This window comes from Rhinolophus sinicus, chromosome 1 (assembly GCF_057876585.1).
Source record: "Rhinolophus sinicus isolate RSI-liver-muscle chromosome 1, RSI-T2T, whole genome shotgun sequence".
Lineage (NCBI taxonomy): Eukaryota > Metazoa > Chordata > Mammalia > Chiroptera > Rhinolophidae > Rhinolophus > Rhinolophus sinicus.
Window position 1 is genome coordinate 86,268,329 of NC_142501.1, and position 213,389 is coordinate 86,481,717.

The following is a 213,389-nucleotide window of genomic DNA, read 5'->3' on the forward strand; positions in this document are numbered from 1 at the left end:
AAACTCTACGGGACAATGATAATAGCAACCAACATTAGCCTGCATCAGTGAGACTGTAGGGTATGGCAGAGAGTGCGCCGAGTAGGGCACTGCTTCTGAGACCGGAGCTTGTCCTCAGATCTAGTCCTTTGATACAGATGTAGAAGTGTGGGAATAAGAATGTAGTGTTGCCAGATTGGTTATTCTTTTTTTTTTTTTTTTTTTTCTTGAAAGCTTGCCATCTAAGATTTTCTGAAAGATCTGCTAATTTTCAATGTGGGGTTAAATTTTTTTTTTTTTTTTTTAAGCTAAAGGCACAATCAGAGCTCCACAGTTTGCAGCCTGAGATCTGGGTATTCATGACACACAAACAGCTTGTCAGGCTTTTAGACCTTGCATGGGGCTCATCCCAGGCAGTTTTCTCACCAGCCAACCCTTCTAATGCAGTAACCCAGGCAGGAGGTAAAAAGCATGAGGAAAGCTGCCCCCTCTGCTGTATTGGAGAGAACATTTGAGAGTCAAACTGAGAGGTGAGGTTTCAGTGAGGTTGCCTCAGGGTCTTAAAGAAGAAGCTGACCCTAGGAATTGCCTTTCCTCTAGAGTGTCCTTTCCCCATGCAAAAGGCCTCCCTGTCCCACTTGTCCTTACAGATTACACTATATTTTTTTTTTCCTGATAATCCTTTGTGACCTCTGTAGACTTTTAATTTTCTTATTTAAGTTACAACCAGAGGTTGGAAATTTTTGGATGGGACTCAAATATCCCATTATCATTATTCCCCAGGAGAGACAGTTTTACAATCATGCATGCATGAGGGGACTGGAAGATAAAGTACGACCTTCGTTCCACAAACCAAAAGCTAAAATACTTTTTTTCTTTTGCCCCTAAAGTGAAACAATTCATTTCTAGACAGCCTTGGCAGGAGCTCAGACTATTTTATGCTGGCTCCATGCTGGCAAAATAGAGAAATGCCCTTGATATTGTGTTTTTGGTTTGGTCACATTGATGGTGGACACAGTGTGAAAGGAACAGATTGTCATTTTTCAATGTTCTAGGTAAATAATGTTCTAATAAGTCTAATGTGAGAGAATTAAAGACTAATACAAAGGGTATCACAAGGCTGAGGTCTATAAAGTAGTCCTTTTATTTTTTCCCCTAAGGCAGCAGTTCTCAAATTTTTAACACAGCTAAGAACCACCTGCAGGGCTTGTTAAAGCAGACTTCTGGCCCCATCCCCAGGGTTTCAGATTCAGATGGTGGGAGGGGCAATAATTTGCCCTTCAAACAAGTTCCCAAGTGATGCTGATGCTGCTGGTCCAGGGACCCCACTTCGAGAACCACTGACCTAAAGAGCCTTCCCAGCAAGTATGTAATGATTCTAAGCAATAAAAACTTCAGTAAATTAGACTTACTTAGAATTCATTTGAATTTGTTTTTATAAAGAGTCTGTTGAAATATTTTTTAATACTGCATGCATTCTTGGGAATGTATGCAATATCTCCACCTACATACCAAATGAAGGTTCTTCAGGGTATTCCTCTAATGAGAATGCTGGTGAATACAAATGCCTTCCATTTGCATTTTAATTATTTGAAATTAATGCTCACAAACTTGTTCCAAGTAACGATGATCATTTTCTCTATTAGTCAATGCTTATCAAAACATTCCACTAATTAAATAGATCTACACAAAATGTTTTAAGATGTGAGCAAAGTAAGGTCAAAAGGAATGATTCTCAAACAACCTTTGAGAAAATAAACAGAATAGAAACCTAGAACTGCCTCACTGAACTATCAATGGTGATTACTGAATACCTGAAAGGGAAGTAAAAAGCCCCATTTGCATCAATTCTTATTGGATCTGCCATTGTTCGGTAGAAACAAATCACCTTTTTCTTAGGTGGTGACTCTGAACTTGCTTCCCTTTAGGCTTTTTCATAAACAAATAACTAGAAAAGTCTCTAAGGAGGGGAGAGGCCGGTTCCTCATGTCAACTTGCATCAAGTTTGCCTGCACACAGCCCAGAAGGGTCCATTGTTCCAGGTATGGACCCTGGTCTGCCGAGACCTCATCTGGTAGCTGGCTTTGTGGCTCTGCTGATTTCCTTGTCAGAAACCACCTGGACAACGTCACCTTCAGAGGCAGACCACGCCACAGGTATTAGAAGCCACCTTTAGCTACTCTCTGGGTTTCCTTTGCACTTTCCATTTGTTTGGATCCTGTTGCTATCAGCTTCTCTCGGTCCTGCCTTGCTGAGTCCTCCACCGCTAAAAGAATGGGTGAATCATTAACCTGTATGGTTTAATTTCCAGTACACTGAGATTGCTTCTCCATAGTGTGGGTGGTGTTTGCTGGGTTTTTACAGCTTGACAGGTCAAAGACTGGTGAATTTTCTTTATAATGATCATTTATTGAGTTAGTCTTTTAGAAGACAGAAAAGGTAAGGGGTAGCCTGAATTCTTCTGGCAACTTTTGACTCTTTATCATATCCACAGGGGTAGTTATTTAGGGAGGGTCTCCCAGGAACCTCTGCCATTATCTCATTTAACTCTTGCAAAGAGCCTGTGAAGGAAGTACTTTGATACCTTTTCAAAAATGCAGTCTGGAGGCTGATGGACGTGGAGTGTCTTGTCCTAAGTCACAGGCTAGCTGGCGGTGGGGAAGGGAGAGCTGAAGGTTGTCCAGAGCCTGGGTGCTCTTCTCCCCGCAAACCACCCTGCTGTTATTTAAAGTTTCTCCAGTTCTACGGTGAGTGGTGTCAGCAGTTACTACGTATTACCTTGCTTCCAGTATTTGAGACACTGACCAATAAATAACACTTAATAACCCTTAAGTCCTAGCGGACATTTTAACCTCCTACCAGCCACCACACCCTTGAGTCAGGACTACTGGAAAGGAAATCCAAAGCAGTGTCCTAACCCCTCAAAGGAGAAGGAAGGCACGAAGACCCAGGGGAAACCCAAGACTAGGAATTCTGATCGAACTATTATGCAAGTGTCTATGGAAACACACTGAGTTCCTGGAAGGGTGTGGCTGCCTAGGACTTGGACACCACTGTACGGGAGAAATAAGGAAGTCCCCTGGGTGTGACGGTGTGTGAAAGTACCTGTAACTCCTGTCCTCAGCTCAGACACCTGTTTGTTGGGAGAATGAGGAACTGGTCCCTCCAGTTCAGACCCTGAAAAGAGACCTCATGTATCTGTTTCACAAATGCTCAGAATGGGTCTTTTCATTCTTCTCCAAGGAAGCTGTATCAGCCTTTAAAGCAGCAGCCACAAATGATCAATCTAAAAACAAACCCAGCTCAAGCCCACCTTCACTAAAATGTAAGTTTCTTAACTGGTATTACATACACTCCCCCTGGCCCCCAAAGTAAGGGCACCTCGTGCATTTTTGTCCCCCACACAAAGCTCTGTAATACTTGAGACCTTAGTTCAAAATATTAAAACAAACCCAGCATTAAGAATTGCAAATCTCTTTTGTAGATAAGAGTTGAACGACTTTAGTTGGTATCTATGTAGTTCCTCCAACAGCTCTCCAATCTAAAATTCAGTACCTGTTAGTTTCATCTGGCCTTAAATCAGATGAGAGCCAGGGAGTAAACATAAGAGAACACGAAGTCCCCAAAATCAATGTCTGAGCATTGTCATGACAAGGTCATAACGTTAGGCTCTTCCTGCTTGCCGATAACGTTTTTAAATCTAAGAGCCTATTACTTTTCTCAGCACAGGCTTTTTCGACTCCTGTGCCTGAGACAGATTAGAAACAAATAAATTAAAGGGGAGAGTGGCTGCCATAGTCAAATACACAAACTATAAGGAGAAGTAATGAATAAAAATTAGGGAGTACATCAGTGTGAGGTAAATTTAGTGTGGGGTAAATAATCATACGCTATAAAAATCTCTAACAAGTATTGCATTCCTCATAAAACTACATTAAATGTAGCAATAACCACTGTATTTCAGCTGGTACTATGCATGATAATCAACATAAAAGCCAGGTCATCGAGACAAGGTTTATCGGTGTTCTGTGTTTTCTATTGTCAATTTCAGGAAGTAAATAATACACGGTAGAAAAAGCTATACTAAAAGGTGTTGTTGATGTAATTAAAATTCTATATCACTAAAAAGGTAAATTATTAGCAATCCTTAAAATTTGGTTCTCTAACTGTGTTCATTCTTGAAGGGTTCCAGATTGCCGAGTTTCACTTTTGAATTTATAGACTTGCTAAAATTATATTGTTGGAGATCGCAGAATATGTGGTCAACTATTGATGTTCTGTCCATAAACAGGCTACGCACAGTCTGAAACCACTTTCCACACAGCCTGTGGTGAGGGAAGATGGTTGTATGATGTGTTTCATAGACCATACCGGTCAGTAAATTATCAAAGGTTGACTCTTATGCAATAGTCTGTAAATTATCAACTGTTGACTCTTATGCAACAGTTGCCTTCCCACACATAACTACTCTCTTCCTATGGGAAGCTATTAAATAATGGAACAGCAATGTGTCATTTCCATGTCACCATGAATCAAGTTGTTAATGGTATAATCAGCTTTATTTGAACATGAGAAGAGCTTAACTGGGAGGTACGTTCAAATCCTGGAAAACCCCTCTAATCACGAGAAGTAGTGTGTCTGCGTGACATCTGGGTTTTTCTATTCAAACCCCCAAGTAGTTTTTCCAAAACATGGGAATGGATAAAATCTAGAATGTTTTTTTACCAAATACTTTACATTAATATGTTTGCAGGCATTTCTCACTCTGTAATTTAAATCTTGAGGGAAAGGGCCTTATTTTTATTGTTCTTACATCTTTACATCCCTGAAATACATACACCAAAATATATGAGGAAAATTTAATGTATATTTGATTCTCTTAAAATGGAATAATCAAAAGATGATGAGCTAGGTGGCTTCCAAGAAGTCTCTTAGGTCATTAAAGTTTTTAAACCTTTTTTGTTTTGAATCTGGAAGGGATATCAAGTAAAGAGTAAGCAAATTTCAACACACAGACTATTTAGATGAGAAGGCTGGATGCACTTATGTTAATTATCTTCCAAGGGTTAAGGATATTAATGTTAACTGGGCTCTCTCTACCTGTCTCCTAGGATGAGTTAGAAGTTGTATGTGAAATTCCAGACCCCTTTTTTTCCTCATCTCAGTCTGCCTCATCCGTGACATATTCCGCATTCTGTTCTGCTTCACTAAAGATGCAACAACCTGTCAGTAATTATCCTCTGGGAAAGGATAAAGACATACCAGAGGAAGAGTGGCACTTGGATGAGGAAACTGAGCAACCACCGTGTGTTCCAGAGAACAGCAACTCTGACGGTGTCCCCTGGAAACATCCAGACCCGGGGCCTCTTAGCTGCATGAGGGAGCCGGAGTCATCTGGCCCAGAGGTGGAGCCCCAGAGCCTCGGGACATCTCCTCGATGCCCCCTGAGGAGCCTGTCAAAGCAGTACTGTGAGAACCAGGGGAATCTTCTCCACTTTGATCGGCAAGCCCCAGGCCGAATTTCCACCTCTCCCACTTTGAGGAGACTGAGGGGCAGGGGCTGTGGGACATCGCACTCCCTGCCTCAGCAAGAAACCCTGGAAGGGCCCACGTGGGGCAGCTGGAAGGAGCCTGCAGGCTTCCCATGTTACCTTTCCAAGAGTCTACCTGGAAGCCCAAAGGATTCTTCGCACTCCTTATCGCCCCGGGAACTCCACGCAAGATTGCCTCCAGACACCAAAAGGACCCTCAAGACAGCTGATTCATTGGAGCCCAGGACAGGACCCACAGATGAGGATACCCTTCCTGTACTTCAGCTCCTTGATGAGGGGTCCCTTCCCCAGGCCTGCCTTCCAGAGAGAGGAGGCCACTCGTTGCCCAGCCCCACTGCACGGCCCCTGAGTTCTCAGGTAACACAGCTCAAAGCCTCCTGCCTCTCATTCAGTGGACTGAAAAGCAAAATGGCCCCAGGGTTTCCACATTACCCCAAAGGCCAGGAGCTCCTGTGATGGGAGACCGAACAGGAAGTCACAGCTGAGGGGACACACACTCTTCAGGATAGGCTGACTTTCACGTTAAAGGGGTACAACAGTTTGAGGAAGAAGGAGAGTGAAGCTCTTGTTCACTTGCATCTTCTGTATCCTTAAAGGGCTATTTTAGAAAGGGCCCATCAAGGTCAGGTTAGAGATGGTCTGCCGGGCATTGGATAGTAAATGTAGCCCTCTTGCAAATGCACACAATTTGAAGACAACCTGGTTTGGCTGGTTTAAAAGGAGAGAAAGAGCAAATTATTCAAATTTCTAATCTTTCCCTCTTCCCTCAAGTGTAAAACATTTTAGCTAGGGAAATTAATTATCTCTCCTTTCAAGATGCCTGGTTTGGAATTTGGAGTAGATTTCAGCAAAACTAAAACATATACTTTTAAAATTTATTTCAGGAAGAAGAATTTCATCAATCCAGGTGTGTATGAATTTATTTTCTCCAGTGCTTTGAAATCTGTGACTGTACTTTTACATCTATTTTTCTGTTCCAACATAGCAAACCTGATGGCTTATTAATCGGGGCATTTGTTTGACAGCCCCCCAAGTGACTCCTCACATTTATAAGTGAAAAAGTCTTAATGTCAAGAGTCTCCTTTAGTAGCACAGCATTTGGCTGTGGCTTTTGGGGGCAGAGTTTGACAGCCACATGCAGTCATGGTTTTCATTTTTGAGTTGTCAATGAATTGGCCCTGTGGCTTAATTAACATTGCTTAGTAATAGCTTTTGTCAGGTGGAGAACATGAGAAGGACAGAAACATTCAACAGCTTTTCAAAGAGAAATTCAGAGGACAAGAATAAAGGAAACAAGATGTGCTGTTTAAATCTAGGACAACTTTCAAAATGTCTATTATGACAGACTGCCTTTATCCAGAATGCATGTGCATTGTGTCACTTCAGAAACGAGCTCTGAGCTTTCAGAATGGTCCTCAGGTTGTAGCAATGGGTTTGTCATCCCTCCCAGGGATGAAGAGTTTCTCTGGCTGCAAGGGAAAGACCCATGCCCAATTTCATCCACCCAATTTGTAGAATTGGCAGGAAAGCCCTCACTTCATTTGGAAAGTCACAGAGGCATCCTCACGGAATTAGCCATTGTTTCATTATTGGACCTCAATCTTCAAGCACCAGTCTGGGTTCATACCAGGAAGATGAGGCCCATCTATGTAATCTTTGTTGATTTGAACTCTAATTGACCTAAATGTATGAACAAAGGTAGAGGATATTTACAAAGCCACAGGAAAATGTACAATATTATTGTGTTAGTGTATAGATTACCTATTGCTAAATAACAAACCATCCCAAACATCAATGGCTTAAAATAACAACAGTTATTGTTTCTTATCAATCTAACCATATGCTGAGAGTTGATCTAGGCTGTACTCAACTGGTAGTTCCACTCCACACATCCCTCATTCTTTTCATGGGACCAACAGTCTACCCCAGGCATGTTTGTTTGTCTTATGGTGAAGGGAGACGTCCAACAGGACAAGCAGGAACAAGCAAGGCCACTTGGAGCCTTGGCTCTGTATCTTGCCTAATTCTATTGGCCAAACCAAGTCACATGGCTAAACTCGGGCAGGCAATTATGTGTCACCAACAGTGGGAGAGCACTGAAATATTACATGGTAAATAGTATAGATACGAGGGTTGGTGAAGAAAGGGGCTATTCATGCAAATCTTCCACAAGTGCAAACTGGAATAAAGCTCTAAAAATAAACCTAATTCAAATGTGTCAGGGAAAGGGAAAAAGAATAGTCTGAGAGAAAGATGATGATGTTGAATAGAGTCGATCATGCGTAGTCTAGACGGTTATTTGGAATTTTGTTCCTTACCCAAAGAGCACTGAGTGCAAATGGATCCATTGAATGGATCAATACGATCAGATGGGTATAGGGTAGATGTGAGACAGATGGGAGTGGACTCCAGCAGAACCACCAGGATGTTCAGGTATGAGAAGTTGGTAGATTAGGCTCTGATAAAGGCAGTGGCATTAGAAAGAAGTATCTCAGTTCAAGAGCTACTTAGGAGCTGCAATCACCTAGACTTATGAATAGTAGACCATAACGGGTGAGAAGAAAGACGTCAAGAATGAGCTCCCAAGCTTCTGGCTTGTACCACTGGGTGGCAAATGGTTCCATCTGCTGATCTAGGTAACCCTGGGTGGGGGAGGGGGCTAAGAGTGGGTGGGGTGTAGGTCTTGATTTCAAGTTTGGACATGTTGAGTTGGAGGACGTATGGAACATCTGAGTGGAGATTTTGAGGAGATACTTGATTAGAGGAGGCATCAGGGACAGAGGTATACACCTGAAGGTCTTTAATCAAGGAATGCTTTCCAGAGCAGGTGAAAGTCTGGGTCCAGTTTTGATTATAAGGTGGAGTTAGCAGACATAAAGGCTAAGTGATGGGACAGAGCAAGCCATTTGCAAAAGATGACCTGGAGGTAATTTTTATTGACATGCAGAATCTTTGGGAAGCAATAACAGAAATGGTCTTAGTAAATTCAAAGGAACATCTTGGTTAAAGCACTTGAGGCATTAAAAAGTTCAATATGTCACAATCATACTACAAAATAGTGGATGGTTACAGAAAATCACAACAGGGAATTAGAATGGACATTTGGTATCTAGTGATGAGACTGAATTATTCAATATTGTTTCTCCAGGACTTAGTACAATACTTGGCATGTAGAAACCAAGGTTTTTTGAATGAATAAATGAAAGACTAAGTAACTACCATCTATGAATTAGTATACTAAACATTTATATATTACTACTAGAAGTAATGTTTTCATCAGCCATAGACTTCTCAACCTATACTTTTTTCATCAAAAAGTTTACTTTCTGCATGAGTCTTTGGTAAACAGCTCACCATGTATAGCACAAAGATCCTCTCTTTATCTGTCTGTGCTCCCTCCCTCTCTTCGTTGTCATGTCTCTGCAGTCTTTTCCACAGCAGCCATTTGTTCAAAGGGTTACTTCCTTCAGATAGCTGCTTACCAGGCTTAGCCATAGAATGTCAGGAAGAGCTCCATCTGATGCCTGCTGTCCACCCAGCAGCTAGGGGCGCCACCTCAAAAAACGTATTTGAACTTAGTTAAGTTAGGACTTTAATGTACCTATTAAATGGTATATAAATCAGGGGCTAGAGAACTATGGTCTATGACCCAAATTCAGCCCACTACTTGTTTTTGTAAACAAAGTTTTATTGGCACACAGCCACACCCATTCATTTAAATACTGTCCATGGCTGCTTTTATGGCTGTGCAACAGGTGAGTTGAGTAGTCACTACAGAGACTGGTCTAGAAAGCTTAAATATTTAACTGCTTGGCCCTTTACAGAAAAAGTTTGCTGACCTCTAATATGTTCAATTAAGAAAGCTTACCTCTGTAGCTGTCAATCAGTGTGCCTTGTAGAATAGAATAGATATAAAACCCTTTCTCAGAAGTACCGATTCTTCTTTTATTATAGTATTTTAACACATGGCCTGACAATTGGGCAAACTCATATAAATAAGAAGGGCCCAATCTACTCAGTTCTAAAATTAGCTGTGTTACGACTTTGATTCCTGGTTATTCTTTGTGAACTTTTTTTTCTCACTGTCATTCCCTCTCCCTCTATAATATTTCACTAAACTCACACTCACACCAAACCTTCTTCTCCTATCACCAGACTATGCCTCCTGGAAAAGACTATGTAGAATTCATTCTTATTAAAGTGTGAAGGACTGTAAGCTGAAAGGATATCTACACTCATCTTTCCAAGTAGCACAGTGTATTCCTCCGTTTTGCCTCCATCATAGCATAAAAACACTGTACTGCATTTCTTTTATATTCATCTGCTTCCAGAATCAAGACCTTCCTTAGGCTAGAGACAACATATTTATCTTTAAACTTCTAGCACCCAGTACCCAGCTAGAATCCCTCTCCACAAATATTTATTAAAGGAAAAGATGGAGGGAAGAAGGAAGACAGGCAGGCTAGACTGCTTGGCTTACAGTGGTACTTATCTCTCCCAGATGAATTTGCATTTTGACAGAGAACATGACATGAAACCAAACAATGAAGCTGTGTTGCTGGGCTTTTGAACATCAGGAAGCAAGTGGGGGAGACATGGGGGGTAGGGAGACCTTCCTGGCACTCTTTAAAATCATATTCACAGAAAGTTTTCAGTCTCACTTAATTTTCTGGTCAGCCCTGAAGCCGAGAAGGGAAACATACTCACTACGTCTATGGGAACAAAGACTAACCTTCCAGTGGGCAATAGGAAATAAGAAAAAGAAAAAAATATGTTCAAATTAGCAACGGGTGCAACATTAGCATGAAAACCAAATGACAAGGTATTTGAAAGTCTATCTCAAGAAAGAAACCAGACAAAAACATTGAATGCAGGTAGAACACCACCACCCCACCACCCCGAAGCCATCTGGCGTTACCCCCTTAGCGGGGCAGTATAACTTGGTGTTAAGAGCTATTGGAATCAAACTCTGAATTTGAGTCCTACCTCTACTTCTCTCCGGCAACGTGACCTTGGGCAAGTTCTGTAATAATTGAAAACCTCAAAGTCTTCATCCATGAAGTGGAGATACAAATAGTACCCATTTAATAAGGCTTTCAATATGATACAATAACCAAAAAAGAAAAACCCAATATGCCAAGGAGAGTCTTCCATTTGTTCACTCCACATCCATGCAATGCCTACTATGTGCCAGGCTCTGGGCAGTGAGCGAGAGGCTCCCCACCCTTTCTGCCTTCTCAGTTGGATTTCTAGCAAGTGCAACATTTTCGTAGAAAGTTGAACTGGAAACTATAGTTAAAGATGCAAAGGAAAGTTCCCAACAATCTTCTGAGTCTCATAATGGAAAAATATATCCCAGATTTAACCATGAGAACTACATTTCCACAATCAGCAGTCAAGTTGTCATGTCTCTGTTGATTATTTTAAAAAGAGATTTTTAAAAAGAGATGGTTACTAATTCTTAATGGGTTCTTCCTGTGTAATCAACCCATGGCTATATGCAAGCATTCCAAACAGTACTATATTTCTTGCATATGACAAAACATTATGATTCTTAAAATAGAACACCTAACTTTTTTTGTCACACACCCCTGCTGGAATACCACCTGCTGAAAAGGTACATTTAGCATTAATTTTACTTTCAGACAAAGACTATAGCATCTGAGGAATGAGGTCTGATAAGCGTGCCTGATAAAAAATAAAAAGGAAAAAAAAATAGGCAACATTCATAACAGGGGAAAGAATAAGACTGTGCCTCATCCAAACTGTAGTACCTTCAAGAAGATTTTTATTCCATTAAAATACATTTATCATTATAAGATGGTTGCTACCCCCATATCCGCTAGCATTTTTTATTATTTTCACTTAAAATTTGCACTTGGGAATTAAAGATTCGTAGTCCTTGGTTTAAGCCCACTGTACAGAAGGAATCTTTTTAAAACTCCAAATAATATATTAGTTACATTTCTAAAGGAGAGGCTTTCATTGTCTTCAAACATTTCTGCCAAGATAAAGGGCACCATCTAATTACTGCCTCCTCCACCCCCTGCCCACTGGCGGGGAAAATGAAAGCGCTGCTCTTATATCCTTGATCCATGGATTGTAAGGGATGGAAAGGGTCCCACTCACAGTTGTCTTCCACATAAGGAAACTGAGGCCTGGGAAAGTGCCACGCTGAGATCCCACATAATGAAAGTCCGAGTTGGCAATCATGGATCATAAACTGAGTACTCTTGCCCCTGTATTAGCTTCCTGTGCCTGCTATAAATGACCACCAACTGGGTGGCTTAAGACAACAGAAATGTATGCTCTCATTGTTCTAGAAGCCAAGAGTCCCAAATGAAGATGTTGGCAGAGCTACACTCCCTCTGGAGGCTCTAGAGGAGGACCTTCCCTTGCTTCTTCGTCCAGGTCACAGCACCCTGCATCCCTTTTATCTCTGCCTCCATCTTCTCATGGCTTCTGTCTTCTCTCTGTCCTTTCTCTAGGTGTCTCATGAATACACTTGTCATTGGATTCAGGGTCCACCCAGATAATCCAGAACAATCTTATCTTGAGATCTTTCATTTAATCACATCTGCAAAGAGCCTTTTTACAAATAAAATCACATTCACAGATTTTGGGGGTTAAGATGTGGTCATATCTTTTGGGGGTTCTCTATCTAACCCACTGCACCCCCTCTTTTACCTAAAGTATTATAGTAACCATTATTATATCAGTTTTAAAAAGCACTTTGTGTTTTAAAATGGTTTGTAATATCTTTTCTTCCTATGTACAAGTCTTTTTGGAGTCAGACTTGTGTGTTTGAATTTTGAATTCTGGCTCTGCCTTTCATTAACAATGTAGCCTTAGGTGAATTCCTTAGCTATTTCATTAAGCCTCAGTTTCTTCCACTCTATAATAAGAACAGTAATTCCCACATCATAGGGTGCTTGTGAAAATCATTTTAATGCATGTAAAGCACTTAACAGGGTGCCTAGTAAAAGTGGGGGCTCAGTGAGTACCAGCTGATTTTCAATTAGAGTAATATTCACCGAGATCAACTATTCAAAGTATACGCATTTGAGGTCCACTGGGGACACGTTTCCACCAGCCAGAAACTTTTCCGGCACTGACGAGAGAGCAGGCTCATTGTTGCGAGTCGCCGCATGGGTGTGAGGCCTGCTCAGCAGTGGGAGAGAATTCTCTGGATTCTCTGAATTGTTGCCATCCCAGTCCACACCATGGACTTTCGGATCTTCAGCACAGGACAGAATGAGGAGACGTTCTGGTACCAGAAGGGAGAAAAGATTATTCCAGCAACCATGGGACTAGTCCCTTCGGATCTGACCAGCCTGGGGCAACGCAACTCAGGGTCAGTGAAAGTTTGGCTGTGTTGGGGTTTCTGAGTGTGGGGGAGGGGTGTTGGGGGGAGGCAGCCGGCAAGCTTGTGTCAGGCATCCAGTTATACAAACTTCGGAGACCAGCGTTTTCTCCTGAAGCAAAGAACCAGAATAGCCAAACATCAAACGAACAAACAAAGCACTTCTCAAGGATGTTTGTTTAGTTGTGCTTTCCCAGACAAATAAAGGACAACATGAAGTTATACTGTACTTACAGTGACAATGGGTTGCCAGCCACACCCCAAAGACTTTGTAGTTATTATTCGTTAACTTCCTACCTTAATCTCCCTGTGAGGAAATTAGGTATCAAAAAATTCTCTTCCCCACCCTGATCACAGAGAATGCCACTACCACAGGTACACTCTATTTTGTTTTGGAGGAGGTATATAAAAATTATGAATTTATTGCAGTGATTGCAGTAGCTATTCAATCCAGAACTGGACACGATGATCCGGCATGCATGCCATTTTTTATAAGAACCAATTCTAATACTTGGAATGGCAAAATCAGATACATATTTGGAATCACTGATGCCCCTCCTGCCATGAGACCTAAATTCAAAGTCATTCTGAATTCACTGCAACTTGTTTCATTCATATCATTAATCCAACAATCAAAGACATGGGGTCCTTTTCAGAGTCCCCAGAAATCTAGTCCTCTGCCACAGATGGTGATGCAGGGGCCAGTTTTCTATACCAATCCATGTCTCTTCTCATGTTACTATGTGCAGAGTTTCTTTCTTGTTTTCTTCGGTCTCCATGTGGTTCCAACTGTAATTCTTGATATTTTTGTTAAGCCGTGCCCTCTTCTGATGAACGTAAAAATGTCAGGTCTACAGATGTTCTCTTATACCCTTCCAGGGACATGCCCACCTTTCCAGAATGAGCATCTTAGGTTTTGAACACCAAGAAAGCCAAGGTCAGAGCTTCAGCCCTGTGTGAGCCAGATGGAAGATGCTGAGGGCCTGATCTAGTGAGGATGCAGAGCAGTGCACAAATATGAGAAGAGACTTCTTTGAGTATCAGGGTAGACTTCTTGGAGGAAGCAGACTTTTATGACTGAAAATTAACTTTCTTTTATGCCTACAGCATCTACCTGCAGAGTGTGAGGCAGCCCTATTTCATATATTTTGTAAGAATTTATGGGACATTCATTATATTTTATACAAGTTTATGGGCTAGTCATTAACAGAAATTCCTAAACGACTTGTCCTACTGTTCATAAGTAAAATGATCTGGACATGCTTTTAGCAAAACATTGAAAATTTGACATAACTTTTAAAATCTTAAGGTAGGAAAGGCCTATATCAAGGTACTTGTATCCTCAAAGTCAGTCTTTCTCCAACTCCGGTGAGTACTGAGGGAGCTGGGTAAAACTACAGATACCATGGCCCACCTTCAGACCCACTGGGTCAGAATGCCAAGGGCAGGACTTGGGGTTGGTATTATAATGAATTCCACAGGGTATTCTAATGCATACCCAGCTTTGCTCAGCGGCATGACAGACCTGACAGGGCATGACCAGGACCCGAGCATCAGACATATTGACAAGGAAGAGATCGAGGAGTGGACAATTATGAGGCAACAGATGAAAGACCTGGTAGGAAGGCCATCCCTTGTGCAGAAGGTAAAAGCACGGAACTCGGCTATAAAGCATGGAGCGCTTAAGCTGTGTGCAGGTGGGAAACGGAAGTGGCAGGGGAAGGACGGGGCTAGTGAGACTAGCAAGGCTCCAGGCCTCTGTGGGGGGCACGGGGAGCTGTATGGCAACGGACCACATCACAACACCCAACGTCTAACAGACCCAGACTTGCAACTTTCAAGACAATTCCATAGCTATGCCTTGGTCGGCAAATTGAAATAAAATTCCTCTGTATATGAAGTAACCTAAAGGTTAAGCTATTTGTTGATACAAAGAGAATTTAGAGATTACATTGGTCAATAAGTAGAAGGGATCTCTCGTCCCTCTGAGTAGACCAAAGGAATATCTGAACAGCTCTGATGGGGAAGCTATGAAAATCCCTGCAATTCGATACCATCAGGCAGGTTCCCAGGGAGGCAGATCCCTTACCCATTTGCTGCTTCGTGTATGTGCCTTGTGGCTTTGGAGCTGCCCTCCCCCACACTGTATCTGATATGTAAACCATTTATTTTGTGAATATCCAACAGACAGGAAGTTTCATGAAATGGGGTAGAGGAAAGAAGGCAGTAGACAGGCCTCTTTGCTAAGCTTTTCCAGCAAGAATTCTCCTTTTTCTCTGGGAAAAAAAAAAGTACCAACTTTAAACAACCAGCCCGGATCTGTAGGGAGGCTGGTGGCATACAAGTACCCACACCTCATTTGCAGACTCTTGTGTGTGAGGGTTTTCTCCTGGTGTCCTTCTGAGTCAGACTATGTCTGGTATGTTTTTGTTGACATTTTCAAGGGACCTGTTCTGCTTTGGATTAGTCAGAATGCTCAATAAAGCTTAAAAAGGCAGCAAGTGACATGTGAGGGGCATATATCATCATAGCCTTCTGTGCCTGGAGCCTGAGGTGGCCTGCAAATTCTTCCTAAAAAGAAAAAAACAGGCATTAATCAGGCTTCTAGGAGTCACCTTGAAATGCCCAGGGGAGTCTGAATGATGACTGCCTTCATGCCAGCTCTAAGCTTTCTCTCCTGTCTCGGGCACAGGTTCTACGAGCACAGACGGAGTTCTGTGGTGCTCAACTTGCCTGGACTTGAGGTATTCCCGGGGGACCTTCTGGTGTCAGCTGGAGCTGCCGATTACCTGTGCCACCCACTTCTGCTGCTGAATTCAGGTCCTGTTCATTCAGCATACTTATATTACATGTCTGCTGCAAGTAATAGCAGGCATGTAATATAATAAGGGGGGGTTCAAAATAGCAGGCATGTAATATTATAAGGGGGGGCTTCAAAATGTAATAAGGGGGGGTTCAAAATATTTACTGACTAGTACAACATGTTGCACTGACAACTTAAAACAAATGCCTCCCAATAAGGGCAGGCATCAGCCATGAATTATTGGAGCTAGCTGAATACCACTCTGGTACTGGTCATTCTACTTACAGAGATGGATCAGATATGGGCTTTCCCTCGAAAGGTCCTCTTGTCTAATAATTTGCCGCAGCACCAGGACCTGGAACAGTGACGGCCGCCGTCTTGGAGCTAAACACTCTCTCTGGCTGGTGGGCAGCTTCCCTGTCATTGTTGCAATGCCACACCCCCACCCCACTCCTGGCCCTCAGTCTCACACTGATCTCTTCCAACCAAGGTGGTACCATGTGGGGACAGAGGTCCTGGTGACAACAGAATGCTGTGACAGCAGATTAGAGAGAGGCAGCCTTAGGGGTAATTCTGCATTTTGTACTCAGTTATGAAAAAGAAGAACAGCTGTGGTGTTCAGAGTACATTCCCCATTCCCCATGATTCTGAAGGCAGCCTTTGCAAGCAAAACAGACATTTAAAGATTATCCATCTTCGTAGTTTTTAAACGGGTTTTGTTCTTAGCAGAGCCCTTTTTTACAAAAGAATCCTTACTTGGAAAGCCAGCATATAAAACAGATCCAGGTGGAGTTGCAATGCTTTAAAACGTGGTGGATTCCAGAGCCTCACCTCTCAGGCATCCCCAGAAATGCAGGACACCTGGCAACACAGTGGGAAAACCAGCCACCTCCTTCCTCATTCACACACATGCAAAGTGAGACCCAGAAAGGAGAAGTGACTAGCTATGGTGTCAGCTGGTTTGTGTCAGTGGAATGGAACCTAGGCCCATGACTGCTGGTCCTGTGTACTCTCCACCAGCCTGCGTCAACCACCCATTATATCAGCAGCTGTAGGTGGAGGTGGAACGCAGGTGGAATGCAGAAGTTACCAGTAAATAAATCATAGCTAACATTTGTGTGGTTTTTCACTCGTTATAGAACCCTTTCACATCTACTGTCTTAGATGACACAAGGATCTAAATGAGATCTATCTCGTATCATACAATCACCCAAATGAACAAACCAAGAGGGGTTAAGTGACCTGCTCAGTGACAGGCCCCTAGAAATTAGAGCTAATTCTAAACACAGCATAACCTTAACAGACATTAGTACATGTTCCATGGTGCTTTGCAAAAGCTCTAAGCTGGTTAACTAAAATGTGTTCCCCAAATGCTTGTCCTAGACCAGCAGCTTCAACATGACTTGGGAAATTGTCAGAAATACAGTTTCTGGGGCCCCACCCCAGACTTTCTGAATGAGAAACTCTGCGGGTGGGGCCCAGTAATCTGTTTTTTAACAAGCCTTCCAGGTGATTCTGATACCAGCTAATGTTGGAGAACCACCAACTAAAGAACAGATCATAAGTAACTGCTGCATGATGCTTCTAATCAACTAGTCCTTCATTAAGTCGTATGCCTAGCATCAGAGGAGATACCACATACTAAAAGTTATGCAACATTCTCCACCATATCCTTCCATGTCCTCTTTTCCAGGAATTTAGAAGGGAGCTCTCATGTGCCCAAATCATGGTCTAGTGCAGTGCTGCTCAAGCTCTGATGTGCATGAGTCACCTAGACGTGTGGTTGAAATAGAGATTCTGATTCAACAAAACTTAACATGTAATACAGATAATAAAAGATGGTGGATTCAGTAAAGGCCTATTTAAATCTTCTTCTGATTATTTATGAAGCATTCCCAAGAGCCTAAAATTATCCCTAAAGTTTATCCCCAAAGCAGAGGAGAAAAATTTGTTAAGACCAGAGACCCCAATTATTGCACTTCAAATTGGACGTAATAATTTACCACCAGGTATTTGAGGGCTAAGGGTAGTGAAACTGGTTTGTCTCTAAAGGAGATTCCACTTAATCTCCCCTTTAAAAAGATGGATAAGGTGTCAGAGTGAACGAAATAATCAGTTGGATAGATGCATTCCAGGGTTCCAGTAGGAAAAGTCCCTCAAGCATATCCTTTGCAGTAAATGCTGCTTGGGTAATTGCTTCCATCTGATTAAAGCATTATGCAGTTTCCTGATGTATTTAACAGAAAGAGGCCTAGACCTATAAGATATCTATTTTGTACATCAAGTCATTGGAACATCGCACCTAAACCTAAGAGATGATTCCCAGCTTTTTCTGGGTAATATTACAAACAGATATAAATGACATAAAAATCAAGAGTCCAGAATCTCATCTCTTTACTTCCCAGTCATCAAAACAATGTCTTATTGAATAATGACCTCTTTCTCAACTCAAAGCCCTCCTGAGGACCGCTTGGGTGGTGACTGATAGAGACAATAAACCCCCAACATAAAGACTGGTGACATATTGATGTTCCCCTATTTCAAGAGTCTGCATTTAACCACAGCTGGGTGTTGTCTATCGGGTTGATCAGTCTGCAAATCTATCGAAGTTGCATATGCTGGGATGAGTTCTGATAGGACAGTATCAAAACGAAGTCCTTCCAGCCTCAAAGTCCTATGACTTTCTGCCTTAAATAAATCATTCAGCATCTTTATTACATTTTATAAGTCTTTCCCCGAGTGATAGCGAAAGGGAAGCCAAACAATACTCCAGTAAAGAAACAGGACGGTATCACCTTCAGGGAGCAAAGAAACACCAACCTTTAGGTTGCAACATAACTTCATTCACTCATTTGCATAAATATAAATATTCATTTTGGGCATTCTCAAGAGAAGGACAATTAAAGCAGGATGAATTTGGTTTGGTTCATTTGAAAAAGCAGGTTTTCTAAAGCATTGCAATAATCTATCACTAGTTGCTCAAAGTTCTAATGTATTTTCTTTAATTTCACCCACCAGAATCCAAAAAGTCAAGATGGCCTTTCTCCAAGAGAGGAGTGGTGAGTGTTATGTCTTGTCATTTTTGTTTTAATTAAGCCTCCTGTAGCTAAGAATGTAAGAAATGGCTGAAGAGCCGTTTTATCTTTGCGTGACGGCAGATGGCACGTGAAGTTTAAATTATATCATCACATTCATAGTAGTGGCTACAGAACATGCCAAATGAGGCCATTTTGTGCAGCAAAACAATACTAATTGCCAGTGGTTAATGAGCTCTGTAAAAAACAAAGCAATCCTAATACTGTGATGCTTTACAACTTAAAATTTATAGCTTGGTACAGCTTAGGAAACAACTCACTTAATAAAGTAAACTTGCATAAGCATAGGCCCCAGTTTGCAGGCAGTGCTGTGCATATAGGGAATGCTGAAAAATTAATGAGCTATTACAGAAACAGATTCCACAAATACACTTCTATTTCTGGGAAAGCCAGTTGGATTAGTCCTTGTGGGTTTTTCTCTTTTTAACCTATTTTTGGTACCATCAATTATTAAAGAGTCATAAATCGACATCAACGGTCCCTGATTTTTACTGCCTGGGACAACAGTTGGCCACGGTGCAGCCTTTCCTCCAGGGATGCTGGGGGGAGCCGGAAGGAGAGCTCCTGACCACAACCTCACTCCCCTTTTCTGGAGAAAGAGGAAGGACTGACTCTGTGTTCTCCCAACAATAAATACCAACTGTAACACCCACAGACAGCAACCCGCGACAGTAGTAGGGCCTTATGGGTAGTTCCTGCAGCTCATTCTGTCAAGAATCTGCCCACATGGGCTCTCCGATCAGTTTGTCCTCAATTATTGACACCCACCTCAGAGGTTCTGTTGGATACGCACATACTGATAATTTGTTAATATCATAGCTAAATTAAAAGCTCTCTGAGGTTCTAATCTCAGCTGTTCCGTTGATTTACTCATCACAACCACCCTATGAGGCTGGCACTATCACCAACCTTTTACAGGGAAGAACATGAAGCTGAGGGAGGTTAATTCATTTAGCCAAGGTCACAGAGCAGTAAGTGGAGCAGCTGGGATTAGAACCTCAGAGGGCTTTGTCCAACAGAACCTCCAAGGAATGTGCCGAACACTGGGCTAGAGATCTAAGAAGCCAAGATGCCCATTACCAGCTCACAATTGAGAAGGTCAGACTGACATGTTAATTGGAAAAAAGAAATTGTGATAAATGGCTTGCCTAATGTTGGGGGTGAGTAGGCAGTGGTAGAGATACACATACAGAATAATGAATGGAATGACAAAATGTTTCAGCCAATGTTCTCTGTAATGAAGGGAAAATCATTTCTCAAAGGTTCACTTTTATAAGGACTTAAAATTGATATGTCTACCTGTTCCCTCATTCTTTTGGCCTTATTTATCATGTAATTCATGTCTATATAAATGATAGCCCATATAAAAACAACAAACACACTACTAGTTGGTAGTAATGTATTCTCCCAATCTATTACAGATATTTTTCCTATTCTTGCCTTCCTTCCCTCTCTCCTTCCTTTCTTCCCAACCATCAACAATATTAGTAATAAAAGCAAACGCAGATACAATGATTATCACACTATTAGGCACTCTTTCTGTTTACATGTGTTCTCGTTTATGTATGTCAGAGTTTACATATGTTAACTCATTAATTCTCACCACAATCCAACAAGGCAGGTAACGTTATTATCCCCACTATGCAAATGGGAAAACTGAAGTTTGAAGAGGTTGAATAGCTTGCCTGAGGTCACACAGCTTGTAAGTGTCAGAGTGGGGATTTGTCCCCAGCAGTCCCAGGCTGTTTGGCTCTGAGTCTGTTTTAGCCCTGACATTGAATAGCTCCTCCAGCTGCAGAGCTCCATAACTAGACCTAGAGACTTCTCCTTTATCTCATCAGAGGTCTCGAAGATCTTTTCTGTTCTCACAGATTCTGTGCCATCCCATAGTCGACCACTCTAAAATGTGCATATTCACACTCACTTATCACTTATGTCCATTTTACCCCAGTTCCACGTCACCAGTGCCTACTGTAAATTTCCATTCCACTCACCTGTTAGTTACCAACTTTGAGACCCCAGAATTAACCTTGGCTTTTTACTCTTCTTCATTTTCTGTATCCTCTCAAATGCCCTTCAAATTCTTCTCATTGCCACTCCTTGCCAATGCCACCACAGTGGAAGCAACAAAGCTTCCAACAATGGGTCTGTTACTCTAAAGGGCTCATGCGACCTCAGAGAGAACTGTCCCCTCCCTTCTCACTGGCATATCCACCAAGTGAGGTCAGGAGGTTGGTCAGACCATGGAAAGCCATAGTGAGTGCCCTTCAAGACAGAGGGCTGGTGCCCACTTTCCCACAGCTCCAATACTGCTTTCATTGTCTCAGCTTCTCTATTCTTCAACTGGTTGCTGATCTTGTTTATTTTTTCTTGTTGGTTTTTTTTATTTTTTTTATTTCCACAACATGCAGTTACCGTGGTTTCAGACATCAACAAAAAGCATATGTCCCAGTTGCTATAGGCAGTCCCCAACTGCCTCCAAGATTTCTTTTCTGCTGTGGAAGCTAAAGAATCTCTTATAGGTTGTAGCACATTCTGAAACTACTAGAGGGTCTCCTTTCAGACACACAGGCTGCTGCCAACCCACAACAGCAGATAAACAACCCCCTGCTTTCTCTTGCTTATTAACATAAAGTTGAATAACTTCCACCAAACTGCTTAGATCTGTGCCAGCCTCATGCACCCTGAGGCACTAAACAAGTTAAAAAATTATTTGTAATAAACTTTCATTTGAAATGCAGCCAAGCTGACTTTAGAAAGCCTTACATGTAGTTATTTAATAACTTCTTCCTGGTTTAGGTGGTAAAATGAACTCTTTAAGTGGGTAATTCATGGTGTTGCAACAGAATACTGAATGAGTCACACACAAAAAAGTCACAACATATTAAGTTTAAAAGGCAAGTTGCAAAACGTTGTGCAGAGATGACACCAGAAAAAATTAATTATAAATATGATCAGACAAAAAGGTTTCCAGTAGTTATCCAGGGGTGGAGATAACAGGTAACTTTGATTTTCTTTGTGTTTTTATTTGTTTCTCAAATTTTCTGCAATAACCATATGTTACTTTTGTAATCAGAATTTTTTAAACTAATGTTATTAAAAATAAGACTGATAACAAAAATAAACGGGTTGTTCCAGTCTAAGGAAACTAGAGTTTCTAGCATATTCTAGCTTTCTTTAGCAGAGAATTATTGTGTCCGGCAGTTCCTTCAACACTGGGTTTTACTCAGTCACCTGCTAACTGAAGGGTGGAGCAAAGATGTCCCAGGTACCTTCTGACGCTAACCTCCTATAATCCTGTGTTTGGAAAAGTTAGAACTGTGACGGATGTTATATCACGCCTCACAGGGGGGATACAAGTCCTGGAGTCCATCTATTTACTACATAACTGTCCCAAGCCTTGAAATATTTTTTTTCATTGGTAAAATGAGAGGTTTGGTTCAGACGTCCTCACAGCCTCTGTCCTCCCAATCTGACATTCTGTGGCCAGGCTGTGGTTGGGAAATGGCTTTTCAATTGTTAGCAGCTTATAGACAAAATGTGCAGTCTGTTCTCAGGCGTGTTACAGAATGAAGTACAAAAGATGCTGAAGCTGCCAAAGTCATGTCGTGAAAGAATCCATGTTTGAAAATCCTGTTTCTACCCATCTTTCAGCAGGGCAAAGACAAACACAAGCATATATCTGATCTGGAAAACTGCCTTTCCTCTGTGAAGGTTACAGACTTCAGCCGCTATGAGTTCCACAGCCTTAAGGTATCGCACAAAATGCTCACTTTTCTTGTTTTAGTCATTATTTTATTGCCTTTGTTCATGTAACAGCAAAGTGCAGGAGAGGAGCCCAGAGCTGGCTGGAATGAGTACTGCTCTCTTCAATGCACACTGAAACCTTGTGAAAGCCATTTCATCTTAACTAAATAATGGACACGAGAGGCCTTGTACAAATGTTGACAGTTGTTCCTCTTCTTCACCTCAGGGACTCAGTTTCCTTATTTGAAAAATAAATTGGTTTTGATAAGATGATTTTTAAAGGTCTCTCTAAATTTTAAAACTCTCATTTTATGATCCTTCAGAGGTTCATTTCAACAAGCTTTGCCTGGGGAACCTGGATCAGACTTCCCAGTTCCGGGTTCACGCTTCTTTGAGGTCTTTTTGCAATCAACTGAAAAAGGTTCATGAAATTCTCAAGCATAATACCAAACATTGATTCGAATTCCTTTCCATTTAAACTAAAAATGACGAATGTCATGCATCCCAAAGCCACGCAGAGAGAACTGAGGTTTGGGCAGCTCCAGGAGCCCCTATCGGGAGCCTGCAGCAGGAAACCATGATCTCAGGAATGCTTGTTTTTGCTGTACACCAAGAGAAAGCAATTGGTGAACAGGTCCACCCATCAAGGTAGAAATTCTGTGTTTTCCCTTTTCTCCCACGCAGGATAAGACCTGGAATGAACTCATGGAAACACATCAAAAACTTCCTACTGATCAATTAGACTTGAGAAAGCAGCAAGAGGCCTTATGGGAACTTTTCACGAGTGAATGCACTTATTTCTTGGACCATTTATTAGTTCTTAAGATGGTAAGGCTGGGCTTAATTTTCTTGTATGTTTGTTTTAATACCTTATTGCATATAATTTGTCCTTGACACCCCTTCCAAGACTTTTTCTTTTAAAGATTTTTATTTAAAAAAATAGTATGCTGGGCTTAATTTTTGTTGTGGATGGAAAATATTAATTTGATTTGTTTTGCTCTTCCATGCTGAAAAAAGAAAGTTAGGGGGTAGGAGTTCCTCACTTTCAGGAGATCTTAAGAATATTTTATCTATTGTTTATCTGCTACGTGGTTGTTTCTTCATTTTTTTGTCTTAAATATAGCCTCTCAAGATTGGATGAGAGCCTCATCTGAGGTCTCAGTCTCTTCTCACCCTGTGTTTATACCCTCCTGGAGTTAGCAAGTTTGCAACCACCCTCAAGGCACCATTCAATGCTCATCACCTTCCTCTGTTGGAACTCTTGCTCCCTCGTGAGCAGTGCCAGGCAGAAGCTTTTTATCAGCAGAGCAGAGCCAGTTAGCAGGCAGCCATCCACATGTAATGCAGTGGGGTTGACTTACACGGCTTATTCCTGATACCTGCCATATAAATGGTGCCCCTAAGGTGGTGTAGTGCTGCAGCCCCGATCTGGTGAGGCTCTCAGCAGAGAATTCCTCACAGGAGAACCACAGGGCAAGGGATGGCAAGGGAGCAACTGCCTCCCAAGACCACAAGGAAGGAAGAGCAACATTGTTCCCAAGGTTACCTCTGCCCACAAGCACTTTTGAATCCTGGCCCCTCTTACACAGGAAAAAGCCCCATGTTGGGAGACCTGAATTCAAGTCCTGCATCTGCCTCTGACGTTCCACGTGACCTTAGAAAAGTCCAGTCCTCTATTTCCTAAACCAGGGGTTGACACACATTTTTTGTAAAAGCCCAGGCAGTAAATATTTTAGACTTTACAGGCTATGTGGTCTTTAATACAACTACTCAGCTCTTCCACTGCAGTGCAAAAGAAGCTATGGATAATTTATAAAGGAACATGCATAGCTGTGTTACAATAAAACATAATTTACAGAAACAGGTAGCAAGCCTGATTTATCCCATAGGCTATTGTTTGACAGCCCCTGTCCAAAGCTATAAGAGGGATGACAACACCATCTCTGGCTGTCTCACAAAATCTGAGCATTGTAATGATCAGATTAGTTTTCTTTGAAACCTATCAGGTGACATACAAATGACAATTATTATTTTCTGTAAGTAATATTTAGTGTCACAGCACAAAGTATTTTACCAGCAAAATTTAAACCACAAAGACACTGGGAAAATGGAAACTCAGAAAGTGTATCATTAGGATACAGAAAACTAGCTTAAATAATAAAGAATTGTATTGGCCCAGGTGACTATAAAGCCCAGAGTTAGGAGACATTTCAAGGTTGGTTTGATAAAGGGGCTTAATACCAAGGACAACTTGCTTTCCATCTCTCATTCCTTCCTTCCACGGCATCAACCTCACCTTCTGGCTGCCTTCTGCTGTAGTCATGGAATGGCTGTTGTCCTTGAGCCCATGGAAGGAGAGAGAAAGAGAAAGAAAGAGACAGAGAGAGGGAGAGAGGATCTCTTTTCAGTATTCATAACAAAAGTCTTAAATATGATTCTGATTGACTGGCTTACTGTCACATACCCACTTCTGAACCAACTACTCTGATAAGAAAAGAATGTGCTAATTGGCTCAATGCAATCAAGGCTCACTCCTGGGAGTAAGGTGGGCTTGCCACAAGGCACATCAAGGCCTGGGGAAGAGGAGATACTGCGGTGAAACCCAGGATGATGCTAGGTGCTAGGGAAGGGGAGCATTGAGGCTGGGTGGTACCCAATAGGTGTTCAATGCAGAGCACAAACCCCAGAGCTAATTTTTTTACCACCCTGCCCTAATAAATAATACAGATCTTTCTGTCCCACTTCAGCTGCACAAGTTTTTTCAAATTAGCATTTTCTGCTTAAAATAAAATAAAATAGACCAATTTGTGTTTGTTTCCTAATGTCCTAGTGTTTTTAGAGTATACATGTTTCTCCCTTTACACAATCAATATGAGTTTCCCAAACTTGCTTATAAATTGAAATTCACAATGAGTAAATTCAAATAGTAAAATATACTGAAGGACTCTATATTTTTTAACAATGGCAAAATTTTCAGTAAAGCTAAGAATCTTATAGCTTCTTTTTTAGAGAAAAAAAAAAGAAGACTTTTTGCCCCTAAATTCTCCCAATTGGTCTGTAGTAATGACTTCTGTATCTTATAATTCTGTGTCTTAAATGCTTGGTTATTGACAGATTTCCAAACAACCCGTATAGTATTCGATATGGAATTGGGGAAGCGTTAAGTCAGTGGTTCTCCAAGTGTGCTCCTTAGACCAACAGCATCAGAATCACTGCGGACTTGTTAGAAATGCAAATTCTCAGGCCCCACCAGAGACCTGTTGAATTAGAAACCCTGAGAGCGCAGTAATTTCTGGTTTAACAGGATCTTTGTGTGATTCTGAAGCAAGTGGAGAACCATTCACTACATAAATTAAGTAATATGGAAACGGGAATTGGAACGTGGGCAATCTAAAGTGCAGTCTTTTCACATCTAAAATTCTTGAGATAATTGTTCCATTTAAATGCTTCATCATATTTATGCAAAGTATTCCGATTTCAATAAAGTGATTTCTCTTTAGTTTATAGGATGAGGGGATGATTATCTGTGAGGATTGTGGTTCTTTCTTCACTTGCTCTAGAGTAGTTCTCCTGCTGTATGAAAGCATCAAATCAAGTAATAACAACACAAAGATGCCCTTAATGTTTTCATTAATATTTAATGCCTTTATCCAAATCTAAACATCTTACCAGTTATCAGATATTAACTCATGATTTCTCTGAAAGTAAAAGACATTGGATCTTTCGCAGAGAAAAAACTAAAGGAGACGTCAGTGTGAATGTTGTTTTGGTCTCGTGAGTGCTATTGGCAAGAAGAGAACCTGTGAGATTTCTTTGACCCTGGAAGGCAGAGAAAGCCCATTTAAATGGATTATGTTCAGCAGGAATGTTGTTAGGGTACATTCAAGGAACAACAACTTCATACAGAAGAGCACATTTCCCATATGTTCTATGGACTTTAAATGTCATTGTTTGTATTTAGGAAAATTCTTAAACCTTGAAAGCACTAATTTCTAAACTGTTTTGTAAAGTAACACTCAGGAGATTTATGCTTTACGTTCTTGCGAAGGGTAAGTTTCAAAATCTAAAAACAGAAAGTAATGTGCATTTATTTTGCATTTGTTATTTTTTTTAAGATTTTCATGAATACACTTAAATATCTACAAACTCATGAATATCTCCTGGATGTGGATTTATGGAGACTTTTTGCAAACCTGGAGGAGTTAAGTCAGGTGAGCCAAAGTAGGAAGATGCCAGGAGACATGTTTTAAAATTCACCGGAGGATCGTGAAAATCACACTTGTTCTAGTTCTGTGGCTTGTATTCCATACTGGAATGTGGAATATGGTGTATTCAGCCATATAATTTTATGGTCAGGAGGTTGGCTTCATCAGAAAGAAACCTAAATATTCATTGACATCTTCCAATAGATTGCAGGTATCAGCCTTCAGTAACATTTTTCATTTTTCCTTGGCTGTTCAAAAAAGTAAACATATTCCTAAGATCTCCATCATCTTCATAAATGTTTATTCTCAAATGAATGTCCTTTTCTCACATATAGTATAAATAAATATCTTTCCTCTAAAATGTAAGGAGAGATTCAAAAGGAATTTATTCATTAAAAAAAAACTTATGAGAAAATATATATTGGAAAAACACAATAAATCTGAATTTTGCCAGGATATAAATTGAAAATGGCAAACATCTATAAGAATGATATTTGAAGTTCATCAAATATTTATCCCTTCCCCCTGGGTGTGTGCCTACTCTTGCTTTCTTTCTCTCTGGCCCCTAGACGAGCTTTCATTTTGTGACCAGTCTCTTTGCCATCATCAAAGACTACATCGATGCTTCTGAGACTTCACCATCCATGGATTTCATTTCTGTGCTCACAAAGGTAAAAATCCTTCTGGGATATCTCAGTTTCATGCAATAACTTCACCCACCTCCCAGGATAGTTGTCAATATCTCCTTGGTTTTCTGTTTTTGTTGTCCCTGGGGAAGGTCCGCTAGCACCCTCCCACAAAGGAAGCATCCCTTCCTGCACTAATCAGTGCTTTCAAAAATAACTTGCCGATTCTGTTTTCCCATTGTCACCTCTCCTGTGTGGGTTTTATTAACACAGAAATCTGCACACATGGAACAGGCATTTTCCAAGTGTGTTTTTTAAATGACTTCAATTTAAAGCAATATTCATGGCAATAGTTTGTGTAGGCTAATTACATGGTTCAGTTGTTCTTCTAACAGAAGTGCCAGTCTCTCAGAAAGGAACAAAATAAACCTTCAAATCCATCAACATCCTTAATAGGACTTTTGTGTATGAAAGAAGAAGAAAAGAGGAAAACCTGAAGCGCTGGTTTGATAAATGCTATTTATTTCTTGAGTAGATATTTGGGCCTCCTCCTTACTCTTTTTGCCTGAGCTCTTTAATCCAGTCCCTAAGTATTCTCATTTAGCAAGATTGGAATTTTACAATCCATTTAAAAAACATAGATTGAGATTTATTGAGCGCTTACTAAATGCTTATGTGTGGGGCTGATACCCTGTACCCAATAAATCTGCAAAACCACACACACTGCTACTCATGGGGAGTTTCCAGTCTAGTGGGGGAGAAATTAATTCAATTATAACAGTAATAATTATATAATCAAGTTGAGATCAATGCTGAGGAACATAGATATTATGGAGGAAATATTCTAGGTTGGGCAGATGGTGAGGTAGTTACAGATTGGAAATTATTCCTGTGGCAAAGATGTTTGAGGTGAGATATGAAGGAGGAGGTATAAAGAAAACTAGGTGTAAAGTAGGGAGATTTTTTTAGCGAACTTTGAAAACAGTTGAATAAGAAAACTAGGAGGGAGATTTTTTTCTTGAATTTTAAAAACAGATTTGAAAAATAAGAGAAAGAATGAAAAATGTTGGGAAATAGCTAAAATCTTGGACTCTCTAACCAGAAAATTTTTAGTTTTAGTTTTAAGTAGGTAGTCTGGAGAAATACCAACTTCTCATCAAAACACATAAGTTGTCTGAGTCTGCTCAGGCTGCTATAACAAAACATTGCAGGCGGGGTGGCTTATAAACAACCGAAATTTATTTCCCACAGTTCTAGAGGGTGAAAGTCTGAGATCAGTGTTCTAGAATGGTTAAGGGAGGGCCCTCTTCCAGTCACAGACTTTTCGTTGCATCCTTCACATGGTAGGAGGGGCTAGAGAGGTCTCCAGAGCCTCCTTATAGGGGCATTAATGTCACTCATGAGGGCGCCCCCTTCACGAACTGACCATCTCCTGAAGGTTCCACCTCCTAACATCATCACGTTGCGGGGTTAGGATTCAACATCTGAATTTGAAGGTGACAATGAACATTCACACCACAGGGTAATGCACTAAAAGCCCACTTAAGCATGGGATACTAACAGACTCTATACTAAACGTCTATAATATAACCCACGTATGAATGCTTCATATTATGCTACAGGTGTGCAAAGATGGGGTATTCAAGTTTTTCCTACATTTCAAAGGTTCTTTATCAGTCAGTTGTACCAGAGTGACATTCCCCAGATATCACCGGCTTGGTTTATGTCTCACTTATGCTCTACCTTTACTGTGGTACTGCCCTCACTCTGGGACCCATGCTGAGGTAGCAGCTACCACCTGGAATATTACCCGTCACCATAACAAGACATAAGAGACTGGGGCAGAGCACTCACGGACTCCAAGTTTCTGCCTAAAGTAACACACGGCACATCTGTTCCCATTTCATCAGCCAAGGAGAGTCACATGGGCAAGCTTAACTTCCAGGGAGTGGGTACATAACATCCTTCCCAGGAAGAGGAAATAGATGGACAGGACACAGCCTCACAAGAAACCCACTAGCTAGAAGATTGGAACATTTTGTTATTCACACATGAGCCATGTGAGCAAGTCCCTGAGAAGGACACTGAGGCTTGGAGAGGTTACTTAACATGGGCAAAATCACATAGCTACTGAGTGGCAGAACTGGATTTCTAGGCCTGACCATATACAGTCTTAACAGTTGCCTCCTAGTGACGATATTTCTCAAGTGTCCTGTGAAAAGACCTTCTCTGTATCTCCAAGCTATCAACAACCCTCCACTCCCTCAAAAATAAATTCACATCATTGTCTTTCAAATTACTTCTTGCTGGAGCCAAAACTTGGCATTTTCCCCCATAGTGTTTTCTCCTCTGTCTTATAACAATATATTTTTCTAGTTTTTGTTGTCTCTGCCTTTATCACTGTCACTTCCTTTAGTGGCTTTTAGACTGGGTCTGCTTTCTCTACTCACTGTAGTTCTAACTTTACCAAAAGGTGCGTCTTCCTTCTCTCATTCCACCACATGATGTCACTATTGGAAACTCCTTAATGGGACCCGCTACTCATTCTGTTAATCAAGAAACCTATCAAGGAGAACATTGGCTTAGCAACCTGGGAGGCACTACACTGAAGAGAATGTCTGCCAGTAAGGAGACAGAAGTATTGATGGAGAGAAAAGAATAATTAATTGCCAACAAAGACACCTGACTGAGATGGTGGCATATTGTGTGGTGTGCTCAGTTTGATCATTTTATATGTGAATATACTGGGGGTGCCAAAAAACTGTACACAAGTGGACACTTTGGTCAATGTTGCTCAAGCAGTAGTTCACCGTAATCAGAAGTGTCTGGACGCTGATGGTAACCACTTTGAGCACCTCTTGTAATTGCAGAAGTCAAACGTGACTTGTATTCATCTTTTGTTATCGGTATATATTGAGTATTACAATTTTAATTGTTTTTTTTTCCTTTTTAAAATGTATGTACATTTTTTGGCAACCTCTGTATACATATAAATTGTTCATTTGCTTCATTCTAAAATAAATTTCAGATCACTTACAAATGTGGGGTCATTAGAACAAATCTAAGACATTAAGTAGAAATTATGAAGAAAAGGGAAGATAAGTGTTAGGTTGGGTAAGATTGCTAAATAAAACGCACGCTGCTAAACACAGTACACTTATTAAAGGTGTCCCAAATTTGACTCTACAGTTTTAGTAGCCAGCAGGTGAATTAAGTTTATGGATATTTTTGAGGAAGATTTGATGAAAAATTAAATGTTGTTACTTTAATCGCTTACCTACCGTGTTTCCCCAAAAATAAGACATAGCCAGATGATCAGCTCTAATGTGTCTTTTGGAGCAAAAATTAATATAAGATCTGGTTTTATATTATATTATATCATATTATATTATATAAGACCCGGTATTATACTATATATTTTATATTATATTATATTATATTATATTATATTATATTATATTATATTATATTATATTATATTATATACCGGGTCTTATATAATAAGACCAGGTATTATATTATATTATACTATACTATACTATACTATACTATACTATATTATATTATATTAGACCCGGTCTTATAGTAAAATAAGACCGGGTCTTATATTAATTTTTGCTCAAAAGACACACTAGAGCTGATGGTCCAGCTAGGTCTTATTTTCAGGGAAACACGGTACCAACACAAGCACAGTATCTACCAACATATGCATTGGAATCAAACACATTATTTGTTATCAGGTACGATGTAGGGACTGTAGGTCCCAACAAAGCATAAACAGAAGCAAGGGGTGACTTAAATCAAGATGTCCTAACTAGAATTTACGTATGAAGAAAAAAGATCATTTATTGAGAAGTTAACTGTTTACTATGGAAATACCATTTTTTTAAAGAATGTTTATTGTGAAGATAAGCCTGTTTGATAATGGTGACTCCTTCACTTTCCCCTGTTCTGCTTCATGATAAAAGTGAAGAGAAAGAGAAAGTCTGTCTGTGTTCTCCTTGCTTCTGCTGATTCTCCTTCTGCTCTTCTCCTCTTGCAGTATTTCCGAGGGAGCCTTTGTCAGAGCCACCAAACCTACTGCCTGAATTACTCAGCCGCTGTCTTTTATCTCGAGAGCCTGAGGCAGAGAGAGGACTTTGGAATTTATTTAAAAGTAAAGTACCATTTTTTCCTTTTATATTTTTCCTGAGACTCTTTGGGTGTAACAGGTATTAGGAATTATTAAACGCAAATTAAATGGGAAAGAAGAAAAATAATAAGTAATATATTTAGCTAGGAGTCTGCTCTCCTCATGAATGTATCTGCCACTGCACACGTAAGACTACAATTTTGTAGCCCTGGAAACATATCATCTACTGCCCCTCCTGACATTTTGGATGGGGCTTAAAATTGTTTTATTTGTTCTTTGGTTTGTTTGTGGAAGAAACTGGTACATACTAGACTGAGAACCGAGGCTTCGTTTGTGCTTAGAAGTTTGGCTCTTAGAGGATTTGGTCGCAGCAAGATCCTGTGGCACAAAACCATGGAACACCATTTACATCGTATCCTATGTGAATGGCTCCCCCTAGAGTACATCATAGAGCACCGCGTAAACGTTGCCCCTGGAGTTGTAAGACATGGCGGCCATGGGTCCCAAAGCATCGAACAAGGAATTTTTGCTCAGAACCCTTAGCATTTGCTAAGAAGTCGACATGGATAGAATTTTCCTTGACTTCCCTACTTCCTTTGACCCCTCTTTTGACATTTCTTTGTCTTAACTGTACTCTTCAGTATTATACCAGAGCACTTTTGTATGATGCAGAGAAAATAGTTCAAACCTTTCCAAAAAACTAGCTCTTCCCTGCGGCTGCAAAAATCCCCTGGCAGAGCATTACCTCAGAGGCGTGGGAGGAAAGGCTCCCATAGTTCCCAATGGTAGCTGTGAGTCAGTGCACCTATGGCCCAGATGTGCCAGGAAGCCTGGGTGTGGCGTGGAGGAGAAAGGAGGAATGAAACTAGGGGAGAGACTTGGCCTTATTTTTCAGCTTTAAACTTTCAGTGTTTTCTTTGCCACTCAAACTGAAAACTGAAAGCTCATTAGATTTCCAAATGTATGAATAATCCTGTTACAAAAGTTTTCCCTGGAAGCTGATGGATTAGACTCCCAGCCAGGCCCCCAAACTGGGGAGAATCCAGGTCCATTTCTCTCCCTTCCAAGCTAGGGCAGAGATGAATTTAACAAGGCTCAGCCACTGTTCTCAAACAACTGTGGAAAATCCTATCTCAACTGTGACATAGAAGAGTGGTTTACATTATATGTGAAATATATGTGGCAACCAAAGATATTTAGGGAAAAAGAAGAGAGGATGCAATGTTGTAATGATCACACACAATACTTTTATAATGCAAATCGCTTTACCAAGCACTTACTCAAACATCTCTATTAATCCCTAGCAGAAAATTATGATGTTGACTGCATTGTCCTCATGTGTTCCGGAGGCTCAGAGAGGTTATATGATGTTTGCAAGGTCGCATGGCCAATAGGTAGCAAAGAGGAACCTGGATAAAAGTCTTCAGGCAAAAATAACCCAATGCTCTTTACACTGGAACTATTTCCAGCTCCTCAGAGCTGTTTCCCACTGTCTGGGAACTGTTAGCATGAAACAAAGGTGAGCGATCAGGGAGAGACTGAAGGAATTGAAGGTGAATCTGCCTTCCACAGCATTATAGTACAGAACCAAATCATCATCACAGATAATTTATAAAAAAAACAGTATAACAGATAAAAATGTAATGGTTATAATAAGTCTCACATCATAAAATACGATAATTATAACATATAATAAATAATAAAGGTGACTGGTTCTCAAGTCCTTGCTACGGCCAGGCACTGCATTGTATGCTGGTCATCCATGATCTCTTTGTCTACACAATAACCCTGTGGGATTTGGTATTATCCCCCATTTTTGAAGAGCTTAGATAAAGTAGGCAACTTGGTTGTTCAGGGGCGGGGCAGGATTCGGATTCAGAACTGTCTGCAGCTGACGTTCATTCCCCTATTATGCTCTGATATAAACAACATTGTTGGAGAACTTAAGTTTGTGTGGTATTATGGGCTGCCTGAAATTGGGCTATGAATGCACTGGGATGAGTTTACCCTCTGCACCATCTGGAGCTGGGCTTTGTAAATGTCTGTATATTGTGTTGGGCACCTTGATGGGAGTAGAATTCTCCCTGCTCTTTCAGAGACAGTTAAAATGATGCAGAGAAAGAGACTGAAACTTTGTACCCGGTCTCTTTGTGGGGTTCAATGAACAATCACTAAGAACTCTACCCACAATGCACTGTTCTGGGCACGTTGTATGAATTATGTTATTAAAACCACTCACCCACCTGCTGCTTGTTAACCGCATTTAGCAGACGAGGTTTAGAGAGCTTAAGTAAATTCCCCTCGATTCCGAGCATGTGGGCTGCTCCAGCCCAATGTTGCATCCCACCAAGACAGATTTATGAGAAGAACGTTTTTACATGAGCCCCTGAATTCCTTTCACTGTTCCCCTAAACACATGAGATATTTACTATAAATCAAAAGCAGCCTCCATGGATCTAGACCTATCCATTAAAAAAAGGCTTTTATGTCCAGTCTTTCTTGACAGAGATGTTCTTTTTTCCCCCCAATGGACCTGAACACTAAAGCCAACAGAGAGATGAAACAAAAACTTATAGCTACTTTTAGAATCAATAAATATCTTTTTTCTCTCTTCTGAGGCCTTCCGAAACTTAAAAAGCTTCCCGTATCTTGGCCTGGATCTTTGTCTCAATTATTTACCCTGGATATTTCTTGCCTGATTGATGTCTGGGGTAAATTGGTTGTTTTCACATTTACCCCAGACACCAGTAGGTGCTGGCCAACCAGAGCTCTTTTCTACAGCATGGAAATTTGGGGCAGTGGTGCCGCAGGTGTGTGTTTTGAGGGAATACCTCAATGCTGCTGAGAAGTCAGTTACGGAGCTCCCACGCACTTGAGCTGGAATGCTGATGCCAGTGAGCGAGTCAGCATGGAAATCAACCACAAAGACCACAGACTAGGGTGTCTCCATACCTCATCTTTCCACTCATTACCCCTCCCTGCGTCTCTACATCTGCAGTCTCTGCTTCCTTCTCCATCCCTTCCAACCTGATGAGAATTCTAGCCATTTTGAACTGGATGAGAACTTGGAGGTAATCTGCCGGTAGTACCTTCCACCAAGAGGAATCTGTAGTACGGAGAAGGGAAGGGGGTGGCTCCTAGAGCTGCAGCCACCGTGCACTCCTGTGCTCACTTTCATGACCTGCCTTCTGTATGTAAGGAAGTGGAAAAGCTCATGTCTAACAGCATTCCTATGAGGAAGAGCCCTGGGTGTTTTCAGAAGAAATACTTTGATAAAGTTCCTAGTGGGGGAGGGTGAAAACCACAAGGACATGGTCCAGCTAGGAAAAACAAATGCAAATTGCTAAGCATGAGGCTAGGAGAGAAGTGGGGAGGAGTTAGAGGGAGGACGAGAGAGTAAAAGCTCTTTTTTCAAAGAAGAGAATGGAGACTAGACTTCAGGAGGAGAGCACACAATATATTATACAGATGCTATATTATATAGTTGTACACCTCACATTTTTATAATGTTATTAACCAATGTTACCCTCCAATACATTTAATAATAAAAAATAATTTAAAAGGAAGAGAATGGAGCCGTAAAAAGGGGGGTGCTGTGGATGGGCTGTGTACTTAACACCCCCCACACCCAAAATTTTCAATAAAATAAACATATACTCATAAAACATTTGGCACAAGCGCGATTACAGCGGAAACCAACATAGGAAACCAACCGAGGGGCTAAGTTTGGCATTTGGCCCATGCTGTTCAGGGAAGAAACAGTGTGTGTGCAAGCAGGAATGCAAAGGCCGGAGGAAGCCACGAAAACCTGTCTCTCAGTGAGTTTGTAATTATCTAAGGGAGGGCTTTGGACTTGGTGGGGGTTTGAGCCAATTGTATCTAGATCTCTGAAATGCAAGGGCTGATACCTGGACATAAAGATGTATGAAGCTATCTGGGGAAGCAGAGAGAGCCTTCCACAATGTACATTGACCTGACTAAGGCTGACCCTGAAGGTTCTGGGTCATGAGGCAGAGGAAATAACCTGGCCTGGACTGAGAATGAAAGACGGGAAAGAGACGATAGCCTGTACCAAGAAAAATATTCAGTGTAGGGGCAGGACCTCATTATAGGTGAACTCAGGTGTGAGTAGGTAGGACAAGAGAAGAGAAGAGAAGAGAAGAGAAGAGAAGAGAAGAGAAGAGAAGAGAGGAAGAGGAAGAGGAAGAGGAAGAGGAAGAGGAAGAGGAAGAGGAAGAGGAAGAGGAAGAGGAAGAGGAAGAGGAAGAGGAAGAGGAAGAGGAAGAGGAGAGAAGACAAAGAAGAAGAGGAAGAGAACACACCATTTAATACTTCTTGATGTACATGTGTGAATAGTAGCCAGAGACCTGTCTCCCTAAGTCATGTGTCACCTGCACAAAATCCAGGGATCCTCAGGTTCTTGTCAAATTCAAAGAAACAGTCCAGCAGATGAAACAAATTTTTGAACTATTCTCATGTTTACTTGTGTTTCTCAAATACCATTTATGGAAATTTAATGTACACCCCATAGCAACACTTACTAGAATTCCATTTCCTGTCTCTCCCAGGGCTTGCACACCTTGCAACTGCCTATTTGTCCAAACTATCCTTGTTGAAAATTGTATGTCCTTATACTTGTCCTCTCCTCTCTGCTCTATAGAATGTGGATCAATTTAGCCTCTTCAACTTTTATTTTCATTTTCTTATATTACTCTGATTCCCTCCAACAAAGCAGAGTCAAGGACCGGATTCAACAAGCAAACATTCTCTTAACTGTACCACAAGGATGGCAACAGAGATGGCAAAACCAGAAATCTCCCCTGAGGGCCAGGGAGAAGAAGGCAATGAGCAAACTAAACTCTTAAGTGAGAAGGCTAAACAAGGCTGGAACACATATATTAACACATCTTATCACAGCCACTGATGGAACATGCATTCACTAGGGTATTTAACAAATTTTAAACCTTTCCTGTGATTCTAAATCTTGAAAATTTTCCCCATTTAGGAGGATTGAGTGGTGATATTACAGGTGATACTGACTGCTGCTTCATCCCATTACTGGGAAGGCAAGACATCTGAAAAAAATATTTTCTCTCATTTCTTTCATTGGCAAGTAACAATGTTAGTCAGTAATATTTAATAATACTTCTTAGCTACATCTAAGAACCCCATTGCAGACCCTGAATTTGGCACTGGTAGACAGATGCTTGCCAAAGACAGTTTAATGTGAAATTTTCAAAATCAAAGTCTAGTCTGTGGCTTATAAACTTTACCAGCAAGCTCACAGTTGTGTCATATCATAATTGAATAAAATCTCTAAGTTCCTCATGTTCAGGCTTCTCAGGGCCTTGGTAGGAGAAGTGACATTCTGATATGTCTGCTTTTGCCTTCCCCAGTGGTGTGAGCAAAATGAAAAGTGCAGACGCCTTCACCTGCCTGAGCTGCTAGTGGCCCCACTACACAGGCTGACTCGATATCCCTTGTTGCTGAAGAATATCTGGAAAAGGAGTACAGACTCTACTGAGAAAATCATGATCTACTCCATGAAAGAAAAGGTGGAAAAGTCAATCCGTAAGTCCCTGAGATTAAGTAACCCAGAGCTCCAAGGGAAGATTACACAAAGAGGTGGGTGGCCCTCTGGCTCCTGGGAACCATCTGGGCTTCCATCCTAGAAGGTAATTCCGTTGACTTGACGTCATGGCTCTGGGAAATGTGGATTTGAGTTTGAGTGCATTGTAAATCACAAAACAATGGGCTCCAGTCACATCCTGGTGAAACCTATGAAAACTACCACCAAGTGTACGCAGGACGTGGCTGCCTCCAAGGTTTTCAGATGTGAGTTCAGGCAGGAAAAGTTCTACTTCCAGATGATTGAAGGCACTTTGTTTTTAACATCTATACTGAGCCCAAACACAAAGCAAATGGGAATAAACATCATGGGAAGACTTTCCGGAGGATAAATTCCTATTCATCACTTTTTTAGGTCACTGAAATCCAGGGTCAATCTAAAAATAATGCCAACTGCAATCTTTAGAACTGATATTTGGGAATGGGAACAGAACAAGCCCTATGATGACTTAAGTTTATTTGGTAGCTCTATATAATTAAATTAAAATTAGAGGTACATAATATATGCCCATAAACCAGGCTTTCATGAGTATGCCAAAAGGGAAGAATTCAAATTTATAATTATCATCTGTACAGATATGATACATTGTTCTTTTGCAAGTTTAAAAGAAGAATGAGAGTCAAGATGGCAGAGTAGATAAACACTGTGCCTGCCTCCTTCCATGAACACATTAAAATTACAACTAAATTTTAGAAAAATCAACCTGGACCATCTGAAATCTAGCCAAACAGAAGTCCTATAACTAAAAATATAAAGAAGAAGCCACAGTGAGACTAGTAGGAGGGGTGGAGATGCAGAACAGGCCCCAAACCTCCCTGTGGTGGTTGGGAATCAGGAGAGATATCTCGGTCGCAGAAGTTCCCCCCAGCTCCCCTCACTGGCCTCCCCAGCCCAGAGTACTGATGCCAGAAAGAGGAGCCCCCACAACACCTGGGTGTGAAAAACAGTGGGGATTCTGACCATTGCAGTGGGACGGAAGGCTGAGGGAAACCCAGGTGTCCTCTTAAACAGCCCACGCGCAGACTCACTCACTCACAGGCACTCACCTTGGGTTCCAGTGGAGAGGGAAGGATTGTGACTTGGTGGACCTTGGAGACATATGGGGGCCAGACTGAGGTGTGTGGCTTCGGTGAGAGGACTGGAGGACAGTCGGCATTTTCCCAGTGAAGGGGCCTTCTGCCATGTAGTAGGCAGGCAGGCGCCATCTTTCCTATGTTGAACCCGCCCCCACAGGCCAAATATGAATCTGATTGGCCTGGTGAGCTCTCCTGCTCCACCCTGCTGACTCAGCTGGAACCCCTCTCCACCCAACTCACACACCACCTGAGGCACTTTCTCCAAGAGCAGTCAGCTCTCCACATTACACTCTTTCTTGGAAAACTACTGGATTCCACAGTCTCCAGGCAGGGGGTGATTGGGCTTAGTGTGCTCTGAGACTTTTGCTGAGTTGCTCCAGGCTCAGTACTGGCACCAAATCAGAGTCTACGTTAACCTAATGCCCACAACTCTTCCCACTCTAGTGACCCCCTGAGACCCTGCCTCACCCAATTGCATACCGCACGAGGCTTTATCAGTGGCTGAACCTTAAGGGATCTAACAGGTGGCAGCAGACCTCAGGGTGTCCTGCCTTTTTGCAGAGCTACCCCAGGCCTGGTACTGGTAGCAGCTGTCCTCAGTTTACAGCGTGCCCTCTCCCATGTGCCTCCAGGGTTAGCATGGGCAGCAAATAACTGGATCACTTTGAAGTTCCTACCAAGGTGGCCCCAACAGTCACAGGCAGTGGCTGACCTGGACCTGCACCAGAGCCCCTCCCAAGAAACCCCAGAACCTACATACTTAGATGCTGGCTCCAAGTTATAGCAGAGCACCACCCAATTAGCCCCGCATGCGGCATACCCAAAGGGTGGTCTCAACAGGCACCAAGGAAATATAGTCAATTATATTGTGATAGCATAGTATGGTGTCAGATGGTTGCTGGACTTATCATAGTGATCACTTCCTTAGGTATATAAATGTTGAATAACTATGGCGTGCCCCTGAAACTAATATAATATTGTATGCCAGCTATATTTTTAATAAAAATCTTAAGAAAAAAAGAAATGTTAAAGAAGACAAAAAAGTAAAATGACCATTCATTCAGTTGGGAGTTTCTTTTCTCTTTAAATTTTTTGTTCAAAATCTAAAATGACCCAAGGAACTAGAATTAAGCTTATCAAGTGAATAAGACAAAAATTCAATTAAAAACAGACTTTTAAAAGGTTTAAAAGTAATTTTGAAGATTATTACTCATTTTGAAAAGCTTGTAAGGAAGATAATAGCATCTCATCTGGAGATTTCTCAATAAAATATGGGTTTTCATTGTTGGGGGAAGAGATCCCTGTGGCCTTCCTTTAAGTCTTTGAGCTTAAAGATGGTAAATTCTCAAGGATTCCTCTAACTATGTAATTCTATAGGTCTATGACTTGCCCTCCATATTCCCAGAAATCATTTAAAAACCTCAATAGCGATATGTTATTAGAAAATGCTGGAAAATTAATACAGACCTTCAGAGCAGAAAATAAGTTTTTATCCCAAAAGAACTAATTATCCCTATCATAAAGGGAATGTACGTTTTATGATTAGGACAAAAAATATGTTTGTCCTTCTTAGTGTAATTTTCTTTTCTTCTTATAGTTACAGGCTATGTAGTATAGGGAATTAGAGAAAGCTACCAAGGACTATATTGATATTATTTAAATAAAAATGCACAATACACTTCCAACTTGCTGAATTAAATTGTTTACGCTTCATTTTTCTCTGCAAGAGGCTGATTTGAAATTAGTGAGTTTTTGTAAGACATTTAAACTGCAAGCAATATGTTAAATGAACGTAAAATATGGTTTGACTCCACGGGTAGTTTCTCTAAATGACTACTGCGCATCTTGGTTAAAATTTATGCTGTAATGTCACCTGAATTTACCAATATATTGAATGTGTCTTGTCTTTCAGGGGATCTTGAAGGAAAAGTGAAGTGGCTTGATAATTTCCAAAAGTTTAGACATCTACAGGAGATTATAGTGTGGCCTCCACTTTGGGATAGAGATAAAAGGTTTTTCATTCCAGAGGTACAAAAAGGATCAATTAAGACTTATGTCCCTTTCCAGAAGTTTGGCATTCAGGTGGAAATACACTAATCTTTCAAAGTCCCCAGCTGTCTGCTTGGAAAAAAAAAAAAAAATCTAGTTTTATGAGCAAAAAGTAAAGCCTTCTTCCATGTGGCATGGTATACGAGGAGGCTGACATCACCACGGCCTTCTTTGGGTGGTCTTTCTGAGAGGTTTATCCATACTTCCCCATTCCCAAGTCCACCTACTGGCGTTTCTAAATGTGTTGACCTTGATAGGCAGAAGGCATTACCCCAGCTTCTGAAACACGTTCTCTTCCAATCACTAACAACTTCTCTTTGATTTTCTCCCTTGTTTTGCAAGTGCCTGAAACATGTTTTTAAAGAACACATGGCAGAAAACATCCTGTCACCAACCAACAGACACCTTCTCTATGAGGGAAAATTAACTCTTGCAGGTAAGTAACTGCTTCCTTTAAAAACTCCACATCTTTGCTACCTTGTAATTGTCCAATTGTTGCTAATTGAAGGGTGGGGGGAAATTGTATTTGCCTATGGATAAGGTGATGGAAGATGTGAATCAGAGAACATCCTAAGGAGTCAGGCAGATGCTGGCTTGATCTAGTAACTAGATATGTGCCCTCCCTTTTCTCTCTGTAAAATGGGATCACTATATCTATCTCACAAAATTGTTGTTAAAATGAAATAAGTTACCCAAAGAGCTTAGCTCGAGGTCCGGAACACAATGAGCAGTCCGTGTCAGCTGTTATCATTTTACCCCTCCAGCGAGCTGGGCAGGCAGCCTGTCAGTGTTACCTGAGAGCCAGCTATGTAACACGTGTCGTGCTAAGTGGGTATACTACTGGAGGATAGGGAATCACTATTCTGTATAATGCTTTCCCTGTGGTTGGGAAGCTCTGCTATTATAAGCAGAACTGCAGGATAAGTTCAGAAAAGAAGGTACGGTCTGTGAAGCTGGGGTACCCAGGAAAGGCTTTCTGTGGTTCATGGGACTCGCGCTGGGCTTGGAGGAATAAGAAGACGGAGGTCAGTGGAAGGAAGGTGGGCAGACATCCCAGAAAAAGAGCATAGCAGGAGAAAAGTCTGGGAGGCAGAAGCCGCCTGAGAGAATAGGCTCTGGCAGAGTGGTTAGGGGGCGTGACCCTGGAGGCCGGCTGCCAGGAGACTTCCCGGCTCAGCCTCCTCGGGCCTCAGGAGGTGTAATCTTGGGCCACTTACAGCCATCTCCCGTTTGTTGTGAGGATTAAATGAGCTAAAGGGTGTACAAGCACTTGAAAAAAAATGGTTGGCACAGAATCTGTGCTCAATAAATATGATTAGAAAGGGCTGTCTGACGAAATTAGATTTGCACCCATTCATTTGTTCATGTCTGCACAAAATCTTGATTGGGCACCTATTTTGTGTGAAGCCCTGTGAGGTGTGAGGTTGCCTATTTATGGGAGTGTGAGATCTGCTGGGGAGTGCCAGGCAAACACTCCTTATTTGATACACATTTGTTGAGAATCTGCTCTGCTTTCCATACAGCATTACACCTCAGGTGGGGACACACTCCACTTGGCAACTGCCAGCTAGAGAAGATACACATACCCAGCATTTTACATCAAAGGGCTTTTTCATGCATTTTCTCTTTCCAGTGAATTATGCAGAGAAGTTACATTTAATCCCATGTTATAGGTGAGAAATCTGAGGCTCAGGGAGCTTCTGTATCATGCGCAAGGAGAACACAAGCCAGGCTGTCTCAGCCTAGTAAGCTTCCAGAATCGCAGTAACTGCTTTGGAAGCCAAACAGAGGGATGCAGCCAGGAAATCTTTCTTCAGTGCACTTTTAAGCCCATCACTGACTGCTTTTAAGCCAGCAACCAGTGATAGGCTTAAAAATGCACTGAAGAAAGATTCATTAGAAGTAATGCACATAATAGAGTAGCGGAGGAGACCAATACAGAGGCCAGAAGCTCCACAGTGAAGCTGGGTGAGGTGAGAAGAGCCTGGGCCTGTTTCTCAATCATTCTTAACCTGTACACCACCTCCCTCCCCTTTCATTTGAAAAGATAACAATTTTACATTCTCTTTGATGTTATTTACAATTTCAAAAATAATTATACATTGTGACAAAACCAAATCAAACTAATGAAGCAAAACACAGCTCTGTGCTCAAACACATGCCTTTTCCTCCAAAATTGGCTTCCACCTGGAAATATCAGAGATTTTGATTCACCCCTTCCCTCTAGCTATCAACTGTCCAACACTGTGAGCTACACTGGTCTGTCTTAAAATGTTAGAAATGGGCATGGATAGAAAAGGATAAATGTGAAAGGTCTTTGAAAGGCAAAAATCGGAGGATTTTATGATTGACAAAATGGTTAAAGAGGAAAGGAGTCAATGTCTTCAAGTGTTCTAATCCATGTGCCTGAAAGGTTGGTTGACCACACTAAGGGTGGTGGAGAGAGGGTCAGAGAGTCAATTTTAGGGTTCAGGTGTGGGTATGATGAGAAGTCACGTGGGTGTTGGATGAACATGACAATGACCATCTCTCGGTGAAAAGCCTTGTCAGATGTGCATTCACACGTCACGTAGCATGGGGGTGCTCGTCATGGGAGCGTGAGTGGGAGACTGGCCTAAGAAGGAGTCCGTAGACCCAATTTTCAGAAAAAAGTTTCTTGTGGAGTCACATGTGGTAGGATGGGATGAGCCACAGAAAGGTCACTAACACCAGGCCCATGGTTCCTCGAATTCCATCAGAGAGGAGGCACCATATAGGACTATGGAGGCAAGTTTAAAGTCACTGGAACTTTGACTCAGAGTTGGCATGGAGGTGTGGTGGGGTGGGGGTAATAGTGTTAGAAGAAAGAGGACATCGTTTTAAATAGAAAAATCATTGCACCGAGAATCGGGATCTAGCACCAATTGTAGACTTTGGAAAAATTGTTTAAATTCCCTTCATCTCTTCTGTAGATGTTGTTGATGGTGATGATGGTGGTGATGATGATACCTAACACATATATATATATACTTTGTTTCAAAATTTCTTCCAGCTTTAAAAACGGTACTATTATAAACAAAAACGTGTATTTTCTCAGTCCCAGAAAGTACAAGTTTTCATAACTTCTGGAGCACAACCAACTTTGCACTTAGCTGAGTGGAATTGCAGACCCACAACGTTCATTGGTTAAGTCTAATAAAATCATTCGGTTTAAGTTTCTCACTGGGCTGTAATAGCTTCAAACTCCTGGGAGAATAAATGTGAACAGCCTGACTTTATGCTTTCAACCTTCTTCCATAGTCATCTTCTTTCAGATGATCATATCTACTTTTCAGCACTATCAGTTCCTGAATTTATCTTATTTCAAATCTTGCTTGCATGTTTGTTACGTGTCCACTCTCGTAGAATTAAAGCTCCTTGAAGGCAGATATTCTGTCTTAATCACTGATGCATAGCATGTGCTCACTCTCTGTTGACTGCTTGATGGGACAGGGCTTCATTAAATGATAGCTAAAATTATCAGTATTTTCTATAATAAAGTCGAAGACACAGAAGGTGCTCATTGCCTGTTTGTTAAAACAAAAGACTTAAAATTAGCAGGAGAGAACAAAACTATTTCATTTTGACCATGATCATCCCCCTGATGTATTATGAGTGGCAGAGGTTGGGGAAAACATTTAACAGGTCCCGAAGGTCTATCGTTGTGCGAATATCCCATTCTTAGTGCTGTGTGTGTGTTAGGATATTGGTTCAGCCATTGGAGACAGAGAGAGAGAACAATCGCTTAAAAGGACAGTTTATTTTTCTCTCATGTAAAATGCTGAGCTCTGTGACAGCTCTTCTCCGTGGAGTGAGTAGGGGCCCAGGTTTCTTCCGCCTTTTAGTTCTGCCATCCCTGGGGTGTTGCTTTCTTCCTTGAGGCCCAAAATGAGTCACCAGTGTGTCTAGCTCTTGGGAAGGGAAAAAGGAAACAGGAGAGCAAAGCCTTGCTGTTTCAGGATATATGACTCAGAAGTTGCACACTTTTCCCTATATTCCATTGGTCAGAATTTAGTCACATGGTCATATTTAGCGATAAGGAAAGCTGGGAGATGTAGTATTTATTTGTAGTGAACATGTACACACTAAAACTCAGAAATGTCATTAGTACAAAAGAAGGGATTAATGGTTTTTGAGGGACAATTAATAGGTTTTGCACACTTGATTTGCAAAAAAAAAGTTTCTAGTATTGATGGAATATAGTTTTTATTAAAAAAAATTAAAGGACAATTCAAGATGGAATAGTATACCTAATTTCTCTTCTATGCAAATACAGAAAGACTCTTTCCTCTAAACTTAAAGAAAGGGAGGAAATAGACATGAACCCTAAATATTTTATCTATTAAGTTCACTTTAGCCACATACTTTTCAGAGGTCAAAGTATCCAAGAAAGAACTTCTAGAATAACATAAATAAATAAAATATATAGAATAATAAAAAAATATATATTTTCTGAGTTTTCTTATATTTATTTTAATCACCTGTCACATTCTCCTCTGAACAGACTGCCTTTTCTTCTGAAATCACTTAAATTTAACCACTTCTTCTCGCTTCTAAGGGATAAAGTTAGAGAGGGCTATAACTTATTCTAATATTTGATTTCTCGTCTACTACTAAACCCTTTGTAGAGAAAAGTAGAAAAGCCTATTTGCCTTAAGTGACTATCAAAAGTAGTATCAACAATGTAAATGTAAAGCTACATTAAGAATATTTAAACATTATGAACACACTGTAAAACTTGAGAAACCAGTAGTTTTAATCACTGTCATCATCAGCTATGACCACCATAACAAAATGCCACAGACTTGGTGGCTTAAACAACAAAATTTATATCTCACAGTTCTGGAGGCTGAGAGTCCAAGATCAAGTTTCTCGCCAGTTTGATTTCTGGTGAGAGCGCTCTTTCTGGCTTACAGGTGGTCTCCTTCTCAGTGTGCACACAGGGCTGTCTCTCTGATGTCTCCTCTTATGATGACATTAATCGTAGTGTATCAGGGATCCACCTTTATGTCTTCATGTATTCTTATTTACTTCTTTATTCCAAATACAGCTACACCGGGAGGTTCGGACTTCAACACATGAGTTGTGTGTGTGTTGGGGAGGGGGAGGTAGAGCATGATTTAGTCCACAGCGTGCCCTTTATTTCTGATGAGTCAAGAGGCAAAAATGCTATGTGTTCAATGTCTTAGGCTTTGTTGAAACCTTTACAAATATGATCCAAGTTTCTTAGATCCACATGAAATGCATCACAAATACAATGTCTTTAAAGTTGTGATCTCAGGCTCACCTCAAGTCTCTGCTTTAGGAAGAAATCACCCAACAGTAATGCAGTTTTCTGACCCACGTGATTGGAGCGTCCTGAGCTCCAATGGGGTGCCAGGGTGCCTGGCCTGTTTTGGGATTCTTTGGTCTAAAAAACAAAAACCCTTCTGCTTATTATTTCCTGCCTCAATTTCACCTTCTTTCTTTCCTCAGAAAGTACAAGATTCCTGGATGTTTATCTGTTCCTCTTTGATGATTTCCTCTTAGTTACAAAAACTAAGCGCAACAAAAAGGTAAAATGCTGCTATTTCTAAATACATATTTCCACATAAGTTGTGTTAAAAATATGAAAGATTCTTATATGTCAAATTGGGATTTACCCTCTAAAAAATGGATACATCATAAAATGTTGGCTTTTTCAGTCATACAGGTAAGGCCTAAAAGCCACAGGATTTTATTCCTGACCTGCCTAACAAATGAAGCCAAAATGCTTTTGTCCATATTGGCCCTTTCATCATCCAAATTGTCCACCACAATGAATCCTGCCGGGGTGGGGGATGGGGCCCTCTCTAAACTGTCTGCTGCTATGTGCTGAGGCGATATCCACCCTTCATTCTGATTTGAAAGCTCACATCATTCCTGGAAAATAATGAGCTGGGGGTACAGGTGGGAGGGGGGCCCTGATCTCTCAAGGTCCACCTGTATAGAACAACAGAAGCCAAACAAAGTATAGCTAGCATCACAGACAAAATGAGCCAACTAAGGCTGAAAGCCAAAAAAATCTTAGGAAAATAGGAATTTTTTCCATTACTTAAGTATCAGTGGTTACTATTATTGTTGTTGTTACTTACCAAGCCAGCTGACTAGCCATACACAGAAGTAAGATCACGATAGTAAATATCTCAAATCTTTTAATAACCTAGGCTTCTAGATGGCATGTTGGTTAATTGAGGAAAATAATTTAAGGATCTTTAAGCAATAAAATAGACACCATTAATCAATCCATGAATAGTCAAATGCTCATTGGGGAGGAAGTGGATATTGGAGAATATTAAGAATCACGGTTTTGAAACTTGGATGACCTCCTCTTAAGCTACCAAGACTAGCATATCTGAACAAGTCAAGCTCTAAAAAATATCCCCTTTAAAAATCCTGATGCTAAGCACAGCCAACTTCATTTCAAACATGGCTCAAATCTGAGTACATGAATTAATGGCAGCCCATATTCACTGCATTAAAAGGTAATATTCTGGTTTCCATTCACTGTATTATAAGGTAATATTCTAGTTTCTTGCTTCACAACTTGATCCCAAAATAAGGAATGTTATGTTTTAAAGTACTCTTTAATTTCCTCTGTCTAATAAATCTCGAGAGTTTTATTGACTTCATAAGCTCAAAAATAACCACTGAGAGAAAACATTAGGTTTCACTTATTTTTTGGGGAAAAAATCCCTCTTTGCAATTTAATGCACAATATATGTCATGCAAATCACAATCTTCAACACCTGTTTTTAAAAATTCAACATTTTATATATTCAAAACAATTTCATTACTTGCAAATTATACAGCATGGAATATTTAGAGTTTAGTATTCGATCCCATGGACAGAGTTGGCCAAAACAAGACTCTGCTTTCTCATTCATCTCACATCAGCACTGTAAAGAGATACTGGAAATGAACAGCTTCCAATTGATATGATGGTGATTAAAATGTTTCCCAGTTATAGATGTCACACGTTATTTATTCAGGTAATTAAACTTGGGTATCAGATACCCTGTGCTTTAAATCACTATGTACTTTGGGAAAATACCTTTCAACATCCAGAAAGAGTAGTAAGCTGGATTTCAAGCAATTGTTTCTAAAAATCAATTTGCTTCAGGATGCACTTTAGGTATGTGCAACAATACTTATTTCCTATTTATTGCATTGTTTTCCTGTTTAATTTCAGAAAGGTGGAGGTTCAGACACCACTTATATGTGTCCTTCACTTACGGCTGAGCTGCAAACAGTAATAAAAGAGGGTGGTTCATGTACGGTTCTCGATCAGCCCATTCCACTCGATAGGTTGGTAGTCAAAAGTATCGATCCACTCCATGTGTCAGGTATGTGGCGATTTTCATCATTCAGTTTATCTGTTTGCCATCACAGAGTTTCATATTGGCCTTTTTTGGTAACAGCACATGAATCCAATTTAAGTTTTCATGAAAGACAATACCGAGTTCCTGTGTGGCTATATATCACTCACTCCACGAATTAGCTATGAAAAAGTGTTGGACTTGGTTTCCAGTGCTTGGATGACTCAGATCTGCCACTTGCTAGCTATGTGACCGAAAGTAAGGCACTTAAATTTTCTACACCACAGATTCCTCTTGGAAAAATATGGATAATAATAGCTCCATCAGTGAGTTAGCATGAGAATTAAATGAAATAATGCATGTAAAACACTCAATGAAATATAGCTATTTTTAGTATTTATATTATATATTATTTTATAGTTATTAATACTATTGCTGTTAATAAATCACTGGTACACCACAATGTGCTATGCAAGCCTAAGATATTTTATTATGATAGTTCTATAGAAACAAAAATGCCAAAAATATCTATAAATATACAATGTATACATATTAACATACACATCATATGTACAGGTCAGAAATATACATCATTTTATTCATTTTTTAAGCATTTCCTGAAATGTCTAATGAGAACCAGGCACTCTGTGGGGGCCCCAAAATTGCAAAGATGATTACGAAATAGCCCTTGTTTTGGAGGAACTTTCAGAACAATGGAAGAGCAGTAAATGCTATGGGAGATCCAAGATTGCAGGGTAGATAAACACTGAGCCTGCTTCCTTCGATGAATAAATGAAAATTACAACTAAATTATATACAGTCAACCTGGAGAACCATCTCCAATCTGGCTGAACAGAAGTTTTATAACTTAGGATATAAAGAAAAAGTCAAGACTGGTGGTAGGAAAGGAGAAGATTCGGAAGTGACTAACCCCAAACCACCATGTGGCGGTTGAGAACTGGGAGGGATATCTCAGCCATGGAGGTTTCCCCCAAAGGAGCAAGGGGCCCCAGCCCTACACCAGCCTCCCCAGACCGGAATACTGGTGCCAGGAAGAGAAGTCCCCACAACATCTGGCTGTGAAAAACAGTGGGATTCTGACCATCTGGGTGGGATGGAGGCTTCAGGAAACCCATACGTCCTCTTAAAGGGCCTATGCACAGACTCTCTCACTCGCAGGCACTCACCTTGGGCTCCAGCGGAGGGACAGTAACTAGCAGGATGTCAGAGACATATGGGCGGCAGACTGAGGTGTGTGGCCTCAGGATGAGGGCTGGAGGACAGTTGCCATTTCCTTGTGAGGAGGTGCTCCTCCCATGCAGCTGGCAGGCAGCGGCCATCTTTAATATGTTGAGCCCGCCCTTTATGCTTACAGCCAAATCTGAATCTGATTGGCCTGGTGAGCTCCACTGCTCCACCCTGCTGACTCACTAGGACTCCGCCCCAATGAACTCCCCCAATATTGGAGGCACTTTCTCCAAGAGCAGCCAGCCCCACCCACACTGTACTCTTTCTTAGAAAACTATCAGAGTCCGACAGACCCCAGGCAGGTGGCAACTGGCCTTGATGTGCTCTGAGACTTTCACTGAATCGTTTCAGTCTCAGCACCTGTACCAAACCAGAGTCTACATAAACCTCGTGACCAAAACTCTTCCCATTCTAGTGACTCCCTAAGACCGTACTTCACCTAAAGTGCATAACACATGAGGCTTTATCAATGGCTGAACCTTAAGGGAGCTGGCAGGTGGCAGCCAGCCTTAGGGTGTCCTGGAATTTTTCAGAACTACCCCAGGCCCGGTACTGGTGGCAGATATCCTCAGTTCTCAGCATGCCCTGTCCCACATGCCTCCAGGGTTAGCACAGGCAACAAAAAACCATGGATCACTTTGTAGCTCTTACCAGATAGTCCCCAGCTGGTCACAGGCAGTGGGTAACCTGGGCCTGCACCAGAGTCCCTCCCAAGAGGGAAAAACATACTTGGAAATTGGCTTCAGACCACAGCGGAGCACTGCCCAATTAGCCCCACAAGCTGCACACTCACAGGATGGTCTTAATAGGCACCAGAGCCTGCTGCAACAAATGCTACTCAGTGGGATAAGCCTCCTGCACAGCAGACTGTAAGGTGTGGATGTGGCCAAGTTCCACATCCAGTCAGCCTGAGGTTCAGTTCCACTCACTCATGTGCCAATAGCAACCAAGGCTCAACTATGATAGGAGGGCACATACAACCCACACAAGAGACCCTCCTAAAGCACCCAGTGCAGGTGATCAGGGAGACTGTGCCACTGGACCCAACAGGGTACTTACTACAACAGGCCACCTGGCCAAGACTGTGGGACATAGCAGATCAACCTAATACATAGAAACAGACAGAGAGGCAGCAAAATGAGGAAACAAAGAAACACATCCCAAATGAGAGAACAGGAGGAATCTCCAGAAAAAGAACTAAATGAAATGGAGGCAAGCAACTTATTAGATACTAAGTTCAAAACACTGGTTATAAGGATGCTCAAGGAACTTAGTGAGAACTTCAACAAAGAGATAGCAAGCATAGAAGAAGGAACCATGAAAACAGAACCAGTCAGAAGTGAAGACTACAATAACAGAGATGAAGAATGCACTAGAAGGAATCACCAGAAGACTAGATGAAGCAGAGGATAAAATTAGTGATTTGGAAGACAAGGTAGCAGAAAACACCCAAATGAAACTGAAAAAGAAAAAAGAATCCAAAAAAAATGAGGATAGTTCAAGAGACCTCTGGGACAACATCAAGCATAGCAACATTCACATCATAGGGGTACCAAGGGAGAAGAGAGAGCAAGGGATTGAGAACCTGTTTGAAGAAATAATAACTGGAAACTTTCCTAACCTGGTGAAGGAAATAGACATACAAGTCCAGGAAACGCAGAGAGTCCCAAACAAGATGAACCCAAACAGGCCCACACCAAGACACATTATAATTAGAATGGCAAAGGTTAAAGACAGAGAGAATCTTAAAAGCAGCAAGAAAAAGGCAACTAGTAACTTATACGGGAGCTCCCATAAGATTATCGGCTGATTTCTCAACAGGAACTTTGCAGGCCAGAGGGATTGGCATAAAATATTTAACGTGATGAAAAGTAAGGATTACTCTACCCAGCAAAGCTATTATTTAGAATTTAAGGACAGATAAAGAGCTTCCCAGACAAGAAGAAGCTAGAGGAGTTCATCATCACCAAACCAGTATTACAAGGAATGTTAGAGGGATTTATTTAACATAGAAAAAAAAAAATCAAAATTATGAATAGAATGGCAACAGCTACACATCTACCAACAATTACTTTCAATGTAAATGAATTCAATACTCCAATCAAAAGACATAGGAGGGCTAAATGTATAAAAAAACAAAACCCTTACATATGCTGCCTACAAGAAACTCATTTCAGATGGAAAGACATACACAGATGGTGTGTAAAGGGATGGAAAAAAGATATTTCATGAAAACGGAAATAAAAAAAACAAAGAATACTTATACCAGACAAACTAGACTTTAAAACAAAGGCTATAACAAGAGACAATGAAGGACGCAGTAATCCCACTTCAGGGTATTTATCTGAAGAAACCCAAATGCTACTTCTAGGGCCGTGTGCATCCATATGTCCATTGAAGGATTGTTTACAATGGCCAAGATGTGGAGGCAGCCTGGGTGCCCACCAATGGATGAATGGATAAAGAGGAGGTGGTACACATGTACAATGCAATATTGCTCAGCCAGGGAAGGGAATGGGTTCTTGCCATCTGCGGCGGTGTGGATGGACCTGGAGGGTGTTGTGTTGAGTGGAGTATGTGAGACAGAGAAAGACAGATGTAATGTGATTTCGCTTATATGTGGAATCTAAAGAACAAAATAAGCAAACAAAACAGAAACAAACTCATAGATACAGAGGACATACTGATGGTTGCCAGATGGGAGGGGGGTTGAGGGTGAGTGAAAAAGGGGAAAGGATAAAGAAGTACAAATTGGTTGTTACACAATAATCATGGAGATGCAGGGTATCTCATAAGTAATATAGTCAATAATATTGTAATAACTATGTATGGTGTCAGATGGGTACTAGATCTGTTGGCGTGATAGATGAGAGGGGGATGGGGGCTGGGTGTAAAAGGCGAAGGGAGTAAGAAGTAAAAATTGATAGTTACAAAATAGTCATGGGGACGTAAAGTAAACCACAGGGAATATGGTTAATAATATGGTAATATGTGCGTATAGTGCCAGGTGGGTACTAGACTAGTCAGGGGGAACATTTATTAAATTTTACAAATGTCTAACCACTATGTTGTACACATGAAATTAATATAAAATAATACTGAATGTCAATTGTAACAAAAATTTTTAAAGGGGGGGAAAAAGACGAAGGGAAATAAGAGGTCCAAATTTCCAGCTACAAAACAAATAAATCATGAAGATGTAATGTACAGCATGGGGAATATAGTCAATAATATTGTGATAACGTGGTACGGTTTCAGGTGGTTGCTGGATGTGTCATGGTGATCACTTCTTCAGATATATAATTATCAAATAACTATGATGTATACCTGACACTAATATAATGTTATATGTGAGCTATATTTTAATAATTTTGTTTTAAAAAAATGAGTAAATGCTATCATGAAAGTCCTGGCACTCAAGGGACTTAAAGGACATTTTGGTCTCCTCAGTGCTGGGTGGGTGGTGGCAGTGTTCAGAAGGAAGCAGAGGGTCATTCTGCTCCTTGGACACCTGCTGAAGCCAGCAGGAAGGGAGCGCCTTTTTGTCCCAAAGGGGGAGCAGGAAAAGAGGGAGCACTACCTGCTCCCCTCAGTTCCACCCCAGCAGCCCAGAGCACCAGTGACTGTTTATATAGATCAAAAGACTGACCTATGCATAACAGAGCAACATTACACAGTGAATGAATGAATGAATACACAAACAAATAATAATAATATTAATAGAAGACATTTACGTTATGCTACATAACTAAGTTACATATTTAAATGTTTTACATATATTGATATATGAATGCATACAAACTCTCTCCCCAAGAGCAGAAGGAGCCTACTAAGGGGAATCCTGCATCCAGAACCAGGGCCTTCTGTCTTTTTTGTCTATTCTTTCTACTTCCACTAGGATTCACTGAAAAGTGACCTGGGCAGGCCCTAAGGCCTGATTTGGCTGAAACCAATCATGGTTTATATAGATCAAAGTCTGCATCAGCCAGGTGGTTGTTGGATGTATCATGGTGATCACTTCTTATTTTAATAAAAATATTAAAGTAGTTTGCATTTAAGTAGCAAACCCTAAAAGGGGCATCTCAGGGGAGTGAAACCTTTGCCTGGGAGGGCACCCTCCACCCCCACGGACTCAGTGAAGGGCAGAGCAGTGCAGAGGGCAGAGACTCAGTATGTGAGGCCCAGAAATCACTTCCTTTTGTCTGTTTAGTTTGCTTTTTCACGGGGGAAAATGTCATAGCAGAGGGCATCCCAGGCCAGGAATTTATTCTCTTACTATAGTGGCCATAGGTAGAAGATTCTGGCATGATAATTGGACTTGAAGGAAGGAAGCTGTCAGAACCCCATGTGGCAGACTATCAGGAGCTTGGGCTCAGTTTACCCACAGTCCTGCCAGCTTTAAGAACTGGACTTTTGAGGGAAATCTGACATCACTGGATTGTCTTGAAAAATGTATATATTTTTTTCCTGTAATCTTTAAAAAAATAAGAAGAAGAACAATGCCTTTTTAAAACTATACTTCCACATTTTTTTTCACTACCATCTCTTTTCTTTTTTCCTTTTTTTTTTTTAACATTTTTCCTATTCCTCTGCTCTGTTATTTTAACTGTTAAGATACAGTGCACAAGGCAGAGTAGCTGTAGAGTAAGAAAGAATAAAAGGCAGAAAAAGAAGAAGTTGGGCTCAGAGTGAAAGACTTAGTTTATTATTTACTGTGTGATCTTGGAAAAATTAATCTAAGTCTGTTTCATTTGTAATCGGGAATTAGCTGACCTATCTTACACTGTTGCTTGTGGTTAAAATGACACAAAACAAACAAACAAACAAAAACATAGTGCAGAGCCCAACACATAGTAAGTGCTTAATAAATGGTGTCAATTATTATATTAGAATGTCAGGGGGGAAAAGAGCGATTCCTGGTCACATATTATCTCCTTATTTTGTTATACAAGCCTAGGCCCACCTGGTCCTTTTGCTTGTAAAGCATCTTGTACCCATATTACAAACCAAACAAACGAGGGCATCTTGAATAACTGAGAACCATGGTTACAATTTTTGAGGAAAATGGGTTCCAAAATCCAGCCAAGAACAACAACTTGATCTTTAAAGCCTCACTTGCTACAGGGAATTTATAAGAAGGAAAATCAGGGAGTAAAACAAACACTGCAAGATCTTTTTTTCCAGAAAGTCATTTTAATAGGTTTAAAATGAGAGGATTCAGCTCAGAGAAGCTGGACATAATTTCATGACCTTAACAACAGACTTTGTTGTGGTAGGATTTAGGAATTATGAGGTTTAGACCGTTATAAGTATAATTGGTGATACTGGAATAGTCCTTGCAGTTTAAGAAAATAAAAGTCTTAGATGAAATTCGATTTTGAAACGAGGCCCAACCTGCCTCAATGAGTCTGAGTTAAACCCACAAACTCCAACAAACAGAAATAATGACGGTGGGCAAGCATCAGCTTAATGATAAGCCAGGAAAAAAGATCCCCTTTATCCTCCGCGAAGTAGTTGACATGACCAGAAGACAAGCCTGGCTTGGTTTCTTGGTTTGTTCCTCAACATAAATCAACTATAGAAAGAATGTATAGGCTGCAGAATTTTATTCCCTGTGTTGAATTAATAATTCAAGGAAGCAGCTTTCATTTTAAGAGCTCCTGGTATATGAAGAAGGAAGGAGTCTGCTTTCCCAGTGTCTCCTGTCATTTCTTTAAGAGACCATCTAGGAAATAACAGGACAGACTGTTTCTTTTGCAGACACAGAAACCAGGCCAATGTTTCTTTCTGTTTTGTTTTATATTTCACATATTTTGGTGGAAGCTGGATTTCATTTGAGTCAAATTTTTGGCTTTTCTTGGCCTGTTGTGAAGCATTCAGGTGGTTTTGTATTTTTGCCACATCTTAATTTGCTTATAATCCTTGTTTTGATGTGACTTCCCTTTAAATACAAAAATTAAAACATTTTAAAAAGGAGAGGTGGGGTAAAAAAAAAACAATGCTTCCATTATTTTCTATATTTCTATTACCTGTATTTTATACATACCAAATCTACCTAACATACTCAGCTTCTTCCTTGAGTAGGGGCCTATTTTTCATCACTTAAGCCATAACTGCATTTCATCAAGCCCCAGAAGTTGTTATTTTGGGGAGAAAGGGTTTCATGTTTAAGTGGGCTCTATTTGGACATCGTAAAGTCTTGGTATTGGAATCAGACTGTTTTTTTGCAATCTATATAAAGCTCCTACCTTCATTAAAAAACAAACAAAACTCCAGGTTCTTTGAGAAGAACTGAGCAACTGTTTGGATTTCATATGAAATGATTTGGCTTTTTGTCTTTGGAATCTCTTTCTAGTCGTTGGGCTGAGAAATGCTTTCCTTGTTCAACATGAAAACAGATATCGACAGTGCATAGCAGCGTTCTTACTACAGGCCCAAACGGAAAACATCAAAGTATGTATTTCAGTTTTGTAGGTTTTCATTCTTTAGACTTACCTAAGGAAAAATGTCACCCCAAACTTAAGTAAAGGTGAATGGCAGGTTTTGCTTATTTCCCTTGCCAGCAATGGGAAGGGCAGACGTTGGGATGAGGAGAGAGAGATGGACATCTAGTCCATGTGCTCAGAAACCTCAAGGTGACAATTTCCTCACGCTGGCAGAGTTGACACAGCCTCCCTCGTTCTCTCCTGCGGCAGAAACTCGAGCGGCTTCTGAGTTCTACAGTTTCTGTAGGAAATGGGGGAAGGACTGCTTTGGATTGCATGATTGACTTTTAAGATGCTGCAATCCATTTCCAAAGGCCAGTAGGCAAATAACGTGATGTCAACTTAAGTGAAGGGCTGCTGCAATAATGAACCATGTCATCTGCTCTTCAACCTTTGAAAATGCTGCCACTGTTTCTACAGCAATAGAGTTGAGGAGCAGCTGCCTTTCTGACTCATTTTTCTTAGAAGTTTCCACTTTAATCTTTCCTCTGGTAGGCTTTCATCATAGCAACGACGTGGCTAGGCAATACATGCAATATTGCATTCGTGTTGAGGACTCAGTTTCCTAGGTTACCTCCCTCAATCTGTGTTTCAAATTATACCATCAGTTAAGAATTTATATTTCCACACAAAACAGAAATTCAACATTCAAACTACTTATATTCTCAGTGCTCATTTTTCTAATTAGTCATCACTGATTATTATGGTTCTTTGATTACTCATGACTGTTTATCCCACTTACATATCATACTCATTTAATCCATTTGCATTTTCATATATGATTAAAGATATTTATGATATATTAGATGTAAGAAAGAAAACGACAAACATGCAAATGTTTCATTAGTCATCTGTTTTAAAGGGAAAGTCAATAAATACAAAAGAAAATATTAATCAAAATATGGGAGAAATTGCCAGGTTAACATTCTCTCCTCCCGCTGTGTGTGTGTGTGTGTGTGTGTGTGTGTGTATGTGTGTGTGTATTTATCTATCTATTTATTTATTTTACAGAAAACATGGATTACACAAATAACAGCAGCAATCTCTTGCTTCACCAAGAATCAGGAAATCAAGAACATGTCTTTATTCACATCGCCTGTAGAATCCTCTGAAATTTAGGGACCTAAAACAATCTTTTTAGACACGAGAGATTAAGGTAGTCTTTCATTCAAACTTTTGTAACAGTTAGTGAAGAGTTAGAAGGAAATGTGCATTATAAAGAAGTTCCAGAATTTGAGAATTTGAGCTAGGGAAATCGTCTAGAGGAAGAAATTTGAACTTGGAGGAATTTCTTGACAAGTATGTACTGATATCCAGACTACATGAAAATGTTTTGATCAGGCTTACAAGAGGAATGAAGAGTGGTGCTACTATAATTTGTAAAGGGTGAGTGGCCAGATAAATGGGAGCAGAGGAGGGAAACGCTGATTGTGTCCAATACAAATTACGGTATCTTACTCTGTGTACATCTATAATGAACTCAACTTTCCTACATGGCTTGTAAATCGGTCTTACTGCTTTACAGTCCTACATCACACACAATGATAATTCTTTTGATACAAAGTTTGATTGCTATTTTAATATATTAAGCAATAGATAAGGTCTACATTTTAATAGGAGTTTAGAAATTCCTATTCTCCAACAGTTTACTAACCTCAGGTATACTTCATAATACTCTAACACAGAAGTAGACAATCCCAACAACTAAATTCCATTATTTTAAGAAAGAAAAAGCAAGTATCTGTTCCAGTTTCACAAGTTAATACTTTTACATGGGATATTTTATTAGGAAGAGTAAGATATCTTTCTCTATACCTCACTTTTTGAAGTATGATGGAGTTTGGTATAAAACTACCTTCTGGTTGCCAGTGTGTGTTTGTGTGTGTATGTTTTAACATGGTGCAGCCACTTAATTTTATTTGGCAGGACTTGAAACTTCATTAGAATTTTTATTAAGAAAGTCAGCTTGAAGTATGATATTATCATGATGGAATACACTATTAACTACATTTAAGGCACTAGTTTTTACGGTCAGATTACAGCAAATGGAAATTCACATATTTCAATTTCAGCCATGGTACCTTGTAGTAAATATATCAACTTGGGCTGCAAGACAAATGGTTCCTGAATGGATCTCTTTAAGTTGAAGAAGGGGATAGTGAAGATGAAGCTTGGGCAAGTCATGTGTACAGTTAATTCTTTGAGGAAAACACAAATTTCACCATGCAAATAGGCAGTACAGATGAGTGCAGCACAAAGGCTCTTATGCAAAGGCCGAATCTCTGTGTAATAATGTCAGGCACTTATAGGAGTAAGTGAAAATAAAAGGGAAGTCTGGAAAGCAGTAACTACTTTTAATATCTAAAAATAATTGGGAAAAAAGACAAAGAAAGGGAGAATAGACTTCAAGTGAGTTCTTAGAGATGGAACTTGGATGCGATTGAAAGTAATTTATGTTCAGGAGAAGACAAATAAACTTACGCAAGGCAAGATTCAGGAAAAAAATTCTGGTCGAAAAATAGCACACACACACACACACACACACACACACACGGTGCCCAAAAAGTTTATACATATTTTAAGAACAGAAAACTGTATTAAAATTGTAATACTTAATATATACTGATAACAAAAGATAAATACAAGTCACGTTTGACTTTTGCAATTACAAGAGGTGCTCAAAGTGGTTTCCATCAGCGTCCATTTCTGATTATGGCAATCTACTGTTTGAGCAACGTTGACCAAAGTGTCCACTTGTATATATTTTTTTGGTACATGTGTGTTCTAAAATGTCATTAAAGGGAGAGAAAGACTGATTAAATTAACATCCAGAATGTAAAATAGCTTCAGAATATGCTATATACAAAGAAATATTAGCACGCCTCTGTTCATTGCAGCACTATTTACAATAGACAAGACGTGGGTAAAACCTTCATGTCCATTGGCAGATGAATGGGTAAAGAAAATATGGTATATATGTATTCAGCCTTAAAAGACAGAAATTCTGCAATATGCAACATAGATGAACCTTGAGGACGTTATGCTAAAGGAAATAAGCCAGTCACAGAAAGACAAATACTATGTTATTCCACTTATATGACATACCTAATAACATCAAATTCATAGAATGAAAGTGCGAAATGGTGGTTGCCAGGGACTGAGGAGAGAGGGAAATGAAGAGTTACTGTAATCAATGGGCATAAAGTTTCAGTTAGGCGAGAGTAAGCTCTAGAGAAAGGCTGCCCTGTACACTTAAAGGGATGTCACAAGGGTACATCTCATGGTGAGTGTTCTCACCACAGCAAAATAAAATTTTAAAAAAGAATGCTATGTATTTAAACTGGAATTCTATAAAACTCACAAAAGAACATGTCTAATATGTAATATATTAAGTGCTTGAGAATATGCACAATAAACTCTTCAGAAGGAAGCACATTAGAATAAAATTAAAAAGCACTTCTGAAACTTTGGTTGCGGGGTGGGGACTGGCGGGGGTAAAAACAACGGTACATTGAGCCTTCACAAATGTATCTTTAAATGGTCACCTGGGTGTTAAACTTAGATATACAATAAAAGAAGAGATTAATTTAATATTGTTTAATATTTCTTTTTAGTGTTGTTAATTCTCCACAATAATGAACAGGATGAAAAGGGAATGTCTCAAGCAAAATGGCATTAGTAATTTCTCTTGAAATTATGAACTTAATTATTATTCTAAGCTGAACATTAAAGCATACTCACTGTCTATATCCAAGTGCAACGTCTAACATGCTGAAAAATGGTTAATACCTTGCTCTCTTTTTTAAATAGACAAAATAATTTATAGTCACAGAATACATCTATTAGAAAGAAATGGTTTTTAATATCATCTTTAACATATTAAAAAAGCAACAATTCAATAAGGATCCTTCCATTGTTCTTTATACAGATTTAAATGCTGTCATGTAGTTTATCAGTTACATTTATAATCAATAACCTTCCAATCACTGAGTTTAGAAATTACAGTATTTACTGAGCTAAACTCTCTCACAAAATAAGGCACAACTACATGATCACAAGTAGTAAACACAATACAAATAATGAATCCAAAAACTAAATGAGAAAATATTCATGCAAAAATATCTACAGAAGATATGAATATATGATCCAGTTCAAAGAAGTATAGAATGTCATATACATAACTGCCTCATGGTACAATAAATTCATTACTCCTACACAGAAAGAACTTAGCTACTTCCAATTCTATTGTATATAATTTTACATAAATGTAGTAAGTTTATGCACAATATTCACAGCTGTAACAATAACAAATTGATCGTTAAAATTCAGGCAAAGGGCAATTAAGACACGGTAATGTGTGGCACATTATAATTACAGAATACCATTCATCAAGCTCATGTCTAGGAGTACTAATGTGATGGCACATTTAAATCTTACGGATCAAGTCATCCATGGTTTTATAGCCAAAGTGCATTAAAAAAAATTGCTATAGTCAAATAGGTCATGAATATCAAAATATATGATCATAATTTGCTCTCTACTTAAAAGCTAAACATTTTTATGCAAATGCAAGGTTTAAAAAAAAGTGGCTTTAAAGTTCTCAAAACTATAAAATAATCATAAAGCCTTTTTAAGAGGATTGGGAAACTAACAAATTTGGCAGTTACTATTTAACATTACTGTGAGGAAACTATTAAAGCAGCTAATTCCACATTAAGAGGTAGTTGAACAAAATGTTATTTGTACACTGCTTTGAGGTTTTTGTGTTTGTTTCCCTCTGTTTTCTTCAAAATGAACAAATCCCATACCAGCTCTTTTGTCTTTCTATTTAAAAAATTCCTCTGGTATAGTTTATTGTACATGAACCCAGCAACACTTGATTTCAGCTCATAACTCTGTGCTGGGATTTGGAATTAACACATGACACTGATATGCTTTATGTTAGAGCTGAGAGCTGGGACCCCTACATACTCTAACTCACTGACAAATAGTACCAGCAGACATTTAAAATGTAGTCAATGAGAACTCAGAAGATGGCATTTTTTAGTTAAAAGAAAAAGAACATCCTTTAATTTTTGTTTCCAAAACACCTTAAATTGGTGAGAGTTAACAAAAAAGTATTAGGTCTCATTTCTACTATTATTAGTATAATAGTCCGTGGTAAGTTATTCAGGATCAATGAAATGAGATTAGCTAGATGAAAACTAGAAAATCACTCAGACACATATAATTTCACTTGTTGTCCCCACAATTTTTTTTTTTTTCTGACTATGTGAGTATGTGGGCGTGGGTGGGGGGCATGAGGGGAAAGGCCTTCAGTGCACACAATTAGGAGATGAAGTGAACAAATATTCTAATCTAGAAGAATTCTCATGAAGTTTTGTTATCTTAAAAGAATAAACAGTGGCGCTGCGAATATATATTTTTCCAACACATTTATTAAGTCACTTATATGTAAAGGTAGAATTAAGACTATTTGAAAGGATTTTTATGTATATGAAAATGCATAAGTAACTTTAGCTCAATTTGTATCATCAAAGTACTATTTTTAATACAGAGCTGCTGTGTTACTTCATTATATATACTAAAGGATACATGTTTATCCAAGTCCGGGGCTTCAACAGCTACTGACAACAGGGTTTACATAAAAGGCTTTTTAAAAAAATAATAAAAGGAATATGTGGCAATCTCTTTTAGTTTATATATGCTGTAGGTACAGCATATATGATAATTTCATTTCTGCATAATATTTGAAAGCAAGTGTATATTATAAAGTATTTAAATGAAATATTAACTCCCATCCTTTCATGCTATTATTACCAAATGACTGTACTGAACAAATGTATAACTTTACATTTCTTCTCTAGGAAGAATAATAAACCAGTATTAAAGACTTGTCTCTTCAGATGTTTTCCAAATTAATAAGACTATGATAATTTCAAGTTCAATTTCATTGTTCAGCATACAAATACGCCAATTTTAAATTATCTTTAATCAGACATTCTGTTTCAGTTCAGATTACAACTTTGGGATTCCTAAATACATTTGTTTTTGGTGAAACTCTGTTCTCCAGCTGTTACCTCAAACTAATTTCACAGCATTATTTTTGCAAAGTAAAAAAACTTACCAGTTGATAATGGAATCCCAAATTAAGAACCATTTTAAACTTAAATTTACAACTTTTACAAATTCTTCCCCATTAGGTAAGAAGAAAATATAAAGTAGAATATTTAATGTCTCCTTACCATCTTTTATTTTGTTTTCACAGGTAAAACTATTGTAATATCAGTTACTAGCTTTAAGATGTAAAAATTATAAAACAATTACAGTGAAGGTAGCTGTGCTTGGGAAGGTTAAAACAAATAAAGATAAAAAGCAGATCCATTAAAAAAACCCCTCGGATTCCTGAAGATGCTGCAGAGACAAAATGAGGGGATAATATGCAGGCTAATCCCACTTACAAGAAACTGAGAACAGGACAATTACAATTTCTACCGTGTTTCCCCCAAAATAAGACCTGGCCGGACCATCAGCTCTAATGCGCCTTTTGGAACAAAAATTAATATAAGATCCGGTATTATATTATTATTATATTATTATATTATATTATATTATATTATATTATATTATATTATATTATATTATAGACCGGGTCTTATACGATATTAAAATAAGATTGGGTCTTATATTAATTTTTGCTCCAAAAGATGCATTAGAGCTGATGGTCCGGCTAGGTCTTATTTTCAGGGAAACACGGTATTACTCATCTTCCAACTGGGGGTGAGTGTGGGAAGCTTTATAGGATTCTTAATGGAGAATATGTGGGAGTTTAAAAATGATGTAAAAAAAGAAAAAAGAAAAAGGAAAATTAACCCTGATCTTTAAAATATAACCCCAAGATAACCATAAAGGAAGCAAATTGGTTTTACAGAGGTTTTCATAAAATCCATCCAAGAGAATTTAATCAGTATTGTTAAACCAAAAACCATGTTTGAGATCTTGGTTAATATATATTTCAATATAAATTGTATTTAGAACACGTGAGTAGTAAATTTATAACATAACAATGGAACGAAAGTATTGACCTGTATATAAGAAAAAAAGAGTCAGAAAGTTTTATAGTTCTGTGCATAACTTCACAAATAGAATATTTAATATATTTAATGTGCTATTGTGCAACATATATGAGGTGATAACATCATTCATGTACATTTCTGTACACTAAATTTGGGAGAAAGAAATAAGTTATGGACATATACTCATGTAATTTGTTAATAACGAAATTAAATTTAAAAAAATACATTGCTATTTTCTGTCCAAAGTTTATTTACATTTCATTGGCTAATTCTAGACTTGGCATGAAAGCTGTTCCGGGGTAAAATGGAAAAAAAAGTAATGAAAGATGAGCCCAAGTCTCACAAAAATAAAAGAGTTTTACTTGATATTGATCACATTCCAAAATAGATGAATTCTAAGTTGGTCTAGTATTGCAACCACTTCCAAATCAAATAGTAGTCCAAGACCTTTATTAAGTACATTTATTAAAAATCGAATGTTAGTGTAATATTACTCTGAAGTTGTGATAACCATTATCCTTGCAAGTCATTGAAACATGCATCACAGACACGAACAGGCTTCTTGGAAGAAGGAGTTAAGGCATTTTTGGCTGAACACTCAGCACAGAAGATATTTCCACATTGTCTACAGTGATGCTGTAAATGACAAAATTAAACAACTTTAAGCATAGAAACTACACCAGACACATTATGAGATTACAAGAATACTGCAAACTGCACTGTGAAGGTATATTAACTTTCAAGTGATTAGTATATTATTTAATAACAAAACATTTTAATACATCAATTTAATCCCTTAGTTAAACTGAATGCTTCCTATTAATCAGATACTATGCTAAACATTTTATATGGATTTTATCATAGAATTCTCAAAGAAACAAGAGGCTTTTAAAAGTGTTAATAAAGTACCTCTATCAGGTGAAAAACTACTATTTGCTAAATGTCTCAGGCATCATTTTTTCAATGGGAATATAAACTTGAAACATCAATGGTATTATTGATGGTATTATTTAGAATAATTTTTTTTTAATCTCTGCTTTTTTTCCCTTTAAAAGAACCCAATGATGACTAAAACATATGAGTTTAATACTGGCACACTAATTCAGAAAATGATTATTCCAAAGAGCAACTCAGTAAGAAGGCAACAACTGAATTTAAAACTAAAATTGAAACATATATGGCAACCAGAAACTAAATTGCATGAAATTTAATTAATCTATGTAGATGTAAATTAACCAAAAGAATGGAAAAAGTTTTTAATCTGTCAAAATTTACTTTGATGGTTAAAACATTAATTGTCACGGAGGAATAAAATCCAGAGCCATAGCAATATAAACAAAATCATTTACCCGTCTCACTGTTACTGAAAAGCCTTTCCCACAGGCCATACAGTTTTGTACCTCATTGTCTTCAGCCCACTTTCTATTCAATGCTTGCGTATGTTTGATCTAGTAAAAAAAAAAAAAAAATTCAATACATTATAATATTCAACATTTTAAAGAATGATGGATAATTTCTAGTTTGTTACCTGAGTTTTACAAACTTTCAACTATAAGCGCCATGGGATAAAATTTTAAAAATAAGAAATATTTTAGTCAACTTCCATTGTCAAAAACTGCTACATTCTTAAGTCTGAATGACAAATCAATCAATCAAAACAATCCAATTTTATTCCTCAAAGGGATTGGTAATTTCTAACCTTTGATGATTTCCCACCCATCCTAATCCTAATGATCAATACTTCCTTGGGACTCTGAGCACATATTCAGAACATTTCTTCAACACATAGCAACTCTTCCATTCCTTGGTGCACTTGCATTTTCCCAGTACTGACAATTCATGAATGACATAGCTCTCAACCTAATCCCTGGGGTCTCTCAGACAAGTTCTTTCCCTCTTATATTTAATTACCCATAACACCTATAACACTGCTACATACACAGTAGTCACTCAAAAGTCTTTATTAAATATTTGAGCTTTTTTTTTTTTTTTTTTAAGGTTGAAAATATGCTTTTTACTAACAGGTAAATGCTGGACTAAAAAACTGCCTGCCTCACATCGCCACGTGACTCACTTGAAGGGACTGATTTTCTCTGCCCAGCTCCTGCACTGCTGCAGTTGTATTATCCAGCTTTCTTTGCAATTCTAGTACTTTGGTTTGAAGCTTTTCTATTTCACCTTCTCCTTTAAGACATCTAGAATAGATTGCAAAGAGATAATTAAAAAAAATATTAAAGACCCTTCTAGAACACAGATAATGAACTACTTTAGTAACTTCAAATATAATACATTAATTTCAACTATTGATTGTTTTAAGGATTAGTTTTTAAATGGCTACTTAAATTCCTGTAGGCACTATGCACTTTTATCAAGATTCTTCTATATTAATAAAAATGTGGAATATGACATCTTTTTATCACTTAGAATGAAAATAAACTAATTTTACTAGAATCAGTCACCTTTCTAGTAGTGCCCTCCTTTCATCCTGATTGTTCTGAACTGTTGCTTCTAATACTGCGATTTCACCGCGTAAGTCATCCGTCTGCTTCTCGAGCTCACTAACTCTCCGCTGACTGGACTGCCACTCCTTCTTCACAGTGCCTAAGTTTTCATTTAATGCTGTAATCTGCATGGTAAGTTTAGCTTCATTTTCTTCATGCTTCTTCATTCCTACTTCTTTTTCTTTGATTTCAGAATGCTGAGTAAAGGAAAAATAGTGAGGGAAGAAACCTATTATAAAAGTAGTGTAAAATACATTTAAGTTAGTTATTGAATTGAAAATACTGGCAACATAAACAATATTACTTCTTCAAGAAAGAAGGCAGGACAATGTATTTCATTATACACTAATAAAATTGAGTCCACAAACATCTGTGTAATCTGCATTGGCTCCAATGCCAGAATGCTGAAGTGATGGTCAGCAAGCCTCTTATAAGATCCAGCTAAAGTAAGGCAACTTGAGAGTTTCCTTTTTTCCACTAGAGCAGGGGAAGTACACATACGGGTGTGTTCTGGAGACAAAGTGCCCTGGAGACAAAGCTAGCATTTTCTTATGTTTCAAATTCCATATAAATCCTTTTGTTTCTATCAACCTGCCAAAAACCAATACAAACCCTTCAAATCACTGTGTGAATGGAGACTGCAATTCTTTAACTAAAACTTTCAGCAGTCAAGTTATCTGGGGATATTGGGACTTAATCCAATAAAGGAAAGCCAGGTGTTTCCCATTTGGCATGTACAACTTAGGGAAGGAAAAGCAGACTTTGGTCGTCATGATTTTACACGGAAGTTTCTGTTCCCTGTTATCAACACTGACCCTGACCAAACACAAGAGTTTAATGTGATTAGCATTCAGTCTACGGAGCTGTGGATTTGTTTTTCTGGCACTAAAACTGTTTTTATTTTTTCTGAATTATGCGTTACTGGATTTTCACTTATATAAACGAAAATATAATTACAGAATAAAATATTTCCAAGCATATATCAGTTGTTTCAACAAACCAGATCTCCTTTAATAAAAATTAAAATGTTAGGTGAGAATTTGAATAACTTCAAGTAGAAAAATCCTCTCTTACTGGATTGATTTACAAAATCAATTACAAAACACACTTTACATCATTAACTTACTGACCAATTTAGCTTCTTTCTCAATAAATTCTTTCTTGAGCTCATCTTCTTCCTTCTTCACCTGCTCTTTTAGCGTCTGCTGATTTCTCTTCTCCTGCTCAAGAGCTGCCTTCAGCGAATCTACTTTCCCTTGAAGCTCTAGTTTCTGCTGGATCAAAAGCTGTTTGGCATCCTTGAGATTTGTTACTTCCTATTGAAAAAGACCAAATTAAATCATCCTTTATAGGAAATATTTCAAAATGTAGCTGAAATTTATGCAACTTATCACAATATACACAACATTGAGTTTTAGCATCTTCTCTAATGAGGGTCTTAAAGTTCAGTATTTCAAACAATTGCTTAAAAAGATGCAAGATTATTTACTTCCTGCTCAACCATCATTTAAATTTAAGTGACAGTTTATATTTGATGTTTTGATTGAATCATGTGAAAAATTTCTACCCTGTTTCCCCTTCTTCATTTAGCAAGTGTTTATTAGTCACCATGTAGGTACTACACACTATGTTAGGTCCTGGGGATTTACACAAAAGTGAATTATATACATTGCCTGCTTTAAGGAAGTCACGTTTGGGAAGAACATAATGACATAATTAATTATAAAGCAAAGTTGTAATATACTGATAGACATAAAAGGTATTAGGAGAGCACTCAAGAGAGAATCTAACCTTTCTCTAAGAAAATTAATAACATTTTCCAGAGCAAATTATAAACAATTCGGTTCTTCAACTGGCACCCTAACTACACTGATGACAGGAAAACGTTCAATTGATTATTAAAGAATTTTAGGATGAAAACAATGAAGAAGCAGAATCTCTTACAATCTTAACCCTAAACTCTTACATATTTTGAAGTTGACTATCTACAAGCATAATTTTCTAAATCAATAACTTTCTTATCATCTCAACAAAATCTAAAATTTTAGGGTTACTTTGCTTTATTCAGTAATCGGAAAACAAAAGTAACAGTTTTGATATGTATGTAGATATTATGCAACACACGAGTTCTCAGAGAGCAAGAGAATTTGTCAAAAACAACAAAACAATGTTCCTGGTACATAGCAGATTCTCAATAAATAAATACGTATATATTTTAAATTTAAACAACCATAATACAATACAAAAGAACAGTGATTATCTTAACATACCTTTGTGCTTTCTTGCTTGTGGGACTTGAGTTCTTCACTCAGTTTAGCAATTTCCTTTTCTTGTCTACACTTAATTTCCTCTACATCTGCCAATTTAGATTTTTCATTTACTAGTTCTTTTTCTTTCAGTGACTGTAGAAAAATTATTTATTAAAACATAATTTTATAGTAAACATTTAACTGACAATTAATGTAATAAAAATGACTGCTACTATTTATGACACTGTCTCTGCCCCTTTCTACCTTAGTTACCATGAGCAAATTACTTTCCTTCTCTTGCCTCCGTGCCCTTAGTCATACATGTGAATAATAAGATCATTCTAAGGATTAGACAGAGTTAATACTGTAAAATGAATAGTTCCTGGCCAAAGTGCCAACAAAATTTAGCCAAAACTACCATTCTCACTCTTATTGATACTCTTTTCATTGTTCTTATTATCACTATCAGTATCTTTATATAAGGCACTTAGCTAGGAATATTATATATTATCTAATTTAATATCTATCTAGGTAGCGTTTTTAATCCTCATTTTATAGGTAAACAAACAAAGGTTTAGGGAAGTTAAATAATCCATTAGACTTAGAAGCAAAACTAAAACAAGGTCTGCTTAATCTATAGCCCTTGCAACAAAAGGCCTATAAACTATCCTTCTGTCAGAATTTTCTAAAGTTGAGGCACAAATCATGAACTTCACTTGAGCTTCACCAGCCCCACCCACAAAAACATCCCCCAATCTTTTTAATTAAAGACAATTTCAGAAATTCCATTATATATATATATATATATATATATATATATATATATATATCTCAAGAACTTCAGGAATTGCACACTTCAGAATAAGCTGATGGAAATAATACAATTTCAATTATGAAACCAAAAATGAAGTGTTCCCTAGACTCTGAATTTCTCTTTCATATAGAATTTTAACTTAGTTTTAAATGTACCAGTCATATAATATAATGTTTTCAACTTTACAACATCATCATTTATACAAAATGCCTCTCACCTCCCCTTAGAAAAAGTTGGTTCTTAATTTTAGGAATTCTTAACAAGCTTAAGAATGATTTCTAGACCTTTTATTATCTCATTCGCACATCTAGAGGATAACATGTTATATGAGAAATAGTTGAGGAGCTATACTTTTTGAATAACCAAGGGTCTATGGTGTGAAAAATAGATTAGTTTGTAAAACTAAAAGGAGCAGCAAGAGAAAAAGGGTAGAAATGAAAAAGGAAGCTATTTTAGGAAATACTTCCTAGCATTAAGATTCCAATTACCAAAAGCATTTTATCAAAAACTGGAAGCCCATCTGAGAGAGCTGTTGAAAATAAAGGTGGTGCTCGTAATGAGGGTAAGAGGTTTGACTGGATGACCTCATGATCACCGCAACTCTGAGATTCTAGACTTAGTCAGAAAATGAAATACCTTTTCTTTTTGAATATCTTGTAGTGCTTTAAACTGCTCCTTCAACTGCTGTTCTTTATTTGCTGCATCCTGCTCCAAAGTAGCCTTGGCAGTCTTCAGTTCTTGAATCAATTTATTTTGGTTTCCAATTTGATTTCTGTTTGTAATCAAGTCTTCCTGTGCTAGAGAAAACTTCTCTTCTACAGACTTATAAAACACAATTTCCCCAAATTATTATATGTCATTTTTCTTTTTTTGCAAATTTCAACAGAAACGTAACAGCTAACATAAGCATAGTGAAAAGCAATAAGCTATAAAAAGATAGTATGTTGTGCCATGCCCTTCAGTATAATGTAAAAGAGAAAGAAGGCTAGATAATTAACTCTCTTGCCTATGGAAACATTTATTACATAAAATATTTGATAAAGTCGAAGTAATTCCAAAACCTCTAGAAATAATCTGTTAAGTATTTACTGGCTAAGTGATATGAAGGAATATCACTTATTAGTAAGTAGGGACCATATCAAACACACTCTGAGAATATATATATATATATATATATACATATATATATATATATATATATATAAATATATACATATATATGTATACATATATATGTGTGTGTGTATATATATATATGGTTAGAGAGAAGACATGGAGAGACATTTAAAAAGAGATATAGTTAAATCCTACGCTATGTGAAAATATATGTTTTGTAGGATCTTTGATATTTATTGACATGCTAAAACCTTTAATAAGTAAAAAGGGTTTTTCCTTCTTGGTAAAAAGAGTAACTGTATTTCACATCTGCCAACCTAATCAAGTGAACTGAAAAAGGAAAGTCAACCAGACATCTGAGGCTGTTTCTGACGAGGCCATCACCTCATCCTCTTAACTTCCCATCCATGTGGCACAGTAGTATTGTCACTTAACACAGTCCATAGTTGCTCACTGTTCTAAGGCCCAAATATTTTGAGAAGCCAAACTGGGGGAAAGGGAAAGATTTCTGACCTATTAGGTTTGATTTGGAGCAGATATGTTAGTAGGCAGGTAATGGCAATGGCAGGAACCTTGCCGCTCTCTGCTGCTGTCGCTAAGAATCAGCGGTGGGGGGGGGGGGGGGTAACTAACTCGAAGATCCTCTTCCTCCATCTAGAAGAAGTTCATCTTTCTTATTGTGGAGAATAGTTCCTTTGAAAAGGAGGCAGAAGATAGAATTCAGGAAGGATCCCTGCTGGTCAACCTCACCTACAGTAGGCATTCAATAAAAAATAGATGAAAATAAATAAATGAATGAAGACCTTATTTAAGGAACTTCTTAATAAGGCTGCCTGAAAGAGAAAGTTTATTCCTTACAAATAACTCAGTTCAGAAGTCTTTCTGATATAACTTAAATTTCCATTTTTCAGAAGCTTCCAGTAGAACACAAAGAAGAAATTCTAAGGCTTCTTTTTCAGGAGAGACCTCAAGTCCTCTCGTCCTTTATTAGTCAAGCACCTCCCGTTAACTGAGTACACTACTAAGGCACAGGAGGGAACAAGATGGTCCTGACTTAGGGACCTGACTATGTAGCCTGAAGAACAGAACCAGCCTGTGAAATGGGAGCTGCACAAGGTAGCAGAGCATTTGCTTTGTGCTAAATGCACAGAAAAACGACACGCGTGAGAAGTTTCTGTGGAATGTGTTTACAGAAGGCTTCAGGGTGTGTGTGGGAATTGACCCAAGTATCGTAAGGAGTGAGAGTGATTTTAGGTAAAAAGAACAAAATCGGACAATGCCTAGTCCATGCAGCCTACAGCAATTGTAATTAGGTAATAAAGGTCTTGATCTAAAGCTAAAGAATACCAAGGCTCGCTAGAGACTGAGAGCAACAGTGCCCTCAACCTCTGACCACAAGAATTCCAAAATGCTCATGGTTTAAACAAGCCTATAAAATTTTAAACACATAAAAACCCAGTGACTAAATCTTTACAGCCAAGTTCAAAATCTGGACTACTCTTTTTCTGAATATGCCAAGACATATTGCTCTAATTTGCTTGTGAATATTCATCTACATCTTTCAGTGGTATATTGCCATACATTTTAAACATTCCTTTTATGTTTCTTGTTGCAGACTATGTTATTTTCATCTGCTCTGCATCTCTTCCCTGAGGGAGCTCCTCTGTCCCTTTCAGTGATTGAGTTGGGGCTCTCTGTACCCCATCCACTCCCATTAGACTAGGCAAATCCCTGAGTACATCAACTACCAACTTTAACCCTGAATCAATATCCCAGTCACATTACCATACTGTAGCTAAAAAGAATGTCTGCAGTGTTCTGTGGTAGCTCTCATGTTTTCCCTTTCTTCTTTCAAAATAAAACTTAAAAATTTTTAGTTATCACTTTTCCTTGATGACTGATGAAATGACATAAGGAAGAGTACTAGACTGTGAAGATTTATATTTAATTCTGAACTTATTATCCCAGAATTTTCACTTCACTCAGGGTACAAAATTTACAATTAAATTTCACTTTTACTTTTCCTCCACAATAAAGAATAGCGCACAGCACAGCCAATTTGAAATATCTAGTCAACAAACTTAAGTATTTCATAAATAATCCAGCAGATGGGGCTAAAGGCATAGATCAGCCGAGACCATCATTTGCCACTCCACTGGTGTCTTGGAGTGCACTGTCAGCCCACAGATGGCAGCCTTGCCTTAGGCAGGTGTCATGTTACAAGCTTCTGAACCTCTTCCTTTCTCCTACATAACGAGATCACATAACATCACTGAAGCGAAAGAAAAATAATGGCTGATAGCCAGGTCTTATTCTGGCCTACAATATCACCTAAACTTCCCTAGGAATTTCTTTTTTTAAAAATTAACTTGCTAAGTAGTTCTGATACTTTTCAATTTGGAAGCATTAATACAGAACTTATCAATACTCTATTTTACAAAAAAAAAAAAAAAAAAAAAAAAAAAAAAAAAATCTAGTGAAATGATGATAAAGGAATAAAAGGCTGCAACACTAGGCCCGTCACAAACCAATACTGGCCTCAGTCTACACAAGGAAAACCTTCATCTACACGGGGAAGCTTGGGGATAGAGGATCTATCCATGGCCTCTTAATAGTTGTGAAACTCCACAGCAGCTTTATCCCTCTATCTTTCACTTTTTGCCCATATTTACATTTGAATTATTTTTTCATGTATAAAACTATTAGTATATGATGTAGATTCCAGTCATAATAAAAATGTTGTTGGCTTAATGAAATACATTGATTTACTATGTTATGTTCTTGGGAAAAATACATCCATATAAAAAAAAAAAGAATGTGATTTCTATAGGACTTCTACACTCAGTGAAGTTTCATCTCCTTTATCACCTAAATATCCTTCAAATTCATCCACACTCTTCCTCTTTACTCTTCCTAGCCCGAGCCACCATCCTCGGGAACTGGACCACTGCAGTCTCCTCGCAAGTCTCTACACTCAGCCATGATCCCCTACAATCCATTCCTCATCCTGCAACCAGCCATTGGCCTAAAATACAAATCTGAACAAATCCTTTCAGTGGTTCCCTACTGCTTTCCAAACTCTTCCACAAACATTCCCTGACTTTCAATAGTGTTGTAAAGAAAAAACAATTTAAAGCTACCTAAACTGCAAGCAACTAAGACGCTCTAAGTTTCAGGTGGTGTTTTTGTCTTATAACAACTCTTACTAATTTTGAACTTAACCGTATACATATATATTCTACTGTTGGTACTATGAAAATTCTTTTACCAAATTTCCTATTGCTTTGTCAAACCATTAGTCACCATTGATCCCTTCACTTCCCTTGCAGCATGTGTGTGTTTAGCCCTTTTGTTTCACTTGTCTCTCTCATAAATCTCTTTTGTTACATTCTTTTTAACTTTAACCCCAGTTCTAATCAACTCATACCTTGATTACTGGAATTTATGGAGGAAGGAAGGGAGATAGCCTCCTAACTTATCTCTCTAACACTAGTTTACCCCAGGGTCCAGTCCAAGCTGTCTGTAAGCCACTTCCAGGTTAAGTTGCCTAAAGTACTATTTTTTTTCATTTTACTCCTCTGCATAGTTTTAATTTTTCCCCCAAACATAAAGTTCAATCATCCTTGCTAGGCATCTAACCTTTTTAACTTTGGCTTCCAAATACAAACTAGCACTCTAGCAAGACAATTATGTTAACTGTCTCCTGGTTTTGCTCATTGCCACTGCAGCACCTTTTCTCAAATGTGCCCCGAGTGAAATAATTTTTCTCAAGACATTCTGTGTATTTAAATTCTATATATTCTATACACCCTTCTTGACCTGGTCAAGTCCTACTTCCTTCATAAAGCCTTCCCTATGACAGCCTGTGAATAAAATACAGACTTACTGTGTGTGTGTGTATTTGTATGTGTGTATGTGTGTGTGTGTGTGTGTGTGTGTGTATATATATATATATATATAACATATATAAATATTCTGATTCTCAGAATTTTTCAATGCACTTGAAATTAAACAAACAAAAAATCCAAACATAAGAAAGAAACAAATGTAAAATATTTAACTGTGACCAAAAAAAATGATACCTGAATGCTAATACATAAAAATTGTTTACCCTTTTTCCATATCCTTCATTTTAATAAACATGATACTTTATCAAATCAAATAGTATTGCCAAGGACAAAGTTTCCATATGTTTAGATAATGAAGGGTAAGTTTACTTTGAGCTATAACCTCCTAATTTTAATCATCAGGCATTCCAGTAGTCTTGGGAAGGTAACAAATGTATAAAACTAAGTCAGTATTGCCTGACCACAATAAAATTTTTGCATTTTCACAAGTGGTTTACATTTAAAACTCCTTACATTTTCTAACAGCAGTACTGTTTAAAAGTTATTTTTTTTTATTATACATAAAGAGCAAATTCTTGAGATAAGCTAATAATATAGCAACATATTTCTAAATTATTTTGCTATTATAGGTATGTTATTTTTAAATGTACTTACATATATCAGATATTGTTATAAAACAATCTAATTTTTAAAAAGCATGTTACTCCAAAAATAATAATTTAATAGAAAAGCAGTGTGATATTCAACAGATACTAACATTCCCTTGCCCATTTGGGTTGAAATCAATCATTTAATTAATGTCTATAAACAACTTACTGAGTTTTTATGATAACTATAGCTTACTATACCTTAAGATCTTGTCTTGTGGCAAGAAGTTCAGATTCCTTCCCATAGAAATCAGACTGGAGCTGTTTTAGGCTTTCCTGACTTTTCTCATAGGTGTTTTGTAACACTGACATTTGCTTCTTCTCTGCTGCAAGTTCCTGTGCTGCTTGCGCTGACTGTTGCTGTAGCTTATTCTCAAGCTCTGTCTGAAACATACAATAGTTATTTAAAACAGTCTGCATACCAAAAACCAGTCACAAATATAAAATGAAATCCACATAACTAAGAAGATTCCTGAGAACAAATTGAACTGCATTTATGCCTCCAAACTCTTCTACTTTACTAGAGTAACTTACTTACTTTACAGTTACAAAGTTAAAGAATTACAAAATCCAACAAGTCCTAGTTTAAAAACCAAAAAATTAAAAAGCAATTAAATAAAGAACAAAAGCATTTCACTGGGACGTCCTAAGTATCAGGGTCACAGGAGACTGAGAGTACCAACCATATTCAGAGGAAATTGCAGTGCTAGAGGCTTTAGAAGATGACATAGCTTCAGGTTAAACTAAAGGAAATTTCTACAGGAAAGAAATTAAAAAGTTGTTACTATGCTGAAGTTGTTGTTTCTAGTCCTTGAAATATAAGAATAATTTAGGAAATTTCTACAGGTCATCTTTATTAATATCAAGGAAGAAAAAGAAAATCTTGCAAAGGTCCAATTCCTCTAAACTCTAAACTTATCTTTAGTCTTTAAGAAGATTCAGGAGATATGCACTAATTATGACATAATTAAAGTACATGTATGCATAGTATGAAAATAAGCACATGGCTTTTAAAATAAATACACTACTTCAGTGAAACTGCTATTGAGGTCACCAGCAACCGCCTTGTTCCAGAATCCACTGTTCATGTCTTTGTCCACATTGGTTGGACTTGACCTCCCAGCAGTACTTGAAATAGTTGATGACGTCCCTCTAGAAACACTCTTCAACCTGGTTTCCAGGGCACCTTACGTTTTAGGTTCTCCTTCTACCTCGCTGGTCATTCCTTCTTAAAATCTTTTACTAGCTCTTCTTCTGTGTGACCTCTTGATGTTGTAGGACCCCAGGTTCTGGCCCTGGCCCTCTGCTAGTCTACATACAGTCTCTTTCCAGATCTCACCTAGATCACTTACAACTGACTCCTGAATTTATGTCGCTAGCTCCAACCTCGCTGCCTGAACTCCAGCCTCTTTATATCCAGTACTTCCCTGACCTCGCCACTGAATGATTGATAAATATCTATCTCTAGCGGAACTCTTGATTAATGACAGCAACCCTGCTCATCAAAAAGCTACCGCTTCTCCCATAAATATGGCCGTCTATCCACTTGTATAAGTCACAAACCTAGATGTTATTCTTGATTCCTCTTTTCATAATTTCTTACCATCTAATCTCTCAGCAAGTCCTGATGACTCAAATTCCAAAATACATCCCTAAATCTTCCACTTCTAAAACGTTAGTGCATGCCATCCATCATCATGTACTGTCTGAACTATTACAATAGTTTTTCAATTCCTTCCTTGCTTGCTCCTTTTCTCCCTTTAGTCAGAAAAACTGCACCATTCTCTGCTCAAAATTCTCCAATCAATTCTTACTGTCCTTAGAACAAAATGTATCATTCTCTGTTATCCTATACTCCACAAGTTTGCAGGTGTATGCTTTGGTCCCTGGCTACGTTTCTGAGCTCATCTCATATTACTCTTCTCTCCCACTATACTTAACCTACATTGGTCTTCTCTTTTAGAAAACAGCAAACTTGTTCTGGCCTTAAAGTCTTTATACTAGTTGTCCCTGCTAATCTTTGTATGGATAGTTCTTGTATTTCATGTATTGGCTCAAATCTCCTCAGACAGGCTTCTTTGATCACCCAACCTTTAGTAGGACTCTGTCCCATCACTGCCTTTCACATCACCTTGTTTAGTTTCTTCCCACAAGGAAGTGTAAGCTCCATAAGAAAAGGTTCCTTGTCTGTCCGTGGTTGTATCTCCAACACCCAGAATTGTGCCATGGCATAAAATATGCCTATCAATATTTCTTGAATAAATGAGTGACAAATAGAGTTGAGGTGGAAAAGTCTGAAATATCTAGTAAAAGGTACTGTAATGGACCAGGTAAGAGAAAATGATAGCCCGGACTGAGACTGTGGCTGTGGGAAATGAGAAGCGGGGAGTTGAACCCCCCACACATTGTCTGATAACATCCCAGGCCACCTCCCTTTCAGTTTAGATTTTTAATAATGAAGAATTCCTGGACATCAGACTATACTGCATTTACACATTTTCTTTGTACTATACTACTTCTTTTCTTTAACACTTTTTCTAGTGTTCTTTCTCTTTAATCACTTTTATGGTTTTCAACTAAGCCCTCTGCAAAGTCTCAATAATGACCATAATGGCCTTGAAGCCTTATATTTGGACCTTTATTATCTTTATTCTGACAGATTCATTCATTCATTTAAAAATTATTGATAGCTTATTTGTTAAAACAGTTCTCTGACTTTGAGGAACTGAAATCTAGTAATGAGAAAGTTAAATTTTAAAAAAAACAAAAAACAGATCAATGCAACAGTTTAATAATTACTTTAACAGAAGTGAACTCAAAGGCCCAAAGGAAAATGCAGGAGGGTCAGTCATTTATCTTTTATCCTTCACAAAATGGTAAGGTTTTGCTCTAAAATGGGTCTGATAGCATTTCTCCCTTCTTAAAACCCTTAAAAATACATTATCTCAAACTTTACAACAATTCTATGGTCCCATTTTATTGACCTCAAAAAGATAAATCACTTCCCTGTGAGCATAAACCTAATGTGTGTTATACAAAATTGAAATTCAGATCTGCCTGACTCCAAAATTTACCTTCTTTCCATGATGCTACACTGCTTTTCAACAAAATCTGCCTCTTCTTGCTTTTCAATGATTCTCCAGTTGCTCTCAATTCCAAGTCTAATTTACAGAGACTAGTTATCCACCCAATACTCCCCAAAACGCTGTCCTCCTCAAGGTTAAGAAGTGTATTCATTATTCTAGCATCTATACACTAACTAATAAGTGAACTGCTATGGCTGAATGTTTGTGTCCCCCCAAAATTCACATGTTGAAATCCAAACCCTCAAAGTGATGATATTTGGACATGGTGCCTCTGTGAGGTGATTAGGCCATGAGGGTGGAGCCCTCAGGAATGTAATTAGTGCCCTTATCAGAAGAAACACAAGAGAGAGAATCTCTCTCTGCCATATGAGGTTATAGTGAGAAGGCAGCTGTTACAACCCAGGAAGTGGGCCTTCACCAGACACTGGATATGTCAGTTGCCTTTGCCTTGGACTTCCCAGCCTCTAGAACTGTGAGAAATAAATGTCTATTTTTCAAGCCACCCACTCTATGGCATTGTTGTCATAACAGTCTGAACTGAGACAACTACCAAGAACATTTCCTCTAAGTCTCATAATCTTCAAGGTGTCTTCTAATAAAACCATGCGAAGCATAGGCAATATACATTAATCATAAATCTGAAAGAAATCTTACTGTAACCAACAATTTAATGAAAAAGAAAGTGTGGTAAAAATAGTTGTTTTTTCTTAATTCACTAAGTTACGATGGTATAAAAATGAAGATCTGGAGAATACTTGGATACCAGGCTAACAGATTTTCAAGAAAAAAAAAATGACCTCAAGTTATCAAAGCATACAACAAAATATGTACTGTGATAATTATATCTTGACCTATGGTTTTATATAATAACACCAAAAAAAGGGATAGAAAAATCTGTCTACTCCTGTTTGTATTATTAGAAAACTACTCTTTTATAAAGTGGCATAACAATTATAAAAATACTGGTAAACATAAACTATATATTTATGCAATTATTTTTTCTCTAGTAATATGATAGCCAACTCTTAATGACATGAGACAATTTATTTGTTCTCCATAGTAGGGATTTTACTTCTCTCTTCTTCATGGAACAACTAATATGCACATTAACAGTGGGGAAAAACTCATTTTGTTCAAAGATCAAGTACAGTCCATTTTTATTAACTCTTGATCTGGAGAACTATCAAAACATGTTTAAGAATGAAAAATAGAGGCTCAATATTAAATTGGAATAGGTTTGGAAATGGAAACCATTATGATGTAACTTAAAATATCAAACAATTATGCTACATGAAATCTACACTACTGAATTTTTTTCATATATCCCATTTTGTGATTTTTGTTCTTGATTATTTTACTTTAATAATTTATTTTTAAATTCCTTTAAAATTTCCTAATATACTAGAGAGTTTGTATAAATCATTCCTTTTAACATTGTGTTAGTCATATGCTATTTTACAAAAGATCATTTTATGTCTAGCAGATAAATACTTAGTGCTAGAATTTTAAATAAGAATTATCTGACAACATTGAAATAGTGAATGGGAATCCAGCCTTAGATATTTAATCATATAATTATTTGTATACATTTAACTTAGAAATATTTTGAGCATATATAAATTTTTCTTTGTTGCAACTCATCTGTGTTAATTATCATATTATCTTAATTATAAACTTTTTCTTCCCATGAAAAGTAAACAAATATATCACTACCTTCAATGAGATAGCAGTTTTAACTTCTCCCTGGAGTACTTCAATTTGCTTTTTCTTCTGTTCAGTCAATTGCTTTAGCTCATTTATGTTCCCCTGAAGCTGCTGTTCTTTTTTTTCCTTTTGTTTTAAAGCATTCTGGGCCTGTGTGACTTGTCCCTGCATTGAATTGAGTTCCAACTTCAACTGATGAGAAGCCTAAAAGAAAATTAAATCTATTTAGCATTCATTTATTCATTCAAAACACATTTACTGAGGATCTAGTACATGCCAAGCACTATTCTAGATAGAAACTACTGCACTTATTGGCTACAGGTAATCAGTAGTAAACTAAAAGAAAAATCCCTGCCTTCATGGAGCTTTCATAACAGACACTATTCACTATTACATGATATGCTGGATTAATCTTCAATATTCGCTTAATCCTACCCATTTTTTTAAATTTATGATTATATATTTGGATAGAGCTTGGAAATGAACTAGACTCATATTCCCTTGTATCATAGAAAATAAGATTATCAACATCAGTCTTTAGATTGCTGGAATGTCTACTGTCATTCTAGAATATCCTCAAAATGCTAACTGAGCCTATTGCCCATGGTTAATCAGAAAGAATAGCTCCATATTAAGTATGATAAAACTAAAATCACGTCTGGCAAATATGTTTAGTATCTGTCTGATGACAATAAATTACACCACATGACAGATTCCTCATTCAGAGAAATGGGACACATTTTGCTACTACCTTGCTTTTACAATCTACTAGCATATACTTCTGTTCACACTGAGGTTCCTCTGTGGCCAAAGTGAACTACTACTATTCCTCACCCTTGCAGCCCAAATCATGTATGTTTTCATATTTTATGTATATTTTATTAAGAACCTAATTTGAGCACTTGACCATGTTCAAAGTTACTTTTTTAAAAGTTTCAGTGCTACATACAGATGCTTCAGCTTATTTCCAATGCAAAGGGAACTATTTTTGTGCAAAACAGGAGTCAGGTAATATAACAATGATGATTACGTTATTATAATCAATCAATGATAAAATAATAGCTAACATTTGAGTATTTATTTTGTTATAGTCAGTGTTCTAAGCCCTTTGAAATATATTAACTCATTTAATTCTCACAATAATCCTATGACATAGATTCTATTATTAGCCCCATTGTACTGCTGAGGAAACTGGAACACAGAGATTAGGTAATCTGCCTAAAACAAAGCAAGACAGCATAGCTAACAAATGGCACAGCCAGAAATATTTCTGGACAATCTGGATTCAGAGCTTGGGCACTAAGCCACCATAATTTCATATTAAAGACTTGTCAGGAGTAGGTTTTACTGTTTTATCAAATCAGATCTCTAGAAAGCTAGTACATGACTAGACTCTAGTTGCTAGGGTTATGTCTTCACAGAATAACAACTAGACATTATAACCGTTTACTTACTCATTTGCTTATTTGTTTCTGATAGAAAGCAATAGAAGCATTAACCATAGAAAAATCTCTTGATTGTTATACAACCATTATCCAAATATACCATTATTGTAAATGTCAATGAAATAAAGAGTCCTTAAAAGGTCATTTCTATGTAAAGTCTATCAAATTTTTTTCCAACCACCATAATGTTCCTTAATCTAGATTATCTAATTATAACTCTATAGTTAGTTGACTCAATTTTCCATCTTTATTAATTATAATCCTCAATTCTGGGCCTTTTATTATAAACTACCTTTTAGTACTTTTTTAGTACTAGGTAGAACACAAATGACAATTTGAAACTATATATATATGATTCATTACATTTCAGAGAAATAAACCTTCCTTTGACTTAAGAATCAGTGAAGACAGTTTTAAAATATAAAGACTTTATTATGCTTTACATATTTTATGTTACAAAAACAGAGAAAATCTTACCTCCTTTTCTTTTTCAAGTGATTTTTTCAGTTCATTTTGTTCCTTAAGTGTGCTTTCCATTTGTACTTGAAATTGATGCTTCAATTCTTCGCAAGTTTTTTCCTAAAAAAATGGAAACTATATTATGCAGAAAATATTTGTAGTAAGTTTAAGAAGTCTGGTTTATAAGTTTAGTAAGATCCACACAAGGAAATGAACTAGAATCATTGGTGGTTTAAGACGGGGTAAAATTTTCCATTTCATTTATAAAAACAGGCAAATATTACAGCAGTAAAGGGGGAAAGACAGGAAAAGGCTAAGAGTGTCTATCAGCAACCAAATCACAATAAATATTTTAGATAATATTTAGACAATATTTTAGAATACTTTATGACACAAAATTAATTATAATTAATTAACTTATCATGCAATTTTAAAGTAGAGTAATGGGCTTCAAAAAATGGATGCAAGGAAAATTTTTAACAGAAAGTATTAAAACAATAAATAAAAAATAATCACATATAATTCAAGAGGGAAGATGTACAGATAAGATATGCTTTCACCAAACCAAAAGGAACATAAAGGCAACTTACTATCATGTGTTTTTTATTCTACTAAATACTTTCACTGACCTTCATATTGAGAACAAAAGGATTTTACTTTCGCTGTTACTCTTTGTCATTCTGTGTTTAACTATTTCTGAGAATGCATTCCCCTTTAAATATTTCCTCAGACTATGAGACTTTTTTTCTCTTTAGTTTAAATAGGTTTTATGGTAACTCTAAGACATGGTATTATCTAGAATTTTAGAATATTCGGTAAAGATTATAGGAAGTTTATAGTACCAGAATGATAAGATCATCAAGGTCTTTCTGGTCTTTTTTCTTTTTTTTCAGACAAGTGATTAATGTTTCAACTAGTAGCTATATTCTCTGTGGATATGTCCCTGACAAATGTGCAGTCTCTCCCAAATCTCACATCATGCCAACAATAGAGAAAAGATTGTATATTCAACGGAAAATTTCCTAGGCCTTTGGAAAATTACACACACACACACACACACACACACACACACACACACACACACGACAATATCCTTTTCTCAGGTTAAGTAATTCCAATTCCTTTCTTCATGAGAGCTATTTGAAACCTTTAAACGTAGGATGAAAAGGCAATAGAGAATTAAGCAGAAAAATCTGTACATTTTAAATACAAATCACTTCTACATAAGAAAGTAAATGTAAACAACTAACCAAATCTAATATAGCAGCCTTTCCTTTCTGATTTTCCTTTTCAAATTCACTTCTGGAGTTCTTCAAAGAGTCAGAAACTTTTGATAATTTCTCTTTTGCTGCAGAAAGCTCTGCCATTAGAGTTTCTTTTTCCGTCTTCACTTTTTGTAGCTCTGTTACTGCTGTTTGAATTTTGTTATTCAATTCCTTGTGCTGCATCTTTGCATCTTTACTTAAATTTTCAATTTCTTTTTTAAGAATTATTTTTTCTTCCTCTTGCTTGGTAAGCATTTGCTTAATATTTTCAAGGGCTTCAGATTTTTCCTGTAGGTCCAACTTTGTACTGGATACTCTAAATATTCAAGAAACAATTTTTTTTAAATAATGCATAATACATCATCCCTAATTTACCAATAAAAATTAATAAATAATTATTGAGCTTTAAACTTGTGTAGTTAAGAAATAAAAATAAGAATTGAATGTCATAAAGCCACACAACTGAAAAATGCCTTAAAATATATGCTGTGATCATTAACCAGAAGATGATTTTCCTCAAGTCAAATAAGTTAGTGATAAATCCAAGACCATCGAAGCCTCCTGATTTAATCCAGTCTTGTCCACCACAATAGATCCCCAAAGAAAACTATGTATATAGCAGACCCTCTAGTCTACAACAGCCAGAAAAGTGTTCTATGTACCCTAAAGAACATATTCATTATGTCAGACCCCAAGTACATAGAGAACTTTGCCTCTTGTAAACATAAAACACATTATGTGTGGTACATGAGGGTAAAAGGGATCAAATATATGGTGATGGAAGGAGATGATATATAGATGATGTATTACATAACTGTATATTTGAAATCTATGTAACTTTACTAACAATTGTCACCCCAATAAACTTCAATTAAAAACACACACACATTATGTGTTTGATAGTTCTTAAACTTCAAAACACTTAAGGTTAACCTAGAAAAAAAAAAAACATTAAATAAATAAAAGAAATATTTCATTTCAAACAAAGAGGAACGACGAAAGATTTACTTTAATCCTAGAGCCTAGAAGATTATACATGAGATTTGTTATCATTTCTCCCTTAATAAAAGTTTTCTACACTTAAATGAATAAGCTATGAGAATGAGGAAATGAAGGAAAATTAAACTAAAACTTTTTTGTTTTCAAAAAAGGAATGAAATTATATATATATATATATATATATATATATATATATATATATATCCAAAAAACACACATTAAATCTCAACCATTTTTAAAAGTGAAAATAAAACCAGATGCAAAATAATAATACTTCTTGAATGCACAGTATTTCCAATGTACTTTAGAATCAGTATAAATTAAATTCATCAATATGTTAAAGAGTGATGGTTAAAAAGATTTACTACCCACATATTTGAAGTTGTGTATTAATACAATAACAGAACCTTGAATTAAATGTTCCAACTTTTAGTCTCAGAAACTTACTTTTATGTTCTAAAAAGTATCTAGAAAAGATGAAGTTAAGTACATTCACAGGATACTGTACCTCACTGACTTTTAAAGATCTAAATAGAAAAGTATTTAGATATACTAGTATTATTTTATCATTTTAATATAGTTAAGATCTCTGTCAACAAACTCTAAAATTAAAAGTTGACATATTTATTTACTATGCCACTTAACTTTTCTATAGATAATTATTACAAAATCATAAGACTATGTGAATCAGTAAAAGCAAACAGAAATAAGGGCAAGAACAGTTACTGTAAAACTTTGTTTATAAAAAAAAAGTAAAGAAAATAATAAATAAATCCACAACTATAGCTGGAAACTTTCACATCCCTTTATCATAAACTGACAGAACAACCAGAACAACAACAAAAAAAAATTGGCAAGGAATAGAAGATTAGAACATTATCAACCACCTTGACCTAATTGATATTCATTGAACACTAACCAAAAACACAGAGCACACATATGTGCACATGGAAAATTAACCACGGTAAATAAAACACTAGGCCATAAATAAGACAGTTTGAAAAGTCTGAATTTTACTGAGTGCGTTCTCTGATCACTATGGAATTAAATTAGAAATCACTAACCCAAGATATCTAGAAGAGCCCCAAATAGTTGGAAAATAAACAATATATTTCTAAATCACTTAAGCATCAAAGAAGAAATCACAAAGGATATTAGAAAATACGTTAAACTGTAGAATAATGAAAACACATTGTAAGATGTGATTTGGAGAGAAAGAGCTAGATGCATAGATGCTATCAAATCCCAGATACGTTTACCCAGTCCTCCCTTACTAGGTAGTACTCTAGAAATGCAAGACCTCACATAAGAATGTTTGTATAAAGTATGTAGGTAAAAAAGATCTTGGTACTGAAAGGTTTGCCTACCCCAATTTGATGTGGAAACCTGAGTGAGTTCTGAACCACAAGATTCGAACACAGAATAGAAATGGGCCCATTTCCATTTAGCCCATTAGAAATGGAAAGAACCATTGGGTCTATAGGGGCCTTAGGGAAGAGAACAAAAACCAAGACAGAGATGTGATCTTCATGGACCAATGACTATTTAGTGGGTGATATAAAGGATCAGATGTGCTCTCCAAATAGGTAGGCACTGGAAAGTATGATTTAACATTGAGGAGACATGCCATTTGAGGTACAAAATGCACCTCTATATCCTCAAATTCAAAGTATCAGGATGCAATTTACTAGACAGGAGAACAAGAAATTTTTCATCATCACTCCCAAAACAAGAATGAAACCATGAAGGTTTGAAACAACTTAATTAACTCTGATGGGTTTTATTTAATTTCTCTGAAGGGTACTTTTCCCAGTTTCTCAGCCTCCAACTTTAGTCCTGAGAGTCAAGGACCCTAATTGCCTTGACACAGAAGAAGTCTGTCCACTCAGAGTGGCCTATTTGGCATTTAGAGACAAAGTCTACTGAAGTGTGACAGGTCATAGCCCTCCTATGAAGACATCCAAATGAATGGGGTGGAACTGATTTTTATTCATCAAAATTCTGGTGAGCTATGTGTCCACTTTAGATCGATAGCAAAACCCAATTCAACCATCAATATAAAGGACAAGCTAGGCAAGAAACTAACTCTACCTTGGGACTGAAGGAAAAATGTCCCCGGCTCAGCACTTTTATGGATTTATGGCATGTGTCCAGAGGCACATACCCTCTCTGCCACCAAAGACATTTGAAATTTCATTTACCAATTAATCTTTTAGTATCCTAATATCGTCTAAACTAATCCACCCTTATACTCAGAGCTGTCAATGCACCCATTGAGCATTTAGTGTACATGAGAACAGGATAATTTTCATCAAGATAATTTATTCCATCTGTTGAAAAACTGTCATATTATATTGATTTTATTAAAATAAGGAACATAACTACCATCTATAAAAATCTCACATCTAGCACTGACAAAATGCAAAGGGAGTGAGGAACTGAGAAAAAGACTATTAAAGGTGGACAGCCACAAGGAAGCTTCCACATTAAGAAGCTATAAAAAGAAGAGCAAACTAAACCTAAGGAAGAAAATACTAAAAAGGAGAAAGAAATGAAATAAAAACTTGACAAAGAAAATCAAATCAAAATTTTTTAAATAAAATGTATAAGTCTAATTAGATTGATCAAGAAAAAGAGAGAAAATAAATTACCACTATTAAGAATAATAATGAGACATCACTATAGATCCTACAAGACCTTAAAAGCATAATAATATAACGAACAACAGTACATAAATAAATTTGAAGTTTAGATGAAATACTGATGAATACTGATTCAAGAAAAATATTAGGAAACAAAAATATCCCTGTATCTATTAAATGAATTGAACTCCAAATTAAGAAGCAACCCAGAGAGAGAACTTCAAGGCCAGGTGGCTCATTGTGAATTCAATCGAACATTTAAGAAATAAATAATATCTATGTCATACAAACTCTTTCAGAAAATAGAGGCAGGCTGTCAATTCCTTTTTAAGACCTATATAACCATAATTCCCAAATCTTGATGATGATATTAAAAGGATCTTGAGAGTATCATGCTAAGTGGAACAAGTCAGATGGAAAAGAACAAGAAAGAAATATCTGATTTCACTCACATGAGGGATATAAAACAGAAAGCAACAAATGAACAAACAAAAACTCACTGATAGACAGCAGTATGGTGGTTACCAGAGGGAAAAGGGATAAGGCGAGGTTGAAGAGGATAAAGGGGGTCAAAATACGGTGACGAAAGGAGACTAAACTTTGGGTGATGAGCACACAATGCAATATACAGATGTATTATAGAATTGTACACTTGAAACTTATATAATCTTATTAACCAATGTCATCCCAATGAATTTAATAAAATAGGAAGAAAGAAAGAAAGAAAAAAAAAAGAAAGAAAAGGAGAAGAAAAAATATTACAGACCTCTCCCTTAAGTAGTTTAACTCACATTTCATTCTTCATTTCAATAACTATCATGAATGCATGGAAAATTCTAAATAAAGTATTATTAAGTTAAATACAGCAATATATAAAAAGAATAATACAGGATGATCAAGTGGGATTTATCCCAAGAATGCAAGATGGGTTTAATATTTAAAAATCAATCAAGGTAATTCACCACATTAACAGAATAAAGAAGAAAAGCTATACGAGCATATAATCAAAATCAAACAATGCAGAAAAAGAAGTTGATAAAAAATTTTTTAAATGAGGAGGACTTCCGGAAAAATGGCAGCGTGAGGTGAGCCTCTGTAAAGCTCCCCTGGAATTTACAAAGAATCGAACAAAAACTCCACAAAGGACTCCCTGCACAGCAGACAGGCAACACGAAGAGGCCCACTACCGACTGAAATCACCTACAGGTGGGAGATTCGCGCGAGTGGAGGGAGGAGGAAAGGGAGAAGCGCGCAGAGACGGAGCCGCGCGGGCACAGGACGCAGACCCAGCTCAGTGCGCCGAGCTCGCTGCTTCCCGGAACCACCGCAGCTGCGGGAGATCGGACTGCTAGGGCTCCGCCAGGGCTCCACAGGGCTGAGGGGGCAGCATATAACACGGCTGAACCCAACGCTCACGGCAGAGACCTCGGAGAAAAGACTGAGGGAAGAGGCTGAAAACGGTGGTTTAAGCCCACACTGCCGAGCAGAGAACGGAGCCTTAGGCACTGAGACCGGCCGCCCCCTCCCTCCCCTCCCAGAGCTCGCCCCGCCCCCACCTGCCCGGTGCTAGAGGCGGAACAGTAGCAGTGTCAGATCAAAACAACAGAAAATTTGCTGTTTTGAGAACTGTGGGCCGAAAAAACAAATTCACAGCCCAACTAGTTCCAGCAAAGGGGAGAGAGCTGTGGAAGCAGGACCGGCTGTGGTGGTGGTCGCCGCCATTGCTCTGGGCCACCTCTCACAACTCACCCCGCCCCTGACCCCACCTATCTGGGCGGATCCCTGCAGGAGTAAACAGAACTGCTGAAATATACGGGCTCTGAATCAGGAGCTGGAAGAGCTTTGGAACATCAAAAGCTCTCCGCATACCCACCGGGACACTGCGCCCTGTGACCTAGACGAACTATTAACAGAGGAGAAGCCCGTCTCCCAGGGAATCCCCCCATTGTGTGAGAAGTTGGAATTGTGCAGAGAAAACATAGCACTACCGTGTGGGAGAAGAAAAATAAGTTGCAGTTGGAGAAATAATAAAACATTCTACCAACAAGTACTGGCAAACAAAAGAAAGACCGCTTTCTATCAACCTGTTGCAGAAGTCACTCCTGTAGATGTCTAGGAAGAGAAATAGTAAACCAGTAATCGCCATGAATAACCAAGGCAACAAGATAGCTCAGAAAGAAAGTGAAAAATCTCCAGAGAAGGCACTTAAAGATACAGAAATATGTGACTTAAATGACAGAGAATTCAAGATTGCAGTTCTGAAAAAACTCAACGAGATACAAGAAAACACAGATAGGCAGTTAAAGGAACTCAGAAACTCAATCAAAGAACAGCATGAGCATTTTACGAAAGAGATTGAAATCTTAAAAAAGAACCAAATAGAATTTCTGGAGATTAAGAACTCAATAGAAGAAACTAAGAATGAAATAACCAGCTTAGGTAGTAGAGTTGACCAGATGGAGCAAAGAATCAGTGACATCGAAGATAGAAACCTGGAAATGACACAAATAGAAGAAGAAAGAGACTTGAGACTTAAAAGAAATGAAAGAACTCTACAAGAACTTTCTGACTCCATCAGAAAGAGCAATATAAGAATAATGGGCATACCAGAAGGAGAAGAAAGAGAGAAGGGAACAGAGAATATATTCAAACAAATTGTCGATGAGAACTTCCCAAATTTGTGGACAGAACTGGACCCTCGAATCCAAGAAGCAAATAGAACACCTAGTTACCTCGATTCCAACAGACCTTCTCCAAGGCACATTGTATTGAAGCTGTCTAAAATCAACGACAAAGAAAGAATCCTCAAGGCAGCCAGGGAAAAGAAGACGGTAACTTACAAAGGAAAGCCCATTAGATTATCATCAGATTTTTCAGCAGAAACTCTACAAGCCAGGAGGGAGTGGAACCAAATATTCAAACTATTGAAAGAGAGAAACCATGAGCCAAGAATAATATATCCAGCAAAGATATCCTTTAGATATGAAGGAGGAATAAAGACCTTTCCAGACATACAGAAGCTGAGGGAATTTTCTAATACACGACCTGCACTACAAGAAATACTAAAGGAGGCTCTTCGACCACCATCAACAGGGACAATTTGTGGCAACCACAACTCAAAAAGGGGGAGAGTAAAGGCCTGAACCGGAATATGGGAATGGAGAAAGTAAGCATGCTGAAGAAAATGGAATACTCTAAATATCATACTTTCTTTTACATAAACTTAAGGGTAACCACTCAAAATAAATCCAGAATTGAAATATATACTGAAATAAAAGAAGAAACAGAGGGAAACATCATAGAATGCCACCACTCAGAAATAATAGACAACAACAAAAAGGCAAAGAAACAATGGAGACACAGCCTTGCCAGAAAACTAAAGATAGAATGACAGGAAATCCTCACGTATCAATAATCACCCTAAATGTAAATGGACTGAACTCACCAATAAAAAGGCACAGAGTAGCAGATTGGATCAAAAAACTAAACCCAACCATATGCTGTCTCCAGGAGACACATCTCAGCTACAAGGACAAGCATAGACTCAAAGTGAAAGGGTGGAAATTGACACTCCAAGCAAATGGTACCCAGAGAAAATCAGGTGTAGCCATAATGATATCAGATGAAACAGACTTCAAGGTGAAAAAGATAACAAGAGACAAAGATGGACATTTCATAATGGTGAAGGGGACTGTACAACAAGAAGACATAACAGTCATCAATATTTATGCCCCCAATCAGGGAGCACCGAAATACACCAAGCAACTACTAACAGAACTACAGGGAGAAATTGACCAAAATACAATTATACTAGGGGACTTAAATACATCATTGACAGCTATGGATAGATCATCCAAACAGAAAATAAATAACGAAATAGCAGCCTTAAATGACACATTAGATGAAATGGACATAATTGACATTTATAGAGCACTTCATCCTAAAACATCAGACTATACATTCTCTTCTAGTGTACATGGAACATTCTCAAGGATAGACCATATATTGGGACATAAAATCAGTCTCAACAAATTTAAGAAGATTGAAATCATACCATGCATATTCTCTGATCACAAGGCTTTGAAATTGGATATCAATTGTAAAAAGAAAGCGGGGAAAAACACAAATACATGGAGATTAAATAACATACTTTTAAAGAAGGACTGGGTCAAAGAAGAAATTAGAGGAGAGATCAAAAGATACATAGAAACAAATGACAATGAAAATACATTCTACCAAAATTTTTGGGATGCAGCGAAAGCAGTTTTAAAAGGGAAATTTATCTCATTACAGGCCTACCTCAAGAAACAAGAAAACTCCCAAATAAATAACCTCATGTTACACCTTAAAGAACTAGAAAAAGAAGAACAAGTAAAACCCAAGGTCAGCAGAAGAAAGGAAATAACAAAAATTAGAGCAGAACTAAATGAAATAGAGAACAAAAAGACAATAGAAAAAATTAATATGACAAAGAGCTGGTTCTTTGAAAAGATTAACAAAATTGACAAACCCTTGGCTAGACTTACTAAGATAAAAAGAGAGAAGACACTGATTAACAAAATCAGAAACGTAAAAGGGGAAGTTATCATGGACACCACAGAAATACAAAGGATCATCCAAGAATACTATGAAGGACTATATGCCACCAAATTCAACAACCTAGAAGAAATGGACAAGTTCTTAGAAACATATAGCCTTCCAAGGCTGAACCATGAAGAACTGGAAAATCTAAACAGACCGATCACCAGTAACGAAATTGAATCAGTCATCCAAAACCTTCCCAAAAGCAAAAGTCCAGGACCAGATGGCTTCACTAGTGAATTCTACCAAACCTAAAAAGAGGATCTAATACCAATTCTGCACAAACTCTTCCAAAAAATTGAAGAAGAGACAGTACTCCCTAACTCATTTTATGAGGCCAACATTACCCTGATACCAAAACCTGGTAAGGACAGCACAAAAAAAGAAAACTACAGACCAATATCTCTAATGAATACAGATGCAAAAATCCTAAATAAAATTCTAGCAAATCGAATACAACAATGCATTAAAAAGATTATTCATCACGACCAAGTGGGGTTCATCCCCGGGGCACAAGGATGGTTCAACATACGCAAATCCATCAATGTGATACATCACATAAACAAAATAAAGGACAAAAATCATATGATGATTATATCAATTGATGCAGAAAAAGCATTTGACAAGATACAACATCCATTTATGATTAAAACACTTAATAAAATGGGTATAGAAGGAAAATACCTTAACATAATAAAGGCCATATATGACAAGCCCTCTGCTAATCTCATAATTAATGGAGAAAAACTGAAGCCCTTTGCTCTACGTTCAGGAACACGACAGGGATGTCCCCTATCACCTCTGCTTTTCAACATAGTGTTGGAAGTCCTTGCCAGAGCAATCAGGCAAGAGAAAGAAATAAAAGGCATCCAAATTGGGAATGAAGAAGTTAAATTATCACTCTTTGCAGATGACATGATGCTATATATAGAAAACCCTAAAGACTCCACCAAAAAGCTATTAGAAACAATCAACGAATACAGTAAAGTTGCCGGCTACAAAATCAACGCACAAAAGTCCATTGCCTTCCTATATACTAACAATGAAATCTCAGAAAAAGAAATACGAAAAACAATTCCTTTTGCAATTGCAGCAAAAAGAATAAAATACCTAGGAATAAACTTAACCAAGGATGTCAAAGACCTATATGCTGAAAACTATAAGACATTTTTGAAAGAAATTGAAGAAGACACAAAGAAATGGAAAGACACTCCGTGCTCATGGATTGGAAGAATCAACATAGTTAAAATGGCCATATTACCCAAAGCAATATACAGATTCAATGCAATCCCCATCAAAATCCCAATGGCATATTTTAAAGAAATAGAACAAAAAATCATCAGATTTGTTTGGAATCACAAAAGACCCCGAATAGCCAAAGCAATCTTAAGGAAAAAGAACAATAATGGAGGTATCACACTTCCTGACTTTGACTTGTACTACAGGGCTACAATAATCAAAACAGCATGGTATTGGCAGAAAAACAGACACATAGACCAATGGAATAGAATTGAGAACCCAGAAATAAAACCACATAAATATGGACAGATAATTTTTGACAAAGAAGCTAAAAACATACAATGGAGCAAAGACAGCCTCTTCAATAAATGGTGCTGGGAGAATTGGATAGCCACGTGCAAAAGAATGAAACTGGACTGCTATTTGTCACCATGTACCAAAGTTAATTCAAAATGGATCAAAGACTTAAGCATAAGACCTGACACAATAAACTGCATAGAAGAAAACATAGGTACTAAACTTATGGACCTTGGGTTCAAAGAGCATTTTATGAACTTGACTCCAAAGGCAATGGAAGTAAAAGCTAAAATAAACGAATGGGACTATATGAAACTTAAAAGCTTCTGCACAGCAAAAGAAACCATTGACAAAATAAAGAGGCCACCAACTGAATGGGAGAAGATTTTTGCAAATAGTGCCTCCGATAAGGGGCTAGTATCCAGAATATACAAGGAACTCATGCAACTCAACAACAAAAAAACAAACAACCCAATTGAAAAATGGGCAGAGGACTTGAAGAGACATTTCTCCAAAGAGGACATGCAAATGGCAAATAGACATATGAAAAAATGCTCAACATCACTAATCATCAGAGAAATGCAAATCAAAACCACAATGAGATATCACCTCACCCCAGTCAGAATGGCTATCATCAACAAGACAAATAATAACAAATGTTGGAGAGGCTGTGGAGAAAAAGGAACCCTCATACAGTGTTGGTGGGAATGCAGACTGGTGCAGCCGTTATGGAAGGCAGTGTGGAGGTTCCTCAAAGAATTATGAATAGAATTGCCATATGACCCAGCAATCCCTCTCCTGGGTATCTACCCAAAATATCTGAAAACATTTAGAGATAAAGACACGTGTGCTCCAATGTTCATTGCAGCTTTGTTTACGGTGGCCAAGACATGGAAACAACCAAAATGTCCTTCGATAGATGAATGGATAAAGAAGTTGTGGTATATATACACAATGGAATACTATTCAGCAGTAAGAAAAGATGATATAGGAACATTTGTGACAACATGGATGGATCTTGAGAGAGTAATGCTGAGCGAAACAAGTCAGACAGAAAAAGCGGAGAACCATGTGATTTCACTGATATGTGGTATATAAACCAAAAACAACAAAAGAACAAGACAAACAAATGAGAAACAGAAACTCATAGACACAGACAATAGTTTAGTGGTTGCCAGAGGGTAAGGGGGGCGGGGGGTGGGGGGTGGGAGATGAGGGTAAGGGGGATCGAATATATGGTGATGGAAGGAGAACTGACTCTGGGTGATGAACACACAATGGGATTTATAGATGATGTAATACAGAATTGTACACCTGAAATCTATGTAATTTTACTAACAATTGTCACCCCAATAAATTTAATAAAAAAAAAAATTTTTTTAATGAAAACTAGTATGGAAGGGAATGTCCTCAATCTGATAAAGGAATGTAGGAAAAACCGACAGCTAACCTCTAAATTAATGATGAAACATTTAATGTTTCCTGCCTAAGACTGGGAACAGTGCAAGGATGTCCACTATTAGTATTTACACTCAAAATTTTACTGGACATGTCAGCCAGGAATAAATCAAGGAAAAGACATATAGGCCTACAGACTGGTAAAAAAGAAGTAAAACTGTTGCTGTTCACAGATAACATGATTGTGTACTCAGAAAATTCTAAGAACTCTACAAAACAACTATTAACACGTTGCGTACGGCGGGGTTTAAATCCCTTGTGAAGATTCTCGTGATCAGTACGCAATGTGTTAAAACAAAAAAGTGAATTTAACACAGTTAAAGGGCAAAAAGTCAATTTGTAAAACTCAAATGTACTTTTATACAAGCCGCAAGCAATCAGAAAATTAGATTTTAAAAACTATTCCACTTACAATAGCATTAAAATACATAAAATATTTATAAATACATTTAACAAAAAATGTCCAAGGTTCCTATTTTAAAAATAACACAATGTTGCTCAGAGAATTAAAGAAGACCTAAATATATGAAGAGATATACCATGCTCATGGATTAGAAGATTCAATATAGTTCAATGTTAATTCTTCCTAAATTGATTTACAGATTCACTGCAATTCTGATCCAAACCCAATAATTTTATTTGTAGAAATGGACAAGTTAATACTAAAATGTATATGGAAAAGTAACAAACTTAAAAGAGTCAATACAATCTTGGGAAAGCATTACGCTGGAAGACTGACACAACTGGCGTGATCCACCACAAGCTCATAGGATGGTACTGGTGTCAGGGTACCACACAGACAAACAGACCAATGGGACAGTCTCCACAAACAGACCCACATATATTAGGTAAATTGCTCTTGACAAAAGTACCAAGGCACTCAATGAGAGAAAAAAAGTTTTATTAACAAATGATACTAGAACAACTGAATGATGTATGGGCAAAAAGGTGACCCTGGACCCCTACCTCATACCTCACACAAAAACAAGCTCAAGGTGAAACCTAGACCTAACTGTGAAAACTAAAACAACAAAACTCCTAGAAGAGAATATAATAGAATTCTTCATAAACCCTGAGAATAGGCGAAGATTTCTTAGAAAGGATACAAAATACTAAATATAAAAGAAAAAAATGACAAATTGAATTTAAATAAATTTTAAAACTTCTAGTCATTGAAAGATACCACCAAAAAATGTAAGGCAAACCAGCTAGGAAGAAAGGCTTGAAAATGTGCTTATAAATATAGGCAATCTGCCAAAATGCATCGGAAAAGCTAAAAGAGATCATTTCTTACAAGAGAAAATATCCATTAGCCACTTGGTCCAGTGCCTCAAAGCAGAAGCCTGACTGCTCTTGCGGGATATATATATATATATAAACACACCTTTATTTGTTAATTTATGTTATTTTTTTCAAATTGGTAAACAACTCAAAACAATTGCTTTAACCCAGAGAAATGAATACTGTATCAATGCTGAAAAGAGTCTAGATGAGTCAAATTTTCAGTCCTTTCTAGTGAAGGTAAATTCAATGTTATGACTGCTTTATTTTTCATTCCTATTAACATCAGCAGTTTATAGAATCAACACAAAGAAACATTTAATAAATCTTTAAGCACTGTGATAGCAAAATTGAAATCTTAAGGAAATTCTAATACTTAGATTATAATCTTCTCCCTTAAGTAGTTTAACTTACATTTCTTTCTCCATTTCAAGTTGTTTACTGAGTTCTGTGGCTCGAAGCTCTAAATCTGTGTTCAGCTGTCTTTGCTGTTGTAGATCCTGCAAAGCTTGCTCCTTGCTTGCTTTAACTTCAAGAGTATCAGCTTCTAGTTTCTATGGAAGATATATAATATAGTAAAAATTTTAATGTCAATAATTATTATTAAATATTATAACATTTTTGTTTTATACTCAAATTGGTGTTGACATGACACACAAAATAACCATAAAATATTTATGTTAGAATAAAAATAATTCTGAATCCATTGCTGATTAAAGCAGTTATTTATCTTGGAATCTTTCAGAGGAGCTAGAAGCAGGCTTTACACATGACAATCACTAAGTTTTTACTTTTTAAAATTAATTCTGAATAAGAGAATAAACTTAAAATAATTACATTTGTAACTTGAATAAAAATTATTAACTCAAGTATGAAAAAACTAAGCAAAAATTCACGTATGGGTCCACTTAAAATATATTGTCCTTTATATTCACAGTAAGCAACACTGATGTAATTATAGATATTCAAAACTAAAATGCAACTGTCATGTCAGCCTTCTCATTAACACCCATTGACCCTAAATATAAAGCCAAATAAATTTCTGATTTTGCTTCTTTAATCTCTTGGTCTAGAGATTGTTCTTCTTAGTATAGTTTCTGTCTCACACATATACACATAACTGTACATTTTTACAAATTTATAAAATCAAACTGCTATGTTGAATATCTATAAGCAATGCATTTTCTTGTATAGTTATAATAATTCTGTACCCTAAGTATTTTATAAACTAATCTAAGTACCTGTGGCTCTTACTTGACACTGATATTGGATATTTGATGTAACTAATATTAATTTTATAACAATATATTGAAAAACATATGGAATATTTCCTAAAATAACAAAATGTTAAAGATCTAATAATCACAATAGACACTATTGGTTCTAAATAACTACTTAAAAAGATACCCAATGGAATTCTCATTAGACACTTTTCAATAAGACAGTTTTTCTGTTCTTTTCAACCATTACATAATGTCATTACTGTTATCTCTGGCCATAAAGAACAAAAAAAAAGGAACCCATAAACAGAATTGTAAATGTAATTTTTCATATATATATATATATATATATATATATATATATATATATACACACACACACACATCCCATGATTGTATAATCGTACAGAAGTGCCTCACTTGATTATGAAGGTATAACTTACATGTATATGTGTATATAAACTTGAGAAATTTTTGTTTAACTGATAGTAGTTCCAATGTAAAGGACAAAGAACTCAGGTCAAATCCTTCTCTGATATGTCTGGTCATTGAATCTCTTTAGTACATCAACACTTTCACTTGAGTTGTGTTAAAGTCAGAAGCAGTTTACCACAGAGTACATTAATTATTAAATTAGAAACAAAATCCAAAGGGCATAAATGTCAAGTTTACAAAAGGAAGAAGTCTACCATATCTTCGGTATTATATTGGAATAAGAAGGTGAGGAGATGGGAATGATAGAACAAAAGAAACTTTTGTTCAACAACAAAAACCAGTAAGTTCCTTGTAATTATAGAGTACATACCTGATTGACAGTCTCTCTGAAATACTAGTTATTACAGAGGAACCAAAAAATATGTTAACTGTCATTTGTAAAAGCCACCCATTAATGAAGAAATTAAAAGTAAGGGTGGAATTCAAAATTAAGAAACAAAAAATTACAAGTAACTAAAAAATTTTTTATATCACAAATTTGATTGCAAATTTAAAATCTTTGATTCCATCCAGGTCATCAGTTTCCATTGCTCCAGCAGTAGAAAATATGGCTAAATTCAATTTTTTTAATACAAACCTTAATTTGACCTTCCAATTCTTCAGTTTTCTGTTCTAAAGAGAGGTGTTTCTCTTTATATTCTTTGAGATGACTTTCCAGCTGACTGCAATGCTCTTGCTTATCCTGCAAGTTTGTAATAGCCTGATCCAACTGAGTAGTGATCTTACTTAACTCCTGTAGAGAACAATTGAAGAAAATTTTGGTAAGTTTTACTTTAGTGTAGTGCCCATATGTTTGGTCAAAGTAAAACTGTAAACTCTAATGTTATTTGGAGTAAGATCACTGATAAGTCTAATGATAATTCAGAGCTTAAATTTATCCACCAATATAAAGGATCGGAACTGAAGTTGTGTACAGTCTGAGATACTAGGTTTATAAGCAATAACAATTCAGTAACTTTTTCTAGGAAGCCAAAGACAGAAAAGAATAATAAACAAGCTAATAATAAAATAATATTTTTATAATTAAATGTCTTAACTATTTAAGACATCATTATTAAAAATAACATTTTAAAAAATGTAAATGATTACATCTATGACACTTGTTTAATCATTTGGAATATCTAGTTACACAGAAAGATCAAAATAAAAATTATTAATAAATCCACCACCCACAGATAATCACTATTAATGTTTTGATAACTTTCCTTCCAGTTTTTTCTGTATGTGAGTTTCTATTTTTGATCTGTACTTTTAAAATAAAAACAGGATCTTGCTTTACATACTATTTTACCATAACTGCATTTGTTGTTAGATAATAAGACATCATGAAACTGTGACATTTTCTAAAATAGCATTATACTTGACTGCATAAATTTCCATTTTATTGATACAGACCATTTTTTATCCAAATGTTCTATTTTAGATTCTTAGATTGCTACTAAACTTTCTGCATTTATTAGCTGAGATGCAAACAACATCCTTAAAGCTGTGATTATTCTCTTAAAATAAAGGACTAAAAGTGAGCTAAAGAATATGAAAAACCCTGAAGTTCTTGAAATAGATTGCCCAACAGCTTCCCCTCCCACCATCAAAAGGTTGAACCACCACTAGCAATGTATAAAAGTGGTTTGTTCTTCTACGCCATTTCCAGACCTTCCAGTGTTAATTAAACACACACACATACACACACACACACACAATTTTATCTCAATAAGGGCATATTCCATTTTGTCTTCCTTTGCAACTAATTCTTAATGAACTTGAATATTTGCTAATAGTTTTGATCATTTACTTTTTGTAGGTTCATTTATTTCTTATGTAAAAGTATTTTAAATATCAAGGATATTAACCATTCATCAGACATACTTCAGAAAATGTTTTATTCTTTTGTTATTTGCTTTAGAATTTTGTTAGTAATATTTTTGGCAGATAAATTTTAAACTTTTATGTGGTTATTCTTATAAGTAATTTTCCATTATAGTTTCTGGCACTGATTTTGTGCTTAGAAAATATTTTCCAGATTTACTTACCAATAATGTAAGTGAAAAGCAAGTTGCAGAACAACATACATAGTGATTCTATGTGCATAAAAGAAAAATGTGTGTGTGTGTGTTTATTTGTTCAGTGCTTGTAGAAGTCTGGAAGGATACATACCAAATTTAATAGCAAACATTCCATCTACCATGTTTCCCTGAAAATAATACCTAGCAGGACCATCAGCTCTAATGCGTCTTTTGGGGCAAAAATTAATATAAGACCGGGTATAATATAATATAATACCAGGAATATAATATAATATAATTAATATAATATAATATAATATAATATAATATAATATAATATAATATAATATAATATAATATAGTATAATATAATACCGGGTCTTATATAATACAATATAATATAAGACCGGGTCTTATATTAATTTTTGCTCCAAAAGACGCATTAGAGCTGATGGTCCAGCTAGGTCTTATTTTCAGGTAAACACGGTAAGGAGGAAATAGGATTGGGGTTTAGGGTTAATATAACAAACAGTTTTCTTTTGTTAACTTGATATACTACTACATTGTTTTTAAAAGTTGGATCAGCAACCAGTATTACTTCTCAAATAAAAAATAAATTTTAAAAACTCCTATCTGGTAAAAGGCAAGAATAATCTACCAGCATTTTGATCTTGGCCCTAAGTAGCAAGTTTTTACTTTATCAGAAGTATTGAGAAAGGTAACTTCTATATTCCCTCCAGCCCCATATACTCCTACTCCCAAGAAAAGAGAGTAACTCTTATTACTGGGATGGAATACATGTTGCTTTTTTCTGCTTCCAACTAGTAAGTATATCTGAGTCATGGCCCAGATTGTCTGCTAAGAACTGGTGTGGAAGCTGGTCTCTTTTCCAGTCATTGGCACTTGATGGGATGAAGCAACAATTCCACAATTAGAAGTGAATATTTCAGCACCACAACAAGTTCTAGACTAGGGGAGAAATACAATATTAAGAAGCTCAGCCATAGATGCACTGTAGTTTGAGCTTATCAAAAACAAAAATGATACTTTTATCTTTATCTGTCTGACTCCTGCATCTACCATCTACCACTCAACTATTCTGAATTCAGAAAGAAATTAAGGGTATGAATAAGCAAGTCGATCACAACATCATATAAAACTGAGTATCATTTTTATGCATGTTTGTAATTAATTTATCTACCAAAACATTAGGCTATGGTATGAACTACATCAGGTTCCCCTACCTGCTGTTTATCTTGTAATGCATTTTGGGCTGTGTCCAAATGATTTTGAAGATCTGCTCTTTGAGCAGTTTTTGCTGCTTCTGCTGACAGCAGTAATTCAGTTTTGGCTTTAATCTGTAACAAAATTTACAAGTCATTTAATCTGTATTCAGTTCTTGATTTCCCCTTACTTGATCATACATTGCTTTTGTCACTAAGTAATTTTAAAAATTAAGTCCTTTGGCAAAAAACATAAGGATTTAAACACTGAAAAACAAGTATGTGATAATTCTCCAAACAGGAATGAGTAGGGGAAAAGACTCCTAATAATGTTTGGATAAATGATGAAAAGATGTCCCTGTATGCCACCAAAACACTTCTCCTCTCTTAAGATGGACAGCCACATATTGGGTTGTCATATAATTCATCTAACAAATAATTACATTTTAAAAAGAAAGAAATGTATATCCTTGTTTTCAAAGTTCTGTTATATTATTTCTTATTTTCAATGGAATTAGGAGTCAAACAGAGAAAATCAAGGCACAGAATGTTTCTGTAACTTTTTCTACTATAGTATAAGAAACCAATGATTAGAATGGAGAAAGAAATATGTCCCACCCCATAACTGACTTATTGAGCAAAATTTCTATATTGGCCTCCGAAAGAATATATACTGAAATACATAATGGTACCATATAGAGGTTGTGTTTTTTTTTTTTTTAAATCATATCTTTAAATTTTTAAAAATCAAAGTCAGAAAATATTTAACCTAGAAAGCTGATGGTATAATATCCAACTACTTTGAACTTCAAAAACAATAATAAGGACTTCATGAAAACAAAGAAAAGTGAAAACATTCGGTGGTTTCAGGAGGTGTAGTTTGCCAGAAGAGAGAAAAAAAGGACAAACAGGAAAGCTCAACAAATTGTCTAAATATGGTACAACCTTTACTTAATCCCTATTCCCAATTTTTTTTCCATTAAGAAAGGAGGGTGATGGGGACATGGGCAGGGACAGAAAGAGAGGGAAACAATTTAAAACATTTGATGGCCTAAAATTAGTGCTTTATTCCTACAAACTCCTATTAAATTGCATAATTCAATATTACCTGTATGTCAAGCTGAGAGATCTTCTCCTTGCTTTCATTTAACTGACTATTTAACTCACTGACACTGGTTTCCAGGGAAAGGACCCGATCTTGTGCAGCTCTAAGATGTGCCTTCTGCTCTTGCACCTGATCATGCAAGTTCTCCTCGGCTTGTTTATGGCTTTCGGACTGATTCTTTAGCTTCTCTGTCAGTTGCATTACCTGCCACACAAGCAAGACTCTAATTATGAAGATCACAAATGATATAACAAGAATTAAGAAACCCAAACCTAAGTACCATGAGAATATTAAAGTGCTGTAGGATAGGATACCGCAAGTTTTTTTTTCAAAAAGAATTGTTCATCTCTTTCCAAAAATAAGCAAACATAGTATCCCAAAATCGTACGAAATGATATCAAATTCACAGATTCCTATTATTTTTAAACCCATCGCTGTTGAGCTATAATTTACATAAAATAAAACCCAATTTAATTGTATAGTTTGAGAAGATTTGATAAACATATACACTCATTAACCATCCCCACAATCAACATAGAGAACATTTCCATTACCCTAAAATGTTTCCTCATGCCCCTTTGCAGTTAGTACCCTCCACTCATCTCTAGCATCAATCACTGATCTGATCATTGAGTAATGAGTTCCTTATATAGCTGGATATTTCTGAATTGTCAGATATATATACTGTATATATTTTATCCTAGTCTGTTTCTTGGCTTTTATTTTCATAATGGTATCCTTTGAAAGGTATACATTTTTAATTTAGGTAAAAGTCCAATTCATCTGATGTTTTCTTGGTGTACCTTGCTTGGAATTGACTGAGTTTCTTGAATGTGGGTTCATATTTTTAATCAAATTTAAATTTTTTTCAGCTATTATTTCTATAAATATTTTCCTCCTCCTCACCCTTCTGTGACACTAATTATACATAGGCTAGATTACATGACACTGTCCCACAGTCCCCGAGGTACTGTTCATTTTTTTCCACCTTTTTTTTCTCTGTGCTTCATTTTGGACAGTTTCAATTACGTTGTCTTAATTTTTACTGATACTGTTTTCTACTTGCTTAATCTATTAACAAAGTTTTCATTTTCGATCTTTTTTTCTATCTCTAGAAGTTCTATTTAGTTCTCTTTTTTTTGTTTCCACTTCTATTTCCATTATTATAGTTTTTCTCTTACCCATAAGTATATTTTAAGAACTGTTTTAAAGTATATGTCTGATGACTCCATCATCTCTCATTTCAGGGTCTCTTCCCATCAAATGATTTTCTCCTGCCTATATAGCTCACATGTTTTCTGCTTCTTCATGTCTAGTAATTTTTTGATATTTAATGTAACAGCTCTGGGTTTTATTGTCTTCTTTTAAAGAATGCTGAATTTTGTTCCAACATCCAGTTAATATACTTATAGTTCAACTGGACCTTTTTGAGGCTTGTTTTTACGCTTTGTTAAGTCAGGTGTGCACTAGCTATTACTCTAAGGGCTGGTTTAGCTTTGCTTCTAAGATGTTACATCTCTGGGGTTTCTAATGAATACCCCTAAGTTCTTCTTTGAGTGGCTAGATCTTGAACATCTCCCAGCCCTGTGAGTTCTGATCATTTTTCAGCCTACAGCTCCTAATAATTGCTCGTTACCTGACCTCATGGAATCCTACCTTATGAGCACAACATTCAGCCAAAGGCTCAAGTGGATCCTCATGCAGATTTCCGGAGCTTTTTCTCCCCATGTTCCCTCCACTCTGATATTCTCCCCTGCAAATTTGAGCTGCCTCAACCTCCCTGAACTTCAATCTCTCACTCTTCAGTTCAGTGACGACCACTGTGTTTTCCTTAGATTTCCCCAAGCTGCATCACTGTCTTGAAAATGTCTCCAGGTCTAAAGTTGGAGTGGCCAAAAGACTCATTTCATCTGTTTCTCTTTTCTCAGGGGTCAAAGCCCTGCATGGGGTGAAAAGAGTGGTTTTATACATTTTTTCCCCCACTTTTCTAGTTGTTTATGGTGGGAAGCCTAAGAGGTACCAGCTCCTCCAACATGACCAGAGACATAAGTACATAGATTTTTATTTATTCTTTTATTTAAAAAAATGCATAGGCTTTTCTGGTCATATTTGAATAATAAGCAACATCAAGCTGTATGATAGTTAGAACTAAACACTAGTGTAAAGAATTCTTCATAAAAAATGGTAACCCCTGCCCCCCCGTGAGCCTTGCCTTTGCTGGGAGCCTGCTCCAAACCCTGTGGAGTGTATTTTCTCTTCTATTAATGGCCTTGAGCCACCGCTTTCTGCCCGGGCCCACTTTTACCTCTTTGAAGTGTACTTTTTCTTCCAATAAACTACTTTTTCACTACTTAAAAAAAATAAAAACAAAAAAAAACCTGGTAACTAAGGCTAACTTTGAAATCTGGGAAAAATTTGTGTTATATTCTAATATCCAAATTAGAGAAGTGCTATGACCTACTGATACTTTACTACTTTCTCATTTAGATAATTATAATTCCCTCAATGGACAATTCTTCCCCCCCCAAAAAGTAACTATAATTTCTTTCCAGTTTGAAAATGTATTAATCTAAGTTTTATGTGTCTTTTAAACTACACACAAATTTTAGAATAAGTAACACCAAAATTATCCTTAGCTATATATTCCAAAGACATATACCTTATCAAAAAATAAGTAAGCACTAAGTCTGTATGCTAACCAATACACAGTAACAACTAATACTTGGTTAGTACTTTCAGTGTATATATATAGATATTGTTATTCATTCTTTTTTCAAAACAAAATAAAATGCCACCAGGCAAGTATGATTATTAATAACATCTCTACTTTTCAATTGAGCTAACAAGGTGAAATAATTTGCTTGTGGTCACATAGGTAATAAGTTAAATCCTGGAACATGAACTGAGGTTTCCTTTCTTAAAACATGTTAACCTAATTTCACTACAATAACAACATACCTCTAAGGTAAATGAGATGGTATTTGTCAAAAATATATAATATAAAAAAATACTAAAAATAACCAGAATAAAGAATCATTTAAATAAAGCACTTTCTAAGATGTAGAGAGATAAAAGTAAATTTTAGAAATAGAATAGATTTGATAAGCTTACTTGTTCCTGTAAGGTATGGTTTTTTTCTTGTAACTGGTTAAGAACAGCAGTCTCCCCTTCACCAGCCTGAATTTTTGCATAAAGATCTTCTCTTTCCTTTTCTAGTAAGGAAATATTTTCTTTACTCTTCTGTAATAAGGCTTCAAGGTTCTGGATCTTTTGGTCCTTATCGCCAATTTGACGCAGTACTTGTTCTAAGTCATTCTGTAAAGAATTGAGAACTACTAACCTTAAGGATAGAGAACTTAAAAAGTTATTCCTCAAACATAAAATGATTGATAATAAATTTTATGACGCAAACTCTTAGTCTTACTTTTTTTTACTAATCATTACATGTTAACATGGCAAATATAATTAAATAATTAGTACTATATATTTAATATCAATCTATATTATTGATAACAAATTGGAATATAACAACAACAAAACCCTTCAATTCACCACATTCTTACTGTAACACTCTGACCTCACCACCTACTGCTCTTCTTGTTCAATCCATTTGAGACCCATGGGACTCTCATTCTTTAATCACACCAGGCACACGCGCCCCTCGAAGCCTTTGCACTAACGCTTCTGCCTGCAACACTTCCCCCTCAGTCACATGGCTCATTCCCTCCCCTTCAAATGTTTGCTCAAAGGTCACCTTCTCAATCAGTCCTGACCCTGACCATTACATTAAAAATTGTAACCTTTCCCAATATGTCCTCTCCTGAATATTTTTTTTCTTTCCATAGCACTTACCTTCTAACAACACTAAATAATTTACTTATTTTTCATGTTTATCTGCCTACCTCTGCCCCCTCCCTAGCATAAATGCTCCACAAAGGTGAGGATTTTTGTTTGTTTTACTCATTGATGTATCTAAGACACATGTTCTAAGATATTTGTTGAAGTAACAGAAATATAAATGACTGCATTCTAACATACACACTCAGGAAGGCTCACTTCAGTACCACAAAATGTATCTGCTACCGATACATCAAGGGATGCCTCTTCTTTTACTTTACCAAAATAATGTTACATGGAGTACAGTGCAATAGCCCACATCCAAAACAATGCCCTAAAAAGCCCCTCTTCAAATCTTATTGTAGCCCACAGCACCTTGTAAGACAGAGCTAGCAACCACTTGTTATCCTCAACGGTTTATGCCAATATTTGAAATCAGTCACTTTGAAACATACTCCTCACGCCTCCAAGCTTCAATCATGAAAAGATGAAAGGCCACCTAACCTCTCTGTTCTCATCCTGTTTCCAGCCACTAATGACCCGTCTCCACGTTCCACTAATCGTCTAGAACCTTAGCTTTTTTTCCAGAATAGTCACTATTTCCAAGGCATAACTAAAATGTGATTCTCCTTATACACACTGATTCCCCTTCAACTCCTGATACGTAAGGCCTGTTCTTCTGGTTGGCAAGCAGGGGAGGTTGCCCCTTTCTTGGTTTTTCGCTGCCATTATTCTCTTCCTTACGTAAAAGTTTCATGCTGCTTTTGGGGTCATTTATTTATTCTACCCTCTATTCACTGAAGACTTGAGACCTGATTTAGTCTTTCTCTAATCCCAATTTCTGCCAGTTTCCCGGGAAATACAAAATGCATAGAGAATTAAGAGCAAAGCCTCAACATGCACATCATCTTAATTCCTAGACCTTTACTCATTCTATTCAGTCCCTCACGTGTAGAACCTTATAAGTTGCTCCAGATGAAAAATTTCATCTATCTTACTCTGTGACCACAACTTCCTGACTGTGTTCCAATTTCATGATCTCATTTCTGCTCTTCAATGTCACAGAGACATTCACCTCAATTTTCTTCAAGCTTATTTAGAATAAGACTAGCTTCTCTTCCTGAACTTCACATATGGATATAAACCAACTTTATTCTTTCAACTATATTCTCCATTTCCTTTTACCCCCAAATTTCTAATACGGCCACCCCCCATAAAGCCCAATCCTAGATCGATATTTCAATCTGCTTCCTCCACCCCTACATTTCTAAGCACTGTTAGAGCAAAGTCACAAAACTCCACAAATTGGTGCTAATACAAATTTCTAGGCTCCAGCCTCCATTAATCCTCTCACTTAGTAAGCTTGTCACCCGCAAACATTCCCCTCAATAACTGCATAAAAGCTTCAATATTCTAGAAATTCTCAGTCTCTGCTGCCTGACATTCAGCTATTATCTCCAACTTTATCCAAAAGGGGGGGGAGGGGATATCCTTCAGGAATATCTGCCTTGATTTTTCCAGTTCCTAACACATAAAATTATATGTATCCAACTTACCTCCTTTCCTCAAACTTCAAAACATATTCTTCAGAGGATAAATTCAAACTTACCACCACCCATTGTATCAGTGACATCATAGCTTTTTATCAATACTCTCTACCTTCAGTCATCTCTCCTTTTCCAACACCCTCAATTACTCCTTCTACCAGTCCCTCTGTCTTAAACATGTTCAGACATCTCATTCTCAAGACACTTCCTGAACAAAGCCCCACCCAATTTCTGCCCAGTCTTTATACAATTCACATTTAAATTTCAAAAATAATGCATATTTACTTTCCTAACTCCCTCATCTCTCATTTACTCATCAATCAAAAATCTGACTTTCATCTATATCGCTTTATTTAAATTATGTTTAACAAGGTCAGTAATTTACCTCTTTAATTGCTTAACCTAATGGACATTTTTCATTGATCATACTGGGCATCCCCACCATACACCCACCTTTGAAGTCCTTTAGCTTCCACTACGGAGGTTCTCCTTAATTACTCTGCTCATTTTCTCTTTAGGCTGCTTTTCCTGTACTTACCCATTCCTTAAGTGCCAGTGTTTCCCGGAAGTCTTGTGTTACTCATTACCTATTTTTCTCATGATACTCTCTTCCCTGGCTGACCACATCTATTCTAATAATTCCATTTACCTCATCTATACTGATGTCTCTCACAGCTAATACATATAACACGGTCCCCTCCTCCAAGCTCTAAATTAATATATCCCATAGGTGCCTCAAGACATATCCAAAACTACACTCATCACATTCCCCCATAAAATGTGATGGCCATTTGTCTCACATTCACTAACACAGTTAATGACACCTCCATTTACCATGCACTCAATGTTATCAATCAGGAAGTCATTCCTTTTCTCTCTCATTCCCTACAACTGTTAAGTCAACAAGTCCTATTTATTTTACCTCCCAAGTATTACTAATATTTGTCCCTACGACACTTTTTAAACAATTGCTTGAACTAAGATCATTATTATTTTTCATCTAAACTACTGAATTTGTCAATCTTTTAACTGATCTCCTGTTTCAGAATATTCCTTCCACCATCCATCCTTCACATAACCATAAGAATAAGCTACTTAAAAATCAAATTTGGCTATGGTACTTCTACCTTAAGACCTTCAATATCTTTCTATCTTCAAGAATAAATGTCACACAAGGCCTTCCATTAACTTACACGTACACGTCTAATGCTCTGGCCTCTTCTCTAACTAATCTCTCCATTACATCTGAAGCTCCAGCAAAAGCTAACAGTTTAGTTGCCACCAGCTTCAGTATCCTTGTCCTTGTAACTTCTTGGAGTATACGCCTCACTATCACCACCTTTGCAACCCAGAAACACCTATGCATCCTTTGCAATTCAGATTGTCACTTCTAGCAAGTTTTTAATGACTGCTCTTTCCAGATTCTATCCAAGTTAGATAACTATCCTCTATGCTACCACAATGACTTTATATACGTATATACACCTAGAACTACACTCATTACATCTCTTTTAATTAGTTTTAGGACTTTTCATGTTTCCATATGAGAGACTTTGCCTGGCTTCTTTGCCATCCTTTTCTTATTCCTCCCCAGGGAATGAGAATTTAACTAATTGGAAAGTTAGGATAAAAAACAAAGCTCATTTAATTCAGCCCCTTGCTCTCCCCTCAGTCTGAGAGACAATCTGTGTATAAGAAGGTGAAAGACTGTCATTTCCAGCTTAGTCTGTGAGTGGATGGATAAATTTAATTATGTGGTACAGTACAGGAAAGCCCACCGGGCTACAGACCTGTGCCAAATTCTCTACCTCGGGTTTACCCCCTATTTCTTTGCTACTTTTTAGAGTAAAACTCCTAGAGTTCTCTATATTCATGCTATCAAACTTCTCTCTTCCCATTTTCTCTTGAATTCTCTCCATCGGGCTTTCAGCCCTCCTGCTCTACCCAAATTGCTCTTACCAATGTCATCAATGACCTCCATGATGCCAAATCCAATAGGATTTTCAGCCTTCATCTTGCTTGACCTCCATCCTTCTGACTATCCAAGCCAAAATCCTTGGACTCATTCTTGACTTCTCTCTACATGTCCCACATCCATCTATCAGTATTTATCAGCTTCACCGTTACCTTTACCTACATCTGGAAACCAACCATTTCTCACTACCTGTACTTTTTGCACTCTGGTCTAACCTACATCATTTATTGTCTGGATTATTGTAGTAGTCTCTCAGCTAATTTATTTGCTTCTCATGTGCCCCCACAGTCTACTCTCAATACAGCACCCCGGGTAAGGCTGTGAAATTCTAAGTCAGATCATGTTACTCCTTTGCTTAGAACCCTCCAATGATTTCTCACCCCACTCAGAGTAAAATCCTTAAAATTTCCAGTAACATGCCTCTCTCTCCCTTCTGGGAGGCTCTACATGTTCTGACCCTCTATGATCTCCTCTGACTGTGCCCCTTTTAATACTTCTCATTATTCACACCACTGCAGCCACTGGCTTTCCTATGTTCCTTAGATATGCTCTTGCCTCAGGGCCTTTTAGTACACTGATGTTCTTCTCTCTGATATCCACAGTGCTCACAGCCTCTTTTCTTCCTTCAGGACTTTCCTCAGCTCAGAGAGGCCTTCCCTGGCACAGCTATCTAACATTGCAGTCATTGACCTCCAGCTTCCTAGATACTTCCTACTCCTCGCCCTTTTCTCAGCCCTAACACTTGTTACCATTTTAACACACTATGTATAATATTTTGCCTACTTATCTTGGCTATTGTTTGTCCCTCACTAAGCGCCATGGGAGCAGACATTTTTATCTGTTTTCTTCACTGTCATGTCTACAAAATCACTTCCTTGGCTAAGAGCAGACATTAATACATATTTGTTGACTCATTGAATGAAAGAACAAATATGTGAATACAGCACTTTGATCTCTGTCCGTGTGACTCCCAGGCCACTCTCCAAATTCAAAAAGGAGAGAAGGCATGTTTCTTACTGCCTCCTTTAAACTCCAACCTTGTTTCTGTGTGCACAGCATTAGATTGCCATTCCTAGAAGGCAGCACTGTGTCTTACTCATCTCTTTATTTCAGAGCTTATCACAGGGCCTGGCATATAGTCCTCAGTTATTGTCAATGAATTAATGAAAGGTTGAAGGAGTAAGTGAATGCCAAAGTCAAACATTTAGGCACCTTCTTCCCCTCACCATAACAAAACAAAAATTTAACTTCTTTCAATCTTCTCACGTATTATGAATTTAACCAATCACTTATATTTTCTAAACCTACAATTTCAATGTTGATACAATAGTTCTGAAGCAGGGAAAGACATGACCAACAAACATTAAGTTCTACTCCAGGAAATACAAAATGTTCTTTTTTATTAGGCTAACTAAACCCAGAAATTGTATTTGTATTTTTTAAATTTTCAAATGAGTTATTTAAACAATACATCTAAAACTAATATAATTTTGTATATCAACAGTAACTGTATAATAAATTAATAAATAATAAACAATACTAAATAATAATATATTATGTATAAAATAAATAATAAACACATTTTATTTAAATAAATGTAATAGATTTAGTTAAGAAATTTAATAACTAAATATTTTTATAAATAAAAAATTTATTTATAATATATAATAAATCTATTTATAATAAATAATTTCAAAATATTTTAAAGAAAATTTTCAACATACCAATCAAAAGAAAAAGGTTTTCTGATTATCCAGATACTGAAAATTACCAACAGCCTTCATAATCAGGTATTTTACATTATCTAGTTTTACCAAAACAAAAAAATAATGATTTGGCTATTTTTGTTTAAAAAACTAATAATTCAAATAATATTTACCTGAGCTTCTCGAAGTTTTGCTGTAGTGCTTTGCTGAAGAGCTTGTTGTTCTTGATGCTGTTGCTTTGTTTTATCTAATTGATGCTGCAATTCTGTGAAATTTGTTACTTTTTCCTTCAACTTAAAAAAAATGTAGACTGTCAGTTGACAACTTAAAGGCATAATGCTGTCATTCATAAACACCTGGCATTACTTCAAATCTCACAATTCTCAAGTCTGAATAGAAAACTAAATTCAGACAATATATAATCAACCTTAGGAGTAATATGTCATTACTTATAAAAGCTTAATATCATGATTAGGAAACTATTCCCTAGGAATAGACTCTCATCCTGAAAAGAATACAGTTCTTTCTCTAGGCGGGCATTTACTTTATTATTGTTTTTTGTATACTAATATGATCAAGGAATTAATTACATACAAATTTTTGTAACAATTATCTAAACCACACTATAGGTATAGATATAGATATGTAAATTATATCTATATCTATATATTTTGTACAATCATAATTATCACTTATTGGAAAAAAATAGGATCATCTAACACATCTAAGATTTTGGGTCAAGAAAAAAATCTGTTGCTGAAGCTACAGATTTTAACTCTCAGCATTTGTTCAATTCTAATAAAAGACATAATGCAATGATAACTTTTACTTTAGCCAAATAATAGGATTTTTGGCAACTACACCTTTAATTAGGAAAGCATTCAATCTTCTGTGTGATTTTTAAAATTGTCAATCTTTGAATGCAAACTCAAAGTTTCTATGCACCATGTACGTGCCACCAATGACCCTCATCAACTATTCATTTTTCACTGTTTCATTAGGAAGTGGTCCTTCCTGGGTAGGTAGACTCTTCCTCAGCAACCTGACAGAGGTTCACCGCCAGAATTTTTCCTGCCTAAAGCAGGAATACTGCCTAAAGGGTAGTATTCTTTTACATTTTTGTTGAGCACTGTAGGGCACATAGTTACAACAAAATGACTTAATGTAGTTAATAAGTAGGATGTTTTTATTGGGGAAAAATAAATGTCACAATTTAAAGTTAAAAAAAAAAGGAACTGTCCAGTTAAAAGCTCTTGACAATGAAAAGACTGAACCACAACAATATTCAAGATGCCTCAAATCTATCAACAAATTTGCTAATATAAACTCATTTGAAATGCTAGCTTACTTGTTCTTCTAAACGAGAAAGTTTGAGTTGTAGGTCAGCCACTTGTTGTTCTTTATCCATCAACTTTTCACTTGAAAGCTGTCTCTGTTCCTTCAGCCTGCCATGCGCTTCTCCTAGTTGGCGCTCTGTCTCCAGAAGTTTGCCATGTAACTTTCAAAAATAAAACAAGTATAGACACATGTATAAACACAGACACTACCATCACCACCATCGCCTGTTTTTCCAAACATCGTTTTACTTTTCTCCAATATAAGTATAATATTGTAATTTTTACGATACTTTGGGGGAACTTAAGATCCAACTGAATTTTAATCACATAAATTATGATGAATCACATAAAATTATAATTAAACATCACAGTTTCTGGTTTTCTTGCTCTCTTAAAAAAAATACAATGAACCACAGGATCTTGTTTAGGCATAAGGGTTGGAATCACTTGAAGAACTTAAAATAATAAAATGAAACTTAAAAATTAAGACAGCGCACACACAGACCTATTCCAAAGTACTTTTTAAATATTCCACAGTGATTCTTGTTGTGTTTCTATAGTTATGAACCACCACACTTGACCTCTTTTCATTGTGTATTGAAGAGAGCACAAAGCACTTCAAAATCCTCAAAATGGCACATAATTTCTACATAAAATAGAGAAAAGAATCTATTTTTTTTAAATATTAGGTCACCCTCACTCACTCTAAAATTGCCACCCAGTTAAAACTAAAGGAGAAATTTGACCTGAAGCTAAGAACCATCACATTCTCAAATTCTTTATATTCTCTAATACCACCAGAATTAACAGTAACCTTCTCTTAGGATTAGGGGTGGGGGGCTGCTTTCCATTAAAACCCATTTTAAAAAGATAAAAGTTTGAATTACTTCTGAAGAATTACTGCACAAGTGCTGGGCATGTAGAGCAAAAAAGAGTTGTGTGGAGATAAGTATGTAGGACATTTGGCAAGGCTCTGACACACCAGCCTCAAAACACAAACAAATGCATATGCCTCAATAAATTAATACAAAACATTCTATACAATTGCTTTCAATCTAAACTATTCATGTTAAATCTTAAAATATTAAGAATCTATAGCCCTTGCGTCATGTTTATACTTATACGCTCTATACTTGCATATTTCTCTATAACAATTCATAGTTGGCAAGGAAAAAGTAAAATTCTATCAGAAAATGGACACACACTATTTTCTTACGCTATGAAAAAAACTGCAGCTATCAGAATATATCCTATCCTTAATTTAAAAAGAAAGTTAATTTCTGAATTGAAATATGTTTCCATCTAACTAAAACAGGAGGCAGCAACAGTTAAAGAGAACGTATTTATTTTACCCTTGTCCTTAGCCAGCACCGTGACATCTGTCTCCTTTTCATTCTTCTAAAAATGCAATGAACTGGCACTCTAATAACTACCCCAACCTTTCCCTTCTCACGGAAACAATTAGGCCCAATCCTGGTATATGCAAGCAAAGCAGGCCTTCAAAGTAAACTTGTATTTCCAGCATCTAAGTGCTGGATCTCTTCCAAACAGACATCACCCATGTTTAGTCCATAAGCTTGCTGGATAAGAATGTCCTGATATCATTGTTAATACACGGATAATCAGACTTCTCCCCTACAAGTTAGACTGAGTACATTTGAGCTGAAGTCGAGAAATCCATGTTTTCAATAACAAGAATCAGATGATATTTAGATTCAGGAGAATTCAGAAATCATGTGCCGAAAAGCAACACTTTAAAGAGAAGCAGTTTTCAATCTCAACTGCACACAGTACAATCACAAGGGAGACGTTTAAATATACCAATGCCCAGGCATATGCCAGAGATTCTGATGCAACTATACCATGGGTGAGGCCTTGATATCGGTAATTTTTTAAATCTCCCCAGGTGATTTTGTTGTACAGAGTTGAGAATGACAAAATTAAAGATAACTATTGCTCCAAAGTGAAGATTTACTAAAGAGAGTGCAAAAAAAGATATGTAATTTTTATAACTTTGTCAGACATTACTGTATAATTCCTGATAAATCTCTGAACTTTAATAAAGAAATGAATCTCAAATTAAAGGTGCCCAAGGATGTAAGCAGACCAAAATCCCTTATACAATGATGCCAATACTATTTTTGAGTAAATATGTTAAAGAAAAAGAAGTTAAAAATAATACACACTGGAGTTATTAATAAATGGGTCAACCTTAAAGTTGTAATTTCAGATATATGTATATATGCATATGTTCTTTAATAAATTCAGTTTTGCAAACGTATTTTCATAATTCTTTATTCATTATATTCCTAATAATGTTTACTACGCTCCAGGCCATATTTTACATGCTTCACAAATATTAACTAATTTAATACTTATAATAACCCTATGGAGAACGCTCCATTATTATCTTCATTTTATCGGTGAGCAAGGTGAGACACAAATTAGATAACTTGCATGAGATCACACAGTTTGTAGACCACAGAATTAGAACTCAGGAAGCTGGTTCCTAAATCCATACAGATAAACCACTAGGCTATTCAAGATGGCATGTTAGATGATTTTTAAAAGTTAAATTGATGACATCTAATTTTTTAATTACAAAACAAATCATTATCTGCACATGTGTGGCTATTTTCGAAGTGCTCATGAACACAAATATGAAGCATATATGCTACTTTGTTTTCAAGTCCTTTGTTGACAATTGCCAGCTATGTAATTTTGTCGGCACTGAAATGGATGCTGAGTATGATACAGTGGAGAGCAAAGCAAACCCAGTTTGTGCCTATATGCTTTAAGGATATTGAAAAAAAGGTTTAAGGTGAGGTTCCCTTCCATTCTTGCAACAGATATTTACTGAAAGCCCTGAGTGTAGAGGCTGAGAGAATATAGAATAAAACAAATTCCTCACATTAAGGAGCTCACAGTCCAATGGGGATTGTAGACAATATGGAAGGAAACAAAAAACTAATATACAGTACAACGCATTATAAAGAAGAAGAAAAAAGAAGCTTCCAGAATATAAGGAACAAACTATTTAAACAGAGTGGTCCTGGAAGGCTTTGTTGAGGAAATGGCACCTAAGCCAGCCTTGTGAAGACCTGAAGTCAAGAGCACACCGAGAAGGAACAAACACAGGCCGAGGCCCTAAGGCAGGAAAGCACCTGAAACGCTGGTGTGTCTGAGGACCTGAAAGGAGACCAACATGGCTTTACCGCAGTAGGAAAAAGGAGTCTGCAGACACAGTGTGGACCATACTCCACACAGAGGCTTATACACCAAATTAAGTCATTTGGTTTCGGTTTGAAATGTAATGCAAAACCACTTTAAACAGAGTGTTAAGGAGAGGAAGAAAGTGATATCCTTCATGTTTTAAAAATGTCTGCCTGTCTTCTTTATGGAGAATAGATGAAGGAGGTCACTAGAAGAAGGGAAACTTAGAGGAGGGCTAACACAGTCGCCCAGGTCATCAGTGACGGTGGCTTAGGGGAAGGGTGGGAGCAGTCCAGATGAAACGAGGTAGACAGATTTGAGACATACTTTGATGGTGGAATCCAGACACTACGCTGAAAGAAAGAAGCTAAATGGCATCACTTCAAGGTTTTCACTATGACCTCTTTGTTTTGTACAGAACTGTGACTGAACCAAATCATCACATATTCAAGGCTTCGTATAAAAATTTGTGTTCGAGTAGGTGCTCAGAAATTCCTGATGCCCCTCCCTCCACCCACTGACAACCAAATGCAGCCCGAATTCCTCAGCCTGCTATTCCAGACCCTACATAATAAAGTCCCAAATGCTCTTTCCAGTCACAATAGTCCACTCCTATTACACATACTATCCTAAGAGCAAATCAGTGTCCCTTCCTGGGTCCTGTAATACTTGCTTGCCACTAGTTTACTCACGCTATTCCTTCTGCCTGGAAGACCCTCCTGCCTTCAAAGCGTTCCTTGCCTAAAACTATCCAATATCACAATTTCAAGCATCACCTTTCTCTCACACAAAGATTTTCCTGATCACATAAGTGGATAAAATAATTACACAATATGAAGTACTATGTGGGAGAGGAACTCTTCTAAATTCTCGTAGTGTGTTTATATGGGATCATTTTATTGTATTTCTCACGTTCTTTGGTATGGGATAGGCACTTACCTTATTCTCAATGAGATATGCATAACTATTAAAGGTAGGTACTGTGTTCTTTTTCACTTCTGTATCTCCTAACAATAAGGCACAATGTCTTGTACAAACCATAAACGCCCAGTTTGTTTATCTGAACTGAAAGTCAAATATCTAAGTGATTTTATTCACCGATATCCCCAAGCCCCAGTTTCCTTCCATTACGAAATGTCTGCATTTATTCATTCACTTACTTACTCACTAAAACATTTGCTGATTAACAAACAATGTGCCAAGTAGTGAGGATTAAAAAAATTAGTAAAACATGGTCTTTGCACCCAGAGAGTTGAGAGTCTAGTGAAGAAACAGGTATGGTAATATAACTATAATGTGGTAAGTAAAAAAGTCGATATGTACACAGCTGAGCCATCTTTTGGGAGGGGGAGGGTTAGAAGTGGCATTGTTCAGAAAAAGATTTGTAGAAAAGTGACAAGTGAAATAATTAGTATTTATCAAGGAGAAGAGGAATAGGAAGAATATCTCAGGCCGAGAAGACAGAAGAATTGATGCTACAAAAGCAAGCATCACTGCCATTTAAGTGAAAATAGTTGAACACTATCAAAAAAGTGGGAGGACTTTATTCTTCCCCAAATTTCCATTTTTCAACCAATTATTAGTGTTATCTACAAGAAATAATTAGAATACATAATTCAAAAATTAAATTAATAGCAAATTCAAAACTTGCATTAAACTTCATCTGATAGACATTATTTTCTAATAAAAAATACTTGTTAGGACTAATATGTTTTCTTCTTTTAAAATATCTAATTTTTATATTATTGGTTTAACAATAATTATATTTTGAAAATTCAGTAACAAAAAAAGAAAAAGGATAAGAATCTTTAAGTTAAAGAATTGTCAACAATTTGAATTAATTACAAAAGTTAAAACCTGCTGAGTAGCTACCACATACTAAGCAATGATATGCACGAATTCATAAACATTTCACAACAATACTCTGATAGATACTATCATTTTTTTTTCCTCTTAAGGGAAGCTGAAATGAAAGGAAATGAGGTCTGACTCAATACTATAGTTGTGAAAATTAAAAGTTAATTTTTAACTGGTAATTTTTAATAAACTATGTTAAGGCCAAATAACCATCAAACACACTAAAAAGAAATGATTGGAGCCATTCAAATAAGTAAAACATCTCTTACTTGATGAACTTCACTTTGGAGCTGTAGCCCATGCTGCTCCTTTTCTTCCCTCTGCTGCTGTAGCTGTTTAAACTCTGCCTTGAGATGCTGGTACTTGGTCTCTACTTCTGATAATTCTTCTTTGAGCTTTTGAGTAGCTTCTCCCTTTTCACATAATTCTGCCTGTATTCTCTGCAGTGAGGTTTCAGATGTAGATAATCTTGACTGAAGCTGTTGATAATCTAGGTCTTTTTGATGGAGGCTTGCTTGTATATTCTTTTTACTCATACATTCTTCATTATGTTTATCTTCTAACTGAGTGTAGTCGAGTTCTTTCTTCAGTAACTTTTCAGTCAAGCTCTGAAATATCAATTTAACAATTTATTTCCTTTTCTAATATTTTTAATTATCCAAACAATTTTAAAGAAGTATCATCTCCTACTAAATGTTTTAGTCAATATTATAATATAAAAACAGTGAAAAATACTCTGGCCAAGAAGAATTATTACATACTAAATTATGATTATTGGTCCACTTAACTAAAATTTTAATATAATTTAAGAATTACTAACAAAATTTTGACTTAAAGTGTAAACCCTAAAATCTACTAGATTCCTTAGGGTAAGAATATTTGTATGCTCGCATTTGAGTTAAAATTAAAACTACCCTTCTATCATCAAAAATTATTTTGAATAACAACATACTATGGCAATTCTGACTTCTGGCTTTGAATTTCACAGTTAGTAAGAGCGTTAGCATAGCAATCCCAGTCACTACACTAGTATGCCTGACCCTACTCATTCCTTGTTTTTGTTTTGTTTTTTCTCTTCTTGATAAAAACCATTTTTAAGAGTCACAAGTTTAAGACTAATTACAATTTCTTTCTAAGTATGTAAAAATAGTGATCTAAAAATATCACTTACCTGCTTTATATTTTTTATTTTACTCAATACAATCAAGTACAAAATATAAAAATGAAACCTCCAATCAAAGATCTGAATCACCCAGCCTAACCAAATGCCAAAGTCTAGTCTCTGTGGAGTTGTTACAATTAACATTGACCATTTTAAGTCAACATCTTTACATATATGAATCAGAATTTTGACTTAAATGTGTAAGAAAGGCAGCTGGGATATGAAGCCTGGTGAGTCAATCCATGGACATACTCACTTTTTATATGCAGGGTGCTAGAAGGGGATAATGCAGAAATAGTAGAGGGCAATCAAAGCCTCTGGCCTTTAAACAGACTATAATCTAAATGAAACACACACATACAAAAAAAAAAAAAAAAAGAACTTTTCTAAGAAAGTTAAAACATAATGTGCAACCAAAAATAGATTAATACAAAAACTGTGCCAAATTTCTTCAAAGTGTAATTTAAAAAAATAAAATAAAATGAACAAAGTCAGGTGGGGCTAACTAGTAAATTACAATCACCTGAAAATAAAGTTTGAGCTTGCTTAAGTGGTGAGTGGAGTTAAATAATAGGTATACGTGACTCATGCTATCTGCTCTATACAAAAAGAACAAAGGAATGGACAAACAAGTTGTATGTGGAGAAACAGCAAACACTATTACCTCAAGGAAAGTAATAAATCTAGGCACCAAAAGAGGGAAAGGTAGTAGTAACTTATCTTCGAAAAAGTACAGTAATGTAAATTATCAAGTAGGAATATATTATAGAAAAAGCAGTGCCAAAAAAGATGATATAAGTATACATGAGAGACAAGATGAGAAAAAACTTAGAGATAAGAAGAGCAACCAGAAGTTTGCAGCAAAATTAGCCAAGATATGTGTGCTTTGACCAACAGAATTAAAAAGCAGTCATAGAGCAAAATGACTAGAGAAAAAAATAATACATTTAAGTCAAACTATACGTTAGGAAAATTCTCTTTTTATAAACATTTCTTTGTGTTACTAGTTACTAACTCCAAATCTTTCCTGATATAATCTCACATTTTCTCTTTTAAGAAAAAAAACATTTATTTTAGAATTTATAAGCTAAATTAAGTCTATTCATTGATCTATAAATGTGTTGCATCTTTTTAAATAAAATTCTAAGTTACTGAATTTCATGAATGCAACCGTGCTCATCAATACTGAAAACTTAGGCAAGATATAATTTTAAAACACTCTACAAAAATTACGGCTAGTAATGAGTTAATGAGTCTTCTTCCCCAGAGGCTTACTTATAAAGTAATCAAGAAATCCTGCTAGTTCTGATACATAAATCACCCCTTAGACAGCTTCACTCTTTAAAAAGCAAAAACACATAAAAACCATTGACTGTTTAAAATCCACTTGTCCTAAAAAAATAATCAAAATCTACCTGCTTTATTGCACAAATGGGAGATAATTAAATTTTATTTAAAATATCTTTAGAACCTAAACAACTTTTTCTTTTTAGAAGAAACTAATCCACTTATACTATATAATTTTTCCATGCAAAAGGCTAACTATATTTAGCACTGTAAACTTTTCATTCTTATTATGGTCATCCAATGGAATCTGAACAAAATAGTATAGTGAATACATGAATTTTAAAAATTGATTTTTTTAAAGTATAGTAGAATCCATTAAAGAAAATAATACTTTCAGTTTCCCTCCATACTGGTCCTTACAACAAAATGTGAGTTAGACATTATCATCCCCATCAGACAGACGAGGAAGCTACAGTTGAAAGACCTCAATATGACTTGGCCAACTGGTAAAGTCACGTATGATTATTCTAAGTCCAACACATTTTTCACAACACAATTTAGACACTCAATGAGTCAATTTGTGCTCCCCAAAATATATCTTATTCAAGTTTAAATTATAAAATGAATGTTAAGCCTAACTCATAACATTATTATTATTTGCATAGGAAAAATTATTTCCTTCCAAATGTCCAGTCCTCTTTTGATTTTTTTCACCAACTCTTCTCCCCATATATTTTCTTACAGAGTCAATTTCCCTGTATTAAGCTCCATTATTCACTTGTTACTTGCCCAGATAATGAGAATGAATGCAAAAAAATTGCATTTTTTTTTAATGCTTGATAGCTTACAAAGTGGTTTCAGGGTCTCATCCCATTTGTTTCTCCAAACAGCTTGGTAAGAATCAACAAACTGAACTACTTGTAGCTCTCCAACATCTCGAATTTTGTTTTTATATATTCCCATGCCTTCTGTATTTCTAGCTCTCAAAATGAATGTCATTAACTCCTCTGCCAAGTGAAATGCTCTTTGGAATCCTTAAAGACTAAGCTAAAAATCTACGTCTTCCACAAAAGCCTTTCCTTAGTTACTAGGCAATAAGTTAGGAAAACTTCCACCTTGGTTCTGACCCAACCCTGTATCGTAACACTTACCAAACAAAAATGAAAACAAATATTTACTGAAGTGCTTACTAAGTGTCAGTAATTAAATCTGAGCACTTTAACATCTATTACTTTCTTTAATACTCATATCAACCCCCAGAGGCAAAGGGGGCATATTGGCACTTCTTAGCAGAAGAGGAAACAGGCTTTGTAAGGTTGAGTGTCACAGCCAGTCAGTGGCAAAGCTGAGATTTAAACATGCCTTTGACCACTGTACTATACAGTTCAGATCAATATACCACTTTGCAATACAGTGGTAATACAAAGCAATATAACTCTTGCCATCTGGCCCTCATTTTGGCCTATGAGCACTGCAATACTAGGACTGACGGAAAGGGGAGAGCAGTGAAAGATGGAAAAGGGTAAGAAGTGAGACTCAGAAAATACCTTACAATCTTACAACTCGAAAATACCTTACAATCTTACAATCACCTATATTGTATTAGTACCTTAAATAAGCATATGATTTGGCTCAGCATTTATGTGTAAATAGTTAATTAAATTGAGCTGCAGAATTTTGCTTGAACGTCAGTATATGATTCTTATAAAAGCTAAAAAATGAAGTTTCTTCAATATTCCCCTTTTGTTTTTAAGTTTTCAAAGCCAGCAGTTACAAAAAACTGGTTTAATGCTGAAAATTTTGACATTAGCACAAATACAGTTATTTTTTCCATTCATTACATATTACAGTGTTACCTATCTACCTGGATGCTGCCTAAGATCCACTAAAGCTGCTCAAGGCATGTTATGCTATAACCTTCAAAAGACCATATACAGAGATTTCCAAATTCAAAATACTTGGATATCACCACTGTCAACAATTATGGTTTGCCAAGGACAGGGGGTGAGGAGGGGTGCAGGAGACAGCAAGGATGGTAAGAAAAGGTAGAGGCACCTCTGTGCTTCGCTAACTGGTGAACACATCCTAAATAGGAAACTACTTTGAAAAAAAATTGTGAAGTCTTGTATAAGAATTATTAGGGTTAGTGAAGATCCTATTCCCTAATCAAAAACATTCTAATTTTACCACACTAAACTACCATGATTCCATGTATTATTCAAAAAATAGCATAGTACTTCCTTTAACAATGTGTATGATATGTACGTGTGTGCTCCATTACCTGACCATCCATCTCAGGTTATCAAATTCAAATCATGTCCTTTATTACTAGTTTAATATTTCAAAAGTACATAGTAAGTTACACTGATCATAAACATCCACTGCATGTATACATCCTGGTCAGCTTCGAAGAGATACACCACCAACCCTTGTAAACTGATATAATTACTTTGGAAAATAGTTTGAGGGGTCACCTAGTAAATGTGAACATATGTGTAGTCTACAACCCAGAAATTTCACTTACCTAGGAGTATAGAACAGAGAAATTCTTGCACAAATGCATGAGACTTCTATGTGAATATTCATAGCTACAATATTTGTAATAGCAAGGAAACAGCAAAACTGTGTGAAAAAATAGGAAGTACATATGGATCACTGCTGCTACATTCCAAATAATCTGTCACATGGAAAAGCATTTATATATTTGAATTATAAGCTGAGCTAGATGCTTTTTTTTCATGAAACACCATTTTTACTGAAAAGAATGAAAGACAAACTGATTATTCAGACATGGGGAGAAGGAGAATCTATCACTTCAAAGAACAGAACTGATTGTATTTGCTGTCAATGATCATATTAAAGCTTTCAGATGAAGCTTAGAATTTTGGAACACTTGTATCCACCACCCTGAGCTTGCCATTTAAGCCTATTCTGAGATTGATAGTGATATTGACAGATATGATTGTTTTTATACAATGAAATGTGTCAATATTTGAAGGGTTTACATAACTCAGTGAACAAATATTTTCCACATGACTAACACATGATGTTACAAAATCTTGCACAGGAAATACACACTCAAAAAGCAAGATAGAGGAATGAAATTTAATGTTACAAAGTACAAAAATACACTGTTATGGTTTCAGATTCTACACTGTAACTAACTTTTGAGAAAGTATCTATCTAGTTTCAGTGTAGTAACAACAAAAATAGCTACAATTATCTGAAAAGGCTATTAAGATATCCATCCCTTTTCCAAGTACATATCTGTATGAGACTGAATTGTCTTCATATATTTCAACATCATAAAATAAAATATAAAAGCAGGTTGAGAATCCATCTGTCCCGTAGTAAGCTAGACATTAAGAGGATTGCAAAAATGTAAACCATCACCACTATTCTTTGTTTTGGAAAATATAGTCATTTTTTTAAAAATAAGAAATAGTATTATGTTAATACTTAACTGTTAATATTTTTAAAATAACAAATATTTAAAATTTTATGTCTAATATGATAAGTATCCATAGATATAACCCCCAAAATAAAAGCTCTTTCAGGTACATAACAATTTTGAGAATGTAAAGCAGTCCTGAGAATTGTTGGCCAAGGCACAAGCACCCAATTACCCCAAAACTTAGCAACTTAGAATTGTACCTATTATTTCACACAGCTTGTGAAGTCAGGAATCCAGAAGCAGCTTAGCTGGGTGGTTCCATTTCAGGGTCTCTCATGAGGTGGGGGTAGTAAACTGTGGGCCACAACTACAGTCTCTGAAAACTTGAAAAGAGTTGGAAGATCTGCTTCCAAGCTATAGTTCACCTGGCTGCTGGCAAGAGGCTTAATATTTACAGTCAGTCCTGTGTGCTACGTGCAGTTGAGTCAGAGTGTACTCCTGGCAGCCCTATAAAACAGTGATGTCTACAATGTCCTGTCCTCAACAGCCCTGCTCAGCTCCTGCAGATTCACGCCTATGGCTTCTTTTATGGAGTCAGTCCTCTTTTTCTCCCTCCTGCCATGTTCTTTTCTTTCTTGATTTTTCCTTGTTATATTTCACCAAAATATTAGGTTCAAGTTACTAAAGCAAAGCCAACAAAATTCACCATACCTTTGAATATAAGGGTTTAATAACCCGTTATTCGTTCACCACCAAAAAAGTAAAGACATGAGGAAAAAGTACTAATACCATTACTTTCCTTGCCCCCAAACGATATATTATCTGTTGTTCATCTATAATGAAACAAGGTGGGAAATAGTAACATTACAAAACACAAAATAAAGAACAAAGTTGGAGGTCTCACACTTCCTGATTTCAAAACATATTAAAAGCTATACTAATCAAAACAAAGCTTCATGACATTGAATTTGGCAATGATTTCTTGGATAAGAAACCAAAGCACAGTCAACAAAAGTAAAAAATTGAATTGCATGAAATTAAAAACTTCTGTGTATCAAAGGTTTGAAATTGTGATTTGTAATAAGAAATACAGATTTGGTCTTCATCCTCATTTCTGGAATAGACTCCTAAAACCCTTAGAATTTTCTATGTGATGAGAGCAATAAAGAAGTCTTGTTATTCATCACAAATCCCTTTTAAACACCTATGAGTTTATGTCAACGAGGTAATTTTTTGTTTTTGTTTTTTTGTTTTTGTTTTTTTAGAAAGTCCCTAAGCATGGGGTACTGGTTGCCAGAGGAATCAACTGTGATTAAAGGGTTGGAATTTTCAACCCCACACTCACACCCTCAGGTAGGGGAGAGGGGCAGGAGGCTGAATTAATCACCAACGGCCAATGAGTTAATCAATTATGCCTATGTAATGAAGCCTCTATAAAACCCCAAAAGGACAGGGTTTGGAGAGATTCTGGGTTGGTGAATACATGGAGAGAACACTGAGAGAGCATGAAAATTCCATGCCCTTTCCCACATATCTTGCCCTATGTATCTCTTCCATCTGGCTGTTGTTTAGTTCAGTCTTTTATAATAAACCAGTAATCTAGAGAATAAATGTTTTCCTGACTTCTGTGAGTTCTTCTAGCACATTGGTTGAACCCTAGGTGGAGGCTGTGGGGACCCCCCGTTTATAGCCAGTTGGTCAAAATTATAGGTGACAAACCCAGCTTCTAGTTGGTGTCTGATTGGGTAGTGCTGCAGTCTTGTGGGACTGAACCCTTAATCTGGGGGATCTGATGCTATCTCCATGTTAATAGTCTAAGAATTCAGGTAGATTGTAGGACACCCAGCTGGTGTCACAGAATTGTTGAGGTGTGAACACCCACATGGTGTCAGAGTATTTACTGAGAGTAGAGGAGACACACAGGAGTGTTATTCCTCAACAAAAAGACACAACAGAGTGAAAATACAACCTAAGGAATGAGAGAAAATATTTGCAAATCATATATCTAATAAGGGGTTAAAATCCCAAACATATAAAGAACTCCTACAACTCAACAACAACAAAACAACCCAATTAAAATTACGTGACCAACAAGTACATGATACGAGGCTCAATCTCCTAACTATTAGGGAAATGCAAGTCAACCATGATGAGATACCACCTTACACTCATTAGGATGGTGATTATAAACATGTGCATACACACACACACACACACGCACACACACACACTAACAAATGTTGGCAAAAATGTGGAGAAATTGTGGAATCCTTGTGCACTGTTCATGCTGATTTTCTTAAAAAACTGAAAACAGAATTACCCTATCATCCAGCAATTCTGCTTCTGTGTATCTACCCAAGAAAACTGAAAGAGTCTCAAAGAGATATTTGTGTACCCATGTTCATAGAAGCACTATTCACAACAGCCATAAAATGGAAGCAATCCAAGTATCCATCTACAGATGAATAAATAATATGACATATACACATTATAGAATATTATTCAGCTTAAAAAAAAAAGGAAATTCTGACATTTACAACATGGAAGAACCTAGAGGACATTATGATATGTGAAATAAGCCAGGCACAAAAAGAGAAATACTGTATGACTCCACTTTATAAGTTACTTAAAATACTGAGTTCATAGATATTGAAAGTAGAATGGTGATGCAGGAAGTGGCAGTGAATGTGGATTTGTTTAAAGAGTATGGAGCTTCAGCTTTGCAAAATGAAGAGGTCTGGAGATTGGTTGCATAGCAATGTGAAAGTACTTAACACCAAAAAGCAATACAGAAGAAGTCACATTATACTATGCCCATATGTAAATAACCGATGAGATTAAAATTTAAGATACATAAAATCAATTTACCACTATATGCAGTTTTTAAACTCTCACCTGATTTTTCTGTGTTAATTCATTAACTGAACTTTGAAGATTTTGTAGTTCCTGCACATACACAGCAACTTCCTGGGGGCCTTTGGCAAGTTCACTCCTTAGCTGGCTTATTGTGGCCTAAAGAAAAAAATTAGAGCAAACTAAAATGAAAAAGGAAACGGAAGCATCCAAAGGTTTTAAGATTACATAGAGTTTTGTCATTGTTGTTGTTAAATTGATATAATCCTCAGAAGTTTCAACTTGGTTCTTTATCCTGCTATCCCACATCTTTTTGGGCTAAAAAAATAATTTTTAAAATTTATCCAAAATGCACAACTTCATTTATTTAATAATGCATAAAATGAAAAGTTGACGTCCTACTTTATGTGCCTGAAGTAAGCATCAAACTACAAAGTTGAATTTATTGACTTTGAAACTCTGTACTTTAATTCTCTTGAATTTAAAGAGGATATGCAAGTTATGTCTACACTTTGTACCAATTCCTAGAGCATAGCCTTTTATTTTTCTTTTAAAAGCATGTTAAATGCAAACATACAACACAGAATCACCTTGAAAAGTGGTGAATCATCTTTTTGGTGTAATGGAAAGTATTTGCCCAAAGTTACCAAACGGAAGTTATATATACTACTTTCATTAAGCTGGGTCACTCTATGATCAGGTATAATAGCTGGACATGAATTAGCTTTAAAGTGTATTTTTAATGAAAATTAACATCTATTATTAAGACAATGGTTTGATCATTTGAAAGTAATATTAGAAAAAGGTAAGCAAAGATCTTGAAAATACAATCTTCCTATATTTGAAAGCTTCAACCGCTAGAGAGAGACTAAGCACTGCTTTTGAAGTATAGTTTCCTGTAAGTGACATTAATAAAAGAACTTTGTATTGCTAATATTGCTTATTGGATTTATTTTTTTATTTTTTACATTTCTAAAGATACAATTATTTTCACTGTCTATATTTTTTATTAGTAAATAAACTTTATACCTTGAATAAAACAAATTTTTGTAAAATTGTCTTAATAAACAGCAGTTATCATATATTATAAATAAGTACTTTCATCTTCAAGGAAGAAAACTTAGAAGGCTACTAATTTATTGTGACAATAATACAAAGAGATCTTTTGCTACTCCTCTTTTGGAAAGACTTCCAAAATGTGTGGCACTTTTTTGTTTTTTGGGTTTTTTTTTAAAGGCTTTTCATTGTTGGTATATCTTCATCCATTTACAGTGGCTTTAGTTTTAAGTTTTGTAAGCCACTTATATAAACAAGGTAAGTGATTGAACTGAATGACCAAACACTTGGGCTTCTTTTATTTTATTTTAATAACCATAAATTAACGAAACTAGCTTTTTGAATATTTTCCAAACTGGTTTAAAGTCAATTCAAAGAGGTTTCAAAAATGTTTTTAGAAATGGCAGCATGTCTGAGTTATGTTCATAGTCTGACCTTTTAAGGAAAACATTCATGTAAATGAACCAGTTCTGATACATTGAAAGGCTTTTTGTTACATTACTATATAGTTACACCTTATACAGGATGTTTCAATAAAATATGTAACAACTGATACATATGTATATATTATATATACATATATGTATACACATAATTCAAAGGAGGAAATGTTTAACTATTCATGTATTTGTAACTGTCTTCAAGTTAAAGGCATATCCTAATACCTTCTGTCTTGAACTGATCATGTAACCTTGATATGGATATAGGTTACTGGGTACTGGGAGTGTATTTCATATGGCTATTTCAAACAACTTGGAATCTCAGAATCATTTTCTATTAGTAACATTAAGGATGACAATAGAAATATTAGGAATAATTTGGCTATTTTTAAATTACTATGTTTTAATCATGTAGCACAAATGACAACTTATTAACAAAGAAAATAAGTTATCATATTGAAATCCCTACTTACAAACATCTTGTCAAAGGATTTAGCACATAATAAACAGAAATAAATAACAGTATAAGTTAGAATTGTACTCTTGAAACCTATTTAATTTTATTAACCAATGTCACTCCAATAAATTTAATATATAAACAAAATGCAAATTATGAGTATATTTCATTAAAACACCATGATCCCACATTAAAATTCATAAGATATATCAAGCCAGGTATAACATCTCTCTAGTATCTATCGTGCTGATAAATTCCAACATGTAGAAGAAATCAAGCAAAATATGAAGAAAATATATCCAAAAATAGTTGTTATATTTTATAGTTTTTAGATATATTCTTATAAATGATTTTATAATGTTAACACCTAAATAACTGAACATTAGGTGTATAATTTACCAACTGTACACTAAGTATGTATATTTTTCAAAACTAGAGTTTTTAAAAAGAAAAAAGCAAGCATTTAAAATGAAGAGCACACACCAAAAGGAACATTTTAATTATGGAGAAGGGGAGGGAGGGCAGTGAATTACAGAAACTTTCACTTTCTCTATTGTACATTATGAATCTTTTACAATGATCAAGTATGGTGTTTATATTTGGGGGAAAAAATAAAGATTAAAGAGAGACAAAATTTCAAATGAAATCAATACACTCCCGTTCAGTGTGAAATTCAAACAAAAAGGGCTCTCTGCTCTGGCCACATCAGGCCAAGCTCATCTGTGCCTTGAAGGCTTTAGCACTTGCCTGCACCGCCTCTCCAGCTCCCAATTCTTCAGTCTGATGCCTGCTTCTTTCATTCTTCTCCCACATACCCTCCTTGAGGAGACCTTCCCTGATCATTCTATCTATAATGGACCCACATTACTGCCAGCTCCACTACTGCATCCTCTGCTTTATTTTTCTTTATAGCACTCAGCATTAACTGACTTTCTATCATGATTTGGTTTACTTATATACTGTTTGGCTTCCACAAAGGAATATAAGCTTTATGAGAGCAGGCACTCTGTCTTATTCACTGTTACATTCCCCACATCTAAAACATCTGCTAACGCTTTGGCACTCAAAAGATACTCGCTAAAGGAATGAGTGATTCTATCTCCAAGGAGTTAATATATTCGTTGCCATGGAAACTGTGTATCAGACCCTATAAATAGTTTGTATTCCTTGAAGCCACGTTATTGAATTCAACATTGAATTTTTACTAAAAGACTTTAAATTACAAAATAATTAAGGAAAGCTTTTTCGAGCAAACATCCTGCTAGTAGTATAGAATTATAATTATTGTCCTAATATTCTACTAGTTTTAGTAAATAATCATTTAAAGATGGTTAGAAATTTGCTTGATTGATAAAAATAAAAATGAGCATATTTCCGAATTTCTGAAATTGTCTTAATACACAATATTGTCATATGATGATAAAGGTACTACATTAAAAGTATGACTAATATTAAAAGCCTTCCAAAAACACATTACCTCAAGTTTAAGCACCTCCATAAGAAAGCAGAAAAAAAAAATAAAATGATGGATGAAAGGTGGAAAACAAGACTGACAAAAGTACACATTGAACACACAATAAAAATGTCAAAACATAGCGCTAAATCTGATCTCTTAATATCAGCATACTTTTAAAACATACTGAAGTATTCTCTTTAACAACTATGCTGAGTATAATATTTATTCCATATCTTCATCAACAGTTTAGCTTTTAAAACTGGGATTCAAATGAGTTTATTTGGAATACAAATAAAAATCTTAAAAGAAAATTCCCATTAAAGACCATACTAAATATAAGTTGATTACAACTTTGATATTTTCAATAATATAGATTTTTAGAAATAATACTTTTTAAGCTTTAAATCTCTAATTTCTGATCTATAAAATAGGTAATTAGTATTTATAAAGTACTTTGAAATGCTTTAGAATGAGTTATTTTTCTATATGCCTTCTAAAATATCTAGACACCCCCTAAAAAAACCTGTTAATGAATTCCTAAGGTATATATTTAATGAAAGTAATGAAACATAAGGACATATTTAACAATGTACACCAGATTATGTATCTTCAGCCTCAACAAGGAATACCAAATAAACCATTGCATTTTTTACCTTCTTTAATTCCTTTTAGTGTGTTTTGTTTCTAATGCTAATATTTAGGCTCAGTAAAGTAGTAATATATAAAATAAACTTTTTTTCTGTTAATTTTTAAGTGCCATAATTTACCAACACACTTAACTGAGAATAAATAGAATTGAGTATTAATAAATTAATAAAATACTTGCCATCTATTTAAAGAATAAGCAGACGCTAAAAACAAATGGAATCATAAACAATAAATGAGATGGAGCACTTAGACAGTAATTTTTTTACATATAAAAATGGTATGAGACAAATCAGAAGTTACTTTAAGCTAAACTCATAAATATTACAACATACAATACGGCAAGATATAAAAAGTAATAACAATAAGTATTACGTCAAGATTAATAGCACAAATTTACAAATCATCAGGCCAACTAAAATGGGAGATAATATGATACAGAAAGAAAACAAGCTTTGGATAATCCTAGCTTCTTTATATTAGGTACACGACCTCGAACAAGTTATTTTGACTTCATTGAGTCTCAGATTCCTTACATATAAAACAAACTTAATATAGTACTTAACTCACAGGGCTAAAAGAAACAAATGTGACCACATATTTAAAATGCATAGAATAGTATCCAAAACCAGTGGTGCTCAAAAGGTAAGAGTTTGTTTCTAATAATATTACTCTGACTCTTATGCTATGATTTCCTAAAGTTGTTCAAAATATTTCAACACAATCTGAAGTTTCAACGACTATATAAATCTATGAATTAACTAAGGAGGGAGTAAATATTATCCATGTTTTACTAAAAACATAATGATATATTAAATCACCAATTTTCAGCAAGAATAAATCCCTTTATTTTAAAATTTACTTCAAATCACTTGAAAAGATAAATTTTATGAAAACTTGAAAGAAGATGCAAAGAATAGATTTCTAAACCGTTTTTCTTCTTTCCTAAAAAGATCTTTTCTAGAGGAAAAAAAGTCATTGTTTCCTACAATCACTCCTTCTGACAGGACAAAGTGGGAAGATGCTAAATCCTTTCACTTCAAATCTTTTATAACTCTAGTTATATCTTTTTCATCTTAAATGACCTCTTCTCATTACATGTAAAGATATTTTAATCTACATCAATAAGAATATAAATTTATAAAAATCTTCCATATTAAACTTAGAGTAATTTTTAAATAAAAAATTACTCAAAAATATCTTCCCACATATATTTTTCCCAAAATACAAGTAAATATATAAATTTCTTCTCTTCAAAAAATTCTACTTGTATAACAAGTATAACTCCATAAAATGCTCAACTGGAAAAGGTCAGAGAGGATTGCACTTTAAAATAAACACATTCCAAAACTACCATGACCGTGATTCAATTTTAATCACCCTATTGCATTTGTTTTCAAATTTCAAATAACATTAAAGGAATTTTTAATCAAAAGAGTATATATATTTTTTTAATTTGAGAAATGCTAGCAGGCAGATTTAATCAAAAGTAATTCTTATTGAAGGACATAAGTAAATGACTGGATTCACCCAGGTTCAAGTATTTCTACTTCAGCATTACCTAAACGGGATATTTCCTCATGAGACTTCTTTGAATCAGCCTCTCCTTGATTATACACTGGGAGCTTTTAACAGTCTTCAGTAACTTCGTGAACTCCCTCAAATTATTTGAAAAATTGTGGGATTAGGTGTTTTGGGGCTACAAAGATCACTTTTGGGAAATCTGGACCTAAAATTTATAAACTTCAAAGACTGAAGTGTTAAGCATCATAAACTCACATGTTACGCATGTTATACCCATAAACTTCCACCATTGATAAGATATACGAAGAAGTGAAAAAAGGATGACATGGATTATCGATAACATTTATACTCCATAGTTCATCAATACATTACTAAACATGAATAGAGCACCTTTTAGATCACCAGCTTAAAAATAAATTGAAAGGTCACTATAACTTTACTTTTTAAACTGGAAATATGAAAAACAGAGATCCACATCACATAAGGGAGCTTAAGAACTACAAATAATAGTAGTCACAACAATATCTCCTATCATACAGTACAAAGGATGAAGGCTAGCATTTTTATGCAAATATATTTATTACACGTCCTAGAGCTTGTCTAGGAGCTGCCAGAATTATATAAGAGATTTACAGGTCAGTTATGTCATGTGAGAAATGGTAAAAGGAACAGAGAATGTTTATCCTGAAAGAGAAAAAACTTCAGTAAATATGAACGGTCTTCAAATATCTCATGTAAAAAAGAAGAACAATTTATTCTGTGTAATTCCTGAGGAGTACTGGAACCAGTGCACATAAATTACAGGAAAACAAACATCAACTCAATGGAATGGCTGACTTATGAAGAAATATGCACGCTTACACCATCTAGCAAGAATTGTGGCTCTCACAAGAGATGCTTCTTTTACCCCTACACCTAATTGAAATAAACTTAATTACCACTTACTGACTAACCTGGAGCACATTTAACTTTAAATATCATCACTACACAATATACATCATTTATTAAACAGAAGAATACTCTTTTATGCAAACATTCTTCTCTACATAAAGCAAAGATAAAAAAGACTCTCAGACCATATTGACTATATACAAACACTACTCAAAGCAAATACTCTTTTGATAGGTCACTGAGAAAAATCTCAAATCCTGGCTTCTCTCAACAGTATAAACAAGTTAATACCAATCACATTTAAGTACACTGAACTTCATTACCTCTGAGTTAGCATAATCTGCTTGTAACTTTTTGCACTCATCTTTTAGTTTTTCAGATTCTCTCTCACGTTCCAAGGTCATGTTATCCATTAGTGTCTGAACTTGGACTAGTTCTTTCTTTAGCACAGCAACATCTTCTATACCAGGTCTCTGAAGCTGTGAAGCAAGAGATGTTAATTAAAAATGACAATGAAAAACTAAAATGATACACATTTTTAAATGGTTTCACTACAAAGAAATAAAAATAAAAACAATCTTTAATACCAATTATTGAACGACAAATATCAAACACGAATTTCTCCCCCACCCAAACCCTCTCTTTTCTCCCTGTTTTCTTCCCACTCTAGCTCATATTTAATAGTATTACCACTCAAGGTGCAAAACAGCAAATTCACAGTTATGGTTAGTGCTTTATATAATTTCCTTTCCTTCACAAACTACACCCATCGGTCATAACAATCAGTTGATAAATGCAATCAGTTGATAAATGGTACATTCCTTCATTTTCTTTTTTTTTTTCTTTTTTTTTTAAATTTTATTTTACTAAATTTATTGGGGTGACAATTGTTAGTAAAATTACATAGATTTCAGGTGTACAATTCTGTATTACATCATCTATGAATCCCATTGTGTGTTCATCACCCAGAGTCAGTTCTCCTTCCATCACCATATATTCGATCCCCCTTACCCTCATCTCCCACCCCCCACCCCCCACCCCCCTTACCCTCTGGCAACCACCAAACCATTGTCTGTGTCTATGAGTTTCTGTTTCTCATTTGTTTGTCTTGTTCTTTTGTTGCTTTTGGTTTATATACCACATATCAGTGAAATCACATGGGTGGCCAAGACATGGAAACAACCAAAATGTCCTTCGATAGATGAATGGATAAAGAAGTTGTGGTATATATACACAATGGAATACTATTTGGCGGTAAGAAAAGATGATATAGGAACATTTGTGACAACATGGATGGATCTTGAGAGTGTAATGCTGAGCGAAATAAATCAGACAGAAAAAGCAGAGAACCATGTGATTTCCTTCATTTTCTATCCTAGGAAACTGGTAAGAAAAATGAAGGAGGAGCTGACATAAACATAATTAGATTTGTTGCAGGTTGAATGTAGATGATTCATTTATTTATGTATTTACTGAGTGCTAAATATAGGGCAGAAAGGAGTCAAGGACAAATCCAAGGTTGTTAAGCCTGGGGAGAGTGCTGAACATGTGCAGTACCAATAACAAAAATACAGTTACGGAGGAAATATGATGACTTGATGTTATACTTGTTGACTTTGAAATGAAAGCTAGAAATGCAATCAGAAGTATCCTAAAAGTCGGTGGATTTAAAAAAACTGAAGTGCAAGGGAAGATCAGGATCAGAGATGCAGATGTGGAAACTACTGAAAAGACAGATGATATTAAGACGGAAACAACAAAAATGTTAAGGTAATAAATTATGTATCATAAAATTCCATTTTGATTTAGAAAATCATACACAGTATATACAAACGTGGTAGAACTGTAGAGAATTTATTGCCTCCATTTTTCTCAAGCTATACTTTAAAAAAATTTTCATCAGACCATGTATTTCATTTTTAATTTAGAAACGCTAATAAAATGGTTTGTAAATTACCAGTTCAGTCGTCAGATCTTGAATTGTAGTTGCTTCATTGTTTAATTCCTCTGTCAGATGTGTCACTTTTTGTTCAACAGCTTCTCGAAGGCTCCTTTCTTCATCATATTTTGACTTTATATCTAATTAAAGATAGTTATATATGTATTAGTTTCATGACATTAACTCTAGGGAAGAACGATTTTATAAATTCCTGTACATAGTAGTGCATATCTGTATATAACTTAATTCAAAGTCACATTTCTTAGATAACCATAAATATATACAAAAGTATACTTCTGATTACATTAAATAAAGAACTTAAAATAATCAAATGTTTTTGTCTATATAAATTATACTAAATACCATTTTAGTATATACTTAATCACATATAATATTTTACCTAAAGCACAGTTAAAAAATAATATATGTAACTGATAGTATAAACAAATGTTAAATCTATACTGCCTGATTTAACATCTTCAAAATGTTACTTGTTAACCTTTAAGATGCCCCCAAAGAAAATTCATCTTCTCTAAAATTCAAGAAGAATTCTACAGAGAAAAATCAGTCCTTTGAAGGAAGGTGGTGGGAAGACAAACAAAATAATTTATATATCAATTCCATTATTAAATTCTAGTAATCACCACCATAGTCTATAACAAATGCTTTATCATTAATATACAATGTTTATTTCTAGGACATATAATGGCAAAAAGGTAATGAGACTGATGTATTAGCTAAAAAATTCAATATACCTGCAATTTCAGTGGCAAGTTGGGCTGCTTTCTGTTCAAATAAGTCTTTCATTTGCTTAATATTAAAATTTTCTGTTTGGGCTTCTTCTAACTGTTGTTCTAAAGACTGTAGTTCTACAAAAAAGTATACAGTGTTTATTCAAATACAATGTTAATTACACTTGCTAAATTGTTATTACTTAAATCATAATCACTGTAGTATTTAAAGATAATCAACATATCTATTACAAATTACAAGGACAGTATCTTCACATTTCAAGAATTAAGCATTTCTGCTTCATTTAAGGTGCAAGTCATAATTTACAAACATTAAAACAAATGAAAAGAATATTTACCATCACACTCAAATAGTCTATAAATATTTGTTTACAAATTATTTTTATTTCATATTTCACAGTTATTTTCTTATTCTATCTGTCAACTGACCAAAAAAGAATACATTCTGCTTCTCTGATAAAATTTGTTATATAACATGAAATGAAATTAGAAATGGTTTAATAAAATAATCAATTAAAATATGCCATCAATTCCTAATATTTCATTCTCATTAAGAAAACATATTCAGAGGGAAATTAACCTCAAAATATAATTTTGATTACTGATTGAGCATTCTTCCAGTTGAAGTCAGTTACAAAGATGCTAGTTTCATCATCTTATTTCAAGAGAAAAAGAATACATCATTCTTTGATATAGATTTAATTTTTCATTAAACAATGATATTAATGCAATATTCCAGAAGTTTATTCATAACTTTAGAATATAATGAACTAAGAAAACACTAAGATTTTAGTAAGATGATTAAATTATGAAGTTCACAGGTAACAAGAACTGTAAACATTGAATCTGACTGTTCGCTATTTTAGAGCCATAAAGGATAACCACAAAACAAAATTCATATACCAGGCTTAAGAAAAAAAGAAAAAGTGAAAAAGGATAAGAAAGAAGAAAAAGAAAAATGAAAAAAAAATATCTCTTTAAATTACCTGCTGATGAGTCAACCACCAATCCATCAGGTTTAGATTCCTCAATGAGAAAAAGACATAAACAAATGCATTAAGAGGAAAAGACAATACTGTCATAATTGCCAATGTCAACAAAATCTCTGAAAGCTACATTCTATCAGATAAGTAGCAAGGTTTTGATGAAAATTGAATTTTGCCCTACTCACATTCTTCCAGGTCTCTAAGGTAATACTAGGCAGACTGGCATAGTAATTTAACAGCAGTTTACTGGGTTCTAAGAATGTTTTTTGTGTTAACATATAACAAATTACTGTATCTTGCAATAGATGGTATTTTATAAATTCAGTAATAAATATAAATTATTATAATTATAAATACAGATTCTAAAGGAAATACTTAAATCAGCAGGCAAGATTTAATCCTATAATATCTGAAAATTTACAGAAGATAAATATGGCATGGAACCATCACTAGTAAAGAATTTGGCTTTAAGAGCATAAATTTTTAATTCATGACTATAAATCATCATTAAAAGAAGCAGAAACAAAGAACACATTCCATAAGGTTTAATTCATAACATGTATTAGGAACAAAATAATATACTGTCTCATCATTATGTTCATATTCTAAAGAATTATACATATCTCCTGGAGTTTAATAAAGTATCTCATAGTATATCTGACTTTATTTTCCTATACACTGGATTTGGACACACTGATTGCTAAGAATCATCAATATTTCAAACACACTTTCTCCCAAATGTAAATCTCCTAACAAATCAATTTACACCTTGCACTATGGAGAATATGTGTAATTTATTAAATGTGAAATAGTCATCTCAAATGTAGTGAGCAACTCCCTCTCTGTTTTCAGGTACAGAAGATAATTCAGCCCATGTGTGATTGGTTGTTAATAACATCTGTGTAAAAAGTGAGTAAAATACCTATAAATATTTTAAATTACTAAAAACCTCTTTAATGCAAACCCAGTTATAGAAGCTAAGTAGTAATAAGACTGATAGCTTGTTATCCATTTACTTGTTTTTGTCTTTTCTAGTCCAAAGGACAATTTTTGGTGAAAAAACTAAAAGGCAAAAAGACTTTTTTAGAAGAAAATTCAAAATCAGTTAAAATATTCACTTAGAAAATAAACTAAAAAGAATCTAAGATATCAAAAGAATCTCAGTCAGACATAACCATTTTTGATACCACAGTGGTTTTCTTGTTTTTTTCTATGTATTATTTCTATGTAAAGTCATATAGTGTGTGTGTGTGTGTGTGTGTGTCTATATATATATATATATACATGTGTGTGTGTACATACATACACACACACATATATATGTATATATATATTTGTGTATGCACACATTTTTATTGTTTTTTAAAACCTAACATTATTAATAAAACAGTTCTCCCTTGTTTTCAAACAATTTCCACTATAATAGTTCATAATAGTTAATAATGTTCTTTCCCTACAAATTTTAGTCACTTCCAACTTGTCATAACCACGAATGCTTTGAAGAGTTTCACTATTGTGTTTGAATCTATATTTTTTAACTATTTACATACATTGTTAGAATAAAATAATGTAGCCTGGTATAAAAAAACAATCCACAGGTAACTGATTTTTAATGGAGCACCTTTAAGAAGTTACATTTTAGATTCCCATATATTTGTTTGCCTTCATTAGAATTACAAAGGATATATACACTGTAGGCTATTCAACACAGGAAACAAATTAGTAAGTTATTTATATCAGGCCACCTGCTTACAAAAAACATTGTTATGCTTAGTTTTCAACAATGAAAATAAACAACTAATAAACACAATTCAAGTATTTAAAAACAATTACTTGATGCTGCAGCCCTTGAAATTTTTCTAATTCTTTCTTTAATTCTTCTGAGTACCATTTTTCTTCCTAAAGGGAAAAAAAAAAGATTTTTAATTAGCAAAGTTCAGAAAATATATTACCTGAAACACTGAAAATAAACAAATAAATTGTTTTTATCCTTACCTTAAGTGAAGCCTGCAGATCTTGGACCTCTTGTCTAAGTAGTGTTATATCATCTCTAAATATATATGGTGGGGTGGGGAGAGAATTAATAGTTAGTGTTCTTTAATTAACAACCTGGTCTCTTAACAAATAATGGCTAGTGACTGTATATTTATATTTTAGTTTTCTCCTGTCAATCTGTCTCATGTTGACTTAATTATTAGACCAAAGAAAGAACCTAGGAGGGTAAAGGAAAATTTCTTCCTCCCACACAATAAGAACTGAAAATGATCCAGGTTACTCTTGATCTTTGAAGAAGCAGTTTCAGGATAATGGCAGGTCAAAAGCAAGACCTTGGTGAGTTAAACATTAAATGAAAAGTTAAGCAAAAACAAGGATACACTGTGGATGATTTTATGTTGAAAGTTCATATATTGGGCACCATCTAATTCATAGCTGAAAAAGCAACTGTTATATTGATATTAAATATAAAAACATTTATAATGTGCTTTCAGTACATATTTTATATTTATTTCTTAACAAATGCCAAAAAGATTGTACCCAAAATTATTAACTCACACATAAACACTACAGTTATGTGATCACAATGTATTTTTCTTTATGTGGTGTTCTTTGTATTATAGTAGATTAACCAAACAGGCTTTTTTTTTTTTTTTTTTAAGTAAAGCATGAAAAAAAATTTTACGAATAGTAAAATCCTGTGAATGACCTTCCTTCCCTTTAAGACCCCAAGGCATCTTACCTCATACTTTAGCTCAGAATGTCATATTGGGGGTTCTCACCAATTACAAAAGCAAAGCAAAGTTATATTGTTGCATGCTGTTCTAAGTAATTGTATTTTAGTTTAATTTAATTCTTAAAATGATCAGACAAAATTGCCAAGAAGCAGAATGTGTATGTGCGCTTCTTGGTATATTGGTGATTATAAAAGAAAAATTTTTTAAATAATTGTTAAATTTTAATTCTTGACTGAATTATTTTAACAACTCACTGTAAAATCTTCTAAACAAAGAATATAATTCTTTATTAAACAGAATATACTAAATATAAGTCAACCTTTTGATAACTCACAATCTTCATTGAAAACATAACTTCTGGACCATATTGTAGATACTGGCACAGATAGTTGCTAGTCAAGGACAAAATAGATTATAACGAAAAAGGAGGAAGGTCATGCTAAATGAGGACAGATTTAAATTAAGTAATATAAAAATACTACTATTTTCCCAAACTATTCATGACTAAACAATATTACATAGATTCATAACAACATTACAGTTCAAAACTGTTATACTGTACCGCTTCAGAGCAAGGTGAGCCTCTCCTCCATGACTCGAATCATTACCAGCATCATGAACGGCCTCATAGTGTTTGAAAAGTTCATCAGCAGATCCAAGAGATTTCATACACTGGGGACATATGAAACCCTATAGGGAGGAAAACAGAGAAAAAGGTTTCAAAATTGTACTTAATATTACAAAATAATAATTTGCATATTATGAAATACGGTCAAGTGTCTTATTCACTTAATGATGCCATTAAGTAAATTATAATTTATGGTATGAATCCCAAATTCTGGTATTGTACAAAGGTTCATCACAGTCTATTCAGCATGGAGTTTATAAAAGATGAAGAAAACCCTTACAACCATCTTTTAGGTTGAATAAAATTAATGGCTCTAGTATACAATTCTAATCTCAGAAGTTCATTCTAATCTAGGGGACGAGTTGAGAAGATTTGCCATCAGAGCCTCCCTCTCTCTAGATAAGCCCATTAGTAAAATAATCCAACCTACTTCATAGGATTCTGATCACTGAGGAAAAAGGTAATATACTATATAACTCATAATTATCACAGAGTATTTACAATGGTTGAGAAGTAAATTTCCTTGCTAACTTAAGATTAACACTTTTGTAAAAGCCTAAAATTAATATACAGTGCCATAAAACATAAAAAACTTAGAAATAATCCCAGAATTATTATATGGTTACGGCATACACAGTCCTGCATGACTATTCTCCCAATGATCTCTTGACACTTCACTCTCCATATACAACATGCACCTATGTTTCCCTAAACCATAATACCTCACATTTCTGTGCCTTTGCATATACTGCTTATCTCTAGGACTAGCCTCATTAGCTTGTCAAGTTTCTACGTCCATTATAATACACAATACACTGGAGCTTTTCATTTGTTTCCCTAATGACTAACACAGAATTTTAACATACCATCTATTTTCTTCATTGTGTATTTATTTCATGAATTATTAATGGACCCGGCACTACAGAATTTGGTGAAAAAAACAGAAGAGTTTTAACAGCTTGCAGATTATCAAACCTTTCCAGGGAAAGACTGAGCTAAGCAATAAAGTGCTCTGAACATGTAAAAACTGAAAATAAATAAATAAGAATTCTGCTCCTTTGTTGGGTTCTATGCAAATAGCATATCCTCGTTTATCATTTATGCACATTATGTGGCAGAATCAAGGCTCACTGATTACTGGCAATGCCGATATGTAGACATACATTACTAGACAATGTCTCAACACAAGTATAAGTAAAGAACTATAGAAACACAGGAGAAGAGGTACCCAACTCTGCCTGTGGCAACAATTAATGCTTTACAAAAAATACACAGACACACATACATACACGTGTAATGTATTCTAGACATTGGAATGAGCGGACGATTACTTGTGAGAAGTAAAAGAAAGGCATTCTAAAACAAATGGAGGAGTATGAACAAAGAATTAGGAAGAGGTATGAAACACAGTTGTGCTGTATGTGGGATACAGAGATGTGCTGTGGTCACAGAGCCAGGATGAGGGCAGGGCCACATGTGAATGAATGCAGTGACCCCATACGAAATTCCTGAAATGAGCAAAGGCAGTTGTACGGAGGATGTGCCTCTGGATATCAGAATCATGTCACAAGGCTGCAGAGGTATTTGGTACTTAGCACTGTCTTCTGAATGAATGAATGTTCCCAGTCTGTGTTATGTTCTTTCTTCAAAACCACCTCTTACCTACCATCATTTTTCATAATGGCTCTACATTATGCTTAATTTGGCATTCTAATAACTTCTGTTTAGTAATGGTTATACCACACTATTTGACATGCTTTTAGTGCAACCATACATGAACTCCTAGAACATTCAGTCTGTTGTGTCTCAACTTCTGCTAATACATGGAAGGCAAATTATAGCGTTCAGAGGACTCCACATCCCGATGACATTATTTACTTTTCACAACTTTGGCTTTTTGACTATTTTACCTACTTCCAAGTTTTCGCTCTAGGTACCTAGGGATGCCAGAAAGCTTATGATCACATTAAGGTATGCCATACAATCTTAAAGTTTCTAAATATTACCAGGTTAATGGTCTAGAAAGACCTGATTCATCCATCCCTAAAGAGAAATTTTAGAAATGCAGTAATATGTAGTTGTAAAAATTTCCCTAAGTGAGTTTTCCATGTGATTAGAGCTTGCACGTTAAAATAAAACTCCAATTTTGAGACATCAGTAATAAAAATGAAATTTTCTAAAATGTAAAAATTTTCTCACCTTCTTATATAGATGATACTAACCCTTTGCTTGATGTCTCAGAGGCATAAATATTAATCACTGATTTGGGTATCATCCACTCTATTAATTCTGGCAAGCCTCTTTAATTCCTGTACCCACATTTTATAGTTTTTCCTACACCCTGTTTTGTCATTCAACAATGATTTCTAAGAATTATTTGCATGCTACGAGGTGTGATCAAAAAATATGGTGAATGTTTAAATTTAAAAATATTTATTACAGTAAAAGACACATTGCCATTAATCCCCCTCAAAATGCTCCCCCTCATTTCAAACACACTTATCCCATCATTCTTGCCACTTTCTGAAGCACTTCTGGAAGTCCTCTTTCATGAGTGTCTTTAGCTGTGCTGCTGTGGCTGCCTTGATGTCCTGAATCATTTTGACTTTGGGGAAAAGCCAGAAGTCGCATGGTGCCAAATGTGGTGGATAAGGTGGATGAGGACACACTGTAATGTTTTTATTTGACAGAAATTACCATACCAGAAGCTATTTGTGACAGGGAGCATTGTCATGATGGAGGATGAAACTCTTTGCCCATTTCTCAGGCCATTCTCTACGCACATCATTTCTTAAGTGCTCTAATAAGCCCTTATAATATTCAGAGTTCACCGTAGTGTTCCTGAGTACAAACTCAGCTCGCACAATTCCATCAAGGTCAAAAAACACAATTGATATCACCTTGATGTTACGAGCAGCAGCATTCACCATATTTTTTTATCACACCTTGTATTTCCAGCAATATTAGCCTGCTATCGATAGGAAGGGTATATTAGGGGAAAGTTTATTAAAACCACATCACTCATTTAAAATAAAAGTAAAATAAGCTCAGAATAAAAGCCGGAGTGATGTTCCATGAATAAAGTGCAGGATCTTTATTTCAAGGACTTTGTGATACTAATTCTGGACATTAAGAAATTATGCCTCTATTGTTTCTAAATGTTCTTCAAGGGGATTGAAGTGCTGGATAAATAACTTCCACAAAAGTACTGTGAGCAAACAGTAAAACACTAAAAATAGCCAGCTACATTTATTTCCCTTAATCATTCCAAATTTCTCACAAACTTCCAAAAAACAAAAAAAACCTAACCTCCCTCCTCCCCCCCCCCACACACACACAGTTTACTTAAGATTAAAAACAATAAATTCCTTCCTTTTAGATTTCAGTTATCTGTAATCCTTTCTGGGATCCACTACAGCTAAGAACTTGCGTTAACTTGATACTTACGGTATTCCAGTTGTACCAAATGTCTCTTGAATTAAAAGGGAAGTTCTTATTTAAGTGACTTGTAGGTGAGATTATCACTTTTGATTTTGGCTAACCCATAAAGAAGAAAAGTTGACCCACATGTTTTGGAAGGAAGACGACTGGTAAAATGCAAGCAGAGTTCCAAGAATCTTTCATGCCTCTATCTTTGCTCGTAGTGCTCCAGCTAGTTTCACTGATGTATTCCTACATACACCATTTTCCCCATCACCCTAGAGAATGTCTGGTTTATCTGTTCCCCAGTGAAAGTTTTCCAGAGTTCTCCTCAACTGAGAACAATGATGAATGTGTGTCATTCTGTCACCTCCCTCAGGTCTGGGGAGTCAAAACAAAGATTGAGACGGAGGGAGATCCAGGTTTTAATGCCGTATATTTTCCCAAATAAAGACAGTAAGAGTTCACATGTAAAGTCCTCTTTCTATGTAAAGTAAAGCATTTTAAACTAAAGCATTTTAATGCATTCATTAGTAAAACATTACCTATGTAATAAAGATATAACTTACAAATGTTGAAATAACATATCATTCACATTATATTATAAATTTCATGACAAAATTTATGCAAAGATATTAACTTAAACTTTTATATTTGTTTACAGATTCTCAAAAAGACAGCTGCAAACAGTAAGAGAAACCAAGCCGACTTCCAAAGAGCTTCTTCTCCTTTTTGAACTTTCCTTAAAGCATGCATAATTAAAGCAATCCATATTCCCTTGTAGCATGAAAAGGTAAGCAACACCAAAGCAAGGAAAAATAGAGCTATTTTAAGCAACCCATAACCAAGCTGCTAAAACAAAATATACAGGACCCACAGTAACACTGGCGTTATTAAGAAGTTCCTGTCCTCTTGTTTCATTTTCAGCGTGCACTTTCTGGTAATGCTCCGACAAATCAATAGGAGTTATACATCTTTTCATACATAATGGACAGATGAAACCCTGTGAAATAACAACTTTTAGGAGGATGTACATAAAAAGTTATTTATAAGACAAAATACAGACAATGAAAATAGACATAAGGAAAATAATTAGTATGTCTCTTTTAGATATATAAAGGAAATAATTCAGGTAGCAACTGTACAAAAGGTGAAAGATCTATCCAAAGTAGGACTTCTAAAATTAGTTTTCATGCTGTGAATTCCCATTGGTTCATTTTTTTTAATTATAGTAATCAGTTGCTTTAGTTGGATTATTATTATTATTTTTGTTTATGACACTTTATCCTTACTTATCTGAGAGTTATTATTAATATTAGCAAGTTAGCTTTTATTTTAGATCAAGAAATGATTAGTAGGTTTAACAAATACCTTTATGTGATATAATATTCTAAATAAAATTTCTTATAATGAAAGCAATTTTTATTTTTCACAATACTTCACTAGCCTGAGATGCCATTCTTGCCCACACCCATAATTCCCAGTAGGTGACCCTTCTTTCTACTTTTCTGAGCCAAATAATATCATCTTAAAACAATCTCCCAAATTCTCTATACCTAACAATAGCATTATTTTAAAATGTGGGCTGTTACAGTGATCTAGGGTTTGGGGTTTTGTTAGAGAGAAACAGTAGAAGGACAAGATAACAGAGGAATTAACAGTATCGGGAAAAATAAACAAAATGAAGACAATGGTGACAGAAAATAGGTTATAAAAGTTACAGTGTCATGAGTTTTGGTGTCAAAAATAGATGCATATTTGAATCTCGACCTATGCTATGAACTTAAAGAAATCACTTTGCTTGCTAAATATCAGTTTCCTCATCTATAGAATGGGGTTGATATTAGCACCTATTCTCCTAGAGTTATTGTGTAGTAGGTAAAATGCTTATTTAGTACAGTGTCTGAGACATTGTAAGTGTTCACCAATAACAAGAGTGACATTAAATGTGTGGTTAGAAAGGAAAGAAAATGAAGCCTGGAAAGGTTGAAAGACTAGAAGAAAAGATAGGAAATAAAAACCTGAAATACTCAGCAAGGCCACAGTTAAGTAGCAAAAATATGATAAAGTTTTTGAAGGGATAAACACTTATGGGAAGATATGGGAGATACGGTTTTAACATTTCAGGTGAAATTATTCTGCCTAATAGTAAGGTAGAAGGTACTGCCACAGCTCGAGAGCTAGGAAAGAGGTACTAAAGACCACTGGCGTTGATAACATTAAGAACTGGGAGGCTAGGATATTCTCTGAGTCACCAATGTCACTTAGAACAATAGTCAGGAAGGAAAGGAAGACTGCAAAGAAAGTTCCAAAGGGAGGGAAAATAGGGTAGCAGTTAAGAGCTAGGCTTGGATTTGAATGTAGATTCACACTCCTCTTAGTAGCTTTTATGACCTTCAATTTCCTCAGCTGTTCAATGAGATAACAATAACGACTCCTTCAGATGGATCTCATGAGAATTAAACGAGATAATACATGTGAAGTGCTTATCATAGCACCTGGTACAAACAAAGAAAATATACAAAATATGTTGGCTGTCATTAATATCGTTATTCCTTTTGTTAACAACCCTTAAAGGAGATTAGCCAGGGGATGAAAGTGAGGAACATGAATTCAATGTGTGGTTTTTTTTTAATGATGAAAGGAATGTCCTTCAGGCATCCACAGTCCCAGTGCTAGAACTACAGAATAAAAGAAGGCAATACTGCATCTTTTTGCTGTGACAGATTTATGCCTTTCACTTTACTCTGGTTTCTTCACTGTAAGTTTCCACATAAAATCATTCAATTGTTCATTCAAAAACTTTTTAGTGAGTGTGATTACTGTGCTCTGTCCATTATGCTATGATGGTGAGAACACACATATATATGAACCTATTAGTTCTGTTTCTCTTTAGAGAACCCTAATATATCCGCCCCCCAGAAAAAGAAACCTGTTGGAATGAATAAACTAATTTAGCCAAGTTGTAAAATAAAACATAGGCATACAAAAGTCAATTGTACTTCTATATCATAGAAACCAACATATGGAAAGTAAAATTAGAAGCAATACCATTTACACTAACATGAAAAAACAAAAATTACCAAGAAATAAATTGAATAAAAGGTGTATAAGACTTCTACATTGAAAACTACAAAACATGGCCAAGTGAAATTAAAGAAATAGAATTATACAGTGTGCAAGGATTAGAAGATTCAAGATTAAGTCCCCAAAGTAATCTGTAGATTATATATAACCCTTATCAACTTTTCTCAAATTTATATAGAAATTCAAGGAACCTGTTACGTGAGAGTAAAAACAAATTAGAAAAGAACAAAATTGGAAGACAAACTATCTGATTGACAAATAAACAAATATAAATAAAGATCAATGAAACAGAATAAACAAAGAAACGCAGCCACACATATAAGGTCAATTGATTTCTCACAACAGTGAAAATGTAATTCAATGGGAATAGATAACACTTTCAACATACTGAAACAACCATGTGGAAAAACGTGGTTTCCATATCCATGTGGGAAAAAATGAGCCTCAACCACTATCTCATACCATATACAAGAATTTTAAATAAATCCCAGACTTATATTTATACCCTAAAATGATTTTTTTTTAAATCAGAGGAAAGTGTAGGAGAAAGTCTTTGCAATCTTGGAGTCAGCAAAATAATTCATAGACAGAACCAAAACACATTAGACCATAATGTGTTTCATTTATTAATCATAAATGAAAAGGCTAACAAATGGCACTTCCCCAAATTAAAAACTTCTTCTCTTCAAAAACGCCATTAACAAAATTAAAAGTAAGCCATGAACTCAAAGAAAATATCCACATCACATAGATCTGACTGTGGTGTAAGGCCTAAAATTAAGGCCCCGTATTATGGGCTGCGTTGCCAAGTGGTGAAACTGGCAGGTTTCAAACGGAGTAACTGCAAGTTCCTGTCCCCACTCTGCCCCTGCAGATAAGGTCCTCTAGTCAAATAACCCTCCTTTTCAGAAGAAACAGGCAAAGGGCCTGCTTATCCCTGAGTAGTGGGTTTCAGTTCCCCACCAGCCCACAGAATTATTCAAACAAGTCAATCACATCCTCTTATAGAAACCATGGGGCACCTTACTCTCTTGACACTATGAAGCTTGCCTCTCACAGCCACTGCTTGTTCATTTTGTTCCAAGTGCAATCCTCATGTGGCCCTGCATGGCACACAATGTCCTCCTCCCTCGGCCTGTGAGCACATGTGACTAATAAACTGCTCTTGAGCTCACATGCCCAGTGTCCGGTTAACTACCGTGTTTCCCTGATAATAAGACCTAGCCGGACCATCAGCTCTAATGCGTCTTTTGGAGCAAAAAATTAATATAAGACCCGGTCTTATTTTACTACAAGACCGGGTAAAATATAATATAATGTAATGTAGTGTAGTGTAGTGTAATGTAGTGTAGTGTAGTGTAGTGTAGTATCGGATTATATCGTGTCATATAATTTAATACCAGGTCTTATATTAATTTTTGTTCCAAAAGACACATTAGAGCTGATGATCTAGTTAGGTCTTATTTTCGGGGGAAAAGGGTATGTGTGCAGCCATCCCCATAACCCTCACCAATGGGGTGAATGAATAGTAGGCAGTCAAAATACCAACAAATGACTTATACCCAGAATAAAGAACTTACAATTTAATAATAAAAAGATAAATAAATCCAACTTCTTAAAAGGGCAGATTTCCAGTTCCAGACAAAACGGAATAGATGCACTATTCCCTATTCCTCCTGCTGAGTAAAGCTAAAATACCTAGACATTACATGTAAAACAAACATCAGAAGACTGAAAGGTAAAAAGAGCTAAGGAAAGCTAAGGATTTCAGGGCCCAAGCAATGACACAGTGGTGAGTACTCTGGGTTTTATTTTTGCCTTATATATTCCAGACTAGGTGCTGGAGAAGCTGGCAACATGAAACTTCAGTGGGCACTTACCAAAAATAAAGACCAAAGAAAAGCCAGCTCTCTCTAGCCAAAGGACCAGGAAAATAAAAATCGGATTTGTTATTATGTAGGTCATTAGTGAATAGTTTCAGTGCATACGAAAGACGGAAGCCAAATTGGAAAGGGACAAAGCGTGAACAAAGAAATTTCCTTCTGGCAATACAGTATACTAAATAGTCTGCACAACTGTCTTGATAACAAATAAATAATATAAACTATCACTTATTACATTCTGTACTATAAATTTGATGTATTAGTTACGGACTGAATGTTTGTGTATCCCAAAATTCATATGTTGAAATCCTAACCCATGATGGTATTAGGAGGTAATATAGACCATGAGGATGGAGCCCTCATGAATGGGCCTAGTGCCCTCATAAAAGAAACCCAAGAGCTTTGTCACTCCTTCTGCCATGTGAGACAGCCATCTATGAACCTGGAAGCAGGCTCTCACCAGACACAAAATCGGCTGGAGCCGTGATCTTGGACTTCCCAGACTCCAGAACTATGAGAAATAAATGTCTGTTGTGTAAGTCAGTCTACAGTACCTTTGTGGTAATAACACATACTAAGACAATACTACATACGTGTGTGTGTACATATAAGTGTATACATATACACATATATAATGTTATATAGTATAGATATAATGTTATATAACATATATAATAAAATATAAAACATGACATAAATGAGCACCAAAGCAAGCTATTGCTTTATTTCTGGCTATTTCTTTAAAATCTTGGAGACCATGATATTTCAAATTCCATTTAGATGGCTGCAAAGGGCACAATGTTAAAACCTAGAGTTTGTTCAAAGTGGGAAGCCAACCTCAGGGTAAAAGGGAAACAAACCAGAGAGAGAGGAGAGACAGAGAGAGAGAGAGAGAGAGAGAGAGAGAGAGAGAGAGAGAGAGAGAGAGAGAGAGACTGAGACCTGACAAGTGTGGACCTTAGCACTGGGCATATGGAAAAAACAATTTCCCCTGAGGATTCATAATCACCAATAGCCCTCAATTAGGTTAGTAGCTGGTATTTATGTTATCATGTAGTCTGAAGAATTTTAAGCACAGAACTTAATTTAAGTCCTAGGTTAGTGGCACCTCTAAAGTAGTATTTACATGCTGATGGGAATAATTCATGACATAGGTAAAAACTAAAATGGCAGGAGGGAAAGATAATAAACTGAGAATATGAGAGTGAATGGAATCCAGAGTACCAGAAAAAGGATTGAAATATGATAGGAAAAGGGACCTGTCTTCCATTTACTAAAGTAAGAAAGAGAACACAGATGAAAGAATAGCTTTGGTGATGAAATGAGAACATTCATCTATGGTTCCTATTTTCTCAATGACACAGAAGGTGACTGAGGGGAAGTGGGAATAACATAAGACATACGGGAGATGTGAGGATAGAGAAGAGACTACAACCATCTCAGAGAATAGAAAAATGTCCCTAATAAGAAAATACAGCAGGATTACCACTATTCACTACCCATTGTAGATTTTTTTTTTTTTTGGTCTGACAGATCAACAATTATTAATAGATATCTTTCCACAGTTACAGGTGACCATTCTGAGCTCATCATATCATGAACACAATTTGGAATATTTTTCTTAAAGACATTTCCTTAAATTTGTTCTTAATAAAGGTCATCTGATACTTTTTTTCTCACTCTCACAATGTTGTAAAATTTTATTATGGTTAATATACATATACATGAAGACAGACGGATGAAGAGACAAGTAGTCACAAAGAAAGAAAAAAAAGAGACGAATGGTTAGAAAGAGAAATATACCCAGAAATACACAGGAGAGAGAGACTCATCAACCAAGAGGTGGGGAAAGGAAGAACAAAGACAAGGGGACTCAGTAGGTGGTACAGTGTTTCCCTGAAAATAAGACCTAGCCAGACCATCAGCTCTAAAGCATCTTTTGGAGCAAAAATTAATATAAGACCTGGTTTTGTATTGTGTTATACTATATTATATAAGATCCAGTATTGTATTATATATTATATTATATTATATTATATTATATTATATTATATTATATTATATTATATCATGTTACATTATAAAGACCCGGTCTTATATTAAAGTAAGACTGGGTCTTATACTAATTTTTGCTCCAAAAGATGCATTAGACCTGATGGTCCGGCTAGGTCTTATTTTCAGGGAAACACAGTAGTGTTGGACCCAGAAAGGCCCAATTGACAAAAACTATCAGAGCCTAATGTGTGTAGATCTCTTAGAGACAGTATTATGGGTGATTTTATGTTCTCTCTTTCCTTATCTCCTTTTTCTATAACGTGCAAATATTGTTTGTTTAAAATAATAATAATAAAGCAACTACAAAGGCTGATTTCTCAAAAATTTAAGTTATTTCTTTTTTAGACTTCTTTTACTTTCTCCATTAATTTTTAATAAGCTATCAAAAATAAAATAAAAGTTCTTATGAAGTAATAAATGAAGACAGCAACTAATGTATGAACTTTACAGATAACCTAACTTTCATTAGCTCAGTAGTCCGTGATATTACAAACACATAAATAGATACTTATTAACTGGGAATTCTTTATCAACAGATTTTAAAGCTTCATTAGGTTGAGATGTCATTAGCATTAAAGACAAATCAGCAACATTATTTTTCAGCCTTAATATACATTTTCTCATGCTCACAACTAAGCACCAACATGCATGTACATATATCATTCAAAAGTTGCATGCCTTAGTAAGACTTATGAAAACTTTTCCTACTAAAGTTTAAATTACCAATCGTTACTCCAAATATTTACTATTTTCCCGAAATAATGTTGAATTTTATTACCAAATTATTATTTTCATACCTCTGAAGAGCTTTCATTATTGACATCCACTGTGTTTATAGGAGCTGCTGAATCCAAATCAGAACCTTGAGAGCCAACTCTCCCAGGAGTCTGAAATACAAACAGGAGGGGGGAAAAATCAAAGCAGATGTTAACAATATATTCATAAACTATTTAATAACCTAAATAGTAATCAGGTCTAGTCTTACACATGAGAAAAGTAGATGTTTTCTCAATAATAATAACAAACATTACTAGGAGCTAGCTATCCTTTATTGAAAAGTGATTGTACCTAATACTGTATCAAGATCTCTATATGCATTATCTCATTTTCAGTCTTTTTAAGTTAATACAAATTTTACATTTATATACAGTGCTTTATAGTTTCCACTCACTTTCACAGAATATCTTATTTAATCATAATGACATCTCTGTGAGAGGCAGGGCAAATGTTATATCTATATATGAAAAGAGATTCAAAGCAGCTAAAGGATTTCTCAAGATTGTATTGAACAAAAATCAGAAAACAGAACTAAAATGCTCATCTCCTAATTCCTCCTGCACTGCCCTCTTTACTATACCAGCTAAACTACAGTGATTTGAGAGGTGCTAAAAAGACCAACACAGTCCACATTATCTAATCACCATCCATCTACCATCTCTGCCAACCATTATCAATCTGTTTCCAATACGTGATATTCCATCACCAAAGATATAGTTTGTACGGTTAAAGGTCTTTTTCCCCCCTTCAACATTTATCATCTAATATTATCATTCCTTAACACATAGGAGTCACCTGAAAGGAATTGGAAATCTAGTAAAACACTGGACAAAAAGTCAGAGCACAACGACTGACTCAAGAATCCCTGTCAAAAAACGTTTATGGTACATACTATTAATACCATTATCCCCACTTTACACAAGAGAGAGCCAAGGTAGAGTCTAAATAACTTGCCCAAAGTTACATGGCTAAGAAATGGAAAAAGGATTTTAGCATAAGCAATCTGTCTCTTACTCACCAACGCATACTGCTTTTCTGCTGGACATCTGCACTGAGAGGCGCACCCACGGTCTAGAACAATTCACCTCACATTTGCCTCAACAGACAACATCTGTAATAATCCTATTACTATCACCAGAAATACTCTCACAAATTTGCCATAAGTAATCCTAGTAAACAGACATAAATAAGTCCAAGAGGTATTCAAAGTAGGCAACCCTGGTGTTGGTAATAGAAAAAGATTCATACTATCAACAACTAGATGATCAATAAAAAGCAGCATGAATCTCTGCAACCTGCTATCAAAGAATCAAATACAAACTTTTGAAGAAAGAACAGCACTTTACTGGGCAAAAACAAGAAAACAAAAAAGTTATTGTTTACTATATCTTGAAAGAAAATATCACTATCATAGAAGTTTTAAAAACATGAAGTTTCTTTGAAATACATAATTTATCTACTTCACACTACTTGTATACTGAATACAATTAAATAATCTACATGTGAGAATCATAATTGTACTGCTGTAATCCCAAGTAACCAATAGCTACGTCTTGAAATAGCTACTTGATTGAAAATATTAATCTAATAGTAGAGGAAAAACAGAAACACAACAAACCTCTAGCAGCATATAAAAAACAAATATATAGAGATAAATAACAAGTCTTTCTGATAGCTGGTGATATACTGAGTCAGAGTTTCCAAATTCTCAACATCCCATCTCGACCCCAACTCTATATATGACTTCACTCCAAAGAATATCAAGCAAGGAAGAGAGCAAAACTTTCCCTGGGAAAATTACTCAAATCAGTTTCACAACCTAACTGCTACTCAAGATAAAGAATCTCACCTTTAAATCTTACCTAACTTCAAAGCACTAAAACTGACTAAAATGATAACTAGAACAGTCTCTGCCCATAGAAAAGCCATAAAAAAATGCTTAATAAGCAAACACATAACCCATACTACTCTAGCTGAAACTAGATAGCAAACAAAGCAACCCAGCCAAAGTTGAGTTAATAATGAATTAATTCCCAGAAAAAGGTGAGTTAACGAAAAATAATTTTTTGCTTTTGCAAAATTCTTTGGGAAAAAAACAACAACATGGTTGTAGGATACTAAATATAAATATTTATATTTACCAAAATTATTTCTGAAACTGGAAAGAATACAAATATCAGAAATTAAATGACATACAACCTCAAAACCTTGGGGATTTATAAGACATCTATAAGAATTTCTTATAAATTGAGACTTTCAGCATTGATTTTGTTACTCTATTTCCTCCTCAGTCCACCATAAAAAACAATTAGGAAGATTTTCACAAGTTCAAAAAGTTTGAAAAGTCATCTACTATATGCAGACCTTGAGAAGGGTGCTTTTACCTGATCCTTGGATAACCAAAGATTTCTTAAGGCCCTCACTATCCTTTTTCTACTATGAAGAGCTAAGATTTTACTTACCACGTACAGATAAAGTGAGAAGGTATATTTGGAAATGACAAGTACTATTTTATAGGACAATTTTTTTTTTAATTTCATGGAAAGCAGCCCAGGGCTTCCCAGGGAGCTTTCATGTCTGACCTCTTAGCTTATCATATACTCTCTAGATGATCTCATTCAGTCTCTTAATTTGAATTACCCCCAATGCTGACAATAATAAAACTCTAAATCTAATCCAGATCTCTGCTAACCTTCAAATTCATAATTTTCTGTCCTGCTAAATATATCTACTTGACTGCCTTGAGAGCACCCCAAAGTCAGCTTATTCAAAACCAAATTCATTATCTTTTCTCACAAAACCTGAAGTCCTTCTGCATTCTCAATCGCGAATTATAGGAACACCACACACCCACCCTGCCTAAATCCAAAGTCTTCCCTCTTTTCCTTAACCTTCACTCCAAACTTCTCTCTTCCTTAACCTTTATATCAAACACTAAGTTAACTCAATCGCGACATAAATTCTGAACCTAGCCTCTCTCCCTCTCCTTTGCCATCACCTTAGCTCAAGGTGCCATTATCTCTCCCCCAGACTATAAAAGAGAGACCTACTTTAGCACCCTGTAACTTTACCCCACATTTCCAAATGCTCCCTTCTTGACTTCCCAAAGCAGTTGAAATTAATCATATCCAAAATCAAACCCTTCATTTAGCTCAACTTTTTACCATCCTAGGGGAAAAGTTTGCTTTTCCTCTGTGTTCTCTAACCTACTTAATAATAATCCTCATTTATTAAGAACCTCAGTTAAAATCTAACAATGTGAATAGATATTTGTACACCAGTTTTCATAGCAGCATTATCCACAATAGCTAAAAGATGAGAACAACCCAAATGTCCAAGATGGGTAAATGGATAAACAAAATGTATACATACATATAGTGGAATATTGTTCAGCCTTTAAAAGGAAGGAAATTCTAAAACATGCTGCAATATGGATAAACCTAAGAAGCATTATACTAAGTGAAATAAGCCAGACACAGAAGGACCAATATGTATAACTCCACCTATATGAGGTATCTAGAAGAATCAAATTCTGAGACAGAATGTAGAATAGAGGCTAAGGGATAGGAGGAATTGTGAGTTATTGTTTAGTTGTACAGAGTTTCAGTTTAGGATGATGAAAATATTCTGGAAAAACATAGTTGTGATGGTGGCACAATATAAATGGACTTAAGGCCACTAAATTGTATATTTTAAAGTGGTAAAAATGGTAAATTTTGTTACCACAATTTAATTTTTTTTTTTTTTGAAAACCTAACTGAATCTCACGTTGGTGGTATAGACAGAGAAAATAAATATTCCAAGTGATTTAAGAACACAACGTTTTGACTACATAGCCTTAGTCAGATACAAAATAAGGAAAACAAAACTGCTAAAAAAAATTTTTAAAAAGTAGTAAAATTCATTCTGTAATCTTATTAACAGTAATTTTAATATTGCTATTTTAAAGCTATTTTATGTATATTTTTAGAGAAAGTAATTATGTTAATGTTCCAAGAAATTCAGTATAACAAAATCAAATCCAAAAAGTAAAAACCATTTTATCATCTTAAATTTGAACTCATGTTTTGTTTGCTCTTATATATGTATGCATATATATTATAAATACAGAGAGAGAGAGAGAGAGAGAGGTAGTCACCACAATTTCTAGTAAGGACACAATAAAAGTGTCCACCTGAATTTAACTAACACACAATAATAGCTTTTATACATTAAAAAATGATTAATGTAACTACTCCAAGATTTACATCACTCTATTTTCCACCTTTTTCTTAAGTTTTTAAGTTAAAAGAAACTGGAAGACTAAATGACAAACTGCCAATCTGGTTTTCAGGGTATTTGAGTAAAATCAAGATGTTTTTATTCTTTGACAACAGTCATTGGTGAAAAGAGTGTTGGAAAACCAGCACTCACATTGTTAGTGGGAGTGTAACTAAATACAAAAAATGTACATATTCTGGGACTCACTGCTAGGAGATACCCAGTGGACAAACTTACAAAAGTACCACCTATATGTATATGTACAAGCATGTTCACTGCAGTATTATTTATAATAGCAAAACTGGAAACAAGCTAAATGTCCTTCAATAGGAGACTAGTTAAATTTTTATAATCTATACAACAGAATATAATGTAGTTATTAAAAATAAACACTAAGAGGTAGTTCTAAAACTGTTGATTCTAAAAGATCTCCAAACTATATTAAGTGAAAAAAATTCAAACTTACATGAAGAATGATCATATTTGTACGTTAATGGATACAGTATCAAAAAATTGTGGAAAAACTCACAAGAAACTATTAGAAATATTTATTGGAGAAGGGACTGTGTACTTTTCATTTTATACCTTCTGTACTCCTAATCCTAACTACTAACTGTCAGCCTCAAACTTTATATAAAATTTGTCTCAAATCCTTTCCTGGTTGCTTTAAATCTTCAACCTTGAAAACAGTCACGAATACTCTTCATTCCAATCTCCATTATAACTTTCACACTTTTAATCTTGTCTCATACTTTATTTTTGCTAATTGCTTTTTTGGTCCTTGGAGTTCCTTCTCATTTCTCCACCTTCTTCTTAAAACTGAATATAGCCTGATCAATATCAAATCCTGAAGTCATTACTCAGACTTTTACAATATGACCTTGACCTAGAAAACTTATGGAACCATATATCTCCACAGATGCTTTTCTACCATAAAACCATGTACAATAGTAAGCTTCTTTACAAATATACATTTAATACTAGCTCATTTATCTAAACTTTCAGCTGAGAACAATTCCTATTTTCTGAAATGTGAGCAATTCCACTTAACCTGGAGCCATCTACAACTTTAATGAGCAAGCAAATGCAGTCACCTATGTTGTTAAATTATTAATGCTAAATTGAGTGCAACCCCTATTCCATTTGTCTTTCAAAGTGGCCTCTAAGAAGCTATGCCCCTGTTGCATCTGATTCTAGTCGGCTGCAAAATTTCTCATGCACCAGCACATACTTCTGCTTTCTAAGTCTTTCCTGCCTAATCTGCTGACACACTGTACTACACTATGCCAGAGAAGGGGGTTAGAAGCATGTACCTAGCTAAATGCAATTGGCTCCTATTTTCAGCAGGGCCTGTCAAATGTCCCAGAAACAAAAAAACGACCTAAATCTAGGTACAGTGATTCAGAATTTAGAAGTTGGAGTCACACAGACCTGTATTCAACTTCCAGCTTACCCATTCTGTAAATTTACTTAACCACTCGAAACCCCTAGTCACCATTTGTAAAAAGGAACTAATGTCAGCCTCACAGAATTGTTGTGCGGATTAAATGAAATAATACATGTTAAATGTTTAAATGAGCACCTGGCATTTGGTAGATACACTACTAAATAGTAGACACTTATTATTAAGTGTACCTCTCCCCAAAAAGACCTAGAATCAAAATTTAAAAGCTGAAAAACATCTCAGAAATTATTTTACAAATGTTTAACTTCATAGATGAAGAAACTAAGCCCTAGAAAGTATAATTGTCCTATCAAATAGAGCTGCAATTAAACTTAGGTTTCTCAGGTCCCAATTCAATAACCTAGAAAGAATCTTATATAAAAAATGTTTTTTGGTCATCTCTCTGGTATCCATCAAGACACTTAATTTCTCTAAATTCAACCTCTCCATTGATAAATTGCAGGGACAGGACAAGATCATGGGTCCTTCTAGCTCCAAAATTCTTATCCATGTTTCATTTGAGCGCTAATATTTTTCCAATCTCTATATATGCTTAGCTTTCTCATTAACACTTTGAAAACTCTAAAACTTAGTGGCATGGTTATTAACAGTTACACGAAAGTTATTTTCTCTCAAAAGCAGCCAAGTCAGGGGTAAAAAAAAAAAAGCAGCCAAGTCAGTAAGAGACTAAGACCATTAAAACTAATTATAGATGTTACTAGAAATGAAATTGGATTTATAGACATCATACAATTAACTCAAGTAAAAAAAAATAAGTTTTTAAATACCTAACATATTTTTAAATATCTAATATGTAATTAAAATTGATCTACATATTTTAAACAAGTTTAGAGTAACTGATGCTTTGATTAAATAAATATGAATAGACAGACACAAAAATATACCAAAATAATGGTTCATGGTCTAGTTTTGAGAAGAGCCATTTTTTATCCTATAAATCTGAAAATCACTTGAGGGAACTGAGAAAGACGCTGATAATAAAATTTCCTGAGTGAGCATCTGTGGGCCATGTTCAAAATCCCACCAAATAGGATTTCAGTTTTGCTTGAAGACCTATCACTCAGCATTTTAGAATCTAACAGAAATTCTAACCTATTGGCCATGGATTCCTGTTATAAAAGATATGCAGATTACTAGTTTCAAAGAAGTAGAACACAACATTCATAAAATTAAAATCCATCTTGAATATAATCATCTTTTATGATGCAAAAATCCCTGAGAAAAACTATCCAAACAGCAGATGAGTCCAAATTCAGGTTCCCAAGGAAACAGACCCGGAGACTCTGAACTCTGCAAGCAGGTTTATTGAGAAGTGCTCTCAGAACACCTGTGCGGGCGCAGAGGCAGTAAGACCAGCAGGGAGAAACTGAACAGTATTATCAGTAACACAGTTGCAACAGCACCTCAGCTAATCCTGCTGCGAGTCCTGAAGCTGGAAAGGCCCTTCACAGAAGTCCCTAGCAAGGGGATGATGATTCCCTGTATCCTGAACATCAACCAGTGATCAAGGGCAGCCTGCTTCTAGGAAGGGGACATACTCTTGGATGAGGCAACTTCCTTCTATAAAGGCAACTCCCAGAGAAGTTATGAGCCTTTGGCAGCCATGACTGCAGGCAGCTGAGGGAACACTTCTCCATCCTGAAGGGGATCTAGGTGCACACCAAAGCACCCACTACAATAAATGTACCTTACTTGCTCTGAAATACCCATAAAGGGCTACACATTGGGTGGGGGAGGTCTCAGTAGAGAAGGAGACCTACTATCTTCTAGAGCCTACTATGTGCCAGGTGCTGTGATAGTCATTTTACATGACTTATCAAATTTCATCACTGAATCCTTGCTTACTGAAGACACTGTTTCTCCCCAGCAAAGATGCTAGAAAATGGGGTAAAAGGTATCAAGAGTTGTATAACACACCTAAAATGCTACTTTGAAGTTGCAAATGATCAGCAGACTCAAAATCCTGGCACTTCCTTTACTTTCAACAAACACTTTTACCCTGAATAGCACTTTAGAAATCCCTAGGTGATGCCCTCATTGTGCAGATTAAAGAAAGTCAAGCCAAGAGAAGCTCAAGGATATCCCTAAGATCACAATGGTAGCAGAGGTAGAACCTGAACTCAGGCCTTCTGATTCCAAATTCAGTGATTTCTCGACTTACTCTGATGCCTTCATACTCAAAAACATAAAACCAAAACAACCCTGAGGCATGAATCTTATTGAAAAGCACAGAACATCAACTTCCCCTAGATCATTTGCATTTTAGAAATCATGCACATAAGAAACTTCAGTTTTATACTAATTAAGGAAATGTCAGTTGGTAGTCTGCTAAATGAAACATTCTATCTTCCTATTAACAACAATAATAGCTCACATGGTCAGAAATATCCAGGATGGTGGAGTAGATAAACACTGTGCCTGATTCCTTCCATTAAAATTACAACTAAATTTAAGAACAATCAACGTGCAGAACCATCTGAAGTCTAGCTGAACAGAAGTTTTATGACTAAGGATATAATGAAGAAACTACGTCAAGACTGGTAGGAGGGGCAGAGATGTTAAACGAGCTGGCCCCGAACCTCCATATGGTGGTGGAGAATCAGGGGGGTATCTCAGATGCAGAGGATCCACCCAGAGAAGTGGGGACCCACACCAGGCTCCCCAGACCGGACTACTGGTGCCAGAAAGAGTAGCCACCACAACATCTGGCTGTGAAAAAAACACTGGTGATTATAACCATCTGGCTCGGACGGAAGGCTGTGGGAAACCCAGACATCCTCTTAAAGGGCCCACACACAGACTCACTCATTTACAGGTACTCACCCTGGACTCTGGCCAAGGGATAGTGACTTGGGTGGTGTTGGAGGCATACAGGGGTCAGACTAACATGTGTGGCTTTCGGATGAGGGCTGGAGAAGAGTCACTATTTTCCTGGTGTGACGTGCTTCTCCTGTGCAGCCAGCAGATGGGTGCCATACTTCCTGTGTGAATCCCACCCCTACACCAATGGCCAAATCTGAATCTGAATTGGTCTGGTGAGCTCTGCTGCTCCACCCTACTGACTCTGCTGAAACCCCACCCCACCCAACTTCCCCAATGCCAGATCCACTCTCAGCAAGCAGCCAGCCCACCTGCACTGCATTCTTTCTTGGAAAACTATTGGAGTTCACTGGCCCCGGATGGGCAGTGACTGACCTCAGCGTGCTCTGAGACTTTTGCTAAGTAGCTCCAGGCTCAGCACTGGCATCAAAACAGAATCTATATTAACCTGGTGACCACAACTGTCCCCATTCTCCCTGAGATCCTACTTCACCCAACTTGCAAACCACACGAGGCTTTATCAATGGCTGAACCTTAAGGGAGCCAGCAGGTGGCAGCAGGCCTTGGGTTGTCCCGGCTTTTTGAGGAACTACCCCAGACCTGGTACTGTTGTCACACGTCCTCAGTTCACAGAATGGTCTGTCCCACATGCCTCCAGGGTTAGCACAGGCAGCAAACAACCGTTGATCGCTTTGTAGCTCCTACCAGGTAGTCCCAGGCCAGTCACAGGCAGTGGGTGACTTAGGCCTACGCTGGAGCCCCTCCCAAGAGGCTCCAGAACCAACATACTTGGAGATTGGCTTCAGAGGACAGCAGAGCACTGCCCAATTAGCCCCACAAGCAACAAGTTTTCCAAAAGGTGGTCTCAACAGGCTCCAAAACCCACTGGGGTGAATGCCATTCAGTGGGTAAGCCCCCACACACACAGCCGCCCATAAGCTGTGGGTGTGACCAAACCCCACAGCCGATCAGCCTGAGGGTCAATACCACCCACTGATGTGCCAATAGCAATCATGGCTCTAATCATGCCAATAGCAATCATGGCACTGTAACAGGAGGGCACACACAACCCACACAAGGGACAATCCCGGAGCAGGTAACCAGGGAGACAGTTCCAGGGACCCACAGAGCACCTACTATATAAGGACACCTGGAGAAGACTGGGAGACATAGCAGATCTACTTAATGCATAAAAACCAACACAGAGAGGCAGCCAAAATGAGGAAACAAAGAAATGCATCCCAAATGAAAGAACAGGAGAAAACTCCAGAAAAAGAACTAAACAAAATGGAGACAAGCAATCTTCCAGACACTGAGTTCAAAACACTGGTTATAAGGATGCTCCAGGAACTTAGTGAGAACTACACCAAAGAGATAGCAAGCATAAAAAGAGACATAGAAACCATAAAAAAGAAACAGTGAAGAATAAAATAACTGAAATAAAGAATGCACTAGAAGGAATCACCAGCAGACTAGAAGAAGCAGAGGATCAAATCAGTGAAGACAAGGTATCAGAAAACACCCAATCAGAACAGAAAAAACAATCCAAAAGAAATGAGGATAGTTTCAGATATCTCTGGGACAACATCAAGTGTAACAACATTTACATCATAGGGGTACCAGAAGAAGAGAGAGGCAAGGGATCAAGAACCTATTTGAAAAAATAATGACTGAAAACTTTCCTAAGCTCATAAAGAAAATAGACATACAAGTCCAGGAAGTGCAGTGAGTCCCAAACAAGATCAACCCAAAGAGGCCCACACAAAGATACATTATAATTAAAACAGCAAAGATTAAAGACAAAGATGGAATGCTAAAAGCATCAAGAGAAAACCAACTTATAGTAACTTATAAAGGGACTCCCATGAAATTGACAGCTGATTTCTCACCAGAAACTTTGCAGGCCAGAAGGAATTGGCATGAAATATTCAAATTAATGAAAAACAAGGACCTAACAATCAATGGTACTCTACCCAGTAAGGCTATCATTTAAAATCAAAGAACAGATAAAGAGCTTCCTAGACAAGAAGAAGCTAAAGCAGTTCATCACCACCAAACCAGTATTACAAGGAATCTTAGAGGGACTTAAGACCACAAAAAAAAAAAAAAAAAAAAAAAAAAAAAAAAAAAATCAAAGTTATGAATCATAAAATGACAATAACTACATATCTATCAATGATTACTTTCAATGTAAATGGATTAAATGCTCCAATCAAAAGACATCAGAGGGCTGAATGGATAAGAAAACAAAACCCTTACATATGCTGCCTACAAGAGACTCACTTCAGATTGAAGACACACACAGACAAAAAGCAAAGGGACAGAGAAAGATATTTCATGAAAATGGAAAACGGAAAAAAAAAAAAAATCTGGGGTAGCAATAGTTATACCAAACAAAATAGACTTTAAAAAAAAGTACAACAAGAGACAAGGAAGGACCCAGTAATCCCACTGCAGGGTATTTATCCAAAATGCGACTTCGAGGCATGTGTATGTCCATGTGCTCACCGTAACATTGTTTGCAATGGCCAAGATGTGCAGGGAGCCTGAGTGCTTGTCAGTGGAAAAATGGATAGAGGAGGTGGTACATATATAATGGAATATTGCTCAGCCATGGAAGGGAATGGGTTCTTGCCGTCTGCAGTATGGATGGACCTGGACGGTACTGTGCTGAGTGGAGTGTCAGACAGAGAAAGACAGATGCAATGTGATTACACTTATATGTGAAATCTAAAGAACAAAATAAACAAAATAGAAACAAATTCATAGATACAGAAAACATTTCGATAGTAGCCAGATGGGAGGGGGGTTGGGGGATGTGGGTGAAAACAAAGGGGAAGGGATTAAGAAGTACAAATTGATTGTCAGAAAGTAGTTATGGGGATGTAGGGTATATCATAAGGAATACAGTCAATAATATTATAACTATGTATGGTGTCAGATGGGTACTAGATTTATTGGGATGATAGATGGGAGGGGGTTGGGGGGCAAGGTGAAAAAGGTGAAAGAATTAAGAAGTACAAATTGGTAGTTACAAAATAGTCATAGGGATATAAAGTAAAGCACAGGGAATATAGTTAATATTAGGTTGGTGCAAAAGTAATTACCGTTTAAAGGGTTAAAAATAATTGCAAAAACCGCAATTACTTTTGCTCCAACCTAATAATATGGTAATAACTATGTATAGTACCCAGTGAGTACCAGACTAGTCGGGGGGATCACGTCTTAAATTATATAAATGTCTAACCACTATGCTGTATATCTGAAACTAATATAAAATAATATTGAATGTCAACTCTAACTGAAAAATTAAAAGGGGGGGAAGGCAAAGGCGAATAAGAGGTTCAAATTTCCAGGTATAAACCAAATTGGTGTTGGGGATGTAATGTACAGCATGGGGAATACAGTCAGTAATATTGTGATATCGTGGTGCAGTGTCAGATGGTTGCTGGACTTACTATGGTGATCACTTCTTTAGGCATGTAAGTGTTGAGTAACTATTGCGTACACCTGAAATTAATATAATATTGTATGTTAGCTATATTTTTTAATTAAAAAAACCTATAAAAAGAATAGCTAACATGCAATCTCTAAGGCAGGCACAACAGCAAGCACTTTATTTATATTCTATCATTTAAACCTCACAAAAATCCTTTGAATAAAGTCAAAGGGATTATTCCCATTTAGCCAAGGGGAAAAAATAAGGCTAAAGAAGCTAAATAAGTTGTTAGCTATGATCGCGAATGTAGTGACGGACAGAACTGGAATTCCACCTGACTTCAAAACTTGTGCACTTAATGTAAAACCATCCACCATGCTGCAGTCCTATGCTTCTTCTCAATTCTCCTTTTCTAAACTTTTCATATTTGCATGATGTACATGATTTATTTTCATAACCAGAAATACATTATTTTATTAAGGATCTTATTTTAAAACTAGATCATTGCTTAAAATATTTAAAGTTGAAAACAGATATAAGTTACATTAAAAAAATAAACATCTTACAGAACAAAATAAATTCATACTTCCTTATCAGAGATCTAACTCAGTATGATTTACTGCTTAATCCATTTATACAACAATGCATTTTGGCATAGCACCATATAAAGATTGGAATATATTTTCCAAATATTACTTAGTTAATAAAGTCCAAATAAAGTATCACTGAATCTCTGGAAAAACTTTCACATTAGCATACTATATAAAATTTAACCACAGTCTGATATTAAAACTGAGATGAGGAAAATAATGTGGTTTTATTAAATTTCATCTACTACTATGGCCCATATAACACTTAAACAGATGGAGATACAACTAAGTGATTCATGTTATTGTAATAAATATGTAAGTCAATCACAGTGCATGCAACGGGCACGGATCCATCCTAACGCAAGTTACCCTGCCCATGTTGAGAACACGGTCCAAGATAGCCAGGTTACATGACCACATGTCTATTTCCAGCTGACCAGATGTGATCACCTGGACTCAATAGCAGCCATTCACAAGATTGCTAGCAGCCAATAAGAAGGTCCCATAGAAAAAAAATTAAAAATAAAACAACAACAAAAAAACAATGTCAAGAATAAACTACTGCTGAGTCCCCATGCTTAGGCCTTTAAATTGCAAACTATGAAGAGAAGTGATTAATTAGCTGCACAAACTGGCACTAAACAGACATACAGTGATTGATCCTGAGGTAAAGTAAGAGTACATGAGCGACTTGAGCACACCAAAGTTATAAGCCAGCCAAAGTTTCAAAAGACCACAGAGTCTGAGTATGCAGAAGCTATGAAGAAACAAACTAAAACAGAGGAGAAGAAAATTAGTAGATAGCAGAAGCAAAAGTATATAGATACAAGAGACACAAATACGTAAAGAATCACTGAGCCTTTTCCTAGAGTGAAAACCTGTGCAGGCCTGTCACGGAGGTCCTACACAGCACTGCCTGGGTGCTTCAATGCCTTTCAATACAAAGTCTCAGAGGTTGAGACCCATATTAAACTTTTGGTTTTGAATTGCCATGAAATTCCATCTTTCTTATTGGCAAGTGCATCCACCACTATCCAATTTTTGAGCTAACCTGATGGACTGTTTATTCCTAGAACCTAATAAACGTAATCAGAATTATTGTCACTATTTCAGAGCCGTAACAAAGCTTATGAGGTCAGACAATTAAGTTTGAGACCTTTTTGCAATGATGTTGCTAACCTTTTTTGATATCAGAGGGATTATTCATTATGAATTTGTACCAACTGGACAAACAGTTTACTATTTGGAAGTGCTGCAAAGGCTGTGTGAAAAAGTTAGACGACCTGAACTTTTCACCAACAATTCATGGCTCTTGCATCAGAACAATGCACCAGCTCACACGGCACTGTCTGTGAGGGGATTTTTAGCCAGTAAACAAATAACTGTATTGGGACACCCTCCCTACTCACCTGATCTGGCCCCCATGACTTCTTTCTTTACCCGAAATATTGAAAGGAAGACATTTTGATGACATTCAGGACATCAGGGGTAATACAACAGCTCTGATGGCCATTCCAGAAAAACAGTTCCAAAATTGCTTCGAAGGGTGGACTAGGCCGCTGGCATCGGTGCATATTTTCCCAAGGGGAGTACTTCAAAGGTGACCGTAGTTATATTCAGCAATGAGATGTGTTGCACTTTTTCTAGGATGGGTTCGCGAACTTAATTGTCGAATCTCGTATTTCTAAAATGATCTGTAAAAGATGTGTTTCGTGGTGCCATGACTCCTAGAAGAAGGAATCCTCAGTATCATACGACCCCAACTCCACTCTCAGTCTCAGGTGACTAAACCAGCAATGGACACCTGACCCACAGGAAGCAATTCTATTGGTCAGCCAGAGACCAACGCATGACCTGACAAGAAAAGATGAGGAGGACATTTTAGATTTTTCTCTTAGGATTTGGGAATTGAGACATTGGGTCAGTTGGTTATGTAAAAGTAGATAACAAGCAAGTAGAATTATGTGGTCAGATGGCAATTCGAGGTCTTGAGCATACTGAGTAAGCAGCAGCAGGGAGGACGGATGCAGAGATGCAGAGACAAGATGCCAGTGGTCCATGAGAGAGTGTGGGACAGAGAGAAGAGCTGCCTCCAACACGTTACATCCTACTCTCTAGAGACCCAACTGCACAGCAAATCTTATTCTTCGATCACTTTGAAACCTCACAAAAAAATCCCCATTTCAACTTAAACTGATTTGAGAAAATTTGTGATCCTTGAAAATAAAAAGCATTTGTTAGAATGTTGTCCAAGGATGGGAGATTACATTCCTCTCCTCCATATTTCTTGGACAAGTAGTCTGTGCTACATTTGTTTATTTTTTATATGTTTTTAATTTATTTCCTTACTTCCCAGCCAATCATTTCTCCCTATGACTCTCCTGAAACTGAACTATGTATGATCTAACTGTTCTATTCAGTGGACACTTTGCGGTCCTTCTTTGACTGGACGTCTCTCGTGAATATTCACACACATCTAACACTCGCCTCCACTCGTCTCCTGAGTGCTAAGCCTACGCTTCCACTTGCCTAGTGAACGTCTTCACTGGGATGCCCACGCCTCTAGTTCACACTCGTCTTCTCCCCAAACCTGTTCTTCCTCCTCTGTTCTTTACCTTGGTTGGTTCTACCATCCTCTCAGCTACCCAAAACAACTCCCAAGTGAACAAATCTTCAATTTTATCTCTTAACTTTCTTGAAAAATCAGTCTATTCTCTATTCCCAAAGACACTGCCTAAATTCAAGATTTCATCCTCCCCTGGACTGGTAAGTAGAGATCCAAAAATTCCGATTCAATGGAGGGATTTGGGAATCTGATTGATTGATTGATTGATTGATTGATTGATTGATTGATTTTAGGATTCCAAATGATTTTAATGTGCAACAATTTTAGGAACTAAAAGGTTATTACTCTCTAGCTGGTCTCTCCCTTAACGGAGCCATCCTGTCTACACAGCCACTGAGTAGTCAACATACATTTATTACTGAAAGCCACTAAGCATTAAGCACTACATTAAGTCCTATACACTTAGAAAGAAAACAAAATACCCACTCTAAGGAAGCTCAGTCTAGTAGGGAAGAATTCCAGTAAACAAGTTACAAAAACAACGTAATAAATTTTCTAGAGCTATGTGGTATCATTTCCCGTATGCTAAATGTGTGCTGAATGCCGGACACTGCGGTGAGTGCTTCATGAACATCATATAATCCTGGCACCACACTGTGAGGTACATATTATCTTTAATTTACTAATAAATTAACTGGGTCCCAGAGAGCTTGAAATTTTGCATAAGATCTCACCCTCATTAATGGAGAAGCCCAGCGCTTAAATGATGGTCTAATTCCAAAAGGCCATTCTCTTAATTAGTAATGGGCCGCTTTGGAAGAAGGAAGAAAAAGAAAAAAAAGCAAGCAAACAACTTCTAGTGTCACCTGAACTGAGCGCTGTGGGCAAGTGATTGTAGGACATTCTGAGCAGAGCAAAGAGCTTCTAAGGAGGTATGACAGGATGAGAGAACAGGGTAAGTTGTGGGAAACACAACTGGTGAGGATAGCAAGGCCAGTAGATGTACAGAGGTTTGTGGAGATGAGCCTGCAATGGTGTTAAAGGGACCAGAGCATTACGGGGCTGTGTGCCAGGTCAAGAATCTGGATATTTCCTATGGGCACTGACTAGTCCCCAACGGACTTTAGACAGAAGAGTGATTCACCTGATTTACTATTTTTATAAAGATTACCTGGGAAAAATATATTTAAGGGTTTTCCTTATTACAAATTTGATCATTTAAAAACTTGCCATGGCTCCTTGTTGTCTATAACATAAAGTCCCAAACCCTTTGCAGTCTCATCTCTAACAATCATCCCGGTGCACACGCACAAATGCTCACAATTCCCCGCTGCCTTGCGAGGCGGCTTCAGGCGCTTGCATGACCGGGTCCGGCTCCCTTCTGTCCCCTGTTCCTCCGGCCTGAGTCATGTCCAGCCTCTGCAAGGACTTCACCAACGTCCATTCTGTTTCCATCCCCGTTCTCCCTCACCCTCCTGCCACAGAATTACTTACTTTTTCTTTTGTACTCACAAACTTCCTCTGTGTATCTATTCACACTTATCACATTGCTTTGTAATTATTTAAGTATCTGTCCCTCCCATTAATACTCGAGGTTTTTTTAATACCCTAAACCCAGCACAGTAATTAGCACAGAATAAATGTTCAATGGTATGATGAATGTCTACACAGCCACACAAACACACACAACACCACACACACACACATGCACACGCACAAGGAGATTTAAAAAAAAAAAAGATAAAGGGAATGATAAGAAAAGTGTTCCTTGAAGAAATTTGGAGTATATCATAATAATAAAACACCAACATCAGCAGCAGCTAACATTTAAAGAGAACTTACTGTGTGCCCGGTTGTAACTGTTGTAACTACATGTGTTAATTCATTTAGTCCTCACAACAACCCTATGAGAAGGGTACTAGTACATATCATGACCATTTTAATGAGACACAGAGAAGACATAACTTGCCCAAAGCTACTCAGGTTGTAAGTGGGGTGTGGATACCACCCCAGGTAGTGTGGCTCCAGGGTTCGTTCTTAATCACTAATTATATTGTTTCCAAGTCAATCAAGAAGACGACCACCAGGATTAGAGGATAAAACTTAGTTCTAGCGCTGATAATCTCTTCTTTGTTCTTAACACACTTAAAACAAATTTACACAGAGAAAATTAATCTCACGTTCTAAAATTCACTTCAATAAATGAGTAATAATTTCATCAAATTTAAATGTGTGACTAATTTGGGAAGCCTTCCCTGGCATCGTAGTTTAGATCAGGACCCTCTTGCTATGTGCTCTTGGGGGTCCCTGTGCTTTTCTTTCCTAATACTCACCCAAGGATGTGACTATACAGTTATGGGATTCTTTGAACAGTTCCTCTGTCCTTACCTGGACACTAAGCTACTAGCGGGTTCACGTCTGTTTTACTCAACCATGTGTCCATAGCACATAGTAAGCCCATAATAGATATTTGGGGAATAGACATGTCCAAGGTCTTCCCTATTCATCACTTTTTTTTATACTCACATAGCCATCACCCTAATGCAAATCATATTTACTTATGCCTAAAATATTAAAATCACTCCCATCGGATCTCTGCCTATACTCTCCTATGGTTTTAATACATCACATGAAACACTGGCAAATTAATTCTTTCCAAAACATTCCTTTTGATACTCATTTCAACAAATATCACTATTAACTCCTACCATGTGCCTGAAGGAAACCAGAATATGTCAGCGCAAAATATGCTACTTTGGCATGTTGATTATTTTTAATTAAAGGCACTTAACAAATAGTATGTACAAAAATGACACTCAGACCCTCCTTTTTCTTCCTGAAAGCAGGAGGTAAAACTCCCACGTGAAAGGAACCCTCCCTGTACCAGCAGGGTAGAAGGCATCCTTATCACCAGAGACAGAGAATTTGGGGCCAAGAAGGCAATACAAATCCTTGTTTAACTCACCCGTATCTTCCTAGTTACAGTAGTACCTCGGTTTTCGAACGTTTCAGAACTCGAACGGACTTCTGGAGCAGATTACATTCGAAAACCAAGGTACCACTCACTGTACTTCTTAACCATTTACTACCCTCAGCCCAAACCCCTTTGTCTTGTCAATTCTTCACCAATATATTCTTTCTTTATCTAAAAGGTGAAACACTTTCTGCTCTGGTCATTTTTCTCGGTCTTCATTCTCTTGTGAATGCCCCCATATACATGCAAAATTTTAATAAAATTTGTATGCATTTTCTCCTGTCAATTTGCCTAATGTCAGTTTAATTCTTGCACCCAGCCAAAGACGCAAAGAGAGTACAGGAAAATTTTTCCTCCCCTACATACTAAATATATTTCACTGCTTAATAAAATCTTACTGATTTCCTAATATCTACAGAATAAAGTTCAAAAGTTCAGTTAGATTTGTCTACTGAAAGAAACAAGAAGGAAGGCCACCCAAGATCTTGATCTCTAATACCATTCCCCACTAAAAGGAAAAGGGCTCCTCAGAGAAATGGCTATTTTCAGCGCTGGGAAAGGGTAGATAAAGGATGAGCCTGGAATGCCTTGTTATGTCAGAAAGTAAGGAAGAGCTCAAAAAAAAAATTGACAGGGGCATGTCAAAAGGAGCCAGGAGCCATCTTAAAGGGGCTACCACTGTTCAAATCTGGGACAGTTTGAGCACCAAAAGAATGAAGTACAGTGATGCATTATAAACCACGAAAAAAAATTGAAATTATGAATCCATACCAATAAAAAAGGGAGGAAGAGAGGGAGGGAGGGAAGAAAGGAGGGAGGGACTTGAGAGGAAAGGGAATTGCTAGGGGAAGGAGCTTGGACTAGGGTGGAAGAGAGCTAGGAAGGGAGGGAGGGGAAGCCAAGGATCAAATGGTAAATGTGGAGAGAACGCTGGAGTGGGAAAATCGCCATTTTGCTTCATTGTGGTGGACACTACATCAGGTACAAATCAACAGTGGATGCTAAATCTAGGAAAATTTTGATAAGGACCACGATACTTATATGGTAAGTACGAGTATCTGCCTATTAGATGCAAAGGAAGAAAAAGTAATTATTATCCAGTCAAAAGAACTGGACTACATCTTGACCTTTCACAAGGTGATTAAAATGAACATCACCTATGAAAGACAGAAAAACATCATGGGTCTCCAGATGTGATAACCTGAGAAGGAAACAGTATGGCCAAGAATGCATAATCCCAATCTAATCACAATAAAACAATCACAACATGAGAAACATTCTAGGAGAAGAAAAAGCAGGAGGGGATCCACTTTCCTCACAAATGTCATAAATGAAATGCTGTGGAAATGTTCCATAATAAAAGAGGCTAAAGCAATATGACAACTAAATATAATATCTAACCCTCACTGGATCCTATAATGGAAAGGGGGAAATGCTACAAAGGACATTATAAGATCAACTGACAAAACAAGAATTAGGATAGTAAATTGAATCAATTTAAATTTATGTAGTTGACAACTATACTGAGTTTATGTAAAAAAAAAAAAAAAAAATCCCTATTCTTCACTTAAGTATTCAGGGGTGAAGGGCCATAACTAATCTCGAAATGATTCAGGAAAAAAAAACAATACAGAGAGAGAGAGAGATAGAGAGAGGAAAAAAAAAAGGAGGAGGAGGAGGAGGAAGAAGACCACCACCAGCACCACAGAGGAAAAGGGAAGAGGAAGGGAAAGGGGGAAAAAAAAAGTGAGCAAATGATAAAACAAATAGGATAAAATGTTAATACATAAATCTGGATAAAGAGTATACTGATGTTCCTTGTATAATTTTATTCTTGTAACTTTATGTAAGTTTGAAATTCATTCTAAATAAAAAGTTAAAAAATTATATATGTATTCAACCAGACCTGCATTACCCAATACAGTAGCTACTAGCTACATAAGGCTGTTAAACAGCTGAAATATAATTAGTCCAATTGAGATGTGCTGTGAGTGCAAAATACACACCAGCTTTCAAAGACTTAGTACATAAAAGAATGCAAAATATCTCACTAATAATTTTTATATTGATTACATGTTAAAATATTTTAGATATATTAGGTCAAAGAAAATATATTTTAAAAATTAATTTCACCTTTTTTCAGTTTTTTTTTTAATGTGGCTACTAGAAACTTTAGACGTGTATGTGACTCATTTGCATGGGACAGGGCTGAGCTAGACAAGATTTTCTCCAGAATGAAGTGTCACACTATCTCTGCAAATTTCTCCCAATTTCTTTCTACTCTAAACATCTCTTTCTCTCTAAAAGTCACTTGGTTTTAAGCTACTTAAGGGTAGGAACTGTGTCCTATTCACCAATGTATTCCCAGTATCTAGCACATAGCAAGTGTTACAAATATTTGTTTACTGAAAGGCTGATATGCAAAGGAAGGAGGCCACGCAGGAAGAATGCACTCATTCCCACCTCTGAGTCTTTGCTCACACTGTAACTCCTTCCTAGAATAAAACTTTCCCTCTCCTAATGACACACATTCTTCAAAACCCCATTTCATACTCCTTTCTCCAAGGAGACTCCCCACTTACAAAGTTTCCTTTCTAATCTTTCCTCCTCTGAACTATTTATAGCCTTCATTGTCTATGTCATTTACTTGGCACTTAATCATGTAAGTTGCTTGAAGTTCCCCTCAGAGACACGCCCCCTCCCCACAAGCTGGGTCTCATATTTTCCCCATATCTTCCTCAGTTAGTAGCATAGTACTAACTATACCAGTTGAGAAGTGGGGGAAAAGGGCAACGGGGTGCCAGGAAAAGGAAAATGGATTGGGAGTTTGAAAACATTGGCTGTAGACTGTTTTGATATCTACTAACTGTGTTGCCTTAGATAAATCACTGAATCTCTCTGTTTCTACTTCCTCATTTTTTTAATCAGACAGATAGACCTGTTGACCCTAAAAGAAACCTCCTATTTCTACAATTCTAGATTAAATCTATCTTTTCTTTAACCATATTATTGATATACTACACCAGTAAAGGTAAATTGAATATACTAATGTTAAATCACAGTGAGTTCCTTAAGAATGAAATTGCAACAAACTTTACAAACTGTTGAAAGTACTAAATGTTGATCATCTTTCTAGCCATCAAGCACTTTTAAATTCACATGTCTCTTCAAAAGACTATTAAGCAAAATAGTCACTATATACATATTAGAGCTACCTCAATTTTTTCCTCAGACCCTTTCAAGCCTCAGAGAGACAGACACCCTTTAGTAAGAGGAGGAGGAAGAGGAGAACCAGAAAGTAAATTCTCTGTAAAGTACCCAGGTACCTTATTGGTGATGTTCAAAGACTCTGAATTATAATTGATTATAAGCACATTATCTGTTTCTTCTTTCGAAAATGCCATTTAAAGGACAATATTCAGAAGAAAATTACAACAGTTAAAATGAGAAGGTCATCTAAAAACATAATGTTAAAGGAACGCAATATAATTTCAAAGCATGGAGACCATTTCAAACAAACCTCTAAAACAGCAACTTGAGTTTTAATCTTATATCTTAATATCTCTGCTGAGAAGTAAGATTATCAGGGTGGGGTAAAATAAAATCGTTACCATGTTACATAATTTAAAGATTCCAGTTATACTTGTTAGTAAATATCACCTGTGGAGTTAAATGTACATTCTACGTTCTAAACTACTAATAAAATCACAAGATTTCTTTCAGGCTTTTATCAAAACGCCCCTATTAAATGCTGAGCATTAAGAGACCCATGCGCATGATAAAAGCTGAACTCCAAAGGAATTCTCAGGCCTCACCATCGGATCTGCAGCCTTATCTCCGTTTCACTTCCTAAACTTAACTGCTCATGTTCCCCCTAATATTATTCCCCTTTTATGGCTCCTTGTCTTGGGATTTGCTGTTCCTCTGTCAGACATGCTTTTCCCTCTTTTGAGCTTCCAATACACCCTCCTCCCTGAAGTTTTTCATGGCTGCTCCAACACCCTCCTACAAAGCAGCGCCCACAGCACTCTTCATTCTTCCATTACACAGCACTGTGATTACTTTTAAATGTCCACTTCCACAACCAGGCTGTGAGTTATAAATGGAGGGCCGATATCTTATTTAACTGTTTCCCAGCCCCTGGCATATAACTGGCATTTACTTACACTCAGTATAAGTACACTGAAAAATAAATAAAGTAGTTAACCGTGAGAAACAATTCAAATTGTCCTATAAAAGAGTATCCATTTAACACAGTGGTTTTCAACCAAGGACAATTTAGCCCCTAGAGGACATTTGATAGCGGGGTGGGGGGATGGGGAGGGTGGCTACTGGCATCCAGTGGGTAGAAGCCAGGGATGCTGCTAAACATCTTGCAATGCAAAGGCGAGACCCCAAAATAAAAATCATCCAGGCTCAAATATCAATGCTGCCGTGGTTAAGAAACTCAGCTGTCCACTGACTTTTTCATATGTGACGGCTCTATGTCATATCTCAGCAAGAACCAGAATAAATTCCAATTGTGTAGTTTCAACTGAAACTTCTGCAACAGTTGATGCGCATGCACGACACTAAAAATGATCTTTATATAATCGTAATGCTAAACATTAAACTAACAGTACTGGAGAGCATCCCATATTTCTGAAAACTAATCTCTAACTACCAGAAGCTACTCTTGAGTCAGTAAACACTTTGTTTTATATATAAACTTTAAAACAAACCACAGGCAAAATGATTTTCGGTTGTGGAACTATGACAGAAAAATCTGAGGCATGAGGTAACCCATTCCTCCAGGTCCGATAAAAGAAGAATCTCTAAGTACTACAAATAAATCATGCACAGATGTCTCTCCTGTTGAACACATGAACTGATGGCAAGAGTAAAGGGCATGCCCTTGCTACTGCCCAAATCACCAGCTTATGAAGGTCTCAAAAAACCCTGCCAGAACCACTGCAAAAAATCATCAAATATCAATAAAGGGTGGCAGATACAAGGACATTAACTATGTCTCCCCAATATATGACCAAGTTTCACATGACTTAAACATTTCACAAAAGCTATGCAGAAGCAAGAACACTCCCTTTCCATATAGCGTTGACTCAACTCTCTTAGCACATTCCTTGGCTGAATACCACAAATTCACTAATTTCTTCTGTCTTTTGCACTAGCCATCCTACTCACACGATAACCAATTAATGGGTTTGGCACCAACTATGCAATCCTTTACATTTTGTTGCACCCTATTAGTCTCAAAAAGAAGAAAAGAAGCCATCCAAAACAAAAACTTAAGTAACTCTTATAGGAAAATACATTTTATGTTATTCCAGGAATGGATTCCTGAACAATACACGTACAGCTTTCCAATGCTCTAATCGTCATATCTTAAGGTTTTTCCAGATTCCAAATACAGATAGCACTGGCAGAACGTGAAAGAGTTAGTGTATACCACGGGATAAAGCCCCCTGCGAATTTAGTCTTGGACAGCTCAAAAGAGGGACTGGCTGGGAGGGGAAAACGCATGTTTAATTGAGAAAAAAAAAAGTTTCCAACAGTGAGTAATATCTTCCTTCTCAGCTGACTCTGCCAGCAAGTGTCGGTACCAGGATTGGGCCCATGCTAGGCCGGGTTTCACTACATCCCCCCCCAACATTGTCCAGACACGAAACCGAAGCGGTAAGTGGCAGGTGCGCGTGGTGTAAAGTTGGGGGCACCACGGGCGGGGAGGGTGGGGTGGGAGCTAAGCGAGCCTCCCGCGATCTCCCCGGGCGGTCTCCGCGCTTCGGCAGGCACTAGCTCACCATGGACACCGCCGTTCCAGGGTCTGGGAGGAACGCGCCGGTACCACACCCTCCTTCCCCTCCGCCCTCTGCAATGACAGCCCCGCGCCACAGCCGGACGCCCGGCCTGGGCGCACGGGGCCACGGAGGACAAGGCGTCCCGCCCCGGGCTCTGGCCCGTCGCCCCGCCGTCGCCCCAGCCGCCCTCCCTGCCCCCACGGCCCGACCCTGGGGCGGACGACCGCGGCCTAATCGCTTCCCGGGCAGCGGGGCCTAGAGAAGGAAGGAGCCCGAGCTAAGGAGGGGGCGCCCGCGCTGCCGCCAGGGCTCCTCAGCTCCGCGGCGGCACCCGCAGCCCAGGGCTCAGGCTCTCCCGCTCACGTGCTGCCGGAAAGACGATTTCACTCTCTTACCCGCTGCAAAATCCTCCTTAACATGGTTTAAACACCACCGGCGCTGTCGCGTTGACTCTCCGGACCCTACGCGGGGGCACTGATTACTCGGGGGTGCGCGGGAGGGAGGGACTGAGCCAGAAGGGGGCCAGGGAGAAGGTCGGGGCGAGGCGGTGGCAGTGGCCGCTCCAGCAGCCCCGACTTCCCCACAGGCGGCGAGAGGGAGCGCGCGCGAGCGAGCGACGAGGTAGCCTGCGAGCGCCCGCCCGCCCGCCGGGCCACCCCCGTAACTGACAGCTGGGCGGGCCCGCTCGCCGCCGCCCCGCCCCCTCGGCCTGTCCATCCGCGGGGGGGCGGGGCTGGAAGGGGCCTGGCCAGGCCCCGCACCAATCGGAAGCGGCGGCGGCGTGGGCGGATGCATGACGGACAGGCGGCAGGATACTTGTGCCGCCGCTCCTTCCGGCGGTCCGGGTAACGCGGTGGCCGCGGAGCGCACTCCCGCCTTCCGTCAGAGGCCGCGCCCGCGCGCAGACCGCGTGCCCGCTAGGAAGGTGGGTGGGGAACCCTGGGGCCTGGCGTTGGGGTGCCGCTGACCGTGACCCGAAGAGAGGGGTCCCGGATGGGCACCTGAGACAGCACCTCCGGATCCTCGGTAAAATTTGTCAGTGTGATCCTGGCCTAAACTATGACTGGACTGGATCCTCGTCTCTGCTGGAGGCGCTTATCCCCTGGGTGGAAGCGAAGGAGAGAATCACCGACAAGATAAACCGGTCTGTTGGGCTTCCCTGCCCTTGTCCGAACCCTTGTATCGTTTCCCTACTTCCTCCCTGCTTCCAATTTCAGCCAAAGAGGAAATAAAGAATCAGAAGAGTTGGAAGAAACTGGAATTTGAGTTAGCAAGAAAAGTTGTCCCTGTGGGACTGTAGCAACAATATTTAATGGACTGATGTCCCTAACATGCTGCACTTTATCTTTCTAAAGCCCATGTTTGAACCATTCTAAGAAATTTTAAATCCTATTCTGATAATAGATATATGTAGTGAATCAGCATTAATGTGTGTGTTTTATAGGTTAAGAAAAAATAATGAGGTCGCAGATAGACAGCACGCCAAAACAAGGACGTGGACTTGGGACTGACTTCCAGGAACAACGTCGTTATTTAAACTCAAAAATCACAGCTTCAGAGTCCTACCATTCTGCTAGTATTCACAGCTATCTAAGTAGTTTAACTTTTATCCTGAGATGAAGAGAAAAGCCTTTAATATTGTTTAAATAGGAAAAGAGAGGGAATAATGCAACTAACCTTGGGGGCAGGGAGAGAAGAGACTGAAGTCTACCACGCAATGAATGGAGTGGGTATAGAAACTACTTCCAAGACTTTTGATAGGATGCAGCAAATATTATTGTTTGTTTGTTTGTTTTATTTTTTGACTCTTTTTTGTTGCAAATATTCTCAAATGAGTTAATGTAAGTGTTCTGCAAAGTGTAAAACATATGATGTAATGTTATTTCTATCCCAAACATGTTCTATTCTTTACTGTGTGCCTGTAATGCAGCAAAACAGTCATGCCTACAACTATTATAATACATTATTAATCACTATTGATAATAGTGCACTTAAATACTTCCAAGCAAACATTGCAATGTGCATACTTTTCCATTTTTCCATACACAGGTGTGTTATTTTCAGACAATATAGGAAATATTTTCACCAATTAGCGTGATAAAACTGTGTGAAATAATACATATACAGAGGCTGCCAAAAAAATGTATACACAGTTTAAGAAAGGAAAACACTATTAAAATTGTAATACTCAATTTTTACCAATAACGAAAGATGAATACGTCACGTTTGACTTCTGCAATTATAAGAGGTGCTCAAAGTGGTTACCATCAGAGCAATTTTAACAGTTTTTTCCTTTCTTAAAATATGTATACATGTTTTTGGCATCCTCTGTATATTTGGTCTCTACCCCAAGTTCCTGACACAGAGCTTCCAAAATCCTTGTAATTTCCTTAGCGTTAGGGTGCTAGGAGCAGCTCTTGTTTTAATATTTGGTCTTTGACCCTGGTTCCTGACACCAGACCTTCTAAGATCCTTGGAATCCCCAGAGTGCTAAGAGTGTCCTTTTGTATGCTAATGAGATGACTGGTGGTACAGCTCCCCAGATTGTTTTAGAATTGGGGCTGAACACTGGAAAGACCAAGAAGTGTTGAGAAGGTCGGGATTTTCAGACCCACCCCCTTTCCACCAATGGAAGGAAGAGGGGCTGGAAGAGTTCATCACCACCGAAGGCCAACCAAGTCTACCTATATGATGGAACGTCCCTGAAAACCCTAAACATGAGGTTTGGAAAGCTTCTGGTTAGTGAACCCATCAAGATGCTGGGAGAATGGTGTGCCTGGAGAGGGAACAAGGAGGCCCTGCACCCCTTCCCTTATACCTTGCCTTATGCCCCTCTTCCACTTAGCTGTCCCTGAGTTTTATCTTTTATAATAAATCGGTAATAATAAGTAAAGTGTTTCCCCGAGTTCTGTGAGCTAGTACAGCAAATTATTGAAACTGAGGTTGGTGTTATGGGAACTCTAAATTTGTATGCAGTTGGTATGAAGTACATATGACAACCTGGGACTTTCAACTGGTATCTGAAGTTGGGGACATTCTTATGGGACTGAGCCCTTAACCTGGAGGGTCTGCCTTAACTCCAGGTCATTAGTGTCAGAATTCAGTGACTTTGTAGGACACCCAGTTGGTGTCCAGAGAATTGGAGAATAGCTTGGTGTAGAATAAAAAACTCCACACATTCAGTGTCAGAAGTGTTATAAGTAGAGAAAGGAAACAGTTTGTTTCATTTAAAGTGGTATTTCTCTTTTTTGTTTGTTTTTCAAAAATTAATTTAGTCTAAAGCTGCTTATTAATGTCACATGCTAAGGCCATCTCTACTGGAATTCTCCTGTGGACTCTTTTGACTAATGTAATAGACTCATCTAGGACTTAGCAGATGGGTTATTCAAAAATCTGTGTGCTCCCCTCCCCCATGCAGCTTATGATAACTCCGTCATTGGAATAATACACTAGAGAACTTAATTACTGCAAAAGAAAATAAGCAGTGGGTGAGATATAGTCATGTAAAAATACCCTTCACTAATCTAGCAGCTTCCCACACGTAACAGATCTACTTACCTTTTCTGGCCATTAATTCCTATTCATTCAGCTCATTTACATCAATATCCTCTGTTCTTTGACTCCACCAACACCTCCAGTCCACTGGCCCCTCTTGCTTTCTTACAATCAGCCATTTCCCTAGCATCCTCATTTCCATCAAAATCCAGCTGTCTATGATTCAACATTATAGTCCCCCAACCCTTGCAAATATGTTTAACTTTTTCACCTTTTGTCCGCTGTTGTTTTCATCTAGCAGAACCCAAACCTAACTATCCACCTACTCTGCGCTGCACAGGAGCAGCTGAATATCACTAGAGATACACATACACAACTGGGGCTATTGGGCTCATTGTACATTATAGTCACAGATCTCAGGCAGAAGCTCAACACAGACCAGCAGCAATCCTGTTACCCTTTCCTCCTTTCTTCTTTGTCTTGATGTCCAGAATGGCATTCACACCTATAGCCGTTTCTCTGATTTTCCTTGCATTTTCTTAACCCACTCCAGTCACGCATCCTTCTCACCGACTCCAATGAGACGTCTCATGTTAAGATTACTAATGACCTACATGTTGTCTAATCTAGTGACAACTTTATTGTTTTTGACTTTGACTCTCACATTCAGAACAGTCGACCACCCTCTCCATGAATTATTTTATTCTCTTGGCTTCCCAAACAATGCACTTTCTGGTTTTTCTCCTGAATAAACATTCCTTCTCAGACTCAATTGTTAACTGCTCTACTGTGTATCTGAATATTCACGTGCCCCCCCACTCTGTCCTAAGACCCCTCCTTTTATCTATCACACACAGTCTAGAAGTTATCTCAGCCAGTCTCCTGGCTTTAAATTTTATCTGCCCAAAACTCCCAAGTCTATATCTCCAGGCTGACTTCTCCCCAGATTTCCAGACTGGTATAACAAATCACCTACTTCACATTTCTTCTTGGATGTCTACTGAACATCTCAAACTTAACATGGCCCAAACAAAAATTACACTTTTATCTTCAAACTGCTTCTTTGCCAGTTTTCCTGTCCCAGTATGTACCATTTTTAGGCACTCATTAGGATCAAACCAAAAATCTTGGAGTTATCTTTGATTTCTCTCTTTATCTCATCACTTCCCATCCCCCAGCACAACCATCAGAAAATCTTGACCGGTCTACCTCCAAAACATATCCTAAATCTGCCACTTCTTTCCATTATCACCCTAGTCCATAGCCCTTTCATCTCCTGTCCAGATTACTATAATAGTTTCCTGGTTGTTCTCCCTGCTTTTACTTTGGCTTTCCTGTAATCCATTCAATACACAGCGTTTAGGAACAACTTTAAAAAAATGCAAATCAAATAATGTCACTGTCCTTCTTAATTGTAGCTTCCTATCATAAACACAATGAAATCCCAATGCCTTATCTTGGCTCATGCACCCTGTCGATTTGGCCCTGCCTACATCTCTGCCTTCCACTTTTAATGATTCTCCCCTTGACTTCATATGCCCCAGCCTCTCTGAACTTTTATGCTCCAATTGCACAAAGCTTATTACTTTCTCTGTACCAATGAGTTCCTATTTACGAAATGTTTTTCCCTGAGATCTTACAATAAATTTTGTGGTACTCATACTGCATCTTTAAAAGTCACCTCCTCAGAGATGTCTTCAAGGATTACCTCATCTAAAGTCGTCTTCAATGTATCACATCACCCATTTTAATGATCTGCATAGCAGAGAAAACTACCATTTCTGCTTTTCTTGTTTGTCTATTTATGTCTCCCCAACAAGAATGTAAGTTCCCTGAGTAGTAGGACCTTATCTCTTGTTCACTGCTGTATCCCCAATTATTAAAACAGTGCTCAACCCATAGTTAGCAATTAATAAATAGTTGTTGATGCCTGAATAAGGAAAAGAAAGAAGAAAAGGAGAAAGGTGCTATGGCACCTTCCTGTTTGTATCCATCTAAATTTCATAATACTGCCACCCAATCTGTGGAATTTTGTTCTAATAGCCCAAAAGGAGTAAGAGAGAAGTGTATATAATTATTTCTGTAAGAGTAGCCCTATAGGGTTCCTCAAACTCATATCGTCCTACTTGTGAAGATATGGTCCAAATCCAACAATTTTGAGAGCAATCCAAGCCTTTGATCCTATTTGGTATTCTTTTTTCTTTTGATATAGTATGTACGTATGTTCCTTGACTCTTCAAAATTTCCCAATATTTATGGGAAACAACATATTCTTGACCTTCTATAAATTAGAACATTTTTCTTCTTGTTAATTCTCATGTAACAACCAAATAATTCATTTTTAATTACAAGTATATCCATGAAAAATTACAACACAATAAGCAGAGTGCAGACAATGGCTCTGTATAAGTAAGGCAAAAATAGTTTAAGGATTCTAATGAATACACACAGGACCACTAACCAGCTCTGTGGCATCAAGTAGAGTCTTTTTTAACTTAACTGAATTATTCACTTTTTTAAAAAAGTTTTTCCTTTGGCTCATTTATTTATTGGTACCTTTAAAACAAAATTGAGATATAATTCACAAATTATAAAGTTTACACTTTTAAAGTGTACGATTCTTAGTGGTTTTTAGTATATTCTAAACATTGTGCAACCATCGTGAACCAACTAATCAAAGCTTAGTGTCAATTTGTGCTTCTTACAGCCCTTGAGGGCAGGATGAGGAGGGAGGCAAATGTGAAGGCTTCAAATACGTGGGGAGATACATGAATTTTCCAGAAATCCCTACTGGTTTTCTCCATACTTTAGTAGACTCGATTAACCTCAAGGAAAATATCAGGTCTCCACTAAATTTCTTTGGAGGCAGGTTTAGGGAAAACCCAAAATAATAGTTATGTTTTAATATCTATTAAAAATAATGTTCTCAATATACATATGGCATAGGCCATGGTCAAGCCTATTGCATTTAAACCACAAGTTGGTGGAGTACAAAATAAGTTATGGAATCAAATAGAGATGACACAATAAAAATTCCCATCTATGATACTAGGGAAGAAAAAAATAAAATATATAGTCACAAGATGTAAAGTACAGCATAGGGAATATTATCAATTGTATTGTAATGGCTATGTACGGTATCAGATGGGTAGTTGACTTGTTGGGGTTATCACTTTGTGAGACATGTAAATGTCTAATCACTATGTTGTTTCATACACCTGAAACTAATAATAAAAAATAAATAGATAATAGGGTGATCTCTTGAGTGCCAATGTGGCTCCTCCAATCATACACAGAAAGTTCACGGTTGGGATTTTCTGACCTGGTAGACTTCTCATTCTGTGTGGGTTTTCATAAACAACACATTTTGGGAACTAGGAAAGCAATGGGGATCTAGGATATCTCACCTTTTGATCTTGGAAATATCTTTACATTGCCTGTTTGCAAAAAAAATTTAGTAAATCAAAGTGAAATTGAAGTTAAATCAAATCCAAATCATCATTCTTATCAGTCTTCTGAGACCAATCTGTGAACCCTCTAGCTCAGGGGTGTCCAAACTGCGGCCCGTGGGCCAACTGCAGCCCGCAATTCATTTTTAATTGGCCCGCAGCAAATTCCAAAAATATATTTAGTTTACTTAAATAAACCAGGTGAGGCAATACGTACTTCACCTCGAGTGAGTGGCCCGGCTGTTTGTGTATTTTACCACATATGGCCCTTGGTGAAAAACATTGAAAAAAGTTTGGATACCCCTGCTCTAGCTGAACAGCCAACCAAACGTAATAAGTCACCAAAGGCAATGTGGGTGAATTGTAGCAATGGAACTAGAGGGGAGCAAAATTTGCCACCCCAAATAAGCCTCCATGGCATAAAGATAATTTTAGGCTGGTTATTTTTAAGAAATAGCAGATATGAGAGAAGCTCCGAAAACCAAGCAGAAGTGACCCTTTGTAAGAGACATTCACGTGTAAAAGGGAAATCTCCACTGGTAGTGTTGTCTCCCTCTCTGTAGCAAGAAGAGAATGATGACTCAATCTAGAAACTTGCATCAATAGAGAAGGCAGTGACTTGACTCTGCAGAAAAACCTTGCCCTTGTTTACTGTGCTTTTCCTGGTGACCGCCCATAACTGACTCCTTCCATCCCCCAACCTCTTCTTTTGTCTTTAACTGAAAATGGTGTTTAAGGTGATGGCTTCCACCATTTTGGAGAGTTACTCAGTCTCCCTGAGTCTCTCCCATGTATACAGGAGGTATACATGTTATTAAACTTGTATTTGTTTTTCTCCTATTAATCTGACTTCTGTCAGTTTAATTATTAGAACAGGCAGGGAACCTAGAAGGGAAGAAAGGAAAGTGTTTCCTCTCCTACAGAACTAATATCTGAAACTGTCTTCTCACATGCTTCTGAGATGTGTTTTTGAGGTCAGATAAAGTTATTTAACACGTTTGATAGAGACCTGTCATCAGAGCATTGGTTAGCGCTGGCATTTCCTTGGATTTGCTAAGTCCAGTGTTTATCTAAGTGTGTCCTTCCAAGCCCTAAGTTCTCAGAGGTCACCTCAGTGAACGGGGAGAAGCAAGAAATTAAGGCCCTGTGTTATTCGCTCTTGCATCAGCTGATGTAGCTTCACTTTTATGTTTTACATCATGAGGTTCTGATTAAGATGTTTCAAAAAATGGGGAAAGTATGTCAGGCGCCCAGAAGGAAAAGTGTAGTTGAAGATATTTTCAAGGAGGGGCTATTTAAGCGGGCATGGTCAGAGGTTAAGAAAACCAGTAAGAAATGGTAAAGCACACCTCGGTTAGCAACAGCAGGAGTTATCCCATAGTATCTAATTGGACTAGTGCCTGAAGGGGTAAGAAGAGGGAGCAGTTATCAGAATCTCAAGAAAACTGTGAGGGAGAGCTGCAGGACCGGAGCTGTGACCTCCAGTAGAGAAATATTTAGAAAATACTTAGATGTGGCAGGGAGGGTACCAAGGGAATATATGTCCCGGCTTCACTCCTTTCCCCCTTCTGGATTTCATGCTGGTGCTTTCCACTGGCCCAACCTAATGAGGAGACAGAGAACAAGGAAGCTTGCAGGAGCAAGGAGTGGATCAAGTTCAGCTTCCAAAGGCAGAGCAGCTGAGACCTCATGTTACATACGAGTCGAGCTATGTTCCCTCTGGAGAAACGCTGGAAAATAAACTAGATTCTATATACTCATGTATACTATATCTAAGTCATTAAGAACAAAGAGTGTGGTCCAGCGTTAGGCATGTTCATACGGTTCTATGTTAAATATCGTGGATGAGTTCACTGAGGATCAGAAGTTTGAAAATTATCCATGTCTACAAAGCTGTGATTCCTTCCATATATCACATTAAAAATAAATATAAAATTAATGGTCAACATTTTAAAACTCTTTTCAATTAAAAAGTTCTGGAAATGGATGATGGGATGGTTGCACAAGAATGTGAATGTACTTAATGCCACTGAAAGGTACATTTAAAATGGATTAAAATGGTAAATATTACATTATTATATTTTACCACAATTTTTTAAAAAAAAAATAAGAGGTAGAAATTTGACACAGAAGAGGAAGTGGAAGATGTGACAATGGAAGCAAGAGATTGCAATGAGGCAAGGAAGAGGTCATGAGCTAAGGAATGCAGGTGGCCTCCAGAAGCTAGAAAAGGCAAACAAAATCTTCACCTTGATCTCCTGAAGGAACCAGCCCCTGAAGACACCTTGACTTAAGCCTAGTGAAGCTGATTACAGTCTTCTGGTCTCCAGAACTGTAAGATAATAAATTTGTGTTGTTTAAAAAAAAAAAATACTTTTCAATTAGCAATATACACATTGAACTTGGAGTGACAGTGTGCAGGCAATATCTGAAAATGAGTTTTGAAAGGAAGGGAGGGAGAAAGGTAAGAAGAGAGAGAGAGAGAGGGAAGGGAAGGGAAGGGAAGGGAAGGGAAGGGAAGGGAAGGGAAGGGAAGGGAAGGGAAAAGAGAAGAAGAAAAAATTAAATTTCAGACCAGTTGTTGATAGTAAACTTACTTGGTAAACCTTCCAAAACATGTAGACTCTTTTTCCCCTAACTGTGGTGATTTTAAAATATATCTGCAAATTCTTTGACAGTCTTCCCACCAAAAAGTAGAATCAAATTTACCTTCCCTTGACGGTAGGCTGGACTCAGTGACTTGCTTCAAATAAATAGTGATTGTGTGACTGTCGAGGCCAGCTAGCCTACAGCTGTTTAACAAATACAAGCAGAATATTTTATTATATAATTGTTAGCTCAATATATGTTCCAAGAAATTGCCTTGTTTGGAAAATTATATCATGAACTTGAACTTCAAGCTTCCAGTACTAGAACTACTCAACTTTGGAAGAATGTTGCCAGAATTGCCCCAGGAGAGTGAATGGTATTATTATTTATTGATTTTCATAATTTGTCTAAAGAAGGTGGGCTACAGGATCATTATTGCCTACCTCCCATATGTTCTCAATGGTTTAGTGGACACTTTTAAGGTTTCTATTATATATTATTTATTTGCTGGTGATCCCCAAATTTGCAGTCTGGCTCTCTCTTCTAAATATGAAACCCAAATATTTAACAGCCTACTGAATAAATCCCCATCGATATCCCACAGAATCCTCAAGCTCAATTCAAATGTCTAAACTCTAAATTGATTCTTCGTCTGCCTACCCTTCATTCAGATCCCTGTGTGCTCCTGGGTTCCTATATCAGTCCCGGTACCACCATGCCGACGCTGGAAACCGGAATGTCATATTTGTCCCCCTTTTACTTCTGCCGATATTCAATTAATCACCTAGTCCTGTAAATTCTAGCTCACATGGCCTCATTTTCAAGTCACTCCATTGTAACCTGGGTTGCCAATAGATCTCTGATTTGGGTCTTGCATTCCTCCAAATTCATTCTCCACACTGCAGCCAGAGTGATCTTTCTAAAACATAAATCTGATCATCATTACACCTCCTACTTAAAATTCTTCACTAAGTCCCCATGATATTGAGGATAAAAACCCAAACTTCTTACTGTGGATAACAAAGCCACAGGTACCCCTCCATCTTTAATCTATCAACATTATTTTCTTTGCATTGTCACTTCAGGAGTGCTGTACAATTACAGGTTTCTGGCTCATCACAACTTATCCCTTACCTCTGGACCATTACATATGCTGTTCCCTATGCCTGGGATGTTCCCTACATTCATCCTCCCTTTGTCTAATTCCTACTCATCCCAAACTCTCATACCCTCCCCCAAATTAAGCAGGAGAAGAGACCTTCACAGACTCAAAATACTCTGGGCTACATGACAAATATGTCCCTGAGGTGCATCATTCAACTACCTCCTCTTGTTCTGAATGCAGACACCCCTCCCCCCAAAAAATTTCAGTCATAATTGGCTTCCTTGATAGATTTGTCTTTAAAGAATAAATGCACTGGTCCTGTTGATGCAAGCATAACAATCCACATGAACATTTTATTGTCCATTGTAAATTAATAAAATGACAGTTTGATAAGCTTGGATAATATGAATTTGCCAAGAGAAGACTCACAAAAATACAAGTTTTGAGCCTGCAAAGCAAAGATTTGGAGCTTGTACCCCAGTGAATTTACCAATGTAAATGAACTTCCTGAGGTCTCTTGACAGCTAGCCAGCTGGCCTCCCTAGGTGGCATAATTAGAATGATGAGTTGAAAAGAATTTAGACCTAATGCACTGCCATCTCCCCTTTATAATTTGATAGAAACTTAGTGGTAAGAAGATTCCAGGATCATCTAATTCAAACAGTGCATTGCTTAAGTCCATAGATTGCTTAGAATAGTCTGAAAATCCAGAGTATTGTAATCAGGGCTCAAAAAGTGGTCCTTTGTGAAATACTAATCTGAAAATGTCTCTACCACCACAGAGCTGGTAGCATCAGCAAGCAATGAGTGGATAAAGCAATTCACTTAATATGATTGTTATTAATATTTAAATTATTATTGTGTAAAAAATATTCTGGGTATAAGAGTCTCTCTCTCTCTCTCTCTCTCTCTCTCTCTCTCTCTCTCTCTCTTTCTCTCCTTCCTTCCTGCCCTTCTTCCTCTATCTATATCGATCTGTACTAAGAAAAGTGCTTTCTTTGTTGAGGGAGACAAAATCTATCTGATAACTCAGGACGATCACTCATTTATGTTTTCACTTCTAAATGATATTAAAATATACTTAATATCAGCATTTGCAAAATTACATGAAAACTAATAGGTGGTACACTTTTAAAAAATACTTTAAAGACAATGCTTGTCACAGGTGAGTTGGCTAAATTGGATTCAAAAATGTATTTTATTTGAGAGATTTTGGTTAATATGTAAAATGGACACTTATTTGCTAGAAAACAAGCAAGCAAACAAACACATTAATCTGGGATGTTAATTAAAGAACAACTTCAGAAAATACAGTCTTCCTCCTCTCACTTTTACCTTGTAGGGGAGGAAAAACGTTTCCTCTGCTTCTTAGCTTAAGTACCTGGGAGGAGCAACTTAAACTAACAAAAACAGATTAACAGGAGAAAAGGCATACAATTTTAATTGATGTTAATATGTATACATGCATAAGGACTGCACAAAAAAAGAAGTGAAAAACCTAAAGAAGTGGTTAGACTTGGGAGCTATATAATTTTAACAAAAAGTGGTGATACATTCTGGAGAACTAACTACAAAAAGGAAGGGGATTTGGGGCTTCCAGGGCAGATAAATTGTGGGAAAGTGACTAGGAAATATATGGAAGGATCTAATGGAGGATAAGGGCTATTTTAGTAAGATTTGCTTATGCAGACTCATCTCGGTGCCAGCTCTCCATCTCCAGTATGATAAATTAATTAAACAAGGAGGCCATTAGACTGAGGTGATTCTAATGCCTTAGCAGCCTCAGCCTATGTGAGCAAACCAATACCTGAGCCTGAAATACCTCAAGATTAGGAAATCAAAACCCAAGAACAACCAATCACAACCAATTAAGCTCTCCTAAATAAGGCAATTGCTTAAGATAGAGCCAGTCAAATAATTTTCTTGCTTTACTTTCACCTCTTTTCTATAAAAGTCTTGTCCCTAGCTACTGTTGGTAGAGGCTCCTAACAACTTCTGTTTTAGTGCTGCTCAATTCAAATCAATTTTCACTCAAGTAAACTCATAAAAATGTTAATATGTCTCAGTTTATGACAAGTGATAAGGATAGCTCTCCTCCCCTTGCTACAGAAAAAAGGAGAAACGTATGCCCAGCTTTTAGACAGAAAAGGGGAGGGCAGAGAACTCAGCTAAAAAAAATAATAAGTAAGAAAATCTAGGTGATACAAACACATTTTTGTTTAATATTTCATGAAGTGGACAGCCTCCTTTTGAAGAACTGAAAAATGGGCAGAAGGCAAGAAGCTTTTATAGGATTAAGAATAAAGAACAAGGGAGAGAGACAAATAGAAAATATCTGATTAGCTGGGGCCACCTGATAAAACTTTTGTTTGGGGTGAGAATGTCCAGAATTGGCTTGATGTTTGGGGATTGGCTGACTGAATACACTGGGTTTCTGGTCAAGTGGAACATTTACAAGGACGTGAAAATTATCTAAGTTTCTGTTTGCTGACATGGTACCCTGAGCAGGAACGGTTCATCTCTGGCCTAGAAATTTATTTCAACAACTCTAATTGTATCTGCGGTTTCTCAGTTGCTTTCAGCTCTAACTAACCAATACACTATAGTGGCATATTTGGGAGGTGGCATATCCTGATTCCCTTCAATCTAATGCCTCTGCCCAGGTTGTAGAGCATAATGTGGCCTTCAAAAACAATGATTAGCTTGCACAATTAATTTTAAATCCAGGTTGGCAATTTTGTTCTGACAGGTAGTAGAATATGTCACCCCAAAATATGCCTCTTTGGCACAAGGATTCTTTTGAGAAACAGCAAAGGCAAGAGAAGCTCTAAAAACAAAAATAGAAGTTATCCTTTTGTAAGAGACATTTGCTTTTTGAAAGGAAATCTCCGTCTCTAAGGGAGTCTCCTTCTCTGTTCCAAGAAGAGGAGCATGACTAAATTACAAGAGAATCTATCAATGGAGAAGGCATCAACTTAAACCTGCATAACTAACTTTACCCTTAATTACCATGATTTACTTAGTAAATCATGTAATTGACTCCCTCCCTGCCACATACACATACACCTTTCCTTCTGTTGTCTTTAGCCGAAAATGGTATTTAAACTGCTGACTTAGACCACCTAGGGGAGTTATTTATTTTTCCATGGGTATCTCCCATATATACATGTTAATACATTTCTATTTGTTTTTCTCTTGTTAATCTGCCTTTTATTACAGGATGTCTCAGCCACTAGCTTAGAAGGCTAGAAGGAAAATTATTTTTCTTCTTCTGCAGGTCACTCAAGAAACTACTACAAGATCAGGAACAAGACAAAGATGCCCACTATCACCACTTCTATTCGACCAAGTATTGGAAATCTGAGCCACAGCAATCAGACAAGACAAAGATACAAAAGGCATCCAAATCAGTAAGGAAGAAGTAAAAATGTCACTATTTGCAGATGACATTATACTATATATAGAAAGTCCTAAACACTCCAGAAAATATATATATATAATAGCAGAAGTAATAAATGAATTCAGTAAAGTGGCAGGATACAAAGCCAATATACAGAAATCTGTTGCATGTTTATACACCAATGATGAATGATCAGAAGAAGAAATTAAGAAAACAATGCTCTTACTATCAAAACAATATACAGATTCAATGCAATCCCTATTTAAATACCAATGGCATTCTTCTCAGACCTAGAACAATTGATCCTAAAATGTATGTGGAACCACAAAAGACCCTGCAAAGCCAAAGAAACCTTGACAAAGAACAAAGTGGGTGGTATGATTTTCTGTGATTTCAAACTAAACTACAAAACTACTATAATCAAATCAGCATGATACTGGCATAAAAATAGATATATACATCAGTGGACTAGAATAGAGAGCCCAGAAATAAATCCTCACTTATATGGTCCATTAATCTGTGACAAAGGAAGTAAGGGTATACAATGGGGTAAAGATAGTCTCTTCAATAAGTGGTGTAGGGAAAATTGGAGAGATACCTGGAAAAATATGAAATTAGACTACTTTCTTATAGCAAATGCAAAAATAAACTCAAAAATGGATTAAAGACTTTAATGTGAGACCTGAAAACATAAAAACTCCTAGAAGAAAACATAGGCAGTAAACTCTTTAACATCAGCCTTAGCAATATCTTTTTGGATATGTCTCTTTGGGCAAAGGAAACAAAAGAAAAAATAAACAATGAAACTACATCAAACTACAAAGTTTCTGCACAGCAAAGAACCATCAACCAAACAAAAAGACAACCGACTAAATTGGAGAATATATTCAGAAATGACATCCAATATGGGATTAATATCCAAAATATATAAGGAACTCATACAGCTTCATTCACACACACACACACACACACACACACACACACACACACATGCCTGCATATGTGTTTTCCCGAAAATAAGACCTAGCCAGACAATCAGCTCTAATGTGTCTTTTGGAGCAAAAATTAATATAAAACCCGGTCTTATTTTACCGTAAGACCTGGTCTTACATAATATATAACATAATATAATATAATATAATATAATATAATATAATATAATATAATATAATATAATATAATATAATATAATATAATATAATATAATAATATAATATAATATAATATAATATAATATAATATAATATAATATAATATAATATAATATAATATAATATAATATAATATAACATAATATCAGGTCTTATATTAACTTTTGCTCCAAAAGACGCATTAGAGTTGATTGTCCGGCTAGGTCTTATTTTCAGGGAAACAGGGTAGTATATGCTGCCTCTGATTAGGAAGTTGGCTTGAATAACTGTGCTGTTCAAGAATTTAAAGAAAACTATATCTATTTTTGGTTTGTTTCCTTTTGTTGTATTTACATTGTTTGGGCTGGTTTGTTTCTGTTCTTTGGAAAATAACTAACTGCTAAAGTTTGGGAGAAATGGATTTACTCATCAGTCCCCTAAATAAGTGTTTGCCAGATCTTTGTATTGTCAATTGCTTACTCAAGCAACAGTTAGTTTAGGAAGTTTCTTTTTCATGCAAAAGAAGTATTATTTGTTGAGACTTAGGTTTGACTAGAAAACAAAATTTAGTCAATGTTATAAAATGTCCTGTTATTCAATAAAATAAAGGTAAGATATAGGACTATCTTAGTGGACAAAAATCAATCCATCTTGATTTGAAAGAAGCTCTATTAAGTAGACTTTTTTAATATTGAGAAATGTTATTCTATTAAACATTGAAAACATCATGTATTGTTTTTAAAGTAATTCACATACATAATTTACAATATACATTACTTTGTATATTGCAACTTTTCATTGCAAGGACAAAGTAATCAAACAGAAATCATATAGCTAACATGTATTGAGCACTTACTAGCACTGTTTGGAACCTCTTACTTGCATTATTTCATTAATTCCTTACAATAATCCTGAGAGAGAGAGTAGTGAGACTTAGAGAGATTAAATAACTTGCCCAAGCCAGAAAATGGTTGAGCCAAGATTTGAAGCCAGGCAGTCTGACTCCAGACTGCTAATGATTTCAAATATTTGAATACCCAGTAGACCAGTGTAAAACACCAGTAAACTAGGTAATATTATTCTAGGAGTTTAAATGTTTTATTTATCTATTGTCGAATGAACTAAATAAGGCCATTAATGATGTAGCTTCAATGCCTTCGCAGCCTACCTAAGAAAATCAAAAACCTAAGCCTGAAATGCCTCCAAGTTAAGAAATCAAAACCTAAGAACAACCAACCACAAACAACCAACTAGACTTTTCCAAATAATGCAAACGCTTAAGCTGTAGCCATTCAAATAATCACCTTGCTTTGTTTCTGCATCTTCTCTACAAAATTCTTTCCCCTAGCTCCTGTTGGTGGAACATTACTAACCACTTCTGGTTTGGCACTGCAAGATTAAAATGGATTTTTGCTCAAATAAACTCTTAGAAATTTTAACATGTGTCAGTTTATCTTTCAACTCTACATATTTTTAAACCATTCTCATAAACTTTTATCTCCTATAACTGTATGGTCTTCATTTTTCCATTTCTAATTGGAGCTGCTAGGGTTTAGGATATGCATATCTATAACTTTAGTAGAAAACACCAAATTATTTCCTAGGTGGTTGTTTCTCTTTATACTTCCACTAGCAGAGTAAGTAAATTCTTTGCTCTCTATCTTTACCAACACTTGATAGTATATGATTTAGCTTTGTGCCATTGAGGTTTTGAAATGGCATTTCAGTGTGTGTTTGTAGTTTTGTATGTTTGCATGTGTAGCAATTCATGAACCTTCCAGTGTGACCTCAGACCACCATCAGGACACACACTTTCTCAATCTCCTTAACTCTTCTGAGGAACCTCCACACTGCCTTCCACAGTGGCTGCACCAGTCTGCATTCCCACCAACAGTGTATGAGGGTTCCTTTTTCTCCACAGCCTCTCCAACACTTGTTACTATTTGTCTTGTTGATGGTAGCCATTCTAACTGGGGTGAGGTGACATCTCATTGTGGTTTTTATTTGCATTTCTCTGATGATTAGTGATGTTGAACATGTTTTCATATGTCCGTTGGCCATTTGTATGTCTTCTTTGGAGAAATGTCTATTCAGGTCCTCTGCCCATTTTTTAATTGGATTGTTTGTTTTTTTGTTGTTGTTGAGTTGTATGAGTTCCTTGTATATTTGGACATCAGCCCTTTACCGGAGAGGGAAGTAAAAGCTAAAATAAATGAATGGGACTATATCAAACTAAAGAATTTCTGTACAACAAAAGAAACCATCAACAAAATAAAGAGGCAACCCACCGAATGGGAGAAGATTTTTGCGAACAACACCTCCCTACCTCCTCTGATAACTGAGTTTGTCTTCACCATGACTGACCCCATTAGTTGCTTTGCCTTCTCCAGAACTTCTCAGTAGTCCAATCGCATCAAATTGATGATAGAGGAAATGCCCATCTTATTTTGGTAGCATTTGATCTCTGTCTGCTCACGGATAAAGCTCACCAATTGGTGACACCAGCATTACCATGACTTCCCAGTGCTTCCAGTGCTTGCCAATGTGACAATGGCAGAGGGAGCCCCAAAGAGTCTGAGTTCTCCTAGTCCGGATGGTGTATCTAGAGCCAGGTCCAGGGAGGGTCAGTGTGGTTTCAGTTTGCATTTCCTAGGGAGATTGAGCGCTCTTTTACATTTTATTCTGAGTTTCTTCTTCTGTAAAAAAATCCTATTTATGTCTTTTGTCCATTTCCACATTCTGGATATTAGTATTTTGTCTGTCATGTGTGCTATAAAAATCTTATCCCAGATTGTGACTTGTCTTTTCACTCTGTTTTATTTTTTAATACATAAATTTCTTAATTTTAATGAATTTAAACTTATTAATCTTTTCCTGTATGTGTTTGAGAAATCCTTTTCTATGCTGACATCATCAAGATACTATACTATCTTCTGGAAGTTGTCAGGCTTTGTCTTCCACGTTTAATTCCTTAATCTATCTGAAATTGATATTATGCATATCAATTTCAATAAACTAGAAATCCAATTTTCAGTTCTGTTTTCCATAGGGATAACCTGTTGTACCTGTACCATTTATTGAATACTGTGTTTCCCTGAAAATAAGACCTAGCCAGACAATCACCTCTAATGAGTCTTTTGGAGCAAAATTAATATAAGACCCAGTCTTATTTTACTAGAAATAAATTTTCATAAACTAGAAATCCAATTTTCAGTTCTGTTTTCCATAGGGATAACCTGTTGTACCTGTACCATTTATTAGAAATGGTACAGAAATCCAATTTTCAGTTCTGTTTTCCATAGGGATAACCTGTTGTACCTGTACCATTTATTGAATACTGTGTTTCCCTGAAAATAAGACCTAGCCAGACAATCACCTCTAATGAGTCTTTTGGAGCAAAATTAATATAAGACCCAGTCTTATTTTACTCTAAAATTAGACCAGGTCTATAGTATAATACAATACAATACAATACAATACAATACAATACAATACAATACAATACAATACAATACAATACAATACAATACAATACAATACAATACAATACAATACAATACAATACAATACAATGTAAAATACCAGGTCTCATTAATTTTGGCTCCAAATGACGCATTACAGCTGATTGTCCGGTAGGTCTTATTTTCGGGAAACAGGGTAGTTCTTACTTTTCTCCCACCACTGTGCATTTCCAGCTCTGTCAGATATCAGGTTTTCACAACATATATGTAATTTGGGTATGTGCTTTTCTACTGCAAGTCTTAATATCAGCTTGTTTTAGTCTAACTTTGCTAGTCTTGACCCTTTGCTCTTCCTATAAATTTTAGAAACATTTTGATTAATTCCACAAAATTAAATGCTGTTGAGATTTTAATTCAAATTGAATTGAACAGATTTGGGGAGAACTAAATCTTCAAATTATTGAATCCTCCAATCCATAAACATGTTTTGTCTCTCCATTTACTTAGATCCTCTTTAATATCATTCAGTAAAGTTTTACATTTTACTACAAAAGGGTCTTATACATCTTTGGTTAAAATTATTCCTAGATATATTTTGTTGCATTTTCTGACTGGGCTGCTCTATCAAAATGTAATTAACCTTTTATACTTTATCTTCAATCTAATGATCCTGCTAAACTCTATCTTATTTTCAGTAATAATCAATATATATATTTGTGCTTTCTTTGTACGCTATCATTTCCTTTGTGAATAATGACAGTTCTTTAAATTTTATTTTCAGTCATTATTTCATTATCTTGTGGATTGCTTTGGTATATAGAAGCAATGATAACAAGCATCCTGGTTTTGTTTCTGATTTTAAAAGTATGACTTCAACATTCATTAAAATATGTTGTTTGCTCTATGCCTTTTTCTAGGTACTGATTATCAGGTTAAGATTGCTTTTTAAACCATGAATTGCTGCTGAACTTTATTGAATGTTTTTTTCTGTATCTGTTAAGGTGATCATATTGCCTTTAATCTCTTAATATAGTGAATCACACTAATTGATTTTCTAATATTGATTCAATCCTGCATCCTTCCATTCAACTCAATTTTGCAAAGCTGAATGGGCTTTTTCTATGGCTTATGGTATTCTGTTTGCAAATATTTTGCTTTAGGATTTTGGCATCTATGTTCATAAGTGAGAGGCACTATAAACTGCATCTCTTACATTGAAATTGTCTGGTTTTTATATCACCATCATATCCAACTTCAGGAAATTAATCAGGGAGTATTTCTCTCCATTTTCTACTCCTGGAAAGAGTGTTAGAACTCACCTGTAAAATTGTCTGGTGCTGATGAGTTTTCTTCATATGCATGAGAAGATTTTAAAATACCTATTCAATTTTTTATAATTTTTTTCTAAATTTGTTCATCTGTGCATTCCCTTCTTTTAATTTCTGTTTATTACTACTTCCTGTTGTTTTCGCTATCTTTGGTTTTGTTCTTCTTTCTCTCTTCTAATCTCTGAGAACTATGCATTTTCCTCTAAGAATTCCTTTCTAGAATTTTTGATATGTATTTTTATTACATCCAAGTTTAAGTATTTTTAAATTTCCATTATAATTTCTTTTTTGAGACATGCATTTCTGTAAGTATGTTTTAAAATTTCCAAGCATATAATATGTTAAAATGCATTTCTAATTCAATCACATTGTGTTTAGAAAATATGGTCTGCATATAGCAGTTCTTAAAAAGTTATTTGAACTTGCTTTTTGGCCACATCCTGAACAGTTTTCACATAAATACCTTATGGGCACCTGACAAAAATGCCTGTAATCCAGTTGTTGGGTATTAGAGTCTATATGTGTCCATTAGGTCAGGCTTGTTAATTATATTTTTGAAATCTTCTATATTCCTACTGATATCTTTTATGATTGGCCTATTAGTTGTTGATATAGATATATCAGAATCTTCCACTATGGTGGTAAACTTGTTGATTCTCCTTGTAGTTCTGGCAACTTTCACTGTAAGTATTTTAAAGCTGTTCTATGAGGCCCATAAAACTTTCAAATTTTTAAATCTTGATGAAGTGAACTTCTATCAATGTTCTTACCCTTATTACAGTATTTGTTTGTTTTAGAGTTTGTTTTGTCTGATATAAATTTAGTCATACAACCTTTAGTTAACATTTTCTTAATAGTATATCTTTTAACGTCCTTTGACTTTTACTCTTTCTCTTTTTATAATGATTTATGTAGTGGTGTGCTGGCAAATGCTAAACAACCAACTCTCTGGAGGGGAAACAGGGTCTGTCTGATCGGTAAAATTTACTGATTTCTGCTATGTCAATACTCCCACCTGGGATTGCCAGATAAACTACAGGATGCCCAGTTAAATCTGAATTACAGATAAACAAGGAATAATTTTTAGTATTTAAGTATGTCCCAAATATTGTGCAGAACACATTTATATTTAAAAATATTTGCTGTTTATCTGAAATTCAAATATAACTGATTGTCCTGTGTTTTCACTTGTTAAATCTGGCAAACTTACTCCCACCAACATGATGTCATCGAATGTCAAATTGGGAGGAGATGTTCATACCACCCTGGTTTTTAAATAATTTTATTGAGACATAATTCACATACATATAATTCACCCATTTAAATGTACAATTTAACAGCTTCAATATATTCAAGAGTTGTGCAACCACCACCACAACTAATTTTAAAACATTTCCATCATCCCAGAAAGACATCGACAGCCACGAACCTCCAACCATCCCCTCGCTCCAGTCCTAATAGGCAGCCACTAATCTATTTTCTGTCTTTATAGATTTACCTCTTCCATTATGTAAATGGCATCATAAGTGTTTTTTGTGACTGTCTTCTTTCATGTAGCATATGTTTTCATGGTCCACATATATTATAGCATGTATTAATACTTCATTTTTTTATTACTGAATTATATTACATTCTATTTATTTATCCATGTATCAGTTGATGGACCTTAGATTGTTTTCAGTTTGGGGCTATTATGAATAATGCTGCTGTAACAGTCAGCTTCTACAAGCTGGTAAGAACCAGTATGAAGCAGCTCCAGTACCCTACTGATTTTAGGTGTGTCTTTCAGACGACATATAGCCTTACACTATAATCACCTCCTTACCTATCTCTATTTCCCTCTGGCCTATCAGCTACCCAAAGACAAGGAGACTGTTCATTATTATACTTACAGCTTCTAATTTAGTACCTAATACTTGATGTTTAATTAAGATTGCATGAGTTAAATATAGCATAGTGGTTAAGAATGAGAGGTTTCTGAGTCATTTAAATCTCAGATATCCCACCTATGTAAATGCAGAAAAATTAGTAAGTTGCTTAACCTTTCTAAGATTTAGTTTCTCTCCTGGTAAGATGGAAAGAACAGTAACCCCCAATTTTTTTCATTTGTTATTTTTTTTTTTGAGATTTAGCCTTCTCTCAGCCATGGGAAGGGGATAAGGAGATCTGAGGCAACTCCAGGAGCGTATGTGCAATTCTATTAAGGTCAGAACCTGGACATGTTACATATTTCTTCTGGTTGTAGCCCATGGTCCAACTTAGTCACATGGCCACAAAGAGCTTCCAAGGAGGCTGGGAAACATAGTCTTTATCTGGGCAGATATTTGGTCAGCTAAAATCCTATTACTACAAAAGAAAGAATGAATGTTAGGGGAAATGACTAGACTGACAAAGATAACAATCCCCCCATCTTTGGATACAGTCTTGGTAGATCTATCACTAGAGGCACCCAATTTACTTCTCATTCCAACCAAGGGATGGGCATATGACCCAAACTGGGTCACTCAGACACTCTCTCTTAAATGGGAATCTTGTATGAAGTGATACAGAGACTTCAAATAGTTGAAGTTCATTCATCCTGATGTGGTGACCTGAAAAATAACTAAACATTATGGTTTCATGCTGCTTAGATCTCTATAGTTTCTCTGGTTCCTGGGTTTGTCTTTAGTCTGTCTTCCCAGATCCAGAGTTTCCTTGAACTCTGTAAGATATCCTTTGTTTTTCTCTTAAGTTGTTCAGAATTGTTTTGTGCGACTTACAATCATAGCACTCTAACTGATCAAAGGTCATGTTTGGATGTATTCCAGGTGAGGAGATAAAAAAACTCTAACTGATCAAAGGTCATGTCTGGATGAATTCCAAGGTGAGGTTCTCCACCCATGAGGATTTCTACCTAAGCACATTTTTTTTCACTTAAGGTAACAAGACAACTATAGCATTATAGTTCTTAATCTTAAGGTAACAAGAAAACTATAGCATCAAAGATAGTAGCTTAAAATGGAAACAGAGAAAAGTGGAAATTAAATATGATTAAGCTAATACTTGTACTTACTTGTAGAGATTACAGATTACTCTAATATTTACAACAACTCTATGCTTTGTTAATATTTTACACATATTATCTCATTAAAGCCTTACAGCAACAATAGGCATAATTATTATTCTCATTTGCATGAGAGGAAAATTGAGCTCATAAAGTTATCTGTTGCCTAAGGTCACATGACACAACGGTTGTAGCCAGCATTCAAAACAAAGTTGAATTCCAGCATTTGAGCTCTTCACCATCATGCTACACCAGTTAGACCTCACATAATAAAAGTAAATATATTTGTTATTTAAACAGCTTTTTAATTTTATTTTTTAATTTTTAACTTTTTATTATAGAAAATTTCACACGTAAAAATAGAACAGTATAATAAAGTCTCATGTACCCATCATCTAGCATCAATAATTATTCCTGTTCTATCATTCTTCCTCTCCTCAAATTTACACTTTATTTTCCTCTATCCTGGAGATTTTGTTCTATTTTTTTTTAAATTCATATTTATTTTTATTATTTTACTCTGGAGTATTTAAGAACAAATACCAGAAATCATCTCTCTTCAATATAAATACCTCAGTATGTTTCCCTAGTACATGAGAACTTAAAAGAAGGAAAAAAAATTACATCATACCCCTCAAATAATTAATTCCTTAATATGTATAATATTTGATCTATAAGTTCAATTTTCCCTGATTTCCTCAAAAATATCTTTACTGTTGTTCAAATAAAAATTCAAACACACTGCACACATATATGTCAGATAGTCTCTTCAGTTTCTTTTTTAAAGATTTTTTATTAAAATATAGCTAACATACAATATTATATTAGTTTCAGGGGTACACCATAGTTATTGAACATTTATATACCTAAAGAAGTAATCACCATAGCAAGTCCAGCAACCATCTGACATTGTACCACATTATTACAATATGATTGACTATATTCCCTATGCTGTATGTTATAGCCCCATGAGGTAGAGCATAGGGAATATAGTCAATAATATTGTAATAATGACACTGTACCACATTATTACAATATTATTGACTATATTCCTTATGCTGTACGTTATATCCCCATGACTTATTTGTTTTATACCTGGAAATTTGAACCTCTTATTCACCTTCACCTTTTTCCCCCCATTTAAAATTTTCAATTACAGTTGACATTCAATATTATTTAATATTAATTTCAGAGGTACAGCATACTGGTTAGATATTTATACAATTTAAGAAGCGATCCCCTTGACTAGTCTAGTACCCACCTGGCACTATACATAGTTATTATCACATTATTGACTATATTCCCTATGCTTTATATCACATACCCATGAGTATTTTGTAACTACCAATTTTTACTTCTTAAACTCTTCACCTTTTTTTACCCATGCCTTCAACCTCTTCCCATCTGGCAGTATCAAAATGTCCTCTGTATTCATGAGTTTGTTTCTGTTTTCTTTTTTTGTTTGTTTGTTTATTTTGTTCATTAGATTGCACATATAAGTGAAATCACATTGGATCTGTCTCTCTCTGTCTGACACTCCACTCAGCACAATACCATCCAGGTCCATCCATGCTGCCACAGATGGCAAGAATCTATTCCCTGCAGGGCCAAGCAATATTCCACTGTATATATGTACCACCTCCTCTTTATCCATTCATCCATCAATGGATATCCAAGCTGCCCTCACATCTTGGCCATTATAAACAATGCTGCAATGAACATATGGATGCACATATCCCCTTGAAGTAGCATGTTGGGTTTCTTTAGATAAATACGCAGAAGTGGGATTATTGGGTTTTGTCTCTTGTGATAGCCTTTGTTTTAAAGTCTATTTTGTATGATATGAAAATTGATATCCCAGCTTTTTCTTTTTCTGTTTCCATTTTTATGAAATACCTTTTTCCATCCCTTTACTTTCAGTCTGTGTGTATCTTTCAATCTGAAGTGAGTCTCATAGGCAGCATATATAAGGGTCTTGTTTTCTTATCCAGTCAGCCACCCAACCTTTTGATTGGAGCATTTAATCCATTTACATTTAAAGTAATTTCTGATTAATATGTAGTTACTGGCATCTTATCGTTCATATTTTTTATTTTTTATTATTTTATTTTTTGTCTTAAAGAATCCCTCTACGATTCCTTGTAATACTTTTTTGCTGGTGATGAATTCCTTTAACTTTTTGTTGTCTGAGAAGCTCTTTATCTACCCTTCAATTCTAAATTATAGCTTCACTGGGTAGAGTTATGTTGGTTGTAGGTACTTTCTTTTCATCATTTTAATATTTTGTGCCAATCAAACTTTCTGTTGAGAAATCAACTGACAGTCTAATGGGAGCTCCCTTGTAGGTAACTAACTACTTTTCTCTTGCTGCTTTTAAGGTTCTCTCTTTGTCTTTAACCTTGGCATTTCAGTTATGATGTGTCTTAGTGTGGGCCTCTTTGGGTTCATCTTGTTTGGGACTCTATGCACTTCCTGGGCTTGTATGTCTATTTCCTTCACCGGGTTAGGGAAGTTTTCAGTCATTATTTCTTTGAATAGGTTTTCAATTATTTGCTCTCTCTCTTCTCTTCCTGGTTACCCCTATGAAGCGAATGTTGGTACACTTGATATTGACCCAGAGGCTCCTTAAACTATCCTCATCTTTGGATTTTTTTTTCTTTTTGCTGTTCTGATTGGGTGCTTTCTGCTACCTATCTTCTAAATTGCTGATTTGATCTCTGCTTCATCTAATGTGTTGATTCCCTCTAATGGAATCCTCATTTCAGTTATTGTATTCTTCATTTCTGGCTGGTTCTTTTTCATGTTTTCTATCTCCAATTATTTGTTTTCTATCTCTTTGTTGAAGTCCTCCCTGAGATCACTGAGCATCTTCATCACCAGTGTTTGGAACTCTGCATCTGGTAAATTACTTGTCTCCATTTTGTTTAGTTTTTTTCCTGAAGCTTTGCTGTGTTCTTTTATTTGGGACATGTTTTTTTGTCTTCCCATTTTGGTTGCCTCCCTGTGTTTGCTTCTATGTATTAGGTAGGGCTGCTCCCTGTCTTAGTAGATTGGCCTTATGTAGTTGGTGTTTTGTGGGGCCCAGTGGCATCATTTTCCTGGTCACCTGAGCTGGGTGTTCCAGGTGTGTCCCTTGTCAGTTGTGTGTGCCCTTCTGCTGCAGTTGAGCTCTGGTTGCTGTTTGCATGTCAATGGGAATGATTGACCCTTAGGCTGATTGGTTATAAGGACTGGCCTTGATTACAATGGGTAAGCTGTTGTGCTGTGGCTAATGCTATGGAGCAGAATTCGCTTTAGCAGGGCTCTGGTGCCTGCCCAGTCTGCCTTTTAGATGTGTCATCCTTAGAGGCAGCCAGGTGATGCTTTGGCTCAGTCAGAAGCTGGCTATTGGGTGTGTCAGCCCCAGGGCCTCCTGGGAAAGACCCCACTGCAGGCCAAGTTCAGCTGCAGCCTGGGCCCTACCCGGGGCAACCTTGCATGAGCCACAAAGCACTCAGCAGATTGCTGCCAACTGCCCTTGGCTTGGAGGTGCCTTGAGGAGCCAGGCCACAAACCAAGGCCAGTTGTCACAAGTGCCAGGCTCAGGGCATGTCAGCAAGAGGTATAGGGCACACTGAAGCTAGATGCTTGTTTGGGTTTTGTGAACCTTTGAGAGATTTTAGGAAAGTCTGCCGCATAAGCCAAGACAGGCCTTTTGTCTGGAAAAGCCACTGGAAGTGGCGTGGATGGGCTCACAAGTTGGGTGGGGCAGGGTCAGGATATACCAGGGTGGGGCCAACCTATGGTGTTAGCCAGGTTGATGGAGAGTCAGATATGGTGGACCCTGCATCTGCATGCCAGGAGAGGGGAGGGATCAACAAGGAAACAATGGCTTCTGCCAGCTCCTCCATCTGGGAGAAACCTGCCCCTACAGCCCTCACCATGAAGTCAGACAACTCAGTTCCTTCCTACATGTCCCCAGTGCTTTTCTAGCAGCTTCCCCAGCACTGGAGCTCAGAGTGAGTGTGCCTGTCAGTGAGTAGAGTGGTCTTATGTAGTCTTATGTAGTTGGTATCGTACAGGAGTAGGACCTGGGACTCCAGCCACCTCCATCTCACTGAGCCACAATCTCTGCTGGTTTTCATAGCCAGAAGTTATGATGACTTCTCTTCCTGGCACTGAAACCCTGGGCTTGGGAGCCTGATGTGGGGCTGGACCCCTTGCTCCTTAAGGGGGGACCTCTGCAGCAGAGATATCCCTCCCAATTTTTAATGGTTACATGTGGGTGTGGTACTAGACCATTCCACGTGTCTTCCCCTCCTACCAGTCTCAAGGTGGCTTCTTCTGTCTGTCCTTAGAAGTAGGACTTTTGGCAATTCTAGACTTTAGGCAATTCTCAGTGATGGTTGTTCTGTAGTTTAATTATAATTTTGATATGGTTGTGAGAGGATGTCAGCGCAGCATTTACCAACTCTGTCATCTTGACCAGAAAGCCTCCTCTTGAATTTCTTTTAACTTCTGACAGTTCTTCCCTTCGTTTCCTCTATGTCGTGTTTGTTGAAGAAAAAGGGGACCTTTGTCCTGTGGAATTTATAACATTCTGGATTTGGCTGACAATATCCTCCTGATATCATTAATAGTTTCCTATCTTCTGTCTTTCCTATAAGCTGGTAGTTAGTTCAAGAGACTTGATTAAATTCAGGTTCAAAAAAATAATTTTTGTCAGGAATACTTCATAGGTGGTAGAATAGCTTACTTTTTAAATAAACTGTGTGACTGATTTAGTAAATGTGCTGAATCAGAGATCATAATCAATAAACTGTTCTTTCTTCTCCCACCACTGCCTTCAAGCAAGCAAATCTCCCTTCTTTGCTCCCAATGACATTTCAAGCAGATCCTTTACCTTTGGGGTCACTCTCAGATATGAGAAGAGTCTCATTTTTAGCTATGGAAATTTTCAGTCCAGTCTAAATTAAACTTTAATTTCTCATACATTTCAAATGTCCCTCCTTTCCCCTCTCCTATTACAGCTGCAGCATGGCCTCTCTTTTCATTCTATTTGGTAGGCAGTCTTCACAGTGTCCCTTTAGTCCATGAGAAACGGTGTGTATTTGCCCAAATGGTGCAAGTATACTTGCAACCTTCTGTCCTCGCCCAGCCACTAGACACAGCTCCAGACAGCCTTTAGTCTGCAGATTTCTCAATACCCCTCAAACTCCAAGGGACCCTTGTTAAATTCTCCCCCAAATTGGCTTCTCTTTCACTTCTGAAGTAGCACAGGGCACATGTACATGTTCTTCCAGCTCAGCAGGCATCTGGATATAAAATGAAAGTCCCACATCCCTTTCTAGCTAGCACTCCCAATTCTAAAGGGTTTTTTCACTATCTCCCCTTTCTTGGCTCGCGTGGAAGAAGCAATGTGCCATGCAGAACAAGGAAGAAATTCCGCTGTTCTCTTTCCTCTTGGGAAGCTCCCCTAAAGATGCATTTGCCCAAATGAATCTCTGGTCTCCTCTTCTAGAGGCTGTTGGGAGTGATGGTTGCTGGACCATAATATCTGTATCATAGTAGGGCTTGTGTATGGGTGTTTGGGGTCCTTCTTTAAAATGTGAGGCTGCTTCTCACTCTTGTCTACACCTCTGAGGCTGTATCTTAAATTCTTATCAACAGGAAAATCTCAATCTATATCCATATAAGTCTCTTATATTTACCTCAACTTCACTTTATAAGACAATTCTGCTAAACATACAGAATTTCCTAGTTTATTTTAAAATGATTTGTAGTTTATTAAAAATGATTAAGAGAAACACAAATTTAAATAATACTCTCCAGGACATTTGTTCATGTGTCAGAAGGATGTTGGTGAATATCAAGTGCAGTGCTAACAAATTCTTATCTTCTGTCCTTACTCAAGAAGACCTGGATGGTCTACTAAATACCAACAACAACAAAGCAAGAAAAAGAAAACATTTCTAAAAACAGCAGAAGACAAGGAAGCAGATCCACAGTGATAGATCAACTAAATTAAATGTGCCCAGTTTTGTTTAATATGTCACAAACAGAACTATGTACTTGTTTGATCCCCATATTAGATATAACCTATAACCATTTTAATTGATGTGTTATGGTCTGTTTTTTTTTTTTTAATTAATGGGCTTAATTACAATTGCTGAATGGAAAACTGTTTAGTCCAGCCTTAACTATAAGTAGAATTAGAAAATGAAAAGAAGGCTTACTGACTTACTAAAGATTCAGCTGAACACATTTTTATTTTGCTCTCAGCCAAAGTAGGAACTAAGGATAAACTAATCAAGAGTTACATGGTGGTGAATCAGTATTTATGGATGAATGGGAGAAGGTAAAAAAGACAAACTCTGTTACATCCTATTGGGCTGAAATAAGGAGTTTAAAAATGTACAAGATGTTTCTGGATGTGTACTGTAATTGGATCAATTAAATCATGTCAAACTTACTCTTGACGTAGCTGGTTAAATAAAATCTGAATCCAAGTATTATCTATATTCAAGTTATGTTCACCTAGCAGAACTCTAGGCTAGTACTAGAATCTTAATAAATGTTTGTGGGAAAAAGGAAGGAAGGAAAGAAGGAAGGAAGGAAGAAAAGGAAAGAGAGGAGGGGAGAAAAGGGAAATTGGTTTTTATTTCCTCATTTTAACAACTGAATAAGCATAAATTGGTTAATGGTCCTTTCATGGTGTTGATAAAACATTGAATTTAGGCCTAATTGTGCCAATGAAACAGAAGTTATAGTTTAATAAAAATCATGTTATGGCAATAATTGAAAGGCTGAAAGCACATGAGTTTGAAAAAAGAATGTTAAACGTTTGGTTTTTATGTTTCTGTTTTCAACTCTGGCATCATGAATTAACTTTATAACATATTTAACATTCCAGAATATCAAGTCATTGATTTGTTCTCTTAGAAACCCCATTTCCCAAGTCATTTGAATTAAATTACAAAGACACTACTAATTAAGAGAAAGCAATGCAGTGTGCATCATTAAGAAATGCAATGTAGTATGCCTGTTAAAAGCAAACCTGATGAAATAGAATTTCAGGACTAGACAGCACATTAGTCATTCTTCCCAATCTGTGTCACTCACAGATTTCCTAACTATTCTTTCCGTCTTCATTCAAATCTTGGGTAGAAATGCTATAGAGGGGGTCATAGCCTTGACCTTGTGGCACTCACCTAAAGGTGCACCCCTCGAATTTCCCTCTCCCTTCTCCCTCCCTCTGTGCATTTGCTACCTGATGTTGTCATCCACCCCTCATTTCACCCTCTTAAAGAAATCTACAACAACATGAAGGGAGACCTTGTGAAATTGCCCGTCCCTTCAGGGTGTTCCTGTGGTACCTTCTCCAACCCTCTAGCACTGCACTTACCACCGTGATCATGGAACAGAGTGAAGTAACTGGTTGGCCTCTCTGACTCCATCTTGTTCAAGTCTGCTTTGTTCCCATGGCCTTCAGCTTAGTAGCTTCTGCTTAGTCTTGCATGTAGACATGCTCATCATTAAAGGAATTCTGCTTGTGGCTTGAATTTTATTAAAAAAAGCCCCTTACCGGAAATTGCCTTCCCAAAAAAATAAGGGAAGTATATACAAAAATCATGATTATTTTATGATTGTTTATCAAAGGGTTGCAGGAACCTCAGGACTGAACTCACATCAGCTAGAGTCAACAGAGTAAGAACAAAGAAGTTCCACAATCTGCCTCACACCCCCTGCTGGCGCCCAGATGTCTGCAGCCATCAGTCACCTCTTCCCCTCCCGTTTCCCCTTCCCTTGACATAGAAGAAGCCTGAGCTCTGTACTTTCTTATGATGGATTTGAGGCACCATTAGGGCTTCCATCTTTTTGGTTAGCACCTTCTCGATCAATAAACTGTTTCTTAATCCAAACTCTGACATTTTGAGTTTTGGCCTTCCAAAGCATCGGGCACAAAAACTTTGGTCCAGTTTCAATTATTATAATTTCTTCTCCCTAAAAGACAGACTCCATATATAGAGTTAATATTCATTTCTGAATCCTCACTGAACAGTATTTCTTTTGTGCCAACACTGGTCACAGTCTGTGTCACACATTATGTTTAGGATTGAACAAAATAGATGTGGTCCTTGGATTTTGGACATGTGCCATCTTTTGAGGAAGAGAGTCATTAATAAATAGGAGATTACAATTTGTGTTATAAAGAAACCAGGGCTCCAGGGGCCAGAACAACAGGCAAGAAAGAATCGGACTGAGGGTTTAGCAAAACTTCTCTGAGGAACCAACATTCACCTTGAAGTCCGTGATCACGAGGAGTTATTCAGGGTTTACAGGCTTGAGTGAGAAGAGTGCCATCAGAGGCGACAGTGGTAGAAGCCTGGAGCTGGAATGGATAGAGCAAGGGGAGAAGGATGGGAGAGACTCGGGTCTGGATGCTGTGGGGCCTGAAGAGACCACATTAGAGATTTTGTATTTTATCCGAAGTGTAAACCATTGAAAGTTTTAAGCAGGAGGTTAATGTGATTTGTGTACCACGGTGCCTTGTTTTTGTTTGCTGGACATTGAAGATTTACAAATAAATGGATGAACGAAACATAAACAATGAATCAAAGATCCAGTTCTATGACATTTCAGAGTTTTACCCACCTCAGGCCATTAGATTAATTGCATACAGCTCATTCTTAGGAAACACATAATGGGAATTTGTTGATTTTTCAGGCACTTTCCACTACCAACCCCTCATGTTATTTTAGGGAATACATCTTCCCATTGTGAGCATTCTTGGTGCTCCTCTCTCCCTTGGCTAAGAGGCAGGCATGAGAACCAAGCTGTTCCAAATGGGCACCCCCTCCTGGGACTTAAGAGTCTTGAACAGAGTAATTGATAGAGGAGAAAATGGTTTGAAAGATTTCACTTCAGCCATGGCAATTAAGAAAGATAATACGTATTTCAGGCTCTAGTGCCCACAGCTTCCCTGGTTCTTGCCCTGGTCTCAAGCCTGAATCCCTAGTCTGCCATCTTTCTTCCCAATAAAAGTCCCACCAGTGCCTTCACTTTTTCCTTAAAATTGTCAGTGTCAGTTTCTGTCACGTGTAATAGAAGAATTATAATGGAATGAAAATCAATTTTAGCTCTAAATGGTGATTATATTTTGGTCTCAAGTTTTTAAGACCTGTCTTTGGATATGTTGCTTGCTCATTTCCAAACTGATGGAATTTTTAACTTTTTTTTTTTACTTCTCAAAACAGGTTATAGTAGTTGGAATGTACTTTCTGGGCAAAAACACTTGAAATCCTTGAAAATAGTTTCTCTCTCTCTCTCTCTCTCTCTCTCTCTCTCTCTCTCTCTCTCTCTCTCTCTCTCTCTCTCTCTCTCTCTCGTTTCCTCAAACACAAAACTGTAGTTTCCTAATGAAGTTTTGTCTTTGCACTATTTATTCTACATATTTTTGTTAGAGACCCTTCCCCTTGCTTTTAAAGAATGTTTTCCAAAGTGTGTTCCGTAGAACACTAGTCCCATGAGACACTTCAGATAAAAAGTGTCAGTTATAACAGTCTGACTAGCAGTGAAGACTCCACCTCCTCTTTGGGTTTCAAAGAACATTGTAGCATCTTAAAGCATAGGAAAAGTTCTGCAGAAAGGAAGTCTGTGGTTTTTCCAACGTTTCCAAAATGTACCTGGTCATGCAACTCTTCTTCTTGCAAAACCTATTAAAGAACTACTATTTGTGGAACCCACTTTCGAAAATGCTGCTTTTGAAAACCAAGGCAAAGTGGTACTGAGGTTTTCACATTTTCTCTCTGCCACCTGTTAACAGTGTATTATGTTCCCTTGGCAATGAGTTTATCCCTTTTTTTTTCCTGCTTCAAATACACCTCGAACGTTCTTTTAGTTATTGTCTATTTTAGAATTTTTAATGGCCTCCATCCTTCCTGGCACATGCTACTCTTTGGGTTTATTCTAGGTATATCCCTGAAATGCCTCTTATAGTGAAGGCACATCACAGTATGCTGAGAGAAGCCACAGTGTTCATGTTTTATTTGTTTTATTTACTTTACTGTGTGTGAGTCTTTGGAATACCTGTAAAATTAGGGGTGATATGGTAGAGGGAACGTTCAACTTTCAGCTCATTCTGGTATTTTGTGCACATGCACATGAGAACACATACACACATACACACGAATACATATCATAGAAGAAAACACTGTCTATTCTCAAGGTCACCTCAAACACATCTGAATGTGTCCATCTGAAACTGTCCAAGCTGAGATGAATTGTGTGGGTGGAGAGTGAGCTATGGGGACAGATCGTCTGTCTTCCAGCTTGCCCTGACTGGTCTAACAAGTCCATAAGGAGAAAGGTCAGGGGTTCCAGGAAAAAGCCAGGATATACAGGAGAAGCAGGTGACAAGGATTAACAGTGATGACTTTGACCTTGGTACAAATGATGACAGTTAAGCAGCTGACACAATTGTGTCTTTAACTCTTCATTCACTTACTAATTCATTCAACTAGCATGATTGAACACCTACTCTGTTAAAGCATTCTGCTTGGTTTTTGCCTTCAAAAAAACACTGTTATATCAGGTTACTGGGCACCTAAATAAAAATGTACAATATAAGCTGGAGAATTATGTTAGAAATAGGGACAAAATGCTTTTCTGAATTAACTTAGGTATTTAGAAATACTTAAACTTGTATTGCTCTAGAATACATTATTAACATATTTCATGAATGTGCCTTCAATTTTCTCTACTAGATCATGTTCATTTATGCTGTTTGCTTTATAGCATTTTTAAAGCATTCCATTGTCAAATATAATTCAAAATTTAAATTACCATAAATATTTGTTACTATATCAAATGTCCAACCATTGATTAATGTTAAGCTAATTTTAATTTCTTTTTTTACAGTGCTGCAGTAACATTCTTATGTATACTTCATGGATATGAAATGGTACCAATTGTGATTTTACCTTGCATTTCCCTGACTGCCATGAGGTTGTGAATCTTTCATTTGTTTATTGGGCACTTGGGATTCTATAAATTCTTTTATACTTCCTTTCCCTAAAATGTAGTACGGGGCCATCACCAGAGCATGCCCTGAATGAGGATTGCTGATCCTACTTGCCATGGCAGAGTTGCTTGATTTCCTGACACTGATGTCAGTTCCTAAATTTCTAAGTTGGCATCACTGAGGCCCACCTTTACAAGTGGGTAGGTTCTGGAAATAGTTGTTTTTCTGTTGACTGGTGTCTATAATGCCTGAACCTGGTGGGTTCGTTGAGTTATAACACTCCCCTAAATCTCATCGTGGGGGTCTAGTTTATGTTATTGAACTTCTGCCTCAATTTAACTGGGAAACAGAGCCCAGTTTGGCTTTGCCGGAGCACTGACAAATCTCACGATTCTTCTTCCAGGGGAACTTGGGACTCTCTACTGACCTCAAGTTGCTGGCTAGGGTTATACTCTAAAAAGACGAACCATTTGTAAGCATAATATTAATTGTCTGCTAAGTTGAAGCATAATCTGTGTATGGAGACCTTTGCTGACATGTTTCACAAGTAAACTGGACCCCTTTAGGTACCAGCATTGGATATAATTACACTATTTATCCCTCCCCTTTGAACATCAACTTGGACCATCACCCAGTGTCCTTTGAGGTGAGAGCCACAGCCATATTATGTTCCTGAGCCTGGGTCCAGCCTCCACCTCCTCCCTGGCCAGCCAATCACTGAGGTCCTGCGTGCCCTGATCCTGACCTGTTAGTGTATGACAATCTGTTCTTTCTCCTCAGGTATTAATGTTCCAACTAAATATAATTGTTATTGACTTGAACTTGTAAGCAAATGCAACTTATTTTGCTTCTATGAAGGCCTCTTCTTAGAGACCAGAATAGGGTGACGGGTGAATCACAAATCTTTCTTAAGAGAGGATGTGGTACTTAATTTCTTCCCATTCAACTCTCCTCTCGTGACATTTTTATTTTTATTTTTTTTCCTGTCTGGGACTCAAACATTTCAATCTAAGTTACATACTTAGGTAAAATCATTTGGGGGATGCTGTTTTGAAATTTAAATAAGAAAAGAATCAAGTCTGACCTCTCAATGAATTTTAATATTTTAGGTCAGTATATTTCTTCTAATTTGGATATGTAGAACTACTGTGACATTTAGTTTACAAAACAGGCCATTCACTAAGACAGTAATGTGGACAAAAAGTTCTGTGCAACATAACAGCACGAGGAAGCAAGTGATTTTCTGCCAAGCTCACTCCAGGCACTCAAACATGGCCCAGTTCAGCACCGGAGAGAAATAACATTTCTGTCACCCTGTACCTTCCTCTCCTGTCCTTATGCATGAAGAAGTATCTGTTCCCATAAAAGCACAACACTGTTGCAAGAATTTTGAAATCTCGATTGCTATTGGGAGGATTCTGCCTCTGACCTCTAAACTATGACCTTTTCCATACTTGAGAGTTGAGGGTCTCAATCCTAAAATGGGAGGATTAGGTACATTTTTGAATTCTAGAAGTCTGGACAGTGTGCACAAAGCTTTATTGAAAGGTGGGTTATGCTTTTAAAAAGCAACTTTTGGAAAATTGAAAAGGCATTCTAGAGTTATTTTACGACTCATTGGGCTACCCTTTATTACTATGTAGAATTTGAGTGGTTATAGCACTGACAAGTGTTGAGTTCATCGTTACCACAGAGAGTCGATATTTCTTAAATATGGAAAGTGGGAGACACATTGCCCAACTCACTCTGTAGAGCCTTCTGTGACACATACACAACAATGTGTATCCTCAGCAGGACAGGGGAAATCAATTTTATATATTGATCAAAATCTGGTAACCCATCATGAAAATTCATGGAACACCACTGTGCCATGTACCCAGGTGCAGAACCATGGCCTTGGTCTGGCTTTAATAAACAGCTATCCCTGGCAGAGGAGAGCTGACTCCTATTTGTGGCTAAGGGTCTTGGCTGGTTAGTTTAGGGCAGTGTTTTTAAAGTGCTTCATGATTAAGAGATGAAATTTTAGTAGTATATACACAACAACAGTAACTAAAATAAAATTATGTGATTCCTTTTTAAATTCTTAATGCTTCAAAGAGAAAATTTCAGTGTAGTACTAAGTGTTTATCACCTCTCTTCTTAAGAGTGACACAGCGAGAGGGGCAAGGATATCCTCGATTCAGAGCTTTCAGTGGGCAACCTTGTTTTGTTAGGATTTAACAGCATTGTTTTGCTTTTCTTGTGATTATTTTTATAACTACCTCCTATTTCTGACAAATGACACTCTTTGTTTAGCACTGTGGTGAAGTACAAGGCAGCTGGCTTCCCCCAGAGCAAGGGAAGACGAGAGAGAGAGAGAGAGAGAGAGAGAGAGAGAGAGAGAGAGAGAGAGAGAGAGAGAGAGAGAAAGGGAGAGAAAGAGGTGGGGACCCATGACAGAAACCAGAGTCTTTTTATGACCTGATCTCACAAGTGACCTCCCATTGCTCCACCATATTCTATTTGTTAGAAGCAAGTCACAAGTCTAGCCCACACTCAGGAGAGAGGGTTACACATGTACATGAATATCAGGAGGCAGGGGCATTGGGCCATCTTAGAGGTGCCTACCACAGAGATGTATTGAAATTGCCTCTTTTCTTTCTTTTCCCCAGTGGATAGATAGAATGCTCCGCGGGGGCAGAGACAGTATCTTGTTCATTGTGGTGTTTCAAGTCCTGGGCACAGTGTCCAAAACTTAAAACTACTCAGTAAATGTTTCTTTCAAGGAAACAAGAAAAAAACAAGGAAGGAAGGAGTGAGGGAGGGAGTGAAGGAAGGAGGAAAGAAGGAAGGAAAAAAGGCAGGCAGGAAGGAAGGAAGGAAGGAAGGGAAGGAGGGAGGGAGAAAAAGAGGTAGGAAAGGAAGGACAAAGGAAGGAAGGAAGGAAGGAAGGAAGGAAGGAAGGAAGGAAGGAAGGAAGGAAGGAAGGAAGATTCCAAGTGATAAGATCAGGGTGCTCTGCTAATCCTTAGAGAGCAAGGGGTGGTTCTTTGGGAATAAAAACTCAGCCATAAGAATGACTCTGGGAATGGAGTCAGTACTTCCACCTCTTCCCAGTCCTGAGCATGAATGAGCCTCCAGGGAAATGGAAGCCACTCTGAGGACACCCACCACCCTGCTCCCAGCATAGCTTCCAGAGGTGCTGAACAGCTGAGCTACAAAACAGCATAGGCGTCATCCACAGGACAGCCCTGGTTGGGGTCCCTAATAGTAGATATGCAGGCTTTGCTGAAGGAGCTGTGATCATTGAAGGAGAGACAAGGAAGAACTCTGAGGTGATTTTTTCCACTTGTAGAGAGCAATGAGAAGTGATACTGAATGTGTATAGGCTGCTTCGTCATTTAACATTATAACATAAAGATTTACTTAGTTATAAATTCTTTGAGAGTATAATTTTAATGGATTCATAGTATTTAATCAAACTATAACATAAACTGTTCAGCTATTAATCTGCTGTTGCACTTATGGGTTGCACTTACGTTGCATTTTCCACTGTTATACACAATGCTGTAATGAACGCTTTTGTAAACCTAGCTTTGCACAACTGTGAATATCTTTTCAGGTTAAATTCCTAGAGGTGACATTTTTCGGTAAAGTATATGTAGTGTGTGTGTGTGTGTGTGTGTGTGTGTGTGTGTGTGTGTGTCTGTGTCTGTGTCTGTGTCTGTGTCTGTGTGTGTGTGTCTATACTGTCAAACTACCCCCAAAAATGATGTACAAACTTTCATTCCTGATGTGTAAGAGAGCCTGTTTCCACACTCCTGCTGAGATAGACTTTATATCTCTTTATAAAGTTGCTAATCTGATAGCTGAAAAATAATAGCTTATCATTGTTTTGATTACATGTTGTAGTTGTTAATGCTGCCCACCAAATATTTTTTATTTTTCATCCCCCGAGCATATAGTAGGATTGAATTTCATGGCCTTTGGGGTTAGGTGGGGCCGTGTGACCTGTTCCGGTCACTGAGCTGTGAATAGAAATGATATGTATCACTCTGGACTGAATATTTTTTTGCCAGTGTAAGACTCTACTGAGGTCTTTCACTTCATCTGTTGGTTACCAGCACCTTCCAGAAAGTGGCCTGGATCCCATAATTGATTAACCAATTCCAGGGAACAAGGCTTCAGCTACGCCACGATGGAGATGAGCAAACAATAAACCTTTGTTGTTTTAAGCTACTGAGATTTGTTGTTGTGTTACTACAGCATGACCAAGCCCATCATGACTGATACATGAAACATCCCTAACCTTACTGAGATTGGACACATTTTGCTATGCTTATTGACCATTTGTGCTTCTTCGTTTGTGAATTTTCTGTTCACATCCCTGCATGTGAGCTTTTTAAGCTCAGGGTACTTACCTACACATTTGTCAAGTCTGAACTTGATCCCACTGAGGTATCAGGGAGAATGATAAAGTCTGCGAAATACAACATCCAATCATGTCTCTCACAACAGACTTTTTAGTTTTGTAAGTGACGTGCTTTCATTTCACTAATAATGTCAAATAATTTATATGAATACACTGGAGATTATTTGAATGGCCACTTTATAACTAAGGGATGCTATTTTCTCTTAGGATCCAAATGGTTCCTTACGGTGTTAAGTCCCACTACTTGACACACAGACTCATAAGAACAAATGTGAACTTAAAACATAAATAATGTTTTTGCACCGAGTGAAGAACAAATGATGCCTCAGCATATTGTCCACTGTAAGATAAGAGGCTTCACAGCAGAATAAGGAGAGAAAACTGTGGGAGCCCTGAGTCATCACACAGCCTACACCAGCACAAACAAGCCCAACTCAGAAGAATCTGGCACAGCACTCAGTGTCATTTTTATGTTGTCACTTGTCTCAGTTAAAGTCCTTTGCTTGCAAACAACAGAAACAGATTCTGGCTAACTCACGCCATAGAGAACTGATTGGCGTGATACAAGAAAATACAGAGTTGAAGGAAAAAACAGGCGCAGAAAGAACCAGACTAGGGCAGCTCCAGGGATCTCAGGACCAGAAATTCCTGGAAGAGTACATTTTGGGGGCTGCCCGCAAAAGGACACAGCCTCAGCCATCTTCCAACTGTGTGTCACTATGTTCTGGATTCAAATTCCTAGATTCATGTGGATCATGTGCTCATTATTTGGCTGGTGGTGGGAGGTGAGGGGAGGCTGTATGGGACTTCGAAATGCTCAAATCATCCAGATGCCTGATGAAAATAAAAGGTTAGATAGTCTCAGAGTACATGTGAGATACCAAGGGCCCTCCTAGAAGGCTTGGGGGATTTAATCCTTCCTGGGCAGGGAAATGCATGGGCTCTCTTCCTTATAAGGCTTCTCCTTGTAAAGGCAAGGAAACAAAAATGAATAACCTGTGAGGCATTCAGGAAGAACATAAATTACAAAATAACAACCTGCAGCCTAAGGAGAATGTGAAAGAAGGAAGTACTCTTCCATGACATGCATGAAGGAAGGGAAAAGGAAGAGGGCTGCTTCTGGCTATAGGGGACCCCATGAGGTCCTGTCTTTGAGTCACATTCAAAGAAACAGCCGTCTTCAGAAAAACAAAATCAAAATAAATTCAAACCTGTATTTAGTCTTTTGATAAAATATTAAAGTTGGGGTATATTTTTAGAATACAGCAAAACTCCTTGAAATATACTTTAGAGTTTAGAGAAATCTTTCTCATCATCAAGTTCTCCTATGTGCGTTTCAATGGTTTCCCGCCAAATCATGTTCTTCACTGTCTCCCTCTATTTCAGAAAAATCTACCGCAAGCCCTCCTTCACTTGTGCCTCAGTTCCCTTTTATAGATATTAACTGAGCCTCTTTGGATTTTTTTATTTTCTTTGCACTTTACCCTATTACCTGTATTCTACATAACAAAGAAGCACCTAGGAAATGACCTGGAAACCAATGGGGGGTGGGGGGGGCTAGATAATGGGTGGGGTTCATAATTTAATTATTTCTCTATAACACTAATTGCATGTCATCAATATTTTTCATTTTCATTTCATTCAAAATAATTTCCCTCATGACTTTCTTTTTTTGACTCGGATTATTCAGAAGTGTATTGGTTAATTTCCAAATATTTAAGGATTTCCTAAATATCTCTCTGTTATTAATGTCTAGCTTATTTCTGCTGCGGCTAAAAAGCATAGTTTTCCATTGTTTTTTGAGGTGGCATGTCCCACACAGGTCAACCAGGTCAAGTTGGTTGATCTTTAATGAACTATGATCTACCTTCAAATGGCATTATACCCTACAACAGCAAACTCCCAATTCCTGCTTCCCATGTTTGTGCTACTGTTGTGCCACCTTTTACTTCCCATGTGCTATCGACACACACTGCAGTGATACTATTTTTGCTTTAGTAAATTACCTATCTTTTTAGAGAAAATAAAACTCAAAATAGAATTTTGTATTTACCTTCATTTATGCCAGTTCTAG

General features: G+C 36.8%; 2 protein-coding genes, 1 long non-coding RNA gene and 1 pseudogene across 14 annotated transcripts; 2 read left to right on the top strand and 2 right to left on the bottom strand.

Annotated features, from left to right (window-relative positions):
* Nucleotides 1-1,971: 1,971 nt before the first annotated feature.
* Nucleotides 1,972-58,935, top strand: PLEKHG7 (pleckstrin homology and RhoGEF domain containing G7). Of its 4 annotated transcripts, none has more exons than XM_019710286.3 (17): nucleotides 1,972-2,135; nucleotides 5,091-5,888; nucleotides 6,416-6,438; nucleotides 15,587-15,714; nucleotides 18,716-18,756; nucleotides 22,447-22,545; nucleotides 23,224-23,367; nucleotides 26,655-26,750; nucleotides 27,314-27,415; nucleotides 31,413-31,526; nucleotides 36,899-37,073; nucleotides 40,120-40,235; nucleotides 40,599-40,692; nucleotides 45,750-45,829; nucleotides 47,485-47,638; nucleotides 55,215-55,312; nucleotides 56,356-58,935. In XM_019710286.3, exons 2-17 carry the CDS (start codon nucleotides 5,193-5,195, stop codon nucleotides 56,461-56,463), a joined length of 2,268 nt encoding a protein of 755 aa, XP_019565845.2. In that variant the 5' UTR covers nucleotides 1,972-2,135; nucleotides 5,091-5,192; the 3' UTR covers nucleotides 56,464-58,935. The 4 variants fall into 4 exon arrangements, with proteins under 4 accessions (XP_019565845.2, XP_088657286.1, XP_074181389.1 ...); XM_088801160.1 differs by lacking the exon at nucleotides 1,972-2,135 and adding an exon at nucleotides 3,234-3,304; XM_074325288.2 differs by lacking the exon at nucleotides 1,972-2,135 and adding an exon at nucleotides 4,465-4,569.
* Nucleotides 58,936-59,182: 247 nt separating this feature from the next.
* Nucleotides 59,183-173,566, bottom strand: EEA1 (early endosome antigen 1). 8 transcript variants are annotated; one of them, XM_074325284.2, is made up of 32 exons: nucleotides 173,298-173,561; nucleotides 162,977-163,421; nucleotides 149,014-149,103; nucleotides 142,069-142,194; nucleotides 137,706-137,833; nucleotides 136,407-136,461; nucleotides 136,245-136,310; nucleotides 134,412-134,451; nucleotides 133,429-133,542; nucleotides 132,692-132,813; nucleotides 131,058-131,213; nucleotides 127,696-127,710; nucleotides 124,308-124,424; nucleotides 115,839-116,177; nucleotides 110,511-110,660; nucleotides 109,336-109,455; nucleotides 103,209-103,412; nucleotides 100,101-100,301; nucleotides 99,014-99,127; nucleotides 96,344-96,499; nucleotides 94,466-94,605; nucleotides 81,540-81,870; nucleotides 80,308-80,409; nucleotides 78,395-78,589; nucleotides 73,797-73,979; nucleotides 68,621-68,806; nucleotides 67,192-67,323; nucleotides 66,052-66,237; nucleotides 64,880-65,118; nucleotides 64,495-64,615; nucleotides 63,770-63,868; nucleotides 59,183-63,056 (listed from the first exon to the last, which is right to left on the bottom strand). In XM_074325284.2, exons 4-32 carry the CDS (start codon nucleotides 142,171-142,173, stop codon nucleotides 62,934-62,936), a joined length of 4,239 nt encoding a protein of 1,412 aa, XP_074181385.2. In that variant the 5' UTR covers nucleotides 142,174-142,194; nucleotides 149,014-149,103; nucleotides 162,977-163,421; nucleotides 173,298-173,561; the 3' UTR covers nucleotides 59,183-62,933. The 8 variants fall into 8 exon arrangements, with proteins under 8 accessions (XP_074181385.2, XP_019565866.3, XP_074181387.2 ...); XM_019710307.3 differs by lacking the exon at nucleotides 162,977-163,421; XM_074325286.2 differs by lacking the exon at nucleotides 142,069-142,194 and having other exon boundaries at nucleotides 173,298-173,560.
* LOC148759105 (small nucleolar RNA SNORD36) lies at nucleotides 134,048-134,114 on the bottom strand (annotated as a pseudogene).
* LOC141570065 (uncharacterized) lies at nucleotides 172,683-187,925 on the top strand. 2 transcript variants are annotated; one of them, XR_012493873.2, is made up of 3 exons: nucleotides 172,683-172,780; nucleotides 181,958-182,180; nucleotides 186,818-187,925. It is a non-coding gene; the product is annotated as an uncharacterized LOC141570065 (long non-coding RNA). The 2 variants fall into 2 exon arrangements; XR_012493871.2 differs by lacking the exon at nucleotides 172,683-172,780 and adding an exon at nucleotides 173,700-174,046.
* The last annotated feature ends 25,464 nt before the right edge of the window (nucleotides 187,926-213,389 follow it).

What these genes read in the sequence shown, in the direction of transcription:
- PLEKHG7 (XM_019710286.3), top strand. Translation starts at nt 5,193, where the DNA reads ATGCAACAACCTGTCAGTAATTATCCTCTGGGAAAGGATAAAGACATA. An exon ending in ACTTCTGCTGCTGAATTCAG is followed by an intron (nt 15,715 to 18,715) that starts GTCCTGTTCATT and finishes TTCACCCACCAG; the next exon opens with AATCCAAAAAGTCAAGATGG. An exon ending in CTTTCTCCAAGAGAGGAGTG is followed by an intron (nt 18,757 to 22,446) that starts GTGAGTGTTATG and finishes CCCATCTTTCAG; the next exon opens with CAGGGCAAAGACAAACACAA.
- EEA1 (XM_019710307.3), bottom strand. Translation starts at nt 173,321, where the DNA reads ATGTTAAGGAGGATTTTGCAGCGG. An exon ending in ATCTGCAGGCTTCACTTAAG is followed by an intron (nt 136,311 to 136,406) that starts GTAAGGATAAAA and finishes TTTTCCCTTTAG; the next exon opens with GAAGAAAAATGGTACTCAGA. An exon ending in TTCAAGGGCTGCAGCATCAA is followed by an intron (nt 134,452 to 136,244) that starts GTAATTGTTTTT and finishes TTTCTCATTGAG; the next exon opens with GAATCTAAACCTGATGGATT.